This window comes from Balaenoptera borealis, assembly GCF_965194805.1.
Source record: "Balaenoptera borealis genome assembly, chromosome: 13".
Lineage (NCBI taxonomy): Eukaryota > Metazoa > Chordata > Mammalia > Artiodactyla > Balaenopteridae > Balaenoptera > Balaenoptera borealis.
The window spans coordinates 39,829,730-40,118,087 of record NC_138870.1 but is presented as its reverse complement, the minus strand read 5'-3'; the positions used below and the strand labels follow the sequence as shown (position 1 = coordinate 40,118,087).

At 40.3% G+C, this 288,358-nt stretch overlaps 2 protein-coding genes and 1 long non-coding RNA gene across 12 annotated transcripts; 2 read left to right on the top strand and 1 right to left on the bottom strand.

Annotated features, from left to right (window-relative positions):
• Positions 1 to 73,868: 73,868 nt before the first annotated feature.
• PCED1B (PC-esterase domain containing 1B) lies at positions 73,869 to 219,965 on the bottom strand. Of its 10 annotated transcripts, XM_082349464.1 has the most exons (6): positions 219,834 to 219,965; positions 196,881 to 196,959; positions 113,887 to 114,029; positions 100,442 to 100,610; positions 87,813 to 88,014; positions 73,869 to 76,404 (listed from the first exon to the last, which is right to left on the bottom strand). In XM_082349464.1, the coding sequence occupies exon 6, from the start codon at positions 76,346 to 76,348 to the stop codon at positions 75,029 to 75,031; it is 1,320 nt and encodes a 439-aa protein (XP_082205590.1). In that variant the 5' UTR covers positions 76,349 to 76,404; positions 87,813 to 88,014; positions 100,442 to 100,610; positions 113,887 to 114,029; positions 196,881 to 196,959; positions 219,834 to 219,965; the 3' UTR covers positions 73,869 to 75,028. The 10 variants fall into 10 exon arrangements, 8 of the variants coding, with proteins under 8 accessions (XP_082205590.1, XP_082205594.1, XP_082205591.1 ...); XM_082349468.1 differs by lacking the exons at positions 100,442 to 100,610; positions 113,887 to 114,029 and adding an exon at positions 194,736 to 194,809; XM_082349465.1 differs by lacking the exon at positions 100,442 to 100,610 and having other exon boundaries at positions 113,696 to 114,029.
• Positions 119,959 to 133,240, top strand: LOC309608870. The gene is made up of 4 exons (XR_014233134.1): positions 119,959 to 120,557; positions 120,958 to 126,840; positions 126,929 to 127,019; positions 129,842 to 133,240. It is a non-coding gene; the product is annotated as an uncharacterized lncRNA (long non-coding RNA).
• AMIGO2 (adhesion molecule with Ig like domain 2) lies at positions 219,205 to 223,009 on the top strand. Its single transcript, XM_082349409.1, has 2 exons — positions 219,205 to 220,088; positions 220,462 to 223,009. The coding sequence occupies exon 2, from the start codon at positions 220,525 to 220,527 to the stop codon at positions 222,088 to 222,090; it is 1,566 nt and encodes a 521-aa protein (XP_082205535.1). The 5' UTR covers positions 219,205 to 220,088; positions 220,462 to 220,524; the 3' UTR covers positions 222,091 to 223,009.
• Positions 223,010 to 288,358: the final 65,349 nt, after the last annotated feature.

Below are 288,358 nucleotides of genomic sequence, written 5' to 3'. Positions count from 1 at the left end.
CACTACAAAACTCTTAGAGGAAAACATAAGAAGAACACTCTGACATGAATCACAGCAAGATCTTTTTTGTTCCACCTCCTAGAGTAATGGAAATAAAAACAAAAATAAACAAATGGGACCTAATGTAACTTAAAAGCTTTTGCAAAGCAAAGGAAACTATAAACAAGACGAAAAGACAACCCTCAGAACGGGAGAAAATATTTGCAAACTAATCAACCGACGAAGGATTAATCTACAAAATATATAAATAGCTCATGCAGCTCAATATTAAAAAAACAAACAACCCAATCAAAAAATGGGCAGAAAAGTTAAATAGGCATTTCTCCAAAGAAGACCTACAGGTGGGCAAGAGGCACATGAAGGGATGCTCAACATCAGAAATTATTAGAGAAATGCAAATCAAAGCTACAATGAGGTATCACCTCACATCGGTCAGAATGGCCATCATCGGATAATCTACGAACAACAAATGCTGGAGAGGGTCTGGAGAAAAAGGCACTCTCTTGTACTGTTGGTGAGAATGTAAATTGATACAGCCACTATGGAGAACAGTATGGAGGTTCTTTAAAAAACTAAAAATAGAATTACCATATGACACAGCAATCCCACTCCTGGGTGTATACCCAGAGAAAACCATAATTCAAAAAGACACATGCCCCCCATGTTCATTGCAGCACTATTTATAATAGCCAGGTCATGAAAGCAACCTAAATGCCCATCAACAGAGGAATGGATAAAGAAGATGTGGTACATACATACAATGGAATATTACTCAGTCATAAAAAGGGACAAAATTGGGTCATTTGTAAAGACGTGGATAGACCTAGAGACTGTCATACACAGTGAAGTAAGTCAGAAAAAGAAAAATAAATATCGTATATGAATGCATATATGTGGAATCTAGAAAAATAGTACAGATGAACTGGTGTGCAAGGTGGAAATAAAGACACAGATGTAGAGAATGAAAGTATGGGCTCCAAGTGGGGAAAGTGGGGTGGGGTGGGGTAGAGGTAGGGGTGGGATGAATTGGGAGTTTGGGATTGACATATATACACTAATATGTATAAAATAGATAACTAATAAGAACCTGCTGTATTAAGAATTAAAAGAAAAAAAAAGAATATATGTGTCTGTAATTCTAAATTTTCTCATACAGTTTCTTCTTGATTCTTTTCCAAGGTTTGGGCATTATCATGATTCCTTTATGGAATATATGGATTTAACATTTCCCATACTCCTCCTCCATCACACTGCATGCATGTGTACATTTCCTGTTTCCCTATCTCCCAAAGGAATAAATTATTTTATGGTTAGATCAGTATTCAGCGTTTTCATTATTAAGAAATGCCACTATTCACAAGTGGTCCATGTGGTATATCATGATTACTTTTTCTTTCAGATCTTTTTGCTTTCCCTAGAGTTAATACTCTTTTTCTAAAATTTGCTTAGTTATGTCCACATGTATCATGAGTTTGACCCCAGTCTCTTTCCCAGAAATGTAAATGTTCTTTCCATATGGTCAGACACATCAATTTCCTCTTCTTGGAGTCCCTTCTCCCCGAGTCGTCTGTCCTACACCATCTGTTCAGGTTACTCTCTGAACCTGCTACTCAGTTGGCATCCTGGGTCTCCCGTCACCATCCTGGGGATTCCCTTCTCCTCTTTCTTGACTTGGCTCCCCTGCTTCCTGGATATGCTGTCCCCTTTCTTCACATACTCCCTCATTTTGCTATTGCTCCAGCAGTAACCATGAAAAGGAAATGTTTGAGGACTTGTGTGTCTGAAAATGTCCCTAGCTTACCTTCCCACTTAAGAGTTTTACTGTGTATGGAATTCTAGGTCAGAAATAATTTTCTCTCAGGGACTTCCCTGGTGGCGCAGTGGTTAAGAATCCAGCTGCCAATGCAGGGGACACGGGTTCGAGCCCTGGTCCAGGAAGATCCCACATGCCACGGAGCACATAAGCCCATGAGCCACAACTACTGAGCCTGCGCTCTAGAGCCCGTGAGCCACAACTAGAGAAGCCACAACTACTGAAGCCCGCACGCCTAGAGCCCATGCTCTGCAGCAAGAGAAGCCACTGCAATGAGAAGCCTGTGCACCGCAACAAACTGTAGCCCCCCCTCGTCACAACTAGAGAAAGCCTGCGCGTAGCAACAAAGACCCAATGCAGCTAAAAATTAATTAATTAATTTTAAAAAAAGAAATAATTTTCTCTCAAATTATGAAAACATTGTTTCATTAACTTCCAATTTCCATAGTTGTTGAAAAGTCCAAAGCTATTCTTACTCTTATTCCTTTGTATATAACCTGTTTTTCCATCTCTTTGTCCATGGTATAAAATTTCTTCATGAGATGCTTTACTATGGGTCTATTTTCATCCATTATGCTGGACTTTCAGTGGGCCTTTTTAATACAGAAATTCATGTAGTTCAGCTTTGGGCAATTTTCTTCAGTTGTTCCTTTGATGTCTTCACTTCTATTTTTCCTGTTGCCTCTTTCTGGACCTCCTGAGGCTCCTAGCATTCAGATGTTAGACCTCTTGGACTGATCCTCTGATTTTTGTGTTTTTTTGTTTTTTCTTGCCTATTTTCCCTCTCTTTAATTTTTTGCTCTGCTTTCCTCAATTCATCTTCCAATCCTTGTATAGAGCTATCATATTTTTAATTTCCAAGAACTCCTTTTGTTTTATTAATGTTTTCCTCCTTTTTTTTGCATCATCCTGCTTTTGTTTTGTAGATCCAATATCACCTCTTATCAACGATGGTTTGTTTTCAAGTTTTTTTTTTCTCTCTGTATAATCTGAAATTTCAGGTAACTTTGTCTGATGATTTTATTTCTATCTTTCATGTTAGAAGCTTTCTTCAAATGTTTAGTAGTCCTTGGCTATCTACTCACATTTAAGAATAGGGCACTAAAATGATGGCTGGAATCTTGGTGTGTGTACCAGGCCAGAGCATGGGAGGGGCTTGTTGACTGAGGTCATAAGTTACCTTTACATCTTTTCTCTTGGCCTGATCAGAGCCCCCTGAGAACATCATCCCCTCTCAAGCCTGGTTTTCAGCATTCTGGGGAGAAATGTTGGTGATAGAAAAAGAAACAGCAGGTATCTCACCATTCAGTGTGTTGATGTCATGTAATCCCAGCACCTCCCTCCAGTATTTTTCCTCTCACTATAAATCCCGTGGATATCTGGTTCATCCTCCTGCAATTTCATGCCTGGTTGGGGAGGTCAGTTTCCCAGCTGTGAGAGATGGTGGGGGGATCTGGGTGTGGAAGTCCTTTTTTTAAAATATTTATTTATTTGGTTGCACCAGGTCTTTGTTGTGGCTTGAGGACTCCTTAGTTGCGGCTCACGGCTCCTTAGTTGCTGCATGTGGACTCTTAGTTGCGGCATGCATGTGGGATCTAGTTCCCTGACCAGGGATCAAACCTGGGCCCCCTGCATTGGGAGCTCAGAGTCTTAACCACTGCACCACCAGGGAAGTCCCTGGAACTCCTTTTTAAACAACTCTCAGGCCCACCTTTAGCCCTCACTCTCAGTTGAACCTGTACCACAAATTTCTGAGACTTTTAGGTGTTCTATGATGCCATTCAGATTGCTCCTTGGTTTTCCCCAGAGCTAGCTAGGCATTCAGCTTTCACAGATCTTCTCACTTAGTTACATTTATCTCCATGTTTTCCAGCTTCTAAATTGTATTTGGGGAGGGGTAAGTGACTAAAAATTTCCCTTACTGTCATTTAGTGAGATTTTGGAGGAAGCAGAGGTAAATGCATATATTAAGTCAGCTATCTGTAACCAGAAGGGTCCTTATTCCATGCCCCAAAGAGAATTCATCAACCCCCATAACCTAAACTTACCACTCCTCTTACCATGCTTTCTTTTGTGAATGGCTTCACCATCTACCCAGTTGCCCAAACCAGAAACCTGAGAATCATGGTCTATTCGTTCCTCTCTCTTACCCTCCACATCCAATCCTGTTGATTCTATCCCTTTGACTGTGCAGCTCCACTGACACCATATCATCCACAGATTTATCCTTTCTTTCCTGAATTACTGCCTGACTACTTGCCCTAACCACCAATCTTGTCTCCCACCAATTCATGTTCCACCCACATCCAGTGAAATCTTTCTACAATCATACTTAATATTCTCCAGTGGATCCTCTTTGTTGTAGGATAACACTCAAGCTTTTAGGCATGGCGTACAAAGCCATTTAAAATTAAGTCCATATCTAATTCCTAAAAATTACTTCTTGCCATTTCTCTTTCTTTCATCTCCATCTTGCTCTGATGCCACCATTCACACTAGCAACATCACACTTGCACAATGATGTGCAAGACGTATTTTGAATAAATATTTCTGAGTCACATTCTCAAAGAAGTATGTTTATCTTGGTTATGCAGGGTCCTCATGTTTCTGGGTAAAGGGAGGGTCTTTAGAGATAGAGTATCTGATGGTGACCTCACTTCTGGCTGAGACCTCTTCTGGAAGGGGTAGAGCTGTGCCTTTGAAGGAACCTGTACAGATGTTTAAAGGAAAACCTGTTTTGTTTTCAAGCTCATTGTTTCCAGAGAAGAGGTAAGCCTTCAGTTTGTAGTCATAGGATCCCCCTGACACTGAGAACTTGCCCAGGTCACTGGGCCTGCCTCTGAGATGCTGAAAGTGTTTCCATAAAGAGACATCGTGTCTATTTTTACATTGGTTAAAAGAGCTTTTAAGTAGAATAGGGAATCTAGTTATTCGTTATAAACCTCAGTGGAATAACTAGCACCCATGAGTAGAAGCTACTGTCATGCCTGCTCTTAGGCTCAGTAAAAGGCACACATTTCTGGAAATCCAAGCTCTCCAGGAAATGAATGTGTTGCCTGGAAAGGTAATGACTTACCCATCATTGAGGGTATTCAAATATAGCATAAATATCCACTCTATGGTTATTAGATATTTCAGAGGAATCATACATTGGACCAGGTGTTAAATCAAATGAGCACAGATGTCGCTTCCCTACTCTGATATTCTTATTTGTCTCTGAGTCAAAGGATAATTACACAATCTTCCATTTTGCTTTGGTTGTGCAGACCTAGACTTTGGATAACAGATGGGAAAACAGATTTTGAAACTAAAAGCCCAGGAATTATAGTGCCTATTTTTATCAGGTAGTTCTGTATAATCCTAAGATTAAAAAAAAGAAAAAACGACAACTCTAAAGAAAGTTGTTTGTAGAATAAATTTCATCACAATGAGTATTGTCATGGTAAAATATTTTCATAACCAGTACATTGTCAAGCAACAAATGATGAGTCGCGATTATGAACACTTTTCAATACATTAACTAATTTAGATCCTTTCTTGAAGTTTATTGGAGTTTGATAAGAACACTTTTCTCCCCCTTAAATTCTGTTGGTTTGATTCTATGAAATGAGCAGCGTGTTGCATCCAGATTTTTAAAGCTCCAGTTTTCAAAATAAAGATGATAGAGCAACTTGAAATTAGTTTAAGGATTCAAGCTCCGAAAAATTGTATATAGTATTGGTTAGGGTCCATTTAGGAAAAGAGAAATCATTTAGATATTTCAAACAGAGGAAACTTAACACAAAAATTGGTTACGAGGCTATTGGTAAGGCTGGAGGAGCAAGAAAAAAGAATTAGTTTACTGAAAGATTAGTAACCACAGGAAATCAATTTCTCTCTGAACCAATGCCACTCCTGTGACTCAGGCGTCAGGAGCAGAAATTCCAGAGCTGGCCTGCTGAGCCGTGCAAGGCCACTGCCGCAGCTGAGGTCACCACCCCATCACCCAGTGCTGTTCACACTGCTGTTGTAGCTGCTGCCACCTGGCATCCCAAACTGACACCCAAGAAGGGAAGAGAGTCACCTCTCCCTTCTTCTTACCTGCCAGGTTCCCCTCACTGCCCCCCACTGCCTGAATCCATTGGGAAGCCAGAGAACAAGGGGACCTGGAAAGCACAGTTGGCAGGACGCAAGCCCTTTACAATCCAGAGCAGTACACAGCTGAGAGCACATAAGCAAATGACCCAAATGACCAGAGATTGGTCAATATTGTCCTAGTTTTCAAAGAGGGGATAAAAGTGATTTCTGTAAAGAGCAAACCAATTAGACTGACACCAACCTCTAACAAGATTCTAGAATGGGTGACTGAGTGACTGCTTATGAGTCTTTACATAGGGAGGAGATGGCCAATGCAAGCCAGCTGGGGACTACTAATTTATTGTGTTTACTGTGTCTGAAAACCAGATAATTGCAAGGGCCCAATTTTAGCTTCTCAGAAAATAGCAAATGTGGGATTCTTTAGGGTGTAAATGCCTGAGAAACTTGTCCCAAATCAGAGGGAGCAAGTATTTTAGGTTAGCACAGTCGGTCACCTGTTACAGTAAAGTCCATGCATATGGGACTTCCCTGGTGGCTCAGTGGTTAAGAATCTGCCTGCCAATGCAGGGGACACGAGTTTGAACCCTGGTCCAGGAAGATCCCACATGCTGAGGAGCAACTAAGCCCATGTGCCACAACTACTGAGCCCGCGCTCTAGGGCCCGCGAGCCACGACTACTGAGCCTGCACGCCACAAAACTGCTGAAGACCGCGCGCCTAGAGCCCATGCTCTGCAACAAGAGAATCCACCGCAATGAGAAGCCCGCACACCACAACGAAGAGTAGCCCCCACTCGCTGCAACTAGAGAAAGCCCGCGTGCAACAACGAGGACCCAATGCAGCTAAAAATAAATAAATAAATTTATTAAAACAAAAAAAAGAGTCCATGCATATGCTACATTTCACTGATGGAGAAGACTTTATCGATCTGAAAGGACCACAGAGATCTCCTTTACCTCGGTAAAGGCGGCTGGGATTCAGAACCACTGAGTGCCTTGTCTGAAGTCACACAGCTGGTAAATTGCAGAAGTGGATCTGCAGTTCAGACCTCTGAGCTTGCGGCCTGTGCTTTACTGGCACCACTCCCCACAAAGGGCTGAATGCATTACACAGCTGTGTATCACATTTGCAAGGATGGCTATTGTCTTTCCTGTTGGGATGGAAGATTTGCAAGGAATCATCCAAATGCTCATTCCCTGGATGCTATGTTTCCAATGGCAAGCATCTGTGAAGCACTGCAGGAGTGAGGAAAGGGGCCGAGGAACAGCCTTGACACCAGGGTTGTGCCTGGGCACCCTCGAAACCAAAGGTTTCCCTTGTCTTCATATCCTCTTTCTAGTTTAAGCTAGAAACTGTGTTTTGAAACTACTGTTTACAGTAAAGGTATAGCTTCCTAGATTTGTTAAAGTTTACCTGAATAAATGTGTCACTGCTTTTAAGCATCTCATTCACCTCTAGGAAAATCTAATTAAATCAAAAAGAAATTTGAAAAGAAAAATGACTATGTCCACTGTCTTAGTTCATTTGAGATGCTACAACAAAATACCACAGACTGAGTGGCTTATAAACGACAGAATTTTATTTCTCACAGTTCTGGCGGCTGGAAGTCTGAGAGCAAGTGCCAGCACGGTCGGGTGAGGCCTCTTCCGGATCGCAGTCTTCTCCCTGACATGGGGGAAGGGACCACAGACCCCTGTGGCGTCTCTTTTATAAGTACATTAACTCCATTCATGAGAGCTCCCCCTTCAGGACCAAAGCACTTCCCAGTACAGTCACATAGGACATTAGGATTTCAACATATGAATTTGGAGGGTGAGGGGACACAAACATTCAGACCATAGCACCCACTTAACTCCCATTCACCAAATTACCACTTGTAAACCTGCTGTGTGCCTGGCTCTGACTGTGCATTTTACATGCATTATTTAAAATCCTTACTACAATCCTATGTACGGATGTATGTATGATGTAGGGATTATCTCTATACTAAGGATAGGAGACTGAGGTTTGGAGGGTTGTCACACACTAGTAGGAGGAGGAAAGCCTGAGAGTTGAACTCAGTCCCTCTGACCCCAAAGGACATGATGCTCTTCCCACTCTGATACTTACGCTTTGTTTATGCAACATTCACCTAGCTAATGTGTGTCAATTTTTTTTCTGGAAAAATCGTAGAAATTGTACCTCAAGTACTTGTAAAGACACTGGTTAGAGAAATAGAAATCTATTTTAAAACACAGGCCAGTGCCATGTTCTAGTACAATAAAATAGGTTCATAGGTGTGTTAAGTGAAGTACTACTTCTGAAATAACCACGTGGCTCCCAGACAGAGGTTATTTCTTTAGCCATTGATGAGGTTCTGGGATTTCCTTAACCTTAATAAAATTAGGTCTGGCTCTTTAAATGAAGCAAGAATAATGCAAAACTGAGGACAACCTCTGGCCCGGAGTAGGATGTTGCCTGTGGCTGGTGGATGTGTCACTCTGATGACATTAAGTATTTGGAAGAGCTAGTGAATGGCCTGAGGCTAAGGGGAAACCAACTGTAAGGTTAACTGATGGTTACTGTAGTAGGAATCTATGTTATGGAAGACAAATGATCTCTTTGGGTAGATATTTTAAGGATGGAGATTACATTTTTTTCTTGCTACATTATTCTCCAAAGTATCCCAACTAACAGTCTGCAGCAGAGATGGGCAACCTTTCTATAAAGGACTAAAGAGTAACTATGTTGGATGTTGCAGGTCTCATGGTCTCTGTTGCAGCTATTGTAGCCTGAAAGCAGCCTTAGACAACAGGTAAGAGAATGAGCATGGTCGTGTTGCAATAAAACTTTATTTGTGAAACAGGGTAGAGGGCTATAGTTTGCTCATCCCTGGGCTACAGGGTCAAAGGCACCAGATGATAAATGTTGCTTCTACTTATATGCCCAAGAGACTTTCAAACCAAAGAAGCCAAGTGACATTTATTAATTTTTTACATCACTATTAATATTAGATCATTCAAAGCCAACATTGAATGTGACATTTCTGTAATGTGAATGTTTACCATACTTGTTTTAAATGATTTGGGTGAAATCTTTGGTGTCTGCTCATCTGTTGTACTTCTTCGTGGCTCTGCATTCAGATAGAGAAGAATCTGGATGCGGATGGTGGAAAGAGTCCAGGATGAGCCTCTGGGTATCCAGAGTCACACAACCGATGGCAGTGCTAGGGTGGTATTTGACGAATAGATGATGAATATCTTTCCAACTTATATACTCTGTCATCTCTGGGACTCGAAAATTGTGCAGACTAGTAGCAGGGTAATTTCACTTGAATAAGTTACTGGAATTTTCTATGGTCTAAGTACATGCTAAGTCTTCTCAAGTATTATTTAAGATTAAGCAATTTTTTGTGAAGGTTCTTGATTTTTTTGTTTGTTTTGGGGTGTGTGTGTGTGTGTGTGTGTGTGTGTGTGTGTTTAACCACTGAATGGAAATATCCTTTTTTTTAGATAGCCAATAATAACATATTCAATAAAGTTTATGAAGCTAATAAATTAACTCAATTACAGCTCTTTTCCCTAGAGATTTTTTCAGCGTTATGTTCCTTATTAAAGAAGACAGTCATTTTACATATTTTTCTTAGTTACGATGATAATATGATAATATGAAATTTTATCTCTAATGTTAGAGATAGTACGTCTATGATAATATGAAAAATCCATTAATATATCATTCCTTACAGTCTCAGTTATCAATCACATTATCATGTCATAGCATACTAGATGTTGGAGATCATCTTCACTTTAGAGAAGGGATAGCATTAACAATTTAAAAATTATTTTGAAATCAGTCATTTTCTAACTTTAGTAATGACAGTAGTACCATAGTAACTGCTACAATGGTAACAGCTAACATTTACTGAGCTCTAGCTCATACAAGACACCATGCTAAACACTACATGTATATTATCTCATTTAATCCCTCGAGCAGTCTAATGATGAAGGTATAATTTTACAGATGAGGAAACTGTGCCAAAAGAGGTTATATAACTTACTCAAGTTAAAGGACTCGGTAATTCCCTGGTAGTCCAGTTGTTAGGACTCTGTGCTTTCACTGCCCGGGGCTGGGGTTCTATCCCTGGTCAGGGAACTAAGATCCCACAAGCCACGCTGCGCAGCCAAAAAAAAAAAAAAAAAAAAAAAAAAAGTTAAAGGACTCAAATCCAGGTCGGTGTGATAACAAAGTCACTGTTTTTAACTACTCTGCCAGGGATTCTCAAAGTGTGGTCCCTAGACCAGCAGCACCAGCATTACCTGGGAATTTGTTAGAAATGCAAATTCTCAGCCTTCACTCCCCTCCTGTTCAATCAGAAACTCTGGGAGTGGGTCCAGTCGTCTGTGTCTCAACACGTCCTCTCCTGGTGATACCAGTGTCCACTGACATTTGAGACCCACTGCATTTAAAAGAAACACCAAACAGTGGATAAACATTAGTTGCTCAATTGATTAAATGCAATAACAGGAGAGAACCACCCAGCACAGCAGGGGGCTCACAGTAAACATTAGTTTATAAGAGTTTATTTCTATTATATAAATACCAATCCTGTCTGTATATTGTGAGGTTAAGTGTTAGAAACTGTGCCCGAACTGCCATAAGAGTTAGGAATTCTCTTTTCTAAATGGGGGAAGCCCCAGCACAGTCTATTTAGAAAGGAAAACAAAGGTAAATATGAGTAAAGGCTAGTTACTGGTCAATCAAGTCCTTCAAAGATTGTTTTAAGCTAAAAACGAATACTTTGTTCTGTATTTACCAGCATGCCCATTGCTTTATCCGATTTCAGGGTAACCAGAAATTCGCATATTGACAACATTCTTTTGAGTGAAACTAAGAAGTACTGCTGAATGTAGTCTGAGCTGTGAAGGTGATGGTGACAGAGAGACAACCAACTAGTGACCAATGAGATTTAATAACAAATCACGGATCCTATCAGTGATATTTTTGATGGGATATTTTAATGGATGCTACCAATGATATAATTTAGTGAGATATTTTTAGTGATTTTTAAAAATGTATATTTTTCATGACACGTAAAATGTCTCTCCCCCCCCCCACCCTCTAGCCTCTACCTCTCAGTTTTTGCAGAATCCAGCACATGTATGTGGCTCAAAATGCCAGGTATAATGGGAAGTGCCCACACGAGGAAAAAAAGAAAAACTCATTGCTGTTTAATACTTATTAACGTGAAAAAAAAAGGAATGCTTTTATTTTTTTTTTTTTGGTAGGTTGTCCTGTGAACTAGTTCACAATAATTGTTCTTTTCCAAGAACTAAACAAGGTGAGATTTGATATTTATCTCAGAGGAAGTGCTCAGTGCTGTGAGCCCCCGAATAGAAAAAAGGGGACCAGTAATTTGTGCCAAAACAGGTCCAGAGCCCAAGGTCCTGCAGATGCCCAGTGTCCATGTCTGGCCGCCAGGCACGCTGACCGTCCCCCTCGTCACACAGGCTGCTGGTCTTGGGATTGACAGAAGTGCAGAAAGGTTCATCTTCAGGAAGACCTGTAGACCTGGGGAAGTAGGCTGCTGCCCTGGGCCCATTTCAGGAGTGCAGTGCTTTCCTTAATTTTTAAAAAGTTTCTTGGGGTGCCTGGGACCCACCAGAGCTGGCAGTGTTACCTGGGTGGGACACCCCCAACCTGGACAAAGCCCTGTGAGTCTTGGTTCCTATTTCCATCCTCCGAGGCCCTCTTTGACCCTTGACCCTGAAGGTGAAGTCACTACTAGTCCCAAGGAGCTCCAGGACTCATGCTCTTGGGGTCATAGCCCCAGCCTGTGACCTGGACTGCTTCCAGGAGGGTGGACTTGTGAGCTGTACAGTACGGTATTTTTTTCTGTCAAAATTTCTACTGGCCAGTACAGTATTTTTTTAATGAGATTGTGACCCCCCAAAAGGGTCTGACACTCTGATTTGAGGTGACTCACTCACACTGGACACAGCTACTCAGAATTCTGGGACGACAGGACAGAACACGCATCCCCAGCTTTGGACTTGAGCTCATGCCGCATCAGCACTTGCCTGTCCCCGTTCTGTGGCCTCCTCTGATCAACACCCAAGGGCAGCGGGAGGCTGCGGGCATCCCTTACCCTGTAAACCCTTCACTGCGGGCACCCAGGGGTTACCCCATGCCTCTGTAAGTTCCTTGCCCAGTTGGGCAGTCCGCAGAGGTGGTCAAGCCTATCTCCTCCAAGGGCTTTCCGACCATTGCTTTAGAACCCTGATGGGCCCTTCTGCTCCGGATTCTCCTTTGCCCCCAGTGCATGTGATGACTTCATGCTCCCCTGGGGTAATGGAAGAATATTTCTTGCAGAATGTGATGGTTTTACTAATTCTGCCTACAGACTCCTCGCCTACAGTCCTGGCTGGTGGGGATGGGTGGAAGTAGGGGTGTGGTCAGCAGGGAAAGAGATTACGTTCTGGGAATGCAGTGAAAGAGAAGACAGAGTTGGAAGACAAGTCGGTCCACCTCTATCCTATAAAATTCCAAACTCTATTGCACAATTCAACATTAGTTAAAAAAAAAAAATTCCAAACTGTAAACTTTATATGACCCCCAGACGGATTATTGTTCACATTCTCTAGCATCCTCTGGGTGAGACTTGCATTTGTGGTTACTATCAACGAAGCACAGTCATTACTTTTGAGAGAGTCCTTGGAAACTGATACTCACAGGCCACACGATGGACGATCTAGTGTCATACATAAATGATACAACCAGCATTAAATAAATGCAGAGATGAGGAGATCTGCAAGGCTTCAATATAAACTTGTTTCAGAGAGTCATGACATTGTAATAATAGCACGCTACTCCTTTTTGGGGGGTGGAAAATATGAAATTATCCAAGAATGGCACATTCAATGATAAAGAACATGAAGAGGTGAATCCTGGACCTAAACAGAAAAAGATGGCCCTTGGACATTTGCCGCGACTGGACAATAAATGCATATCAAAGTATCTCTTCCACCTCTTTCTACCCACTATTCTGAATCTTCATCAATAAATCACTATACTTTCCAGGGGCCCACACATTTTATAAAATATTTTTTAATCACAGTATTTAGTTAGACAGGCTCTTGTGAAAAAAAAAAGCCTGGGACCCCCAAATATCGAAATAGGGGCAGCTCTGCTTGTCTGTGACCTTTTCTTTCAAAGTTAGTGAGTATTAATTGACTCACGACAGAGTGCCATGTTTTATGTCAAATGCCGTGAGTCATGCCTCAAAACCTCGTGATGCAACCACTGCCCTCAAGGATCACAGTCTTGCTGGTTACACAAAACTCAGACATATGAAACATATCAGGAAAAATATAAGACTAGGTAGTATATGGTGTTTAATTAGACACATCCCAAAACATGTGGCAGAAATAGTTACTGCTCAGGGTTTCGGAAGGAGCGAGCTCAGTCTGGGCTGGTGTCTCCAGAAAGGCTTGGTGGCCCCTGATACAAGCACAGAGGTTCCAGCTGAACTTGGACAGGCTCAGAAGTATAAAGACAGCGGGCTGGGCAGGGGTGACTGTGAGAATCCTTAAGGAGGGAGACCTGAGGACCCTGAACTGAAGAAGGCACAGCCTCCATTTTCTTGGAACTAGATGCTCCCTGAAGGGTGTTTGACTGCCCTGGAGTGGGGGTGGCGAGCTATTAGGGAACACTGCCCCCTTCCCTGCCCTGCCAACAGGTGATGCTGATGGAATACTCTCTGGGGTAGAAGTCTCTCACTGGAAATAATCTTGGTGGTTTCTTCAACACCGGTTTCTTGACATAGACTTAGCCCAACAACCATAGTCTCTCCTGTCACTCTCGCCATCCTGTTCCCATCCTCCTGCCACCTTCCAGCTCTGGTGCGGTTTCTGTACTTGCCCGCCTGTCCTGGTGTCCGAGCACAAAGGCCAGTCTTCCCCTTGCACTCCTCACCCAGCCTCGGCTCAGTGCTGACATGATGGCAGGAGCCTTGGACTTGGTGTCAGAAGACCTGGGGCTGTGACCTTGGGCAGGTCACTGCATGCCTCAGAACTTCTGTTTTTTTATTTATAAATGGAGATAACGATGCTTTACTACTTATGTCATGAGGTGTTTTGAGGAGAAAAATGAAGTAGTTTAGCTTAAAAGCGTAATATCTAATACTTAAATAGAGCTTATTTTGTGCCAGGCAATTGTCTAAGTGTTTTAGATGTAGTAACTGTTTTAATTCTCACAATAACCTTGTGAAGAAGAAGCTGTTATTATTGGCATTTACAGTGGGGAAGTTTAGGCACAGAGAGATTAAGTAATTTCCCAAAGCGTAACACATTTATTAAGTGTAAGAGCTGGGATTTAAACCCTGGCAGTCTGGTTCCAGAATCTGCTCCTTGAACATCCACATTATAGTGTTTATCTAATAACAATAAGAGTAACACTTATATAAGGCTTAATATGTTCCAGAGACTGTTCTAAACGTCCAGTTAACTCATTTAATCCTTACAGCAGCCCTTGGAGGGATCTTTGGGGCAGGTGTGGTTGTCATCTGTATTTAAATGATCTGTAAAGATTTCCACAAATGGGAAGGTGGAATAGGTAGATGTACCTTTCCCTGTTCCTCCTGCTGAGTACAACTGAAAACCCTGTACCGTATATAAACCAAACACAGAAAGGCCCTGAGAGATGGAGAGAGGAAGGCAGACTGACCAGGGACCTTGGAATCCAAGGAACAGTATGGTGGTGAGTTGCCTGCATTTTGTTTTTTTGCCTCACGTATCCCAGACTTGTAGCTGAAGAAGATGGCAACTTGGCAATGCCAGTGAATGTGGACAAAAGAAGCCCCAGCAGATGCCTGCTCTCTCCAGTCAGAGGAGCAGCCCAGCAAGACAGAAACCTCTTCGATGGTAATTGCTCTTCTCCAGCCAAACACAACAGCAGATCTGTGGTCCCACTTCTACCCCTGCCAGTGGGGAGCCTAGATTTCCACCCTTGTGAGGCTTTCACCAGAAGCCCCAGTCTCTCTGCCAGGATGGTGTCAGAAAAGGCGGAATAGAGAGCCAGGACTTTCATCTCTTCATCCCTGGGAGGTAGGGAGGCCTCCTCCTGTGCTATCAGTGGAGATCAGCAGAGAGCCATCTGGCAAGGATGGGGTACCCTTCCCCATGCCCCCTGAGAGACTGTCAAAGGAGGCCTAATGGGGTGTCAGGATCTTCCCCACGGCCCGGCAGTAGTGAGGTCCTCTCACATCTCCACCATCAAGTCAGTGAGGCTGTGAGAGGAGCAATAATGAAGACCCCTGTTCTGCCCACCCAGAGAGGTACCATCACTATTGGCCTAGCACAGAGCCAAACTCCCACCCATGCCCAACAGTAAAGAGGAGCCCCACCTTGGGTGTCAACAAAGTAGTGTCAGAGGAAGCCAGAGACAGCGAAGGTTTAATAAGATCAGAGCCTCCCAACAGAATGCCCCAAATGTCCTGGATTCAATTTAAAAAAACGCTCATCACACCAAGAACAAGGAAGAGCTCAAACTAAATGAAAAAAAAGACAATCAATAGATACCGACACCAAGATAACGGAGACATTGAATTGTCTGACAAAGATTTAAAGCAGCCATCACAAAAATACTTCTGTGGCTTATTTCACTTAACAAAATGCCCTCCAGGGAGGCCTTTCTTAGGAAGGAGAGTGAAAAGAAGAAAATTAGGTCCACGTGTGCTCATTTTTTCTTATTTTTCCCTCTAATATCTTAAAGAACTGTTCTCACTTTGACAGCTTTCTGAAATACTGCCTCCAAAGTGATCCCTAATGTAATGATCAGAATTTCTCTAAATCTGTTCATTAATTCACTTAACAACTTAGAATGTGCATTATAGAGACAGTGGTTGAAAGATATTACACTGTTTCTCATATACTGGCTTTGATTTTATCAACAACTCATTTCACACAATTTTCCTTGCTTATTTCCCCAAATCTCTTTTTCTGATTTTTTTTTAAGCCAAAGTCAGAATTTAACAACAATGTTGTATCCCTGAGATTTCCGATCAAAGTGTCAACAAGTTTTCATCCCTTGGTTTTTTGTTTGTTTGTTTTGTGTGTTACCTCTACTTATGTAGATGAATTAGTAGTATCTTTTATCTTATAAGAATCTTGGTTATCACTAACAATCCCCTGTTTTCCTTTCTGGTTTTGTATCTCCGCCCACCCCCCCTTTTTCTTCAAACAGTAATCTTGCTTTGTCTTCTCTTTTCTTCTTTATTTCCACCATGGGATTTTACTGATACTTTCTTTCTGTCACCACACTGGAAACCTATTATTATTTATTATTATTTTTGTTTCTTGCCCTTGAGAATCAAGAAAGATAAATAGATTTCAACACCACAGTCAACTTTTTTCTTTTTCTGAATTGCCTCAGAACTACAGGTTTCACATCAAGTGCCTTATAGAACAGAGATCTGAAAATCAAATATTATGATTATTTTTTTTTGCTGAAATGAAGGATGCCAGAGCGATTATACAAAATCTTCTTTCATATTCTCAAGTACTTAGAGAGAGGATCCTTCTGAACAGGAAAAAAGTTCAGAACTATTTGGGACTAAGTTGAGGTCTCTACAGAGTTGTGTATCACGGAGTCGGGTGTGTCCTGAGACTCTTGTAATAGAGGATTTCAATTCCCCAGCCAGTGCCCATCATCAGCACTGAAGCATATTGGGCAGTTCTGGTTCCAGCGAAAGTGCTCGTGTCCTTCATTTTCCTGATGAGGCAACCTCAGCCATGATGTGTCGTGGGTAATCACCGTATCTCAGGCTGTGAGGGCTCTGAGGTTTTTATTCATGAGATCCGAATTTATTCCCCCAAACTCCAGTCAAATCAGCCTACGTATAAAGAACTCGTTTTAAGATCTAGAGAACTTCTGGAATCCTAGGGAAGGATTAGGTTTCCTCTGGGATCTAGGGCTTCTCACTCACCTGTGGCAGGGGCCGTGAGCAAGACAAGATTAGCTGAAAACAGATGGAGCAATTCTTTAAAATACTAGCATACTCTCTAAGGATATTTGTTTATTTGCTTATTATATCCTGGCAATACTTTTCAATAAAGCTTTGGAGGGAAAAGTTGCTTCCTCACAATTCTGCCTGGGCCAGATGGGGACCCTTTATTGCCCCCTGGCAATAGAGTCTGTGGGAGCTGTTATGAAATTGTGAGAATTGTGGTATTTGGGGGGTTGGGGTACTTGAAAGAACAATGGGTTGATAGGTGGGAATCCAACATGATCCTAACTCACTCTGTGACATTGGGCAAATCAAAGCATTTTCTGGGCATCTTGTTTTTGTTTTCATTTGTAAATGGTGTAAATCAGTGGTTTTCAGATTTTTACAATATGAAAACTCTTCTTAATTTCAAAAAGTTATGGATAGCACGTGACGATAGTGTCAATTTTGTTGCTCAGTGAAAGAAAAAAAAAAACCTGTAAGTGTATATTGGTTCCAAGACTTGCAGTAACTCCAGTCTCTGTGAGTTCAAATGCCACAGGCTGGAACCAATGGTCTAGTTGACTTTGAGGTCCCTTCTGGCTCTGATATTCTGGGATTTAAGTCAGAAGAATTTGGACTCCTTAGAAAACATTCATTTATTCAAGAGGAAAGCTGACATTAAATATTACCAGACTCAAGAGGAGCACTAGAAGTTTCTGAGAGATGAATTAAGGCAGATTTCAGGGTCTAAGAATCTGAGCTGAGGGAGAAGCTGGAAGGAAGGACCAATACTAAGAGCAGTGGGAGGAACTGGGAGACAGGATGGGGGGCAGGGTTACGTAATGTGGCTGTTTTGTGCCCATCTCAGCCTACCAAAAACTGGTGTTGTGGTTGGACCAGCCTGGTGGTTCTTATTATGATTGCAAGATGCCCTTCAGCAATAATTATCAGGAAACTTTGAAAGAATAAAGGTTTATTACTTACAAGACCTGGAAATTACACAGCACACCTGGGGTCATACAGTGAGGCTGTGGGTAGGAAGAGAACGCATGCGGGCCTGGGGTTCTGCTTTTATTGGGGTCGAGGATGGGGGCCTAGGGTTTTGCAAACTCACTCTTTATTGGTGAATTTAAAACATTAAGTGCGGAATTTAAAGCACAGGAAGAGAAAACAAGTAGCCTAAAAGGTCACTTATTGAAATCAACCAAGATCTCTAAAACAAAGGAACCTCCTAGGGAGAGGCCGCCTGGCTCTTTATCTAGCCAGTGGCTGGCGATGTGTTTATTTGAGATAACCGGCTTTGAAGTGATGCCTTTCACAAAACTTTAATTCAGGCACTTGCATTACAAAAAAGGAAAAAACAACAACAATTGTCAGGGCTTACACTATAGGCTCATACCAGGAAGAGGGTCTGATGCCAGGATCGCTAAAAAAAGGAAGCTGAGGAGAAGGCAATCTTAACGCCCAGGCAAGGTGGACCAACTCTGCTGGCCTTAACCAAATATATTTTGTAATAATAGTTTAAATATAAAATAATATAATAATATAAATAATTATATGTGATAACATATGTTCTATTAAACAGTATTTGCATACAAAGGCATCAGGACAATACATAGTGTATAGTAGGCTAGTTTCCCCTTTCCTCCTTAATCACGATAGCAGTTGATGTGTTACTTAAATCCTTCTAGTTAAACTTCTCTAAAGATTAGTACCGATTGAGTTGACATCAAGAAGTCACTGGTGGGACTTCCCTGGTGGTCCAGTGGTTGAGAATCTACCTTCCAATGCATGGGACGCGGGTTCGATCCCTGGTTCAGGAACTAAGATCCCACATGCCGCAGGGCAACTAAACCTGCACACCGCAACTAGAGAGAAACCTGCAACAAAAAGCCAGCATGCCACAACAGAGACCCAGCGCAGCCAAGATATATACATTAAAAAAAAAAAAAAAAGATACTGGCAATGTTTGGGGATAATTTCTGCCATGTATGTACAACAGGTATGCTCACAGAAAAACACATCCTTGTAGCTTGTCCCAACACTATCCCTTTTTTTATGTTTTCAATATTTTGTATGTTTCATATAAAAAAAGAGATTGATTCTCAAAGACATTCTGCCTTACGGCACTCTTCCTGAAGTTTTAAGGACATCTGAACTTGACAGTTTATATTTCCCAGAGTTATACACAGATTTGGGTATTATCAGGTCACATTTCTACCCAAATAATCATCTAACTGCAATGAACAACATGACAGGCAAATAGGGAAAATTGTCAAGAATTTTTTTAAGGTTATTAATTCTCAAGATTTTTAAAGGTTATTAATATTTTAATTCCCATTTTCTAGCAAACATTCCCTTAGAAGAATAGAAACTCCCTCTATTCCTCCAGCAAACTCAAGTAGAAGCTCTAAGAAAAACATAAAGCTTAGAAGAAACTCTTTGTCCATATATGAATCAAATTAAATATGGTAGTGTTTTGAGCAGCTCATGCAACATAAGAAAAATAGACCCTTTACATTCTCCTTGAAGTTGCAGAAGTGTACTGACAGAGGAATTATATTTCCTTTTTTTTTTTTTAATGAATCGAATCACATTACTTGATTCTTCAGTGAATAGTGATCATATACTCATGTATTGCGAGTGATATGTTCTGTTTTCAGTTTTCAGAACCAACCTATAGACAAAGTATGTTTAGAGAACAAAGTGTAAATGTTTTAATCTAAACCTTGAAAACTGTAAATTGATGATATAGCTGATAGAAATTGAATGTGAATGCAGGAGGAAGAGGAAATGGGAGTTCCAAAGAGAGAACAGAGAAAATAGTGGGGAGAAATCTATCAAAAAAACAATGGAAGAAAAATTTCCAAACTAAAGCACATGTGTCCAGATTGAAAAGTTGATCTGATTGCTCAGCTCAATGAATGAAAAATATGTCCACCATGAAGCCACATCATTGTGAAATTTCAAAAGCCCAGGGATAGAGAGAATATCCTGAAAGCTTCCAGATAAAGAGAAAACCACTTTACATACAAAGGACTGGTTCTAAGAATGGCATTATTTGTAGCCTTGTAAATCTTACCACTCACAGAGATTGTTTTTCTTCCACTTGAGGCAATATTGTGGTCACACCCTTTCTCCTGAAGGCCTATCTTCTGAGTACAAAATGTGGATTTCCTTACCCCAGGCCAGCTGGCCTCAGTTACCGGGTGTCTGCAGAGACTGGCTCCAATCTGCTCTTGTCACACCAAGATGTTGACAACCCCTTTTTTTCTCCTGCTTGGAGCCGAGTCAATCTATAAACACCATCACACCATCACTAGAATTCTCTCGGCTGATTCCCAAACCATAGACCGATCCACACAACATTTCTATCAAGTGGAGAAGGTGAGGAAGCAAGAATCTGCTTAAACTGACAGCAGACACATGGGTGGGTAGGCACTGTGCCTGAGGAGTACTTAAGGATGGATGCATGCTTGAATTTACATATCTGTACAAGATCAAAACCCCTTCCTTATTTTGTTCTGTCTCTGCTCTCCCCATTTCCCTTGTATTTCCCTCATGGCAGTTGTACAATACTACCTACCCCAGGGTCCTACTGGGCTCCCACTTCTACTTCCTTCCATTACTACTTCATTATTCCATGGGTTTTTAGGTGTTCCTGTGTCCTTAGAGCCTGCAGATGTTAGAAATGATTACTTCTTGTACCATGTAGCTTTAGCTGCATAAAAAGTTACCACAAAACTTAGTTACTTAAAAATAACAACTGGGGGGCTTCCCTGGTGACGCAGTGGTTGAGAATCTGCCTGCCAATGCAGGGAACACGGGTTCAAGCCCTGGTCTGGGAAGATCCCACATGCCGTGGAGCAACTAGGCCCGTGAGCCACAACTACCGAGCCTGCACGTCTGGAGCCTGTGCTCCGCAACAAGATAGGCCGTGACAGTGAGAGGCCCGCGCACTGCGATGAAGAGTGACCCACATTCGCTGCAACTAGAGAAAGCCCTCGCACAGAAACGAAGACCCAACACAGCCAAAAAAAGAAAAAAACTGTTTTTTAGCTCATGACTCTGCAGTTTGGCAATTTGGACTGGGTTCATCTAGGTAGTTCTGGTCAGGTTAGCTGGGATTTGGCTTGTTGGGGGGCCTCAGCTGAGATGGCCCTTCTCTATTGTACATGGGTTCTCACCTTCCAGCATGTTCTCCCAGGCATGGTCATCTGGTGACTGCATGGTTACGAGAGAAAAATATAGGAAGCTGCAAGGCATCTTTCCCTCCCCTGCCCCAATTTTACTGAGAAATAACTGGCATATGTCACTGTATAAGTTTAAGATGTACAGCATGAGGGATTGATTTATATATATTGTAAAATGATTGTCACAATAGGTTTAATTAACATCTATCATTTCATATAGGTACAATAAAAAGCAAAGAAAAAAGATTTCTCCTTGTGACGAGAGTTCTTAGGGTCTGCTCTCAACAATTTTCCTATATACCATACAGCAGTGTTAACCATAGCCATCATGTTGTACATTAAATCCCTAGGACTTATTTAAATTATAATTGGAAGTTTGTACCTTTCCACCAGTTTCCTCCAACTCCCCACCCCCAACCTCTGACTCTGGTAACCACAAATCTGTTTTCTTTTTCTAAGTTTGGCTTTTATTTAAAAATTAGATTCCACATATATCATACAGTATTTGTCTTTCTCTCACTTATTTCACCTAGCATAATGCCTTCAAGGTCCATCCATGTTGCTGCAAATGGTAGAATTTCCTTGTTTTTTTAATGGCTGAGTAATGTTCCATTATATATATGGGGATATAGGAAATACACACACACACATATATATAAATATAACTATATAAATATATATATATCTATATATATCTCCCCAACTTCTTTATTCATTTATCCATGATGGACACTTAGATTGTTTCCATGTCTTGGCTATTGTAAATAATGCTGCTATGAACACACAGGTGCATATATCTTTTCAAGTTAGTGTTTTCATTCCCTTCGGATATATTCCCAGAAGTGGACTTGCTGGATCATATAGTATTTCTATTTTTACTTTTTTAAGGAACTTCCGCACTGTTTTCCATAGTGGCTGTACCAATTTGCAATTCCACCAACAGTGTTCCCTTTTCTCCACATCCACACCAGGATTTGTTATCTCTTATCTCTTTGATGACTGCCAGTCTAACAGACATGAGGTGATATCTCATGTGGTTTTAATTGTATTTCCCTAATGACTGATGATGTTGCGTACCTTTTCATGTACTTGTTGGTCTTCTGTATTTCTTCTTTGGAAAAATGTCTGTTTGGTTTCTTTGTCAATTTTTTAAAATTAATTAATTCATTTAATTTATTTATTTGGCTGCGTTGGGTCTTCGTTGCTGCGTGTGGGCTTTCTCTAGTTGCAGCAAGCGGGGGCTACTCTTGGTTGTGGTGCATGGGCTTCTCATTGCAGTGGCTTCTCTTGTTGCGGAGCATGGGCTCTAGGCACACAGTCTTCAGTAGTTGTGGCACGTGGGCTCAGTAGTTGTGGCTCACAGGCTCTAGAGCACAGGCTCAGTAGTTGTAGTGCACAGGCTTAGTTGCTCCTAAGCATGTGGGATCTTCCCGGACCAGGGCTCAAACCCATATACCCTGCATTGGTGGACGGATTCTTAACCACTGTACCACCAGGGAAGTCCTCTTCTGTCAATTTTTAAATTGGATTTTTTTTTTTTTTTTTTTTGCTATTGAGTTGTATAAATTCTTTATATATTTTGGATATTAATCCCTTATCTTATTAAGATGTGTAATTTGCAAATAATTTTTCCCATTCTGTAGGTTGTCTTTTCACTTTGTTGTTGTTTTCTTTTGTTGTGCAGAAATTTTTTAGGTTTAGGTAGTCGTACTTGTTTGTTTTCTATTTTGTTGCTTGTGCTTTAGGTGTGATTTCCAAAAAATCATTACCAAGACCAACATCAAGGAGCTTTTTTCCTATGTTTTCCTCATGTTTCAGGCCTTGCATTTAAATCTTCAATCCACTCCTAGCTAATTTTTGCGAGTTGTGTAAGATAGGGGTCAAGTTTCATTTTTTTACCTGTGAATATCCAGTTTTCCCAGCACCGTTTATTGAAGAGACTGTCTTTTTCTCCATTGAGTATTCTTTGCTCCTTTGTCAAATATTAGTTGACTGTGTGTACTTGGTTTTATTTCTGGGCTCTCAGTTCTGTTTCATTGATCCATTTGTCTGTTTTTATGCTGGTACCATACTGTTTTAATTACTATAGCCTTATAGCATAGCTTGAAATCAAGAAGCGTGATGCCTCCTGATTTGTTCTTCTTTCTTAGGATTTCTTTGGCTATTCAGGGTCTTTAGTGGTTCCACATAAATTTTAGGAGTGTTTTTTCTATTTCTGTAAAAAATGCCATTGGAATCTTGATAGAGATTATGTTGAACCTATAGATGGCTTTTGGTAGTATTGACATTTTAACAATATTAATTCTTACAATCCATGAACATTAACATTTCCTTTTATTTGTGTCTTCTTTGATTTCTTTCATCAGCATCTTGTAGTTTTCAGAGTAGAAAGCTCCAAGTCCTCTTGAAGCCTAGGTTTGGAACTCATACACTGCTGCTTCCACAATGTTCTATTAAAGTAAGTTTCAAGGCCATCCCACATTCAAAGGAATCCTATCTCTTGGCAGGAGGAACTGCATAGTATTATAGTCATTTTTACAAAGTACTATATTTCAGTGGAAAAAAACTGGGAGTAGGGGAAGAGAGGGACGGACAACTTTTACTTTTCATTTATACCATTCTGTTTTGTTTGAATTTTTAAAATCATGTACACATACACATTATTTCTATAATAATAACAATCATGATAATAATACTAAAATATAACTTCAAATATTTCTTGTATTACTTAAGTTACACCCCAGGATAATAATCCACTGACACTTAGAAGGACCCATGATTTTGAGTCACAACACCTAATTCAGGGTATGTCTTCAGATTTCCTCTAACTGTAAGGCCAGGTAAGGATTTCATGAAATCCCCAGCATGGAACCCAGCACATGATAAATGCTTAATAAATGTTTGTTGAATCTGAATCTGAATGAGAGGATGGGAGCAAAAAAGATGTATGTATCAGGGGAAAATAGCTTTAAAATCTGTCCTATTAATTCATTGTTTATATCAGTTTTTATCATGGCAACTTGGAATTTAATGGGTAAGAAAAGAGATTTGATTTAACTTCCATACACTTGCAAGCATGGGCTGGTGGATGAAATAGCAGCGTGTCCATTGCTATAAGTAGCAGTAGCTGGGAATTATAACCTAGGGCAGAATCAAGGGGGCCCTTAAACTCTAGTCCTACAAGTCACCAGTCTAATGAAAGAAATCACGTACCTTTACAAATGCCAAGGATGCTCTCAACTATTTCAAAAGGGACCTTGGAGAAGCACCCAGAAGAGCTATTTTTAAAAAATCTTTCCTTAGCAGTTACACCACACATTAGTAAGAAGCAGAAAGTGACCTTTTAATTTTGTTTTATAGACCCCATATTCAGTTTGGTCTAGTGCTCTTACCAGTCCTTCTTTCTCCAAATTAAAAATTAATAAATAAAAATAATAAGAATACATTTGAGAAATTCTTGCAGATTCCTTCTTGGCTGATTTTCAGTGTAGAATGTATTTCCCTAAATCCTATGTATTAAACAATTGCAAGAGTAGGCTGGTTATACATTTAATGACCTCTTTTTTTTTTTTTTTAGTAGATCTTTATTGGAGTATAATTGCTTCACAATACTGTGTTAGTTTCTGTTGCACAACAAAGCGAATCAGCCATATGCCTACACATGTCCCCATATCCCCTCCCTCTCAAGCCTCCCTCCCATCCTCCCTACCCCATCCCTCTTAATGACCACTTTGAAATCATCCTTACCTTTCCCAGGAAGGTCAAAGAGTAGTCTGTTATTTGGATGCCTAATATAACTGGACAAAGGAAATTGCTTTCATCATTTTTACTTTGTCCCTCCTAATTGGATCGAATGTCAACTTTCCATGCGATATTCCCCGGCACGCACTCATGTTTCTAACACAACCATATTAGATCAATATGCATCTGTCTCTGTGTACACTGGGACTGCATACACTTTGGATACGTATTTATTTTGTGGATTTCATTTCCATGTTAATTAGAATGTAGGTTCCTGGAATTTCCATTCTGAGTATGATAATCTTCTTACAGTCAGCATGATGGAAACAGCTGTATGCTGTTTACTTCGTGAAAGATGGTGTTCCTTGCTCAGATGATGACTGGGTATTTACTTTCTAGACCAAAGATTGTGCTTCCATTTCTTCTTGCAGATTTATCAAAATATGTTAATCTATTGAGAACTTTCAAACTCAATTTTATTAGGCCATTGTGTTTTTTGGAAGGCATAACGAACTAAAATTATTGGGAAATCAAATTTACTAATATGCATCTCATTACTTTTTCTTCTACTGTAAACTCTGCTCTTTCTCCAAGCAGATTGTTTTTTTAAGATTAACTATTTTTCTAATTACAAATGTTATATATGTCAAGTGAAGAAAATCTGGAAAATAAACAATCCCACTACTGTTAAAATTTGATGGCTTTCTTTTCACATATATATAGTAGATTTTTGTAAGATATTATTACTCTGTGTAGATAAATATTATCAGTCCCAAAATGCTTTTTTTTCCAGCCATCCTTTTAACTGAATCAAGAATTTATTAGATAATAAAATAAAGCAAATTATTCAATCCAACATTAAATATGTACTAAAGATTTACTATGTGCCGCCCACTTTCCTCTCTCTGGGATGGGTGGGAAGGGCACAAAAATAAATAAGACACATCCTTGCTTTGAAAAAGCTTATAAAATATAGGGATTAAAAACACAGTAAAAAATAATTATAATATAAGGTAGACTGTGATAATAATATTAACCATTACTGAGCACTAATTATGTACCTGGTACCTTTTATTCTTCATACAGCTCTACGATGTGGGGACTCTTACTCTCCCCATTTTATAGATGAAGACACTCAGGCTGAGAGATGTTAAATATTGTGCCCCAAATCACACAGCTAGTCAGTGGTAGAACTGGGATTTGAATCCAGCAATATGGTTTCCGCCAGGTTCTAAATCACTGTACTCTACCATAGGAGAGCACTTCAGTTATAACATTTCTTCAATTTATAGAAATATATAAAACTCTCTCAGAGTTTTCTTGACATGAGCTACAGTATTCCACAAGGTCTGTCCAGTGTTCCTCATTCTAACCTTAAGTGAAAGGACCAACAGTGGAAAATTCATTTTTGAGCTTATAGGTCTATGAAAGCAGTCCTATTGTTACAGCAATGGACAGGATAAGAAAGTCAAATAGTTTGATATTTTGCCACACTCATGGTCTGGGATAATTTTCTCTGAGATTACAGAGAGTGAGTGCAGCCCACGAGATAACACCTTTGGCATCTGAGGACTTGATAAAATCCAAAAAGTAGCGGGTGCTTTTCAGTTAGGGGTTAAATTTGGCTGTATATAAGAGAAAACCCAGACAATAGTGGCTTTTAAAATATGAATGCTTATTTATTTATTTTTATTACATAACAAGGAGATTAAGGTTGGCCTCCAGGGATGGTCTGATGGCTCTATGATATTATCAGGGTCCTTGCTTCTTCTATCCTTTCTCCTAGTCATCATGTGCTTGTGGTCACAGGTGAGCTGCTGGAGCTCCAGCCATCACATTCACGTTCCAGGCAGAAAGAAGGAGAAGGGCAAAGGAGAATAAAGGGCCTATGACAAGTGATTCAGTTCCCTTTAAAGGTCTTTTCCAGAAGTCTTAATTTTAGAATATGGATGTTTATTTGCATTAATGAATGAATGTTCTAGTGCTAGTCCCTTCTTTTAAGAAGGTTAAAGTGAGGTACCAAGGACAGACCTTGTGGAGTACTTGGATCTGCAATATGAGCAGACTCTTTCTTTTTCAAATGAATGAGTATATTCATACTGCTCTTCCTAGAACTAAGAACTATGGAGACTTTGGAAAAGAATGGTACTAAATAGTGAGAGTTCTATTTATAAGGGACATAGTTCCAAATGTTCTACGAGGTCAAGACAGGTATTTCCTTGCAAAGAAAATCCAAAGTTGTCACAAGAGATCTTTTTTTTTTCTTTTGGATGTTTTAATAATAATACACAATGCCTCCTGCAGAAAGGAGCCTGGGCTAATGGCAGCCATGACGTATGTAAGCATGAAAGGCACATAAATTTATGCTGAAGGCTTCGATTTAAAAAAATAAGGCTATTATTAAGTTTTAGAGAACACAATTAATATACTATGAAAGTATTAAAATGCTTTGGAGATGTCCACTGCTATAGGGACTTTGGGAGCCCTGTGAGTAACGACTCCATAATTTGTGGGTCTATCTTCAACTTGAATACACAGTAATATTTGGCAAAGCCACCAAGTACTTGCTGCAGCCTCATCCTCTCCAGCTCCTTCTCCCCGACACACATGCAAAGTTGATAGAATTCAGGCAAGTTCTGCACTATCACTAATATATACCTCTGATTTTCTCTCACTTGACCAAGGTCACAGAACATCTCTCTTTCAGGTCTCATAAAATTTAAGTCCTTCTCTCTTGCCAAATTCAGATCCCTAACCCGTGAGGCCAACCAGAGTTTTGTGGGATAGTTATTTATCTATTTATTTATTTAGTCTGGGATTATGGTCAAAGCAGCATCATTCTCCAAGGACAGCAGTCCTTTGCTCTAAACTCTGTTTTCCTGCAGAGTTTTCTATCTTTGTATCTGAAGGAGTCATACACCACTAAGATGATCACTGCTGGTCAGTCTCTGGGGTTGTTCTTTAACCCTATTTTTACCCAAAAGAAATTTGCAGAAAGTCAACTTCACTTCCTCTCCCTGAGAGGTGTAAAATTCTTGCCACAAAGGACAAAGTTCAGAAAGTGGAACAGTTAGGAGAAGGACCTGTTACACTGAACTGTCATTTGGTATTACTGAAACAAAGGGTCTTGGGCCATTGTCCAAAACCTTACTTTTTATTCAGCTGTTTTAGTATCACATTGATGAGGTACAGGGCTTAGAAATACAAACAGATTATTTAGAAATGAGGAGGTAGAAGCAAGGGGCAAGGACTGAAAGTCTTGATTAGTTGCTTTGGGGAGAAGGTGGGGCACAGGCAGGAGTGCTCTTCTTCATCTGAGCCTTAAGCTGTTACTCTTTTTTCTAAACCAGGTACATATCAATGACAGCAGTGAAAATTAATTGAAAAATCTGAGACTGAAAAACTCCTGAGGAAATTGTTAACTCTTTTCATCGAAATTAACGCTTCTGAACATTACACATATTTCAGATTTCATTACATCAAATCTGTATTGAGGGCCTACTATGTACCAGCCAGGGCTCTAGATGCTGAATAGTAAACAAAACAGAAAAAATTCTGCTCTCAAGAAGGTTATAAATGGGAGTTGACAATGAACAAATAAATATATACTATATGGAATACAAATAACATAATATTATATAAAATATATACTTAAATATGAAATTTGTTATTACATATTAATAAAATATATGAATAATATTAAATGTTGTATACAACAATGAAAATATGCAATAAATCAGGTAAATGCTATGAAGAAAATCAAGTAGGGTACAGGGTACTGGTGTACCTAGTGCACTTGACATCATGAGCAGATCATTTTTTAATATATTCCTTCTTTATATGGCAAAATTATTATGGGAACAGTTATATTTAATAATCATGAAATGAAACATGTGGCAGACACACTCTAAGAGGACATGCCTGCTGCCCACCTTCTGGCGTTCATCGCTGTGTTCTCCCCTCCCCTTGAGTTGGGTGGGGCTTGTGACTTGCTGCGAACCAATAGAATAAGGCAAAGGTGATGGGATGGGATTACAGATTACATAAAATGGTAACCCATCTTGCTCCAAGGCTCCCTCACTTGTTGGCTTTGAGGAAGTAAGGGTCAGGTTGGGAAGGCCCATGCGGCAAGGAGTTGAAAGCAGCCTCTGGCCTGGCCAACATCCAGCAAGAGACTGAGGCCCTCTGTCCAACATCTCAGGAGGAACTGAATTTTGCCAACAACCACGTGAGCATGGGTCCTTCCCCAGCCTAGCCTCAGCTGACACCTAGATTGCAGCCATGGGGGACCCTGAATTGAAGAGCTCAGCCTAGCCATGCCCTCACTCCTGACCCACAGACAGGATGAGATAATAAATGTGTGTTCTTTTTTTTTTTTCTTATCAGTCATCAGTTTTATACACATCAGTGTATACATGTCAATCCCAATCGCCCAATTCAGCACACCACCATCCCCACCCCACCACGGTTTTCCCCCCTTGGTGTCCATACGTTTGTTCTCTACATCTGTGTCTCAATTTCTGCCCTGCAAACCAGTTCATCTGTACCATTTTTCTAGGTTCCACATTGTGTGTTCTTAAAGGCTGTTAAGTTTGTGGTAATATTGTTATATGGCAATAGATAACTAATACAAAACACATGTTAATAATGGCCAGAAAACAAGGGCAGACAGTGAAATTTTTGTTTTATCAAACTTCACATTTATAATCATGCCAGTAAAAAAGAAAAATTAATAAAAAGTAAAATAAAGATAAATAACTAAAAGATAAAAAGAGAAAATGGATTAAAAAAATTTTAATTATTAATTAATTTTTTTAAAAAAGAGGAAATATTGGCCTGTCACAGGAATGAATAAACAAATTTATGGTTTTTGTTTTTAAGCCTTAACATCTGCAAATTTGTCAATGGCTTCCTCAAAATAGATCTCTTTTGCATATTCATGTTCAACAGAGTATAGCTAGATTTGTTAATTTATCGTTGCCCATAGTTGATCCTTACATAGGAATTTGTCTATACCACACAGGGGTTGGGATGACCAGCTGCACCCAAAGCAAGCTCAGTGACTCTGAACTATTACAAATTTACTTACAAACAACATGTATCGTTCTGTCTACTTGTGTCAGGGACCGACTGTATAGCTCAGAGTTCTCTGAAGTAACTTCCAAGTAGAATACCATGTCCAAGCACTTTCAAGTAGAACACATTGTTTCTGGAAACAACCTAAATGTCCATTGACAAATGAATGGATAAAGAAGGTGTGGTACATATATACAATGGAATACTCCTCAACCATAAAAAAAAATGAAATAATGCCATTTGTAATAACATGGATGGACATAGAGATTATCATACTAAGTCAAGTAAGTCAGAAAGAGAAAGACAAATACCGTAGGATATCACTTATATGTGGAATCTAAAATATGACACAAATGAACTTATCTACAAAATAGAAACAGACTCACATACGTAGAGAACAGATTTGTGGTTGCCAAGGGGGAGGGGGGTGGGGAAAGGATGGATTGGGAGTTTGGGATTAGCAGATGCAAACTATTACATATAGAATGGATAAACAATAAGTTCCTACTGTATAGCACAGGGAACTATATTCAATATCTTGTGATAAACCACAATGGAAAAGAATATGAAAAAGAATGTATATATATGTATAACTGAGTCATTTTGCTATACAGCAGAAATTAACACAACATCGCAAATCAACTATACTTCAATTTAAAAAAAAGTAGAACACCAGGTTTGTTAAAGAGTAAGTGATTAAAATGTGCTAATTTCAAGTGTGCATTATAGATTTTTATAAAAGTAATTGCGGCAATTGTCTAGAACTTAGACCAAGGAAAGTTCTGCTTTTTTTTTTTTCTCAAGAGTATTCCATCACTGATGTTGTTTGTAATTCCTGGTGCATGGTGATAATAAAAAGCAGACTGGGGACTTCGCTGGTGGCGCAGTGGTTAAGAATCCACCTGCCAATGCAGGGGACACGGGTTCGAGCCCTGGTGCGGGAAGATCCCACATGCCGCGGAGCAACTAAGCCAGTGTGCCACAACTACTGAGCCCGCGTGCCACAACTACTGAAGCCCACGTGCCTAGAGCCCATGCTCTGCAACAAGAGAAGCACCGCAACAAAGAGTAGACCCTGCTACCGCAACTAGAGAAAGCCAGCGCGCAGCAACGAAGACCCAAAGCAGCCAAAAAAAAAAAAAAAGCAGACTGAGTTTGAGTCAGTTGTATTATTGCTGGTCCATGCCTAGGGCACACTCTGCCCCAACCTCCGGGCACTGTGGTAAAGGAGACAGAGAGTAATGAGGGCGCTATTATGTGTAGGGTTTCCAGGGAGGGGCTCTCTGATGAGGTAATATTTAAGCAGAGATCCAGGGAAGTGAAAGAATGAGCTATGCTACTTTCTGCAGGAGGATTCCTGCAAGAACGAAAGTTCTGAGGCCAGAATGCAGCTGGTGCGTTCAAGGAACATCAAGGAACCAGGGGACTGAAGCTGGAGTGAGGGGGTTGTCAGAGCTGAAGAAGTTAGAGAAGCAGCCAGTCGGGGGCGGGGAAGGAGGGCAGGACTGCCTGAGGCCGGTAGTACCTGTTTCCATCACAATCCTTCGTTTCCATCACAATCCTTCATGCAGGGTGGCGTGCGCTTGGGTCTGGATTTCCAGTTGGAAAACCCCATTTGAATCAAATATTTTCCACTTAATAGAACTGTTTCCCAGTGTAGAAAATGAGGATAATAAAACCTATCTTGCAGGGCTACTGTGCTTATTAAATGAATTAAGATGATAATTTGTGCAAGTGCTTTGTAATCTGTAAAGCACCATGATAAGGACCACTCTTTGGTGTTTAAAGGCTCAAGAGCCAGGGAGGTGGAGACATTCCAAGCTGAGTGCTCTGGACCCTGCTGTCCTCTTCCTTAACTGCCCCATCCATGGATTTCCAACACCTTTTCCACACCATCTTCCCCTTCAAGCAGGAGGCCTTGGTGAACATAGCCAGGGAGGCACGCTTCTCATCAGCATGACAGGAGGCGTATAACCGCCCACGGTGATAACGTTTAAACCAAGCTAAACAGTAATAAGATAACCTTCATTTGCAAATCTGACAAGCAAAATTACAGGGTTCGGCTCTAACAGAGGGGAAATGAAGCTCGAGATCATCATTTCCACATCTAAGATTAGCAGCTGGAAAATACAGTGCATCTGTAAAATGACAGTATCAAAGATACCCCAGTTTGCATGACACAAGCCCTACTAAAAGAGGAATCACTTCAGAGAGTAGAAATGGAGACATTGTTCTCCCAGAGGTCATGTCAGATGGACGAATCTGAGCGCTTGCCACATACCAGACCAGGCTACCGTGACATCGTTTGTTGAAACTACTGATAAAGGGCTTTGAAAAATAACTGCTTACCCAAAGGAAAACATGAGCTGCCTTTCCATTCTTTTTCTCCTTCATAGGTCAGAAGAAAGTGTTCTTTGCCTGAAGAAAAACTCCCTTGTATAAATCAAGTAGGGAAGATGGGGATGGAAGGACTAAATGTAAGAGTAAGAAGTTGTCCCAGGAGAAATTGAACATCTCCCTTACATGCCCATGTGTTATTTATTTCTGCATCATAGTCAGTAACTTACTAAGGTTCTTGGCTTCCAACAGACCTGAAACCTTGTATTCCATTGACTTGTGGGACTTGGGGCAAGCTACTTAACAGTTCTAAGTTTCCGTTTTTTTGTTCAGTAAGAGGAGATAAGACAGCATAGTAGGTAGGTCTGTGATGAGGATTAAATGAGAAAATGTATGTGAAGCATAGCACAATGTTCAATACATTCTGGCTATTTGTATTGGTAATGGGGGGAAATTACATAAAAGGTTTATCAGAGAGAAAAAGCATAGGAATAGTCAACTTTAAGAATAGTCAAGAGGGACTTCCCTGGTGGCACAGTGGTTAAGAATCCGCCTGCCAATGCAGGGAACACGGGTTCGAGCCCTGGTCCGGGAAGATCTCACATGCCGCAGAGCAAATAAGCCTGTGCACCGCAACTACTGAGCCTGTGCTCTAGAGCCCGTAAGCCACAACTACTGAGCCCATGTGCCACAACTACTGAAGCCCGTGCACCTAGAGCCCGTGCTCCACAACAAGAGAAGCCACCGCAATGAGAAGCCCGCGCACCGCAACGAAGAGTAGCCCCTGCTCGCCGCAACTACAGAAAGCCCGTGTGCAGCAACGAAGACCCAACGCAGCCAAAAATAAAAATAAATAAATAAATAAATAGATTCCCAACCCACACTTAAAAAAAAAAAAAAAAGAATAGTCAAGAATAGTCAATTTTAAGAATCATTCTTAGTTTTCGAGGATTTGTCTAACATCCATTCGTTGTAATGCTTATATGTGAACTTTTTTTTTTAAGGAGTTTTTTCAATATACAGCATTTCAGAATGCAGCTGGTTTACATGTCTTAATATATTAAGATTTAGCATAATGTGAATTACTATTTAATAATTTTATATCGTGAAATTTAAATGATAGTATTAATATTTTTAAAGAAAACACTTTTTAAAATATTACCAATAGAAATACTTATTTTCAGTACAGTAAAATCTTCTTTATCTGGAACCACGAGTAAATGAAGCATTCATGCCACGTAAGTAAAATTTCCAAATTACTAAAACCAAACCCTTAAATATCAAAACTCTAAAAATATTTCCTAAATGTATTTTATGTAATTATATCTATTATTTATTAAATGTATGTGTACACATGCATATAAATAACATTTTAGATGGCCATATTGAACGATTTTTCTTATTCTTGGTATTTTCTTACTGACTTTGCTTCATTGATCTGAACATCATTACTGCACAGTGCTGAAATACAAATTGCCCTCAGGAGCTAGTAAAGCCCATAAAATAGAAACTCACCAATATAAATGGCTTTACACCAAAGAATTTTTCAAAAATTACAATTAGAGTTCCTTTTTAATAATTTAGAGGAAGAAAAACTTTCCCTTGACTCTCTTAGGGTCCCTGGCTGGGCCTGAAAAATTAAACTGCCAAAGGCAGATTTACAGGAGAAAAGTGTACAAATTTATTTAATGTAAGTTTTAAGTGACATAGGAGCCTTCATAAAGAAATGAAGACCTGGAGACAAGGTTAAGCCTGAGCACTTTTTAAGAAAATATTTATTTATTTATTTGGTTGGTTGGTTGCACCAGGTCTTAGTTGTGGCATGCGAACTCATAGCTGCAGCATGTGGGATCTAGTTCCCTGACCAGGGATCAAACTTGGGCCCCCTGCATTGGGAGCGTGGAGATTTAACCACTGTGCCACCAGGAAAGTCCCAAGCCTGAGCATTTTTTTTTTTTGTATTTATTTATTTATTTGGTTTCACCGGGTCTCAGTTGCGGCAAGTGGGCTCCTTAGTTGCAGCTCGCCGGCTTCCTTAGTTGCACCATGCATGTGGGATCTAGTTCCCTGACCAGGGATTGAACCCAGGCCCCCTGCATTGGGAGCGTGGAGTCTTAACCACTGCACCACCAGGGAAGTCCCCCAAGCCTGAGCATTTTTATACCAGGTTTAATGAAGAGTAGAAAGTCATGGGAAAGCATGATAGAACAAAAGGTATAATCTAGAGTGGTAAACTGGGGGGAACTTATCAAGGCCTGTTTGTTGGGATTCCATCTGTCTTTGGAGATGAGGATGCTTCCTTTTACTGGGTGTAGGGAGGGTATCTCTCACAAGAGGGTCCTACAACCTGCTTCAGGGGAGAAGGGGGGAGATCAGAGTGACCTTCCTGTACCTGCTGCTTCTCTATATTCCTTCAGCTTGAAATATTGAACATACCAAGGTGCCATATATTGGAGAAACGTGTTCTGAAACCCATCAACATCCTTATCCTCTGGCCAAAAGGGAAGAAAAATAGATTTTTTTGAAAGACAAGTGGGAAAATGAGCTTCATAGCTGCCCCCTCTGTCTTCCTCAAGGAAGACACATCTCCACCCCAGCTTCTCTGATTCAGAACTAGAGGATGGTACGTGATTTCCAGAGCACCCTCAATTCTCATTCCTGAGTTTCCTCCAACCCAGCTATTTAGAGAGGTCTTTTTCTGCACAGAAGACTCACTCACAGGGAATGCAGCTGGAGGCAGGGGAGGAGTCTGACTTTCTTTCCAAGCCTTTGCCTATTAGAATCCTGCCAGGTAAAAATCTGAACTGATAATTATAGGCCAGCACATCATTGTTTCCATGACCATAGACCACTATTACCATCAATAAAGTGTCTCCGGCTTTTTAATGACAGCAACATAGCAGTACTCAATGTGTCTTAGTTGAATTGAGTTAGAGGGTGATCTTTTTTTTTTAATAAAAAGAGAACACACATAATAGCATGCCCACTTATATAGAACTTATTATGTGTTAAGCAGTATTCTGAATGCTTTACAGATATTAACTAAAGTAACCCTCACAATCTGTGATGTAGACAGGTAATGTCATTCCTACTTTACAAATATTTATTTATGATTATCTAATAATGAGAACTTTTGTAGTTTGCTCAAGATCACACAAGTTATAAATGGTAGAGAAGAAATTCAGACTGGGCGGCATTCATGCTTTTACCACTAATCTATACCAATTACATTTTTATGTAATAAAACTAATATATTTGCATAGAAAATATCTGAAAGGTTGTATACGCCAAACGTACACAATAGTTCTATTAGAATGGTGAATTTCTAATACTTTTTCTTACTTATTTTTTGATTAAGTGAATTTTCTAGTTTTATAGTTTTTCAATTAAAATGTTTCACTGTAGTTCTGGGTAAGGTGAAATAAGCATATTGCATCCTGTGCCTCCACTAAATGTAGCTACGGAACCTGGACAGAGTGCATGGTACAGCTAGTTGGTGATTCTCAAAAGTAAATAGTGGTAGGAGGATCAGGAAAGAAGACCAGGATTCAAAGTACCATTGAATAGGCTGTCAGTTTGCTATTTCAACCCTGGTATCTCCTTGGACCCAAGTAAGCCTGAACTTGGAAGGACGTAAAGAGAGAGAGCGCTAGAAGCCTTCTAGCTCAGCTCAAAGAGCAAGCATGGGGGTTTCTCATGCTCAGAAAGAGTAGAGGAACTCATGGTGTTTTGTTTGTTTGTTTGTTTTTGGTTTTTTTTTTTCCTCTTTTCTTCATTTTCTTTCTCCCCAGTTCCCCAACAATCCTGCAGCAGTGACAGGCCCAGGGACCTAAACTCTGAGGAAGAGAGAACTTTCTCTCCAAGTGAAGGAACTGAGGTCTCAAGAAAGGGAAAACAAGCCCCTGTTGTTTTCTTCATTCTTTCTCTCCTTCCACTCCCCTCCCATCTGTGCCAAATGTGGTACAGTCATGGCAAGTGCACGGTAGAACAGAGTAACTAAAGCCCCAGGTTTCTGGCCTAAAGACTGTAAAGGGGAAGTCCAATGAACTTAAAAGTACCAGGGAGATTGCAAAGAGAGGAATTTTGGAACATAAATCCATGAAAGTTCTTTATGAAATCCTAGGCTTACCTCTGAAAGTGGATCCAATCCTAAACACCACCAAAGACTTTGAGAACTGAACTGAAGAGTAAACCTCTATCCAGATCCTAGACTGGCTGCTATGTGGTGCATCCACAGGATATATCTGAACAGCACAGCAAAGGCTTTGAAAGGAAAACTGACCGTGAAACCACAACCAAAAGAACTTTCCGTCATAACCATTGTCTGCTGAAACAAAAATAACATAATCCACAGGATTTAGAAAAGACCCAGAGTCTCATAGCACAACATTTAAAACATCTAGTGTATAATCCAAAATTACTGAGCATATGAAGAATCAGGAAAATCTCAACTCAGATGGGAAAAAAGTGATGAGTACACATCAAAGCCAAGAAGGCCCAGATGTGGAAATTATCTGACAAAGACTTTAAAATGCTCCAAGCAATAAAGGCAAGTACTCATGAAATGAATGAAAATAGAAAGTCGCCCCAAAGAAAATAGAAGATATAAAAGAGAATTAAATGGAAATTTTAGAACTGAAAAATAGAATAACCATAAAAGAAAATCTCACTGCATAGACTTAATAATGTAACGGAGGCAACAGAATAACGAGTTAAAAAGTTAGTGGAATTGAAGATAGATCGATAGAAATTATCTATCTGTACAACAGAGGAAAAAGAAAAGGAACAGAGCCTCAGGGACTTGACTGTCCTCAGAGACAATACCGAAAGGTTTAACATTTATGTCATCAGAGTCCCAGAAGGAGAGGAGAGAGTATGGTACAGAAAAATTGTTTGAAAAAATCATGGCTGAACACTTTCCAAATTTAGCAAATGACATAAACCTATAGATTCAAGAAGCTCATAATTCCAAGTAGGATAAATTCAATGAAGTCTATGCTCAGACATCATAATCAAACTGCTGAAAACTAAAGACAATGAAACAAAATGTTGAAAGCGAACAGAGAGAAAAGATGCCTTACTTATGGAGGAACAGTAATTTGAACGACTGTGGATTTCTCATCAGAAATCATGGAGGCTAAAAGGAAGTATCACATTTTTAAAATGCTAAAAGAAAAGAACCTAGAATTCTATATGTAGGTCAAATATCCTCCAGAAATGAAGGTGAAATAAAGACATTCTCAGATGAAGGAAAATTAAGAGAATTTATTGCTGGCAAACTGACTCTGATACCTGAAAGAAACTCGGAACATCAGTACTTTAAAAAGAGAAACATAGGGCTTCCCTGGTGGCGCTGTGGTTAAGAATCCGCCTGCCAATGCAGGAGACACGGGTTCGAGCCCTAGTCCAGGAAGATCCCATATGCCGTGGAGCAACTAAGCCCGTGTGCCACAACTAGTGAACCTGCGCTCCAGAGCCGGTGAGCCACAACTCCCGAAGCCCGTGTGCCTAGAGTCCATGCTCCACAACAAGAGAAGCCACCGCAATGAGAAGCCCGCGCACGGCAATGAAGAGTAGCCCCCGCTTGCCACAACTAGAGAAAGCCCACGCACAGCAACGAAGACCCAACGCAGCCAAAAATAAATAAATAAAATAAATATATGAAAAAAAAAGAGCAACATAAATGAAAATTAACTGGATATACATAATAGACTGAGTTCTTTAAAAAGTGTTTGAAGTTTGAGAGCAAAAATTATGAAATTGTCTGATTGGTGTGAATGTATGTTGATATAATATGTAATAAAGTGCCAACATAAAAGTGGGGGGAGACAAAGGGACCTAAAAGATGGTAAGATTTCTACATTCCATAAGAAGTGGTAAAATAATAATTCTAAGTAGACTGTCAAAAGTTAAGTATGTATATTGTAAGCCCTAAAGCAACACTTAAAAGCTGCACAAAGAGATATAGAAAAAATCAGAGTAGACAAATTAAAATGGCATACTATAAAACATTCAAATAGCTCAAGAGAATGCAGAAAAAGAGAAACAGAAAAACAACAGCAACAACAAAAAACAGAAGGAATAAACAGAAAATAAATATTAAACTTACGTCTTAGGGGTGCATGTTTAGGTGGTGAAACTCTAAAGCAAAGTAAGGAATTGATTATTATTCAAGCCAGGATAGTGCTTACTCTGGGAAAGGAGGAAGAGAGGCAGTTGCAGTTGAGAAGGGGCACACAGGGGTCTTCTGGATACTGGAAATAGTCTGTTTTTTGACCTAATGGTGATTTCATGGGTGTTTACATCACAACAATTTGTTAAGTTGTATATTTGTCTTATGCACTTTCCTGTATTTGCAAATTTCTCAGTAAAATGTCATAGAAAACGTGAATATTTAGAAAATTTTAAATGTTACTTTCTTTAGAGAGAATTCTTTCTTTAGAAAGAATACTTTAATACCTTACTCCTCATAACTTCCTATATTTTTAATATTAACACTAACAATTAATAAATAGGTGAAGTAAAGAATTGCCCTCTGGAGTTTTATTGTAATCAAACCAAAATCATGGTTTTAGCTACTCAGCATGGAACTTACTTAACTCCTGAGTTTTGGTTTTCTCACCTGCACAGTGAGGGGTGGGCTAGAAAGTCTCTTCCGGCTGTGGATGGGGCCCTAGCACAGGGAATAACACAGGGCATCAGCCAGCAATCTCCTTAGTCTGTTCTCAGCTTCAATCCAAACCCTTTCTGATTAAAAAAGTGTCAAAAATTGGCCTTAATTACCTAAAAGCTTTTTATATAATTTCCTTAGAAGATTATTTATAGTAAAGCCATTTAATATCATTAAGATAATTCCATGTGCGTCTTTTTTTAAACTTATTTTAATTCCAGTGTCTTTTATTTTTAACATCTTTATTGGAGTCTAATTGCTTTACAATGGTGTGTTAGTTTCTACTTTATAACAGAGTGAATCAGCTATACGTATACGTATATCCCCATATCTCTTCCCTCTTGTGTCTCCCTCCCACCCTCCCTATCCCACCCCTCTAGGTGGTCACAAAGCACCGAGCTGATCTCCCTGTGCTATGCGGCTGCTTCCTACTAGCTGTCTATTTGACATTTGGTAGTGTATATATGTCCATGCCACTCTCTCACTCCGTCTCAGCTTACCCTTCCCCCTCCCCGTGTCCTCAAGTCCATTCTTTACATCTGCATCTTTATTCTTGTCCTGCCCCTAGGGTCTCAAAATGTCTTTCTTACATTTTTAGGTTTCATCTCCTTAAAAAAGTGTTTAAAATAAAAATTTAAATCAAAGGGCCAATAGGAATTTGGATAAACAAGCATGGATAGAAAATTAAAAGTGTGTAAAAGTCCCATAACTAAATCCTAATTTATATCAGTACTGTGGAGAAAACATAAAGCTATGTAGACAGCCTTCAGCAAAAGTGAGTATAATCACCTCAACTCTTTTTTTCTAGAATTGGAAAAAATGTCTTAAAGTTTGAATTTTTATTATAAGTACTCATGTATTCTAAAATTTTAAAAGGTCTTACTTTGGGAGAGATATGAGGTTTTTTCTAAAATATATAGTATAGTAGCCTATCTTTGTGTTCTATTATACATGATAAAGTTTTAAATTTGTATGTAGTAAAATGTAGAATTCCCTACTTTATGATTCCTTTTAATCTTTTCTGTGCCTAGAAAGTAGTTCCTCATTCATTTCTCATTCACCTAATTATTCTCTTTCATTTACTTAATAAATATTGAGCAACTAATATGTGAGACACTGTTCTAGGTATACATCAGAAAACAAAACGGACAATACTTCCTGCCCTCATGGATCTTACTTGTAAGGGTAGTAGACAAAAAACATAATCAATAAGTATATTATATGATGTATTAGAAGGTAATAAGGACCATGGGGAAAAAACCAGAGTGGGGTTATGGAAACCAATAGTATCGGGACAAGGGCTGAGAGGTGGGGGCTTGTAATTATAAACAAGGTGATCAGAGTAGAACTCATTTGAAGAGGTGACATTTGAAGAAGATGCTTAAAGGAGACCATGAATAAGCCATGTATATATTTGGGGGAAGAACATTCTAGATGAAGGGAACAGCATGTGCAAAGGCTCTGAGGTCAGAGGGTGCCTGGAGTGTTCAAGGAACAGCATGGAGTCCACCATGGCTGGAGGAGAGTGAGAATGTGGGAGATTAACCAGAGATGTGGTCAGAGAGGTAGGGGGTCTCTTGTGTGACATTGTAAGGACTCTGACATTTACTCTGAATAAAATGGGAGCCATTGGAAGGTTCATGATCTAAGTTGGGTTTTGACAAGGTCACTCTAGCTGTTCTTCTGAAAATAGACTGTAGGGAGACAAGATTAGAAGCAGAGTGACCTGTTAAGAGGCTATTACAATAATCCTGGTAAGATGTGATGTTGGCCCGGACCACAGTTAACAGTGGAAATGGTAACAAGTGGACAGATTTTGGATATATGGTCAAGGTAGGATTCCAATGGAAGAATGGATTTTTTATGAACTGAGATGAAGAAGAGTATAGGTGGAGGAGGGATGGATAAGATTAGTTCAGTTTTTGACATCTTAAATTAGATGCCCATTTGATATTAAATGACAATGTTGAGTAGTATACTGGACTGAATAGCAAAATCATTTCCACTCAGAACCTCAGAATATGGCCTAATTTGGAAATAGGACCTTTGCAGGTTTAATTATTTAGATTAAATTAATCATAGTGGTTTAGGATGAGTTCTAAATCCAGTGACCGGTGTCCTTATAAGAAGGCCATGTGAACACACAGGGACACACAAGGGAGGATGCAATGTGAGGACAGAAGCAGAGATTGGAGTGATGTGTCCATAAACTAAGATATGCCAAGGATTGCCTGCAACTACCAGATGTCTTGGGAGAGACACGGAACAGCTTCTCCCTCAACGCCTCCAGAAGGAACCAACCCTGCTGACACCTTGATTTCAGATGTCTGGCCTCTGAACTGTGAGAGAATAAATTTCAGTTTTATGCCACCCAGTTTGTGGTAATTTGCTAGGGTAGCCCTAAGAAACTAACATAAGCAGGCAGGTGAAAACATGAGTGAAGTTTAGGGAAAATACCTGGACTGGAGATATACATTTGTGTGTAGAGACCATATGGATAATATTTAGAGCCATGAAATTCAATTTCAAGTAAAATGATATAAATAGGCTGGAGAAGAGGACCAAATACTGAGCCCTGGGACCCTCAATATTCAGTTTGAGAAGATGAAGAGGAACCAGGTAAGGAAAGTGACCAACGCAGTAGGAAGAAAAGCATGAGTGTGGTATCCTCAAGTTGAATAGTCTTTTTAGACTTGATTCAGCTAAATCAAGCAAGACAAAAAATTGGAAATTAGCATTGAACTGATTAATACAGTGGTCATTTGGAAAATTTAATAAAGAGAGTTTTGCTGGAGTTTTGGCAGATAAAGCCTGATTTGGAGTGGATTTAGGGGAGAATGTGGGAAAGAAATTGTAAACAATGATTGTAAACAAGACAAGTAGCAAAACAATGTCATTTTGCTTTAAAAAAGAGCAGTCAAAATAGGGTTTATGGAAAAATACGTGGGGTCATGAGAGGGCTATTTTAAAATGGGAAAACAGCATATTTATATGAAAAAGGGAGTGATCCAGGTGAGATGAAAATCGATCCGTGTAGGAGATTCAGGGAACGAGTGATGTCCTTGGATAGGGAAGAAGGGATGAGATCTGGGGCTACACTGTCTGGTATGGGAACCACAGGTGGCTTCTGAGCACTTGAAATGCGGCGAGTCCAAAGTGAGATGTGCTGTAAGCACAAAATACACACCAGATTTCACAGACTTAGTATGAGCAAATGAACGTAAAATATCAGAGGCATTGTGACATCAACATGTGACAATATGCACAGAGTATTGCCAACCAGGGAAGCTCAGGTGTTTGGGTTTTACTGAGGTCCATTACATAGATGTGATTGATCAATTGCCCACGTGGTCGATCTCAGTGTTCAGGCCCCTGATCCCGGGAGACCCAAAGCCTCGGCCCTGAGTTCTGTGGTTGGTCTTTCTGGCTTGGCCTGCCCTACCCTAAATCACATTATAAGACTATCTACTGACCCAGGAGAAGAAAGACAGCAGAGCTCACCTCCCAGCAGCTGGGGACAAAGGTCAGACCTCTTGTGATGGAGGTTAATTCTTCACTACACAGGGCCGCTGACATCTCTTTGCTTCCTGTGCAGTGAAGAAGAGAACTCAAGAGCTTCAGCTCAGGGGATCAGACTTTTTGCAGAGAGAGTTCACTTTGGCGGCGCCTGAAAGGCTCTGCTCTTCAGTTCTCCAAGGGGAAAGGAGCTCACCCCGCATTGGAAAAGCCCTTAACCAATCAGTAGCACAAGCAGCGTACTCCAGGAGGCCTCAGTTCAACCTGAATCACACTGAGGAAATTGCCCTTAATGTGTCATCCAAATTTTATGTAGACCCAAATGTTTCATTTAAATGTAAAACAAAAATAACAGCGTGTATCTGAGTAAAATGTGCCTCTCTTCCAATCATGCTGTTCTTTCCCTAGCACTCAAAATTCAAACCCTGCTGAGAAGTTACCCTACATCACCTTCCCAGCCAGCAAAACTCCCGTTAGAGAAAGCCAACTATTTTTGAATCATTTCTCCCGTACATTTCAGATACAAAGACAATCAGTCAATGACCAAGAACTAACTTTGTGACAGGCACTAGACTAGCACTCTTGCCGGAAGGGGGATCCCTTCCAGGGCCCGAGAGCGAGCTCTTGTCTAACACTCGGAAATGAATTGTCCGAGGAGACACACGTGCTGACAAAGCAAGAGACTTTATTGAGAAGGAGCACCTGGGTGGAGAGCAGGAGGGTCAGGGAACCCAGGAGGGCTGCTCTGCCACGTGGCTTGCAGTCTTGGGTTTTATGGTAATGGGGTTATTTTCCGAGTTGTCTCTGGCCAATCACTCTGACTCCGGGTCCTTCCTGATGGCGCGTGCATCACTCAGCCAAGCTGGATTCCAGCAAGAAGTATTCTGGGAGGTGGGTAGGACATATGGACTGGGGTCTCCTCTCTCTTTTTGACCTTTCCCGAATTCTCCTGGTTGGTGGTAACTTGTTAGTTCTGCATTCCTTACCAGTACCTCCTGTTTAAGATAACTCATGCAAGTGGTTTCTATAAGGCCTGGCCAGGGTGGGCAGTTTGAGTTAGTGATTCCCCTAACAGCACCGTGAAGAACACAGGGGTGACTCAGTGAGGCATCCTGCCCTCTGGGATCTGACAGTCTAGAAAGGCGGGAAACACACACAAGAATAACCTGAGGGTAGAGGGAGACGTGGTGCCACACAGACCTACAGGGAAGGGAAATGAGAATTTCTCCCTCAGAGCCTGGAACACAGGCCCATGCTTTGTCCTTTCCAAGGTGGAGAAGTCTTTCTCTACGTGACCTAGTCCTAGAACATCTATTTTCCTTTTAAATTGAAACCAAGCCCAGGAGGCTGCAGGGCCCTCCTGGGTACAAAAGCACCTAGGTGCCCTCCATTTCTTGTTTGTATAAAAAGACTTTAGTCTCCTAGGTCTTTCCTGAGTTCTAAAGAGCAGACTTAAGCAGTTACTAACTAGGGACATGAGGGAATGCAGAAACAAAGGAAAAACAGGCAAGAAATAATAGTTCAGTGATAAAACAGAGTTCCTCCTCAAGGTGAAACCACACAGATTAGGACTTGAACCCACGGGCTGGGACTCGAACCCAGCCAGAACCCAGACTGGGACTTGAACCCACTGTCTTTTAATTGAGATCATACACCTAGTCTCTGGACTTAATGAAGCCCAGGCTCTTTATGTCTCATCGCAGAAAGAATTCAGCGAGAGACAAAGTGATAGGTAAGAAGTGGAGTTGTTTAGAGAGACACACATTCCATTCACAGAATGCATTCCATCTCAAAAGTTGAGAACGGCCTTGGGAGAGATATACTCCACAGACAGAGTATGGGCCATCTCAGAAGGCAGGCGAGAGGTCCTGAAATATGGGGTGGTTAGTTTTTATTGGCTGGGTAATTTCATACGCTGATGAGTGGAAGGATTATTCCAACTATTTTGGAGAAGGGGGGGCGGATTTCCAGGATTTGGGCCACGGCCCACTTTTTGGCCTTTTATGGTCAGCCTTGGAACTGTCATGGGGCCTGTGGGTGTGTCATTTAGCATATGCTAATGTATTACAACGAGCATATAATGAGGCTCAAGGTCTACTGGTAGTTGAATCTTCCACTATCTTGGACCTAGTTGATTCTAACCAGTTTATGTTGTATCCACAAGGGCTATGTCATTCTTTTAAAGGTTGTGCCCTGCCCCCTTCCCCCCTGTTTCAAAGGGATATACATAACACTCTGATACATATCTGAGTTGAGTTCCTGCAGAACTCAAAGATATATTATTATGCCTATCCCTCGAGGAGGAACTAGGACTCTACCTTATCACTACACTATTGTTTGACTGCCTTTTTTTCCTGTTCTTGCATTCCTTTGTTCCCTTAAGATCATTAATTACTGAGACTTTTCAAGGGCAAGCATTGCAGCCAGGCTTAGATCACAAAAAGTCTTAGGCCAAAATGGCTTCTCTTATGTCAAGAAAGCCATTCCTGGTTCTCTTTCTCCAGGGACCCGCTAACCTATCTGCTTACGGTTCTACCTCCCCTTGCTTCTCTCCACCTTCAGCGGAAGCATTCTCACCTCTGTCAAACCCTGCCAGCGAGCACCACCAGCAACACCCTGCACAACTCAAGTGTGTTACTATTACTTTGAGCAGGTGAAACCGTGCAACTCAGATTGGGACTTGAACCTGCATGCCGGGACTGAGATCACACACCAGACCAGATACAGACACACTGAGACCGGTGATGGCGTTCAGGACATGGACCTCAAAATATGGTTCCTTCGTATATTGAATATTTTAAGCTGAAAGAGTTTGAGAAAATGGCAGAAACAGGAATGTTATTCTGAGCTCAGAGTAACATTCACCTCACCCTGCTTCCCTGAAACAGGTCATAAACCTCTCATGTGAGACATCCCCTCCCTGTACCTGGAGGAAAGGAACATCCTTGTCTCTAAAACAAGACAAAAGGATGCCAAGAAGAATCCTAACAGATAGGTCTTGCTAAGTTGCCCCAGTTACTACACTTACCTCATACTCCTTGCCCTATCGTACCCCCCATGATGGGTTTTGTGGTAATGGGGTTATTTTCCGGGTTGCCTCTGGCCAATCACTCTGACTCAGGGTCCTTCCTGATGGCGCGCACATTAAAATGCTTAAAATACTAAAAATATTTTAAGCCAGCATTAAAATACTCAAGTCTAACTCTTTCTTCGGGTCTTCATTTCCTTATGAAGACCTCCGTGTCCCATAAAACTTATATTAAATACATTTGCGTACTTTTCTCCTGTTAATCTGTCTTTGTCAGTTTAATTTTCAGACCCAGCCAAGGACCCTAATAGGGTCCAGGAAAACTTTTCCTCTCCTACACCAGAGTCACCTGCTCCTCTCTGACTGTGGATGCTCCATGGTCATGGTGGTCATCACCCCATAGTGTAGCCCCTAATTATTTGCTAATTGCTTCACGTGGATATGTTTGGTGTCTCCAATTGCACTGTGTAGGTCTTAGCCTGACTAGTTCTTTCTCATCATTCATGTCTCCGCTTCAATGGGACCCTGAGGAAGGGCTTCCCAGCCCACCCTAACTAAAATACACCCACCCCCAGGCATTCTCTCCCTTTAGCTTGTGACATTTTCTTCATTCATTGATCACTATCTGAAATGATTTTTATTTATTCATTTACATGTTCTTTTCTGTCTTCACCAGCCACCCCAATGTTGGTTGTTTATAAAAAGCAACTATTGTGTCTGTCTTGTTCATCCCTGTATCTCCAGGATCTCATCATGTTTTCAACAGTCCATATGCATCCATTGCAAGTTCACGTATGAGATATAGTCAGTGCCCTGTGTCTATATGCTGGAGGAAAGGGAGGGGTGTTGGAATACAACAACGGGATCCTCGCCTCCACATGGTTTACAGTCCAAGTTTAATCCATACTTGAATGATTTTGGATTAAGCAAATAGGTGTTACAGATTAAAAGCACATGTTCCTAAACACACTACCATATATAAAATAGATAACCAACAAGGACCTACTGTACAGCACACGGAACTCTACTCAACATCTTGTAATAACCTATAAGGGAAAAGAATTTGAGAAAGAATATATATATGTAAAAAAAAGCACATGGTCATATATAAATAGTACTAAATGATGCCCTGATTGTTGATCATTTTAAAAGTCTCACAACCTTAATTAGAATACTTATAATTAGTAATTAAACTGCACTTTACTTATTTGTTTTTTTTAATTTTTTTTAAAGAAATTGAGTATTTTTATATTATTCTTGGAAAGACATAGATAGTATGTAAAGTTTTTTTTTTTTTTAATTTATTTTTTGGTTGTGCTGGGTCTTTGTTGTTGAGCGAGGGGTTTCTCTAGTTGCAGCGATCAGGGGCTGCTCTTCACTGGGGTGTGCGGGCTTCTCATTGCTGTGGCTTCTCTTGTTGTGTGGCGCGGGCTCTAGGCGCGTGGGCTTCAGTAGTTGTGGCTCGTGGGCTCTAGAACGCAGGCTCAGTAGTTGTGGCGCATGGGCTTAATTGCTCCGCGGCACGTGGGATCTTCCCGGACCAGGGCTTGAACCTGTCTCCCCTGCGTTGGCAGGTGGATTTTTAACCACTGTGCCACAAGGGAAGTCCCTATTTTTTTTTTTTAGCAATATAATTTTTTTTTTATTGGAGTAAAATTGCTTTACAATGTTGTGTTAGTTTCTGCTGTACAATGAAGTGAATCAGCTATATGTACACCTATATCCCCTCCCTCTTGGACCTCCCTCCCACCCCCACCCCTCCATAAACTGCACTTTAGAAGAGAGAATTTTTATTTTTATTTATTTTATTTTATTTTTTAAATTTAATTTAATTTACTTTTTTATACAGCAGGTCCTTATTAGTCATCAATTTTATACACATCAGTGTATACATGTCAATCCCAATCGCTCAGTTCATCCCACCACCATCCCCACCCCCAGCTACTTTCCCGCCTTGGTGTCCATATATTTGTTCTAGAAGAGAGAATTTTTAAATTCTGGATTTCCTTTTCTAATTTTTCCAAATTCGTGAAGTTTTAAATTAAAAATTGGTGAGAATTCTATGTAGGGTTAAATTCCTGATTCAACTCTCCTTTGAAGAATTTTATCTGATGAGGCTGGAATGGAAATAACAACAATTGTGGGGAGAGGGAGGGCTGTCAAATAAAATTTTCATTTGTTTATTTAGGTCTTCCCTTTCCTATTATCGTCTAGTGTGACTTTTTATAGTTGTTTGTGTCCAGGAAGTTCCATTTTCATCAGCTGACCCTGACCTCTATACTGGTTCAATTCAGCGGCTATTTATCAGGCAAATGTTTACAGAGTTCACAGCACCAAACCAGGCGGGAGCCAAGCCATGGGCGGAGAGTCTCTGCTCCTGAGATAAGGGGTCATATCATCCGTGTGCCTTTTTACACTTGGACTAAATGATTCTTTTGGCCTTTGAATTATCTGCTTAGTTGTTTAGCTTTTGCTGGCATTCAGTATTTGTGAGTGGGAAATGGTTGCAGATATTTCTGAGATGTGAAAAATCTCACCTACCTACTTTGGTTTAAATGGTTCTAGATTGCACAGTACTAAATATGGCTGTTCATTCATACAAAACAATAAAATGGAACTCTCTATTCACATAGAAACAGGTCTGGAAGGGTACCCAGAATGCTTTCTGGGGAAGAAGCAAGATTTGAAAAGGAGAGCGAAGGCTTTACCTTTGAAGTTTGAATTTTTCATAACTTTTGTATGTTATTTATATAATTAAAATAATTTTAAAAAATAAGTTGGAGAGAGAAAAATACAAGATAAATGTCATAGTCTCAGATTCTATACCAAGGTTGGAAATAAGAGAAAATCTCAACTCTCAATGAGATTGTACACATTTTCATGAAACTCAACAACCAGTAGCAAGGGGAGAAGTGATCCCGGCCGTCTTTAGTGATTCCTTTGTAAGAAGCTGTCTGTTCCCAGCAGATGTTTTATTGATGACTCACAGTCTGCAGTTCATTCCCCAAGTACTCTCAATTCCCTACCGAGAGTCTTTCCATCTCTGCCGGACGCTGCTGCCTGCCCCCTACTCTACGAAGCTAGCATCTTGTGCCACTGAAAGTGTGTGATCTTTCCTACGGCTGCTGACCTGATATTGATGGGAGATAAATTTTCATTCTTGTCAGTCACCCTGCCAGCCAAGCCCCTAGCCCCTCCTAAAGGAACTAGGTGTACTCACAACTCTTCTGGGGTGACTGGACCAGGCTGAATCCCTAATTCAAGGGCAGTCAAAACATAGAGGCTGGTTCACTGTCCATGATATTCTGGCATGAAAAGCCTTTCCAAACAAGGATCAGTTGGCTTCAGCCATCTAACTTTCAGGAGTTAGAATTAAGAAAAGGGGGCAGTTTGCAGTGAGAGTTGTTCGGATTATGTAAAAGAAAGAGGCCTTGAAGTAGAGCAGAGGCCGTGCGGAGTCATGAGCAAGCTGAAACTTGAGAGGAAGCAGAATCAATGGGCACATGGGTGCTTTAAGAAAATATTGTGAGTAAAATGTGGGAAAGGCAGTTGAGAGTGAAAGAGAATCAGAGATGTCTAGAGGAGCAAACCTGCAGAGCATAAGCAGGGCACGTTCCAGAAGAGCCAGAAACTCCACCACCTGAGCTCCCAGAAGGTTCTCAGCATCTCGACGAGTTTCTCATTGCAGTCCCCTTGAGCCTGGCTCTGACACCATTCTAACCTTCCTGAAACCTGGGTGTTCTGCTTTTCTGGGGTTCTCTGAGACTTGACCACGAGGCTGAGATCACTGCTTCCTCATTTCTATAAGACTAGATATAGCACATTCTTCATTACTTGAGGTGACCTGAGTCTTTTTTTTTTTGGCTGTGCCGTGCGGTATGTGGGATCTTAGTTCCTCAGCCAGGGGTCAAACCCATGTCCCCTGCATTGGAAGCACAGAGTCTTAACCACTGGACAGCCAGGGAAGTCCCTGAGTCTTATTCTTAAAATTTAGAGAGCCTAACTCAAATGGTCCCCTCAGCACAGAAGGAGGAATGGACACAGCTGAGCATCATGGAAAAGGCATGGTCTTCCAAGCACACAGGTCTGAGCCGCAAGCCAGGATCTGCCACGTGTGTGCCGTGAAGCTTTGGGCAAGTTACTTACCTACTTACCTACTTCTGAGACTTGTCCTTCCTACCAGGAAGTGCCTATTGTTCAGGACTGCCGTGAGGCCCAAGAATGGTTTATGTCAACAGCTGGAGTAGTGCCCGCCACAGCACTCAGTACAAGTTCATGCCCTTCCTTCTCTCTGGATGCTTCCTGTCTTGTGCAATAAAGCCCGACCTGCCCATCGCCCTTCAGGGACAACAGCTATGGTTAAAATTGTCTGCTTCCTGTCTGCCTGGGTTCTGCTGTTTAACTCCTTTGCGCTCACACACTTAAAGAGTGAAAGTCCATCTGGTCTAAGCCATAAACATGGATTTGTGGTCAGAGTTTGGGCCCATTTCATTTGATAGCTACCAAGAGTTCATTAGAAGAATATGGGCAGAAGCCCACTATAATGCAATCAATTGCACAGGGCATCGGGGACCGGGAGTTACCTTTCTTATACCTACCTTCAGTCAGGCTACCATCAACAAATATTTCTGTGCAAGGTACTGCCAAGATCGGAGGACCACAGCATTGCATGTGATGAGTTGTGGCACAGTGATTGAGTCACAGTAAGTTTATTTCAAATTTCACTTATTGAGGATTTGCAAATGTATGCTGGTTATTTGAATAGTGTAATTAAACATTGTAAAAATGGTGCTTAACTCTCTTAACCAGATCTTAACTAGGACTAACTAAGATTTAATCTAAAAATGTCTCCTGCATGGGCCCATAGTGTCCTGCTCCTAGACAGGGCTCATTAAGGATTTATGGACAAGTGACTCAGTAGCTGCTCTGGCTGCTGCAGGAATCAGCAAACATCTGCAAAGCTTGCTGAGCTAAACAGGAGTATTACTATGTAGAAAAATATATGGTGGTATTGTGATTGTGGTGGGACCAAATTACCCTAAAATCATAACATTTAAGAGGCACCCAAACATATATTCTTCCTGAGAAGTTAATCTGCTTATTTTCCCTGCTCGGACCTCTTTTTCCTGCAAGCCTTTAGACTATAATTTTTTTTAAGGGACCTGTATAAATCTCAGAGAAGTGGCTTTCTGTGCCCTGCTGACCTCCTTCTCTCAAAACAAAACAAGCAAAAGAAAACACAGACCAGAAAACTGAGTATCCTCGGTAATCTAACCAGGCAACATGGAATATGAATATTCCACAAGCATCATCAATTATTTCTTAGGCATAAAAGACAGGTGCAAATGTAATTATTCCACCAACTTAAAGATCTGCCTTAAAAAAAACAAACCACAGCATCAATAATTCTCTAACAACAATGAAATGAGGAAATCTTTTATGAAAAACCAGTGAGCAAAGTTGATAGATCATTCACCCTTCCTACCATGCACAGGTGTTCCCCCCAAATATATAAATCCTAGTTTGAATAAAGAACAACATATCTTCTGCAGGAAGATCACTATGACTCTCTGTTCAGTAATGGAAAGTTAGATAAGATAGAGATAAATCTAGAACCTAAAATAATATTTACATCCTCTGGGAGCCCTTGTCACCTGTAATGTAATATACACATGTGTCCTGTGCCTTTGTCTAGAGAGCTGCGCAGAACCTGTTTAAATCAGTAAAAATGTTGTTAATTAAAAAAATAAAATGATGGACTGACTTTTCAAATTGAAACCCTTCATATGAGAAGTTCCATATCAAGGAACAAGCCATAACAGCCTGCTTAGGTGGCATCCAAACGCCAGTACTCAAGGGGAGAAAAACGCATCATCAAGAAAAGGTCAAGTTAAACTTGAAGAATAAGAAGAATAAGATATGGCATGTAATTACCATCTCCCAACTTGATATTTAGTTGTTAGGTAAGTACCATCAGAGAAGATAATAGATGGACAGGAACACCTTAAAGGGGAAGAATCAATATTACTAAAATTGTTCAAGAAAGAGAATGACTAGGAAACCGCCCTTAGGATCCACACCATGAATTTGGTGTCATTATAATGTTACGTTAAAGAAAATCCAGTTATTTCTCATGATTAAATGACTTGGGATGGGGACCAAGATGCACCATTTTCTCAGATTTTCATTTTTAAGACATTTTTCTTCCGTCATCATCATCATCACCCATCATGATCCGACACTGAAGAAATAACTGTGCGTTTTATAAGAGGAGAGGCCAGGAGGGCTACCTGCTAGCCCAGTAAGGCCCTTTCCCTGCTGCTCCAGTTCATAGTGTTCTTTCTTTTCTTTGAGAAAAGACCCATTCTGTTCCCTTTGGCCATCCGTCCCGTGCTGTCCTAGTTTTGGCGTGCTTCATGGGACTGTCATGCCTAAAGCAATTCCCGGCCTTCCACATACTTTCTACTTCTCTCAATTCCTCCAGGACAGCGCTGGGCAGGTTTCAGACATTGATGGAAGTGAAATCAATCAAACACCCCAGTTACTCAGGTTCTCCTCTCATGATAAGGATGTTTTCTGTCCAGAATCCTCTTCCTTTTCTGTGTCTCAGGCAATGGTAATGCCATCTTTCCCATCAAGAATCATTACAATGAACATTACAGACCTTTTTTCAGACAAATCATCCTGAGTTTTTCTCTGAAGTCCCTTTGTTTTCTTAGAATTCTTTTGTGTTCCTTCAAGTAGACTTAAATAACTGAGTGGTGTGTGTGCCTGTTTATTGTGCTGTCTCTATGGCAACCATCCTGAGGCTTCTTGGAGCTCCTTCTGAGCTCAACAGTGTCTCTATACAGAAAGAGTCATTGTGTGTGGACAGACACCCTGCCTGGCATGATGAAGAGCTCTTGGAAAAGGCAGCCTTTATTTTTACTCAGAGATTAATCTGATTAATTATAATGCCATCATTTTTTCACACAGCCCCTCAAGGAGACAAGCAGAATGAAATAAGTACCGCTTTATGGAATTTTAGAGTTGCACAACATATTCATGGTACTAATTATAATCTCCAGAAAACTAAAGTTCAGAAAGCAGTCCTTTGCCTCCACATTGCTGGATTCCCCCACCATCAGACCATGTAGAACTTGCCCATTCCTCCCGAGTGTTCTTGGCAAATCTTCTTGTTCATTCCTCTTTGCCTAGCTGTGGTTAGTAATTAACAAATTAGTTCCATGATTTGTTCATTTATTCATTCAATACTATACCTGCTCCCAAACCCCACTGCTCATTCCAAAAAGGATTTAAGGTAGCTTGCCATCCTTCTTGTGGAAAAACAAGGGGGGTGTCTTGTTCCTCAGCATTTTTTCACAAAGCCCTTTGTCCCCAAGATGGACTTCTGCTCCTTATCTCTCTCAGCCAAGAACCAAGGCCCGTTCTTTGGAGATGGGCCCCACTTTTCTCTTCTAGGACAGGTTTGAAGTATCTGGTTGGAACAGTGGCTGGATTATGACCCCCTCTCCATCTAGTACTTCACTCTGAAGAGAAATGGTTTGTAAGTATCTCCTCTGAGCTTAAAACCCACATATCCAAAACATCTGATTAAAAAAAAAAAAAGGGAGAAATTTCAAGCGGCTTCCCTTGCCTAGAAACAGATTAATTGTCCATGCATTTAACATGAATCCAAATCATGACAAGAAGTATCATGAGCTGGGCCCACGAGAGCTTGTTCACAGAAACTGATAAATAAAAATGTCGCCATACGTTTTCCACTTATGCTTGTTCATTTCACGTGTGATGCTTCTAGAATGGCTGATCTTACAGAAATAAGTGGCGTTTTTTTACTTCACCCCTTTCAATTGCCATAGTGAGTTTTAAATTCCTCCCATCTGTGATCCAGCCATACCGTACAACTTTTTCTCATGTCCTCCTGTCTGCTTTAGGAAAATGCCTCTAGTTTTCCTGGGGATGTTTTTCCTATAGGAAGAATTCAAAGAAAGAAAAAAACTCAGTTGATAAACGTGACCATCTTCCACTTCAAAATGGACATACTCTTTGCCATATGGTGGGAATTATGGAGAGATTCTTTATCATCCCATTATACTCAGCTGTTGTTTACTTTTTGTGAATTGAATGTTGACAATTATAGTTTGAGGGGTTTTTTTAAACAGCATATGCTGAACAAGATAAAATATTTAGAACAAGTTACTTTGGACTTAGTAATTACGCTACATTCTTCCAGCCTATTTATGACTAAATTAGAACATTTAGTAATGTTTGGAGACAACTCCCACACTTTGTAAGCACTAAGGGAAAAAAATATAATTTATTTAATTGGTTTTCATTTGAAAGGGAAATAACCCCATTTCAAGCGTCTTAGTGTTAGAAAAGGCACTGTGTGTTCCCCATGAAAATACACAGATGCTCATACATTTGGGAAATTAACATATATCTTCCACAAGGAAACGTATGAAGGCTATTTCATTACATTACAACCATTCCTTTCACGCACATGTTTTTGCAGAATCACTACCAGTCACCTCATCTCCCCCTCATAAACTCTTTACAGAAGCCCTGAACTCCAGACCAGAGATGAGGCTATTAAATTATCATTGGTCTACAGTGTCACCATAGACGGGCATCATTCATTCAATATGCACTTAAGGAATGCCTCGCCTATTATGCCAGGCCTGTGCTGGGCACCGGGATTCTGAGATGAACTAAATATGGTCCCTTCTTCAAAGACTTCATGACTTAAAGGCAGAGTCAAGGAAGAAAATGCACAATTACAACTCTGTAGTGGAGAGGGGGCAGAGAGGGGCACCTAAATCAGCCAGAATGGGAAGGGGTGGCAGCAGGGCAGCTGAGAAATATTACCAGCAGGCAACATTTGAGTGAGTAAGGGAGAGAGAGGAGCTTCATGCAGTGATGACCCCCGACTCAAAGGCTCAGAGACGGGAGAGAGTGCCCTTGAGTCAGTGATAGCTTTTAGTTCATTGGCGAGCCGGGGGGAGAGGGGAATCAGACTGAAAAGTTAGGTGCAGAGCAAATGGTGCTGGGCTTTGCACTTGAACTTGACCCTGAAGGCAGTGGGGAGCCCATGAAGGATTCTGCATTTTCTCTGGTGTACCATCTGGGAGGGTGGAGAGGAGCTGGACAGAGGGGAGTCTATGCTGTATGAACCTGAACTAAGACTGTGGCAAAGGGGTGCAGACTTGAGTGAGCTCTCAGGGTGGATCGAATGTGTTTGAAGTGTGGGAAATCTTGTTTGCAGGAAAGCCTAGGCAGAAAAACTGGAGGAAGGAAAAAAATGCTTTGTCCCCTTTCCACGCTGCTATGGCTAGGTTCCAGGACTACAGTGGAAGGACACATTTTGCTCTAATAACAGATGATTATCCAGCACTTACTGTGACCAGACGTGGTGCTAAGCCCTTTACACTGAAGGGGATCAGAAAATGCCACTTTGGCATAAGGATTACTTTGAGCTGAAAGCAAATGAGAAGCAGCAGATGTGGAAAGAGTTCTCTGCTCTCCCTTGTTTGCCTAAAAGCAGGGCATCAATTTCCCTTTATGAAGGTGTCCTCTCCCACCCCTCCCCCACCAGGAAGGGAAGAGCGACTCTCATCTCTGGAGCTGGAGAGCCAAAACCGAGATGAGTCTGCATAAACAGACCTTACTCAAATAACCCTTATCTTCCATTAGTTCCCCCATATATTTCCTAGTCACTTCCCCACAATTTATTGTCACTTGAAGCCCAAACCTCCTTTCCTTTCTTAAAATGGTATATAAGCCCCTGAGTCTAACCAATTCTTTGAGTTTCACTCCTTTTCTGTGAACTCATGTCCATGTAAATATTAATAAAAATTGTCTGTTTTTTCTCCTTTTAAACTGCCTTCCTTTAGTTTAACTTGCAGGCCCCCAAAGAATAAACCTAAGAGAGTAGAAGAAAAGTTTTGCCTCTCTGACAATATACATCATTATCTTATTGAACCCTCATCCCTCTCAGTAAAGAAAGTCCTACTATTATCCCAGTATATCGATGCAGAAACTAAACTAAGAGATGTTAAGGAGCTGATTCAAGGTCAAGTAGCTGATAGGTAGCAGGTCTGGGATTAGGGCTCATGCCTATATGACTACACTGCCTGATCATCTAACAATTATGCTGTAATCCCAACATAATGGGAAGACAGTCTAACAGAGCCAGCAGACACGGAATAGTGTGCCAGGAAATGTGTAACCTGCAACTATCAACAGGAAAGTTAACCGTGTAAATATTTGTGTTGTTCTCTGTAGTTCAGATATTAATGTCGTTGCGTGAGATACAGTGTGACTTTGGATTATGTGCTGAATTTTGTTCCCCCCAAATTCATATGCTGAGGTCTTAACCCTGAGTACCTTAGGATGTCACCTTATTTGGAGATAGGCTCTTTAAAGAGATAATTGAATTGAAAAAAGTAATCGGGTGGGTCCTAATCTAATCTGACTGGTGTCCCGATAATAAGAGGAAATCAGGACACAGATTTACACAGAGGGAAGGCCATGTGAAGACACAGGGAGAAGACAACCATCTACACACCAAAAGGAGAGGCCTCAGAACAAACTACCCCTGTGATACCTTGATCTCAGACTTCTAGCCTCCAGAATTGCGAGAAATAAGTTCCTGTTGTTTAAACCACTTTGTTATGACAGCCTTAGTAAATGAATACAATCATATAATCTATCTGTGTCTTATCAACACACAGTTTTAAAATTCCTATTATGTCCTAGGCACTATTCTAATCGTTTTCATTTATCTTGAAATAGCAATGATTATCACCCTCGAATAGTGAGTCCACAAGCTAAACCACAGATATTTAAATTCTGTGGTTCCAAGAAAATGAAACAGAAGTCCTTTCAGTTCTGTTAAACGGGGGGGCTGCAGGGGCTGCATTTGACATGAATCAGCTCCTGCTGATGACCTTATTCTGAACAGGTGAATATTCTCTCCTTAGTGGGTAACTCAGCTGCTTCAGGCTTAACCAAACTGCAGTGACCAAGTTGGTTACATTAATACTATTGTGTACAATGTATACAATACAATATTTACCCAACCTCAAAGCCCTAAGCCAGTGAGGGAGGCCCCATGGAGAGCCATCTTTGATAGAGAAGGTGAGAAGGGGGTAAACTGAACTCCCCAGCTTATGGGCAAAGCTTACGTGGAGAAGATTCAGGAGAGAGTTATGGGGGAGCGGAGGGGAGGAAGAGGAATGAGCTGAGGTGGGGAGAAAAGATGGAGAGCGATATGGTAGCTGCTGCAGGAGAGAAATTTAAAGAAATGGTGAAATGACATTCAGAGAGGTGTTTTGGTGTGTGAAATGAGATATAGATTCCTCTTTATCTACAGAAACATTAAAACTATTCTTGTTAAAGGTTGTGCTGGCTATTCGCCTGTTTGCTCTGGACCCATTCCCTGCCTGTGCTCTCTCTGACTCTTGAGAGCTATGACTCCCAGGCCCTCTCGACCACCAGCTGTATATTAGGCACTGGTGGAGACTGGAGTTTGGGAAGAAAGAAGAAGCCAGGGTATTTTCCTCTGCTTCAGGAGGCATGCCTGGCCGCAGCGGCAACTCCTGTGTGGCTCCAGCTCTTGCCCAAATTAGGCCCTTATGATATTAGGGTCTACCGAGTGGTCCCAGGTCCTGGGCTCAGGTAATACCACTTTTCTATTTGTTCCTCCAGCCCTAGGAATGGATAGTGGCTTCCCAGTTGCTAATTTTCGGGTTGCCTCGTCTACCTAGGTTATTCTTTCAACTCCTCTAACATCTTTGTAACTAATTCCCTGTGTTTAATACCCTCTATTTAATAACCCTTGGGTGGATTTTGTTTTTCTGGCAGACCCTGATTGATACAGAGGGAGGCATCTTTTCTCTTCTCCTGGTTTCTATAATGAGGATTTCCCAAAACACAGGCTTTGTCTCTCTTTGTCCCTTTACTTATTCCATTCCTTGGATCAGCTCCGCTTCTTCCTTTTTGGAGTGAGCCTTCCAAGACAGCACAGCGTCTCTCTGTATTGAAAGTCTTGCCTGGGCAAGCCTGCTCTGGTCCAGCAAGTGATTGCATATGGGCAAGTCTGTCTAATTTCAGCCCATTTGACTGCCAGACCTAAAGCTTAGCCTTCCAGCCTGGTCTCTAGCAGTAACAAAGGTGATTCCATTTGCTCTACCTTTGTTCTATTTTTTCAACATGTTCAGAACCCAGCATGAGGAAGAGGAGTGCTGTTTATTGAGGCTTCTTCAGAGACCTTAACATTATTCATAAATTCTTTTGGAACTGGGTTTATGGGCCTTTTTTTTAGATGCTACAATAGCAGAGAAAGGCCTAAAGGCATGAGCACCTGGGCTTAGATGATTGGACAAAGTTCCCCTCCTCAGCAATTTCTGGAACTCTCCAGTTGGGCTCACATGTGTCCATGGATGATCCCTGCTTATTGCTCACTTCTCAACTCTGCAGTCCCTCACCTGACAGGTCTACAGTGCCAATGAGCTAGATTATTGTTCCTAATGCCACGTTAATGTGGCCAAAATTAATATCTGTCCATGAGGTTGGAATCCCACCATATGTTGTTGCTGTTACAGGTAGAGTCCTGCTGTATTTGGGTGTCAGTAAAGCTGACTTCTACTATAAGGCTCCTCCTGATTTCTAGAACCACCAGCACCCTGAACTCCCAAGGCCAGAGACCTTCCCCCCTCACAGCATGTTCTCCTGTAGCAGTCCCCGTCATTCTCACTGTAATCTGGCTGCTTTGGAACCACTGGCATGCTTTGAAAACACACACACACACACACACACACACACACACACACACACACACACACACACACACAACTAATCCCCTAGGGTGTACGTGGTTCAAGTCTTTTTCCTTGGAGGCTCCTCAGCTTCAATGTAAATCAAGGATACAAATACATGTACCAGGGGATTGTTATCGCCACACTTCATTCTCCAGAAGCATCTGAGTCTCAGCCATGAACTTGTGTCAGTGTATGTTTTAAAAGTTGAGCCCAAGGTGAAGAGTTCTGCCCTCTGGACACCCCCATGGGCTCCTTCTCCATTCGACATTTTATTTGATCAATTTACATGAGTTTGGTGGAAAAAATTTGAGCTCTTGGAATGAAGTCAGATAAGAATATCCTACAAAAGAGCATATTTCTTCACAGTTCTATTTAAGCCCCATGATGGGGCCAAGGTGCCAGGTCAAGAGGTAACTAAACTGAGGAACAGATTAGTTTGGGAATCTTCAGTCACCGTTGATGGGAAAGTAAATTGGTGCAACCACTGTGGAAAACAGTATGGCGAATCCTCAAAAAATTAAAAATAGACTACCATATGATCCAGCAATTCCACTCCTGGGTACTTACCTGAAGAAAACAAAAACGCTTATTTGAAAAGATATATGCACCCCTATGTTCATTGCAGCATTATTTACAATAACCAAGATATAGAAGGCACCTACGTGCCCATCAATAGATGAATGGATAAAGAAGATGTGGTATATACATATACAATGGAATATGACTCAGCCATAAGAAAGGAATGAAGTACTGCCATTCACAGCAACGTGGATGTAAATGGAGAATATTATGCTAGGTGAAATAAGTCAGACTGAGAAAGACAAATACTGTCTGATCTCACTTATAAGTGCAATCTAAAAACAAAACAAATGAACAAACATAACACAGAAACAGAGTTATAGATACAGAGAACAAACTGATGGCCCCCTGAGGTGAGGAAAAAAATAGGTGAAGGAGATTAAGAGGTACAGACTTCCAGTTGCAAAGTAAATGAATTACTGGTATGAAATATACAGTGTGGGGAATATAGTCAATAACTATGTAATATCTTTGTATGGTGACATATCCTAACTAGACTTATTGTGGTGATCATGTTGAAGTGTATAGTAATATCAAATCACTATGTTGTGTAACAAGAACTAACACAGTGTTGTAGGTCATTTATACTTCAAAACAAAAACAAGCAAACAAACTCATTAAAAAAGAAATCAGATTTGTGTTTACCAGAGGTGGGGGGTAAAGGGCAGGGGAATTGAATGAAGGTAGTCTAAAGTTACAAACTTCCAGTTAAAAGATATGTAAGTACTAGGGACAAAATGTACAACATGATAAAGGTAATTAATGCTGTTCTGTGTTATATATGAAAGTAGTTAAGAGAGTAAGTGTCAAGAGTTCTCATCACAAGGAAAAATATTTTTTTCTATTTCATTAATTTTGCATCTGTACGAGATGATGGATATTCACTAACTTAGTATGATAATCATTTCATGATGTATGTAAATCAAATCATCATGCTGTACACCTTAAACTTATACAGCACTGTATGTCAATTATATCTCAATAAAACTGGAAGAAAAATATATACGTAATGCCCCAAAACCCAAACCAAAAACCAAAAAACAAAACCGTAACCACAATATAACTATCACACTAAAAAGAAAAAAAAAATAATTATTTTAATGACATAAAATATCTAGTCAATGTTTGTCTCTCCAAATTTAATTTTTATAGGTATTTGATCAAATCAGGATCCAAATATGATGCATTACACTGCAATTAGTTTATACAAATCTTTTAATCTATAGGTTCCATCTCTCTTTTTCTTTCTCTCTCTCTCTCTTCTTTGTCTTAACTTACATGTGAAAGAAATGGTCTTGTCTGTTGAGTTCCCCACAGTCTGGATTTTGCTGATTGTGACCCCAAGGTGTCATGTGACATGTTTTTCAGATCTCCTGTTTTTTATCTCAGAGTGGTATTTGATTCAAGAATCCTGAAGATATTTGATTCTTCTAGCAAAGAACACTTCATAAGAAGTAATAATGTGTACTTCTTTTAGGAGGAGTCTGGACATCCCTTTTTGAGAAGTTTCATCCATTGATGATCATAGATTAGATTATTTCCTTGAGGGTGTCAAAATGATAATATTCTAATTCTATCCCTCATTCATTTATTAGTTGAAATTCTCCTAAAATGAGAGATTTCCCCTCATAGTTATCCTGAGGTACAGTTTATACATATAAAGACAGGATAAATGCTTGATTCTTTCTCTTTATTTGCCATTTAAAAAAAATAGATGCATGATTCTCTAGGATCGCGTCCAGAGGTTACCAGCGAAGGTTTTCATTGTGATTGTTTTATTTGTTTGATTTTTGTTTTGCAGACTCTGAAGCCCAGTTTTGCCACATGACTCTGAGCTAAGCATTTACCCTCACCTTCCTCGTTTGTAAATTATAAACGTAATGGTGTCTTCATCGCAGGGTTGTTCTGAGGATTAAATGAGAATATATACAGCACTTGGAAAAATGTTTGGCATACAGTTAGCCCAAATATAAGTGTTCCTTATCATTAGTGCTATCGTTGTTGTATTTAAATAATCTTGAGTGGATTCTAGGCAATGGTATTTTGTTTGTTTGCGTTTGTTTGCTTTTTTCTATGAGCACAGAGACTGGTCCTTGGTATAAAAGAAATGCATCATGGCCCAGAGTATCGAGCGGCATGTCAATTTTTAAAAAATTTTTATTTTATATTGGAGTATAGTTGATTTACAATGCTGTGTTAGTTTCAGGTGTACAGCAAAGTGATTCAGTTATACATATACATATATTCATTCTTTTGCAGATCCTTTTCTCATATAGGTTATTACAGAATATTGAGTAGAGTTCCCTGTGCTATACAGTAGGTCCTTGTTGATTATCTATTTTATATAGTTAGTGTGATATGTTAATCCCAAACTCCTAATTTATCCCTCCCCCCAGCGATGGTATTTTGTAACAGGTCCCCAAGTGAAGCCAAGGCAGAGAACCACAAGACAGTGAAGTTTAAAGAAATAATGTTTACAAAGCAGGGGAGTGAAACAACTGTATTTACATATATTTTTTTTTTTTCGGGTTAGGGTTAGGGTTCTAAATTTGTATTTTTGAAAGACAGCCTAGGGATTGATACCCTGCTCCTTCACTCACCGACAGTGTGAGGTTTGACAAGCAAATTAACGTCTCCAAGCCTCAGTGTCTTCATCAGAAATAAGATTAATGGTAGTGCAGGGCTCATGGAGTGGCTATGAAGATCAGTAATCGTGCACAATGCCTGGTGCATAGGAAGTATTAGCTGAGATGAGTCAAAATCTTCACCACAAACCACTGTCTGTGCCCAACTGACACTCCTCTCCCTGCCTAGATATGTCTCTCCATAGAACTAGTTTGTTCTGCCTTCTCATCATTTCTTTATTCAAATCAAAAAGTCAAGCACTAAAATTCTGAGAAAAATATATTTCACACAAACAGCTATACTAGAAAGGTATTAAAGTTCAGGGCAATGAACAGCTATATAAACTTATACTCCAGTAGTTCATAGTAGAACTTTTTTTTTAACATCTTTATTGGAGTATAATTGCTTCACAATGGTGCGTTAGCTTCTGTTTTATAACAAAATGAATCAGCTATACATACACACATATCCCCATATCTCCTCCCTTCCCGTGTCTCCCTCCCACCCTCCCTATCCCACCCCTCTAGGTGGTCACAAAGCACTGAGCTGATCACCCTGTGCTATGCGGCTGCTTCCCACCAGCTATCTATTTTACATTTGGTAGTGTATATATGTCCATGCTACTCTCTCACTTCGTCCCAGCTTACCCTTCCCCCTCCCCGTGTCCATTCTCTATGTCTGCATCTTTATTCCTGTCCTGTCCCTGCCCCTAGGTTCATAGTAGAACATTTTAATTTAAATGAGAGAATCTTCAGATTGGTTAAACACATAAATAAAGGCCCTTTGAACAGTTCGGTGCCCATGTCCAGATGGATTTTCTGTTATCTTATTTGTACTTCCTGCCTTATCAGATCTTTCTTCCCTCTGCCTGTTGCACAGTTTTAAGTCATTTGTTTTTGTTATCTACACACTATAAATTTCAGGCATTTCATTTGAGACGCTGTGTACTTTAAAAAGAAGACCTTTGGTTTCCCCAAGATCCTAATTTTCCATCCATAAAGACAACAGACAAGATAGTCTTTTAGAGACAGACGTTAAGGGATGAATTATTGATCAAACCATAAACAAGTTGGAAGATGAAATGCATTTGCTAAATCAGTTTTATTTTAATCTTTTCCAAACTTTTCATCCTCCAACCTTAGAGATGTGTCAGTAATAGAGAAAAATGCCATATACACAGCTGGAACCAACTGGAATAATCAGAGGCCATATTTTTTAAGGCAGTGGTTTCCAATACTGAGATCCCCTTTTATGACTTCCCATCCCCATGGGCCCTGTGTTTTGAAAAATCGAACACACCAAACTGCATTTATCAATATTTAATTTATCTTCCCATTTTTTTATTAATCAAAGTCATCTATAACTGCCAACCAGAACATCCAATCGGTATGAGACAACCTGGGTTACTACACAGAACTGCTATAATTCCAGTTAAAAGCAAGAAAATATTTGAAAGGAAACCATCTTTAATCTGAAAACAAACATCGTGTTTTCTCCCCCAGCAGGAAGAATGGAGATGAGAATCTTGACACTCAAGACCCTTTAGTCTTTGGTTCCAACCTTTGATGGGCAGAAAGCCACCCCTCCCGTCCCCACCAAATGTCCATGTACTATTCCCCGGAACTTGTGACTATGTTCGGTTTCATGGCAAAGGAAAATTAAGGTTGCAGATGGAATTATAGTTGCTAGTCAGTTGATTTTGAGATGAGGAGATTATCCTGAATTATCCAAGTGGGCCCAGTATAATCACAAGTCTCCTTAAATGTGGAAGAGAGAGGCAGATGAGTCAGTGTCAGACTGATGTGATGTGATATGGTGTGAGAAAGACTCAATTGGCCATTGCTGGTTTTGAAGATGTATGGGGCCAGGAGCCAAGAAATGTGAGCAGCTTCTCGCTGGAAAAGGCAAGAAACTGGATTCTCCTCTAGAGCCTCCAGAGAGGAACGCAGCCTTGACAACACCTTAATTTTGCCCCGTGAGAACAATTTCAGGCTTCTTGCCTCCAGAATTATAAGATAATACATTTATGTTATCTTAAACCACCGGTTTGCAGCAATTTTTTACAGCAGCCAAGAAAACTACTACAAATCTCTTTCCTCAAGTTATTGACCTCTACTCTCCTTATGAGTCCTGTGTTCTGGGCAGAGTGACCTTGTCCGTGGTGCCTGACATGCTCTTCCAACTCCTCTGGATCCTTGTTTACGCTCTCCCTCATAAGGGCGTCATGCCACCTCATTTCAGCAGAGTCAAATCCTGTCCCTCTTTCAGGATGCAGCTCAGATGCCTCCTCTGCCTCAACCTCCATTGTTACTGCATCTGCCAGTTGCCTGCAATCTCTCCCTCCTTTGAACTCCTGCAGTGCTGTGTCTGTCTCGCCCTGTCCTGGCATTTACTGCATTTTCTCCTGAAAGAGTTATTCATTCACATTTTATATCTTCTCTACAAGATTTTAAGTTCCTTGACGACAGGGCTAGTGTTTGACTCATCTCTAAATCTTCTATAATGTTTAGCCCAATAGGTTGATGTCCTATGAACTTAACATATAATCACAGTCCTTTATATGTGTGTACATGTACATATATGCACGTGTGTATGTGTATATGCGTGTATGTGTGTACGTACGTATGTGCATATATGTAAATGGCATTATAGAATGTCATATAGAACCATATGCCCTCATAAGAATAAAGGAAAAAAGAAAACTAAGGTTTTTCACTAACTGCCACACAAATGTCAAGCATCCCAGACACATCTATAAGACTAGCCTGAGCACTGCTCCCTTCACAAAACGGCTATCGAAGCATGGAAGACTATGGTAAGTTTATCCCTTGGTGGAGGAGATGTGCAGTAAAAGTGGAGAGCTGGGCTTCCCTGGTGGCGCAGTGGTTGAGAATCCGCCTGCCAATGCAGGGGACACGGGTTCGAGCCCTGATCTGGGAAGATCCCACATGCCGCGGAGCAACTAGGCCCGTGAGCCACAACTACTGAGCCTGCGCGTCTGGAGCCTGTGCTCCGCAACAAGAGAGGCCGCGATAGTGAGAGGCCCGCGCACCGCGATGAAGAGTGGCCCCCGCTTGCCGCAACTAGAGAAAGCCCTCGCACAGAAACGAAGACCCAATACAGCCAATAAATAAATAAATAAATAAATAAATAAATAAATAAAAATCAACCCTATTATCCCCATTAAAAAAAAAAAAAGTGGAGAGCTGTGCCTGAGACACCCCGGCATTCAGGCACAGGATCTGAACAAATAGAGGAAGGTGAGGTCCATGAGCAGCAGTAAGGTCTTGGGCCAACAGCTTAATTTTTTATTTTAGTTTGGATCCAACTACTCACCAGAAAAGAATGCAAAACGCTTTTTTTTTGAATGCAGATGTTGATCGATATCTTTCTCGAAAGAAAGAAACTAAGAATGAAACTAGACAAGCCACAACATCAAATAGCTGATGGCACACTTGGCTTGTGCGTCTGTGAGACAGGGCCATTCTTTAAAAAAAAAAAAAAAAAAATTAATGTTTTGTCTCTAAGATAAGCAGGTAGCTTTGTGGCACCATAATTTCCAGTTCTGTGAAAATAGAAAATTGTTGTTGTTCATATTTTGCATATTAAAGCAATTACTTTAGCTATTTTTTAGCTTTTGTCCTTCTAAAAGAAACATTAGACCCAAGAATACACATCCCCCCAAAGACTATTCTAATCCTGGTATATTTTTAGTTCTTTCCTCTCAGAGTCAGGAAATGATAGATCACAAATGCATTTTTAATTGTCTGTATTTATTATTACTATATGCCAGACATTATGCTAAGTGTTTATAGATATTCTGCCATTTAAAACTAACAATCCGGGCTTCCCTGGTGGCGCAGTGGTTGGGAGTCTGCCTGCCGATGCAGGGCACACGGGTTCGAGCCCTGGTCTGGGAGGATCCCACGTGCCGTGGAGCGACTGGGCCCGTGAGCCACAATTACTGAGCCTGCGCGTCTGGAGCCTGTGCTCCGCAACAAGAGAGGCCGCGGTAGTGAGAGGCCCGCGCACCGCGATGAGGAGTGGCCCCCACTTGCTGCGACTGGAGGGGGCCCTCGCGCAGAGGCGAAGACCCAACGCAGCCATAAATAAATAAATAAATAAATAAAAAATAAAACTAACAATCCTCCCCAATGTTCATAGCAGCATTTTTTTCAGTTGCCAAGATATGGAAGCAACCTAACAGTCCATCAACAGATGGATGGATAAAGAAGATGTGCTATATATACACAATGGAATACTACTCAGTCATAAAAAAGAACAAAATTTTGCCATTTGCAGCAACATGGAGGGACTTGGAGGGCATTATGCTAAGTGAAATAAGTCAGACAGAGAAAGAAAAATACTGTATGATATCACTTATATGTGGAATCTAAAAAATACAACAGACTAGTGAATATAACAAAAAAAGAAGCAGACTCACAGACATAGAGAACAAACTAGTGGTTACCAGTGGGGAAGGGGGAGTGGGAGGTACAAACAATTGGCTGTAAGAGAGGCTACAAGGATGTATTGTACAATATGGGGAATATAGCCAATATTTTGTAATAACTGTAAATGGAGTGTAACCTTTAAAAATTAAATAAAAAATAAAAATTTAAAAAATTAAAAAAAAAACTAACAATCCTGTGAGGTGGGTATTATTACTTTTATTTTAAAGTTTAGGTAGCTGAGCCATAAAGAGTTTAAGTTCTTATACAAGCTCTCATCACCAGTAAGGGGCACAAGACGCCATTTACCCCAAGGTGTTTGCATTCTTAATCCCATGTTCTTGACCTCAGTGCCATCCAGAACTTCCCTGTGGGCTACTTATCAGGCAGAGAAAGGAGCTATAGCCCTCCTGTACACAGATGTCAGCTTCTAACCTTAGATATTAGAATTTAAAGAAACTCCACGGTAGGACTTTCCAACTTTTTTGACAACAACCTATAATAAGAATCACATTTAACATCTAATCACAGAACACACACACACACACCCTATAATATCATTTCTACTCTATGTGTGCTCTGATATATTTTATTCTACTCTATTTCATTTTTTAAAATTCCGCTCAGGAACCACTAGATTGTTATCACAATTCACTAATAGGTTATTATCTTTATTTTGAAAATCATGACACTAGTACATAGCTAGTCTATCTTACACAATTACTTTTGGAAGAGAGGTCTACCATCTTAAGCAAGTTATTTCTGAGTCTCCAATTTCCTCATCTGCAAAATGAGGAGGCTGGACCAGATTTGTGATTCTTAATCTTGGCTGAAAATTAGAAATATTTAAGAGCTTTTAAATACACTTTTGTCCAGGTTTTTGCCCCAGAATCTCTGATTTAATTGTCTTGGGGTAGGGCCTGTGCCCTGGCTTTTGTTGTTGTCTTATTTTTTTGTTCGTTTTTGTTTTTTCACTCCCCAGATTACACTAACAAGCCACCAGGGATAGGAATTACTGGATTAAATGATTGCTAAATTTTCTTCCAGAGGAAAATTCTAGGCTATTTTGACTGGTAAGTGGGTTGTATTTTTAAAAATTATTTAAAAATTTTATTTTTGTAAGAAGAAAAGGTCATGAACCCTGAGCAATATCCCTTACAAGAGTGCTTTTTACATTCTAGTTACAGAGGGATTGGGTTTGTTTAAAATCCTGATCCCTGGGCCCAGCCCCAGCAGTTCTGACCACGTACATCAGGGTGGCGCCACAAACATTGTGCATTTTTCACAAGCACCTTAGTGATTCTGATGGAAGCGATCTCAAAAACACTGCTCCGCATCATTGTCTCACCAACTGCTTATAGTTTCCTCAGTCCAGTACTTAGCACCGGGCCTGCGGCCAGTGCTCTGAAACGTTTGCTAAGTGGCTGCCCCACTAACCTGCCTGGCCACTCCACTGCCCTCCCCCAGCTGCACGGCTCCACGCCCATTTTCCTCTGTTCTTTGAGCCCTTTTCTATCTTAGCTCAAATAAATAATCACATTCTCCTATTTATCCTACTCCAACCATACTTATGTCTTTCAATATTAAAAGCACACTCGGGAACTATACTCAATATTTTGTAATAACCTATTAGGGAAAAGAATCTGAAAAAAAGTATATATATATATATATATATATATATATATATATATATATATATGTAACTGAATCACTTTGCTGTACACCAGAAACTAACACAACATTGTAAGTCAACTATACTTCAGTTAAAAATAAATAACTAGGGGCTTCCCTGGTGGCGCAGTGGTTGAGAGTCTGCCTGTCAATGCAGGGGACACGGGTTCGAGCCCTGGTCTGGGAGGATCCCATATGCCGCGGAGCAACTAGGCCCGTGAGCCACAATTACTGAGCCTGCGCATCTGGGGCCTGTGCTCCGCAGCAAGAGAGGCCGCGATAGTGAGAGGCCCGCGCACCGCGATGAAGAGTGGCCCCCGCTTGCCACGGCTGGGGAAAGCCCTCGCGCAAAGGCGAAGACTCAACACAGCCATAAATAAATAAATAAATAATTTAAAAATAAATAGTAGTAATTTCCTTGAATAACCTTATATAATATGATTTCTTATCTAAATTTTATCTCTAGCCATGAAAATTTAATGTATTGCCTAATATTTTTATTGAGTTAACAAATATGTATTTGTCAATAAACTAATTAGAGACTAGTATATCATTTGCAAATTGACATAGACACATAAATACCCTCACTCTGATGTGTAATCATTTATTTATTGGTCAATTAAGGAAGATATAATACCAAAACGAAGATCACTTGACATGCAAAGGAGTTTTTCCACTTCATTGGCCATTTATTAACTAATCCATTGGGTAGATTTTATAGAGTCTAAGCTAATCCCCAGACTTTGCTTCCTTCCCATCTGCAAAATCAGGACAATTTGTCCACTGTTTGCAGGTTCATCTCCATCTGGTCTATACCTTTGGTGTTGTTCTAGCTCTGATCTCATTTCCCAGTGTTAATACTGGGGCTCCTTATGCTCTTTATGGGGTTGTTTCAAATACCTGGCTTCTGTCTAGAATCACATTTCAGATGATCAGTGTTATGCCTTTCTCCCTGTGTCTGGGTCTGTGTCAGTAGAGCCCTAGATGATTGATGGGGGGCGGAGTGGAGGAGGGGGTCTGAGAATAGAGCCCACCTGTATCCATTACCATATCTCATGGTGACCAGGCTTTTCTGTAGGAAGTGTATCTCAGAGTAAGCAAACAACTCCCGTAGATGAAGAAAATCTCTTCCTTACAAAAGAATGCCAAGCTAAGAAATGTGCAAGCAGTGGTAAAATCAGAAAATCACTATTTTTCCACCCCTAATGAAATCTCTGTTTCAAGCAAGAATCGTCAATGTGTGTTAAAACCATGAAGTGAAAGATTGATGAGGAACGGGAATACTGACTTGGTACCAATGTACCACCCACAAGACACTTGCTGGTTGCAAGTAGGAAAACATAACTTTGAAGTTTAGGAGTTCGACTGTCACCCTTTACTTGGTGATCAAGCTCAGCACAGAATACTGGGAACCAGCTTACATGCCCTCTCCTGTGGTACAGTTGAAGCTCACTGCCTTGTCTGTGACGTGTTCTACCAAAAACATTTAACTTGCCTCTAAACCAAACCTTTGGATCTATCATTCACTTTATAGAAAACACAGGGGATAAAGTAAAAGTTAAATGACATTATGAAGAAATCATTAGACAAGCTCAGAAAGTGGAACATTCTGCAGGACAAATGTTTTCAATGAGTCAATGCCATGAAAAAAAGAAGGGAGTGTTTTGGGTTCTCTTCTAGATTAAAAGAAATCCAGAGACATAATAATCAATGCAATGCGTGATTCTTTAGTGGATCCCAATCTGAATAGCTGTCGAAACATTTTGGGGACTGAATATCTGTCTTATTTTGGCTGCTGTATCAAGTCCAGTAGTTCGCCCCTGTCTGCAGGTCATGTGTTCCAAGACCCTCAGTGGATACCCAAAACTTTGGATATTACTGAACCCTATATATACTATGTTTTTCCCTACACATACATACCTATGATGGAGTTTAATTTATAAATTAGGCACAGTAAGAGAATATCCAAATTGCCAGCATAGTTACTTTTATGCTTTGGGTCATTATTAAGTAAAATAAGAGATACTTGAACACAAGCACTGTGACAGAGTGACAGTTGATCTGATAATCCAGACCTCTACTAAGTGACCAATGGGTGGGATCCACTGGACAAATGGACGATTCACATCCTGGGTCGGGTGGAGTGGGGGTAGGTGGGTGAGAGACTTCATTACATTACTCAGAGTGGTGCACAATTAAAAATTTATGACTTTTTTATTTCTGGAATTTTCCATTTAATATTTTTGGACCACAATTGACCACAGGTAACTGAAACCATGGAAAGTGAAACTGTGGATAAGGGAGTCTACTGTACCATAGACTGAGTGGCTTCTAAACAATAGAAATTTATTTCTCACAGTGCTGGATCCTGGATGTCTGAGATCAGGGTGTCAGCATGGCTGGATTCTGGCGAGATCCCTCTTTTTCCAACTTCTTGTTGTGTCCTCACACAGCGAGGAGCACAGAGAGGAAGCAAGCTCTCTTGTGAACCTTACAAGTGTACTAATCCCACTCATGAGGGCTCCACCCTCATGCCCTCATCAAATCCTAATTATCTCCCCAAAGCCTCACCTCCTAATACCATCATATGGTGGGATAGGATTTCAACATATGATTTGGGGTGGGGGGGGGGGACACAAACATTCAGTCCATAACAGAATCAGATGATTTCAACAAGCTGTCAGAGCAGCTTCTGCTGGTGCTCTTGTTCTTCAAAGACAGACCTTTTCCTAGAGATTTAGTCCTGCTCTTAACCAAGGTGTCGGCAGAGGGTGCTGTGTCGAATGACTGTCTCTGCTCAGTTTCAGAATATTGTTTATTCTCCACTTCCCATTACCATGCTCCACTGGGATGTGTCTTAGGATGTTCCGTGACCCTGTGCTGGGCATCAAGTACCTGGGGTGGGATACCTCCACTCCACGCCATATTCTGCAGGCTGGAGTAGACCCGCCCCAATGTTTGTTATCAAGGAAGGCTGTCCTGATGCCTCCCCCATCTTGGGGGAAGAAGAAGGCAACCATTCCTTGTACATTTCATCCCACTTTGATTAACTAGCTAATCTCGGACTTGTCCCAGGTTTATCTAATAAATTTTAGCTCATATTTGGGCACAGATTATTATAATGCTCCATTAAAAAAGGGCTTCATGTATAAAGTGTCACCAACAAACCTTTTCTCTTCACTTAGCCCAACTCTTTTATCTGGCCTTCCCTGGAATAATATTTCCCCAAACATGCTTTTAAAAGATGCTACATATGAAAGTGGTCTGTGGTTAAATAAATCTTGGAAATACTAGGTTAAATACATTTAATCAAGTTTATTTCATACAGAACTTCTCAGAGCCTCTAATCCTTTAAAAGCCATTGTGAGTTTCCACATGGGGTGACTGTAGAGTGAATCCTTTTGTAAGCATCCTTGCCCACAGAATGCATGAGGAGTAAAGATTATGGCTCAAAGGGACATGTTTTAGAACATGTTTCTTTAAAGATTAATGGGTAAAGTCTCATGAAAAATTATATCTATAAATTAAGCATGCAGTGATAAAGGCTTTTCTTAAAGTTGTGAAAATGAGAATACTGTTTCTAGTTTATAGCAACAAACATACAGTAGCTGAAAACAATGGTAAGTCCTTTCTCTGACATGATCTAAGTTTTCAAAACAACTTACCTTTGGGGAATTCGTGAACTGAAAGCTCCAGAGATGGAGCTGCTGCTAAATACAACTCCAGAATTTAAAATGAAAATTGCCCCTGGCTGTTATGCAATGCAGATGCGGGGGAGGGGGTGGGAGTGGGAAGTTGGAGGGGGGCGCATGCAAACACACAAGAGCTCTGTGGCTGACCAGGGATGGGGCTGATCCTGTGGGAGGATGTAAGTTTCCATTTGTTTTCAAATGTTGGGCCTTGCTTTGCTTGTACTAACAGAAAAAAAAAAAGTTACAGCTTTAAAGTTTTGGCTTTTGGTATAACATAGTATACCTTATTATAGAATCTTGTGGGAAATATGCTGCATGGATGTTAAGTTAATCATTAATTTTCCTCTTTTTTTTTTTTCCCAGAAAACTGCAGACAAGAGTCAAATATAAAAAAGCTGTCATTTCTTGAGGCTGGAGAATAGGCCAAATGAACCCTGAATTCTAAGTCTTAACAATTGAGCAATAATTTCTCTCATAAAGATTGAATAATTTTGGCTCTTTTTACCAGACAATAGCTTGATTTCATTGCTAGGTTTCTTGACTTAAGGAGCAAGAAGACAATAGCAAAAAAAAAATGGGCACAGAAGAAAGCTCTAGGCTGGAAGATAAGGCCAGGATATGTAGGAAATTAACAGGAAGGCCACTGAAGGTGCCCTCAGGCTCTAACTCCCAGTGGGCTGGTGGGTGGGGGGGGGGGCGGGGGGGGGTGTTAGCTTCCCAGAATGACTGAGGTAAAGTTATAGGAGAGTTCTGTAGACAGTTTTGAATGAAAAGTAAACAAATACAGCTCAATTCTGATATAAATTGCATTCTTACTTAAGGATAGAATGTGAAGTAATTGTATTCTTGAACATTTAACTAAAGTAAACATGCTTGAACACCTTCTTTGCCAGACACCATGCTAGTAGGCATTGGGAATTCAACAGCCAGAAAGACTCCTGGAGAAGCTAACAAACAAGCAGCCATTGACGCCCCTGAGTGGGGAGCAACACAAAGGAAATAAAGAGTGTGTTATGATGATCCTAACAGCACTCTTAGATGGTCATGGAAGGCCATTTAGGAGATGACTTGGAAGGTGGGGGGGGGGGGGAGGATGAAGAGTTAGATATCCAAAGAACTAGGGAGTAGAGGCTGTAGAACATTCCAGGCAAAGGGAATAGCAAGTGCATAGACCCAAGTTATACAAGAGTTTGACATCTTGTAAAAATAGAAAGAAGTCCTGTGGGGTTGAAACAATGAAGAGAGTTCCAAAAGATAACACTGCAGGGACAAGCAGAAACCTGATCCTGTAGGACAGCATAAGACATAGTAAGGATTTTACTCTGGGCTAATGGGTTTGGACTTTTGAGCTCCAGAACTGTAAGGGAAGAAATATGTGTTGTTTTAAGCCACCGTGTTTGTAGTATTTGTTACAGCAGCCATAAGAAATTAATACACGGGGGAAGAAGATTATCTGAGTTTACCCGTACTCCTAAACCGCTAAGAGAAACAGGACTGTTAAGTGATCGGTGCCACTTAATCCATAACATAGTGGATTCATCATCGAGTCAGTGTCTGGTGCTCAGCACTGTATGTCTGAGAACTCATTCTCCTCGGTTCATCAGGCATGATCAGATTAAGGAGGATGCATGCATACTAACTTAACTCACAAGAGAGAGACATAAACCACAGCACAACAATTCATTGGCTTATTCATGGAAGTAGAAACACTAAATGGGTCCACTTACTCAGATACCAGCAGCTAAATGTTGCTTGATCTTGCTTGGGAATTGTAAAGCCAGAATGATGGCAATGGGCTCATCTTGATGCCTAATGTTACCAAATCTCATAGCCTGCTGCGCTCATCTCCATGGGATGAGAACATTTACACTGGTCAGACGGGTCCCTTCCCTCCTGATTATGTTGGGACGTTCTGGCAAATTTTGACTTGTAGGCACTACCTTTCTAGAGTCCTCAAAGATCATCATGACCCTATGTTGGCAAGATTCCCTCCAATGTACCACAAAGATTCAATGTCAGTTTACCTCATCTTATGTAGTCTCACCAGGAACACATACTCTACCTCATCATTCACTCACTGATTCATTCAAGAAATATTATTCAGTACTTGCTAAGTTCCAGACATTGTGCTAGGGTTTCAGACACAAAGATAAGTAAGATAAAGGCCTTATTTTCTTACGGTGTTTTAGTGGATTAAAAGTTTCCGCGTATTTCTTCTGTAAATAGCTGATCTCATCCATGTCTTGTGATTTCATGGATTCCATTTTTGCAGAATAACATTTCCTTACCCTCATTGCCAAATTTAGGGATGGTCCCATTGAGGACCTGTAAAACAGTCAAATCAGTTCAATGAAAAATCCTGTTAGGGCTTCCCTGGTGGCGCAGTGGTTGCGAATCTGCCTGCTAATGCAGGGGACACGGGTTCGAGTCCTGGTCTGGGAAGACCCCACATGCTGCGGAGCAACTAGGCCCGTGAGCCACAACTACTGAGCCTGTGCGTCTGGAGCCTGTGCTCCGCAACGAGAGGCCGTGACGGTGAAAGGCCCATGCATCGCGATGAAGAGTGGCCCCCGCTCACCGCAACTAGAGAAAGCCCTAGCGCAGAAACGAAGACCCAACATAGCAATCAATCAATCAATCAATCTTTAAAAAAAAAAAAATCCTGTTATCTGGACAATTTTAGTCATGTCCTATTTTGACTGTTTTATCTAGGCATTAACATTTCACTAGTCTAGTGTGACAAAGGGCCTAACATAAACAATCTCAATGATGTTAACATTCCTACGAAACAGAGAAGAGATGGTGGTGTCCACCTGTCCAGTTTGCAAGGAAGGGATTTGTGTACTGGGTGGTCCCTTCCAACTCCTGGTTTTACTCTATGATGTTTCATATCGTCATTGAGGGCAACTTAATTTTCTCAAGCCCCAAACTCAAGACTATTAAAGAAATCATAAAGTCATAAGCATGCCATTCACTCTAGTTTACATACATAATTAATTGCACATCTAACCAATAAACCTCTGGTTATGGAGCTATAAGGGTTTTTCATCATCACTTCCATAGAAAGACCATGTTTGGTAAACTTCCCTTCTTGGTTTGTTGCAGTATAAATCAAGTTTGAAAGTTAATATAAACTGGATACTAGTATAAACTATGAAAGACTAGTGGAGGAGTGATTTTTCTGTGTGACCTAGAACAAGTCACTCACCTCTTGACCTCAGATTCCCTGTTTGTAAATGTTAGTTAAATTTTATGTTTTTAGTTTTCTCAGTTCTAAAATTCCATGATTCTTCGAGAATCTCTGGAAAATATCACCACAAAAAGTTAAAGTTCTTTTTATTTGTAAGGAATCAGATCCATTTTATGGAAACCCTTTAGAGAAATTCCATTTTGAGTAGTTTATCAAGAGGCCGTAACTCTACAGCAGATACTGTCCCTGCTCTTATGAAGCTAACTGTTTAATGGAAGGGAGAGGCACCATTAAATACAGACTCACAAAACCCACCACGACTTTTATGAAACAACTTGTTACTTTCAATTTTATATTTACAAAAAGACAAAGAGAATAGGCAGTGGGGAGGCAGGAATGATGCCTGGTCCCCCCTCGCAGAGTGCAGTGAGAGGTCACAGCCAGCAAGAACAGGTCAGACTGCTCTTCCCTGCCATTACTGATAACAGCAATGGACCAAAGGCTTCAGTTAACAAGGTCAGTCTGTCTGGGGAGAGTCAGACCATCTGTCCAGGCCATGTGCATAAGGAGGAAGGCCCAAGTCAGTCTATTGAGGCCTTGGCTCTCTATAGGCTGGGGCTCTTCTCTTGGAAGTTCTGGGCCGCCCTCTCCAGGGCATGTAGGGGCCACGGGGACAATACCGGGGAAAACCCCTATGGACCACAGGGGCCCGCTGCTGATAACAGGGTTGGGGGAAGGGGGGCCTAGGCGGCTGGGGACTAAACATAAAGTCACCATCGAAGGCAAATTCCGTCTGGGTAGATGGGGGAATATCTGAATGGAAATGGTTCAAGGAGAACTGATCCGATTGGAAAGGATGGTCTGAAGGAAAATGGGCATCTTGGGGACAGACTAGGAACGGGGGTGTCACCTGGTGAAGGGGGATGGGAGGGGGGTTTGGGAGCAGGAGTGGGAACTGGGGTGGGCGGGGAGATGGCGTGGGGGGCAGGGGGCAGCACCCAGGCGGAGGCAGGGGTCGGGGCGGAGGAGGGAAGGCCGGTTGATCTCTGCAGGCCGGGAACTGCCTCTCAAGTCTCCTGCCAGGTCCTGCCCTCGCGGGGCCATCCTTGATGCACTTGCCCACGGGGTCGCGCTGGGGCAGCTCCACCCCCCAGGCGTCGGCCACGTGGGCCAGCAGAAGCTGGGAGAGATGCCGGTGCGCGCGCTCGTTCCAGTGCACCCCGTCGGGCTGCAGGTACTTCCCCGTGTGGCGGCGGAAGTGGAAGTGCAAGTCCAGCACATCGAAGCCGTGCTTTTGGGCCTCGGCGGAGCTGTAGAAGTTGGCCTCAATCACGTTGGTTTTCAGGCCGGAGGCCGCGGGTCGGAGCTCGGGCGGGAGGAAGCCGCTATTGATGTTGTTGCCCACGGGCATGGCCGTGTTCCAAACCAGGAGGCACGACTCGGGCAGCACCTGGCGCAGGCGCCCAAACAGGCTCTCCAGGTTCTGCAGGTAGTTCGGCCAGGAGTCCTCCCCGTACCTGGTGAGGTCCCAGAGGCAGGAGTTCATGATGACCAGGTCCGGGTCGTGCTCACCCGAATGCAGCTCCTCCAGGATGGCTTCGAGGTAGTCGGAGTACACGCGCGTCAGGAAGTAGAAGCGCACCAGGTGGTGGCCGGAGCAGAACTGGCGCACCTCGCGGTAGTGGGTGCCGTTATGCATGCGGCCCTGCTTGCCCCCGTGCACCAGCTCGTCCTGCTCGAAGCTGTACTCTCCCTTGGCCTTGAGCTGGCTGAGTGTGAGCAGGCGGTCCTTCTGCAGCAGGAGCACCAGGTCCTTGTACACGGCCCTCTGGACCGAGTCCCCCAGGATGACCACGAACTTGTTGTGGAGCAGCTGCCGTACTTCGGAGGCGAGCAGGTGGACCATGACGCCCGGGACGCGCCGCTCAGCTCCTTCCTTTCACTCGGTGGGTCTGCGGATGGCTAGGACAGAAGGAGAGAGCGTATGGGAAGGACCCACCTCAGGCAGGACGGCTGGGGAGGGCCCGGGGACTGGGATGGAACTTTAGCCTGGGGCACCTGCAGGGCGGGGCTCCACTACCTTCAGCCTGGAAAGAAGGGAGCCTGGAGCCAGAAGCCCTGGTTGGCCTGGACGCAGTTTCTGCCTGAGACATAACTCTGAACATCCAGGAAACCCAGGTTCTACCTGGCCAGGAGGGGCCCTGCCTTCCCGGGCTGGAGGTACAACCACAAGATACCCCACCACCCGCCTGGAGGCAGCCCGGAAGTCTGACAACTGGAGAATGGTTAGGCAAATTTTGCAGCTGTTAAACACTGAGGATTATGATCAAGCAGAAACATGGAGAGTGTGATATACACTGTTAAGTTGAGGAAGTTACCATATGTGTGCCCCATTTCCCTGAAATGGTATAAAATAGATATGCATAGCTCACACTGAAAGAAAATAGGCAAAAACCAGTTTTTAAGAGGACAGTAGGATTATGGGTGACTTGCCTCCCCCCTCCCCTTTTTGTAAATATACTTTATATAGTCTTAAATCAATTTTACTAACTTAAAAGGAATTTAATGAAATGCAACAGGCCGCAGAAAGGAAGAGCACATATGCCAGGTCAGAAAACATTATAAAAACAGATTTCTTTCACAAGCGAGCAACTGCTTCATATTAATGGGACTTGTAAGAAATAAATAAAATTGGAAATAATTCACATGTGTTTCAGCTGTAATATTCTTTGTGTTTCATTTGAAGGAGATCAGAATATGCCACCCCCAAATATGCTTTGGCATAAGAAATATTTTAGCTAAAGGCCACTGAGAATCAATAGATACAGGAAGAGTTCTCTGCCCTCCCACTATGAACCTAAAAGCAGGGCATAAATTTCCTTTTGAGGAAGGTGCCCCTTCCCCCAGCAAGGAGAGACGAGGCAAGGAAGAAGACAGTGAATTGTCAACCCCGAGATGAGTCTGCATAAACAAACCTCACTAAAAGAGCCCTTATTTTCCAATAGTACCCCCATAAATCCCTTCCCCACAATTTATCATCCCTTGAAACTCATACCCTTTGTTAAAATGGTATATAAGCCCAAGTCTGACTGCTTCTTTGAGTTTCATTCCTTTTCTGTGAACTTTCATGCACATAAATATTAACAAAAATTGTGTGCCTTTTCTCCTGTTAATCTACCTTTTGTTAGTTTTATTCACAGGGCCCCAGACACTGAACCTAAAAGTGTAGAGGAAAAGTTTTTTCTTCCCCAGTAGACTGAATAAAACGTCAAAAGTTGTGAAACTTGTCTTCAGAACTTCAGATCGAGTTTATTTCAAGCCGCCATTTGCAGCCATATCCACTAATGAATAAAAGGTGGAAACACACTAAAATACTACTGGCAAATCTCACGTGGGGAGGAACATGGCATCCACTTCACACACTTACACAGAAGCTGTTAAAATCTGCTGTGGCTTGATATTCGTAGGCTTTCATGCATTAGTAAACATTTTAATAGGTGTGGCGGATAGCTATTATTAAATTACACATCTGGTTTTTAAAAGCTATACTATTTGTGGTTTTAAATGGCTATGAGTACAAAAATAAAAACATGAAGATGGATAGAGTACAAAAGTGCTCCACTAAGAGAAGAGTTTAAAATATTGGCTTATATGAATCTTCACTTAAATGTTTTTGCTATCAGATAAAAAGCTTAAAACTAGGATTTTGCTCATTGTGGTACAGCAAAATAGAACATAATTAAGCAAACTCCAGATCCCCTTGGGGCTCAGGCATGTTCACTTGTTTATATTCATTTATTCATCCAACTCACACTTAACTAAGCACTGACTAAATGCTCCACATGGAGCATATAAAAATGAGTAAAACCTGGTCTCGCCCTTCAGGAGCAGATCAGATATATTCATTGATAACTGTAATAAAAAGTTGAGAGCGCTAAGTACCATGAAAATAGAATGAGCAGGTGCGGTAGACTTTCAGGGGTCTTTGTGAACAGGATTACTCTACCCCAGACCCAAGTCTCCAAAGTGCAAAGTGAAGGGGAAAACCTTTCCCAGTGTTTTCAGGGCTCCCATGCCACCCCAGCTATAGGTGCCCTCTCTGGGCTGGATTCTTGTCATATTCTGTTCTAGTCCCCTAGAGCAGTGGTCCCCAACCTTTTTTGGCACCAGGGACGGGTTTCATGGAAGACAATTTTTCCACGGACGGGGCAGGGGTAGGGAGATGGCTCAGGCGGAAATGCGAGCGATGGGAAGCGATGGGGAGCGGCAGATGAAGCTTGGCTCACTTGCACGTCACTCACCTCCTGCTGTGTGGTCCGGTTCCTAACAGGCCTCGGACCTGTACCAGTCCACAGCCTGGGGGTTGGGGACCCCTGCCCTAGAGTAGAGGACATCATCCCCTTCCACTGGAGTTCCCTCCCTTAGGCTGGCAGATGTGATAACCCAGCGCTCCCTCCTTCAGTGGTACTGTGTTTACGCGACCCAATGCATTCCTTCTCTGAGTAAGAAGTGCCCTAGATCTGAACTCACAATGTGAGTCAAATCCACTACTTAAAAGCTGTGGAAAACGGAGGCTCTTAAATATACTGGTGAAGAGCATTGCTTTTAGAGCCACACTATCTGGGTTTGAATCTCAGCTCTTCTATTTGCTAGCTCTTTATCCCTGGGCAACTTATTTAGCCTTTCTCTGCCTTAATTTTCCTCATCTGTAAAATGGGACTTTTAGCACCCACTTCAGAGATTTGATCTGAAGATTAAATATAAAGTGGTTAGAACAATGCCCTGACAAATAGTCAGCATGAATGAGTTATTATTCATTGAGCGAGTTTCAGAACACCCGGTTAATCATCTGTAAAAGGGGGGTTACAATATTTGTGCTGTTTGTCTAGCAGGGTTCTGTGAAGATAAAATGAGAAGAAGCAAGTGAAAGATTTTGAATAAAGCAAAATTAACGTTTATTGAACAGCTACGAGATGCCAAGTGCTTTGTAAATGTTATCCGATTTGTGAGAAGGTTCTTATTCTTTCCATGTTATAGGGAAGGATCTTGAGGTGATGGAGCTAAGATTTAAAACTACTGATGGCAAAGCTTGTCCCTGTAGGAGACATCCCTTAGAGCAGAACCCCTGCAGGTCAGTCTGAATCCAAAAGCTTGGCTCACGTCAGGGAAATATTTGGGGGCAAGATGGGAGAAGAGTGTTTCAGTGTGCCTTTAAACACAGGCAGGTAATCCTTTACTCTGCCTGCTTGGGAGAGGGGTCCATGTGTACTTAGGGGGTTGGGGGTCAAGTGAGGATATAGATATATCTCATCCCATACCTTGATTTCAAGCAAGAGACATGCAAAACTTAAAAGACCTGGATTTTAGAATAACCAAAACAAACTTCTACAGATTTCAGAGTCTCACAGTGTTTGAGAAATTCTGGCTGCCCTATATCCTGACCAGTGAACCCAATCCACCCAGATGCTGTTCCAAGGGCTTGGAGCCAAAACCAGGCAAAAATGTCCGCCTAAGAATTTCTTATTGTTCTTCTGCAATGGAACACGCAGATTGGACTGTAGGAAAGAAGGGAGGGGGAAATGACTGGAAAGAAGCGTTCCAGTTAGAAGCTGAAACTGAAAGGAAATTCATGAAATTCTTGATAAACTTCCTGTCACAACAGAATTAACAAATCAGACATCCTCGGGACTATCACTGTGGGAAAAAAAAATCATTTAAAAACTAAGATGCCAAGCATTAAAAACAAAACCTAACAAAAACAAAGTGATTTTTTTCAGAGGTGTGAGTGAAGAATAATTTGGAGAGCTCAATCTTCTCTGGTCTGGAAAAAAAAAAAAAAAAGGTTGGTAAGTTCCATTTTCAAAGCTTTTATTTATAAAAATGAAACAAAAAAAAGGGATTTGAAAACAGATCAGTGATCTTTTTGGCTTAAGTGTTTTTCTTTGCCTCAAATTTGCAAAACTTATTAGTTTTGGTAGCTATTTTATAGATCAATTGACACATTCATTCATTCTTTAAGGAATTCATTGAGAACTAGATATTGTGCTAGGTGCAAGGAGTAGGTATTAAAAGGCAGTCTCTTCTCTCAAGAGGAGGGGTAAGAAAATGGACACATACAAATATCAAAGGAGCTAACAGCTAGAACTGATGTATGTAAATGAAATATCAAAGCCAGTAGGAAGAGTCAAAGGGGAGGGAGGAGATAGACGGATGATCCAATGCAATCTGTGATTCCAGCCCCAAATTAAAATAGATTTTTAAAAGAGTTTTATGATGATTCCTTAAATCATAGTTATAAGTAGTTCCATGTTTTTCTGTTTTCAAAGTAAAATTTGGGCTTTGGCTAAAGCTCTGACAGAAATATACATTAATAATGGCTACTACTATAATAAAGTACTTTTAGCCATCTTGCTTAGATTTCCATTTGGGGATAATTGCTTTTTTAATAGCTTCATAAACCGTCACTTGTAAATCACTGACTATTGCTTTATAACTATCACAAACCAAACACATAGCATTGTTTTTTATTAATCAATGTGTTGTAGAAATTAGTTTAGTTTTTTTCTTTTCCTATTGATCTTTAGTTAAAGGAACAGTGGCAAAGATATAGAGGCCAGTTACTGCGGAGACCCTGCAAAGAAGTCTTAAATCACAGAGGTAACCACTATCAATTAGGACGTTGTTTTGATTAGTTGTAGGAAGTACTTCTAACTAGTTTAGAAGTTTCTTGCATATGACTAACCGTCTTAATGCAACACTGTACTAGGAATATAAATAGTTCATTTCCGGGCTTCCCTGGTGGCGCAGTGGTTGAGAATCTGCCTGCCAATGCAGGGGACACGGGTTCGAGCCCTGGTCTGGGAAGATCCCACGTGCCGCGGAGCAACTGGGCCCGTGAGCCACAACTACTGAGCCTGCGCGTCTGGAGCCTGTGCTCCGCAACAAGAGAGGCCGCGACAGTGAGAGGCCCCGCGCACCGCGATGAAGAGTGGCCCCCGCTTGCCGCAACTGGGGAAGGCCCTCGCACATAAACGAAGACCCAACACACCCAAAAATAAATAAATAAATAAATAATAAATTTATTAAAAAAAAAAATAGTTCATTTCCTTCTAACTGCATTTTTGGTGATCAGATCTATGTTTGAACTATCCAAGATCCCCTTAAACGTTAATGGAATAGATGGTACAAATAAGAAAATGATTTTTCGTGAACTCACCTATACAGCTTACCAGTTCTCGGTATTTGTTTAGTTTTCTATGTGGAATTTAAACTGGTCAAAAATTAAATTGCGTATCATGTAAAGTTTCCAAAGGAAAGAGAAAAGCAAAAGATTCAGACTTTGGGAAAGCAAACTTCTCTTTTCTGCAGATGGGGATTCTCAAGAAATTGATCTTTTGATTTGGGGCAAGTCAGTTAACATTCTACTCCTCTGTAAACACAAAAATGGGAAAATAATGCAGGCCTATTATTTTCAAAAGTGGTTTTAGGAGAAATTTTTAAAGATACATGAAAGTACTGTGAGATACCGTGATAAATAAAGCAATAGAAAGATGATTTCCAAATATTAGCCATTGGAAACACCGATTTTAATCCCACACCCCTCACCTCTAATATAGGCCTCAGCTCTGCAGCCCATTAATTAATTCAGTAAAAATTTAGAAAACACCCGTGTATACCTGGGGCTGTGACAGGTGTCATTCTGCAAGTTTGGCTCACATCCCCCAACAACTCTCGTGGTTTCTGTACCCCATCCCAACACATATGTCATATGGCCTGTATTTCTCACTTGGCTATTCAGTTAGTTCTTATACACCACAGCTAAAATCTCAGAAACATGTGGCATAAATGGAAAATTGAATTTAGATTAATGATCTTCAAAAGTTTAGATTAATGTAACCACAAGTTTTCCTTGTGGAGGCAGGAATCACCGTGAACATATTCTGTTTGTATCCATACCATCCTCACCAGGCCACAATCTTAATTTGTGATTCTTTAGTAATAAAGTGTCAACAGAAGAATTTCACACATTTGAAGAATTTGAAAATTACCAAGTTTAAAAATCCTTAAGGCAGCATATTTTTCCTATAGTAATAGTCCAATATAAAAATTTCTTATGGATTATACAAAGAAACGCAGGGGACATCCTTTATGAATGAAGTGCGGGTTCATAATACCTGATATGCAGGTAACTTCTAAAAAAACAAAGATAAACTATGGAGCCTTTATCCAAAGAGCCCCATTAAAATAAACCCAACCAAACAAACAAACAAACAAAAACCTTGTGTTTTACAAAAGGACCTCCTGAAGTAAAAAATCAAAGCAATTCATAGAAACAAAATATGTACAGCCTATGATGAACTTCCACATTCTGGTCTCGAACCATTATTTAAACCACACTTGTGGGAATTCCCTGGCGGTCCAGTGGTTAGGACTCCAAGCTCTCACTGCCAAGGGCAGGGTTCAGTCCCTGCTTGGGGAACTATAAAATCCCACAAGCCACGTGGTGAGGCCAAACAAAACAAAACAAAAACTACATTTGCTAACTCCCTACCTGTTACTCTTCTAACAGGAATGAAAGATACTGGCAGGCAGTGACCTGGCTTTCACTTCCAGGAGACGACATAGTCAGATGTGGACTCTGGCCTTGAACAGCTGTGTGCTCTTGGGCTGGCTGCCCACTGCCTTGAACCACGGTTTTTTCCTGGTGTCAAACGGGGGTAATATCCACCTTTTCACTCAATAATAGTGAAGGTGAAAAGCGATCAAGGTCAGCGTCCATCAGAGGCCTAGGCCAGTGCCGACATGCATTAGGCACCCTTTAAACCCCCGGCACAGCAACCCCTCCCTGTGGGGAAAATGCTGAGCCTGAAGGCGGCAGCTCGCTCTGGTTCCCTCCCTCAAACTTCAAACCCACAGCTCCCCGTTCCTCCCTCCCAAAGGGGCAGAGCTGTACCTCCTCAGGTGTAAAGGTGATCCCTCAGCTCAGGTGGCTGGTCCTCCTACATCCTCAGGCACTTTGCTCCAGGAGGTCCCCCAGAGAGGGGAGAATTATGCTTTCTACGTTTCCTTCAATCTCCTGGGGCTGGCTCCTTTCTTTAAACCTTAAACACATTCTAGTTTCTTGCTTTAAAAAAGAAAGGAAACGTCTTTGACTCCACCTCCAGGACAGTCCTATCTTTTGCTTCCCCTTCAAGGCCACTTTTTGCAAAGTTGTTTGAACTGGCTGTGTCTGGGTCCTCACCTCCCACTCACTCCTCCTTTTACTTGATTTTGGCTTCCAACTCCACCAAAGCGAAGAAACGTTTGTCAGTTAAGTCCCCAGCGATTTCCTTGTTGCTCCTTTCAGCGACTACTTCTCGGGTCGTTATCACATCTGTAGCATTCCCAGTTCCTTGGGGCTGGGGCACCGATGGTGATTCCCTTCCACGACTCTGCCGGAGAGTCTGAAACCCTGGTCTCCTGTCTCACCTCCCCCGGCATCCTGTGTGAGTTTCTCTTTCTCTGGCCATCCCCAAACGTCGGTCTTTCTCATGGCCCACTCATTGGCTCCTTCCTTCTTTTCTTCAGCATTGTTTCCTTTGGTGAATTCATCCACGCTCTTGGTGTCCATCCGTAAGGTGAACATACACTCCTATTTGCCCCAACTTTTCTGGTTTACCTCTGCTTTCCCAGCATAATCATTAATAGCGACCCTCCCCCTAAATGTCCCATTTGGGAAGGAAACAAATGATACAGTCCCCATATCAATTACTATTTGTATGCAGATGACTCCGAATTGAGGCCATAAAGCACAGAGGCTGGGGGGGGGGCCCTCGAGTCAGCCCCCTGGGTTTATATCCTGCTCCATCACTTACTAGCCTCTGAGACCTTGGGTAGAGTAACACTTCAGAATTTTTACCTATAAAACAGGAATACTACTACAGATTTCTTAAGAAGTGAGGGTTAAATGAACACATGTAAAGTCCTTAACATGAGGTCTACCATATTTTTACGGGCTCAGTAAATTTAGCTAGCCCAAACTTGTCTCCTGAGTGCCTGACATATTCTGGTGAGTAGAATAAGGTGAGTTCAGGTGAGTTCCAAGCGGGGGTGGGGGTGGGGGTGGGGGGGGTGTGGCAAGGAGTGACTTAGTCTGCGTGGGCCTCTTATCACTTCTAAATTCTCTAGATGCCATTATCCTCCCATCAAACTGTGGCTGAATTCCTAACATAATTCTCTTGTGACCTTTGAACCATCTTCCTAAAGGTAAATATCGATCATCCGTGGGAATGATGGCATATTTTGCTGTGCATTTTCAGAGGATTGCTATGTAATTTATGCTTGCAACACCGGCCGGGGATAACTAGGTGGAAACAAACTCTGCTTCTAAAACGCTTGGGTCAGGTCATTTTTATTTTTCATGACTGTGGCCATTTCCACTGTTCGTAAAACATCAAAATCCTTCAGTGACAGCCTGGATATAGATCAGTTCAACTATTTCTTGGCAATAAAAAAATAAGATGTAATTTTTGAAAATACACTTTAGGAAGGAGAATGTTGCAATATATTTTAGGAGGCTGAGCGCAGTAATCAATTTCACCTGTTTTAGATTTTATGGTTAAATTTTCTACTTCCCATACATCTCTCTTAATCCTTAAGGAAGTGTGTCTCATTTTGATGGAAATACTTTCTAAAATGGGAGAGTTTTAATTTCATACGTGTTTTCTCATATTTCTCAATTTCATATCTTCACTTTCATCTGATACGCTAGCATAGCTACAACATTTTGCATTTATAAACTTTGGTTTTTAACCTGGGGTATGATCATTCCTTCCGTGCATCTCTCCAAAGCCTGTGGATGAATTATAGAGCTTGCGTATACCCAGAGGGCTTTTTCTTACCTCTTCATGTCTGCTCCGTGACTCAGCATTGAGCGTTCCCTAACCCCTTCTCCTACTGAAATTCTGTTCCTTCTTTAAGACCCAGTTTAGAAGACGATTCTGTCTGACAGCCTTTCCTAGTTTCCCAGACAGAAAAATCTCCCCTTCCTCTGACAGATGCCTCTATTTAGCACTTGGTTCTGCTTTATTCTATAATTAACTGTCCATGTGTATTTCTACCCCAGTACATCCCAGTCCTGGGTGGCAGAAATGGGTCTCACCCATCCTTGTACCTCTCAGGGACCAATGCTTATCATCCATTGAGCATTTACCCTGTGCAAGGCCTATTCTATTCTCATGACCTAGTGAAGTAGAAACTATTATTATCTCCATTTTATGGGTGCGTAAAGTGAGGCTTGGAGAAGTTACGTCAATCATCCAAGGTTGTACAGCTAGTAAGAAGAGGCAGTACTGGTCCCTTATGGAGAGTGAATCTACTGATTGATTAGATAAGCTTAAGATTTTGTTTTGCTTCTTTAGGGAGGACATATGGCTCCAGAGCCCAGGCTTTTAACCTCAGCTATACAGATTTATTGAAATCAAGAGGAAAAAATAATCTTACCTAGGAAAAAAATTTGCATGTAATTTTCCTTTTTATTCTCTGTCGAAAAACAAAACAAAGCAGGGCTGTGTGCACAGCTTTCAATTTTTCCATGTGAAAACAAGGCAGTTATGAAATCAACCTAGTTGTTTCCATCACTGATAGTTAGCTCTTCTTCTGAGTGGGTCAGTGGGAAAGTCAGTGCTGCACGAAAGCTACATTAATGTTTCAAATTTTTCTATTCTTACGTTGCCTACTGTAGATTCTAACTACTGTAGGTTCAATGGCTGAGTAAAAAGAGTGTGGGTGGTGGTGCTAATAATGACTAAACTGCTTTCAACTGATGAACAGGTTGGATCCTGAAAATTCTGTCTTCAGGAATGGCCACAAAAGCCCATTTAACCAGCGATGCAAACCCTAGGCTGAGTCAGCAGGCTGAGGGTTTCTGCCACCGCCAGGGCTCACTTCATCTCTGTGTGTTCAACCTTGAAATGGAAGAAATGGCCCCTATGTTTCTCTAGGGAGATTGCCCAGAAGAGCTTTTAAAATGAATATTATTTTATTATCGCTGTGGGTATTATTATTAACAATATTACATAGTATTGAGATACTAGGTGCAATAGTGTTTCAACGGGGAACAGAGCTCTTGAATGGAAAAATAGGATTCTCAGAGCCAGTTTCTGTCTGCCCTGCTGCCTACCACCTCTCTTTGGTAGAGGGATCTGGAAGCCCTGGGTTCTCACTGCTTTCCGTGTAGATTTCCCCAGTTTCTTTTTTTTTAATTTTTATGTTTTTCTGGGTCATGAAAAGGTTTTGTTCTTACTTTCAGAAAGCATTTTTTTTAATTTTGTTTTTTATTGGGGTATAGTTGTTTTACAATGTTGTGTTAGTTTCTACTGTATAGTGGAGTTCCCTGTGCTATACAGCACGTTCTTATTAGTTATCTATTTTCTACATATTAGTGTATATATGTCAAAGATTTCCCCAGTTTCAAACCCAAGGTTGAGAACAGGAGGAGGGATGAGGTGCAGGAGGGGAGGGGGCTGAGGAAATGAGAATCTAGGCTGGAGAACTGAAGGCACCGGCTCACTTCTGACACCAGGCCTTTCCCAAGTCGTGCTTTCCTCCCTTGAGACCTGAGTTGAGACCGGAGAGTTTCTTCCTACCACATGCTCAGGAGAGCTCTCAGCTCCTCCCTTCTCCCTCAGTAACAAAACTAAGCCAACAGCACTGCCTACCTCAGGGTTAATTGTGGAAATGAAAGGAAATGCTCTGTAAACTCCACGATGTTAATTGTTGTTATTCTGAGTCAGCTCAGCCTATTTGGGGGATGGGATTTAGCAGTTAAGGGAGCTTTCCAATGAAATCTAGTCTTTACCTCATTATTTACTAAGTTAACTTGTTATTTAGTCACGTTATTTAGTACCCACTCCGACAGTATGTTCAGTATGTATTCCTCTTAAGACCCGTATGAAATTGGTACTTTATTCTCTCCATTTCACACGTCCGAAAGTTAAAAGATTGAGTCATCTGCCCAAGGTCATCCATTTTATAAAAGGTGGAGCTGGGAGTCATAACTGATGCCAAACCCTTGTGCTCAACCACAACATACAAGATTACACAGACAACAGACGTGTCACCTCCCTTCTCCAGTTCACAGCTGGCTGTTTCCTCGCACCGTACGCTTTTAGAGATTTAGTAGCTTATCAGTCACGAATCCTTATTACAAAATAATATTACAATAATAATAGTTGTCTCTTTAGGGCTCTTAAGTGGGAGTAGGGTGGAGTGGGCTAGGATGGTGATTTCTTCCTATACAAAGTGCCCAAGAAATGAGGATCCCAAGAAAGGCTGGTCAGAAATGCGAAAGTAATGCTTAAAATAAAATGGAAAAACTGGAAAGTACTTACTCATTAAAGTAACTGGTGATTAAAAAATGTGCCTCTCGGTTGATTCTAGTTCTTTTCCTAGACAGACTCCTTTCTCAGCTGGAGGTTGACGTGTCAGGTTGGAGAGCCCAGAGCCTGGGCTACAAGGCAGATAAGTTCACCTCTGGGGGCTTCTCTGTTTGTGAGCCAGCGTCTGGGGAGAAGAGGCCATTTCTGGTGGCATCTGGGGCAAATGACACGAGTCAGCATTTACTTTCTTGCATTACGAAGTGGAAGACTAATGAGCGAAGCTTTAAGAACTGGGCAAATACACGAAAACACAAAGTGTTTCATACAGCATCTTCCTGGAATTTGGCTCTGAGCTAGTTTTCATTTCACATTTCTCAGTAATTTGGGTGTAATGTATATTGACTCTTGCCTGGTTTCGTTCTAACAACTCAGACCCTGGGCTCTTATTACCCTTACTTGTGTGGTTTGTTCGCAGCTGCGAAAGCTATTAGAGGGGGGGAAGGAAGGAAAGACAGCGAGGGGACAGGAGGCAGAAGTGAGGAGAGACACAGGAAATGATGAGAGGAAGATTGCTCCCTTTTCTAAGTAATTTTTTAAAGTCATAATCTTGCACTTTTGTGTGGGGCATTACAGTTTACAAACCACTTTCAAATCACGTCCTTTGCTCCTCCCACCCACTGTGGGTGGAAGAATAGACCATTCCACAGCTGCAGAAAGCAAGGGGCCTCAGCCACAGGCCTCAGGTAAACACAGAAAGTGGCAGAGCCAGGACGCCTTCTCTCCTGCTCCATTTGAAACCAGCAGGTGATGGAGGGGGAAAAGGCAAGTGGTCCTCTGATTGATAAGATAAGCTCAGAGCTTTGTTTTGTTTTGGAAGGACCTGATTTGGAAGAGGAGGAAAATCATGTCACATCCCCTACAGATACCAAGACAAAAGAGAAGGAGGAAATAAATCATAAAAAAAGAGAAAAGGAAGTTTTAAAAGTTCTCCCCAAATGGCGAACCCTCTAGAGGTGTGTCAAACACTTCAGGATAGAGTGTGTCTCCACTGCATTAAATGGTATAAAATACCTAATGAACAAGAGTAACAGATTCCAAAATGGTCCTGAAGTACATGCCCTTCATGCCTACATTGTTTTTCTTTCTAATGCTATGTTTTAGGTACACTGGCCGATAAAGCAACGCAGTTGTCTTTTCTTGAAAAATACCACTTTACTTCACTGACTACTCAATGTATGGCTTACAAATTAATCCTACACATTACCCATTGTTTTTATCCTCTTATCTATAGCCACAAATCAAATTATTTCACAGTTTTTCCATGAGTTTTAATACAATCATTATTGTGTCTCAAGGCAGGGCTGCATCTAGAACCCAACTGATAACTTTAGTATTTTGAAATTCAGAGTAGTCTGTGACATCACTTTGAAAATGTGCCATTTATTTGATTCTAGCAATTCTATAAATGAGTTGCAAGTCTAATTTTAGTATTTTAAAATTCAGAGTAATCTATGACATAATTTGAAAACTTGCCATTATTTGATTCTTGCAATTCTATAAATGAGTTGCAGATCCTTCCAGTTTTCTAAATTCCAGCTAGTGTGTACTTTGTGAGAATAAAAGAACAATTTGGAGGATGACTAAAATTCACATAATTATCCTAAGACCAGAGAATAGAGGCGCTGTAATAATGCAAATGATAATCTTGCTTGTACTCTTTAAATTTAAAATGAATTTTTTTGAGACCAAGCAACAGATTTTCCACTGATTTTCTTACTTCCAAGAACTTATTATGATATATGGAGACAGTTATGATTGCTATTCTGGCCCCATTTCATGTTCCGTAGCTCAGTGAGCTGCCTTTCTCATCCACCAAACCTGGCTTTTTCCTAAAAAATAATGAGAACTATGCATGTATAATGTTTTACACTTAGAATGTGCTATCTCACAACAGATCCCAGTACATAAAGTAAGGCAAGCTCTAATTATTATCTTCACTTTGTAGATGGTGAAACTGAGGCCATGGGAGAGCTTAAGTGACTTAAATCCCCTCGGTGGATTAGCACAGGATAGAGTGCTTCTGACTGCAGGGGGTCACCGTCACTGCCCTCTGGGGGCCCGGGGAGTTGGGGGGCGGGGAAGGCCAGACAGGGCACACTGCCATCATTGTGATTCTTACATTTTGCTTATTTCTAGAAGCTATTTAATGCACATGGCACAAAACTTCAGAAGGTACAACTGGTATATGAGTGAGAAGTAAGTCCCCCTCCCTCTCTTGTTCCCTAATCCCTCATTTTTCTTTCTAGAAACAATACTGTCATCAGCTTCTCGTCTATTCTACCAGAAATATTCTATACAGATATTCTATATCTCTCTGAAATATTTTATTCTCTTTCTTCTTTCTGAAAGAGTCAACTTCCCTTTTCACTGAAGGCAGTTGTTTGGAAAGAATACGAACATCACTTAGAACTAATGTTAAACTGCAGAAACTGATCTTTGGTAAACTGATCATCCAGAATGTTCCAAACACTCAGATGTTTTCAAAAAACTCAAGACTCACAACAGCCTGTAAATGGAGGTGGGCCGCTGTCCCTGTGGTGTGGTATCCCATCTGGGGACCACTCAGAAACCCTGATCTTGATTTGTGATTTGGTGACTGCATGTCTGTTGATGGTGAGGATTGGAGCCAGAGCTATAATGCTGTGAAATAAAGTGAACTGTCAGATCACTGGCTTTGGGGCCACACAGACCTGGGTTTGAAACCTGATTCTGTCACTTGTAGCTGCATGTCTTTGGTAGTCACTTAACTCCTCTGTGATTCTGTGATTTTCTCATCTGTGAAACAGGGATAGAAATAAGCACTACAGAGATGCAAGGATTAAATGACAAAAACAGACAAGAACCAGGTACACGGTGGTGTATAATAAAATATATCTGTATCATTAACCATGGCTCATTTATTCATTCTCTCTTTCACTCATTCATTCAAAATAATCGTGGTAGGCAGTATTAGAGGTGCTAGGGATATCGCTGTGAATAATACGGAAAAAAAAACCAAAACCTTGCCCTTATAGAGTTGACATTTGGGCTGAGGGGAAGCAGACAATTAACAAGTAAGTAGAGGGCTTCCCTGGTGGCGCAGTGGTTGAGAATCTGCCTGCCAATGCAGGGGACACAGGTTTGAGCCCTGGTCTGGGAAGATCCCACATGCCGCAGAGCAGCTGGGCCCGTGAGCCACAACTACTGAGCCTGCGCGTCTGGAGCCTGTGCTCCGCAACAAGAGAGGCCGCGATAGTGAGAGGCCCACGCACCGCGATGAAGAGTGTCCCCCGCTTGCCACAACTAGAGAAAGTCCTCGCACAGAAACGAAGACCCAACACAGCCATAAATAAATAAATAAATAAATAAATAAATAAATAAAAATTAAGTAGAATAATATGTTAGATGAAAGAAAAGAGGAACATGATTGCTGCATGGGGAGGACGTAGGGACGGTGGGTTGGAATTTTAAATGGTGTGGCGACAGGGTTCATAACACTGTACCCTAGAATACAGCACCTCGACATGCTAAATATTTTAAGTTGAAAGAATGTGAGAAACAGCAGGTACTGGAAGGACTCTGATGGCCCCTGAAGCAGGTCCTAAGACCCTGTGTGGGAGGGGCCCTCTCTATACTCATAAGAAAGGAGCATCCTTATCTCGGAAGACAAAGGGACTCTGAGAGGAATTCCAACAAACAGGCCTTGTTAAGTTCCCTCTGTTCACCGCCCTTAGCGCTTACCCTTTGTCCTATCAATCTTCATCAAACCCAGTGTGAAAACACTCAGGCTGAACCTTCCTTTAGGTCTTCATTTCCTTTGGAAGGCTACTTCATAGCTTTTCTCCTGTTAATCTGTCTTTTGTTACCGAGACCCAGCTGAGAACCAGAAGACAGAAGGGACCGACAGCATCCAGAGGGAGGTCACGGAGCAAACCATGTGGAAATCTGTGGGGAGAAAGCTCCAAGCAGAGAGAACAAGAAGGAGGCCAGCGTGACTAGACTGAGTGAACAAGGGAGGGGGACGCGGGAGACACACTCAGGGAAGAAGGGAGGCAGATCAAGGTCATTGAAAGGACTTGGGCTTTTATTTTGGGAGCCATTGTGCAGGGTTTGAGCAGAAAATCAACACCACTTTAGTCTAGACTGTCTGGGGTAAGAGGGGAAGGAGGGGGACCAATTAGGAGGTTACTGAGTAAGGCAGGAGTTGAGCCTTAAGCCGGAATGACATTAGCCAAGGAATGAGAAAGGGTCAGATTCTGGATATATTTTGAAAGTAGAGGTGGTAGGATTTGCCTGTGGAGATTAGATAGGGTGTGAGAAAAGGAAGGAAGACAAGGCTAGCTCCATGGCTCTTGGCCTGAGCAACAGGAGGGATGAGGTTACTGGATGAAGTTACTGAGATGGAGAAACTTTGGGAGAAACAGGTTTGGGGGTGGAGGGCTTGTTCTGTTCGAGATTCCTTTTATGCATCCATAGTCATTTGTGGAATGGGGATCTGGAGCTGAGGGGAGAGGACCAGGCTGGAGATAGCAGTTTGGTTTGGGTTTGGATGCTGTTGCCAATGGAGACGGTGAAGCTAGAGAAGAAAAGCGGTCTGAGAATTGAGCCCTGGGGCGCTCCACGCCTGGGAGGTCAGGAAGAAGAGAAGGAACCTGGAAAGGGACTGAGAAGGAAGAGTTGGTGAAGCAGGAAGAAGAATGTGTGAGGTCCCAGGAGCCAAGAGAAAAACATGTGTCAAGGGAGGACTCCAAGGAGGGATGGTCTGAGTCAGAGATAGCTGATAAGTCAAGTGGGATGTTTGGCCATTGGCAGGACATTGGGAACCTAGACAGAGTGGTGGGGACAACTGCGGGTTAGAGTGGTTAAGAGACAATAGGAGGAGAATTGGAGGCAGTGCCCCCCTCTAGGAGTTTTACTCTAAAGGGAAGCCAAGAGAGAGAAGTCAGCTGGAGGGGAAGTGGTGGTAAGAGAGCTTTTGTTTCTTTTAAGATGGGGAACAATGGTAGCGTGTTTGTATGCTTACAGGAATGATTCAGTAAACAGGGAAAAACAGATGCTGCAGGAGAAATGGGGAGAATTCTGGAGCCGTGCCCTTGAGTTGGCGAAAGGGATGGGCTCTAGTGCCCAAGTGGAGGGCTTGGCCTTGGGTAGGAGCGTGGACAGTTCAACCAGAGAAACGCCAGGGAAGACGCGTGATGTGGAGGTGACAGCTGGTTGGGGTTTTCCTGATTGCTCTTTTCTCAATGAAATAGGCAGCAAGGTCCAGGTCACCAGTTGAGAGTGAAGCTGGGGGAAGGTGAGATTAGAGGTTTGAGGATGGAGAAGAAGGTATGAAATTGTCATCTGCGGGATAAAGAGGCTGCCATTACTCAACAGCACGGAGGCCCACTTAAAGCTGGGAGCCCTTATTTCGACTGAGGGTGCCCAGCAGGGGTGGTCGGTTTTCTCTAGTCTGTTTTCAGCCACGTGGGTGCAGGTGCGGAGCAGGCAAGGATGGTATTTAGTCGGATCGGGGTTTTGCCTTTCAGTTTCTATTTATGTTAATGTGCCATTAGAAATTTATAATTTATTTTAAACCATGATTTATTTAAAAGCAAACTCACAGAAGCGAAATACAATTTAGTGAAAAAGTATTCTGAATATAAGGGCAGAAATGATGGTTCCTTTAATATTAACAACTTTTTAATAGTTCCAGCCACAGATTAATTTAGACTTATCTTTCTATGAGCCATTATCATTATAGCCACATTTTCTATTTTAAGGAACACTTATTTTTCTTATCTTCTTGGAACTGAGTGTTTCAAGCGGGTCAGAAATGAGCCCACTAAATATTTACTTATTTCAGCCTGCTGGTGTGTGTTTGTGTTCAAATCAATGCCTGGTTACCTTAAAAAGAGGACCAAATTTGGCAAATCACAAAAAATATGTGTTTTCTTTGCTTGTATGACTTGAAACAGTACGTATTTTTGATCTTTTCTCTTTAGAGCATTTGCATTTAGCACTTTCAAGCACATATGAATAATTTGTTTCTTTGGGGGCACAAAGTCTTCTCTGAGAGTATATTAAGAATTTTGGCTTCCCTGGTGGCGCAATGGTTAAGAATCCACCTGCCAATGCAGGGGACACGGGTTCAAGCCCTGGTCTGGGAAGATCCCACATGCTGCGGAGCAGCTGAGCCCGTGCGCCACAACTACTGAGCCTGCGCTCCACAACTACTGAAACCTGTGGGCCTAGAGGCCGTGCGCCACAACAAGAGAGGCCACCGCAATGAGAAGCCTGCGCACCGCAACGAAGAGTAGTCCCTGCTCGCCGCAGCTAGAGAAAGCCCGTGCACAGCAACAAAGACCCAACGCAGCCAAAAATAAATAAAAAATACATAAATAAAAAGAAAAAAAATTAAAAAAAAAAAAAGAACTTTGAGACTGGATCAAAACTTCTCATGAGCTGAATTTAGTAACTGGACTCAATTCTGCACTAATTCGGTATATGCAAACTTCTGTGTTGTACAGGAGCAAGGCTAGAGTTGCTAGAGTTTGGGAGGTTACAGGCTGGCAAGAGCCCAGGTCGTGGTTTCACCAGGATGGATGGAATGAGAGGAACGGAATTTATTTATTTATTTATTTGTTTATTTATTAAAATTTTTTTAACATCTTTATTGGAGTATAATTGCTTTATAATGGTGTGTTAGTTTCTGCTGTATAACAAAGTGAATCAGCTATACATATACATATATCCCCATATCTCCTCCCTCTTGCGTCTCCCTCCCACCCTCCCTATCCCACCCCTCTAGGTGGTCACAAAGCACCGAGCTGATCTCCCTGTGCTATGCAGCTGCTTCCCACTAGCTATCTATTTGACATTTGGTAGTGTATATATGTCCATGCCACTCTCTCACTTTGTCCCAGCTTACCCTTCCCCCTCCCCGTGTCCTCAAGTCCATTCTCTATGTCTGCATCTTTATTCCTGTCCTGCCCCTAGGTTCTTCAGAACCACTTTTTTTTTTCTTTTCTTTTTTTTAGATTCCATATATATGTGTTAGCATACGGTATTTGTTTTTCTCTTTCTGACTTACTTCACTCTGTATGACTGACTCTAGGTCCATCCACCTCACTACAAATAACTCAATTTCGGAGGAACGGAATTTATAGAGACCTCATTCTGTCAGGATTGCTTTAACTTTTCTGCAAACTTTCTTAGAATTTTTATGTTTCACGTGACTTCTCTATTCTGCTCCAGTGTAGCTTCATGGTTCCGAGCACGGCCTATGCAGGCAGAAGAAATGAGTTCAGAGTCCGAAGTTTGTAACCTGTGAGCTGAGTGACTTTGGGAAAGTTACTTAAGCTCTCTGGTCCAATTCCACTTGTGGAGATTGAACAGGCCATGTTGTAAGCAGAGTGCTTGGCACTTGGTCAATGTTCAATTTATTCTAGGAGTTAGTATACATACAACCATACTTTAGTAATATAAAATAATTACTAAATTATCTTACTAATTTAGCAGTATAAAAATAGACTTTCAATGGCTAACTACTGAGCTTGAACCAAGGACCAGGCCTCCTGAATCTTGGTCCCATAGTCCCAGAGCCACGGTTCATGAATTTCAGGAAATTCAGGAAAAATAAAAGTTTGTAAACCTTTTTCACAAAGAATAATTTAATACCCTAGGAGAATTGGGCCCTGAATTATTTAGCAATGTCCCTCACCTCTAAATAATATTACGTTTTATTAGAAGACTCCAGACTACTGGCTTAGTTTTCTGATTCCAGTCTCTCTCTCTCTCTCTCTCTCTCTCTCTCTCTCTTACCATCTTAACCATTTGCAAGTGTGCAGTTCAGCACTGTTAAGTATATTCACACTGTTGTGAAACAGACCATTTCATCTTACAAATCTGAAAAACTCTATCCATTAAACAATAACTCCCCTTTTGCTGCTCTCCACACCCCCTGGGAACCACCATTCTACTTTTCTGTTTCTGTGAATTTGGCTGCTATAGACACCTCACAAAAGTGGAATCACAAGTATTTGTCTTTTTGTGTCTGGCTCATTTCACTTAATATAATGTCCCCAAGGTTAATCCATGTTGATGGAGGTGACAGGATTTCCTTCTTTTTTTCAGGCTGAATAACACTGAACATCCAGTTCTCTAAAATTCACCTGTTCACCATATCTGTAAGAACACAGCTTTGTCCAACCCCAGGCCAGTGCTCGAAGACACTCTTTTTGAGATGTTTTATGTTAAGGGTCAGTTGACTTAGCTATTTATTAGTGACAACAAATTTCCTATACACAATCCATGTTGGCATAAACTATGCAAACAAAAAAGCTTCATCCTAGACCTGCAAAACGCTGGGAGCATCATTTTTCTCTCACCAAGAAAAGCTGGCAAAGAATCTCCCTTTACCTTTTACATTCATGATCTGTGCTTGAAAAATTCATCTTTAAAATGCCTTTTACTTCTCAACTTGTCATATTGGAGGGGGCTATTCACAACCCTGTCAGTTTTTAAAAATATGGATATTTTGGGAATGTAAGCTGATGCAGCCACTACAGAAAACAGTATGGAGGTTCCTTAAAAAACTAAAAATAGAGCTACCATTTGATCCAGCAATCCCACTCCTGGGCATATATCTGGACAAAACTATAATTCAAAAAGATACAAGCACCCCAATGTTCACAGCAGCACTTTTCACAACAGCCAAGACATGGAAACAACCTAAGTGTCCATCGACAGATGAATGGATAAAGAAGATGTCGTACATGTGTACAATGGAATACTAATCAGCCATAAAAAGAACGAAATAATGCCATTTGCAGCAACATGGATGGACCTAGAGATTATCATACTAAGTGAAGTAAGTCAGACAATGACATATATCATATATCATTTATATGTGGAATCTAAAATATGACACAAATGAACTTATCTATTAAATAGAAACAGATTCACAGACATAGAGAACAGACTTGTGGTTGCAGGGGGGAGGGAGGGAGGGGGAGGAATGGAGTGGGAGTTTGGGGTTAGCAGATGCAAACTATTATACATAAAATGGAAAAACAACAAGGTCCTACTGTATAGCACAGGGAGCTATATTCAATGTCTTGTGATAAACCATAATGGAAAAGAATATGAAAAAGAATGTATATGTATATATGTATAACTGAATCCCTCTGCTGTACAGCAGAAATTATCACAACATTTAAAATCAACTATACTTCAATAAAATAAAACTGGGTGTATTTTTTTTTAAATGCATGCTTTTAAGTGGCATTATACATTAATTCTAACAGTGGTAGCATTATTCTTTGCTAAAACCAAAATGCTAACCCTTCATCCATTTGCATGGGAGGATTATGGATGCAATAATTTCCTTTATTTTCAAAGCTATCTGAAACTTGGTCATACCACATTTATAGAGAAAAGTTCTAATATTTTAAACATTATTTACTGTAGAAGTCCTGAACTTGAAGTCGTCTTGTCCTGGAAGGTAGAAATTGCTTAATATTTTTGATGCATGCTACTCTTCCTTTCTTTTTTTGTGAGGTAAATCTCACTGAGTGCTTCCAGAGCCAGGCACAGTGCCTGACACCAGGGTACGAGGCTGAGTAAGATACAGTCTTTGTGTTCAAGAGTTCCCAGTCAGTCAGGGAGAAACACAGAAGCAGATGATTGTAATTCAATGTTGGAAATGCAGTTACAGCCTTATGTTAGGGCATCACTTCTATCACTGAAAAAGGATTTGAAAAATCTTACTGAAGATATGAATATGACTGAAAATAGCATTGTGAAAAGTGGCTTCTGGTCAGACCCTCTTCAGAAGGACATTTGCTTTATAAAGATAATGATTGCCCCAAATGGCATCATTTATTTTATAGATCAAATGTGTATCACTATTCCATTCTACCAGTAAAATAGTAGGCTTTTAAATATTTTTCCAAATTATTATTTACAAAAATAATGTTACTGGTTATTTCTTATTGCCTTCCTTTCTTTCTCCTTTAGGACATTCCTTTCCTTAACACATTCTGTTGTTGAATCTCTGAAATACATTTAAAAAAACGAAGATGGAGAACTACAAATTACTTCCACTTCTCTGAATCTAGTGTTCACCAGTTTAATTAACCTATGACTGTAAATCTTTGAATCATATGTTGATATTCTATTTTCTTAGTCATGATTTCTAAGTGTTGCATAATTGTTGACTCAGTCACCTCATATACTGGTATCAGAACAAAAAACTTTGATTGCGTTTATGTTCCATATATGCTTTTATTCTTGGAGATGCATGCTAGTTAAATCACGGAGTAGTTTTAAAATACATGACAAAAATTCCTAAGAAGAAAGAAATGTCTCTTTGTTGCTGGTTGAATAAATTCTGCAACTATGCAAAGATCCAATTTAAAATCAGTTCTAAACTAATGAGCCTGTTCCCCAAGCTTGTTCTTCTTCTCAGTAAGTGAAGGCAACATTTACTTAATTGCCCCACGACAGAAATTACAAGGTCATCTGTGATTCCTCCCTTGCCTTCATCCACCTGGAGTAGGGTAGATTCTACCTGCTGAACCATCTTGGATAAGTCCCCTTCTCTCCCTACAGCCTTGACCTCAGCTCAGATCTGCAGTCCTGCTGTGGCTTCTTAATTTAACTTCCCAGGTATATTATTTTCTTCCTCCACCCCATTCTCTGACCTGCAGTCTTTGTTCTTCCTAAGACGCAGATCACACAATTTCACTTCCCTTTCATAGGCTGAATTTAACCTGCTAAATCGTGTGAAAAATTTTCTGAAAATATCAAACCTTCTGCCTTTTCTCAATAGGCATGTTAGCCAAATACATAGCATTACCTCAGTGAGGCCTGCAGATCCCAAAGTGATAAGGCATCTGGGTTCCTTTAGATCACAAGAATAAATAATAATAAACACTTATCAAGTATACTGTTCTGAGCACTTTAAGTGTTTTAACTCTTTTTACAAAGTCAACAATAATAATTATTGCCATCATTTATTAGGAGTCTAATTTCCATCCAGATATTAGGTGTCCATTAGTTGTTACCTTTTAAACCACCATGCCAGGTTAGTGTTCCTGTCTCCAGGAGGAAGATGAAATGAGGGAAGGGATTTCTTAGGTCAGGGGTTGCCCCAGGCCAGTCAGCTAGGAAGTAGCGAGGTCCAGAGCCAGCCAACTCCCCCTGCCCCTGATCTCTGCCCACCCTCAGTACCGGGCACCTCACCACTCACATGCCTATAGTGGTGCCACATCAAGAAAGGTGATGGAAATCCACAAACAATAAATGCTGGAGAGGGTGTGGAGAAAAGGGAACCCTCTTGCGCTGTTGGTGGGAATGTAAATTGATACAACCACTATGGAGAACAGTATGGAGGTTCCTTAAAAAACTAAGAATAGAGCTACCATATGATCCTGCAATCCCATTCCTGGGCATATATCTAGAGAAAAACATGGTCTGAAAGGATACATGCACCCTAGTGTTCATTGCAGCACTGTTTACAATAGCCAGGACATGGGAGCAACCTAAATGTACATCGACAGAGGAATGGATGAAGAAGATGTGGCACATATATGCAATAGAATACTACTCAGCCATTAAAAAGAACGAAATAATGCGATTTGTGGCAACATGGATGGACCTAGAGATTGTCATACTGAGTGAAGTAAGTCAGAGAGAGAAAGAGAAATATTATGTGATATTGCTTATTTGCAGAATCTAAAAAGAAATGATATAAACGAACTTATTTACAAAACAGAAACAGACTCACAGACTTAGAGAACGAACTTATGGTTATCGGGGGGAAGGGTTGGGGGGAAGGGATAGTTAGGGAGTTTGGGATTGACATGTATACGCTGCTGTATTTAAAATGGATAACCAACAAGGACCTTCTGTACAGCACAGGGAACTCTGCTCTGTATTATGTAACAACCTAAATAGGAAAAGAATTTGAAAAAGAATAGATGCATGTATACATATAACTGAATCACTTTGCTGTACACCTAGAACTATCACAATATTGTTAATCAACTATACTCCAATATAAAATAGAAAGTTAAAAAAAAAAGAAAGGTGATGGAAATGGAAATTAAAATATTGTGGCCAAGTCAGGCAGACTGTTTTGACTCACAACTTCTGGGGAACAAAGCCTGGCGCTAAACTGACTTCCCCAAGTCCATCACCTAAAGTGTTACTGTTTGGGTTTCGGGGTTGTGTCTGGTGACAGCAGGCTCAGAAATCCTGGACATTTGGTGGAGTCACAGAATGTTAGCCCCCAGGCTGAAGGAGAAACTGTCTCTTGCAGAGCGTGATTAACCACAGACAAATTTTAGGAGGAAGTAGCCTAAGAAAAATCTGCAAACTTTGCCTGTCATCTGCTGAGGCTGTCAAACAAAACTAGATGAGGAGCTTCTTATTTCTTTAAGTGGGAAAGTCCTAAATAGAAAAAGCCCCCAAATGTTTTGTCTGAATAAGTTCTCTCGGTGGATGTCTTAAGAACAGGAGACGTATCATTGATGGCCAGGGGCCAGGACCCAGCTCAACAGCCTGAAGCAAGTCCTTTACCTTGCGGCCGAGTCTGCTGACGAGGAATGCATACTCACAGGGTCATGAAAGGGCGATTTCCTTATTGTCCTGTCCCATCAGGGCTTAGTCCAGAGGAGGAAGGAAGAGAGGTCCGGGGCATACCACATTGTCACCCGTGCTCAGAGGAGAAGAGGGCCGTTGGGAGTTCCTCTTGGCCACCTGCCGATCTGCTGGGTCACCCTCGTCCTATCAGGAGAGAGATGGCACTGCCGTCAGAGGGCTTCGGTGAGAGCGGCAGCCTCAGCCAGCTGGTGGGCATGACCCTGTGGCCTCAGGCTGCTCGGGGGTGGGGGGGGTGGCTCAGGGCTTCCTCCTTCCTGGAGCTAATTACAGAGTCTCAACTCTTATCTGTGCTCCCAGATGAGCCCAGCTGCCGGCTGGCTCTCAACCAATCCCACACACTTTTTCAAGCCAACACTGAGATTTCCTAATCATTTCTTTTACATCTGGGGACAAAGATTTAAACTAATTTAGTCCTCCATCTGTCACTTTTGGGCTAAAGTCCCTTTTCTTGGTGGTTGTACCACGGGATGTCTCTTAGGACCTAAAAAGATTTTTTTCCCCTGAAGATCCTCAGCCAGAGACCACCAGGGTCACCTTGGGCTACACCTTCTCCTAATGAGCTTTTGGTACTCTGATTGTCTGCGGACATCCCATTCAATGCCCCTGCCAATCTGAGCAGTGAGACGTTTTATCTGGATGCCAATGAAGCTGACTCCAGTTCTTCTGGATGAGTCTATCAAAGCCCCTGGCCATTCAGACAGCCATCTATTTATGGAGGGGGACACTGGCTAAGCAGTCTATTCCCCAGAGGTGTGCTGAGATTTGGGGGTGCAGAGTGGAAGGCGGATGATTACACGCAGATCTGTTTCTTCACTTTCCTTTCCAACAGAACAGGTCCTTTAAAAACCTAGGGTTTGGGCTTCCCTAGTGGTGCAGTTGTTGAGAGTCCGCCTGCCAATGCAGGGGACACGGGTTCGAGCCCTGGTCTGGGAAGATCCCACATGCCGCGGAGCAGCTGGGCCTGTGAGCCACAACTACTGAGCCTGCGCGTCTGGAACCTGTGCTCCGCAACGAGAGAGGCCGCGACAGTGAGAGGCCCGCGCACCGCGATGAAGAGTGGCCCCCGCTTGCCGCAACTAGAGAAAGCCCTCGGACAGAAACGAAGACCCAACACAGCCATAAATAAATAAATTTATGTTTTAAAAAAACAAACAAAAAACCTAGGATTTTTAAAATAATTAATTAATTTAAAGAGAGAGTGCAGAAAATGGAAATACAGTTTTGCCTTGTCTCCAGTAGGCTGAAGGCATTACCAAGGAGAGAGGACTCAGAGTAAAACACACTAGTCCTGATGCCAACTATTGATCATATTTTGGTTCACATTTACTGAGCCCTGTTTGTGTCCCTCTTCCTGTCTCTGCTCCCCCCTCCCTCCCTTTCCTTCATTTTCATAAAAAAAAAAACTATTGGCTAAATGAATTGCTGGTTATAACAATCTACACATACCCTCAATTACAAGGAGATGAAATGATTAGGGAGGTAACTGAACTAGGGTATTCAGATTCTTCTACACTAAGAATCACCGAATATATAGCATTAATGCTAAACTAGGAGGAAATATTATGGTTCAACTGTGGAAATCAGCTTATTTGTGGACAATGAGGCATGTAAATGAGGAGGAGAATTAGAGCCACCAGAACCTTTACTTTTAGATGTCTGACCTGCCTGTCCTGGTCTGTAGGCAGTGGGGGGATTAAGGAAACTAGCGAGAACTGGGACTAATCCAGAACCTAAGACACACTCCAGGAACACCCAGACGCCTGAGAACAAGACCAGGAGTTGCAAGCTCCCGTGGCTGTAGGGATTAGACGTGAGATGGAAGAGGGTACAGGAACAGGGTTTGTTCGTTGTATGGACAATCATTTTGCATATTAAACATGTAGGAGTAGTCTTTGTTAACTCTAAGACGTGTATAGCTGGCCCTCTGGTTCCATAGGTTCCGTCTGCATCCGTGGATTCAACCAACTGGGAATTGAAAATATTAAAAAAAAAAAAAAAATAATTCCTGAAAGTCCCAAAAAGTAAAACTTGAATTTGCCACGTGTTGGCAGCTATTTACATTGCATTTGCATTGTATTAGGTATTGTAAATAATCTAGAGTATTTAAAGTATACAAGAGGATGTGCATAGGTTATATGCAAATATATGCCATTTTATATGAGGGACTTGAGCATCCATGGACTTTGGTGTCTTCTGGGGGTCCTGGAACCAATTGCCTGTGTGTACCAAGGGATGACTATACTATACTTTAAAAAAAAAAAAAAATTCTTAAACCTCTCATATCTCGTGTTTTGCCACTTCTGATAAATATTATATATGGGGACAGATCTACCATAAGGATAAAACAGAAGTGAAAGTATAGTGGTAAATAAAAACTTAATACTTAGCCTCAGTGTTGGAGACATAAGGGAATAGTGGGGATTGTGGCAAACTGGAGAACACATGTACCATTTAAGTGGGCAGGAGCCACTCTGCTCTAGCAGATTGCTTCATTAGAGAATATGGCTCCAGTATCCAGGTTTTTTTACTTCTATCTAGACAGTGAGGGAGTCAAGTTAGAGCAAACATCTGGGAATGGGGAACCACATAGAATCCTATCAAATGGGAGCAGTGGGTAGAAGACAGGGAAGCAGTGAGGATTGCAGGAGCTACAGAAGGGCTGGAGAGAGACAGAATTCTGAAAACATTCTTGCCTTGGGAACACTTTCCCTTCTAGTTGTAGTAGAAACCAGTGACAGTTTCCCAGGCAGCGTCCAGGCTGGCATAGCCTGAAAACTCATGTACTTCTGCAGTGCAGCATAATTTCTTGATAGGCAAATTTTGGCACCACTTCTCAGAGTATAACCAACCCAAGAATGGAAGATGAGATGGTGCTATTGGGTAGCAACTCCCTGTCATGGCAAATTTTAACCCTTCCGTGAAGTACAGAGTTCTTAATGAATTCTCATTTCTTTGTCTCTGTAGTTCATTGAAGTCAAGTTCTCAAAGCCTGACTGCCACATAAGAATCTTCTAGGCATTATTTTTATTTTATCTGTGGTGCTTAAAACAAATATAGATAATTGGATATTTGTAACACCAATATGCTGATATTGTAGTTGATCTAAATGGATTTTAATATTTCTTCACAGTTGGGCACAGCTCAGTGGCCTGTTTTCAGGTAGAGGCTCAGTTTTACTCAAAGATGAACTTAAAAATGTCTGCTTTTTTTGTTAAGGAATAATAATGGTAATAAAATACTGTTAGGGCAGTATGAATAACCATACTGTCTAGGACTTCAAAGAGCCTTCCAAATAACTTCAAACAAATCTCTACTTTGTTTTTAAGAACACTGGGGAAATAGAATTTAAATGAACAACTGTGCCTTTTAATCCACATCTCATGGGCCCTTTACTAAACAGTAGTAATAATAACTGCCCTTATTATTTTTTCCACATACTCTCTAATAAGCCAAATTGAGATGGATTAGAGTTAGTGGTCTGACACAGCAGGGGAAAGCTATAGGCACATTGTATCCAGATATCAGCAAGGCATTTGGCAATGCCTATCATTATAACATTAGAAATAAGATGGAGAAGTACATATGAACTAGATGACAGCACATTTTAGTGCACTGATAGTCATCTACGTTCAACATATCATTCAACATTGATTTAGCAAATATTTACTGGAAATCTACTATGGACTAGGTACTGCTCTAGGTTCTATAAGGATAGGAGCGAATATGAATTTTTTTTTTTGTAGAGAACACTGAGAAAAAAACAGAGGTTTTAAAGAAGGTATACACACACGCACACACACCTACACTATATGTATAAATACATATGTAATTTAAAAAGTGGATAACTCAGGCCTTGAGTGGAGAGTAGATTTCATCCTCACTAACAGTGGATATTGCAATACAAAAACAATTTTGAAATGTCATGGGTGAAACATGTTATATCATTATATACAATGATATATAAAATATATATATTAATAGACTATTAAGTATAGAGTTCTCATACACGTTCCTCCCACCCCCAAAGATTCCCCTATTATTAAATTTTGCATCAGTGTGGTACATTTGCTACAACTGATGAACCAATATTGATATATTATTTTAACTAAAGTCCTTACTTTACATTAGGGTTCACTCTGTGTTGTATATTCTATGAGTTTGGACAAGTGTTTGTTTGCATCCATTATGTTTCATGGTGTCATGTATTATCATGTTTCACCATATCATGTATCCACCATTACAGTATCATACAGAATAGTTTCACTGTCCTATAAATTCTCTGTACTGTACCTACTCATCTTCCCCTCCCCCAGAAGCCTTAGCAACCGCTACTGTTTTTATTATTTCTATAATTTGCCTTTTCCAGAATGCCATATAGCTGTAATCATTCAGTATATAGCCTTTTCTAGTTGGCTTCTTCCATTTAGCAATATGCATTTAAGGTTCATCCATGTCTTTTCATGGCTTGATAACTCATTTTATTTTATCACTGAATACTATTCCATTTTATAAATGTACCACAGTTTGTTTATCCATTCACCTACTAAAGGACACCTTGGTTGTTTCCAAGTTCAGGAAAGTATGATAGAGCTGTTATAAACATTGAAATGCAGGGTTTCCTGTGGCCACAATTTTCAACTCACTTGGGTAAATACCAAGGAGTACAATTAATGGATTGTACAATAAGTGTAAGTTTAGCTTTGTAAGAAACTGTGTTCTGAAATGGCTGGACCATTTTGCATTCCCACCAGCAATGAATGAAAGTTCCTGTAGCTCCACATCCTCTCCAGCATTTGGTATTGTCATTGTTTTGGATTTTGGCCATTCTAATAGGCGTCTCATTTTTGTTTTAGTCTGTCATTCCCTAATGACATATGGTGTCGAGCATCTTTTCATATACTTATTTGCCATCTATAGCTTCTTTGTTAAGGTGTTAGATCTTTTGCCCATTTTAAAAGTTAGGTTGTTTGTTTTCTTATTGTTGAGTTTTGAGAATTCTTTGTACATTTTTGATAAAAGTTCTTAATCAGATACGTGTTTTGTAAATATTTTCTCCTAGTCTATGGCTTGTCTTTTCATTCATTTAACAGTGTCTTTTGTAGAGCAGAAGTTTTAAATTTTAATGAAGTTCCACTTAATTTTTCTTTCATGAATTGCACTTTTGATGTTGAATCTAAAAACTCATTGCCAAACACAAGATCACCTAGATTTTCTCCTTTTATATCTTCTTAGAATTTTAGTTTTGCATTTTACATTTAGGTCTGTGATCCATTTTGAGTTAATTTTTGTGAAAGATGTAAGGTCTGTGTCAATTCCTTCTTTCCTTTTCTTTTTTTTTTTTTTAATTAATTAATTTATTTCTTTTTGGCTGTGTTGGGTCTTCGCTTCTGTGCGAGGGCTTTCTCTAGTTGTGGCGAGCGGGGGCCACTCTTCATCGTGGCGCGCGGACCTCTCACTATCGTGGCCTCTCTTGTTGCGGAGCACAGGCTCCAGATGCGCAGGCTCAGTAGTTGTGGCTCACGGTCCCAGTTGCTCCGTGGCATGTGGGATCTTCCCAGACCAGGGCTCGAACCCGTGTCCGCTGCATTGGCAGGCAGATTCTCAACCACTGCGCCACCAGGGAAGCCCTTTCCTTTTCTTTTTGCCTGTGGATTTCCAGCACCATTTGTTGAAAAGATTATCCTTTCTCCACTGAATTGCCTTTGCTCCTTTGTCAAAGATGAGTTGATTAGATTTGTGTAGGTCTATTTCTGAGCTATTTATTTTGTGCCATTGATATATTTGTCTATTCTTTTGCTAATTCCACATCACTATAGCTTTACAGTAAGAATTAAAGTCAGATAGTGGCAGTGCTCCAAATTTGTTCTTCTTCTTCAATATTGTATTGGCTATTCTGGGTCTTTTGCTTCTCCATAAAAACTTCTTTTTTAAAAAATTTATTTTACTTATTTTTGGCTGCGTTGGGTCTTTGTTGCTGCGTGCGGGCTTCCTCTAGTTGCGGTGAGCGAAGGCTACTCTTCGTTGCGGTGCGCAGGCTTCTCACTGCGGTGGCTTCTCTTGTTATGGAGCACGGGGTCTAGGTGCATGGGCTTCAGTGGTTGTTGTGCATGGGCTCAGTAGTCGTGGCTCGCAGGCTCTAGAGAGCAGGCTCAGTATTTGTTACGCACTGGCTTAGTTGCTCCGCGGCACGTGGGATCTTCCCACACCAGGGATCTTCCCAGACCATGTCCCCTGCATTGGCAGGCGGATTCTTAACCACTGCACCACCAGGGAAGGTCCTCCGTGTAAACTTTAGAATCAATTTGTCAATAGCCACAAAATAACTTGCTGGTATTTTTATTAGAATTGAGTTAAATCTATAGATCCAATTGGAAAGAACTGATATCTTGACAATATTGACTCTTGTTATCCATGGAATACATCCCTATTGATTTAGATCTTCTTTGATTTCTTTCATCGGAATTTTGTAATTTTCATCAGCTAGATCTTGTATATATTTTTGGAGATTTTTCCTTAAGTATTTCTTTTTCTTTCTTTTGTAGATGGTGTTGTGTTTTAAATTTCAAATTCCAATTGTTCGTTGCTGGTATATAAGAAAGCAATTACTTTGGTATCATTCATCTGTATCTTACAACCTGTCTACAATCATCTATCAGTTTCAGGAGGTTTTTTGTTCTTCCTTTGGGATTTTCTACACAAACAGTCATGTTATTTGTGAGCAAAGAGAGTTTTATTTCTTTCTTCCCAAACTGTATACCTTTTACTTCTTCTTTTAATCTTATTTCATTAGTTAGGACTTCCAGTGCAGTGTTGGAAAGGAGAGGTGAGAGGGGGCATCATTGCTTTGCTCCTAATCTTAGGGAGAAAGTGTCTAGTTTCTATTAAGTATGAAGTTAGATGTAGGTATTTTGTAGACATTCTTTATCAGGTTGAGGAAGTTACCCTCTGTTCCTCATCTGCTAAGGTTTCTTTTGTTTGTTTGAATTATGAATGGGTATTGGATTTTTTCAAATGCTTTTTCTACATTTATGCATATAATCATATGATCACCTTTAGCCTGTTGATGTGATGAATTACATTAATTGATTCTCAAATGTTGAATCAGCCTCATGTACCTGGAGTAAATCCTACTTCATCATGGTGTATAATTCTTTTTATACTTTGTTGGATTTGATTTGCTAATATTTTGTTGAGAATTTTCACATCTATGTTTATGAGAGACATTGGCTTGTTTCCCTTTCTTTAATGTTTTTGTTTGGTTTTGCTGTTAGGGTAATGCTGGACTCATAGAATGAGTTAGGAAGTATTCCCTCAGCTTCTATTTCTGGAAGAGATTGTAGAGAATTGGTATCATTTCTTCCTTAAATGTATGGTAGAATTCACCAGTGAATCCATCTGGGCCTGGTACTTTCTGTTTGGGAATATTATTAATTACTAATTCAATTTCCATAATAGATATAGACTTTTCAGATTGTCTATTTCTCCTAGGTATGAGTTTTTGTAGATTGTGTCTTTCAAAGAAATGGTCCATTTCATCCAAGTTATCATATTTGTGGGCATAGAGTTGTTGATAACACTCCTTTATTATTCTTTTAATATCTGTGGGATCAGTAGTAATAACCCTTCTTTCATGTCTGATATTAGCAATTTGTCTTCTCTCTTTTTTTGTATACATTATATTTTAATATGCAATTTTTATTATAAATGAAAGCAGATATGTTTTCATATAGCCTTTTTTTTTTTTTCTGCACCATACAGCATGAAGGATCTTGGAGTCCAGACCAGGGATTGAGCCCATGCCCCCTGCAGTGGAAGCACAGAGTCTTCACCGCTGGACCGCTGGGAAGTCCCCATATAGCCAGTTTTATTTCTTTTATAAACCACAGAATTTATGTACTTTGCCTGTTTTTCTATTTTATCTAAGGCTTATGATATATGAAATGTTTACCTTTTGTTCTGTCACACATGCTGCAAATGTTTTTATTCCAGCTTATTACTTTCCTCTTAATTTTGTGTTCATATTTTTCATACATAAGCTTTAGATAAAGTCTTTCAGTATTTTAAATATTGTTTCTTCCTTCACTATTGTGCAAAATAATACCTAACATTCACTAAGTGTTTACTGTGCATCGGGCATTATATGAAGTATATAATACTTTATATACTTTATAGAGTATAGATATAGAGATATATAATTATATATAATATATATAACATAGTTATCTATAGTATATAGATAAGTATATGTTATCTAGGTTAAACCTCCAAGAATCCTTGTGGTAGGTATTATTATCTCCATCTTAAGGATGAGGAAACTGAGGCACAAGACGGTGAGTCTCTAGTTGCAGGTGAGCACAGAGCCAGGATTTGAAGCTCGGCGCTCTAATACCAGACGCTCAGCCCCTAAGCTTTACTGCCTCCCAGAGAAGTGCTGCCACTTGAAGATGGTATGATTTATCAATATTTTTTAATGGTCTACATATTTTTTTAAAAGGACACTCATAAACACTCTACTTTTAAAATGCAAGATTTTCAAATTTTATAACATAGAGCTATATGTCATAGCCCTTGCAAATTTAAAAGAATTCATTTATTTTGGAATTGGAATTGATGCATTATGTACTTTAATCTTATGGAAAAGTGGACTGATAGAATATTGGAAGATGTGGGAGAAATTAAGAGACAGGGAAAACTAAGCAATTTTTAAGAAAAGGCAATTATTAACTGTAGGGAAAAAGCAAATGGTAAAGAGAAACCTCATGATTATAGTGCACACAACATTAAGCTGTGAATGCTATTTGCATGGACATAATATAGTGAAAAATGAATGTTTAACTACACAAAACTAGTGAACGAAAGGTGAGGAAGTGGAAAATGGAGAAAGTGGAACAGACAACTCTAGTTTTGGGGAGTTGCTATTTCTAAACAAATTTAGAACAATCAGAGGGAGAAGAAGGATTGGTAGAGCAAAAAAGGAATAGCCTTACAAGCATCAATTATTAGATGGAGTTGAGGGTAAACATAATAAATATGGAGAGAGATTGTTTCATTTTCTCATGATCTCCATTTTCTCCCTTGAGACATAGTTCCAACTTTTAGAAATATTCCCAAGACTATTACAAAAAGATTAAAACAGGTTTGTTTTCCTCTCATTCAAGAACACGTCTTCACTTAACAAGTTAAATACATAATGCTAACAAAGAATTCACAATACTCCAATGAAGACAATAACTTTAAATGTAATTACAAAACAGAATAAACGGACAGTGTTATTTTTCAAGAGAACAATTTCATTTACTATCAAATTTTGCCACATTGTACCTTTCTCTGACTCATTAAAACCCTGGCCATATATCTGCTGCTTTCCCATCCAAGGACCGTCTGATCTTTAAATAGCATGTGGAACTCCTACCAGAGTGACCTTTCTTTTTGGCAGGTCATCTGACAATATTAGCTAGAGTACTTTGTTCCCAGACGAGCAGGAGACCTTAATATTCGGAGAAGCTTTATTGTTGAAACAGTCTGAGCCGACTGCCAAAAATGACTGACTTCCTTTGCTCTGAAGAAGTTTCTCTTGTGTTTGCAATAAGTAGATATCAAAGGGACATTTATGGGTCTAAACTAGTTCCAGTGCTTGTAAAGAGGGCCACCCCGAGACGAGGCAGGCAGTTGGGAGACAGATCTGTTTCAGGGGCATGAGAGGAAGTTTTCTCAAGGACGCTGGCAGCAAAGGGCGGGCAGCCAGTACTGCATGGAGGTCTTAACACAACATGACCAAGTGTCCCTACAGGTGACAGAGCATAGCAATAGCATATCAGGAGCATATGATATTCAATCCCAAGGTAGGAAGGCAGGAAACCAGAAATGCAGCTTAGTGAAGGTAAGAGCAAGGCAAGGCCCCAGCCCCAGAGAGAAAGAGCAATGAAATGGGTTAAAAACAACAACTCAGGAAAACAAGTGCAATTATCACAATTGGGTCCCAAAAGGCAGACTCTGAAATAAACTTGTAAATGCAATCAGCAAACGCGGTTAGAATCTTGGAAACTATCCAGCTGCTTCATATGATTTACAGGATTGGAGAAGTGTGTTGATCCTCATACCGAAATTTATGTCACAAGGTGAAAACACAATTCTAACTTCCCAGTGAACCATGATTTAAGCTACACAGGGCTGAGTGTGTGGAAGTATGTCTTTGTCTCTAAGGGACATAATAAGAACTGCTTGCAATTTATGAAAGTCACCGATAAATTTTAACCTTTTTGTTTTGGAGGTCAGCCAAAATTCCAAATCTTTTACACTAACCATTGCAGTAATCCAGGTGAGTGAAGGCGGTGGTGATGGAGGGGACGGGGACGAGGTGATGGACTGAACAGCGACTGGAGGGGAGTGGGGGATGGGAGAGAATCACGAGCCGAGAAGTATTGTACAGAATGCTTCCTTGGTGTTAGAAGATAAACTGAGGCATATTAAAACTTTTTAGTTTCTTTGAGCAAAAACCAATTGGAATGGAGCAGCGCCAGATCAGAAGTTGTTAGGAGCCCTCCACCAACAGGAACTCTGGGAGAGACTTTATACAAAGAAGGTGGAAGCAAAACAAGGAATTATTGGTTGGCTATAGCTGAAAGCCTCGTTGGCTGTTTGTGATTGGTTGTCCTTAGGTTTGCATTTCGATTTGGGTTTGCTTACGTAGGCTGCCACGGCATTAGTGCCACCTTTTTTTTTTTTTTTAATAAATTTATTTATTTTATTTATTTATTATTTTTGGCTGTGTTGGGTCTTCGTTGTTGTGCACGGGCTTTCTCTAGTTGTGGTGAGCAGGGGCTACTCTTTGTTGCGGTGCACGGGCTTCTCATCGCAGTGGCTTCTCTTGTTGTGGAGCACAGGCTCTAGGTGTGCGGGCTTCAGTAGTTGTGGCACACAGGCTCAGTAGTTGTGGCTTGCAGGCCCTAGAGCGCAGGCTCAGTAGTTGTGGCACACGGGCTTAGCTGCTCTGCGGCATGTGGGATCTTCCCAGAACAGGGCTCAAACCGTGTCCCCTGCATTGGCAGGCGGGTTCTTAACCACTGCGCCACCGGGGAAGCCCGGCACCACCCGTCTTAATGGTCTCCTTGTTGAGTTAACTTAACACTGGTTTCTGGATTGGCTCGGACAACTGAGTGGACAGGGATGCCAGCACAGAGTAGGCACAGTCTGATGTCTGGAGTCAAAACCTGACTCCAGTTTCTATGCTCTGTGTGAACTTGAGCCAATTACTTAACCTCTCTCAGCCTTTATCTGTAAAAACAAGAAAAATTCTACTTACAAAATTGTTGTGAGAGCTAAATGAGAGTTCATACCACTAACTTGACACATATACTGATTGTATATTAATTGCTAAACCCTGAATTCAAAGTCCAGTATGCTGGGAGAGACATGCAAAAACAATCAACACACTACAAAGGGGCAAGTGATAAGCGCAAAAATATCAGCCTCCCTTAAGTGTTCGAGGAGCCCAGAATCAGGTGCTCTGCTTACAGATGTGGGGAGAGGGGAATGGGTATTTGAGCCAGGCTTGAATAAATACGTTTCCACTAAAATGCATCTCCCCTGTGACCTTGGACAAATTAATCTCCGAGAGCCTCGGTTTCCTCAGTTAGGGATAATAATAGTAACCATCCCAAGGAGTGATTGTGAGGGTTAAGTGAAGTAATCCCTGAAGAATGCCCAGTACAGTGCCTGGTACATAGCAAGTACTCCATCAACGTTGGCTATTTTGATTAACATTATTACTATGGAGAACTCTGGGACTAAAGAGCTCTGATGAACTCAATGACATATCAAGGTCACAGCTAGTTAATAGCAGAGATTAGACTAAGATCCAGGCAACAATTTTATGCTCAAAATAAAAGTAGAGCTCTGGACTCATCCATCCTACTTTTCCTACTGGAGATTCTAGAGAGAGTGTTGGATCTTTTTGTGTAACATGGAAACTTAGCAACTTTTCCCAAATGAAGTTCTGAATGAAATCATTTAACATTTGAATGAGCTCATATGTAAAAGGATTAACCACTCTGACAGGTACTAAATCTGCAGTACATATAAATCTACTTTTTCTTACTGGACATCTTGGTTTTGCTTTTGTTTTTTTTTCCAGGTTACATATTTTTCTTATTTCAACGCTCTAACCCCATTCTCTGAAGCCTATTTGATTTTCATATCAAAGGAAAATGAAAGCAAAAGGGATAGGTTCTACTTGTAATCAACATCCGTTTACTGTCTATTGTGGTTCAGAAGCTCTTTGCTAGCACTATGGAAGGAGACAAAGAATAGAAAAGATAGCCTCCATCTTTGAGACAGTTGCCATTTTGTTTAAATAAACTAATCTACATGCAAAGAGAAAACAATAATTCTATGATAATGTATAGATATTCCATGGTCATATGGGGTAGGTTGGATATGTTCACACAGAGGAGACAAAGTCAGTTGGTGTATTGGGCGGGAGCTAATGAGGATGTATGGAGAGAAAAGAATCATCTCTTTGACCAGTGCTATGCTGGGTGTTCTGTATAGTATCTGGATAATTCTGAGCTCTAAAAATGGTAAAGACTGGCAAAGAGAAAGGCAGGCATTGATTTTCATTAAGATCACCTGGTACTGGGCTTCCCTGGTGGTGCAGTGGTTGAGAATCTGCCTGCCAGTGCAGGGGACACGGGTTCGAGCCCTGGTCTGGGAAGATCCCACGTGCCGCGGATCAACTGGGCCCGTGAGCCACAACTACTGAGCCTGCGCGTCTGGAGCCTGTGCTCCGCAACAAGAGAGGCCACGACAGTGAAAGGCACGTGCACCGCGATGAAGAGTGGCCCCCACTCGCTGCAACTAGAGAAAGCCCTCGCACAGAAACGAAGACCCAACACAGCCAGAAATAAATAAATTAATTAATTAATTTTAAAAGAAATAGGAAAAAAAAAGATCACCTGTTACTAAACAAACAAACAAAGGAAACTGCACCCAGCTCCCACCCTCAGAGATTCTGTTTCTGTTTCCGGGGCAGGGAGCCCAGGTCTCCACACTTTATGAAAGCTCCCAGGTGATTCTAAAGTGCAACAAAGGCTGAGAACCTCCACGTTGGGGCAAAGACCAGATGACAAATATTGGCAAGTCTGTGTAGAGGACTAATGCATATGAAAGGGTTTTCTAAATAACACACTACTATGTGAATAAAGACTTACCATTGTTTTTCTATGTGGAGTTTGTACCTAGAGATCCCCTCAAATGACGTTGAACGAGTGCACTTCAAGTGCGGTGCTTATGCACTTCAAGCAGGATTCTGAGCACATTGTATTGAAGCGGGCGTGTGGGTTTGTGGGGAGGAGGGTGAGGGTGACCAAGAGAAATGCCAGGCAGGGCTGGAGGAACTGACCCATGAGTTCTCTTCTGTGGATTCCAGGTCTGAAGCAGCAGAAAGTTACGCCCAGGGCTTGCCAAACAGATCAGGAGCCTTCTGTCTGGAGATTTCAAGGATGCCTATTTTGTCATAGGGCTAGTTGAAGTGAAAATGCCACGCTGGAGAGGAACAAAAGATGAGATTCAAGAGTTTGACGCATTGTCCATGCTCATTAATTGTTTGCTGAAATGAAGACAAAATGTGTGATGATGACGTAGCACTAAAAAGAAGAGATGGCCTAGCAAATTAGATCGTGGTGTTTGGATTTGATGCTACTGGCCTCAGAAAGCCATGATGTAACCTTGAGTCGTGTTTAAGGACCTGTAAACTACTGAAAACTGAAGAAATAAGTGTGTGTCCAAGGTTATTCATCCCTTAAGAGGACTTTAAAGAAGAGTATTTTCATCATGAGAATAATGGTCGCTATAATGCTTTATTTAAGCAAGACTGTGGACTCTTCTTTTCTGAACAGGGTTGCACCTTCCGGTAGGGCTGGTTGTTCATGTCACACGAGTGAATAATAGAGTTGGTCCTGAAATCAGTCTGTCCTGTGCTCACTAAGCCGTGCACCCGAGTGTGGGCTGCGTCAGCCCAGATGAAGGGATGCCTTTTCCCACCTCACACAAAGGCACCCCATGGAGTAGTGGCAGCCCATGTCTGAAAGTCTGAAGACACAGTGCATGCTCTTCTGCTTAGGTAGCCTCTTAAGGTCACTTCCAGACTTGGGTAGGAAACCAATGATGTGAGCAATAAAGCGGAAGAAAGAAGAGAAGATAAAAATGATCAAACTATTAGAAGAAATGTAAAAGAACAGCAGAGTGAGGTCCCAAGATAAGTGGAGTCTCCGCCCATGTCTTTCTGATATTGTGAGTAAACACGGAGAGAAAGTTCAGTGACCTAATAAATGGCAGAAATGAAAACGAGGCAAAATGCAACACAGAGGCATTTTGCGATAAGAAGCAACATGCATCTGGCATCTAAATCCAGCAATTGTATAACCAGGGCTAGAAAAAGTCCATTTTACCAGCAGCAAGTCTATTTTTAGAGAGAAAATATAAAATGAGTATGTTTCCAATGGTCCTCTGCACTTCTTTTCACTTTCATCCAAAATCCCTTCCTCCTCAGCCCATTCCAGCCCCACAGTGGAACTGGATGGCTACTGCTTATGTTTTACGTTTCAATTTGGATGATGAGTTTCCATATTATGTTCTTATCGGCAAGGCTCTGCCACATTCACCTCTAACTGCTAACTTTTCTAGTACACAGTCAGAAAAGGAAGTCCTTAACTCTCACAAGCGGTTTGGTCTTGAAACCACCTAAGAAATGTCTCAAGCCCCTTTCAATTTCTAAGGAAAGCAGAATTTGTACATTAGAAACAGAGCTCACAACACCTAAGCAAAGAATTTCATAGAAATAAATCAGATTAGTTCAAAGGATATTTGTCTTTAGGCTCACAGTATGTCCCACACTTTTTAATACACCAAGAAGACCTGAGGTCAACACTCTGGATTCCTATCCCTATAAGGCTTTTGCATGGAACATCACTGATTCCTATGGGTTCCAGCTGAGGAATTTATAACATGATCTGTTTCCCTTGGGATTAGCCTTTGAAAATTTATTTATTCATCCAACATTTAATAGATCCCCCACTGTGTTAGATGCTGGAAACACAAAGATCACTAAGGCATGGCTACTGCTTCCAAAGTCCTTATTTAGTAAGGGAAGACAGACATTTAATTTAATAAATGCCACAAAATACTCTGGTGCTATGACATGTATGTCTGGGGAAGAGAGGGGACACAGAGGCCGAGGAGGTGCTCCAAGGCAGAGCAAACTGTGGGAATAAATAAAGCAGCCGTGGGTCAAAGAGTTTGGGTTAGTCAGGAAGATGCAGGTAGATCCAGTTGACCAATCAAAATCCTATCCTTGGAGCAGGTGGGATAAAGGATAGGTCCAGCAGGTAGGATAAAGGATAGGTCCAGGTAGAAGAGGTGGCCGACGGGGCCAGTGAGAGTGTAACCCATAAAGCCACAGTCTTTACAAGACTTGGCCTCCATATGATGGTCTATAGTTCCCAGATATGCCTTCAATGAAGCCTATTTAATGTTTAAGAGCAGTTCCAGAACGTGTAGAGTTGGGGGTTGCCTGGGAGACGGAATGCTCAGACAGCGACTTCCCTATTGCCTCTGGTTCTCAGAGCTGAGTTCCTGAGCATCTTTAGTCTCTGTCTTAACTGTGAAAAAATAGATTTTAAAACATGGATTTTTAAACATTTTACTGTTTAGTGCTGGGTTTAACTGTTTAAACCTGTCACTGAATGAAGATGAAAAATTTGTTTCACTATACGATACTGCCTAGAGTTAAAATGACATCTCTGTTTCTCTCTTTCTCCTTTATTCTCTCTCTTTTTGAAACTGGCTTAATAATTCCCTTGGAGTAGGGATAGGGGATTTTCATTAGTACCAGATCATTTCACCTGCCTTTTCTCCCTGAGATTTCCAGTTTCCTGACACTCGATTTTCTTTAAAATTTCCATCCCTCTCTTGGTTTTCCATGAGCTTCCATGGTCTCTCCCTGTGAACACTGCCACTCACTTTTCTAACTTCTTACCTGGAACCATAAAACTGGATCCTTTCCCTAAATTTTTCTTCCTTCCATCCTCCCTTCCTTTCTTATTGAAATACAGTTGATATACAATATTATGTTAGTTTCAGGGTACGACATAGTGATTTGACATTTAAATACATTATGAGATGATCACCACAGTAAGTCTAGTAAACATCTGTCCCCACAAAAAGCTATTATAGTACCATTGATGACATTCTCTATGCCGTACGATATATCCCCGTGACATTTATTTTACAACTAAAAGTTTGTACCTCTTAATTCCTTTCACCTATTTAGCTCCCCATCCTCAACCTCCCCTCTGGCAAAACCACCTCCCCTCTGTTTTCTTATGAGTCTGTTTTCATTTTGTTTTGTTTTCTAGATTCCACATATAAGTGAGATCACATGGTGTTTGTCTTTCTCTGAGTTATTTCACTTACCATAATACCCTCTAGATTCATCCATGTTGTTGCAAATGGCAAAATTTTATTCTTTTTTATAGCTAAGATTCCACTGTGTGTGTGTGTGTGTGTGTGTGTGTGTGTGTGTGTGTCACATCTTCTTTATCCATTCACCTATTCATGGACACTTAGGTTGCTTCCATATCTTGGCAATTGTAAATAATGCTGCAATGAACATAGGGGTGCATGTATCTTTTTGAATTAGGGTTTTGTTTTCTTCAGAGAATGTGCAAAAGTGAAAGTGCTAGATCATAGGATAGTTGTATTTTTAATTTTTTGAGGAATCTCCATACTATTTTCCATAGTGGCTGTACCAACTTACAATCCCACCAACAGTGAAAGTTCCCTTTTCTCCACATCTTCACCAATACTTGTTATTTGCTGTCTTTTTGATGATAGCCATTCTGACAGGTGTGAGGTGATATCTCATTGTGATTTTGATTTGCATTTCCCTCATGATTAGTGATGTTGACTATCTTTTCATGTGCCTGTTGTCCATCTATATGCCTTCTTTGGAAAAATGTCTATCCTCTGCCCATTTAAAAATTATATTTCTTGTTTATTTGTTGTTGAGTTGTATGAGTTCTTTCTATATTCCGGATATTAACTCCTTTTCAGATATGGGTGCATATCATTTTTCAAGTGTTATATGTTCTTGTTGGATTGATCCCTTTGTCATTATGTAATACCTTCTTTCTCTCTGGTTACAGTCTTTGTTTTAAAGTCTATTCTGTCTGATATAAGTATTGCTACCCCAGGTTTCTTTTCATTTTTATTTACATGGAATATCTTTCTGCATCTCCTCAATTTCTGTCTGTGTGTCTTCAGATCTGAAGTGAGTCTCTTACAGGCAGCATATATATGGGTCTCATTTTTTTCTAATTATTTTAACCATTCTATGTCTTTTGATTGGAGCATTTACTCCAGTTACATTTAAAGTAATTATTGATAGATATGTACTTTTTGCCATTTTATTAATTGGTTTTTGGCTGTTTTTGTAGTCTTCTTTGTTTGTTTATTCTTTTCTAGTTCCCTTTCCTTATGATTTGATAACTATCTTTAGTGTTACATTTGGATTCTGTTCTCTTTATTGTTTTGTTTATCTTTGTAGGTTTTTGATTTGTGGTTACCATGAGGTTCATGTATAAGAACCTAGATAGATAGATAGATAGATAGATAGATAGATAGATAGATAGATGATAGATATATAGATAGATAGATAGATGATAGATAGATGATAGATAGATGATAGATATATAGATAGATGATAGATAGATAGATGATAAATAGATAATCTACTTTAAATTGATGATCTCTTAAGTTGAACACATTCTAACAGCTCTACATTTTTAGTCCTTCCCACCATGCCTTGTTTCTGACATCATATTTTACATCTTTTTATTTTTCTGTATCCCTTAACTTATTGTAGATATCGATGATTTTACTACTTTTGTCTTTTAACCTTCCTATTAGCTTTATAAGTCATTGATCGACTATCTTTACTATATGTTTGCCTTTACCAATGAGGTTTTTCCTTTCATAATTTTCTTACTTCTAATTGTGTCCTTTTTCTTTTGTGCCTAGAGAAGTTCCTTTAACACTTCTTATAAGGTTGGTTTAGTGGTGCTGAACTCCTTTTAGCTTTTGCTTGTTGATGAAACTCTTTACCTCTCCTTCAATTCTGAAGGATAACCTTGCTGGGTAGAGTATTATTGGTTTAGGCGCTTTCCTCTCATCACTTTGAATGTATTGTGCCACTTCCTTCTGGCCTACAATGTTTCTGCTGAAAAGCCAGCCAATGGTCTTACAGGAGTTCCCTTGTTTGAAACTTGTTGCTTTCTCTTGCTGCTTTTAAAAGTCTCTCTTATATTTAATATGACATTTTAATTACAAAGTGTCTTGGTGTGGCCCTCTTTGGGCTCATCTTGTTTGGGACTCTTGCTTCCTGGACCTCATTGTCTGTTTCTTTCCCCAGATTAGGGAAGTTTTCAGCTATTATTTCTTCAAATAAATTCTCTGCCCTTTTATGTTTCTCTTCTCCTTCTGGGACCCCCATAATGCAAATGTTAGTATGCCTGATGTTGTCCCAGAGGTCCCTTCAAGTACCCTTATTTTTTAAATTTCTTTTATTTTTAAAAAATTTACATATTTATTTATTTATTTTTGGCTGTGTTGGGTCTTCGTTGCCGCGTGCAGGCTTTCTCTAGTTGTGGCGAGCGGGGGCTACTCTTCGTTGCAGTGCATGGGCTTCTCATTGCGGTGGCTTCTCTTGTTGCAGAGCATGGGCTCTAGGCGCACAGGCTTCAGTAGTTGTGGTACACGGGCTTAGTTGCTCTGTGGCATGTGGGATTTTCCTGGACCAGGGCTCGAACCTTTGTCCCCTGCATTGGCAGGCGGATTCTGAACCACTGCGCCACCAGGGAAGTCCTAAAATTTCTTTTATTTCTTTTCATCTTGGTTGATTTCCACTACTCTGTCTTCCAGATCACTGATCCATTCTTCTGTATAATCTAATCTACTTTGATTCCCTCTAGTTTTTTTGTTTTGTTTTAGTTATTGTATTCTTCAGCTCTGATTTGTTCTTTTTTATATTTTCTAACTCTTCTTTGAAGTTTTTACTGTGTTCATCCATTCTTCTCCTGAAAATGGTGAGCATCTTTATGATCATTGCCCTTAATATATTGGGTAGATTTCTTGTCTCCATTTCACCTAGTTCTTTTTCTGAGGTTTTGTCTTATTCCTTTGTTTGAAACGTATTCCTCTGTCTCCCCATTTTGCCTAGTCTCTTATTTTATTTCTGTGTATTAGGTAGGTCCGTTTCATCCCTTGATCTTGAAGAAGGGGCCTTATGTAGGAGAGGTCCTATTGGGCCCAGCAGCGCACTCCCCTTGTCCAATGGAGTTATATGCTCCATGGGTATCCCCTTTGCAGGCTGCGTGTGCCCTTCTGTTGTGGCGGCGGTGATTGCTAGCCTGCCTGGCTACACACAGCTACTGCGGGTTTGCTAGTGGATGGGCTGGTTCCCTAGGTGGCTTACTGTGTGGCTTGACAGTGTGTGGCTGCTGCAGGCCTGTTGGTGAGCAGGGCAAGTCCTTAGCACTAGTAGGCTAGTGGGAGGATTCCAAAATGGTCCTTGCCAACACTGGTGTCAGCACGGAAGAACAAGAGGTCAAAAATGGCTGCTGCCAGAGTCTCAGTCTCCAGGAGAAGGCCCAGCTGCCGCCTGCCTCTCCAAGATGCTCGCCAAGATCAGCAAGGTCTGATCCAGGTGCCTTTCAAACTACTACCTCTGTGCTGGGACTCAGAGCATGTAAGATTTTGCATACACTATCTAACAGTGAAGTTTCCTATAGTCCTGTAGTTCTTCCAAAGTAAGCTCAGTTTGTTTTCAAAGCCCGACTTTCTGGGGGCTTATCTTCCCAGTGCCAGATTCCTGGGCTGAGTTGCCCAATGTGGCACTTGGGTCCCTTGGTCCTTGGGGAGAACTTCTACAATCATGATTTTCCTCCTATTTGTGGGCCAATGACCTGGGGGCATGGGTCCTGACTAGATCATGTCTCTGCCCCTCCTACTCATCTTGTTGTGGCTCCTTCTTTTTTTTTTTTTTTAAAGATTGGGAGCGTTTTATTTATTTATTTATTTATTTATTTATTTATTTATGACTGCGTTGGGTCTTTGTTGCTGTGCATGGGCTTTTCTCTAGTTGCGGCGAGTGGAGTCTACTCTTCATTGCGGTGTGAGGGCTTCTCATTGCGGTGGCTTCTCTTGTTGCAGAGCACAGGCTCTAGGCACCCAGGCTTCAGTAGTCGTGGCACGCGGGCTCAGTAGTTGTGGCTCACGGGCTCTAGAGCGCAGGCTCGGTAGTTGCGGCGCACAGGCTTAGTTGCTCCGCGGCACGTGGGATCTTCCTGGACCAGGGCTCGAACCCCTGTCCCCTGCATTGGCAGGTGGATTCTTAACCACTGTGCCACCAGGGAAGTCCCTGGCTCCTTCTTTATATGTTTAGCTGTGGAAAATCTTTTCTACTAGTCTTCAAGTTGTTCTCATAGACAGTTGCTCTGTAAGAGGTTGTAATTTTGGTTTGCTCTTGGGAGGATGTGAGTTCAGGGTCTTCCTACTCCACCATCTTGACTCCCCCCTCCTTTACCTAAATTTCTGAGGGCTTCTGTAGAATGTGAATGTGCCCCATTAATTAAGGCAGCACTGCTAACATGCCAGCTGCAGAGCAACAAAACAGTCCATCTTCACATTTGCTGCCCATTGCCTCCCCTAGGCCATTTCCCCTTCTTCCAGTGTGTTTAGATGGTGGGTAGAGATCCTTTGGTCGCAGGGAGAATTGTCCCTACCCCAGGCCCAAGGATGAACTAGGTCCAAAGCAGTCATGGAAATCCCCTTCTCCTTGGCCATTGATTGTTCTAAGTTTAGACATCTGACCCACATCTGGCCAATGGAATGTAAAAGGAAATCTGGAGCCCACCTAAGATAAGGTTTTGTGATGATGTTTGTCATAAGTTTCCTAGAGCTACTATAATAAAATGCCACAAACTGGGCAGCTTAAAACAACATATACGTATTCCCGCACTGCTCTGGAGGTTATCAGTCTGAAATCAAGGCTCTAAGGAAGAATTCGTCCTTGTCTTTTTCTCATCTCTGATGGTTGCCATTCCTTGGTTTGTAGCTTCCTCTGCCTTCGTCTTCACGTGGGCATCTTTTTTTCATGTATTCTTTGCATTTCCTTTCTGAGTCTGTCTCTGTTTTCTCTTCTTATAAGGTCACCAGTTATTGGATTGGGACCACCCTAATTCAGTATGGCCTCTCTTAATTAATTACATCTTCAAAGGCCCTATTTCCAAATATGATCATATCCACAGATACCTGGTGTTAGGACTTCATCACACTTTTTGGAGGACACAATTCAAACCACAAGGCCTTTTGCCCTTTTCACTTTACCGTCTTGGAAGTACAGCAGCCATCTGATGACTATGAGGTTAGAGACATGAAAAGAGTCTACAATTTGAAGATGGTGGAAAGGAGAGCTAAGGAAACAGTAGGTGTCTAATAGCATCACAGCACAGTTGAACTACTGCCAGCAACCATTTACTTCTAGACTGCTTGATTGTCAGAAAATGACCCTGAGCTATTAAGTCACTGCCAGGTTTTCTGTCACTTGTAGTAAAAAAATCCTAATGGATGCACCAAAATCTCCCTAGTTCACAACAGAATTAGAAAAATAAGTACGGTAGTAAAATTTTGATAGAGCAAGATTCATTAAATTTAAAGGATATTTTAAAATTCTGAAGTTATGTCATTCTCACTTTTTTGTTATTAAAATACGCTTTATTTTATGAAATGATGGTGATTGTAGAAGGTCATTTGTTTTTTAGCATCCTTACTTGGAGAAGGAAGGGAGGAAGGAAGGAAAGAATGAATGAAGGACAGAGGAAAAATTTTGGAAAGTTAGTTTTTCTCTAATTTTCAAAAATTTTTTCTTTTAGCTTGTGAAATCCAAAAGTCTATGATGAGAAAAATGCTGCTGAATTTGCCTTGAAACCTAGAATTATTGATATGCTGGAGCTTCGGGCACCAGCTCATGAGAGTAGATGGTTAAATTTCCAGGAAGTGGCTTGACATCACCTTGGTAACTTGAAATCTGACATGGTGGGAGTATTCACATCATGGAAATCTGCAGATGCTATAAATCCAATCCCTTCTCCCCCAGCCGGTTGTTTGCCAGCACAACACTGCCCCATACCTGCCTCTTGCAGGTGTCCAGGGGGTAAGCATGCAAGGGACAAGTCATACCGACTAAAACATACATGAGATTGAGATGGACCTAATTTAGTAATTTAAAATTTTACAATGTAAAATACTCTCTCTCATTGCTTGTTGAGTTATCTGACAGTCCATTTCCCTCATGAAAATATTAGCTCTGCCTCAGCAGGAACCACATCTGTTCTATTCACACAGTATCCTCACTGCCTGCCACAGCATGGAGTGGGCTCTGGGGTCCTCATTTTCCTAGGAGTCATTATCAGAGATTCCACAGTCATCAGGATGCCTAGGGAAGCAAAAGTCATTGTAACATAAGAATATTTACCAGTGAGGGATCTGTAGACAAACGAATCCCTGTCCTCACGGGATGTACATTCTAAGATGACTAAGTGGAAAATGCAAGTAACAAAAGTATCATGTAATTTCAAGTAGTGAAAATCACAAGTGTGAGTTTTAAACAATCTACTGTAGTATGTTCAGTTAAACACTGGTTCAATGAGAAGTTTATAGGTGTTGAAAAAATTTAAATGGTTCTGTAGGCAATACATTTGGGGAATGTTGCTTAAACCAAGTTAAATTGGTGTCTTTATTGCTAAACTGCTCAGAGCCTTTAATATGATACTGTGAACCTTTAATCTGTGCCAGTGAATCTTTACTTTGACCATGGAATCCATTTTTGAGTGCATCACCTATAATTAGTGTTCCACAGAGCATATTTTAGGAAACACGAGCACATTGTCATCTTAGATTTCTTGAAAGGTTTAATGTCGATTTCCTTGAGGGGCTTTTCTATGAGGCATTAAAACAAAATATATTTAGGAATTCCACCCCCAGACAAACCAGAGAAGTTTTTATAGGTATATTCTGCCCACCTTTTTACAGATACGGAATCACCAAGACATGAACACTTACCTATTATAATTTTAGAGTACGGCAGTTACAAGTATTCCACATTTCCTTAATTGGGAAAAAGTTCACTCTCCTCTCTAATTGGATAATTAACACTCCCAATATATCAGATATGTTATTTAATCAAAATGTTAATTTTCTTTATGTCAACTGTTTTTCAAATGGTATAATGAGTAAAAATCATCTTTTCAATCATGACGAGAAAGACAGAGACCTCAAAGCCATTTTAACTTAGCATTTGGTTTTCAGGCAGACCTGAACTCCCTCCATCCCAATAAGACATTCCATTTCCATTTACAGTCTCTGGAGTGATAAGTATCAAAATCTCATTTGTTTACATGGCCTCATTTTTTTCACATCCTTTCAGACAACTGAATGTTTCTGCTCATAAGGCAGTGTGGTGTACTGATGAAGAGCTGGGGCTCTGGAGGCAGCTTGTGTTCAATTTCCAGCTCTTCCATTACTAGCTTTGTGGCTGTGTGCAAGTTACTTAAGCCTCAGTTTTCCTCAACTGTGCAATGGGAATAATAGCACTAACATCTGCCTCCTGAGTTACTGAAAGGCTTAAAAAAGATAATATGTATAAAGCACTCAAGGTAGTATTACTGTAGCTATAGCTCTCTTAACAAGCACTTAGATCTATTGTTGTAGTGACTCACTACCATGCACCTTTGAATTCCAAGCCCTCTCTTTCTTCCTCAGCTAAGTCATAGAAATAAATTCGTTTCCTCTAACAGGTTCCTCACTAGGAGGCTCTCCCAAGCTTTCAGTCATTTCGGCTGCTCTTTCCTGAACGAGCTTCAAGTTTCACTGGCTCTCTTTAGTTTTAGGATTTCTAACTGAGCTCAGTGCTCTGAAAAATGCCTGCGTAGAGAAACAGAACCATTTGTGACTTCAAAATTACATCAAACTGTTCTCTGAAAAGGTTTGTGAAGCCTTCAGCCTTTCTGTTGTCAGTGGGAGTGGACTATTATTAGCATCCAGTTCTGCACGTATCTTCTTGGATTCAGTTCTGATTGTGAAGGGGGGAAATTACAGGATGTTTCTTGTGACAGGACTAAGATCGCAGAAGGGTTGGAATGATTGGTAATGATGGTCTGTCTTCTGTTTAGCACTGACAAAAAGTTGAGTTGTTTTCCTTTTTTTTTTTTTTTTTCAGGAGAAGGGATAAATTAAGCTGAGGAGGTTAAAAAAGTTCTAGGTTTAAAAGAATTTAGAGATTCAACATTCTTTCTACTATATATGGTTTTTCTATGTCATTGTACTCAGTCAAGAGAATACAGTGGAAAATACCTTCACTAGCCAGAACTCAACTCCCTGAAACCATGATTTAAATAGATTAGAAATATGAACTTCCTGAGAAAACATCAAATAACATAAAGCTAGCTGACCTCAGTGATTAATCAAAAATCAACTACAAGGGTATGTCCATGTATCAGTTAAGTCAACCCAACCTCCTATTCCTTATACATATAACATTGTATTAAAATTTAATCTCCATGGAAGAAGAGATTTTTGTCTGTTTTGTTCTCTGTTATGCCTGCAGCCTCTAGAAGAACACTTGGCACATAGTAGGCATTCAGTTGATATTTATCAAACGGATTGATGAATGAATGAAAACAGTATGTTTGGTACTGGAAAGATGGGAGGTGATAGTTCAGAATTATGAAGCAGAGGCATTGCAAGGTCTGTAATAATCAACATAACATCAGTAATGTTGGAATGGAATTGGCCCTCTTCAAGCAGAGCAGTTGACTTGTAAAGGATTAGGAAAGATACTGATGAAGTACTGACTTTTTAAAAGAAATGATTGATTAACCAGAAATATTATTTCATCTGAACGGTCTACCGATTCCAATTAATTGAGGCTTCAAGTTGAAGAATAAAGGTGCAGACCTTGCATTTAGTAATAAAACTTTATGAAAATCCATCCTTCAGCTAAGCATTCCCAGATGTTCTGATGAGTCTGATGTTCTCTTGTTTTATCTTTGTGAAGCAGCCACCCCAATTTAAACTCCATATTAATTTTCTGGCACTTAATTGTGACTAGGTAACATTGGCACAGAAGGTCCTGTCTGAGCCTTTCAGAGATGCAGAAGATGAGAAGCAGGGAAGGGAAGATGGAGATTAGGTGTTAGGATCTAAACTGTGGTTGCAACCTCATGGTAGCTGGGCCCTTCATAAAGCAAATTATGGCAATGCTTCCATTTGTAATTTGTATTGTCTGGGTACAACTTTGTATCATTAATCCTTCTTTACTTTTCAAAACTAAAAATGATAGGCAATTGCCTCGGGGGCTTTTGTAAACAATGGTATTTGCATTTTTATATCATTCAGCATGAAGAGAGTTGATCTTACATTAACTTCATGAGTACATTTGAGGTGCCTTCCCCCTCTTCTATTTTTTTCCTTTATTTTTTGAAATGGTGGCAGAGCTATATGGGATATTTGACTGCTGTTCCAGTCTTTGAAAGTAAACCTGATCTAATCTGGCCTCACCAGTCTGTGGAAGTTCCTGTGGCAGCACTCCATCTTCTCAAACAGTAACTTAGCATTCCCTCTCTCAAACTGTCCCTATTTATTTTGGAGAACCCCCCCGCCCCGAAGATGTGCTTCACATTTGCCTACAGACCCGTCTGTCAGACACAGTTACCACATGGCGTCCACCATGGCCTTCTGTTGGCTGCACTTACACATGTCTTTGCCTTGCTGCCATTTGATTTGCCTACCACTGCCAGGCGCCACTGTCTGAGGTGAGAAAGTCAGTGTTCATGCCAAAAGTGCTATATTCTTGGGGTGTGGGTGTGGTTTACGCAGAGGAGGGGAGAAAGGCCCTTTCTCTAATTCCCTGCAACACTTGGTCACTGGGCCCTTAAGCAGATCTGATTACATCCAGAGTCCTTTCTACGCTTCCGGCTTCTGGCTTCTACCCTCACTCAGAATCTTACAAATTCTGTCAACACAATAATTCTGTCAGTACCTGGCACTCATTCCTTGGCCAAAATTGTTTTGGAAACATTCTCTAAGTTTCTAGTTACCACTCCTCCCCCAACCCCGTCCCCAGGCTGGGCTAAGGCATCAGCTGGGGCAAAGATGCCACAATCGTCATCTCTCCCCTCTCCTCTGGCGCTCTCTCTCCAGCCGAAGTCAGTCACAAGCAGAAGCTCCACGGACATCACTGGTACAGAGAGGTTTTGTGTGTGACGGGAGCACAGCGAGGGGATGGAATGAATGTGCGCTTTAGCAGTGGGTTAAATGCTCTCTTACAGAAGGAAGCCTTTTTCTCTTATTTCTGAAGTGATGAAACAAAACCTAACCACCTTGGGCTCCATGCACCATTTCCTTCAGGGCATCGCTCAGGTGAGTGCTGCTCACCAGCCCTTCCAGGACCTGGGGCTTAGTCATCCCTTTGTTGAATATAAAGGGTCTTTGTGGAAATTTTTCTTAGGGACAAGGAGTTCTTCACAGGCTCCCAGGCTAGAATTTGTGTTTGTTGGGCGCCTTGGAACTGGTAGCGTTCCTTTTCCTCTCCTCCAGAGCCATGAAACAGGCAGCCTAAGCTGCTCACTCCGTTCTGAGTCTTCTCGGAGTTCACAGCTGACACTGAATCCCAGATTGCACCAAAGGAACAGTCTTTCGTCTTTTTATTTGTTTTCTCCCCTCCGCCTGTTTCTTTACTCAGCTTCAATTCCATCTTCTTGCTGTCCTCGCTGGGGGACAACTTTGACTTCTCTTCCTCATGTTTTCCTGATTTTAGCTGGTCTGAAATCCAGACACTTTTTAAGAAGGAAAAGTACTGAGCAATAATATTATCTAAAGAGCCATTGGCTAGGACACACCAATATTAAAAGGAACAAACAGATAGGTTTCTGAATTCCCAAATGGAATTTCTATACATTAGAAATGTCTGTGACCCAACATTTAAAAACCATCATATTCTAGATAATGACCAAATAAAATTAATTATGAGGTTTGGTTCCTTTGGAAAAAAGCCTTGAACTAATTCAATTCATGCCTATGAGGATACTGTGCAAGTTAATTCGAATTAACTAACTCAAATATACAAAGGTCCAGGAGTGAATAAATTTTCATTGAACTTGGTTTTGTTGCCCAGATATTATGGGCAGTTGGCCCACTTTGCTTCTAGGATAATGTAATGTAAAAAAAAAAAAAAAAAAAATCAAATTAAATTTCTAAGATCAGATTCCTAAGCTAAAGCCAGTACCATATGTTAACTGTAAATATTCCACTTGACTAGCAATTTAATTTTTCTACAATTTGTTATTCAATCTCCTAATAAACATCAACAATGCAGAACTGGAGAAATTTGAGGAGGAATGTTAAAGGGGTATTTTTAAATAATTCTAAGTGTTATAGTACCTAGACACATAAAATTATATGGTATATAATTATAAGTGCTATAAGCAACAATAATAAATTTCATTTTTGAGGCTTACTATATACCAGATAACTTGTGAGACCTTTACTTACATTATCTCATTTAATCTATGCAGTAGATAGGTTTTTAAAAAATTTTTATTGGAGTATAGTTGATTTACAAATTTGTGTTAGTTTCTGCTGTACAGCAAAGTGAATCAGTTATGCATATACATATATCCACTCTTTTTTAGATTCTTTTCCCATATAGGCCATTACAGTGTTGAGAAGAGTTCCCTGTGCTATACAGCAGGTCCTTATTAGTTATCTATTTTTTATATAGTAGTGTGTATATGTCAATCCCAATCTCCCAGTTTATCCCTCCCTTTTACCCCGTTTTCCCTCCTGGTAACCATAAGTTTGTTTTTATGCAGTAGATGGTTTTAATTCCCATTTTACAGATTAAGACACTAATGCTCAGTGATATTAAGAACTTCCCCAAGTTAATATAGTCTGTTAGAGGCAGGCCCAGGATTCGAACCTACACATGTCTGACCCCAGAGATTATGCATTTAACCCTTGGGCTATGAGGCAGGAAGGAGGAAATAGTGCCTAAAGGCTGTATTTAATTTAATTTAATTTAATTTATTTAGGCCGCTCTGTACATGCAGCATGCGGGATCTTAGTCCCCTGACCAGGGATCGAACTTGTGCCCCCTGCATTGGGAGCGCAGTCTTTACCACTAGACCTCCGGGGAAGTCCCTAAAGGCTGCGTTTTAAAGACTCCAGGTAGATAAGTACCAGGAAGTATGACCTTCAGTGGGCTTTGCTTCTTCAACCCCATGACCCTCACTGCTTCTAAGAGAGGTCTACTAGATTATACCCACATGTCTTCCAAGAGCAAAAATCAGCTCTTAGAGACAGCTCAATCTGAGCCCACAAAGAAAAATTTTCTCAGTTACATTGCAAATGACAGGGCACCTCTCACTCATTAAATTCAGTGAGTCATAAATTATTCAGAGCCATGTACCTATCATGGGTTAACCCTCATCTGTTTCCATCTTACAGGACATGTTCTAATTGCCAATTTTCCCCCTTAGAATGTAGTACTGGAAATTGCATGTTTCATTCTCTACGTGGCTTGACCAGTAGGAAGTACAATGGATGTACTACTTCCTTAAAGGCACCCTAAGCTTTTATTACTTGTCATTTAAATTGCATTATCATTGTAATCTGCCACATCACACTGGTATTGAGTTCATGGCCACTGAAAACTGCTAGATCTTTTTCACTTAAGCAGCCACTACCAAGCCAGATATCCATCTTATATTTATGAAAACCCAGTTGAAAATAACTTTTACGTGGCTCTTTGCCTGTACTCCTGTTAATTTCTTTGTGGTTTTAGTGGCCCAACATTCCAAATTGCTGAGGGCAGGTTGAATTCCAGCCTGTTTGTGTCATCGAAATCAACAGCGTCAATACTTCAGGCTCTGCAATATCTGCAAATATGATAAAATGCCTTCTATGTCTTCAGTGAATTAAGTAATTTTCAATCGAAGTCAACAAATATTTTAGTGAGCACTTGTTCTGAATTAGCCACTTTTCTAAATGCAAGGATGAATGAGATGTATTGATGATGTCTGGATGAACTAGACAGAACTAGTGCCCAAGAGGCTCACGGTACCTGGAGGAACAGGCATGAATATGGCTAAGTACAATATGATATGAGTAGGAGTTCGCTGGTGGCACAGTAGATAAGAATCCGCTTGCCAATGCAGGGGATACAGTTTCGATCCTTGTTCCAGGAAGATCCCACATGCCGCAGAGCAACTAAGCCTGCGCACCACAACCACTGAGCCTGTGCTCTAGAGCCTGCGAGCCACAACTACTGAGCCCGCGCACCTAGACCCCGTGCTCCGCAACAAGAGAAGCCACCGTGATGAGAAGCCCGTGCACCACAATGAAGAGTAGCCCCTGCTTGCCACAACTAGAGAAAGCCTGTGCACAGAAACTAAGACCCAACGCAGCCAAAAATAAAAAATTAAATCTTTAAAAAAAAATGGTATGAGTAAAGTCCTATGAAAACATTTAAAATTAGCAGTTTACTGAATTGCTTTAGCCATTATTTCAGTTTCTTTTTTTTTCAATTAACAAATCTTTATTGAACATGTATGATAAACAGGGCAAGTTAATGGGTTCTTGGGATTAAAATAGAAAAAAAAATTGTGGTCACTGCCTTACAGAGAATATCTCAGAGGCATATATGCAAAAATAATTACATCATAGTGATATCAGTTTCTCATCTACAGTTGTCCATTGGTATTCATGGGGGACTAGTTCCAGGACCCCCACAAATACCAAAAATTGTGGATGCTCAAGTTTCATATATAAAGTGTTACAGTCAGGTCCTCTGTATTTGCAGGTTCTGCATCCGCAGATACGGGAGAGCCGACTGTAGGTCATCTTCACTGAACCTGTCGGTTTTCAAATTTCCAAGTGGTGGGTGTGGTACTAATTCAACCTAAAGCTAGGTCTGCATAAAGCAACTACATCAAGTGATTGACTGAGGACATTGTTGCACCTGAGCTGAGCACAGTAGAATGTGTGAATTCGATTATATTAAGAATGCTGATGCACGTGACCAATACATTAGAAACATACAAATATCTCATCATACCAGCACTTTCTGTGATTTTAACTTTAAGACAACAACGTGAAAGTGCACAAGATAGATTCATCTCACGTATTGCTGCCTCTTCTAGAACACAAAGATAGCAAGAAAGCAACAGAAAACAGACCCTCTCCTGCAACTGTGAATGTAATCCTGGCCGGGGGCTCACTAACCACTTTACAGCCCCAGTAATAGTTCAGATGTGCCACATCCCTGCATCTTGTAGCCAACCACCAAGCATGACCACACAACATTTGGTAGCTGAAGCTAAAAGAATTATTTGGGTGGTTGACTAATTGTACCTTTACCTTGCCTTCCAGATAGAAGGAGGAAGAGGAGGAGGAGGAAACCTTTCTGTCCATAGTTTTTACTAGGCTGCCAAATCTACACTGGCCCTGTTCACGTTTACTAATCTGAGACTCAGCAGGAACAAGAGATTACCTCTTCAGATTTGGGGGCTCTTGGCATTTTACACTAGAAACAATGACTCAAACCTGAATATAATTGAAAGAAGGGAGATTCGTTCCATAACATCTAGCCTCCATTCAGAGCTTTCTTTTCTCCCTGGACACCATCTGCCCTAAGAGAGCCTTATGCAGCCCTCCTCGGGCTGTCCTGGCCCCTGGTCCTGAGGCAGGCACCGAACTATGCCTTCCCCAGCAGGGACCCCAGGCTCAGACCTTTCCTTATGCCTGGGCTGTGTGTGAGGCTGGTGCTCCCTCAGCCAGGAAGCAGGCCAGGGCCAGCAGCCCAAGGATTTTCAATTGACTTTCTGTTTGTTTTGCTTTTTATTTCCTTCCCTCCCTCTTTGGCTTCCTTCCTAAGTCATTTGAGTATTTTGTTACTAAATTTCAAAACTCAGTTCTTGGCCAATGCAAGTATGAAATACAATTTTTGAAAGATGTAATAAAGATGAAATAAACTGTTCGTAGACAGCCAATGGAGCAAATCGAGTCAGGGAGTTGAAAAATGGTGCTGGAACAGTTGGACATTCATATGCAAAAAAAAAAAAAAAAAAAGAACATTGTTCCTTGAACAACATATAAAAATAAACTCAAAATGTACCATAGACCTGAATGTTTGACGTAAAACTGTAAAAGTTCTAGAATAAAACCTAGGAAAAAAAATTTTTGTGACCTTGGATTAGTCAGATTTCTTAGATATGACACGAAAGCACTAACCAGAAAGCAAACAATGATAAATTGGTATCACAATTAAAACCTTCCTCTCTTTGAAAGACACTTAAGAAAATAAAAACACTAGCTACAGACTGAGAGAAAGTATTTGCAGAACACATATCGAATCAAGGACTTGTAGCCAGAGTATATAACTAACTTTCCAAAACTCAGCAATAAGGAAACAAACAACCCAGTTTAAAAAAAAAGGGGGGGTGGTTAAAGATTTGAAAATCTTTCACCAAAGATGACATACAGATGGCAAATAATCACATAAAAAGATGCTCAACATTGTCAGTGATTAGAGAAATACAAATTAAAACCACAATAGAGATACCACCTATTAGAATGGCTAAAATAAAATGAAACCAACAATACCAAGTGCTAAGAGGTTGCAAAGCAACTGAAACTCATGCACTGTTGTGGAAATGTAAAATGGTATAGCACTTTGAAAAACAATTTGGCAGTTCCTTACAGTATTAAACATATACTGACCTTATAATTCAGTAATCCTCTTCCTAGGGATTTACTCTGGATGAATGAAAGTCATATTCACACAAAAACTTGCACCCTACTTTTATAGCAGCTCTATCCAAAATTGCCAGAAACAACCCAGGTATCTTTAGGCGTAAATGGATAAACAAGCTGTAGTATATCCATACAATGGAATACTATGCAGCAATGAAAAGGAATGGACTGTGGATACAGGCAATGACTTGGATCAATCTTAAGTGCATTATGCTAAGTGAAAGAAGCCAGACTCCAAAGGGTACATATCGTATGAGTCTATTTAGATGACATTTTGGAAAAGGCAAAATGATAGCAACTGAGAACAGGTTAGTGATTGCCAAGGTCTGGGGGATGGGGAAGGAAATTGACTACAAAGGGGCACTGGGGAACTTTCTGGGTGGCAGAAATGTTTATATCTTTATTGGGGTGATAGTTACATGGGTGTATACATACATAAAATTTCATTAAGCTGTACATTAAGATTTGTGTATTTTACTGAAGTAAAATTGTTTCTCAATTAAAGCATTTAAGAAATGAAGATGAAACAAAAACATCTTCAGATAAAGGGAAACAGAGAGAATTTATTGCCAAAAGACCTGCATTAAAAGATTCTACTAGATGGGAACTTGGATCTTCAGGAAGAAAACAAGAACGTTAGAAATGGTGAATATGAAGATAACTATAATATAAATACATTTCCTCAGGTTTCCCTTCATTTATCTTTAGGTGGGGGCAGATAGAATACAAAACACCTATATTTTGTAGGGAGATGGTGTGGGGGGGGATTTTTTAGGAAACAAAGAGAAAGCCACCTAATCAATTAGGGATTCCTAGCTCCTGAAAACTTGGTTCTAGCTTAATGCCATGGTGCAGAGTAGATTCAAGCTAGGTCTTCATGATGCCAAACAACCTGGTGAATAAAACACATTTGAGTCAACTATTCCCAAACATTACAAGTCGGGCATTTGGTGTCCATGACTTGCTGTTAGCAGATATTAAAAAATGTTTGTTAGGTAATTATAACATAACTTCTAATTCTAATATTTTAAGAATCATTCTATAAAAGATAGAATTAGTAAGTTGAGGCCCACTATGGGTAGGAAATGCCAAAGTCATGGGCCGAGATTTAAACTGAGGTAAGTTTGACTCCAAATTCTACTTCACTATCAACACTGCATTGATTTTAATCCTGTGTTTCCTATATGTAAAATGAAGATAGTGATAAAACCTATCTCACAGTGTTGTTATGGGGATTAAATGAGAAAATGTCTGCAAAGTACCTGGGATATAATAGGAACTCAATAAATGGGAATGTGTCCACAAAAGTATATGACCTGTAGTTGTTTTTTTTTAAATAGATCTTTATTGGAGTATAATTGCTTCACAATACATATGTCCCCATATCTCCTCCCTCTTGAGCCTCCCTCCCATCCTTCCTATCCCACCCCTCTAGGTCATCTCAAAGCACCAAGCTGATCTCCCTGTGCTATACAGCTGCTTCCCACTAGCTAACTATTTTACATTAGGTAGTGTATATATGTTGATGCTACTCTCATTTCGCCCCACCTTCCCCCTCCCACCCCATGTCCTCAAGTCCATTCTCTATGTCTACATCTTTATTCCTGCCCTGCAACTAGGTTCATCAGTACCATTTTTTTTTTTTTTTTAGATTCCATATACATGTGTTAGCATATGGTATTTGTTTTTCTCTTTCTGACTTACTTCACTCTGAATAACTGTCTCTAGGTGCATCCACCTCACTACAAATAACTCAATTTCATTTCTTTTTATGGCTGAGTAATATTCCATTGTAAATATGTGCCACATCTTCTTTATTCATTCATCTGTCGATGGACATTTAGGTTGGTTCCATGTCCTGGCTATTGTAAATAGTGCTGCAATGAACACTGCGGTACATGACTCTTTTTGAATTATGGTTTTCTCAGGGTATATGCCCGGTAGTGGGACTGCTGGGTCATATGGTAGTTCTAGTTTTAGTTTTCTAAGGAACCTCCATACTGTTCTCCATAGTGGTTGTTCAATTTATATTCTCAATTTATACCAACAGTGCAGGAGGGTTCCCTTTTCACCACACCCTCTCCAGCATTTATTGTTTCTAGATTTTTTGATAATGGCCATTCTGACCAGTGTGAGGTGATACCTCATTGTAGTTTTGATTTGCATTTCTCTAAAAATTAGTGACGTTGAGCATCTTTTCATGTGCTTCTTGGCCATCTGTATGTCTTCCTTGGTGAAATTGGTCTGTTTAGGTCTTCCACCCATTTTTTTAATTGGATTGTTTGTTTTTTTGATATTGAGCTCCATGAGCTGTTTGTATATTTTGGAGATTAACCCTTTGTCTGTTGTTTCATTTGCAAATATTTTCTCCCATTCTAAGGGTTGTCTTTTTGTCTTGTTCATGGTTTCCTTTTTTTTTTTTTTGAATTATTGAATTTTATTTTATTTATTTTTTTATACAGCAGGTTCTTATTAGTCATCAATTTTATCCACTTCAGTGTATACATGTCAATCCCAATCTGCCAATTCATCACACCCCCACCCCCACCCACCACTGCTTTCCCCCTTGGTGTCCATATGTTTGTTCTCTACATCTGTGTCTCAATTTCTGCCCTGCAAACTGGTTCATCTGTACCATTTTTCTAGGTTCCACATATATGTGTTAATATGCGATATTTGTTTTGCTCTGCAAAAGCTTTTAAGTTTAATTAAGTCCCATTTGTTTATTTTTGTTTTTATTTCCATTACTCTAGGAGGTGGGTTGAAAAAGACCTTGCTGTGGTTTATGTCAAAGAGTGTTTTTCCTATGTTTTCCTCTAAGAGTTTTATAGTGTCTGGTCTTACATTTAAGTGTTTAATCCATTTGGAGTTTATTCTTTGTGTATGGTGTTAGGTAGTGTTCTAATTTCATTCTTTTACATGTAGCTGTCCAGTTTTCCCAGCACCACTTATTGAAGAGGCTGTCTTTTCTCCATTGTATGTTCTTGCCTCCTTTGTCGTAAATTAGGTGCCCATATGTGCGTGGATTTATCTCTGGGCATTCTACCCTGTACCATTGATCTATATTTCTGTTTTTGTGCCAGTACCATACTGTCTTGATTACTGTAGCTTTGTGGTATAGTTTGAAGTCAGGAGCCTGATTCCTCCAACTCTGTTTTTCTTTCTCAAGATTGCTTTGGCTATTCGGGGTCTTTTGTGTTTCCATACAAATTGTAAAATTTTTTGTTCTAATTCTGTGAAGAATGCCATTGGTAGCTTGATAGGGATTGCATTGAATCTGTCGATTGCTTTGGGTAGTATAGTCATTTTCACAAGATTGATTCTTCCAATCCAAGGACATGGATTTTCTTGTTTCTCCATCTGTTTATGTCATTTTTGATTTCTTTCATCAGTGTTTTATAGTTTTCTGAGTACAAATCTTTCACCTCCCTAGGCAGGTTTATTCCTAGGTATTTTATTCTTTTTGTTGCAGTGGTATATGGGAGTGTTTCCTTAATTTCTCTTTCTGATTTTTCATTGTTGTTGTATTGGAATGCCAGAGATTTCTGTGTATTAATTTTGTATCCTGCAACATTACCAAATTCATTGATTAGTTCTAGTAGTATTCTGGTGGCATCTTTAGGATTTTCTATGTATAGCATCATGTCATCTGCAAACAGTGACAGTTTTACTTCTTTTCCAATTTGTATTCCTTTTATTTCTTTTTCTTCTCTGATTGCCGTGGCTAGGACTTCCAAAACTATGTTGAATAAGAGTGGGTGAGAGTGGACATCCTTGTCTTGTTCCTGATCTTAGTGGAAATGCTTTCAGTTTTTCACCATTGAGTATGATGCTGGCTGTAGGTTTGTCATATATGGCCTTTATTATGTTGAGGTAGGTTCCCTCTATGCCCATTTTCTGGAGAGCTTTTATCATAAACTGGTGTTGAATTTTGTCAAAAGCTTTTTCTGCATCTACTGAGATGATCACATGGTTTTTATTCCTTAATTTGTTAATGCGGTATATCACATTGATTGATTTGCGTATATTGAAGAATCCTTGCGTCCCTGGGATAAATCCCACTTGATCATGTGTATGATACCTTTAATATGTTGTTGGATTCTGTTTGCTAGTATTTTGTTCAGGATTTTTGCATCTCTGTTCATCAGTGATATTGGCCTGTAGTTTTCTTTCTTTGTGACATCTTTGTCTGGTTTTGGTATCAGGGTGATGGTGGCTTCACAGAATGAATTTGGGAGTGTTTCTCCCTCTGCAATTTTTTGGAAGAGTTTGAGAAGGATGGGTGTTAGCTCTTCTCTAAATGTTTGATAGAATTCACCTGTGAAGCCATCTGGTTGTGGACTTTTGTTTGTTGGAAGATTTTTAATTACGATTTCAATTTCATTACTTGTGATAGGTCTGTTTATATTTTCTAATTCTTCCTCGTTCAGCCTTGGAAAATTGTACCTTTCCAAGAATTTGTCCATTTCTTCATGGCTGTCCAGTTTATTGGCGTATAGTTGTTTGTAGTAGTCTCTTATAATCCTTTGTATTTCTGTGGTGTCAGTTGTGATTTCTCCTTTTTCATTTCTAATTTTATTGATTTGCATCCTCTCCCTTTATTTCTTGATGAGTCTGGCTAAGGGTTTATCAATTTTGTTTAGCATCTCAAAGAACCAGCTTTTAGTTTTATTGATTTTTGCTATTGTTTGTTCTGTTTCTATTTCATTGTTTTCTGCTCTGATCTTTATGATTTCTTTCCTTATACTGACTTTGGGTTTTCTTTGTTCTTCTTTCTCTAGTTATTTTTAAGTGTAGGGTTAGATTGTTTATTTGAGATTTTTCTTGTTTCTTGAGGTGAGAATAAATTGCTATAAACTTCCCTCTTAGAACTGCTTTTGCTGCATCCCATAGGTTTTGGGTCGTCGTGTATTTGTTGTCATTTGTTTCAATGTATTTTTTAATTTCTTCTTTGATTTCTTCAGTGATCTCTTGGTTATTTAGCAGTGCACTGTTTAGCCTCCATGTATTTGTGTTTTTTAGTTTTTTTCCTGTAATTGATTTCCAGTCTCATAGCAGTGTGGTCAGAAAAGATGGTTGATACAATTTCAATTTTCTTAAATTTTCCGAAGCTTGATTTGTGACCCAAGATGTGATCTATACTGGAGAATGTTCCCTGTGCACTTGAGAAGAAAGTGTATTCTGCCACTTTTGGGTGGAATGTTCTATAAATATCAGTTAAATCTATCTGGTCTATTGTGTCATTTAAAGCCTGTGTTTCCTTATTTAGCTTCTGTTTGGATGATCTGTCCATTAGTTTAAGTGGGGTGTTAAAGTCCCCTACTATTATTGTGTTACTGTCAATTTCTCCTTTCATGGTTGTTAGCATTTGCCTTATGTATTGAGGTGCTCCTATGTTGGGTACATAAAGATTTATAATTGTTATATCTTCTTCTTGGATTGATCCTTTGATCATTATGTAGTGTCCCTCTTTATTTTAAAGTCTATTTTACCTGATATGTGTATTGCTATTCCAGCTTTCTTTTGATTTCCATATGCATGGAATATCTTTTTCCATCCCTTCACTTTCAGTCTTTATGTGTCCCTAGGTCTGAAGTGGGTCTCTTGTAGACAGCATATATATGGGTCTTGTTTTTTGTATCCATTCAGCCAGTCTGTGTCTTTTGGTTGGGGCATTTAATCCATTTACATTCAAGGTTATTATTGATATGTATGCTCCTATTCCCATTTTCTTAACTGTTTTGGGTTTGTTTTTGCAGGTCCTTTTCTTCTCTTGTGTTTCGTTCCTAGAGAAGTTCCTTTAGCATTTGTTGTAGAGCTGGTTTGGTGGTGCTGTATTCTCTTAGCTTTCACTTGTCTGAAAAGCTTTTGATTTCTCCATCGAATCTGAATGAGATTCTTGCTAGGTAGAGTAATCTTGGTTGTAGGTTTTTGTCTTTCATCATTTTAGTATGTCCTGGCACTCCCTTCTGGCCTGCAGAGTTTCTGCTTGAAAATCAGCTGATAACCTTATGGGGATTCCTTTGTATGTTATTTTTTGTTTTTCCCTTGCTGCTTTTAATATGTTTTCTTTGAATTTAATTTTTGTTACTTTGATTAATATGTGTATTGGTGTGTTTTTCTAGGGTTTATTCTTTTTTTTTTAATAATTTAATTTAATTTTTATTTATTTATTTATTTATGGCTGTGTTGTGTCTTCGTTTCTGTGCGAGGGCTCTCTCCAGTTGTGGCAAGCGGGGGCCACTCTTCATTGTGGTGTGCGGGCCCCTCACTATGGTGGCCTCTCTTGTTGCAGAGCACAGGCTCCAGACGCGCAGGCTCAGCAACTGTGGCTCACGGGCCCAGCTGCTCTGCGGCATGTGGGATCCTCCCAGACCAGGGCTCGAACCCGTGTCCCCTGCATTGGCAGGCAGACTCTCAACCACTGCACCACCAGGGAAGCCCCTAGGGTTTATTCTGTATGGGACTCTTTGTGCTTCCTGGACTTGGGTGACTATTTCCTTTTCCATGTTAGGGAAGTTTTTGACTGTAATCTCTTCAAATATTTTCTCAGACCCTTTGTTTTTCTCTTCTTCTGGGACCCCTATAATTTGAATGTTGGTGTGTTTAGTGTTGTCCCAGAGGTCTCTGAGATTGTCTTCAATTCTATTCATTCTTTTTTCTTTATTCTGCTCCTTGTCAGTTATTTCCACCATTTTGTCTTCCAGCTCAATTATTCATTCTTCTGCCTCAGTTATTCTGTTATTGATCCTTCTAGTGTATTTTTCATTTCAGTTATTGTGTTGTTCATCTCTGTTTGTTTGTTCTTTAGATCTTCTAGATCTCTGTTTAACATTTCTTGTATTTTCTCAGTACATGCCTCCATTCTATAAGATTCTGGATCATCTTTACTATCATTACTCTGAATTCTTTTTCAGGTAGATTGTCTATTTCTTCTTCACTTATTTGGTCTTGTAGGTTTTTACCTTACTCCTTCATCTATGACATATTTTTTTGCTGTCTCTCTTTTTTTCTTTTAAGAGTCAGATTGTGTTCCTGTCTTACTGGTTGTTTGGCCTGAGGCTTCCAACACTGGAGTTTGTAAGCTGTTGGGTAGAGCTGCATCTTGGTGCTGAGATGAGGACCTCCATGAGACCTCAGTCCGATGAATATACCCTGGGGTCTGAGGTTCTCTGTTAGTCCAGTGGTTCGGACTCAGAGCTCCCACCGTAGGAGCTTCGGCCCGACCCCCAGCTCATGAACAAAGATCCCACAGGCTGCATGGGGTGGCGGTTCACTTGGGCGTTCTCCCATCTCCTTGGGCATCAGAGTCCCCACCAGCAGCTGGCAGGCACCCTAGTTGTGGGGAGACGCTAACTCAGCGTCTTCCCACACTGCCATCTTGACTCTGTTCTTAACTATGATCCTTGACCTCTAGTTAATACATCTTATAGTAGACCAAGACTTCAGTGAGGGGGACGGTGTGGAATACCCTCTTTTTTGGACTGATCACTGAACCGTCCTATGACCAGAAACACCTTCTTAATCCTGAGAGCCTTCTAATCATACCTTCAGGTAATCATAGGCTTTTTAAAGGAGCAACAGAAATGTTCTCCCAGTAACCCATGACACTACATATTGGAAAGTGGAGTCAGTTTCAAAGAATCGAGCTCTACCCACCACCAGAGCCTCCCATCAAGCCTCTTAGATAGCCTCAACCACCAGAGGACAGACAGCAGAAGCAAGAAAAACTACAATCCTGCAGCCTGTGGAACAAAAACCACATTCACAGAAAGATAGGCAAGATGAAAAGGCAGAGGGCTATATACCAGATGAAGGAACAAGATAAAACCCCAGAAAAACAACTAAATGAAGTGGAGATAGGCAACCTTCCAGAAAAAGAATTCAGAATAATGATGGTGAGGATGATCCAGGACCTCGGAATAAGAATGGAGGCAAAGATTGAGAAGATGCAAGAAATGTGTAACAAAGACCTAGAAGAATTAAAGAACAAACAAACAGAGATGAACAATACAATAATTGAAATGAAAACTACACTAGAAGGAATCAATAGCAGAATAAGTGAGGCAGAAGAACGGATAAGTGACCTGGAAGACAGAATGGTGGAATTCACTGCTGCGGAACAGACTAAAGAAAAAAGAATGAAAAGAAATGAAGACAGCCTAAGAGACCTCTGGGACAACATTAAACGCAACAACATTCGCATTATAGGGGTCCCAGAAGGAGAAGAGAGAGAGAAAGGACCAGAGAAAATATTTGAAGAGACTATAGTTGAAAACTTCCCTAACATGGGAAAGGAAATAGCCCACCAAGTCCAGGAAGCGCAGAGAGTCCCATACAGGATAAACCCAAGGAGAAACACGCCGAGACACATAGTAATCAAATTGGCAAAAATTAAAGGCGAAGAAAAATTATTGAAAGCAGCAAGGGAAAAATGACAAATAACATACAAGGGAACTCCCATAAGGTTAACAGCTGATTTCTCAGCAGAAACTCTACAAGCCAGAAGGGAGTGGCATGATATACTTAAAGTGATGAAAGGGAAGAGCCTGCAACCAAGATTACTCTACCCAGAAAGGATCACATTTAGATTTGATGGAGAAATCAAAAGCTTTACAGACAAGCAAAAGCTAAGAGAATTCAGCACCACCAAACCAGCTCTACAACAAATGCTAAAGGAACTTCTCTAAGTGGGAAACACAAGAGAAGAAAAGGATCTACAAAAACAAACCGAAAACAATTAAGAAAATGGTCATAGGAACATACATATCGATAATTACCTTAAACGTGAATGGATTAAATGCTCCAACCAAAAGACACAGGCTGGCTGAATGGATACAAAAACAAGACCCATATATATGCTGTCTACAAGAGACCCACTTCAGACCTAGGGACACATACAGAGTGAAAGTGAGGGGATGGAAAAAGATATTCCATGCAAATGGAAATCAAAAGAAAGCTGGAGTAGCTATACTCATATCAGATAAAATAGTCTTTAAAATAAAGAATGTTACAAGAGACAAGGAAGGACACTACATAATGATCAAGGGATCAATCCAAGAAGAAGATATAACAATTATAAATATATATGCACCCAACAGAGGAGCACCTCAATACATAAGGCAACTGCCAAGAGCGATAAAAGAGGAAATTGACAGTAACACAATAGTAGTGGGGGACTTTAACACCTCACTGACACCAATGGACAGATCATCCAAAATGAAAATAAATAAGGAAACAGAAGCTTTAAATGACACAATAAACCAGATAGATTTAATTGATATTTATAGGACATTCCATCCAAAAACAGCAGATTACACTTTCTTCTCAAGTGCGCACGGAACATTCTCCAGGATAGATCACATCTTGGGTCACAAATCAAGCCTCAGTAAATTTAAGAAAATTGAAATCACATCAAGCATCTTTTCTGACCACAGCGCTATGAGATTAGAAATGAATTACAGGGGAAAAAAAGGAAAAAAACACAAACACATGGAGGCTAAACAATACGTTACTAAATAACCAAGAGATCACTGAAGAAATCAAAGAGGAAATAAAAAAATACCTAGAGACAAATGACAATGAAAACACGATGATCCAAAACCTATGGGATGCAGCAAAAGCAGTTCTAAGAGCAAAGTTTATAGCTATACAAGCCTACCTAAAGAAATAAGAAAAATCTCAAGTAAACAATCTAACCTTACACCTAAAGGAACTAGAGAAAGAAGAATAAACAAAACCCAAAGTTAGCAGAAGGAAAGAAATCATAAAGATCAGAGCAGAAATAAATGAAATAGAAACAAAGAAAACAATAGCAAAGATCAATAAAAATAAACTCTGGTTCTTTGAGAAGATAAACAAAATTGATAAGCCATTAGCCAGACTCATCAAGAAAAAGAGGGAGAGGACTCAAATCAATAAAATTAGAAATGAAAAAGGAGAAGTTACAACAGACACCGCAGAAATACAAAGCATCCTAAGAGACTACTACAAGCAACTCTATGCCAATAAAATGGACAACCTGGAAGAAATGGACAAATTCTTAGAAAGGTATAACCTTCCAAGACTGAACCAGGAAGAAACAGAAAATATGAACAGACCAATCACAAGCAGTGAAATTGAAACTGTGATTAAAAATCTTCCAACAAACAAAAGTCCAGGACCAGATGGCTTCACAGGTGAATTCTATCAAACATTTAGAGAAGAGCTAACACCCATCCTTCTCAAACTCTTCCAAAACATTGCAGAGGAAGGAACACTCCCAAACTCATTCTATGAGGCCACCATCACCCTGATACCAAAACCAGACAAACATACTACAAAAAAAGAAAATTACAGACCAATATCACTGATGTATATAGATGCAAAAATCCTCAACAAAATACTAGCAAACAGAATCCAACAACACATTAAAAGGATCATACACCACGATCAAGTGGGATTTATCCCAGGGATGCAAGGATTCTTCAATATACGCAAATCAATCAATGTGATACACCATATTAACAAATTGAAGAATAAAAACCATATGATCATCTCAATAGATGCAGAAAAAGCTTTTGACAAAATTCAACACCCATTTATGATAAAAACTCTCCAGAAAGTGGGCATAGAGGGAACCTACCTCAACATAATAAAAAAAAAAAAAAAATTCAAAGAATCCTCGGGTTGTCTCTGGGTGCTTTGAATTAGCAATGATTACCTCTGAGGCCTACCCCAGCCACATTTTTGGACCGAAACCTGCTCTGAAGCAAAGGGTTGTCTGATACTACTCTAGATTAAATACGGACTAAAGGATTTCACTGGATTCCCCTAACATTTGTTGCGCTTCTCTTGTTTGCTGGACCCCATCCTAGACACTTTCTCATATATACTTATTTTGATTTATTTCAAGAAGAATACTCTTTAACGTGGTTGCTGCATTTCCTGCAGATGGTTTCCTCGGTGTTTCAAAATATATGAAAAACCCGAGAAGTATCTGTGAGGCTCTTATGATCAATATTTAAACAATTGATGAAAATTGTGTCTCTTATTTGGGCATTACATTTTTCTTCTAGTATCTCAGAGGTTAATCCTATTCATCCTAAAATAGTGATTGTGAATCTTCTTTGGCAGGATGGCTCAAATTCCGTGATAAATACAGACATTCTGTTTTCCCCCCACCATGTTCAAGGGGGGGGGGATTTATGTGTTTGTTTACAAAGCTAAAGAAATAATAAATAATTCTGAACTTTCCAAAGGGTATTGTAAATTATATATTAGCTTTGGGGGGAATCTATTTACAACTCTTCCGATGGTTGGCGTCATCCTTGTATGACTTTGCCATAGTTTAAATCATCATTTTAATGCCTGACGGGTCATTCTGAGCCCCACTTGCTCTGTTTTCCACATGGCTCACCCTGAGTCAGAACTTCAAAGGAAATTTTTAGTGTTCTCTTACTTCACTCCCTTAGTTGCTTTTCCTCTCTTTACTGTCTTGTCTTCCCCATTGCCTCTTTTAACTTATTTCCCCCAAAATTGCTCCTACAAACACACAAATACAATTCAGTACCTTCTCAGCCTTGTCTGTTTCAAACTGATTTCCTATTGCCACCTCCTCAGTCCCTTTCCCACAGTGACACATCTGTGTCCTCTGGGGTCTCAGGAGACAATTCCTCCCTTCTTCAATACCACCAGGAAAGGGAGGAGAGAAGCTCACCATGTGCCAGTCCTCACCTTTCCCAGACATGATCTCCTAGCAAGAGTTCTGCAAGAAGGCATTGTCATCTCCATCTTACAGGATGAGGGTCAGAAAGTGTAAGCAATTTGCCCAAGTTTACAAAGCCAACAAATGTAGAACTGAGACTTACATCCAGGTCTTTCTGACCACAAAGGTCACACTATTTCACCATGTTATCCTATTTTCTATGACATACAGGATCACACTCAGAACTGATCAGTCTAGCACTCAGAGATTTCCTTGATCAGGATCCAGTTTTACACAACCAGTTTCATATTAGCCCCAAACTCCATCCAGGCTCTCCTGATTTATGTCTTAAGGTAAGATGTATTGATGCCCACTAGCCTGGAATACCCTTCTCTTCTGTCCCAAGTCTACCCATTCCTCAAGATTCACCCTGTTCATTTTCCATAGGACCTTTCTGACACCTTGCCCCCAGTTATATTTGGGGGGAATCTCTTTAAAATATAGATTCAAACTCAGACAAACTGGAGTGTGGCCGGAGTGTCTGCATTTCTAACAAGGTGATGTCAATGCACCGCTGGGTACACGCGCATCCTTGTGCATGTACAAGATGCAAAGACAACTGGCTCTTTCCTAGGACAACTCCAGCAAACCAAACCTCACAGCTCAGGAGCCCAATCACAGGTAAGGGGCAGAGCTGGCTGGGATGAATCACCTGAGGAGAAACTGTTAGAGAGCCAGCCACAATGTCCACTTCAGTTCCCCAGTAGGGCAGTGAGAAAATCCAGCACAAACCCCCCAGGAATGCCCGAGAGACATAAAAGTAACCACCAGCAGAAAAATCAACATTTTTGATAGAGGAGATGATTTTATTTTTGACTACAGCTCATCTCGATTAGTTACTTGTTTGCAAAAAGACTACCCTCTTGGATCCTTTCATTTTATGGAAGAATAATTGAGATGAGCAGAGCATTATTTCAATTCTCTTACTCGAATGGATTGTGAATCACCCTCTGTCATGACTGTGGCCAGTGGCCATTCGACCATACTTAATTCAGAGACTATTGCCATGACATGTTTCTGAGGTCAGCTGAAAGTTTCTAGGCGTCCATATTTTAATTGGTTTCCTTCCAGTTTTGGGCTGTATGCGCTAAAGAAAAACAATGCTGGACATTAGTTAAAGGTAGTAAAAACAGACTTTCTTCAGTAACTACTGCAGTAGGGGAAAAGGACTTCAGTACAAAACCAAACTCAACTCTGATCCATGTAGAGGTGCAGAGATGGAGTCAGGGCTTGAGCAAAGTCAGGAAAGTGGAAAATTACAAAAAGCAAGTGGCGGGGGTGGGGGTGGGGTCAATGTGATTAGGCCACCTGGGATTATTAACTGGCCCTTATGGAAGTGAGGCTATTACCCTCCCACAGAGACTGGGAAAAAGGGGTCCTGTCTTCAGGTGTTGGTTGGAACAAACAGTAAATTCTTTAGTCAGCCTTGACTTTTCCCAGACAGGAACTTAAGGGGGGGGCTGGGTCATCCCAGGGACACAGCCTTGAGCTGTTAGAAGCCATGTTAGTGTTTGTTCAAGGTCTTAGTGTTGGGGGTAGACAAAATCATTCGTGATGAGAGTAAAGAACAGTTCTCAGAGGTAACCTAAAGAAATCATGCTAATAATAACCTTAATATATACAGCTGTTACCATATGATTCCTCTTTGTCACTAAATTTATAATTTCATTTACTAATATAAAGCCAAATGAATACTACATATGAACTTTTTAATTGAGTAGAAGACTAATTGCACATTACGTCCTAGTAATCCCTGAAAATATTCCTAAGTAAGAGCATAATATGTACAGAACCAGCTCTAAAGGACAGCCATCTGGAACAATCTTTTTAAACGGAGGAGCAAGGTTTGGTGGATGCATAACTCAAATAGTCAACTTTTGCCCACCAATTTTAAGTGGTGATAGGAAATCAAGGAGTTAGTCATAAAAGCCTATAAATAGGCACTTGAACAAGTGAATATAGTATGGAACTTTTTATCATTCCTTTCATTGTAGAAAAATTATTGAAACAACTGAAATAAATGATCTCTGTTCTCTCTGGAGCTGTTGGAAGAATATGTGCCCAGTTAGTTATCAGAATGTTTTTCCAGTACACATATACTCTATGGAAATATATATATATATGTATATATTTCTATATAGAAATATATATATATCTACACACATATATATGAAAATGTGAAAATCTCTATAAACCTGACAAAAATGAAAAGCAATTCTAGAAAAATTGCCCATCATTCATTCATTACTGGTGGTAAAATGGTCTTATGTTTGCAATAACAAGAAGCACTAGGTGGGAGAATATGTCATAGAAAAATAGAATAAATGTTTCACTAAATCAGATATTCCTTTGGTGAAGTTGGTTCTGCACTGTACTGTACGCTGTACGTTGGAACTGCGTGGAGATTCAGAGGAATACGGTACCTGGTGCTTAGAACCACCACACTGTCTTCTGAAGGTTTAAATGAGGAGCTATGTGCTGGGTTTACAGAGGCATGGGAAAAATGAGAGGCCATTTTTCTACCAAATTGGCAAAGATGTTTTCTTAAGATCAAACCCAGTGCCGCTAAGGGCATAGTAAAGTAGGTATGTTTATACACTGTTGGGTGGTGCAAACAGTTTTAAGTTTTAAAAAGTTGTATACTGTTTAAAAACAGTTTTTAAAAGTTTTAAGCACAATGCAAGATGCTTGCAAAAATGTATGACAGGATGTTTGCTGCAGTATTAACACTTACTATGAAAAACTGCCCATCAATAGAGAAATATTGACCAACAAAGATTTGTAAAAATTAAATTAGAATATTTCAATATAATATAAATGTACACACATGCATTAAAAGGATGCACGTGCATGTGAAAAGATATAGATTAAGGTATTAATAGTGGTTGGTAGGGTCACAGATAGCTTTTATTTCCTTCTTTATAGTTCCGTGTTTTCCAAATTTTCACCAATAGATATGAATTAATTTACTAATTAGAAACAAGAAGGACTTTTCTGTGTGTGTGTTCAGGGGTAAGCTTTAGCTATATGGAAAATTCATTTATGTAGAGAAACCAATTCCTTGACCATACTATTATAGACCCTTAGGAACTGTCTGCTATGTGCCTGATATCTGTTAGGTCCTGAATATTCAAAGATAAAATACATCGTCCCTGCCCTCATGGAACTTAGACTCTATGAGGAGACAAGTTTTCACTCTAATGTTTACTGAACATTCACTGGTGCTACGCATTTTATTTAGATTATCTCATTTAACCCCCATGATAATTCTTTGAAGTAAATATTATTTTTCTCTTCATAGTGAGAAGCTGAGGCTTAGAGACGTCAAGTGACTTGCCCAAGATCACAGCCAGTAAGTAATGAAGGAGAGCTTCAAGCCCAGGCAGACCAGTTCTAGACGCTCTTCTTCAACAAGACTGTCTCAAACAACTGTAACTAAGGAGATGATATATGCTAGGATGGAGGTAAATACAGAGTGTTACTGGAGCACTTAGGACATGTTTCTAACCCATAGTTAGTGGAGAAAAGGATGGGGAAGGCTTCCTGGAGGAGGTGTTATTTTCACAGAATAGAATGTTTATAGGAGTTGGGGTTAGGATAGGAGCAAAAGGGGGTTCCAGGCAGAAGTCACACGCACCCGTGATCAGAGGCTGGAGAGAAAGGGGCACACTCTCCAGTCATGCACGTGGGTCCCTTCTGGCCGGAGCAAGGGTGCGAGGGGGCGTAAGGATCAGAGAGCAAGGCTGGGATCTCAGAGCAAAGGGACACACTTGCCTCATCCTACGCTATTGTGCAAAATGAAAATCTCTCTTAGTTTCCACTAGTGGGTAAGGAAAAGGGTTAAGCAGGCTTTAAAAATCCATTCCTTGTTTGACTGATTACTGCCATGGTAACCCAGCAGCAGCCAACACTTGTCAAGGCCTCTTCTTTGGATGCAGTAATAAACAGTGATAAAACATTACCTCAAGGCTTTATATTTTTGCCATCAGTTAAAATTCTGTTCTTGGCTATGGTGAAGACTTCTTCAAATCACAGCCAAAAACAAAAAAAACAAAAAAAAACAAAAAGAGAGAGAAAAGAAAAGAAAGCAAGGGAGAGAAAGGTATATTTTTAAATAATGTACTGGAAATACTTTATGCATATGCTTTAAGAATGCAAAGCCCTTAACATCTTAGGCCCTTGAAAAGGCCAAAAACCTTAACAAGGTAGAGCGTTCTGAAAGGGCTTTCTCCCTCCTGAGAATAAAGACTTGACAGAAGGTAAACAATGACGCTGCGTTTTGTAGCTTCACGAAGCATTAGCTCCATTATGTCTGTAATGATTTCTGTGGAAGTGAGCACCCGCTCCCTCACCCCTCCTTTCCCTGGTAACTCTCGCTGAAAGAGAGGAGCCCGGGCTCCCCATTATTGCTGTGTGACAGCTGTGTGATGGGTGGGAACTTGTTTCTAAAACAACCCACAAATATTTAGATTTGGTACCATTCTGAAAGCTACTCTCAACTCAGGCAGCTGCTCTTCTTCCAAGAGGCAATTCCTTAGGGTAACTGAAGGCTCTTCAGCTTTGAGAGAGTCCAAGTCATGGCTCCCACTCCTTCTAGCGTCTTCCCTTTCAAACCTTACCTGACCTCCAGGAGCTCAGTTTTCTGCTTTGTAAAACGGGCTTTATACCTCTTCTTTGCAGTAGAGCTGAAAGGACTGGGGCTAAGGGATGTAAATGCGGTGGGCGCACATACACTATATCTTCTACAATCAGTAGCTATTACTATGTATTTAGAGTCACAAACTCAAGTGATAAGTTAGATAATAAAACACTGTGAAATAGCCTAGGCAAAAAGTTTCCACCCCCCAGTTTATGTATCATAGTTCATAAATTCTCAGCCACGCTGTTTTTCACGTCTTAACGTTTTTGCAATTGGGATGTATCTTACAATTGGCAACGATTTTCCTTACTTAGTGGATCATAAAATAGTGGAGCATCTTACCGAGGAGGAAGTCTCAGATTAGATGAAATAGGGTAATCCCTTTCAGCATATGGAGCGTTTGACTTTGGTTCCAGGCCAACAGATAAAAGAAGCAGCCAACCCCTACTCTTATTCAATAAATCTCTGACAGAGAAGATAAGATTCATGGCAAGGACCCATCTCATCTTTCTGAGCTGTTGCAACCTGGCAACACATCTGTTCCTAAGAGAAGACACATCAGAATCATCTATCAGTCTCCTATGTAATCCATACCATCTGGTGGCACCTTTCAGTGTCTCCTCAACTGTCCTTCTCCCCACCACACGTGCTGCTGCTAAAACTAAACAAAACAGAAAAAAGACTTTAGTTTGAGATTTTCAAAGCTGTTTCTAAAGTGAAACCAGGCAAGAATGTGATGAATGTAATTTTCCAGCCTTGTGGAAACACGTTGATAACAGCAGTAAGGCTTACTGTTGGGGGAGGAAAGAGGAAGATGCTCGTGCAAACACACACACACACACACACACACACACACACACACACACACATCCCTCTGTCCCATATTATGGAGCTCTGCCATGAGGCTTCAGGAACCCCCAAAACCAGAGCTCTAAGGGAATGTAGGTGGGTGGGACTCTAGAGTAGCTGGTGTCACCTGCTTGGGAACAGGAGATGCACACACACACGCATGCACGCATGGGCGCACACACACACTTTTATAGGTAACAGAACAAGACTGTGAAATGGGTTAGTAGATGTTTGCCTGGGAAACCAACCTGCAAGGGCGCTAAAATATCACTGGCATAAATCAAAACTAGGAGACCTGCTAACTCAGGTGTTTGAGAGCAACTCTACATGGCGGCTGAAATGCAAGTTGGTTCCGTGCCCACTAAAGGAGATACTGACTTCTAGGAGAAATAGTTCAAAACCAAAAACTCCCTACAGGCGCTAAACCTGCTTGAAATGAGTATTTGTGTGGCGCTCACGGGCAAGTCACAATAGTGCAGTTATGGCATCGGCCACCAAACGTAACATCCCGGAGGCTGAAAGTAGGGCTTGGGGTCAGTAAGTTCAAACAACTGTCAAGAGCAGCCCTCCTTGTGAACGAACGAGTTAGCCTGCTACCGTTTCATGGCTGCTAGTTGATGATACCAGTCTACGTGTGTCAGATGGTTTGGAACAAAGCAGTCAGTGCCTTGCTCACAAGAGGTATAGAAATGGGAGAGACCTTGGAGAACTGTCTCCCAGCAACAACATAGTAACGTGGCATAGTGGAATATAGTAGAGTAGCTCCCACCCCGCTAAACAAACATAGTGAACTACATATGAGAACAAACATATTGAAACATATACTGAAAGAATATCCGTGTGAAGAGGCATAGATTATAGCCTGCCTAGGAAGTTCACGTGGTCCAGCTGCGGTCTGGAGCAGTGCAGGGTTAATCTTTCCACGGGAATAACTTGAATGAAAAGGTCAGTTCACAGAGAAGGGAATAGGACAAAGGAAACAATGAATAGTTCTTTTCCCTTTTTATTCAGAGACATACCTATTATATATTTCATAATTCAGTGGGGAGAATAAATCTGGATGCTTAAAAGTACTTGGAAGAATCTTAGCCTAAAGGCAATGCAAGGGTTCACCATTCAGCTATGGAGAGCAAACTGATTCTTCTTTCAGCACAGATGGCTTTTCCTTTCTTTTGGCTGTATCTAGCAGTTCCTGGTCCTCATACTTCAAGGACTTGAATTGGTAGATAAAGCCAGTTACCAGATTTGAGATGACTGGAACTCCAATCATTTTGAATTTATATATCAAATTATCTACAAAATATATATGGAGAGAACATTTTCTGCAGTTTTAAAGGGTATAATTCAGCTGTAACTTCAATTTCTAAATTCTAAGCATTTTCTCCTTTTCCTAGAATTAGTACATTTGATTTCAGTCCCCTATGTAATAATCATTTTCTTTATAACTTTTACTAATTGGCAGTCTAACGCTATTTGAGAAGGTAATGTTGATATAATAGTCCTCCCTCAGTGTCTGTGGGGGATTGGTGCCAGGACCCACCTGGGAGGCCAAAATCTGTAGATGCTCAAGTCACTTATGTAAAATGGCATAGTATTTGCATATAACCTAAGCACATTCTCTTTATACCTAATACAATGGAACTGCTATGTAAGTAGTTGCTAATGCATGGCAAATTTAAGTTTTCCTTTTTGGAATTTCCTGGAATTTTTTTCCAAAACATTTTAATGCACAGTTGATTAAATCCACAGATATGGAACCTGTAGATATGGAGAGTCGATTGCACAGTTAACTAATCTTCAGACCTTATTCCAATACTGTATCTCCAGTTGTTCTCTTTCAGGTCCAGAATTCAATTCAGGATCCCACACTGCAAGTAGTTTTCATGTTTCCTTAGTCCTCTCCAATCTGAAACAATTCTTCAGTTAAAAAAAAAATTACCATGACCTTGATATATTGAAGAGTCCTTCAGTTTGAGTTGGTTTAATGTTTTTTCATGATGATACAGAGATTACTCATTTTTGTCAAGAAGACTACAGAAGTGGTAGTATGTCTTCTTAGTGCAGCATATGAGGACGTGTATGATGTCAGCATGCCTCATAATTGGTGATGTTGACTTTGATCCTTTGGTTAAGGTTTCTCCACCATAAAGTCATGATTTTTCCCATGTAACTGATAAGTATCTTGCAGGGAGATACTTTGAGACTATGCAGATATCCTATTTCTCATCATGGTGTTGCCCACTAATTTCGGCATCTGTCAACATTGCTAGCCTGCAACACTTACTACTGTTTACTTTGGTGTTTACCAAAGAGTGATTTTCTATTTCCATTATCCTTTCAGCATTTATTAATTGGAATTCTACTGTAAAGAACAATTGAATCATTTATTTATATTTATATTAGTGCATACTCATGGATATTTATTTTATTTTCTTTCTCAATTTGTTCCATATTTGGCCTTTGGTAGCTCCTTTAAATTGGCTCCTATATTCTTTTGACATGCTCCCATCATTTTTTTAAGCACTGCCGTATTTTTTGAGACCACAAATAGCCCAGGCTCATCCTTTACTTCTCCTCTCCAGCCCTGGAATTGGCCATTTTTCCAAGGAGCCCTGGCTCCTTTCTATTAGAGAATGATGATTAGAAACCAAACTCTTGTGGGTGTCAGGTGTGCTCAACATTACTGGGTGTCATCGCTTACAGGCCCTTTCAGCAAACAGAACTAGGATATATATGTATGTGTACACACACACATATGTCTATCTATCTATCTATCTATCTATCTATCTATCTATCTATCTATCTATCTATCTATCTATCACCATGATTCTCATTGGTATCTCTGACTCTAGTACAACATGACAAGTTTCATTATAGTCTCCCCCCTTTCCTTACTTGTATCTTCTTTCTCCTCAGTTAAGATACCTGACTCTCATTATCCACAATCTAGTTATTTATTTGCACAATCCTATAATGCACATAAGGTAATTTCAGAGTTGCTTAACCCATACCTCTGTGAAAAACAAATTTATCAATTCAAATAAAATATTTCTGTATAGTTCTTTTTGTTTTTAGCTTTATGGTGCATGATGGTTAATTTCATGTGTCAACTTGATTGGGCCATGCATGGGGTACCAAGATGTGATTAAATGTTATTTCTAGGTGTGTCTGTGAGGCTATTTCTGAAGGAGATTAACATTTGAATCGGTAGACTGAGCAAAGCAGATTGCCCTCCCCAGTGTGGGAGCCAGATGCAATCTATTGAAGGCCCGAATAGAATAAAGAGCTGAGAGAAAGAATTCTTTCTCCTTGTCTATCTTTGAGCTGGGACATCGGTTTTCTCCTGCCTTTGGACTGAGACTCAGACTAGAACTTACGGCATCAGCTCTCCTGGTTCTTAGGCCTTTGCACTCAGACTGGACCTCTACCATTGGCTCTCCCAGGTCTCCAACTTGTGGACTACAGGTCCTGGACTTCTCAGCCTCTGTAACGATGTGAGCCAAATCCTTATAGTAAATCATAGATGGATAGATAGATAGATAGACAGACCTCATGGTATATATTTCTTCTTTTATATCTATCTATATCTTCTCCTATTGGTTCTGTTTCTCTGGAGAACCCAGATTACTAATCTTCCGTATATAGTCAAAATACTCTTTTCCAAAATCACTTAGGTTAATGCTTTCTTCTGTACTCCCTTCATTGTGGTTCTATTGTTCATCTGTAACTGTACATTTCTTACCCCTTACATTCCTTTTAAAAAGTAAGTGAGATCATATCTGCACAAAACCCTCCAGGACTTCTCCTCTCACTCTAAGTCAAATTAGAAGATATTCCCTAATGTAAGCCGTGCATGACCTGGCCTCCTTATGCCTCTCTGACCTCATCTCCTTACCCCCCAACCCTTTGCCAGTCACACTGGCCTCCTTGCTTTTCCGTCAACACCCCCCACACACTCCCACCTCAGTGCCTTTGCACGTGCTCTCCGGCAGACATCAATATGGCTGAGGCCTCGCTTCCTTCAGGCCTCCTGAGGCATCTTATTTACCGATTTCTCTGTCTGTCTTAGTTACAAGAATGTGAGTTCCACGAGGGCTTTGTTCTGTTCACTGCCATACTTCCTGACCTAGGACAGTACCTGGAACTTAGTAGGAACTTATATATATATATATGTATATTTGTGTTGAATGTTTGTTGAATTAACCTGCTTCATGTTTCTTTAAGAAAATATCTTCGATGCTTTAGATGTCCATGATGAGTGTCAGCTGATGACACACTGCCAGCATAAGGAGTGACAATCTGTATTTCTGCCTCACATGCATGTTCAGTAACTGTGCCAGTACAGTATGTGATTCAATCTTATTCATTAGAGTGTTTGCCTTCAATATACTCCTCCACATCTCTTCTAACAGCTGCCTGTCCTTATACAAAGGAAATATGGGTTTTTTCCTCCTAAATTCTCTGCAATAAACATATACTATTTTAAAATCCGAAAAAAGCACAAAAGCTGTTAAAACAAGAAGCTCGTATGTTAAAGTGTAAGTCCTTGTCATAGAACTATAGTGATGCCTTCCTCCCTCCTCATGTTCCTGAGGAATCTTGCAGGCTGACAGGCTCCAGTATCAACTTTTAAAGCATCTGTCTGAGAAAATGATCATGAAGCATATTTGCTCCTACAGATAGGCCATCTACTATTGTGCAAGCCAGCCTATAAAAAGACAGTTCTCCCCAATCATTCATCAGGCAGCGGCAGAATAAGGAAATAATAACAGGTAGAGAAAGTGTGAGGCTACTATTATGCCAGTTTTCAGGGAACCTGACAAAGGGAGAGAGAAGTGTGAAGAAAAAGGAATTGAGCTCTAATAGCAGGTGAGGATGTCAATGCCTCTTTCTGCATTGAAACGCAATGACTTTGGGGGGAGGGGATCGCTCTGGAGGGGAAGCACTTAAGAAAAGTGAAATGTATTGTCAGTTCTAGGTTTAGGGTGTTTGGAAGCCAGATACAAAAATACCAAATTATGAAAGCAATTGAGTAATGTCTAAACTGAGAAATAATAGCTGGAAAGTTGTTTCCACCATTTGAGAGCACAGATTTATTTCTGTAAATTGAAAAGACCAGGAATAGCCAAAGGGATTGTTAGATTCATGGAATCTTCCACTGAGTTCCACTGGGGGAGATTCTCAGCAATCCCATTTCTGATGGAATGTTACCAAACCTGAAGGTATGTTGACAATGGAAAAATGAAATGGGGAAGGGGAAGACAAAAGGGGGACAGAAAGTCCTGATTTTGTAAATCTCACTGGATAAAGGAAAGACTCTTAAGGGGGACAGATGTTGAACACCGCTGTGGTCTATCTGGTAACAGAGATATGTCTGAGATTTAAGGAACTCCAGTCAGCAGCACGAGAATCTGCCCAATGGGGTAGGCATATCTGAGTTAATGATGAAGAAATCTGTGAAACAGAGGTCATGTTTCCTTCCTAAAGTAGAGGGCTTTCCTTTAGGGAGAACACCTGAACAAAAAGTGGGAAAATAGACCTTATATGAGCATCAAACATGGCTCTTCAAGACTTTTTTTTTTTTTTTTCTCCTAGGAATCAATTAACTCCAGGAAACTGAGGCAACACAAATGATCTCTGGGGTCCCCCATGAGGACTAGTGATTTCAGAAGCTGCAGAGAATTGCCTCTGCTGTGCTTTTCTACCTGGGAATTTGCTGCAGCAGACAGCTTTGGTTGCCTACCCAATAGCAATTCCCTACTCAGTATTTTCTAACAGACCCTGAATTTGTTCTAGTGTCTATACTTTTCCAAGAATCCATAGGCTTTAGGGAATGCTGGTCCCATTCCCAGTCCTGTGTTTGATTATACTAACCCAGTGGGGAAAAATTTTTCATTGTTTGCTAGTGATTGGCTTAGGAAGAGGCAGTTTTGGCCAGCAGGACATAAAGGGAAGCTGATAAGGGAGGCTTCTGGGAAAAGTTTCTTAACTCTTAAAAAGAGACACAAGGAAAAGTCCCATTTTTGTGTCTGTGTAATGGATTGTGAAGATGTGATGCCTGAACCTGCTATAGCCATTTTTTCTTTAAAAATTTTTATACAATTTTTAAAGGTTGCTTTCCATTTACAGTTATTACAAAATATTGGCTATATTCCCCATGTTGTACAATACATCCTTGAGCCTATCTTACACCCAATAGTTTGTACCTCCCAGTGCCCCACCTCTATATTGCCCCTCTCCCCTCCCCACTGGTAACCACTAGTTTGTTCTTACTATAGCCATTTTTTTTTTTTTAACTATAGCCATTTTTAAACCATGAGGAAATCTAACCAACAGGCTCAGGATGGAAAAGCTGAAGAAAGAACTTGGGTTTTTGGTGTTATTGTCAAGGAGCTGAATCGGACAACCCTGGGGCTGTGCTCCCTTGGGGCTTCTTGTTATGTGAGATGATAAATCCATTAGCTGTTTCAGCCATGCTGAGTTGAGTTTCCTGTTGCCTGAGTCCTACCTCTTTCGTCTTCTTACTCCTCTAATAGTGAAATTTTGAACATGCTAGCAAGAAAATCCTTACTTCAGAGTAGACTGCTGAGTAATATTAAGTCCTCTCGCCCTTTCACTCCGTGGGAGGTCTCCCAGAGTGGGGACAGTGTGACACTCCCAGAATGCTAAAGGGCCCAGAGTAGAGACAAGAGATCCCATCACAGCTAGGCTCCAAGGCAGACCTTCCAGGTTCCGGTAACCCACTGCAATAGCAGAAACACCCATTGGCTCGGAGGACTGATGCATGGACCAAATTTAGAAGTTGATTCTCAGGCTCACATTTGGGCCGAGTCTGCCTCTGAGTTGCCTCTTGCTGTGCTGATAATCGTCAAGAGCCCAGATACTATGCCTCGGCTGTGCAGTGGAGGATTAGCTCAGCAGAGTTGGGAGTGCTCAAACCTTGCACGTTCTAAAGAATGGACTGGCCTTAACTGGCTCCAGGGAGATAACCTCTGAGCCCTTGGAATATCCTTCCTGATAAGAGTGCCTTTGTATAACTGAGACCTTGAGCCACACCAGATAATTTGTGTTAACAAGGTGATTTATGGAGAACGCCTGCTTTGTTGACCTGTGGCCTTGGACCACGAGGTACCAGTGTGACCTGTGGAGGCCTGAACACTGAGTAATTCAGGTCAGTCATTCAGGTGCTCCATGCCTATGTGACCGACCCCCAATAAAAACCTTGGACACCAAGGCTCGGGTGGGTCCCTTGGTTGGCAATAGTACTTTGTGTGTCATCACACATTGTTGCTGGGAGAATTAAGGGCTGCCTTTCCAACAGCCCTGGGTGAGGACAACCGGAAGCTTGTGCCTGATTTCCCTTGGACTCCGCCTTTGGCTTTACTAACTTTAATCTGTATCCTTTCACTGTAATAAACCACCACCATGTGTATAACAGCTTTTCTGAGTTCTGTGAGTCTCTCTAGTGAATCACTGAACCTGAGGGTGGTCTTGCAGAATCCTCAAAACTCCTGCTACACCAAAACTTAACATTTCTTTCGGAATCTCTTATATTCTTTCCAGAGTCACAGATCAACTCAATATTATACTGGGTTAATTGGTTTACTGGAAAGAGCACTGGGACACAGCAGACTCGGAGTCACACCCTGGTTCCATGACATGGTGGGGGGGGGGCTTTGGGGAAGGCACAGATCTTCTCTAATCTGCCCTCTTTTGCCAAACGGGACAATATCTGCTCCACGACAGTGGGTTGTTGTGTGGAGCACACCAGGTAATGCATGTGACAACACTTTGAAAATTGTAGGGACTTTTAATCGTTAGGTGATCTATATACTTCTAATACTTGACACAAAAGTGCAATCTTAATAGCTAACACTGAGGGCTGAATTTGTGCCAGGCATTTTCATATAGTGGCTCATTTAATCCCCACTCTAGCATCTGCCTCATGTTATATGTGTGGAAACCTCTGGGAGGAGGAAATTAAACAACCTTCCCAAGGCTCTGTAACTGGTAAAGAGCAAACAGGAACTCAAAACACAGTCTTCTGATTGCAGAGCTCGCGTGAGCCACCATTTTACAGTGTAATTCCATCCTTTCAAGTACGTCCAGCAAATTCAGTCTCTTAAATATGAAACCCCTTAGGATGTGCAGTCTGTCATCTGAAAGTACCGAGAATGTCTTAGAAACCGCCCCTAAATCAGTGGCGTATTATGAAATACACCACTCTTATTTACCTAAGAACTTTCTGTTTTGTTTTGTTTTGGGTAAGGATATTTAGCAAGTAAACATATCTTGGCTCATATCTTAGGGACACACCAGCGAACGACACTACAGGAGAAGGGGGACTCGCTGTCTTTGCTCCCTTTTCCTGTTTATCCAGGTATTTTGGACAAATTTTCCTTTCTGCATACAACTGCCACCATCATGAGCGGAAAAATCTGTTATATCATCTGTCAAATATGTGAAGCATTTTCCACTGTCTTCTGACATAACTAAAAATCTCGATTGTGAAACACACCTTCAGTATTTCAGTCTTGGTTGTGTTTTCTATGTGGGTCAAGATGCAGACCGGATATCACTGCATTTCACTGACTAAATGAGGAGAGAGGTTTTGGGTACAGATATTAATGCATAAAACAGAGTTGAAAGTGACAACATATTTTGTTGTCCCTGACACTTTGCTACACATTTCTTGGCAGCCCAAGATGCCAGGGGCATAAGAGACTAGGTAATATAGGTCAAGAATCCTTGGGCTTTCAAACCCACATGTTAACCAGAATTACAAACAAATAGGTCTTAAAACTCTCTACTTTTTAAAAATGTATTATGGATTTGTTTTGGAATCTGTGCTTTGCTGCGTTATGTGTTGACAATGTTGTCAGGCATTAAATTTAAATGATTATGATGATGTAGCAGAAACAAAACAGTGTTCTTTTTCAGAAAACATCAATGCACTATTGAAAATCTGGATTGTTCAATAAGTAAAATTCCTTGTTAGTATGCAGTAACATAGGCAAGGTGGTCTTTTAATCCTGTGAGTTTGTTCAGAATCAGAAAAGGAATGTTTCTTTCCTTTTCAAGCCATGGTTTTCAAACACCCTGGCAGGATGAATTTTGACCAGCTTTTGTTGTAATAAGAGTAGTAGCTTTAATACACGTATGTACCACCATGCACACGCAGGACCCCCACGTATACTCCCCTCTCATACCAAACACACCTGCATACACGACACACCATACACACACCACACCACACACATACATACACAACATATACACACACATCACACAAACACAAGACATTTCTACACATGCACCAAACGCACCATACCACACACACATTCCCTCTCACACCAGGTACACACCCCGCCGCACTTACCCCTCACAAATGCGATCTAGCCACTGGCTACCTCCTGACCTACTTTCCAACCTTCTCTCTATTGTTATCTGTACTTCACCTACACCCTCCCCCTTGCCACTTCTTGAACAAGCCAAACACCCTCCTGTCTTTGCATCTGCGGTTTCCTCTGCTGAGTTTCTCTTTCCTGGACATGCACATGGCTTACTCAGCTTTCCTAAGAAAGCCCTTCACTGACCCCGTAATCAGGGTAGCGCACAGATCTCTGTGTTGTCTGCCCCTCCTCATCGCTCTCCAGATTGGCCTTAACTTATCTACACTCTTAATCCCAACCACAAGATGTGAATGAGCCCTAGAAATAATTGAATCTAGTTTAACACTCTCATTTTCCAGACAACAAAATGGAAATCTCAAAAGGAGAAGTAACTTGTCCAAAGTTACACAAATCATTCATTCATCCATTAAGCAAATATTTAGTAAGCTCCTATGTGTCGACTCTGTTCTAAGTACTGGTTATCAGAAGGGTACAAAAAGGGCAAGGAAACTTACATCCTATTCAGGGAGATAGGTAATAAACAAATAAACACATCGAGTAATGTTAGGTAGTGATTAATGCTTAAAAAAAAAAAAAAAAATCCAGGAGGGAGGAAAAAGGAGCCAGAAGTAAGAAAGAGCCGGGAATAGTTGAGAAACATTATCCCGAAGGCACATGGAGATACAGTCTGTTGGAAATTCTCCAGATGTTAAAACATCTGCTCATTCAAGATGGTAGCCAGGTGGCAGGCTAACTCATGAATACAGAAAGTTTAGCAAGGGGTTCCTTCACATTTGAAAAGGAGGCATAGTTTCTGAATCTAGGCTCAAGGCAAGAATCCTGTAAAAGACCCTTAGATGGTCTAATGACTTTCACTGTAGCAATAATTGCAGTTAAGATAATGGTGGAATCTGGAGTGAATCCTCTCAAAACACTGTGCAGAATGAACCATCATAGAGTTTAGATACTCTTGTTAATGTCAATTACTGATAGTGGCTAGAGCTGACTTGAAATCCAGCAACACAGAATCTTCTGAGAAAACAATCAACAGTCTAAAAGTGGGAGCCAAGTTACTGAAAGGCAGGACCTTTCATGCCTTGGTCATGCACAAGGCAAGACCAGAATCAGACTACTCATCTAGGAATGTCCTAACATATACTCATTCTGGAAGGTAAAAGTCCACTGGTGCCATCGTAAGATGTGGCCAAATGATATAAAGGCTAAAAATGGCAGACCAGATCTGAAAAAAGAAGAGACCAAAAAGCAACAGAAAATAATTTCTTTCTCTCCTCATTCTTAAGGTTCTATACAGGAGGCAGGCACTGAATAGAAACATCTGAGTGTGTGGGTACACGTGCGGGCATGCATGTATATTTGTGTGCATGTGTGTGTGTGTGTGTAAAAGAGAGGAAGGAACAGACATATTTTGGAGGAGCCCCTACATGTTTAATGATATGTCCTGTCTGCCATGTCTGGCACACTTCACCCAACTCATTATCTTTTGAAAGAAAGAATTCTCTTAGGAAAGGTAGCCTGGGCTTTTATGCTACATGAACCTCCAGAATGAGGGCTGCTTCTCAGATCATCAGAACCGTTCACTGGCCATTTCAACAAAATAGGCCATTTGCACTTAAATTACAGGGCTCTCTTCAGTGACAAGGTTTGAGGGTTTCTGAATAAAGTTTCAAATCTCTAAAGTGGCTCAAACCTCTCAGCTTCGGTATAAACATCTCTGGGTACAATGTAGATTTTTGGGACTATATAATCCTTGTAATTTTAAGCATTAAAAAGATTCCTTTTTTGAAAGACAAAAAAGTTTTCCCTAAATGTTTAGAAATTAGAATAGGAACATTTTAGAAATACTTTTTATATAGAAATCTATATAATAGCATTATTGTAGAGCTTACTTTATATACATTAAATATTTTATTTCCTATAACAGATAAATCATTTTTGCAAAGGACTGCTTTGGATCTGTTGATTCCAATTCTGATCATTTCTATATTTGAAGATATATATTGAATATGATAACATAAGGAGCTAAAATGTGCACATTTAATCAAAACATGTCATTGTTTAAATATGAAGGAAATAAAGTGAAATTAAGGCAACGTTGACACCCCCTTCATGAAAAAAAATTGGTATTAGGTTTCGTAATCAGTACCACAATCTTTCACAAGCTGGAGAATAAACAGGAAGCCAATGAGACATTGCAGAATGTAATCTACAGATATGTTACTTTCCAACGGTTAAAGTAATTCACAGGGTCATATGGATTACGAAATGTTTTACCATGATTCTTTTAATTCACAAAATAACCTATTTGATAGGTAGAAAGTTATTATATTCATTTTATAGATGAGAAAACTGAAACAGAGAACCTGAGGGAGTTACTCAAGGTTCCATGGCAAGAAAGTGACAGAGACAGGTGCAGAATCCAAGTTTACTGACTCTAATCATGATGGCCATTCTTCAACCTGACTGTCTTGCTGTACTATGCTTTATCTTCCAATATAAGTTGATACCATTTTAACTGAAGGAGTTGCTTAATACTATTTCACAATGATACTGAGATGCTCAAAACAGAACTTAAAAATTGTCAGAAACATCACTTAAAATTTGGAAGATTCAGGATTCTGAAAGATATTGAAGAGCTACATGAAAGACACTCTTTGAAGTTCTGTTGTGCAAGTTTTATGCAGATTATACAGGCATGAATATTTGGTTATTTTCCCAACTCTGATGGATCAAATTTCCCTTGGGTACATCATGCTGCCTTCTTACTGTTTACTTACCCTTTAAAGTAAGTGATAGTCTGGCCTTTGTCATCTCCCATATCTCATTTTTAAATGGAATCAGGTTGAAATTCTTTTTTTTAAAGGGCTTAATAATTCCATCTGCTAAGAGGAAGGAAGAGAATAATTTATTTTTACCATTAAATCTTTTGACAGATGGACAGCCTAATTTTCTTGATTTATAAAGAGCTCATTCAGATAAGTTAAAAGGTGAGCAAACCAATAGAAAAATGGGCAAAAGATATGATCATGAATCTTATAGTACAAAAACACAAATGGCCAATAAATATATGAAAGATGCTTATAATGAAAGAAGTAAATAGCAAAACAATGAGGTACTTATCAACTTAGAAAAAAAAAAAAGTTGGATAGTACTCACTCCTGGTGAAGGTATAAGGGAAAAAAGACTCTTGTGTCCTATTGGTGAAAGTGTAAATTTGAATGCCCTTCTGGTGAGCAATTTGGCATTGTCTAGAAAAATTTTAATTGCATATATATATCTTTTAAAAGAACAATCTCTTTTTTTTAAAAAACATCTTTATTGGAGTATAATTGCTTTACAATGTTGTGTTAGTTTCTGCTGTATAACAAAGTGAATCAGCTATACATACACATATATCCCCATATCTCCTCCCTCTTGCATCTCCCTCCCACCCTCCCTATCCCACCCCTCTAGGTGATCACAAAGCACCGAGCTGATCTCCCTGTGCTATGCGGCTGCTTCCCACTAGCATATCTATTTTACACTTGGTAGTGTATATATGTCAATGCCACTCTCTCGCTTCGTCCCAGCTTACCCTTACCCCTCTCCATGTCCTCAAGTCCATTAATCCCATTGTATGAATCTTACTATAAGGATATATTGATGGAGTTCACCTAGATCTATGTATATCAAACTTTATTAATTACAGCATTATTTGTAATGGCTAAAAACTCTGAACAACCAATTCCTATCAGTAGGGAATTGGTGAAATAAAAAACAGACAAATCCATAGAAGCAAATACTGATGACTAAAAGATAATGTAAATCTGTATATGGAATGATTTTCAATATTTGGCAATAAGTTGAAAAACAAGTAAAGAGGTGTGTATAGTATGATCCCTATTCTATAGCTTAAAAAAGAAAAATAAACAGAAAAATAGACATAAACACATGTATATGTGTACACGCATATGTGTATCCTTTTGTGTCATGGATGAATAACAAGACATTATTCAATAGCAGTTACTTTTGAGGTCAAAGATTGGGTGGGAAGGAGTCAATTTGGGGGGGGGGGTTGCTTGTTTTTTTCATTTTGTACAGTTTTTGCCCTGTTTGAATTTCCTATTTTCTAACCAGACATATGTATTATTTTCTGTTTGGTGTATTATTTAAGTGTTAATAAGAGATGTCTTCTCTACATTTCACTGAATTGAAAAAAAAAAAAAAGAAGGAAGAAAAAGAGAAAGGAAGGAAGGCGTTCCATGTTGATAAGGAAACACACATAAAGCCCTGCCCACAAAGTAAATTCACAATATCTCCTGTCCTAATCTAACGAAGGCCTTGCATTCTAAATCTCCTCTTTATTTTCCCATGTGGCACAAAATGCCCATCATGTTATGGAATACTTCCTTGAGCATCTGAAGATGCTCTCACCTCTGGATTGACCATTCACGTCATGAAGCAGTCAGGGATCTCGGTCACTGGAAATTGCATCTTGAAAGTCACTATTAGGATTTTCTTTCTTTCCCTTGCCCTGGCAAGTAAGATACCTGATGTGAGGCGTCTTATGCTAGAACTGTGATACTGGTCTTCAGGGAACAGTGATGTACTTTATATACAAAAGGATTTTATTAGTGGAAACTCTGAGCTGTGACAAAGACGATCTCCTTGACCAACCTGTGGTCAGGGTCCTCTGAGCCCTCTTCTCGAACAGATTGCAACCTTGGCCTATAAAACTTGCAGGCTCTCAGAACAAGTGATTTTGTCCACTCCTGCCCTGCTCCCTCCATCACCAAGAGACTTAAACAAACACTAGCACAGTTTCTAACAGCTCAAGTCTGCACTCCTTCTCAAAGTATCTGCCTGAAAAAGACTAGTGCTTCCAGGAGAATTTACTGTTTGCTCCTGGCCAAAACCTGGTAATTGGTAGACAGGCTCTTGCACCCTCTCTTTGAGCAGACACTTTAGAAAGCTTGCAATTATAAATCCTTTCTCTGCCCTTTGAGATGTAATTCTGCTACCCAAGACGGTTTCTTCAAGGGCCTGAGAGTCTTTGAAATGCAAACATCTGCGGAGATGACTCTCCCACAGGCCAGTGGGAGGATCAGGGCCTAAGTTGGTGGGGCCTTACTTTTACTTGCTCCACTGCTCCTGCCATTAAGATAGGAGACATCTGTTTCTCTTCCAGATAAGCACCAATAAACAAAGTCAGAAGATCCAGTCACAGGGGCCAACCCCCCTAACACTCCCCAGTTCCTTGCCCTTGGCCCACCCCTGCCTTTTTTAAAATCTATTTATTTTTGGCTGTGTTGGGTCTTTGTTGCTGTGCGCGGGCTTTCTCTAGTTGCGGCGAGCGGGGGCTACTCTTCATTGTGGAGCATGGTCTCTAGGCACGTGGGCTTCAGTAGTTGCGGCATGCGGGCTCAGTAGTTGTGGCTCGCGGGCTCCAGAGTGCAGGCTCAGTAGTTGCGGCGCACGGGCTTAGTTGCTGCGCGGCCTGTGGGATCTTCCCGGACCAGGGCTTGAACCCGTGTCCCCTACATTGGCAGGCAGATTCTTTTATTTATTTATTTATGACTGTGTTGGGTCTTCGTTTCTGTGCGAGGGCTTTCTCTAGTTGCGGCAAGCGGGGGCCACTCTTCATCGCGGTGCGCGGGCCTCTCACTATCGCGGCCTCTCTTGCTGTGGAGCACAGGCTCCAGACGCGCAGGCTCAGTAGTTGTGGCTCACGGGCCCAGTTGCTCCGCGGCATGTGGGATCTTCCCAGACCAGGGCTCGAACCCGTGTCCCCTGCACTGGCAGGCAGATTCTTAACCACTGCGCCACCACGGAAGCCCCCCACCCCTGCCTTTAAAAAGCCTCCGGCCTTTTGTTTTGGCAAAGTTGAGTTCAGTCCATACTGGACCCCCTTCCCTATTACTGAGTAGAACCTATCTTCAGTGTTTTAACTAGTGTCCAGCTTTATCTTTAGCAACAGATCTCAGTGAAAATCAAGTCTGAACCCAGAATGCCCATGGTCATTTTTCCAAATCCCACTGGCATGATGTGTCCCCAGTTCCCACCAGCCCACTCCCATAATTATACCTATCATTATTAGTGAACCAAGAATTATACAATTGCTTTTGGTCCAACCATCTAGCCATTTTGTCTCTGATGTTTCAGTGCCCCATATAAGGGGTGCCCCAGAAGGGCATCCATCAAAGCAAACGGTTTTAAGACAGGGATAGACTTGTCTTTCTTCTCTTAGTACAATCCCTACTACAGAAATCATGGCCCTTGAGGTACCTGGATACCTGGAAAGTATGCTTGCTGATGTCATGTTACCTTACTCGGTTTAGCTTATCAAGGATGAATTCCAAACCTGCGCAGATCTATAAATAGGTGGAAATAGTCAGAAAATAATATTTGTGTCTTAGTAATTTAAATTAACTTGGTATTATTTTATGGAACTACACATAAAGAAAATATCCTCTAAAGGTTCCTTTATAAGAAAGATGGGAGAATTACTTTTAAACTGTATTTTTAAGCTTCAAATACGAAAAATTTTAAACACATATAAAAGTAGAATAGTATATTGAACCACTTGTCTACTCATCAGTGTTATGGGATTACAATATTGTCATATTTCTTTCATTTTTTCCCCCTGAATGTACTATATTTCTAATGATGATCTTTAACAAAAGAACTTCTAACTTAAATTCCACAGATGTTGATTGTGCCCCAGCTGGGTGTGGGTCTCCTTTGGTAGTGACGCTGTTATTCAACTTCAAGAGGATGTTACTTGCCATCCTTAGGTCATGGTTTGGGTTTTATTCCAGTAATAGCAATCAATGCCTTTAGGCTGCGTCACATGCAGTGTCCCCTCCAGTCTCCCTTCTAACCGACAGCACAGTTTCTGACGTAGTTGGGTAGGGTGAAGCGTGTAGTTAGGGCCATCTAGAAATCAACTTACAACACACTACAGTGACTGAACTGACTTCACTGTCAGATGAAGCCTGCCCCTTAGCCTGCATGAGAATATTGTTTTCCTGATAACATAATGATGGCATTCAAGCTCTGAACTATAAATCCAAGTGTAAGCCATTTAATTCTTCCTTTGCACTGGGACATTTTTACAGGGGCATTTACGTCAGAGGAAAAAGTCTTACTACAACTATATTAGGGTCATTTTTAGTTTGGGTAAACTGGGTCCAAGCTCCAGACTACAGGCTTAAGTACACATAGGAATAAAAATTAATTGGTGCAAGATGTTTATGACATGGTTATTTTTCCCATAAGAACGTTTATGCAGATCCACTTCAATAAATCAAGGCTCCATCTCAACTGATTGTTCAGAAGTTCATATGCAAATAAGAGTTCACAAAAAAGGAAGGGGCGATTAATTATTTATTAATATGAAGACTGGCAGCCAGTTATTGTTTCATTAGAAAAGAAAACACACTGGAAAAATCTCAAGGTTTCCACCGTTGTTAGTTGTCCTTGATGCCAATGACTTTCCAAGTAAAGTTCATTACTGCCCAGGACACTTACTTTCACCCCAGCCTCCTCATTATTCATGTAAAGATGAAGCAAAACATGACAACAGGTTCGGCACAATCAGGAAGTTGGAGAAAACTGGAAATGAGCCATGGAGGGCAAAAAAATGACCCATGCCCAGGTTGTTCCCTCTAACCTTCCTTCCCTTTTGCTCGTAGTGGTTTCTGCAGTGAGAATTTTCTGGTGTAATCCCAGCCAGGACAGATGAAGCATAGAACACAGCACCCATCTGGGTGTTTTTACACATTGACTCTAACAAGTTTCTAGGAAATGAGACTAGTTGAATAGTTTTCTGCTTAAACCAGAGAGCCACTAAGATTCTGAGAGGAAGTAAAGGAAGGCTGTTGTCTTGCATTGGTTAAAGAGGGCATTTGGGGGGCATTCTGAAGAGAAGAATCTGGGGGTGCATTTGCTCAGCCTAAGGGGTGGAATGCTTAGAAGAGAGTTTCAGATAGTTCTGTCATTTCAACAAGTAACGGTGACATGAAATCTTTATTGGATGAGTCAGTCTTCTTTTAAATAAGTATTGGCATGTCCCAAGTCATAGAATAAGGATATGGTTCCTCAGTTTTAAAAGTAATTCATATTTATAAATACCAGCAAGATACTTTCAGTTAAAAACAAATGTTCTTGGAGATAACCATTCTATGATAAGACTTAACATAACAAATATGATTGTTCTAATAAAATAAAATGTACGCATTGATCTAACATATAAGTAATGTGTGATTGCTGTGATGCATCCCGTATGGCTGTTAGCATAACTGACTCCATCTTGGGCCCTTACAGTTTTTCCTGTCCTTCCGCTGACCCTACCCAGGACTGTACTGTGTAGTAAATCACTTCTCCAAAGTCAAGGGCTTTGTAGTTAATAGATATTGTTCAATAATCATTAGGACCAGGTAGCCTCTATGCCCTGTTGGTCCCCAAACAATGATGAAAACCTTTGCTGATGTATTACTGGTGCCCACGAGACTAGTGACCCATTCATGCGTCTTGATTTAGGAATGCACATCCTGTTTCCAAGTTCCTACCGCCATACCCTAGGTTAACTATAAAACTGTCCTAATGGCCCCTTGGCTGTGTGGAACGCATTTGCAAATGCTTCCAGATCTTTGTCTGTCAGATCCTGCTCCCACCCTGTAAGTTACCCTATAAAAAAAACCAATCCATTGATTATACAGAGCTGCCTGCCTCATTTTTTTTTTTGGTTTCAAGATGCTTTCTCAGTTCAGTGGGCACTTTTATCGTTTTCTCCGTCCTCCAATGCAGGGGTCCCCAACGCCCGGGCCTCGGACCGCTGTCAGTCCTCGGTCTGTTAGGAACCCGGCGGCACAGCAGGAGGTGGGCAGTGGCCGCTGAGCGAGGAGGGAAGCTTCATCTGCCTCTCCCCGTAGCTCCCCATCGCCTGCATTACCGCCTGAACCATCGCTCACATTACCGCCGGAACCATCTCCCCCTACCGGCCCACCCACCCCATACGTGGAAAATTGTCTTCAAAACCGTTGGGGACTGCTGCTCGAATGCATCCCAATTCATCATGAGTAGTTAACTGTCAGTGTAACTAGCAATTAATATGGACTTTACAGTCCTGTATCTGTAAACTAAAGCAACGAAGACAGCTTTAATAGTATGTTATTTTTAACCGTCTGAATTTGTAATCTGCTTGTTGGTATCAAAATTTTTATCCTACTCATCAAATAAATATTTACAGTCGTAATTAAACACTTTCCCATGATAAGATCTGACATAAAAACAACTGTGACGAAGAAAGTAATGTTAAATAAACTTATTCTATTTTCCTGTTTACCCTTCTCAGAAGCATTTTAGAGAAAACTGGGTAAAATACATTCAGTGACGTTTTATATTTCATTGTATACCTTTTTTTTCTTTTTTTAGTAATATGCTTATTTATTTATTTATTTATTTATTTTTGGCTGCTTTGGGTCTGTTGCTGTGCACGGGCTTTCTCTAGTTGCGGCGAGCGGGGCCTACTCTTCATTGCAGTGTGCAGGCTTCTCATTGTGGTGGCTTCTCTTGTTGTGGAGCACGGGCTCTAGGCGCATGGGTTTCAGTAGTTGTGGCTCGTGGGCTCTAGAGCGCAGGCTCAGTAGTTGTGGCGCATGGGCTTAGTTGCTCCGCAGCATGTGGGATCTTCTCAGACCAGGGCTCGAACCCGTGCCCCCTGCATTGGCAGGTGGATTCTTAACCACTGTGCCACCAGGGAAGTCCCATTGTATACCTTAATAACACTTACTCTTTAAAAACGAAAGCTTCACTACTTAAAAAATATTATCCAAATGAAAATTCTTCTACTACTATAGCTCAGTGGCTCTCACTTCACTATTTGTTAATAGAGGAATGTTAATTTCAAGTAAAATTTTACTTGAAAATCCAATATGTAAAAATGAATAATATGAAACTGCAGTGGTTGAAAAAGGGCATAGGGAGCTCAGGGTCCTACTTACTAAGTTTCTCCTTTGGGCAGAACTCAAGACTCCTGCCAAGCACAATTGGAAAACCACTGCTTTAGCCCATCATAAGGAAATTTGTTCTTTCTGTGACACCAAGCAAGTCCAGTTGGTGTTCACCATGCTGTGGGACATGGTTATGATGGACAGGCCACGTCTCATGCCTGCCAGGTAAAGCGCCTCCTGCTGGGATCCTTCAGAGTTCCTGACAGACACATGGCCCCTTCTCCATCCTTCGTACCTTGTGATTTAGCCACTTTAACCACGAGTGATTGGACTAGGGATGGGCACCAGATCAAAGGACAGCTACCTATAGGCTGCCCAGTGCCATGTAATAAGTAACCTGGCATGAGAATTCTGCCCAAGGGGACACTCCATTCTGGAGAGTCATTCGTTGACCTATCATTCTCTGTGGGGAATTTGAACTTGAAATGTACAGAGAGGAATGTGGCAAGGAGATATACAGAAAGAAGGCGGAGAGCAGAAGCCTTGAGGCAAAGAGAATTAGAGTTAGTTTGTTACGGCAGGAACAGTGAAAGAAAAGGAGAGAGCAGCTAAGTCATCATGCTGGCAGAGCACTACAGAAGGGGACAGTGGGCCCCTGGTTCAGAGTTCCCTTGACAGACCACTGGGACTTCTGACATGCTGTGAAGGAAATTCTGAGAGGCTGTCCTGTGCTTCCTCACCATCCCATGTAGCCTGACACAAATCTTTATCCTACAAGGTTACTTAAGCATTCTTTGTCGATTTCAATTTGGAAAAGCCTGACAAATGTCACTGTATACTTTCCCTAATTTGCCAAACATATTATTCAGCTAGGAGATGTCATGTGAAACCAAGTTTAAACAGTAGATTTGTCAATATCTCAAGTCTAAGAATATCAAATGTGTGGCATGTGCTCTTCCACTTCCCACACGTGGGCCCCTGGCAGACATCAATAATTGAACATGACCCCTTAAGTTACTAATGAGACAGGAATCAACTTCAGACATTTTTTCAGACAGTTCACTAGGCAGGTTACCAATCCCTATTGTTGATGTGAGAGTTGAAATCCATTTACAATTTCACTTCAGTAAATGTTTTGAATGGGATTATCTTTTTTTTCTTGGTTAGCAGAGCATTTGGGTACGTCTACTGTTTTCAGTACTCTCCATGGTGTCTGAAGTCTTCTGCTGAGGTAACCAGAGGGGGTGCCTCTGGGGGAAGGAGAGTGAGGGCCACAGTGAGGCTGAACAACTGGAGTCCAGATAAAAGAGAAGCTATTTCACTTTTCTATCTGTATTGAATTTCTGGTAAAATTTTATGTGAGGGAAGTTTTTTAGAACTGAGAAAAAATTTTTGAAATCACTAAATTATACCTCATCATTTGGATCATAGTGTTCATACCACTGAATCATTTCATAGATCAATCTGACTTGAGACTGTCAACTGCCATAATCAGCCAACTATTTAAACTTCTCATTTCAAAATCTAAATCTGTAGAACAGGGCTTCCCTGGTGGCGCAGTGGTTGAGAATATGCCTGCTAATGCAGGGGACACGGGTTCGAGCCCTGGTCTGGGAAGATCCCACATGCCTGCGGAGCAACTAGGCCCGTGAGCCACAACTACTGAGCCGGCGCGTCTGGAGCCTGTGCCCCGCAACAAGAGAGGCCGCGATAGTGACAGGCCCGCGCACCGCAATGAAGAGTGCCCCCGCTTGCCGCAACTAGAGAAAGCCCTCGCACAGAAACAAAGACCCAACACGGCCAAAAATAAATAAATAAATAAATAAATTTAAATCTGTAGAACAACATTTCTAAGTACTTTATTAATAAATGATAAATACTAAATTAGTAAACGATACCAAGATTTTCCATATGGCATTCACAATATTGTTCTCTTATTAGGTATTAATGAAACATAAAAAAGTTTTAGATGCAAAAGTTCAAGATGCGAAAAAATGTACATGCACTCTCTCAGTAATTGATAGACCAAATAGACAAAAAAATTAGTAAGTGTATAGAAGACTTGACCACTCTATCAACCAATTTGATCTAATAGTAATTTATAGAACACTTCACCCAACAACAGCAGAAAACACATTCTCTTCCAATATACATAGAAAATTTACCAAAATAGGCAATATTCCGAGCCATAAGACATGTTTAAATAAATTTAAAAGGATTTAGTCATGCAACGTATACTCTCTCAGCCCAGTGGAATTTAATTAGAAGTCAATAACAGAAAGATAATCAGAAAATCCCCAAATATTTGGAAATGAAATAACACATTTCTAAATAACCCCTGGGTAATAAAACAAATCAAAGGGAAATTAGAAAGCACTTTGCACTAAATGCATATGCAATCAAAACATACCAAAATTTGTGGAATGCAGTGGGATTCAGTTGACACAGTTCTTAAAGGATAGTTCCTAGAACTAAAATGCCTGTATTCAAAAGGAAGGTTCTGAAATCATTGACTTCAGCTTCCACCTTAAGTATTAGAAAATAAACAGCAAAGAAAACCAAAAGGGAGCAGAATAAATGAAATAATAAAGATCAGAGTGAAAATCAATGAAATAGAAAAATATAAATAACTGAGAAAAGGAATGAAACCAAAAACTGGTTCTTTGAGAAAAATCATTAAAATTGATAAAAACTCTAGCCAGTCCAATCAAGAGGGAAAAAAAGAGAGAATAAACAAGATACTAACACCAGAGATGAGAGATGACTCAACGGATAGTAACAAGGATAATGAGGGAATATTATGAAAAACTTTATGCAAATAAATTTGATAACATAGATGGAATGGATGAATTCTTTGAAAGACACAAACTATGAAAGCCCATTCATTCTACAAGAAATAAATAACCTAAGTAATCCTACATCTATTAAAGAAATTGAATCTGAAATAAAAAATTTCCTACAAAGAAAACTCCAGGTTCACCAGAGAAGTCTCTGGTGAATCTCAACAAACATTTAAGGAAGAAATAATACTAATTCTACAAAAAAATTCTCCAAGGGAATTGCAGAGGTGTGTTGCTTCCCAACACATTCTAGAAGGCCAGTACTATACTGAGACCAAAACCAAAGACACCATAACAAAAGAAATCTACACACCAATATCCTTCATGAAACTTAGTGCCAAGATACTTAATAAAATTTAGCAAATTGAATTCAACATTACATAAATAGCATAATACATCTTGACAAGTGGTGTTTATCTTAGGAATGCACAGTTGTTTTAACATTAGAAAACCAATCAATATAATTCACCGTATTAATAGACTAAAATGAAAAACATGTGATCATCTCAGCAGATACAGAGAAACCATCTGGCAAAATCCAACATACATTCCTTATAAAAACTCACAGTAAACTATAAATAGAAGGGAAAATTCTCAACCTCAGGGGAAAATAAAAGGTTTTTTACAAAAAAACTTACAGCTAACATCATAGCTAATGATGAAAGATTGACTGAAATGTTTTCCCTATAAGAGTGAAAACAAGGCAAGGATGTTTACTCTCATTGCTTCCATTTAGCATTCTACTAGAGGTTTGATCAATGCAGTAAGAAAATAAAAAGAAATAGAAGGCATTTTTGGAAAAGATTGGAAAGGAAAAAATAAAACTGCTTTTATTTGCAGATGACATGATTGTGTATGTAGAAAATCAAGGGAAATCTATAAAAAAGCTACTAGAACTTATAAGTGAGTTCAGTGAAATTGTGAGATACAAGCCCAAAGTGCTAAAGTCAATTTTTTTCTGTATACTAGCCATAAGCAATAAGAAATTGAAATAAAAATGCAATTCCATTTATAATAGTATCAAAGAATGTGAACTACTTAGGGATAAATCTTATAAAAGATGTGTAAGACCTGTACATTGAAAACTACAAAACACTGCTGAGAAAAATTAAAGACCTAAATAGATGGAGAGATATACTATATTTATGAATTGGAAGACTCAACATTAGTAAGATTCCAATTATTGTCAAATCCATCTGTACATACTACACAATCTCAATCAAAGTCTAAGCAGGATTTTTTGTCAATTGACAAGTTGATTCTAAATTTCATATGGAAATACAAAGGACCTAGAACAGTCAAAACAATTTAAAAAAGAACAAAAATGGAGGGTTAACACAATCTGATATAAAGACATTATAAAGCTACTGTAATCAAAGCTGCATGCCATTGCCCATCAGGATAGACAAATAGATCAATGGAACAGAACAGCAAGTCCAGAAAGTCCAGACCCACATATATATGAACAATTAATTTTTTTCAAAGATACAAAGGCAATTTACTAGAGAAAGGGTAGTCTTTTCAACAAATAGTAGTGGAAAAATTTGCAATCCATATACCAAGAAAAAGAATAACAACAACAACAACAGCAAACTGCATTCTACACCTTTTACAGTGTACAAAACTTAACCAAAAAAAAAAAAAAGATCATTGACCTAAATGTAAAACACAACATTTTAAAACTTCTGAAAGATAACATAAGTGAAACCCTTTGTGACGTTGAGCTAGGCAAGTATTTCTCAAGTATGACACCAAAAAGACAATCCATACAATAAAACCTGATGAATTGGACTTCACCAAAATCAAGAATATCTTCTATTTAAAAGGCACTGCTTTATTTGGTTTGGTTTGGTTGAAAAACCAAGCCAAAGACAGGGAGAAAATACTTGCAAATCATCTATCGGATAAAGGATCTGTATCCAGAATATATAAAGAACTCCCAAAACTCAGTAATATGAAAACAAACAATGCAATTAGAAAATGGGAAACAAATTTGTACAGGCCCGTTACCAAAGATGATATAGAGATGGCAAATAAGGGCATAAAAAGTTGCTCAGCATCATTAGCCATTAGTTAATGCAAATTTAAATTACAATATAGTAACATCATACCTTATTAAAATATCTTAAAGAGACTGAATATAACAAGTATCAGTAAGCATCAGTAAGTGGAACAATTGGAACTCTCATGCACTGCTGTCGGACTTCTTAAAAAGATAAATATACACCTACCACATACCCAACCATTTCACTCCCAGTTATCTACCCAAGAGAAACAAAAGCATATGTCTACACAAAGATTTGTTCATGAATGTTTATAGAAGCTTTGAATTTTTTGTAACAGCCCGAAATTGGAAACAACCCAAATGTTCATCAACAGGTGGATGAATAAACACATTATGGTATATCCATACAGTGGAACAGTGTTCAGCAATAAAAAGGAATAAACTCTCAATACTAAAACAACATGCATCAATCTCAAAATAATTATAATGTTGAGTGAAAAAAGCCAGACAAAAAGAGTATATACCATATGATTACATTAGTATAAAATTCTAGAAAATACAAACTAATCTATAGTGGCATAAAATAAATAAATGATTTCCTGGGGAATGTGGATTAAGGAGGGGGTTAAGGAGCATGAGAGAACTTTTGGGGGTGATGAATATGTTTATTATCTTGATTATAGTGATAGTTTTATAGGTGTGTATACACATGTGAAAACATCAATTTATACACTTTCTATTATTTATTGTATGTCAATTATATATCAGTAACTGTTCAAAATGTATGTGTAAAGATGTTCATTGCACTCTTATTTATAGTAGCCCAAAATGGAAACAACAAAATGTCTAACAGTAGGGAAGTGGCTAAATAAATAATAATGTATTCATAAAATATAATTATCATGCAAGCACTAAAATATTTTCAGAAGAAACTTAATAACATGATTAAAGGGTCATGTTACAAGGCAACTGTTAATAAAAAAGAGAATTCAAAATTATAGATAAGCATGATTGTGATAATCCTGATTTTGTAAGTTAAAATATAATAGAAACAAAATGGGAAGAAAAATCTTGTTTAATACCTGTGATTCATTGGGTCTATGGCATCTTACCACTTATATCCAACTTTTGTTCTTGTCTTCTTACATTCACCTAGTTTTCACTTGAATATAAAATATATTAAGGAAGGGGAAACAGAAATGTTAATTTTTTTGGATATCCTGGTGGACTTATCATAGAATTTTGCTGCATTCTTTTATTGATTCTAATGAAAGTATATGTATCTTAACCATAGATTAAATAAGCTCTTTAAAGGGCAATGCTTTTGCAAACTCTGTTCTCCAAAGATAATTGATGTCATAAAAATTAAGCATCTCTATATGACCTCTACTTGGATAAAATCCAACTATGCATGGACAGATATATATGGATATATATATATGAGGCTGTGCTCACACACTGTTTAGAAGGAGCCATGCTAGAGCTCAGATAATGTCATCATACCTTCTAAAATAACTTTTAGTGTTCAGAAAGAGGAAAGTGTTATTAACTAACAAAAGTTGTAGGAAATCTCTTTGACCGCTAGCTGTAACTGAATATGGATCTCTTTAGTGTGACTGCTATCAAAGGTAGCACCGTGCTTTGTGGAAAACTATTTGGTCAAATAATCTAGGCTATGACATAGTTATAATAGAAATAATACATAGTTATAATATATATACATAGTTATAATAGAAAGTAAGATTTCGCAGTCAACAATGTTAAATTCTTCATTCTAATCTAATAACCTGATTTTCTATACTCTGCTTCCCATACTATGGTATGCTTCCCATGAAACTCAAATGTCCCCCACTAATGAGAAAATAGGGAAATAAAATGGGCATATGGTATTTGTTTTTCATTTAGGGGGTTATAGTCTCCAGGAGGTCAGTGACTAATTCTTTTGCAACTTCTCAAAAATGGACAGGACATTTCAGAGCTCTTAATAAATTTGTAAACGTAGAACAGATTTTTGATAAGACTTGCTCTGTATGCCAAGCTCTTACAAAGGGACAAGATAAACTTGTAAATCATTGATCCAAGCACCAAGGATTGCAAGCATCTCCAGGTTCTCATTTTCCAGGTCTGAGGGACTTAACTATAGGCTACAGAGAAGCTGCTTAATGCCTTGACGACAATGTTCATTTTCTAAAAAAGAAGGGCAGATATTGAGAGCAGAGGTTGCCAGGAGAGGGGCACCATCAATCTAGTTTTCTATACTATATACCTTAACTAAAAGATTAAGGAGCTGCAAGATGTTTAATGACTTTCTGTTACTGAGGACATAAGGAAAGCATTTGTTTTTCATACTTAACAAAATATGGTTTGAGCAATTATGATGTAGGTTACAGCCCGACAAAGTGAAATACCAAGTTCTGGAACCAAGTACGCGTGGTTGGCTTTCTGCCCATCTTCAGGGAAACATCATATTGGCTCCAATTACAAATGAAGCACATTTTCTGTGGTGTAAACACTTAAGTCAGTGGCAAATCGGCCACGGTGCTTTAAAAAAAAAAAGAGGGCCAGTGTGAATCACTAGATTATACGTCGTCCTCCAATAGAATGCTTATTAGGCCAAGTGATGAATGCCTAATTAAAAATAATAATGATGAGAAGCATTTAAAGTGATTACTATATGCAAAGTGTACTCATTTTATTATTCCAATTAATTATAACATCAGTGAAGACTGAACTATAATCATACCCATTTTACAGATCAAGAAAGGGAAGTTGAGAGCATCTTTTCACAGCTTGTTTTGACAGAGCCAAGACAGATGCCTAAGTCCACAGTGCTCTTAACCACTTCTCTACTGTCCCCAATCAGAAGGAACTTCCTGAGGCAGCCTAGCCAACTTATCTAAAATATTCTCTTTGGACATTTAATTAGACTAAATTATTGTATTAGAAATCGTATTAGAAGATGTTAAACATGCATTTTTGTACTTGCAGATTCAGTAAAAATTACAAAGGAAGGTTTATTTTAAAAAATCTCCAATATTTTGCAGTAATTAAAAAACTCAAATTACTCTGGGTTTCAGTTTTATATATATATATATATATATATACTTTTTCAGATTCTCTTCCATTGTAGGTTATTATAAGATATTGAGTATAGTTCCCTGTGCTATACAGTAGGCCCCTGTTGTTTACATATTTTATATTGAATATACAGCAGCGTGCATATGTTAATCCCAAACTCCTAAGTTACCCCCAACCCCCAGCCATTTGATGGTGTCCTTTGATGCACAAAAGTTTTTGGTTTTGATGAAGTCTGAGTTATCTATTTTTTATTTTGTGGCTTGTGCTTTTGGTGCTATATCTAAGAATCCATTGCCAGATATGAGGTCGTAAAAATTTAACCCTATGTTTTCTTCTAAGAGTTTTATAGTTTTACCTTTTTAGTTTAGGTCTTTGATCAATTTTGAACTAATTTTTGGACATGGTGAGAGGTGAGGGTCCAACTTCATTCTTTTTCATGTGGCTATCCAGGTGTTCCAGTACCATTGGTTGAAAAGATTATTCTTTCTTCTTGAATGGTTTTGGCACCCTTGTCAAAAATAAGTTGATGATAGATGCATTGGTTTACTTCTCGACTCTCAATTCTATTCCATTGACCTATATGTCTGTCCTTATGCCAGTGCCAGTAGTGTTGTTTTTCAAAGAATGAGGTTTTACAAACATTCATGGTTGACAGAGTCCAGGACCTCACAACTCCAATATTTTTAATAAATGATTACCTAGCCTTGAGATTGGCAAATAATTAGGCTCAAATAATCCAATTACCTATTAAAACTTATACTGTATCAGTAGTGAACTGTTATAAAGTCACCTGCTACTATGTTTAGGATGAAATTTATATGACAAAAATAAGTCACATTTTCTTATCTGACTGTGCTTTTTGAAAATAAAAAATCTCTCAAAATAAAGTACATTATACAATTTTGGAATTGAAAAAACTTAGACCATCAGCTAGGCCAATGTATTTGTTTTTGTTTTACAGATTAAAAAATAAACCTTGGCTCTTTTCATAATAAAGATGTCACCTCTCCCAAACTGTGACCTAAAAAGCATCTCCTCCATTAAATTCATTTGCAGACTAGAAATAATTCAGGTGTTTTGACAGACTGTGTACTTCTCTAAAGGGAACAAACAATTATTGGTGTGCACAGAGCTTATCAACATCTCTTTTGTAGTCAAGGCCCATCATACAGAGGTTGTGTCAGTAAATATTTAGATGATAGAATTCTGTATTTGCCTTCTGGATACTTGGCACCATGTAGACCCAAGAAAAAAATCTTATTAGTAAAGATTATTTTAACACAGAAACACACTGAGAGAATAATGTCATATTTTGAAACAAAATGCTAAAGAAATAAACTAATAAATCATGGAGTGATTGATTCAGAAATATTTTTTGTGTTCTATATATCTTATATATTTAAATTTTTGTTAACCTAATTAATATAGATTTATAGTGTGTTACTTTACAGGAATATGGCTTTACTGATGTTTAACAAAAGCTCAAGAGCTCTGTTATGGACTGAATTGTGTCTCCCCAAAATTCACATGTTGAAGCCCTAACCCCCAATGTGACTATATTTGATGATAGGGCCTGTGAGGAGGCGATAAAGGTTAAATGAGGTGGAGCCCTAATCCGGTAAGGCTGGTGTCCTTATAAGAAAAAAGACAGACACCAAAGCTCTCTCTTTCCCCCACATGAGGACACAGCAAGAGGGCAGCCATCAGCAAGCCAGGAAGAGAGTCCTCACCAGAAACTAGATCAGCCAGCAACAAGATATGGACTTCTCTGCCTCCAGATTGGGAGAAATACATTTCTGTTGTTTAAGCCGTTCAGTCTATTGCACTTTTCTATGGCAGTCCAAGCTGACTAACACATGCTTTTACATGCTGAAAACCAATCTATACCATTTCTTAGGATCAGAACATAGCACAGGGCTTCCCTGGTGGCGCAGTGGTTAAGAATCCGCCTGCCAATGCAGGGGACACGGGTTTGAGCCCCGGTCCGGGAAGATCCCACATGCCGCAGAGCAACTAAGCCTGCGCGCCACAACTACTGAAGCCCGTGCACCAAAACTACTGAAGCCCATGCGCCACAACTACTGAAGCCCACATGCCTAGAGCTCGTGCTCCACAACAAGAGAAGCCACTAGCAATAAGAAGCCCATGCGCCACAACGAAGAGTAGCCCCCCCGCTCGCCGCAAGCCCGCGTACAGCAACGAAGACCCAACACAGCCAAAAATAAAAAATAAAATAAATAAATTAAATAAATTTTAAAAATTCTTAAAAAAAAAAAAAGAACATAGCACAGCATTCACACTGTGTATACAATTGTTTTTCATTGTAGTTGCACATAAAAGAATTATACGAAGATGTAAGCGGTATCAATCTGAAAGGGGTCCTCCAATCTGCTGTAGATATCATCACATCACTTAGACAATAAATGCTTGCACATTAGATGAATACCAAACTTGATCTCTAAGATGAATAAGGAGATTCAATCCATACCACATTTTTAACAGCAAAGAAACAGACTATTCCCTAATTGAAATCTTTCTGGAAGAAGGAGAGGAATAAAAATATGACAGAAAAAGAAGAAGAAGAAAAATAAGAATAGGAAGATGAAGAGGAGGAGGAGGAAGGGAAGGAGACCAAGAAGAGAAAGGAGAGAAAACAAATAAGGCAAATAACTTTTTTCCTTATTTGTTTGTTTGTAAGCATCAGATGGCTACACCTTGGAAAAAGTTAAAAAGTACATTATAATATTTAAGTAGAAATACAGAAAAGCTGATTCAATAATACAAATGCTATGTATACACTTTGGCTGAGAACTTAAATGTTTCACATGAGCTCATGCACGGTTGAAATAAAAGAGCTCCAAGATTGAATATTTTTAAAGAAGTTTAATCAAGACTAAGAAAAAGAATTTTAATCTTAAAAAAGGATGCTATTTCTGGAACTACAACAATGTACTTGAATTAATGCAAACCAAGGAAGAATCTTAATAATCAAAACTCTGGGAGCTAAAAGTCATTTAAAAATTCTTTAAAATATTAAAGATTTAAAATTCCCAGCCAAGTTGTCAAAGGAGTGTAAGACTATGCAGGCCAGATGAATAAAGCCATCCTTTATACCTTCCTTAAATGCTTAATTCATTCACCTGTTAATCCATTCATTTGCCAATTGTTCTGGAAGACTTCAGTTAAATTCCCCATTATAGACCTGACTCCCCTAATACCCAATGAGTGATTATCTTTCCTCTTATGAGAAACAACCAGGATTAACAAATGAGACCTTGTAATTGCATTAAAGTTTCATTAACACATTTCCAGAGGACATTAAAACTTAACTGCTGCTTGTGATAGAATTTGTGGTGCCTTTAAAATTCCCATGGAAACTCTTTTAGTGTAAAAGAGAGGGGCTTGCTCACTGAGCTCATCTCCAGTGAGGTAAGAGAATTCTGACTGATGACTTAGAGCTCATCATTCTGCCCAAGAGGAGGTAATCAGTGTTGACAATACCTTCCTTTTTCGAAGCAGTTTCTAGTTGTTCCTCATGAGCACAACTATGGCTTTAAGACAAACCTTTCTGTTCGCTCCCTGAAAATTACAAAACGGAAGGTACAAAAGGTCACAGACATTGAAGGAGGGGGGTGGTGCAGGGTGGTGGAAGAAACCACACCAGCAGAGGCCAGAATCCAGAGCAGATATCACCGGAAGGTGGCAGAGAATAAAGGAGAACTAAAAGGTGATTTTAACTGCTCTCCGATTCTTGTGCCTGAAATTTCCTCCATCATTGTTATACAGATTCCAAACTGGGCCTAATCCAGAGAAGTTTGCCCCCGTTGGTTTGCACAAGGTCCTGAAACCATCGTCCATTTGTTCATTTATACAAACACATATTGATAACCTATGTGCCAGGCTTTACTACATACCCCTTCAGATACTTAGATAAACTGGTAACATCACATTATATTCAGATCACAGGGATTGAGACTTGAATTGACTTATTTTGCAATATTTCTTCTTTATTTTTTTTGAAGAAGATATCAACTTTGGAGTAATTCCAAGTTAGTTTTTTTTTTTCCTTAAAGAATCAATTTTATTTATTTATTTATTTTTCAGTGTGTTGGGTCTTCGTTGCTGTGCCTGGGCTTTTCTAGTTGCATTGAGTGGGGGCTACTCTTCGTTGTGCTGCCCGGGCTTCTCATCATGGTGGCTTCTCTTGTTGCGGAGCACAGGCTCTAGGAGTTTGGGCTTCAGTAGTTGCAGCATGTGGGCTCAGTAGTTGTGGTTCACGGGCTTAGTTGTTCTGCGGCATGTGGGATCTTCCCAGACCAGGGATCGAACCCATGGTCCCTGCATTGGCAGGCGGATTCTTAACCACTGCGCCGCCAGGGAAGTCCCCAAAGTTACAGTTTTCACTTGCACATAGTCTAACTTCCCAAACCTTCTTCCCACCTGTATCTCCAGACTAGGCTGTTAAACCTTGCTTAATGAACTTTAGGAAACATGAAAGAAGATTCTCTTAGAAACTTGCTTGTCTTGGAGTAAGATGCTCAAAATGGAAAGCCAGATGTTGGCATGATCGAGCTCTTAAAGGCTTACCCTCAGGCCTGTCACTTGGTGGCAGTCCCTGGTAACAGGAGCCTCCATTCCTGCTCTAGCTGGAGGGCTTGGTGGCAGCAACCTTAAGCCTTCTGAGATAGGGACATTTGCTTTTTCTTGAGAAAGTTCTACAGGTCAAGTGGATAGCAGGAGTTGCAGAGAGGCAGCCATTGCTAACCTAGGGCAATGTAATTTTGAGCTAGAATCGAGGTGTGTGCATATATCTTATGAGTCTGACACAGAGCTGTTCCCGGGGCAATATTCTCTGTCTCTAGACAAACCAGAGTCTGGAGAAAGCTGCATTTCCAGCTTTGATGGCCACATTGTAATTCGCTGAAAAGCTTCTGCCTAGATTTCTGCTTCTAAGTCAGAGGCTGCATGTGGAGACAGAGGGCCCGAGTGTGAATCTAAGTTCATCACTTACTATTTATCTGGGCCTCAGTTCTGTCATGTGTCTACTGGAGGAGATTAGCATCCCTCCCGGATTTGCTATGAAGAGAAATGGTAGAAGACAAGCCTCAACTGTAATGGTGCATGGTGGGCACTCAGGGAGGTGTTCTGAATCTGAATTTTGATAGCTGCTCTCTCTACAGAAGTGTGCCCCTCTCTTTATTATGGCTTTGTGTCTCTTCCTACACCCAACAAATCTTCAGTAAATTACCAAAGACCCAAACTTAGTTTTTTCCCTTGTAATTGGAATCACAGGAGAAGAGAGAATTATGCAAACATACAAAGGGCTTTCTCAGTGTGTTTCTCAATGGTCTCTTCAATAAGTGGTGCTGGGAAAACTGGACAGCTACATGTAAAAGAATGAAGTTAGAACACTCCCTAACACCATACACAAAAATAAACTCCAAATGGATTAAAGACCTAAATGTAAGGTCGGACACTATAAAACTCTTAGAGGAAAACAGGGAGAACACTCTTTGACATAAATTGCAGCAAGATCTTTCTTGATTCACCTCCTGGAGTAATGAAAATAAAAACAAAAATAAACAAATGGGATTTAATTAAACTTAAAAGCTTTTGCGCAGCAAAGGAAACCGTAAACAAAACAAAAAGACAACCCTCAGAATGGGAGAAAATATCTGCAAACGAAGAAACCGACAAGGGATTAATCTCCAAAATATATGAACAGCTCATGCAGTTCAGTATCAAAAAAATAAATAACCCAATCAAAAAATGGGCAGAAGATCTAAACAGACATTTCTCCAAAGAAGACATACATGTGACCAAAAAGCACATGAAAAGATGCTCAACACCACTAATTTTTAGAGAAATGCAAATCAAAACTACAATGAGGTATCACCTCCCACCAGTCAGAATAGCCATCATCAAAAAATCTACAAACAGTAAATGTTGGAGAAGGTGTGGAGAAAAGGGAACCTTCCTACACTGTTGGTGGGAATGTAAATTAGTACAACCATTATGGAGAATAGAATGGCGGTTTCTTAAAAAACTAAAAATAGAGCTACCATGTGATCCTTTGGTCCCACTCCTGGGCATATATCCAGAGAAAACCATAATTCGAAAAGATACATGCACCCCAATGTTCATTGCAGCACTATTTACAACAGCCAAGACATAGAATCAACTTAAATGTCCATTGACAGAGGAATGGATAAAGAAGATGTGGTACATATATACAATGGAATATTACTAGGTCATAAAAAGAACAAAATGATGCCATTTGCAGCAACACGGATGGACCTAGAGATTGTCATAATGAGTGAAGTAAGTCAGACACAGAAAGACAAATATCATACGATATTGCTTATATGTGGAATCTAAAAAAACGGTACAAATGAACTTATTTACAAAACAGAAGTAGAGTCACAGATGCAGAAAACAAACTTATGGTTACCAGGGTATAAGATGGGGGGAGGGATAAATTGGGGCATTGGGATTGACATATACACACTACTATATATAAAGTAGATAACCAATAAGAACCAGTTGTATAGCACAGGGAACTCTACTCAGTACTCTGTATTGGCCTATATGGGAAAAGAATCTAAAAAAAAAAGAGCAGATATATGATCATGTATAACTGATTCACTTTGCTGTACACCTGAAACTAACACAACATTGTAAATCAACTATACTCCAATAAAAATTTAGATAAATAAATAAATAAATAAAGCCCTTCTCTATAGACTTATTTTTAAAAATACACTTTAAATAAAGGAAACAAATAGTACTGTAAAAATAAAATAAACTAAAGTAATACTTCTTTTCTTAAAAAAAAATAAAATATATGACTCTCAAAACCACATTCTTAAAAAAAATTCCATTTTTGGCTATCCTTTGAGCACGTGCATTCCTCTGCCTATATGTCCCGCAAATTTCTGACACCAACGAGAAGGCAATTCAAATCCGGTAAAAGTTGACTGTCTGAAGCCTTCCAATATTTCTTCTTCTTTTTGGGGAGTGGGATCAGGGACAGGGCAGGACCTGAAGCAGGACGTGTCACCAGCATGGATTAGTGTGATGAAAAGGATAAAAGCTGAGCAAACAATCATACTTGGACAAGTCTTGGTGTCCTCACTTCTAAATTGGGGGTAAAAATGCCTAATCATACAAGGGGTGTGAGGATTGAACTAGATCATTTATGGAAGCTGCCTAACACAGTGCCTGATACATAGTATGTGTTCAAGTCAGTTATTTTCACTTCTCATCTGTGGATCCTAAATTCAGAGATATTCCCATCTTCTGACTTCCCACAGCCTTCTCTTTTCCACATATTATGTCCTGACTTGCATTATAATAATGGAATAGACATCCTCTCCCCACTCCGTCAGGACAAAGACTCTGTCTGATTCCTCTTAGTACATTCCAGAGACCTAAACCGGTCATAAAAACATTCCCTTATGGAATGAATAAGACATCCCATATAATTAGGAGGGGACTGTGTGTGGTTTTAAAGAAAGCTAGTTCTATTTGCCACTTTTCGGTAAAAGACTATAAAGACAAACGTTACCAAGAGTGGGGGAATATTAGTTAAGAGAAACAGAAAGGAATTTCCACCTGGTTTTGTAGGTGGATGTGCCAGGGGGCAGATCAATGACTATCTCCTGCCCAAGCAGCTCACTGAAGATTGAGGTTCTCTACCATAGAAATGAAACTTAAGTCTCCCAGTTTAAAGGAGCAAGCACTTGAATATTCCAGTCCTCCCTGGAGCCCAGAGAATGGGGAATCTTTTAAAGGGCATAAGAGAAAAGCAAGCATTATGTCTGTTATAAATATTTGCAAATAATGGGACCGTACAAAGTTTTGGCTAAAGGATTACAACATTGGAAGGTATTCTGGTAAAGTAATGTACCCTGGAAGCGGCTTTCCTATGAAGAAAACACAAATTTCTATTTGCTAAAGTAATACATAGATTGTAATCAAAATCACAAATAAACCTTCAGCCAAAATTAACTGTTTTGTTAAATAGAAACCACAAGGGATATAGTGGGTAGAAACAGTTGCTTCATTTTCTGCACTAACACCATGGAATATGGAGGGATACATTTTCCTGCGAGACAGAAAGCTAATGAACTATAGTGAAATGTGCCTCGAGACTCTTACTGAAATAGCACTTAAAAAAAATTCTGTTTGGAATTTAAACAATCAAGACTGTATTCGAAAGGCGTTAGGAAATGAGGTTACTATTCAGTGCATTGGAGGAATCGATCCCCTGTAGCAGAAGTGCCCCTTGTATAACAGACAGAGACTATCGAATAATCCCAGGTTTATGCTGGGCTTGGTGCAGTGTTGGCCACATAACAAGTGTTAAATAAAATAATAGCAACATGTGACATGGGAGCCTGATTCTCTTAATGCTAAACCTACATACCAGATGGTTATAACACACGCGTAATCAAGCGCAGAGCCGTGTGGGCTGGGGTCTGGCGTTGCAGCTCTGAGTCAGGCGGCTGCCTTCCCCACCCCGTCTTGTGGAAGAGCTTCACGACCTCTGCAAACAGTTATTAGGAACAGTGCTGGGGCTTTTGAGAGCTCACAGAGCCTTGGATGGGTTCAGACAATTCCTGAGTGACGCCAGTTTCCTTCAACTACGCGTGGAATGACACCTTATCAGTTCCCTTTACCGCTGAGAGAAGCAGCTTTCTAATAAGATCTGTAGATACACTGGGGCACCTCAGCTAGAACAAGTACAGTTGAGTGTTTGTGAGACTTGAAAGTATTACCTCTCTAAAAGAAACTCGACCTTGAGGACACTACACTGAGTGAAATAAATCAGTCATGAAAGGACAAATACTGAATGATTCCACTAATATGAGGTTCCCGGACGAGTCAGATTCATAGAGACAGAAAGTAGGATGGTGGTTGCCAGAAGCTGAGGAAGGGGGAGTGGGGAGTTATTGCTGAATGGATGCAGTTTCAGTTTTGCAAAATGAAAAGGGTTATGTGGATGGATGGTGGCGGCGGCTGCACAACAATGTGAATGTCCTTAATACCACTAAACCGTACACTTAAGAATGGTTAGAATGATAAATTTTATGTTATGTGCATCTTACCACAATTTAAAAATTTATAAATAGGCATATTAATAAAAACAGAAATAGACTCACTGACACAGAAAACAAACTTACAGTTACCAAAAGGGAAAGGGTAGAAGGGAGGGAAAATTAGGAATTTGGGATTAACAGATACACACTACTGTGTATAAAGTGGATAAGCAACGAGGACCTACTGTATAGCACAGGGAACTATATTCAATGTCTTATAATAACCAATAATGAAAAAGAATCTGAAAAGCAATATATATATATGTATAACTGAATCACTTTACTGTATAACTGAAATATTGTAAATCAACTATACTTAAATTTTAAAAATTTGAAAAAATATATAAATAGACACATAAATAAAAATCTAATAAACATTTATTTCTTCTGAGGGTCAGTGAAAACCATAGTGATGTTCCTCCTATCATAAAAAGAGAGCAGACACGTGTTGAAGCATTTAAGAGGCGGTCCTCCACAACGCTCTTTCTTGCGGGACTTGGTTCTCCCTAGAGCATGAGCCCTTCCAGGGCAGTGTAATACCGTCTTCATCTTTGTGTCCTTGTGGCTCAAAATATGAGGTTCACAGTGTCCCTGGGTTTATATTACTAAGATAACCCAAATGTTAAATGGACTCTTCAGTTTTACCAAAATTTAATTATCAAAAAAACCCCCCAAAAATCAGACTACTTCTAAAGCAACTGAATTCAGTGGGAAGAAAAATGTATTTCTCTTTGAAATTTGAAGTTATATAAGTTAAACTTCAAAGAACACCAGCACATTCTTTCATGCTGCATATGTTTTTTTTTTGAGCTGAAGAGCTCAAACCTTTGGTGCTCTGACCCCACGTTTCCCTGAAACTGTAGCCTGGGAAATCAAACTTCACATTGGACCAACCTCTGCTATGTGTTGGTTATTGACTTGGCAGAGAACAACCTGATCAATAATTACCTGAAAGAAAATGCTCGTTTGATCTAAAAATGAAGCTCATGTTTTCATGATCAAAGCAGCTTCTCAAGGAGAATCATACCCTTGCATTGATTATGCTCTCACATCCTGACGCAGAGGCCTCCCGAAACCTTTCTCACTTGACTTTCAACGTGAGGCTCCTTCTCTTACGTTTATATTCTCTACCAGGCAATAAGAGTGTGATGGAGTATCTTTGTGTCTTAAGGGTCTTGTCTCCCTAGTCATACTCAAAGTTCCTTGTGTAGAGAGATACCATATTTTGTTAGTAAAGTTGGGTCAGATCCTATGCCGGACACGTTGTCCTTGTCAACTACAACCTGTTACCCAATCCTTCCTGGGTGAAATGTGCTTGCAATTCATAATTAAGTGATTGGTTGAATGTCTCTTGACTGAATGAAAAATCGTTTATTGAAGTCAGTCTCAATGCAACCACTGGACTTCCCTCTTCACTGACAACCATGCCCACAAAACTCGCATTACACACTCTAAACTCAACCAGGTGGGGACAGAAGTGATTGTTGGCTGTCCTCTGAATCAGTCATTTACATGATAGATTGTTCATTCTTTTCTCTCTCTTTGTTCATCTACTTAAAAAATGTTTTTTATTGTGGTAAAATACACATGTACATAACATTTACCATCTTAATCATTTTTAAGTGTGCAGTTGAAAGGCGTTAAATACATCCGTCATGTTGTGCAACCAACAGTACCATCCACCCACAGAACCATTTTCATCTTGCAAAACTGAAACTCTGTACCCATTAAACAATAACTCTTCCCGCCCCCAACACCACTAGCCCCTGGCAACCACGATGCTACTTTCTGCCTCTATGGTTTTAATTATTCTAAGTACTTCATATAAGTGGAATCATACAGTACTTTTCTTTTTATGACTGACATTTCATATGGTGTATGTCCTCAAGGTTCATCCATACTGTAACATATGTTAGAATTTCCTTCCTTTGGGGCTTCCCTGGTGGCGCAGTGGTTGAGAGCTGCCTGCCAATGCAGGGGACACGGGTTTGAGCCCTGGCCTGGGAGGATCCCACATGCCGCGGAGCAACTGGGCCCGTGAGCCACAACTACTGAGCCTGTGACCTGCAACAAGAGAGGCCGCGACAGTGAGGGGCCCGCGCACCGCGATGAAGAGTGGCCCCTGCTTGCCACAACTAGAGAAAGCCCTTGCGCAGAAACGAGGACCCAACACAGCCAAAAATAAACAAATTAATTAATTAATTAATTAATTAATTAAAAAAAATAGGACAGGAAAGGAGGATAGATGGGAAATACTAAAAAAAAAAAAAAAAAAAGAACTTCCTTCCTTTATAAGGCTGAATAATATTCCATTATATGTATATACCACATTTTGCTTGATGGACATTTGGGTTGCTTCCATGTTTTAGCTATTGTGAATAACATTGTTATGAACATGACTGCATGTTTACCTACTTTTTAGCTCAACAAAAATCCAGAGTAATAATTCATTTAGAGACACGAACACCATAAGAGGACTGGGAAAAGCAAGAGGATTCATGAACAATTTCAGCCACTAGCAAATATCCTTCAAGCCATCTATTTAAGCCAGTTCTAAACTCCATTGCATTATGTGGAAAAATAAAGTAGAATCACCATTTTACTAGGTTAAAAGTCACTCAAGCATTCCATACACTGATCAAATCTCAATATGTTTTAGGATCAGAGAAATGTTTGCTAGAAGGGATATGCGAGACCATCAAGTTTAGTGATTCCCATTCCTGGCTGCACATCAAAATCACCTGGGGCTCTTAATAAAAATACCGATGCATAGATCCCATTCCCAGAGATTCCCATTTACCTGGCCTGGGGGTAGGCATCAGTATGGTTCAAAGTTTTTCAGGTAACTAATGTATAGCCAGAGTTGAGAATCACTGATATAGCTCAACCCCTTCCTTGCCCCCATTTAGAGAGAGAAACGGAAATGATTTGATGAAAGTAACACAGAAATTGGTAGAATGATGCAAACAGGAATTTTAAAATCCCAAATCTAGTACTCTAAACCTTTTGAAACTTCGTTTTACAGTACTCTGCCTCCAATTCTGTTCTGTAGAAAGTGCAAAAATATAAAGTACTATCAAGTAGGTGATTTTTATTCAACCTAGAATAATTTAAATGGACATTAAAGGCAAACTGGAAAGTTTATTTTAGTTTTCATTTCAATGTCTGAATGGCAATGAATCCAAAAAGTGAAAGAATTCTACCTGTTATCAGAAATATGCCAAAGGAAGAAAAAGTCTGTGTGTGCCTTGACATATTATACACTACTAAAATTAAACAGATTAATCGGAGGCACAAAGTTTGAAGAAGAGAAGAAAACAGAGATGAGATAACAGGACTGATTCTAAAGATGATTGCATTCTGTTATAAAAGTCAAGTAATGGAAACCTAAGAGGAAATACAAATGGCCAATAAACATATGAAAAGAGCCTCAGTCTCACCAGTGGTCAGGAAAATGGAAATTAAACTACAGCTTGATTTATCAGATTAGGAAAAAGTAAAAAATTGATCACATCCAGGCCTGGCGAAGACATGGGGAAAAGGGGAATCCAAGGCACATTTGGAACATGTGTCGCTTCCAAACAGTCTCTGAACAGGAATGTACAGAGTACCAAAGATCTTGGGAGAGGAAGTCCTTGGGAAAGATCTGTTGTTCTTCATTAACCCCGTTATTTTGCCTTCCACTCAGATTCTTGACAAAGAGAATCCCAAAGTGGGAGTTCCTAGCTTTGGACCAGTCTTCTGTGGCTTTTTCCATGGTTCAGATACAGGAGACTTTAAATTCCTACTTTCAGCTTGAGTGAGTTTGAGCCCATTTTGCCACTTGCTATTGATGAGCCCACATTAATACAGAAAGTAAGCACTTCATGCAAAAGTTCCTTAGGGTGGCCTGGCTGCCGGGTCATATGTTCCAATGAACCCACTGAAGTTCTGATTTTCTTCCTTAATCTCCTTGAAGCAAAATTTCTGTACACAAAGGACCCTAATTCTTTGTCTTAGGTCCTTGTTTAGTGTCTATGGATCAGCTCCTGAGAAGCTCAGCAGTGTTTGGGCTACTCTCCCTCTCATGGGCCCTTGCTCCCATCCAGAGCCCACTCCAGCAATGGATCTCAGTGTTCTCGACTGGAGAAAGCAATGCTCACCAACTTCTCCATCCTGGATTCCTCATCACCTTGCAAGTCCACGAGTTCTACACTCCTGGGTGGTAACCTTCTCAACAGCTCAGTTGCTGGCTGTGCATCTCCCACCATTTCCTGAGTGCTTGCTGGTATCAGGACAGCACTTCCTTCTGTCATATTCTCATTTGGTCCTCCAACAATCCTATAAGGTAGTGATTATTTTTATTTCTATTTACGTATGAGGAAGCTGAGGTCTAGAGAGTTTAAATGGTAGTTATTATTTTTATTTCTATTTATATATGAGAAAGCTGAAGTTTAGAGAGTTTAAATGCCTTTCATGAGGACACCTAGCTTGTAATTGGCCCTCTTTTTCTGATTCAGGAGTGTCACCTGCATGTAAAATAGTTTTGAGGAGTGAAAATATACTCTTCCACCAATTTCCTCTTTTAGGGGACACTGTATCTGAACCCATCCCTGAGGAACCAGTTAATGTGTGCGATGCTGACCCCAGGCTGGTGACTCCAATGACTAATCCCTGGGCCACCTCCACTGAAGGAAGAAGCCTCTGCTGCCATTGCTGCCACCTGCTGGAAACTGGTCTCTCTGCCCAAGCTGATGTCAGGGCCATGCCATGACCCTCCCTGTTGCTTTAACTTCCATCCATTGCACCCTCTCCTTCTTCTGGGACAATGGTCAAAACCTCAACAAGTTTTCCCCCACATATCTTCTTAAATTGGGGCCCCAAGGGCTGCCACCTATCTGTTCCCACCTTTTCCTATTGGGAGAAGAGAGAACAACCTCCTTCCTCCTAGAGCAGAGCATTTGCTATCCTGTCCCATAGAGCTGGCCGGGAAAAGCAGGACAGTGTTCTGTGGAGATGGGTGAGACTCTGATCCCAGCGAGATCCCCAGCCTCTTCATGTGATGCAATATGGTAACTCCTTTGACTTATGACACTTGGCACAGAGTTCTCCAATCAGAACTTCAGGAATCTCTCATGAATATGAATCAACAATGAAGACTTGATTATCAAAACTGATGTCACCCCCTTCCTCCCACTGACTTCAAACAAAGAATTTGGGTACTTTGTGTACAGAAAATTTGCTTCAAGGAGATTAAGGAAGAAAATCAGAACTTCAGTGGATTCATTGGAAGATATGCCCCAGCAGCCCAACCACCCTAAGAAACTGTTACAACATGAAGTGCTTGCTTTCTGTATTAATGTGGACTCGTCATTAGCAAGTGGCAAAAATGGACTCAAATTCACTTAAGCTGGAAATAGGAGTTTTTATGTCTCGATGGAAAAAGCCACAGAAGATTGGTCCAAAGCCAGGAACCCCTCTCTGGGATTCTCTTTGTCTCTAATCTCTGCCTGTCTCCACAGGCTGGCTTCACTCTGTCTGAGTTCAGAGGTGCTAGTGGAGAGTTTGCAGGGAGAAGAGGATGGGCATGGAGAACAGCATCCCAAACTCACATATCCTCCCCTCCATGACCAAGGGGAAAACCTTCCCAGTGGCTCCACTTAGAAAAATCCTGGAGAAGGATTCAAATAGTCCTCTTTTGGATCATGTGACCATCTCTCAGAACTGGAATGGTCTTTGTTACCATAAGAAAGAGGAAGGAGTACTGGGCAGAAAATGAAAAATGGCCATTATCGTTCTACATAATGAATAAATGTTTGTAAGATTTACATTTATTTTGTTTAATTTTCATCATCAATTTTGTTTAAAAAAAAAAAGCAGTTTAAATAGATTTCCATGGAGAGAATCCCAAAGGATAATATTATAACCACTGGAAATTAGGTCTTAACTTATTATCCATATTTTTTCCTTTATCCCATTTGTCACTATTTTAATTATATGCTTATTGTATGATCATTTGATAATTGCTTGTCTGCTCGACTGGAATGTAAACTCCATGAGGGCAGGGATATCTTTATTCACCATGATTTCCTCAGCACCTAGAACATTCCTGGCATACAGTTGGCATCCAACACATCCTGTGAATGACTGAATGAAGAATCAACTCAACGTTTGCTAGGCAATGTAAGGCAGCACCAGGTGACTCCAAAGTTAGAGAATCATAAGAAACAGCGACAGAAAGAAAGAGGAAATGAGATGAATGCCTGGAATTAGAAGATCCAACTAGGATTTCCCTGGTGGCGCAGTGGTTAAGAATCCGCCTGCCAATGCAGGGGACACGGGTTTGATCCTTGGTCTGGGAAGATCCCACATGCCGCGGAGCAGCTAAGTCTGTGCGCCACAACTACTGAGCCTGCACTCTAGGGCCCGCGAGCCACAACTACTGAAGCCCGTGCACCTAGAGCCCGTGCACCGCAACCAAGAGTAGCCCCCACTCCATACAACTTGAGAAAGCCCGCGCGCAGCAACAAAGACCCAACGCGGCCAAAAATAAATAAATAAATAAATAAATAAATAAATTTATTAAAAAAGAAGAAGACCCAACTAGCCTCACCATCCACGGCCAGCAGGAAATCCACAGAACAGAAACATGGTAATACCAAAGAATAAGGGTCTAATGAGCTAAACGTCAAAAATTTAAGATGGACGTAAAAGAAAAAGTTTCAAAGTTCTAGCTAATTCTGAAAATTTTAAAGTTTACAGAAAAAGTTGACATTTATATTATGTGAAAAACAGAATTTGTTTAAGAAACCTACCATCTATCACTATATTTCTATTTGACCCACTTTTCAGATGGAAATATCATCAAGCCAGACATCCAGAGAGATCTCCTCATCGGCCTGTGTTTAATGGAACTACACACTCATGAAAACACACTGCTTGGGTACTTCACTGGGTTGTGCTAAAAATTATGGCCTTTCAAAGACTCTCGATCGCACATGCTCTTGCCCTATGCACACTTTAATAAAACACGACTCTTTGAGCTTCTGTTAATTAAGCTCACAGCTTCCGGTGACCTGGACTTCCTGTGCCTGAGGCCAGGCCATGACACTGGGCTCCCCAGCGTGGTTCTTAACACACAGAGACAAGCAGATCTGGGGGAGAGGGTGCCATGCAGAGGAGGCTGTGGGCCCTGAAGTGCATTTGCCACGGTGGGGAAATGCCATTCCACCTGGATGAGGGCCAGGGCCCGAGACGCAAAGAAAAAGGTTGGAGGAGAAAGAAAAAAAGCATGCTCTGACAGGAGGAATTTACTTTTCCTTTAAATTTCTTCTAAGAAAGGTGGAGAATGAGAAATTTTGAGGCTGATGGGTGCCCTGTAGGAAACCAAGACTTCTGTGAGGTCAGGGGAGGTGCCCTTTCATATTGTGATTTATAATAAGAAATATATGTTTGATCCCATCCCTGACACAGGGATCCTCAAACCCTTGTAAATTCTTAAGTGACATGAGCCCTAGGAGCACCTTTATTTCTAATGTGGTGACTCTGGGTGGGCTCCTGGATGGCTCCTGGATGGGGGCTGGTCACCAGAAAGACCAAGCCATGAGCAGAAGCTTGGAATTTTTAGCCTGGCCCCCAGTTCTCTAGAGAGGGGAGAGGGGCTAGAAGTGGAGTTAATAATTGATCATGCTACATGAGGAAGCCTCCATAACATAAAAGCCTACTCATATAAAAATAGTAGTCGGTGGGGGGCGGGGGGAAGAGCTGCCAGGTGGGTAAACACGTGGAGATTAGGGGAGAGTGGCAGCCTCGGGGAGGGCATGGAAAGTCTGCGCTCTTTCCCCACACCTTGCCCTATGCATCTCTTCCAGCTGGCTGTTCCTGAGTTATATCCTTTTATAATAAACTGGTAATCTGGTAAGTAAAATGGTTCTCTGAGTTCCGTAAGCCACTTTAGCAAATGAATCGAACCCAAGGAGCAGGCAGTTGGAAGCTCCAATCTACAGCCGGTGTGTCAGAAGCCCAGCTGACAATCTGGACCTGTGACTGGTGTCTGAAGAAGAGGAGGCGGTGGCGGGGGGAAGTCTTGTAGGACTGAGCCCTTAGCCTGCGGGATCTGATGCTATCTCCAGGCAAATAGGGTCAGAAGTCAGAACTGAGATGAGTTGTAGGACCCCTAGATGGTGGCTGAGAATTGCTTGGCCGTGTGGGAAACCCCACCCCACGTTGGAATTGGTACTAGAATCATCTTACCCCCCTACCCCGCACCGAGAGTGGTAATGAGACTCACACAGAGGGGAGGGGGCAGCGAGTGACCCCTGTGACCCCCCAGCAGGAGGTTTCATGCCTCCCCTCAAGGAACTGGGATGACAGTCAGCATGGGCACAGGTGAGTACAGAGCCAGCGGTTTCCTGATGCTTTGTGACTTTGCCTTTCCTCAAACACCCGTCGAGTGGGCTGGCCAGAGCAGTTTCCCATACGAACCCACTTTCCTTCCCACTATGCAACTCTCCCCCGTAAGTTAAGGTATTTTCAACACAAGGAGTACCTAGCAGTTAGACTTAATTCCAAAAACAGGAAAAAATTGTGCAGTAAGGAGAAATGTGAGGAATTTATGCAATCAAACAGTTCTTGACTTTAGAAAGAGAAAATGGAAAGCACCAACTCTTCTACATGGGCAATAAAATGGTCTTTGGGGATTCATGCAGCAAAGCAGAAAGAGCTGACCAGGCATCAAAGCAGTTACCTTGAGCAATGGGTCTGGCACACGCAGCTGGGTGGCTTTCTGTGGTAGGTTACCCTCTGGTCCTGTTTCCCCTTCTGTAAAAGGATACCTAAGTTCTCTTCCAGATTTAATTTTCTAACTCTCATAGAAGTTTTTCAATTAAAAATGATAAAACTTACTAACTGCATCATTGTTAGGATATTTTTCTACTCTTTACGGGAAGATATACGTTCCAACATTGACGAGGGCATGAAATGGCTACGAGATTGTACTTGTCACATTAAAGCATCAACTCAGGGTAAGTTCTTTCAAAAGACACCAGTACTTTGTCACTCTTTCAATCACCCATGCTCCACTCACTTTCCCCTTGTGACCTTTATTCTTCCAGAAGCAGTTTTAAAGCTGCTTCTTACTCGAACCTTTTTTAAAGGACCAAAATATTTTTCCTACAAAAATCCGAACAGGATTTACTGAATGACAATTTTGGGTAAAGCATTGACAAAATACATTTTCGAATTCAGTGTCGAGCAACGGTTTCCACCCCCTTTGCAAATAATCATATAAGCATCCCAGGGCATCTCACTTTCCTTTTTCATTCCCAGGTCTCCCTTACCTCAGGCCCTAGGCTCCTCCCACCAGGTCGAGCCCCACCCATTGCACATGCGCAGCACGACACACGTTGCTTCCCCCCTCCCATGTCTGTACTGACTGCAGGATAAAGTCTAAAGCCTTGACTCAACCCTGGGACACTTCCTCACTGGTTCACGTCTATCTGAGCAGCCCAGCTATCGTTACTCCCTTACACAGTCCGCGGTCCTGTCTCTGGGAAGATTCCCAGTTCTAGGCACGTCCCAGACCCTTCCCACTTTGCTCATTCTCCTTACTGACTTGGAACATCTTCCCTCCTTTTCTCTGGCATTTGAATCCTACCAGTTTTTCAAAACCCAGCGGAGACCACCCCCTTCCTCTGTGGAGCTTTCCGAGAACTCTGCATCTTGAAGGGCACTATCCTTACCTTGTACAGTCCGCTGCCTGACAGAGCAAAAATGACCACATTAGACTCGGAAGTATTCCCTCGTGGGGCCGCGATTTCCTTTGCAGGGCTGAGTCCACTTTTAGTCAGCACTTAAAAGCTTAAAGGGGGCTTCCCTGGTGGCGCAGTGGTTAAGAATCTGCCTGCCAATGCAGGGGACACGGGCTCGAGCCCTGGTCTGGGAAGATCCCACATGCCACGGAGCGACTGGGCCCGTGAGCCACAACTACTGAGCCTGCGCGTCTGGAGCCTGTGCTCCGCAACAAGAGAGGCCACGATAGTGAGAGGCCCGCGCACTGCGATGAAGAGTGGCCCCCGCTTGCTGCAACTAGAGAAAGCCCTCGCACAGAAACGAAGACCCAACACAGCCAAAAATAAAATAATAAACAAATAAAGAGGATGCATTTAAAAAAAAAAAAAAAAAAAAGCTTAAAGGCCCCCTAAAACATGCTCAGGTGAGACAGGAGTCAAAGTACAAAGGTGGCCCCCTGACTAGTCTCGACAGAAGGAGACTGGGAGGTGCAGGGTGAGCCAGCTTCCAGGGAGATGGGGAACCCCAGGAAGGGCCAGAGGCACCTTCTTTCACCAGGTGTGGTCTTCTGAGTCCCATCTACTTTTTACCACCTTCTCCCTCCCTCCCTCTCCCAATCTTTTTAGAGTAATTAGAAGGGGATGAGTAAAAGTTGAATTCCTTAAGACCTGGGTTTTTTCTCCAGAGCCTAACACAATTTAACCTTAATCCTTGCCCCAGTGGGTCAAAGTGAACTTTTGACCCAGGTATGAGCAAGGTCTCTTCAAGTAGATGTTTGGCGGAGGCCCGATAACCAAAACATTCAGAAGATGACTCGCCCAGGGTGATAATGAAAGTGATAACATAATTCATTTACATTGACTGAGCACTTACCATGTGGCAGGCCCTCTTGTGCTACCTTTCATTCATGCATTTAATGCTCGCAACAGTTCTCTAAATTGGGTATTATGCTCTACATTTTACAATGAGAAAATCTTTCATTTCCAAAGGTAAGTTGCCTTTCCCCAAGTTATACAGTCAGTGAGTGGCAAAGCTGTTTTTGTTTAGGGGAAGAACCTTAGCTGAACCTGCTTTACCATGAAACCAGAGGAGAGAAACTCACATTTTTGCAGGAAGTAGAGTCCTCAACACGTTCCAGACTTCTCATATGGTACCTCTGGGATCTTAGGGCGTCTCATTACCTGAAATATGAAAATGGCATAAGTTTAATTATTCTTTTTCCATCACCCTTAATGAGGGGATTAACTGCCGTGTGAAACAAAAGGAAACAGTCTGACCTTCAGGCTGTCAGGAAGTGATAATTAACTAAAACCTCCAGTCAGTGGAAATGGACAAATGAAAGTGTTTCACTGCTCTTGATGCAAATGAGCTGTCAGGGTCACTGATGGAAGTCACATAATGGAGCAGTGACAATGACAAAATAAACATATGCCAAAAATAGACACTTTCTAAATTACAGTTTGTTTACAGATGCTCTTCAGGAGTTTCCAAAGATCCCCCGGCTCACTGCTGTCTTAGGGTTTTGAGTGTGTGTGTGGGTACAGGTTGCAGTGCCCTGGCTTGCTAGGAGGACAGGGGAGGGGAGGTTGTGTGCATGGGGGTGGGAATTGTCAACAAAAATAATCAATACATAATCAATGATAAGAACAGAAAAGAGTTTTATTTGAGCCAAACTGAGGACTAGCCCGGAAGCCCACTTCCCAGATTACTCTGAGAAACTGCTCTGGAGAAGGAGGGTTTTCAGCACAGGTTTATATCTTGTCAGAAAAAACAACATTAAACAAGTCAGGATTACATTTCTACAGTGTTTCAAAAAAAAAAAAAAAAAAAACCAGAACGTACACCGTGAGTCAGTATGGCCTTGGCACCTGGGAAAGGAGTCTTATCATCAAAGGAATACCAGCATTGCATCCCAGGAAGAGGGGCGTTTAATCTTAAGTTTTAGCACGGACATTCTTTACTTCTGGTCAGTGTGCCGTCTTCTTTGGTAATTAAAGCAGATGTGCAATGTATGTTTGATAGGCCACAAACAGGCTGTTTTGGTTTAAAGTTTAAATTAAATCATGTATAAGCCAGAATGACTTCCCCATACCTCAATATGTGACCATTTCTTTTATCAGGGTCCATTCAGTCTCAGATTCGAGAAGCATCAGGCAAGTGGAGACCTGTTCATCTCAGCCCCAGGACCAACTGATTGGTTTTTCATTACTTGGTTGATTGGTTTGACCAAAAGTTACTGTGGGAATGATTCATGGAAGCGTTCTCCTGCACGGGATGTAAACACAGCCTTCTAATCTAGACCTTCGCTATTAAAATGGTCACAGATAGCTGCGAATTACTACTGTTGTGAAACTCATGACTTCATCACGGCTTCTGGCCGAGCAGATGGAGAGCCGCGTTCCACACACTGCTGCAGCGCCCGGCTTGTCCCCGGGCTTTAATGAGCACAGCCTGGTAGATGCGACGCAGATGACAGCATGGTACCCTCCTTGCCCCGCTCTGTTCCAGAGTAACACATTTTTCAAAAGCCCATCGAGCCTTGAAAGCCTCACACACGCTGCATGATATATAAATATATAACTGCCCCGAATATAGCAAAATGAGTCGCTATTAATAACTCAAAGAGTCATGGAGATTCAGGCAGTCCAGTTCCTCTGCCGAAAGTTAAGAATGTTTGCTCAGTGCTTTGACTTTTTCTTTTTTTAAACTCTGTTCTTGATTTGCTACAGTACATTTCCTATTTAGATACTCCACTGCGTATATGTCAGACTTTATCTGTGACCTTACTAGGACATACCAGAGCATACAGGATGGGAATGAAAAGCCTTTTAAAGCTACTGGGGCTTTCAAAATCGTGCCTAACAAACATTTTCCATTTCTCTCTACCATAGCAACTGTCACCTTTGCCTTATATGCAGAAATTGCTAAGGGGCAAGTGAAAAGACTCCCTAAGTTACTTACTTGATTATAATATTGTACTGTTAACTGTTTCTTGAACGTTTACTATGTCCAGACACAGTGTTTCTATACATTGCTAAGCTTTGCATCAACCCTACAAGGTAGGTGTTATTCCTACTTCACAAACCAAGGCTCAGAAATTAATTAACTGCCCTGAGCTGACATGCAAGTGAGTCTCAGGGCTGGAATTCAAATTCAAGGCTCCTTGGCTTGAGCCATATGAAACTGCCAGTTGTCAACCATTTCTGACCAACACTGGTGATTTTATGGTTCAACCTACTACTACAGGGTGTTGGCCCTGAAAGGAAACCTAGAAGCTCCTTCTGACATCACCATTCATTTTATCAGAAAATTTTCCAATGCAGTACTGGGAGGAGGAGGAGGGGAATTGGTCAAATGATCTATTTTTTTCCCACCAACTATTATTACCATCACAAATAGAGACATAATATAAAACTGCATCAAAAAAAAATGGCAAAGCCTGTCAAAAACTCTCTATTCTACTCACATTCCTGGATACATTCTATCTGAAAATCTCCACATGTAATCATGCTCATCAGACTTTTCCAAGCACTGAAATGATTTCTAGTATTTAAAAGCTAATGATGTTAAGATATAATTTTGATAGACCACACGTTTTAGTGAGCAGGTAGGCTATGAGTCTATAACACATATACATCAAAAAGATAATTTGGCAAGAGCAATTTAGTTTCTTGGGAATTACCTGAAAGACAATAGCATAGTGGCTTAGATAGGAGCTACTGTCTATGACAAATTATGTCTCTGCATTCTCTTAAAAATGGTGCAAAATAAACCCAACTCTTTAATTCACAGTTTTCTCCATTGATATAGTTAGAATGGGAAATATTAAGGTGGCTAATAGTAATTATTGCATTTAATATGTGATGGCGACTGAAGAGTAAACTGTTAAATGCATAATTGGGACGGTTTAGTGTCACAAGTTTGGCTCAAAAGGTAAATAATAAGGAAAGGGTCAATGAGTCTTAGACTGAGATTTCAGTCAGGGGAAGAATCTCATTTTACTGAAAGGGAGACTGAGACAGAAGAAAGCCAAATAAATGACAGAGCCATTCAACTCATTGGTGATACCTCAGTGACTAGCATTCAGTTCTCCTGACTTCTGAGTTAATGTTTTCCCTCCCTAAAATCATAGTCTGGCTTCATGTAATATTTCATTTCTCCTTATCTACATTTCTTTTCCTTGAAGACATCTGGAATGAATAATAAGAGGTGTGCCTAACAAATTAATACATTAAAATGAACTCAATATCCTGGGTGATTATATTTTAAGATGGGATAAACTAGATTCTTTAGATTTGTTGAAACAAGATGATCAAATAACTTTAAAAGTAAATTCCTATGATCTATTACCAGAATCCAAAGTCTGATTGGCCTTTCTCAGGGTCAGAAAAGATTTCCTTTCTATCTGACCCTTTCCGGACTCTCTGTTTACCTCTTGTATGGGAGGCATCCGATTTGAGATACTGGAGGATTTCACATGACTCAAGTTTCTGACTCAATATTATGAATAGAAATCTGAACCATCACAAAGTTTACGATAGCTTTACCATATTACTTGTGAACCAAATGGCACAACCAAAGGGGAGAAATACCCTAAATAAGAGAATACCTAATATCCTTTTAGTATAATGATAAACATACAGAGAAAGAAAAGGAAAATAAGTATATTAATAGACGGATGGATGATTCAGCTGGTTTCTACATTAACAATGACTCATTCTGTAAAAATTGGCATGTTTATAAAATAAATCATATTATTGTACCAGAAAAGACAAGCACATAATATGCTAGAGAACCAAACATGCTCACAAAATAGTTTTCTTTTATTTCCATATATGACTTTCTTGAGTGTTTTGAATATTACTCTGGCCTTTAATGACATAGAAAAGGGGAATAAAATGTTAATGATTGTTAGAAAAAGCAGTCTTTTATGCATGCAAATCGTTTTTCTAAAAGACTATTTATGAATAGTACTGGATTCAAGTGTTTCTATTAATAATCCTTCATTGGCCTTAGGTCAAGTCTGTGAGAATGGCTCCTTATCCAAGGAAGGAGTGGAACATTGCACAGTGTAGCCCTTCCTTTGGAGCCACTGGGTTTATGCACTGACACCTGCATTGATGAAAATGTGCTGAATGTCCTCATTGGAAAGTCAGCTTTATGACTGGCAGGTAATGGATGCGGGCTTGTGGATTTACAGGCCAATGAGTTGGGAGTGCCCAGATGGAACAGGAGGTTTTGCTGGCTCAGAAAATCCCTTTCAGATGCCTAAATTGGCTCCTTTAATCACGACCTTGTGACTATGGCTGGGCCACCTCTAAGTCTTCTTTTCCTGGGCTATGTAAAGGCTAATACTGCTTTCCCGTCTTTCTCATGCTCTTCAAAGCTTTCTAGTAGGGCTCACGGAAGTCTAAGGACATGTGGAAGTCCAGATGGAGTAGCAGAAGGGAAAAGCAAAATTTCTGAAAAGGTAATATCTGAATATTAGTTCCGACATTCTAAAAACATTCGAGAGAGGTGGAGAAAGAATACTCGTTCAATTTATGTATATGACATGTATCCATCCAAATGAACGCTATAGGTGTCAGCCAGTGTCCTTAGGTGCTAAGTATGCAAATATGGTGGGGACGTAATCCCTATTCTCAGGCACTTACAATTTGATAGAAGAGTTTTACGTGTGTGGGCGCGCAGCGCAGGGTGTGGGAGGATAGGGAAAGGTTTCTGTGTAATGATAAGTAGCCCTTTTAGGCAGAGAGAATGGTTAGCTACTGAGATAATAGAAGGTGCTCTGGGAAGATTCCGAAAATATATTCCAACCAATGCCCAAAATGATACTGGGAATTGTTATTCCTTAGTGCCTACTGTTGCCTTCTCACTGCACTGCGTTTCTAAAATGTTACTGGAAAAGTCAGACAATTTGATAGTGGGAAAGTTTTTCAGATCGTGTTCTTTCCTCACAGGAGAGAGAGGGGCCACAGCAAAGCAGGGTGCCTGGGGAGAAGGGATCCGTCAAGAGATTGCTGGTTGCTAGGAGTCCAATCTCACTCGAATTAACTCAAATTAAAAAGAGGGGTTAACTGTAAAGATAAAACCGGCAACCTTATAGACATCCAGAGGCAGGAAACAAAGTCCAGCTGGACTTCATAGTGACCTAAGCTGGGAACTAGAATTTCACTGGGTCTCTTATTCTCTGATTCTCTGTCTCTCTCTCTCTCTTTTTTTTTTTAACTCTTTCTCTTTTGACTCTTCTCCTTGATTTTTAAGCATATCTAATATCTTCCCTCTAAAGACTTGGCTTCCTCTGATTATTCATAATTTGGCTTTCAAGCAACTTTGGTTGTACTTGACTTTGGCGTGCACTGGCGCCAACCTCAGCCCAGACTGGACGTGAGCTCTGAGAGGGAGTCCACAACCATCCTTTGTCGTTTCTGTCATTTGGCTCAAATGCTTGAGAGAGTCTAATCGTCCTTGTCCATGAGTCTGCTCCTGGTCTATTCAGGCTGGGGTGAGGTGGACATGGGGTGGGGTCAGGGCCACTTAGGCCTGTCCTTTACAGCACAGGCTGTGAACAGCAGGAATCCTCAGAGACAGGAACTGGGGAGGAGACACAAGTGTCCCAAAGCATGTCAACCACTACTCCAGACCAAACGTTTTCTCCTCACAGTGTGGCAGTGGGCAAGCCTCACTTGCAGAGGGGCAGGACCTTGTCTGCTATGGCACAAAACCGAGTAGCACTGTGTTTGGAGCATGGATGAAAATGTGGTTTCTGAGTCTCCATCCCTTTTCTCCCTCTGCTATAAATTTAACAGAAGGTAAACTGCTGCTTCAACGGTGCCACTGCCATCTCTGTGAATGGGGCCAAGAGAATCTTTGGGTAAACAGAGGAGACAGAGCTAGATACTGAGGTTCTTTTCATCCATGCATTCATTCAGTTAGTTAACCTTAGTAATCACCTGTTCTGTTCTGCCTTCTGCTAGAAGAGTAGGAGAGCCTTATATACTCCAAGAGTTTATTTTATTAATGGCTCTTTGGGGTATGTGTTTGTTGACTTTCCACTGAATACAATCTAGATATCACCAGTGAGAAGTTCCCAAAATACTCTTGGAAACCATTGTACCTAAAAATTTCTAAAAGCAGAGTATTAATAAATACAGATACATAAACAGTGTTTATTTCTGGTTCTGAAAACTGAGTTCAGTCCAGTGCCTGGAAAGAAAAACTAAGCAGAAAGACTAAAATAAACATAATATAATCCATCTCGCTTCCCCTTCCTCACTCCTGCCTGGCTTTAATGTGAGCTTCCAGCTGGGAGGAAACTTACTATGTTTGCTACAGGCAGATATTTATGTCTGTTTTGAGTTTTAAAAATCTAGATTAAGAGCTATAAAAAGAAGGAAGAGGGCGATCATTTAAGAAGTTGTAATTAAATTGTGTATTTTGAGGGATGTATTTTCCATACCCACACTTATCTTTATAGACAGATGAGTTATTTTAGGTATTTCTAGTTGATACAGATAGTTGAAGACCTGAACTAGGCATCAGGGGACTTGGGTTCAGTGTAAGGTGTGTAAATGTGGGCAAGTCTCTTTCCTTCCATGATCCCCACTTCTTTGTCTTTTGGGCTTATCCATCAAGTTATTAACAGTATCAACTGAGAGCTGAACATTAATGCTCTTTGAAAACTGGAGAACACCATTCAGTAAGTGTTTGAATTTGACTGAGTAAATTCAGGACTTTATTGAAAAATCAGTATTACTGCTTGACCTCAATACTAAAGTTGTCTTACCCAAACTTACAGTCTACTTTTGGTGATTATTTAATCAAAATTCTATCTCGAATATATTTAAACCAGCATACTTAACTCACATAGTGGCTGCGTTGCAAGTTTATTTTTGAAAAAATATGCAGGAAGGAATAAAAAACACTGAAAAGGGTAAGTATATGGGTATTTATAAATTACTATTGACTGTACAAAACAGTAAATGTAATTTTTTTTGTAGAGTAAAATCTATGTAGAACTAAAATGCAAAACAGGAAGAACAGAAAAGTCAGGAAGGGTAAACAGTTTAAAAGTTTTAAGGGTCTGATAATATCAGAGGAGTGGTAAAATAATAATTTGTATAATTCTGTAATCAATCAAGGATATGTGTTGTATTCTCTAGGATAACTACTATCAGAACAAGAAACTAATGTATTATTTGTAAGATATTAGAATAAAAACATTAAATAATTAAAAATTTTTGAATAATCTAAAAGAGGCAAAAAAAGGGGAAAAGGAACATAAAACAAAAAGAAAAAAGGAATATAAAAGGGAAGAGCCTAATAAAAAATGAAAAATAAAATTTTATCTAGAAAGCTAGTTATGTCAGAGATTATACTGAATGTAAATGAACTAAATTTGAAGTAAAAGACTATGATTGTCAGACTAGATTGAAAAAACACCCGTATGCTTTAAATATAATAATAATGTTTAATGTAAAAGAAAAGACAAATAACACCAAGCAAAAACTAACAATGAAAAAAGCTTGTGTAACTCTATCAATATCAGGCAATGTGAACTTTAAGATAAGACACATTATTAGAGATAAAGACAGACAGTTTATAATTGTAAATGGGGCTATCCAATAGGAAGATATTACACCTTCTCTATGCACTCAGTAGCATTGCTTCAAAATAAATCAAACCAAAATGGACAGAACAAAAAGGGAAAATGTTCAAATGAACATCACAGTGGGAGGCATTAACATATCTTTCTCAATAGCTGGTAGGACAAGCCAAAAATAAAGAATCAGTAAGGATATAGAAGATATTAACAGTACAATTAGCAAGCCTGATCTAGTTGCCATGCATGTAAAATTGCACCTATTAATGACCAATTCATATTCGTTTCAAATGTACATGGAACATTTATTAAAATCAATATATTGTAATATAAAGTCTCAATAATTTCAAAATGTTGACATATTTAAGAATATCTTCAGTGACCACCAAGGAATTGAACTAGAGATCAATAATGAAAATAGAAAAAAAACAACTGCTAAAAATTAAACAATACACTCTAAATAATCCATGGGATGAAGAAGAAAATAGAAAATATTTTAAACTGAATAATTAAAAATACATTTCAAAGCTTATGGGAAGAATTAAAATGATGCTTAGAAGGAAATATATAGCCTTAAAAGCATATAGTAGAAAAGAAAAAAGTCTTAAAATCAATGATTTAAGTATTAATCTCAAGAAACTAGAAAAAGAGCAGCAATCAAACCTAAAGAAATAAATGATAGAGACAAAAACTGAAATCAAGGAAATAATAATCCAACATTAAAAAAAAAAAATCAAGGAAATAATAATCCAACATATAATAGAAAAAAATCAACAAATCCAAAAACTGGCTTTGAAAAGATTAACAAAATTAATAAAACCAAGACTGAAAAAGAGAAGTAGAAAACCCACAAATCAGCAACAACAGCAATAAATGGGAGGATATCACTATTGATTGCACAATATAAGTATTCCAAAAACAACTTTATGCAGATAAACTTGACAATTTGCATGAAATAGACAAATCTGTTGAAAAACACACCTTACCAAAGCTGATAGAAGAAGAAGTAGAAAACATGAATAGTTCTGTGTATGTTTTAAAAATTTGAACCCATTATTTAAAATCCATTCCCCAAAGAAAAGTCTAGGCTCAGAGAGCTTATCAATGAATTTTCCAAAAATTTAAGGAAAAATAACACATGTAATTCTTCATGAAGACAGAAACAGAAGCAGAACTTCCAGACTTTTAAAAAATGAAAATAGCATGAACTTGATTTTAAAACTCTGACAAGCATTCTGAGAAAATTGCAAACCCATCTTTCTCATAAACATTATTTAAAAATTCTTAACAGAATACTAGGAAATCAAATCCAGTGATATAGTAAACTGAGGACAGTTTAGTCTAGGTGGGCAAGCAGGTTTAACATTCAAATATCATAAACTCAGTTAACCACATTCATAAAAAGGAGTAAAATCACACGATCATATCAAATGCAGAAAAAGTATTTGATAAAGTCAACATTTACTTGTGATGGAAACTTTTAGCCAAGTAAGAATAGAACTGCCTTAATGTGATAAAGAATATTTACAAATTACCCACAGCAAACATCATTTTCACTGAAAATGAAACTTTCACTGAAACCTTCTCCCTAATATTGGGACTGGGTCAAGAATGGCCACATTGTAACTGGAGGTCTAACCGGGGCAAAAGGCAAGAGGAAGAAATAAAAGTCATGGAGATTGAAAAGGAAGAAATTAAACTGTCATTTCCAGACAGTATGATCATGCACATAGAAAATTTCTAAAAAATCTATAGGCAAATTCTTAGAATTAATAAGAGAATGTAAGAAGGACGCTGGATATAAAGTCAATATACAACAATTAGTTGCTATAGACTGTTTGTGTTCCCTCCAAAATTCATAGTTTGAAATCCTAACCCCAAAGGTGAGGGTATTAGGAGATGGGGCCTTTGGGCTCTGCCCTCATGAATGGGATTAGCGCTCTTACAACAGAGTCTCCAGAGGGATCCCTAACGCCTTCCACAATGTGAGAACACAGGGAAAAGCCACTGTATACGTATGAAGAAGATGGCCCTCACCAGACACCAAATCTGCTGGCACCTTGATCTTGGACTTTCCAGCTTCCAGAATTGTGAGATATAAATTTATGTTGTCTATAAGCCACCGAGTTTATGGTATCTTGTTATAGCAGTCTGAGCTGATTATGACATGAGTCATAGTTGTATATACTGGCAATAAACAAATAGAAAATAAAACATTTATAATAGCATCCCAAAACTCAAACACTCGGAAATAAATCTCATTAAAGATGTGCAGGACCTCTAAACTAAAAATTAGAAAATATTATCGAGAAAAAATAAAGGAGAGCCAAATAAATGGACTTGTTATGGATTGGATGACTCAATATTGTAAAGATATAAGTTCTCTCCAAATTATTACATACTTCTATGTACTCTCAACCAAAATCCAAACCGTGGGATATTTTTCCCAGAAATGTACAAATCAATTCTAAAATTCATATGGAAATGCAAAAGGCCAAAAATAGCCAAGGTATTCTTGAAAAGAACAAATGTGAAGGATATATACTATATCAGAAACTATTAATATAAAGCTAAACTGTGTGATACTAGTACATGACCAGATAACTGTCCAATGGAACAGACCCACACACATATGATCACATGATTTATGACAAAATGACCATGCAATTCAGTAAAGGAAAAAGGTGGTCTTTTCAAAAAATTATGCTGGGTCAATTGGATATCCATATGGGGAAAAAATGTCTATTGACTTCTACCTCACTTTACACACAAGAATCAATTCCAGGTGTGTCAGTCCGTTCGGGCTGCTATAACAAAAATACCATAAACTTTGGCGTCTGGTGAGGGCCTGCTGGCTCATTCATGGATGGTGTCTTGTTGCTATGACCTCACATGGCAAAGAGGATAGGGATCTCTCTGGATCCTAAGCATCTCCCAATGCCGCACCTCTTAATACCATTACCTTGGGGGTTGAGATTTCAACATATGAGTTTGGGGCAGAACACAGATATTCAGACCATAGCAAGATGGATTGGAGAACTCAGACCATAGCAAGATTGGATTGGAGAAATAAATTGAAAGATAAAACAGTAAAACTTTTAGAGGGAAGCATTTTCATGACCTTGGACTAGGCAATGCTTTTTAAAATAAGAAATAAAAAAGAAGGAAAAGAAAAGAAAAAAATTGTAATAAACTTGACCATATTAAAACTAAGAACTTATGTTCACCCAGAGTGAGTAAAACAGCAACCTACAGGGTGGGATAAAATGTTAAACATATATATTTATACACACTTAGGTAATATATATGATAAAAAACACAGATCCAGAATTCTTAGAAAGCTCCTACAAACCAATAAGATAAAGATGGACAGTTCAACAACAAAATGGGCAAAAGACTTATAAAAGAGGATATGTAAATGGCCAATAAACATATGAAAAATTGTCCCCGAGTTTATTAGTCATCAGGGAAATGTAAATTAAAGGCACAATGAAATATTAAGACCTACCCACCAAAATGGTTAAGATGAAAATGATGGAGAATAGTAAGTGTTGATAAAGATGTGGAGGAATAGGAATTCTCATAAACCGCTTGTGGGAGAATACTTCGGTACAACCACTTTGGAAAACTGGCAGTTACTGCTAAAGTTGCATATGTGCATAACCTGTGATCCAGTGAATACATTTCCAGGTTATACCCAATAGAATTTTGTGCAGATGTTTATCCAAAGACATGTATTAGAATGTTCATGGCAACAGTACTCGTAATAGGCAAAAATTGGAAACTACCCGTAAATCCATCAAAAATAAAATGGTTAAATAGTGATATAGTCACACAGTGGAATACTACATAGCTGTGAGAATAATCTACTACTACATGCAAAAATATGGATAAAACTCTCAAGCATAGAGTTGAGCAACAGAAGCCAGACGAGAAGAGTATATATTTCATGTATATAATGTATCAGAACAGGCAGAACTAATCCAGCCGTCATGAGAGTGGTTATCGCTGGGCATTTAGAGACTGGAAGGGAACATGGGACCTAGTGGGTGCCGGCAAATGTTCTGTTCCTCGATTTGGGGGACTTTGCCCTTGTTTTGTTAATCCTCTTCTGTACGTGCTACATGATTCTTATCTCATGACTGTCTTTGCCGGAACATTTTTTTTTTCCTTCAAAATGGTTGGACAGAGCTCAACTTCTGCTTATGTAATTATTCAGTTTACTTTCAATATGCATATTTACCATTATGTTTTATTGAGGTTCTGCAAAATGCCTGCTTCTCAGGATTATTTCTGGAGGCTGACTTTTTTTTCTCCAGGTAGCTCCGCAGCTTTCTGAGAACTCTTTCTGATGAGTTCTGTGTTCTTTGTCCATCTGCCTCTCTTCTGATCACCATTCTGCCTTATTTATTGTTGTTCTGCCTTTGCTACTCTGTTACTGTACTGATGAAGAAAGAGGGAGAGATTATCTTTAATAGGAAGAGTAATTTTCTGATTGGGGCAGAGTCATGATAATGTATTTCTTGTGTAATTTAAGATTTCACTGATTAACTGCTTGGCATATTCTGCCCAGGGATGACAGTGCCGTGTCCAGCCAACCTGAATATGTGTACTTGTTGGCAGACATACCTCTCCTGTGGCAATGGATTTGTCATGCTTGATACCACTAATCATTAAACTCATCAAACTAACTACTCTTCTCTTCTATTTCGCACTCAGTAAATTTGTTTGTGATTATAAACTTGGCTTCCCAAAGCTTTCTTATAGGCAGAAACTATGATTAGGACCATATCAAGTTCTGATCCACTTGATTTTTGCTTTAAATTCACAGGTAGGTATTCTTTTGGTTTATATTATAAATCTTTCTCCACACAACAAATTGACTCTGGGACATCAAAAATATCAAGCTTGGACCTGCCAACCTGGGCTGTGTTGATGCTTTCAAGGTAGTCCATCTGGAGAGCCCACCATCCAGCTTTCCCCCCCAGACACACCCTACAAACAAGCAAACAAACACATTTGATACTCATTGTGTCACTGTTATTCTGCTTATGAAAATAGAACTAAGGTGCTCAGTGCCAGCGAAGGAGATTTAGGAAAGAGGAGTTCAGATGTCCAACAGTTCTAATAAATATAACTGAGTAAATAAAAAATGCCACATTGAGATAAATGTGGACAGCTGCCACAATAGCATGTTTTTCCATCATCCTGCTGTTTCTGTAAAGTAGGAAATGTCAGTGAGCTGACTCATCCTCCAGCAACTTGTTCAGATTGGCACCTGACCTCTTCTACATAACTGCTTCCAAGGAAAGCTTCCTTAGTTTCCTACCATGCATTTCTATCACAGTGCAAGAGGCAAGCAGCAGCATGTCAAAACTGCTCTCCAGAGAGAGTGATTATTATTATTTTTTTATTTTGGTTTTCCCTGTAGTTCAAAACCCCTTTGGGTACCCTCCAGTGTGTATTGACATTGCCAGTCATCTCTGCTAACTAAAGGTCTTCAGCCAGGATGTTCCCCACAACCTGCCAGCTTCAATTCCCCTGGGGCTTTGGGCAGCCCAGGCACGCAGACTGGCGGCTCATTCCCATCTGCAGCAGCTGAGAGTACCATGGAGAGTAAGGCAGGGCTGAGCGAACAACGGGTTCTTCAAACGAGGACCAAATGAAGACCTGTTGTGCTCTGGTACAGCCAGGCTCAGAGGAGCCACATAATTAGTACAAACATCACCTCTCCAGATCTGTTTATTTTGTACACAAACCTAGCTTTGGTTCCATTAGGTTCAACAAACATTTGTTAAACATCTGTGCTGTGTCAGATCACATCCAAGGCACAAGGGCAATAAGGCTGAACAACACATGAACAGGACTCACTGTAACACTCTTTTACAGCTTTATAGTTCCCAAAGCACTTTTCACATGTCTCATCTCCATCAGCCTCGTGAACTCACATAGAGCCTACATGGGTACTGCATTTCCATTTCACAATTGGGAGACTTCAGAGTCTGAAAGACCAGGTCAACTTCCCTAAGGTCACACAGTTAGTAAATGTAAGTTCTGGCGCCAGAACCCAGAGATATGATTCTTTATTCAATGCTCAATTTTACCACATTGCCCTTTTTTTTTTAATACATTGCCATTTGGCATACAATTAGAGGATGTTTCAGACCCTTTGCACATGTCAGGAGAGAGATGCTACTTTCCTTGCTTGTAATTCTCCATTGTGAATGCCGTGGATAAAATGAGCCAGAAGGATTCATATTATTGTTGCTTAATTCTGAGAGTTCATTTTCATCTCTGACTATTCAAATAGTTTCTCCTGAATTATGTTTTTATTTGTATCCAAATCACTCTGTTGAATCAGCTACTTGGTCAACCAAGAAATGGTTGACCTAAAATTAGAAAAAGTGAGTAAGACCTAAAATTCTGCTTGTATTGGAATTTTCAGTGCCCAAAGTACATATTTTCTGTTGCAAATATTTTAGCTCTTGGTTATATCCAATTTGAAATTGAATTATATACTGTCTTATATCCTGTAATTATTCTAATAACACTACAAATTCCTAGAGGAGGGCAACCATATCATGGGTCTGGGAGTGTGGCCAGAACTAACAATATTTGCTGAACGGAATTTAAATTATGGCTGACCCTTCTACTCCGCAATGGGAAGCATTAGAGTTAATGGTTGAGCATGAGATCAGAGCGAGGCAGACTTGGGTGACAGATATGGTTCTACCACTAATCTTGGGCAAGTTATATAAATCAACTAAGCCCCACTGCCCTCATTAGAAGATGGGGATGTTAATGGCCATCTCTTAGGACCCTTGTAAGAATTAAATGAGAAGCCTGGCAGATGGTGAGAATGAATGTTGGGTCTTATTATCAATCCCACTTCCTTGGATCTTTCCAGAGGTCCTTCTGCCTTCCCCCATTTGAATACAATGTTTCTTTTCAGGAGCACAGACTGAAAGGTCAGAGTTCCAGAGTCAATTACTCACGGAGCATTCACCAGAGAGGGCCTTGGATTTGCTGAAAATAATTGAATTAGTATTTGCAACAGTGCTGGTTATATAATAGAGTGTTTATTATTTTCTCTCCCAATTTTACGTTACTCTATTTTGTGTAAATGTTGACTAGCAAATAATGATTGCTTCCAATCAGATAGTTCCTTGAATAATCAAGTATCACCTTAACAAAGGTATGATAAATTAATTACTGCTACAGGAAATCATATTTTTTAAAGGACATAAAACTGGAGTCTGAATGCTTCATCTAGTTCTCTAAACTGGGTTTGTTACAAATTATCCGTATTTTTCAGAGAGAAAATTAGCCCCAGTTTTGAGAGATATAACAGCATTTAAGAATTCAAATAGACGATCCCTTCAGGCTAATAATAAGCAAAGTGAAAATTAGAGCACCTACCATTTATGACCAGTCATAAATGGAACCATAATGCTAGACGCATGGCTTTAAGACTGAATTTTATAAAGCAAATTGTCATCTGCTTATTTCATTCCTAAGGCTGAGAATTCGGAGTATTTTTTTAAAAAAAAGAAAGAAAAGAAAGGTCTGCTTGTTTCTCTTGTTACATAATTATGACAAAGAGAAAACCATCCTTTTGCAACATTCTCAGTTTCCTCACAACAATGGATTTATTCTTTCAGCAAAAATAAATTTACCAGTAAGATTATAAATGGCATTCTCTGATTCTTTACAGTTTTTCTGTATCTTCCACTTTCCCTACAAGGAATGCATAGTACTTTTAGGATTAGGAAAAAAGGTTTTTAGTTGTTACTTTTTTGTTGTTTCTCATTGAAAAACCAATGGTGGTATGGGGCAGGGGACCATGCTCCTTACAAAGGCTGGTCTAAAAATGTTTTGTGAGAGGGAAGGATTCACAACTGCTGGGAGTTGATCCCAACCAAGGATGTTGAGTTGCAAACCTGGGAATATGGACAGTTGGCCAACAAGAAATATGTGAGTGACTATATGTGCCTCATTCTAGTAAGACTTGTGAGCTACAGTAGCCCTTGTGTATTGCTAAAGTTCTCAGGCTAAAGAATAGTGCCCGGAACATAGCAGATGCTCAGAAAATATTTGCCAAATAAATGACAGTTGTGCTAAGAGGGGACAGCAATTATTATCTCAAACCAGGGGAAATCAGAGTCACTTCCTGCCTGAGAAGCCAGAAGAGGGTTTGTTCTCTAAAACTAGAGTTGCTGAATATTAAGTAATAATCACAATAAAGAAGAAACACTGATGCACGTGACTTAGTCGTCGGTAACTTTAAACAATGATAAGTTGTCTCTGTGATTTTTCTTATCACAAAAGCATTGCAGAAAAATAGAAAATGCAGATAAGAGAAGAAAAAGTTTAAAACCACTGTTATGATAGGTATATATTCTTTCAGATTATCTTTGATGCATACATATAATTCATATACATATGTATTTTCTTTTACAAAAATTGGAAGAGCATTTTTTGGTAATTTTTTGTTATGTCACCAGATATTTCTCTGCTACATTATTTTTAATGACAATATAGCACAATGACGGATGCATGCACAGTCATTTATTCACCCACATCCCTGTTGCACATTAAGGATACACTTTTTTTTTTCCTCTGAGAAATGATGCTGACCCTTCATGATCGAATACTTAATAAATTAAAGTGATGTCTCTACTATAGACAACTTGTCCTCAGTTGCTTTTCCTGAAGCAGCCATGAGACTGACATCATTGGGGAGAAAGAGGAGGAGTTTGTGTCTGCCCGGTGCAACGATAACTGACCCAGAGGAAGGAACTAAACCCAGATCGGCTCTAACTGGTTAGTACCTGTGCTCTAATCGTCTGTCTTCCCTGGGGCCTGGGCAACAGGAGACAGGTTGTGATCAGAAAATCAGATTCATTTTTTGAAGTTAAAAGGAATTTAAGAAACCATTAATTGTCATATCCTTAACTGATTCTTGGGTATTATGGAGAGATGAAAGCAGTTTTGCCCAAGACTAGAACTTAGATGTCTTTAGCTCAGAAGACTGCTAGGTTTCTATAATCACACAGGGGCTTGATACTTTCATAATTGAAGACTCTGGACAAATGGGACTTCCGGCCTCAAGGCTGACAACGGCAGGGGCAGATGCCCCACGTCTAAGCTCAAGGGCAACTAACCCAACTATGCAAGACTTTCAAAGGGATGATCCCAACTGGTCCTACAACCTTTAGCCAAAAAAACCCATCCAAACCTTGAAAACATTATGCTAAGTGAAAGAAGTCAGGCACAAAAGGTCACATCTTGTATGATTCCATTTATATGAAATGTTCAGAATAAGCAAATCCATAGGGACAGAAGGTAAATTGGTGGTTGCCAGGGGCTGGGAGGAGGGGAACTGGGAGTGACTGCTTAATGGGTCCAGGGCTTCTTTCGGGAAGTGATGAAATTATTCCGGAGTTAGATCGTGGCGATGGTTGCACGACATTAACCACTGAAGAGTATACTTTCAAACGGTCAAAACAGTGAATTTTGTTTACGTGAATTTTATTTCAGCTAAATTAGAAAGAACAACAGCAAAGATCCTATCCAGTCCGTGTCCATGAAGACAGGAGACAGAAAGAGCAGATGGGTGAATGGTGATTGCTTGAAGAGTTGCCCCACTGTGGGCTCTCCCTGGGGAGGGTATGTGGGTACTTCTTGCATGCTCCGTCTCCACTCCCTGCCCCATTTCTAGCCTATGGAGCTTCCAAAGAATCCAGCCACATGCCACCTGGAGTTAAGAGAGCACAGGGGCTGGAGCTCAAGTCTCCATACGGCCAGAGACATAGTACTGGGTTCGAGATCTGGTTCTACCTTAAATCTTGGGCAATTTACAAAACCCAGCTGGAACAGGTCAAAGGTCTGTTGCAGGAGTGGAGTGCAATTCCAGAGCTGGTGAGCAACGTTATGTTTTCTGCGGGCCTAGGCTGCAGTCGCGTTGCAAAAACCCTACCAAGAGTGCTGCCCCCAGAGTGGGCTCTCAGCAGAAAGCTTCTGCGTGCAACAATCAGGCTCCTGCAGAGCTAGATACTCCTGTGAGCTGTCCCTGAAGAACACCCGATGTGTTCCAAGGTTAAAAAAAGAGACAACTTACATGAAAAGATGCTCAACATCACTAATTATTAGAGAAATGAAAATCAAAACTACAAGGAGGTACCACCTCACACTGGTCAGAATGGCCATCATCAAAAAGACTACAAATAATAAATGCTGAAGATGGTGTGGAGAAAAGGAAACCCTTCTACACTGTTGGTTGGAATGTAAATTGGTGCACCCACTATGGAAAATAGTATGAAGGTTCCCTAAGAAACTAAAAATAGAGTTGCCATATGAGCCAGCAATTCCACTCTTGGGCATATATCTGGAGAAAAATATAATTCAAAAAGATACATGCGGGCTTCCCTGGTGGCACAGTGGTTAAGAATCTGCCTGCCAATGCAGGGTACACGGGTTCGAGCCCTGGTCCCGGAAGATCCCACATGCCGCGGAGCAACTAAGCCCGTGAGCCACAGCTACTGAGTCTGGCTCTAGAGCCTGCGTGCCACAACTACTGAGCCCACGTGCCACAACTACTGAAGCCTGCATGCCTAGAGCCTGTGCTCCACAACAAGAGAAGCTACCGCAATGAGAAGCCCGCGCACCACGACGAAGAGTAGCCCCCGCTCGCCACAAGTAGAGAAAGCCCGCATGCAGCAACAAAGACCCAACACAGCCAAAGATAAATAAATAAAATTATTAAAAAAAAAAAGATACATGCACCCCAGTGTTCATAGGAGCACTATTTACAATAGCCAAGATATGGAAGCAACCCAAGTCCCCATCAACAGATGATTGGCTTAAGAAGATGTGGCATACACACACACACACACACACACACACACACACACACACACACACACAATGGAATATTACTCAGCCATAAAAAAGAATGAAATAACGCTATTTGTAGCAACATGGATGGACCTAGATATTATCATACTAAGTGAAGTAAGACAGAAAGAGAAAGAAAAACACCATATGATATCATTTATACGTGGAATCTAAAATATGACACAAAAGAACTTATCTGTGAAACAGAAACAGACTCACAGACATAGAGAACAGATTTATGGTTGCTAAAGGGGAGGGAGGTGGGGAGGGATGGACTGGGAGTTTGGAGTTAGCAGATGCAAGCTATCAATATTATATATAGGATGGATACACAACAAGGTTCTACGGTATACCACAGGGAGCTATATTCAATATCCTGTGATAGACCATAACGGAAAAGAAAGAAAAAGTGTATATATATATGTATAACTGAATCACTTTGCTGTACAGAAGAAATTAACACAACATTGTAAATCAACTATACTTGAATAAAACAAAATTTTAAAAAAAGAGGCAACTTTAGATTGGTGTCCCAACTACACTTGATTACAGGAGGCGTGCTAGAATCAAATGAGACACAGAATGTGAAAGCCCCTCATAGCATATAAAGTGCTATTAAAGTGTTCATTATTAGTAAAAATGACTCCAAATCATCAAACTAGTGCTGTAACAATTTCTTGTCTCATATACCTAATTCCTTACATCTTTGATTACAACCTGAGAAATTCTGGAAATCATAGGGCTAGAAAATGCCCTGGGATTTCATCTAGTCAAATCCCTGCCCCCAGGCAGGAGTTACTTCCAATCCCAGCCAGACACTCAAAGGACCACACATGCCTAAGCACACTAGATTCAGAATCACATCAAGTGTCAATTCACTTTCTCTTATCCGTTGGAGTCATTACTGAATGGTCAAAAAAACCAATAGATTATGCCATGTGGAAAAGACCAGAGAAATATCTATGTGTCCTATTTTAAACTCCTGAGAAGGCAACTCAACCATCTGTCTTGGCAACCCATTGCAGGCTGGAACTACCCTGTCAAAAACGTCTCTCTTCTGTTTAATCTAAATCCTTCAAGTGGCGCTTCAAGCTAATTTTGTCCCATTCCATTTTCAGATAATTTGGAACACAGTTGTTTACCATCTGGGTTATAGGATTATACAATGTCACAGGGTTTTGGTGAGCCATAAACAAAATAATGCATGTAAAACACAGAGCTCAGATCTGGCACATAATAGCCCAATACATATTTATTTATTATTACCATCATTATATTTACTAGGACTCTTTCAGTCACAAGTGACATCAACACAACTCAAAGTAATTTAAGCAAAGGAGGAGCAGGAGGAAGAGGAGGAGGAGGGGAGGGGGAGAAGAAGAAGAAGAAGAAAAAGAAAAAGGATGCGGGGTGGAGAATGTAATTAGAAAGGAAGTAAAATTGTGCAGTGGCCTTCAGGCACTGTGGGATCCAGGACTCAAATAATGTTCGCAGGGCTCGTCTTTTCCTCTCTTCTGTTTTTCAGAAAGGCTTTTTGAAGTATAAAGAGCAGGAGGGCAATGAGCAGATTCAGGTCAGGTGAGCCTAGAATAGGTTCTCCCTTCAGCAGCTGATTCATCAAAAATTCCTTCAATGACAAGCAAGTGTCAAGCAGGGTTCTAGAAGCTAAGAAAAGAGCAGTGTCCAAGACATAACATTTTACCCTTGTGGAATATACGTTCGAGTGAGAAGAGTGGATCTGGTAGAAGAAGGGGAAGGGATGCCAGAAAGATATAAAGTTATCCTCCACAAAGTAAGGTCTCAACTTAATACCATTATTACGGTCAACTCTTAGCTTTCTCTTCACCAAGCCAAGTAAACCCATCCCTTTCAAAACTCTTTTCCCCTTGGCAAATGTGCAGAATCCCAAAAATCAGGTCTCTAAATAGATAAATAAATTTGCCTGTGGATTTGAGTGCATGTAGTTTATTTAGGTTGTGTAATCTTTGCATAATATTTCTAAGATGTGCCTTCAGCCCTAATAACATAACATTACCATTCTGTTTCCATTTTTGAAAAGTCACTTAAAAAAATTAATTAATTAATTTTATTTTTGGCTGTGTTGGGTCCTCGATGCTGCGCGAGGGCTTTCTTTTAGTTGTGGCGAGCGGGGGCTACTCTCTGTTGCGGTGCGTGGGTTTCTCATTACAGTGACCTCCTTGTTGCTGAGCACGGGCTCTAAGGTGCACGGGCTTCCGTAGTTGTGGCCTGCGGGCTCCAGAGCACAGGCTCAGTAGTTGTGGCGCACGGGCTTAGCTGCTCCGCGGCATGTGGGATCTTCCCAGACTAGGGCTCAAACCCGTGACCCCTGCATTGGCAGGCGGATTCTTAACCATTGCACCACCAGGGAAGCCCCTAGGGAAGCCCCTAGGGAAGCCCCTAGGGAAGCCCCTAGGGAAGCCCCTGAAGGTCACTTTTCTTTTTAGACTGTTTTCCTTTTAAATACAGGTCTTTCTCCCACGTTCATGTTTTCCTTTGAATAGGATGTTAGTTACTTAGTAAAATACTGCAAACACCTGGTCATTTATTAGTCACTTAAAAAGTATACCTCTGAGTAATTTTTACCTCTGAGTAATTTTAATCTATTTCTCTGTGTTAATCATTCTAACTGTAAAAATGAAGGCCTGGAGACCAAGTTTTTTTGAGAACCCAAGGAAGTGTGGCCTAAACTTTAGAAAATCTCAACCTCTTCCTCTCCCCTGGGAGCTCGCTGTAAGGAATGCGTTCCTGAAGCATTTCAGGCTGTAGTCTTATGATAAACTTCAACTTTTCATAAAACTGAAACTAATCTGAATCAAGCTGCTCTCACCTGAAAAATCTTAATTTACCAGTGCTATTTCAGATTCATTCCACAAAAAGCCTAACTAAATTAATGATGCACAATTCTATTTAAATTTGGCGCTGGCCCAGCAGATCTGTGCTACCACATGAATCCATTAACGGACAATGTAGAGAACAACTCTCACTAAATTCACGGTACCGCAAGTGGGTGTGCGTGTGTGGGGGGGGGCAGTTGGTTGTCTCCATCATTGCTTCTATTTTTTAAGTAATATTACAAGTTATGTGCCCTGCCCCCAACTGTTGTTCTCAATTTGGTCCTCTTTTCAATGTCCCCCTCCCTTCTGCTTTGGTTAATATCTCTTGTCAGGGCAGTAATTTAGTTCTTTTAATCCGGATATAAGGGCTAAATGGGTCAGTTGGCTCAGTCAAATCCCATCGTTAAAAACTGATCTCGGAATCAACCAAAAATGGATTTTTCTTTTTTTTCAAAAATGGATTTTTAATCTAAAAGCTCATCAGCTCCACTCCCCTTCCCCCACCTCATTTTGCCTGGTCTTGTCACCTGGCCTTGTCCACCCTGCTTGCAACTTTCCTAGCCTGCCTCTCGCGAAGGGATGAAGAACCTCCGCGCAAGACACCCCTTCTGTCTGAGATCAGTCCTTGTCCGGCGCGAACACATTTTGAAAAAAAAAAAAAAAAGTCTGGCTCTGGGATTTTTTTTTTTTTTCTTTAAGTTTAATACTCTTATCTTTGCCTTCCAGGCGGAAGGTCGGCTCCAGCCCTTCTTTCCTGAGCTTCTCCTTCGCGAACGGGGGACCATCCCTGTCCCTGATGCTTCCTCCTGAGTTAGGAAAGGGATAGAAATTTCCCAGGGAGGTGCGGAGTGTCCCCGATGCGCTTTCCCGGTTCCTTTCCCCTAGCAGAGATCCTGTTGCACCGGAGGGAACGTGCCCCATTTCTTTGCGCCCCCCCGACCCCAAATGACGGCGGAGACGGAAGGCAGCGTCTGTGTTTGTTTTGTAAACCTTTAAAACCTGCTGCACTTAGCGCTTTGCGAGCCCCCTTGGCCTTCGCCCAAAGCAAGCCGTAAAGAGGTCGGGGAGCTCAGCGGACTGGGTGGGAGAGAGAGGCGACCTGCGCTGCCGCGACGAAGTGGGTCTTGAAGGGTGCGACCTGTCCCTCCGGGGCTGGGCGTGTCCCTTAACCTCCCCCAACCCTATCACCCTGCTGACCCCGGCTGGGCTCGCGGACGCGATTGGCAGGAGTGCGCGAGCGAGTCCTCACCCCGGGTCGGACGCCAGCCCCGGCCTCAGGTGTCGACCCCCCGCCCCGCCCGCGCGGCCGCTCTCTAGGGACCCGGGAGTCTGGGGAGGGTGGTGGAAGCGGCGGCGGAGCTGCCGGGTGGGGGCGAAAGGGGCGCCGGCCGCTGCCCCGATTGGCTGCGCCGCCGCCCCCTCCCCGCGCCGCGCGCCCCCGGCCCGCAGCCCGGGAGCTGGTTCCCGCTGGAGGGAGGACGTGCGGGGGCGGGACCGGTCTCCCCGCCCCGCACCCGACCCCGGGCGAGCGGGGATAAAACCCGGCCGGCGCCGCCCGGGAACCCGGGCCCTGCAGCCTCCCGTGCGCGGGGAGGCGGGGCCGGGTCCGACCCGCTCCCCGCGCCTCCGCCCCTCGGACCAGGCTCTGGGAGCAGGGCGCCCCGCGCGCGGGCACGCGACGGCCAGAGCGCCCAGGCGGTACCTTCAGCAGAGCAATGAAGACAGCCGGGGAGAAGCAACCGCAGCCGGCCGAGACGTTTCCTGCGCCCGGGGTTGCTGCCGCCGCTGCGGCTGCCTGAAACTCCCCAAAGTTGCGAGCCAGCGAGAGGCTGCCGCCCGCCGGGAGCTAAAGGGAAAGGAACTCGTAAGATGCCGGAGTGACAGACAGACGCACAGACCTGCAGAAGACACCACCGTCGGCGGCCTATCCCCGGAGCCCGTGAGGCTTGCCAGCTCTGTGAGTTGCTTTCTCGACGGGTGGCTTGCTAAGTATTTCCGTGTAATTGTTTATAAGATGCGTTTGTATATTTTTGTGACTCTTGGAGAGAGTTAAAAAAAAACGACGCAGGATGCACCTTGAAAAACAATTGAGTTTCTGATATTGAGACGGTTGTGTTGATAGGATGGGACTGTAAATGTCTGTAAGCAGGAGTAACCCAGGGAAAATTGCATCCAACGGTAAAAAGGATACATAGGCTCCCCAGTGTGAAAAAAAAACCCCCTCCATTTCAAAAGTTATTGGAAAGAAAGCCAGATGTTACTCTTAAGGGTTAACTAGTGCTAGTTAACTTTGCTTTTTTACCCCTCTTTAAATATTGATTGTTTACCAGGTTCACTGGTGGGAGGCTGAGCTGGTGGAAAAGGCGCCTGGAAGAGCCTTAGAGGCGACCATAATGTCTTTACGTTTACACGCACTGCCCACCCTGCCTGGAGTTGTCAGACCGGGCTGCAGGAAACTGCTGTGTTTGTTGGTGATCACGGTGACGGTGAGCCGTGGGGCCTCCGGGGTGTGCCCCACCGCTTGCATCTGTGCCACTGACATCGTCAGCTGCACCAACAAAAACCTGTCCAAGGTGCCTGGGAACCTTTTCAGACTGATCAAGAGACTGGATCTGAGTTATAACAGAATTGGGCTTCTGGATTCTGAGTGGATTCCGGTATCGTTTGTAAAGCTGAACACCCTCATTATTCGGCATAACAACATCACGAGCATTTCTATGGACAGTTTTTCCACCACTCCAAATCTGAAGTGTCTTGACTTATCATCCAACAAGCTGAAGACTGTGAAAAGTGCAGTGTTCCAAGAGTTGAAGGTTCTGGAAGTGCTCCTGCTTTACAACAATCACATTTCCTATCTCGACCCTTCAGCGTTTGGAGGGCTCGCCCAACTGCAAAAACTCTACTTAAGTGGAAACTTTCTCACGCAGTTTCCCATGGATTTGTACGTTGGAAGGTTCAAGCTGGCAGAACTGATGTTTCTAGATGTTTCTTATAACCGGATCTCCTCCCTGCCGATGCATCATATAAATTTAGTGCCAGGAAAGCAGCTGAGAGGCATCTACCTTCATGGAAACCCATTTGTCTGTGACTGTTCCCTTTACTCGTTGCTGATCTTTTGGTATCGCAGGCACTTCAGCTCAGTGATGGATTTTAAGAATGATTATACCTGTTGCTTGTGGTCTGACGCTAGGCACTTCCATCAGGTGCTTCTGCTGCAGGATAGCTTTATGAACTGCTCTGACAGTATCATCAATGGTTCCTTCCGTGCCCTTGGCTTTATTCATGAGGCTCAAGTGGGGGAAAGGCTGATTGTCCACTGTGATAGCAAGACTGGTAACGTGAATACCGATTTCATGTGGGTCGGTCCAGATAACAGAGTGCTGGAGCCCGATAAAGAGATAGAAAACTTTCACGTATTTCCCAATGGAAGTCTGGTTATAGAAAGTCCTCGTTTTGAGGATGCTGGAGTGTATTCCTGTGTTGCAATGAATCGGCCACGTCTGTTAAATGAAACTGTGGATATCACAATAAACGTGAGCAATTTCACCGTAAACAGATCCCATGCTCACGAGGCATTTAACACAGCTTTTACCACTCTTGCAGCCTGTGTGGCCAGCATTGTTTTGGTACTTCTGTACCTCTATCTGACACCGTGTCCCTGCAAATGTAAACCCAAGAGACGAAAAAATATGCTAAACCAAAGCAATGCCCATGCATCTGTTCTCACTCCTGGCCCTGAAAGCAGTGCCCCCGCCGATGAACGGAAGGCAGGGGCCGGGAAAAGAGTGGTGTTTTTGGAACCCCTGAAGGATACTGCGACAGGGCAGAATGGGAAAGTCAGGCTCTTTCCCAGTGAAACGGTCATAGCTGAGGGCATCTTAAAGTCCACGAGGGTGAAATCTGACTCAGATTCAGTCAATTCAGTGTTTTCAGACACACCCTTTGTGGCGTCCACTTAATTTTGTGCCTGTATTTTTATGATGTAGTGATTGAATCTCTTCATATTCAGCTTTGTGTGTGGTCTGCAGAAATAAACAGCAGGACAGAAATGGGGTTGTTTTGTTTTTCTGAAATACAACCAAAGGGTCTCTTTCCCTGGTTAATAGGAAATGTGCTAAAGCATTTAGGTTTGTGCCAGAGGAAGATGGGGTTGTTTTTCAGAGTTTAAGTTCTAGATAATATCTTAGTCTTTAGCACCACTGATAATTTCAAAGCTGGCCTGGAGGTGATATGACTGACACTGTTCTTTTACTCAGGATTCTTGAAAGAAAAAATAAATTCCAAGTATTAGTATTCTTAAAAAAGAGATTTTACTAACTTATTGGGACCAAAGTTGAGTTATGTTAAAGAAAAGTGTTGTGTTCATTTTTAAAAGATGTAGAAGGAAGAACCAAGCAGCAATTATTTATAAAGCACAAAGTAAAGTTAGATTTGGGAATAATTCGGTTCATGTCATCATTGCAGACCAGAGTAAATAGACTATCCTGATCAAATTTACTGAGCAGTGCCGCATCCCATATGGTGTTAGATAAATAGTACAGTCAAGGTACATTTGTTTGACTGTCTTCCCATTCTGTACATTTCCTATCTTTGTGCAAAAGATCTTACTGAAAGTTTAAAGCCATCATTATTTGTTGCCATAAATATGTAGGTGTCAGTGCCAGAACGTCTGAGTAACTTCTTCAACCTTTGGTCTAGGAGACTAGTATTTGTTTATATGCTTGTGTGAATGTATGTCTTAAATTATATGAACTGTTAAAGAGATACCACTGTATTGTGCTTTGGACATTTGAATTATTGTAAATATATGTGTTCTGCGACTTGATGTTCTGTTTTATTTGCCTATTTAAAAATATACATCTAAGATGTTTTATGTGATCTGATTTTGCTACTTTTGTGTTAAGCACCCTCTATAGCAAATACCTCTCCAAATTTCTTAGAGTTACAGTACAGAGTTTATTTTTTTTTTAAAGAGGGAAAAAGGCTCTAAAGTGTCCTACCCAGTTTATACCTTCTATATCACATTTTACTCTGATACCATTATACATTTCAACGAGGTTTGGAAGATATTTAAGCTCTGATTTTGGAACATGTGAGAGCCCCGGAGACCTCCTCCTTATTCCCATCCCTGCTGTGAGGTAGTCGAGTACCCACTCTTGACCTAGGTTTCCTCAGGTATGAAATGAAGATTTCAGACTAGGTGACGTCTAAGGTTTCTTCTACCCTGGAATTGATGACTCCCTGGTGGTCTTAGCTCCATTACAGACTTGGACTGGCTCTCTGAAAATGTACCATATGCTGATGGAGGACAGGAATGGGATTGGGACAGACTAGCGTAGCACTGCCTAGCTCCGAGGGGCTATGATTTTGGATCATCAAGTCCAGCTCCTTTCCTTTCTCAGGGATAAATGAAACCCAGAGAGGGTTGTGGGTTGTCTGAGGCCACACAGTGAGTTAGTGACAGGGTTTCGAGGAGAGCTCAGTTTCGGGATTCTTCCTGGCGAAGATAAGAGTCAAAAAGCGGTTATTTTTAACGATGGGGACGGAGAAGGAGCCAAAGAGACAAAAGAGAGGTCAGAAAATGGCAAAGGAGAATGAATCAGGCATGTGTTGTCCCTGGGGCCAAGAGAAGAGAATTTTTAAAAGATGGAAGTAGGCAACAGTTACAAATGTTTGGAGAACTGGAGAACCAGATGACGAGGGAAGACTGACTTTGGCAATGGAGGTTTTGGGGGAACTGGGTACTTGGTGACAGCTTGATAAGTGCCAAGCCAGGCTCCCAGTGGCAGACGCTGGTCAGCTGGGGGTTAAGGAGTGGGTGAGCCGTCAGGATGTGTGCGGAGGGAATAGGATATTAGCCACTGCTCAGTCGCGTTGACAATTCTTTATTGCCCAGTGTTATTTTTTTTTTTTTGAGGTGGACCATATTTAAAGTCTTGATTGAATTTGTTACAATATTGCTTCTGTTTTATGTTTTGGTTTTTGGCCCCGAGGCATGTGGGATCTTAGCTCCCTGACCAAGGATCGAACCGGCACCCCTTGCATTGGAAGGCGAAATCTTAACCACTGGACCGCCAGGGAAGTCCCTGCGTCTGCCTTTTAAACACAGACCTCACCGGTTAGATAAGATCCTTCAGCCCCAAAGATATTACAGGAAAACATTTTTTTTTAATTTAATTTTTTCTTTTTTTTTTTTTTTTTTGCCACGCCGTGCGGTTTGCGGGATCTTATTAGTTCCCCGACCAGGGATCAAACCCGTGCCCCATGCATTGGGAGCGTGGGGTCTTCACCACTGCACCACCAGGGAAGTCCCTATAGGAAAACATTTTATTCCAGTTCCTGCCATTTAAGTAATTAGGAAGAATTCTGTGATCTGTGTGACCTTTGAAATCATCACTCCTTTCATCGTTCATATTTGGAGAATCTCAGACTCAGAGATGCTGTGATTTGTTCAAGGTCACGAGGGAGTCTGGACACAAGGGCAAACTCTCTCGAACCACTGACACTCTCCAGCAAGGGGAGGGGCTGCCTCCAGGGGCCGTGGTCACCCCAATGCTGAGTGTGAAAGAGCCTGGCTGGCAGGGAGTTTGCAGAGGATCTCTGAATTCAACCTTTTCTCTTGGGTCCTTCAGCCCTCAAACCCTTGCTCCTGGGAAACGCATGCTGCCTTTGGCAAGGGGACATGGACAGTGGGGAGTTTGGAGAGCCTGATCTTGGCTGGTCCTAATCCAGATGCTTGGTTAAAGGATGGGCTGAGCTGAGATCAAAACTAACATACTTACAACCAAAACAAAACATACATATATAAAAACAGAATCACTTTGCTGTACATGTGAAACTAACACAACATTGTAAATCAACTATATTTCAATAAAAATAATAAAAAAGAAGACAAACAAAAATCCTGAATGCTGCAAAGCAAAGCTTTGTTTTGGACAGGAATAGGGAGACGCGGTGATGTAAAGCGTAGAACTGACTGTTACGATGTGGAAGTTTAAGTTCTTATGTGTACCTTTTTTTTTTTTTTTTTTTTTTTTGGTGGAAGCCTGATCACATGTATTTTAAATATAGGAACAGAACTAATTTGTACTTTATAAATTTGTTCCAGTCAAAACTTTTATATAATTTTCCTTCTAAGTAATAATCTGGATTTATGTAACTGGGTTATTCTTTTAAGGTACTTAGTATTTTCTATTACACAGTTGTGAGAGAGGTGGATACTCATTGGAAAAATCAAGCAAAGATCATTGATGTGAAATTTTCCTGGGCTTACAATATTTTTTCACTATAATTAGAAGATATTAGGTTCAGGATAACAGACTGTCTAGTTAATCATGAGTTACATTTTTAAAATACACTTTTAAGACTTATAATCTGAACTAATGGCCTAAAACATTAATTTATAGTTAACTTCTGCATGAATCCTCACCGTTTGGCCTAGAGAGATTTAAATATTAAAAAAAAAATTTTAAATTAATTTTTAGCTCTGATTGCTTGAATTATTTGCCCAGAAAACATGTTTTCTTTTCATTTTTCTAAATAAACATTTTTCTGAAATGTTAATCAGAAGGGACGTAGGTGAAACTTATGGGGGTGGAAACATAAGAGGGCCAAGAAGACACACAATCCAGATTCTAAAAAGACGTCTGATTTGGATCAACCTGCTAAGCACTGTTAAAAGAGAATATAGCCTGAACACCCTGCAATATTGCTGGCTTTTCTTTGCCATGACTGCTGCTTGATGATTGTCACCTTTTAGTGTCATCTGGTTTACCAAGTGGTCTAACAATAGGTCTAAACCCAGGCTTCTCCATGGGATCACAGGGGAAAGTTAGATAAACAAGCGTTTCCAGCAGGTACCCTCTACACGTTCCCCAACCAGAGGTTCTGGTTCAGGCCACCTGAGGTAAGGCCTGAATATCATATATTTTTTTTGAAATTTCCAAATAATTATGCTTCTGCTTATTTTGTTGAAACACAGCCAAAGAAAATGGGGCTGTAGCAAATTTTGTGTTTGGGGCTCTGTCAAAATACATTATTATTACTTGCTAATGGATTTATTAATAAAAAGAATTTTAGCGCTCACTTAAAAAACTTCTAACATGTTGGGAAAACGAAAGAGTGATTCTCTGATACTAAATAAACTCTAGAGTAAATTGTTGGCTATAATTTATGATTTCTATTTTTCTAAATTATGAAATACAGAATAATTACTTTGAGATGACTAGATCTCTGATTCTTTCATTTTATAAAACTATTTTTGGCTTGAAAGCAGCAACAGCAGATCTGGTTCCTAACAATGAGCTTTGGGGCTTTCAAATTTGATTAGATCATAGTAAAGTGAAGGCATATTCCAAAGATATGAGTGCAGATTTCAGCTACAGAGAACAAACTTCTTTGTTTTTTCAATATATTAGAATAATATTTTTAAAAGAGAGCAGTGAAATTCTTTTCACGGTTCTCTCATCCGTCTTCGCCCAAGAGCCAGCCCCCAAAGCCATATTTTTTATTTTTTATAATATGAAAGTTAGTGTGGAAAGATGATGGTAGTTCGCCCTTGCAAGTATTATTTGTTAGTAACATATAAAATGTAGAACCAAAAACTCTTATAATAACCTGACTAATTCAGAGGACTGCTTACAGGACCATTGTTATTTGTGAATAGATTCCAGAAGGGGAATCCTTTTACAGTGAGAATCAGAGTAAACAGAGTATGGAAACACAGATCCTTTTATAAATTGTAAGAGGTGAGATATCTATCTATCTATCTATCTATCTATCTATATATCTAGATATATATATGTATGTGTGTGTATATATCATATATACATACATACATATATACATATATATGGAATTTATACTGGCCTTAATTTATTAAGTGTGAGAATTGGGGTTTATTATTCCTCGTTACAGAAGCCCTGAAACGGGAAATATTAATCGCCCCCCCCCCACTGTTACAGATAGGAAAAAGAGGCTTAAAAGGGATAAATAATTTTCCCAGGTGACTCAGCTAATAAGTCGTTTTTATCATGAGAATCATTTAAAAAATATCTCTGCACAGAACCCTTAGGGATGTTCTACCAACAGAACAACTATGTAAAGCACGGGCCATAAGTAAACTCATAAATGTAATTAGTGCTCACAGCAAATCTGGGAGAAGAGGAATGAAGGGTCGGGGGATCATAAGTCATTCAAACGTAATAAAGATGGAAATTATTATTATTTTTTCCCTTAAAACACAATGAGTCACAAGTAGCAAAATTAGAAATCTACCTAAGAAGATTTGGTTTAATAGACGAAGCCTCCTTAGTCTGCTGGCTCTTTTTAGTCTGGTTGCCCTTCACACATGAAACTGCTTAATATGCAAAGCAAATACCTGCTTTATCATTATAAGCGACATATTTAAGATTTTTAAATGAATAAGTGATTGAGTTCAATTTTTTAAAATTAAAAATGACCCCAATTTACAGGAAAAAATAATCCCATTGGAGGGGGCATCTGAAAATTTGCTTTAAATGTCTAGAAGAATGGAGGAGGCAATTTAGACCCAGTGGGGGATTCTTTCAGCTAATTTTCAAATTAGATTTCTCAAAATAATAAAAAAAATTATTGCATAAGGTAGCATCATCAGCTTACCTGATTAAACTTCTCTATTAGGTAATATATCAGCAGAGTATCAAACATCATACTCAGAGTATGTGTATATAGTATAGGACAGAGGGAACGAAAAGTGCCCACGAACTGAGAAGGCACCTTGAGACTGAAAAATGAGGCAGACAGCTGCGTATAATCAATGGATCAGTCCATTATAGGGTAACTTACAGGGTGGGATTGGGATCCGGCAGATAACCATCCAGAAGCATTTGCAGCCATACTCCGTACCACTGAGGGGCCACTGAGACAATTTTGTAGTTAACCTAGGGTAAGGGGGTAGGTGCTTGGAAACAGGACATGCATTCCTAAGTCAAGATTCATGAATGGGTAACTAGTCTCCTGGGCGCCAGGAATACGTCAGTGAAGGTTTCCATTATTGTTTGGGGACTAACAGAGCATAGAGGCCACCTGGTCCTAATGATTATTAAACAATATCTTTTAACTACAAAGCCCTTGACTTTGGAGAAGTGATTTACTACACAGTACAGTCCTGGGTAGGGTCAGCGGAAGGACAGGAAAAACTGTAAGGGCCCAAGATGGTGTCAGTTACACTAACAGCTATGCGCTAGGATCTTGGCGTCGTGGAGTTGAGTAACATAAGATCAAGGGTCAAACCCTTGGCGATGAGTGGCCAGTGGTAACCAGGAGAAGATTATTAAGCATTGCTACATAGTGTGGAGGCCGTAAATGATGTATAATAACTATTCTCTCCCCTTAAAGGAGATTACAGTACAACTGAGAGATGAAACAAAAAAAACAATTCAAGAGTAAGAGTTGATTTGTCTACTAGTGACTAAACTGGCAAATAAGAGATGAGAAAAGGCAGATAATTAGCAGAGACCTTGCTTTACCCAGTTGGGCTAATGTGACACAGGCTTGAACACTAAATAGCCAACCCATAGATGCTCTGAATGTTACATTAGCTGGGATCCTTACCCTCAGAAAGACAATATTGTAAGGAGGTGGTGCAAACTTAGTTAATAGTGCTCTAAAATGAATGTAAGGGACCCTGTTTAAAATTTGACTGCTCATTTATTATCATTTATGATCAAATCTAGAGGAGAAAGAGACCTTAATATTTCACACTGGTCCTTTATCTATACTCACAGCCCCAAACTTCACATCCATCACAGTTAGAATGAAGACTTCTGAATGTCCTGGCCATGTCCCGAGGAATGAGAATAATAACAAGAGGGAACTCTTCTCAATACTCTGTAATGACCTATATGGGAAAAGAATCTAAAAAAGAGTAGATATTTGTATATGTATAACTGATTCACTTTGCTGTACAGCAGAAACTAACACAACATCTTAAATCAACTATACTCCAATAAAAATGATGAAAACAGAAAAAATAATAACATTTTTATATGTAACCTCCATGTTAAGGGCTTTACATATTTTGTCCCATACCTATGAGGAAGGTATTTTTACGTCCATTTCACAGTGGGAGAATTGAAGCTTAAAAATGATTTGTCTAAAGAACATATAGTAAAAGAGTCAGGATTTGAATCCGGTCTTGTCTGGATCCATCCAGAACCCAGCCTCTTAATGTCTGTACTGTAATATACTGATCTGTAATACTTTCCAGCTCCATAAGAGGGGTTTGCTCATCATGTCCCCTTTGTCCTCTGCTTATCTGGCTTCAGGGGACCTTTCCTCCAGTGGTGTCTGGCTCTTCTTTCAAGACTGTGTACCCTTGTCCCACAGTGATTCCCCCTCCCCTTGGCAGCTCGATGCTTTGGCCCTTAAGCAATGCTGGCTTTTATCGTTCTGTCTCTATTCACATTCCTCATCTTCCTGACCAGATCCTCAGCTACTTGAGATGTCTTCTACCCCTTTATCCAGCACCTAGCCCATAGCAGGTGTTTGCATGTCTTAACTTTTCAATTATATTCATTCATTCATTCAACACACAGTATTGAATACCTAATATGTGCCTGTCCCTGAGCTCGACCCAGAGATCAACAACGATTCAGCTGCTCCCAGTGTTTGAAGAGAGGCAGAAACACAGCTTTAATGAGGCAAATGCGCTGCTAGAGAAGTGCCCAAAGACAGGGAGGTCAGGGAAGTTTTCCTGAAGAAAGGATGCCTGAGCGGAGGCTTCAAGGAGGCCTCTGTGTTTGGAGAGGTCTGGTTTGTTTTCCACAGCTGGACATGCAGACAGGATGGAAGGCAGGATTGTGAACGTACCCTGGGGCCCTGGGGATTCAACCAGGGCGGCTGCAGGACACACAGTATTGGTGCCCTCGGAACTACCTTGCAATGGGCCCCCTTCGGTAGTTTGATCACTTGGTCCTCTGGATGCGGCCCAGCGTGAACCCTTCTCATTCCACATTCCACCCTCGCTGAAAATGTAGCTGCCGTGTGGTCCTATTTCATAGCTCTTCAAGGAGGATGCATAGTAAATTGGCTTATGTGAAGGCTTACAGCACATTTTGCTAAGCTAAAAAGAGTTAGAAGTATTAGCTTCTCTTGTGTAACAATGTGGGCTTAGTACAGTAATGATGAAATAATGCTACTTAATTCACTTATCACTCTATAGACCAAGAAATATCTCAGAGCTAATGTTTATCCAAGCCTCACTGTAATTAAATTTACATTGCTAGCCTAGATATTGATTTGACTAAGCCAGTTTTATAAGAGTAAATGATTTGGGTGGGAAGAGACAGAAAGATGTGACCGACCTGCAGGATTGAATTACAACAGTTCAGGCTGCTTATTGAGCATTTGTGTGCATTTTTGCCTCAACTCTGCCTGGTTAAATACTTCTCCAAAGCATTCATGCTTGAGTGAATCTTTCTAGAAGTCTAGACTTCAAGAGCTATGGCACAGGGGATTTTTGTTTGTTTGTTTGTTTTGGTTTTCTTTAATCTGTTTTTTGTTTTTAAACTGTATTCTTTTTTCCAAAGAAAAGGATCTTGCCTGAGGTACAAACTTAATGAAAGGCCTGTGATGTGAAAGCCTAAAAAAGCTGTTTATTTTTTATTTGTTTTCAGTTTTTTAATATTCATACTTAATTACAGCCTTAGGGAAGCCTTGAGCTCTCAATCTGACCTACTTCAAATAAGTGGAGAAAATAGCCCTATCTCCCCTAAGCAACCACTTATAATAACTTTGACTCTTTCCTAAAACCCAGAGGAAATGTCCTTCTTGATCGAACTGGACTCAGGCATCGCCCTTGAAGGATTGCCTGCTTATCATGATGAGATGGCTGACTAACTGCCCTGCTGTTTGTCACTCAGAGTAGTCTCTAATTCTGTTCAGTTTTCAGTACCGCACGCTTGGGGAGAAGGGAGAGGCAGCAAGCATCCCTTACATCTCGTGAATTCAGGGCCATTGCCAGGATTCCTGCAAGGCAACAAAGCCTTTTCCCACAGGGTCCTAGAGATTTAGAGGAGATGGCGGCAGAGGCATTTATGGGAAGTTTTTCCTGGCTATGTCTTTATCTCCTCGGTTTATTTTTGGAAAATGCTTGGAACACATGTTTATTGTTTGCTATCAAACTACCTTAACCATACTTGGCTATAGAGACTCGCCCTCCAGCCCCACCCAACCCTGTCCCTCTTAAAGGCATTCTTGACCCCTGGAAAGTGCCGGGCGCAGAGTGCTTCACTATCTATGGGCATTTCCATGCAGCGTGTTTATATTTGACCTAGAAATGCCTTCTGGGTGGTTGAATAAACGTGGTTCTTCCCACGGTCTTTCTCATCTCAGTCAAATGGCAAGCCCATCCTTCCAACTGCTCAGCCCCCAAGCTTGGTGTCAAGTCTGACTCCTCTTTGCTCTCATACCCTATATCCATTCCATCAGTGGGGAAGTTCCCGTGGCTTTACCTTCAAAATTGGCTGGAGGCATCTGACCTCTTCTCCCCACCTCCTTTCCATCCCCATCCAAGCCCCCAGCATCCCTCACTGAATCATTGCTGTGGCCTTGCTGGTCTCCCTGCTTCCACCCTTGTCCTCCTACAGCCTGTTCTTAAAACTACAACCACCATGATCCTTCTGAAGCGTAAGCTAGCTCATGTCCTTCCTCTGGACTCAGTGTGTCTCAACCCTTGACTACTCCCGGGAGGCACCAGTGGAGACTTCAAAAACACTCCCAGGCCTCGGCTTCATCCGACCATCACTTGTTTTTTTTTTTAAATTATTAGCACCTTTAATTAATTAATTAATTAATTAATTATTTTTGCTGTGTTGGGTCTTCGTTTCTGTGCGAGGGCTTTCTCTAGTTGCGGCAAGCGGGGGCCATTCTTCATCGCGGTGCACGGGCCTCTCACTATCGCGGCCTCTCTTGTTGCGGAGCACAGGCTCCAGACGCGCAGGCTCAGTAGTTGTGGCTCACGGGCCCAGTTGTTCCGCGGCATGTGGGATCTTCCCAGACCAGGGCTCGAACCCGTGTCCCCTGCATTAGCAGGCAGATTCTCAACCACTGAGCCACCAGGGAAGGGAAGCCCCCATCACTTGGTTTTAGAAGTTCCACAGGTGACTGTAAAGCCACGGTTGGGTCCTCATAATGGTCTTCAACCCTTCCCCGCCCCCTGCCAGTTCTCTGGCCTCATTGCCACGGCCCCATCCCCCCTCATTCTGCACCCACCCGTCGGCCTCAGTGCTCACCAGGCACACTACCATTTTGTGCTTGGAATTCTTTTCCCGATTCCTGCCTGACTGGCTTTGCCTCCTTCGGGGCTTTGCTCGAGGGTTGCCTCAGTGAGGCCTGACCAATTTATTTAAAATTGGATATCCCACCCCAAGCCCACTTTCCCTCTCCCCTTTTCCTGTTTTATCTTTCTGCATCAACTTCATCACCAACTGATGTCCCATGTGTTTTGAATGTTACTATGGAGTTCCACGAGGGCAAGAATTTTTAGCAGGTTTGTGTGTGTGTGTGTGTGTGTGTGTGTGTTGTGTTCCCAGCGCCAAGAACAGTAGAGATAAATATCTGCAAATAAATGTTTATCCAAAGAATGAAACACACTCAGGAAGGAGCTGTGAGGCTGCCCACTGAGGTGAGGAAAGGCCACAGCGGGCAAATAGTGCTGACAACAGTTGGTTTCCACGTGTCATATTTTCTACTTTGTCCCACAGTTTGTGACACTCTTCACCCCCCAAAAGAGCACAAGAGGGTCTTGGCCATATTCAGTGATGAATAAACAGTCTAAATACATCTAAGTCCCATTTCACATATTTCCCCATTATTTAAGGCATCCCGTTTGGTGTTTACAGAAAGATGTCCTGCTGGGTACAGGAGAAGCAGGAAGCAAGCCAGTCTCCTCTCAGCCTCTGCTAACTGAGTGAGTGATGCCAATTAGCATGTGTCAAGGGCCTGAAAAGAATCAGACTGGGCTTAAAAGGTATCAGGCAGTAAGCCTGACACAGCTTTAATAAGCTGTCTCCTATCTTTGGAGCAGGTGTTTTTTTGTTTTTTTTTTTGAATCTAGTTCCATCAAGAGGCATCCCGCCTGCTTTAGAGGCCACACAGCAGAGATGCTGTGTTTACTCAGTGACTCCTGAGTGCAGTTAAAGATGAGCTCTGGGGAGGTGGTGTGGTGCGACAGGTCAATTAACTCTTTTCCTTGTCAATACGTGGAAACTTCCAGCAACTTCCATGGCAACCTATTTTCTGAATTAGTTCCTGGTATGAGGAAAAAGTTACATTGCCATAGAGAACACCAGGCAAAAGGAAAAACCTGAAAGGGGTGGGGTGTGTAACATGAGGGTTGGCCACTCAAAATATCCACCTACTCCAGGTGAGGGTCAAGTGTGTGATGGGAGGTGCTTGGTGAACCGTGAAATGCAAGATGACCGGAGATGCTCAAAGATGGCAGCGGGGCCAGCGTGGGTGGCTCATGGGTGGTTCGTCCCTGTAGAGTGGTCCTCTCCTCTATCAGTGTTTTCCAAAACAGCTACTGCTGCTCTCCTCCACCTGGACCCCTCTTTCCTTTCCACTGAGAGTCTGTGTAAGGCTAAACTCAAGAGAGCAAGAATCTGCATACTGCTTTCAGGAGGTTACTCCTCTTGCCGTTTTATACTCCACATGGTTAAAACATTTTTTTCAAGTCTGTGCTATTGTCACCTAATCAACCTAATTTCTGGCTATTATAATAACATTGATGAATAAGAAGTGATGATGACAGCTTCCCTGGTGGCGTAGTGGTTAAGAATCCGCCTGCCAATGCAGGGGACACGGGTTTGAGCCCTGATCCGGGAAGATCCCACATGCTGCGGAGCAGCTAAGCCAGTGCGCCACAACTACTGAGCCTGCACTCTAGAGCCCGCGAGCCACAACTACTGAGCCCATGTGCTACAACTACTGAAGCCCGCACGCCTAGAGCCTGTGCTCTACAATAAGAGAAGCCACGGCAATGAGAAGCCCGCGCACCGCAACAAAGGGTAGCCCCCGCTCGCCTAGAGAAAGCCCATGCACAGCAATGAAGACCCAATGCAGCCAAAAATAGATAAATAAAATAAATTAATTTATTAAAAAAAAAAAAGAAGTGACGATGAAAAAGTGAACGGCTAACATTTAGTGAGCACTCACCATGTGGCAGCCCCTGTTTTAATTGCTTTCCACGTAATCCTCTCAACAACCTCTGAATTAGGGATGACTGAAAGCCTCTGACCTGCATGCAAACTGAAGCACAGAGATTTAGAAACTTGCCCAAGGTCATCCAGCCAGTCAACGGCAGAGCCAGTGCTCATACACATCGTTTCATTTAATCTAGGCAACGCCATACTGAAGTAAGTACCATGAAGCCATCTTACATGGGGGAAAATTGACAGAAATGAATTACTTACCCAAGGCCACATGGCTATTAAGAAGTTAAGATCCGAACCCAAGTTTGTCTGGTTTCAAAGCCCTTGGCTGTACCTTAATTGGTTTCTGGGGTAAAGCCCACTCTTTTTGATTCAGTATTAATAGTCTGAATTTGGTATTAGCATAACTTTTGTTGGAGACAGGCATCCAGATATCCCTAGGTGTTAGGTAAAGATTCTATCATTTTTAGCTTCATTTTAAAAAAAACAACCGATTATCAAAGTCTGAGCCGCAGCACCTCAGAGTCGCAAAGAATGACGGCTCTAGGCACCGTGACTGGTCTGTGCGCTCGGCACACAGATGCTTGCTGACATAATTGCAAAGAAGTGCGCCATCCCCGTGAGGCAGGCATCAGTAGACCCACTCTCAGATGGGCAGGTTTGCCTGAGATTACTTAACGGAGCTGGCAGGTAGCTGAGATGGGATGTGATTCCACATCCCCTGGCCAAAGCTTCTGCCTGGCTTACTGTCCTCCCTCCGCCAGGGGTTGGTACAAAAGCCACGTGCTGCTGGGTACCCAGGCATGCTGGCCACACCATTATTTTTTCTTTGTGACGGAAGAACTAAGAATGCTCATCATTTGCATTGGGGAACTTTTGAGTGTGAACTCAAGGGCCAGATCCCTACCCGAGCTTGTCTGAATCCATCCAGCACAGGCAGCAGATGTTCTCCGGTCCCGGGCAACCATCTCAGGAAAAGATGCTACTATTGGCCACCCGGAAGACCCTTTAAGACTGAAGATATTCATCATAAACCTAGCTTTTGCGTTGGAAAAACAATTCTGAGAGCACATCCTACACGAACCAGGTCTAGGAACACCTCGATACCTGTGCCAAAAAAGCAGATATGGAAGCCGTTTGGCCCACAGGCCCTTCTTTATGCTCATGGATGGATTAAGATCATTTACTCATTGTTGGAAATGTTCACATTCAATTCACTTTCTGGCAACTTCCAGAAAGTATTCGCTGACAGCTGGATAAAATCAACTGAGTGTGTCCAATAAAAATATTTCTGAAGATAGAAGCAGCATTATCATTTTGGCAGCAATTACAAAATTTGTGTCCATACATATTACGCATGTTTATTGTCTTATGTTTGGTTTTATTCTCATGGGAAAAAAATCCCACTGAATTTGGCACCAAGTATTAAGTCAGTTCTTTTAAATTTTCTCTTCTCTTCCCATGTCCCTCCCTTCCTTCCTTCTGTCCTTCCTTCCTTCCTTCCTTCCTCCCTCGCTCCCTCCCTCCCTTCCTTTTTCTCACTCTTTCTCTCTCTTTTTTGTCTTTTTCTTTCTTTCTTTTTTTTTTAATTAAATCACTACTTGTGTAATAATTATTTTAATTTTAGTCTAGAAAAGCTTTAGTACTACTCTCCTAGACTAATACATTCTTTAGAATCTCATACTTTAGACTCTGCTAATATATGCCTTTATAGTCTGAAAACACATTATGTTTTATCATTCAGCTCAATTTCTAACATTAAATTCAACTCATTGCTATCACCAGTCTTTCTTTTTTTTTAAATTTATTTTATTGAACTATAGTTGATTTACAATGTTGTGTTAGTTTCTGCTATACAGCAAAGTGATTCAGTTACACACACACGTATATATTCTTTTTCATATTCTTTTCCATTATAGTTTATTGCAGGATATTTAATGTAGTTCCCTGTGCTATACAGTAGGAACTTATTGTTTATCCATTCTGTATATACTAGTTTGCATCTGCTAATCCCAAACTCTCAATCCATCCCTCCCCCAACCCCCTCCCCTTGGCAACCACAAGTCTGCTCTCTATGTCTTCGAGTCTGTTTCTGTTTTGTAAAGAAGTTCATTTATGTCATACTTTAGATTCCACGTATAAGTGATATCATATGGTATTTGTCTTTCTCTGTCTGACTTACTCCACTTAGTATGATAATCTCTAGGTCCATCTCTGTTGCTGCAAATGGCATTATGTATTTCATTCTTTTTTATGGCTGACCACCAGTCTTTCTTAAATGGTATGTAACCAGTAGAGATCACCTTTCATGTTGTTCCTAAGGCTGCTGCCTTATCAGTAAATGTCCTTCTAATGGAGGGCAGGAGGAAGATACTGACATTCAATTCAACAGACCTCCCTTTCACTAGCCTTAAATATTCCTTTAAGTGTCATAAAATATCCCACAATATTGTCACAACCCGCATTCAAAATCATGATAGCTAATATTTAATATGTTCCTGAGAAATAATTATATGACTTAAACTCGGTTTACAAAACATGTAGCTCATCAACACATTGTACTCAGTTTCTTGTTTGTTTGTTTGTTTGTTTTTAGCAGCAAGATGTATTTGTTGACTAACTGACATAACGCAGTGGAAGTTCCTCAATCATTGTAGGTCTGGAAATTTAATCCAGGCATTGCTGTTCTCAATTCATTGTTTTAAAAGCATTTAAGAATAATAACAGAATCTACATTAATTCAACCTTTCCCAGTCTCACAGTAGTTTTAAAAATTAAAAATCACTGGCTTAATTATTAGCCAGTCAAAGATGATTCAGACCATTGAGGGGAACCTTTCCCTAATGCAAACTATTTATTTTGTGGTACAAAAGAAGAGTCCTTCCCTGAAGCATCTGAATTTGATAACCAAGCTTTTACAATGAAGCATCCTCTTAAATAGCCTATCATATTCTCTGGAGACAAAATTTTTGTAGCATATTATTTTCTTTTTAAATAATGACATATTCCCCCCTATTTTTTTCCTATTCTTATTGGTTAGATTCTCTTATAAGAACATGATTATCTTATAATAGCATTGATACACATTTAAAAAATTAAGCATTTAAACAGACACTGGCTCTGGTTAAATATGACAGTAATTGACAGTTTTCTTTTAAACAATGTTTCCTAGGTCAGTCTATATCTCAGTAATTTTCATAGCAGAACATTAAAATTGCAGCTCTTAAAATGATTTCGATCTGCCCCCTCAGCTCTTTCCCTCCCAACACATCTCTTGGCTTCTTTTCTGGCAGAGAGTGTGGTGGCATTGCCATGACATTGAGATTTCAGTCAGTCTTTTGGGATCAATAATATGACCTGTCACCTAATAATGATAATTAAAAATAATTCCTTTCACTTCCCATTTAAGTTTCCTAGACTGTATCAGTCTGAAGCAGGGAAATTAGATGCAGAACCCAATTTTGTCTTGCATAAAACACATTTAATGGTGCAGCCCTTTAGGATTGCACTCAAAATTCTCCTTAGATTGTCTCCAGGCAATTTTTCCAGTATTCATTCCCACAATTCTTCTCTCTCAACAATGCATTCAAATCTGGCCTATTCAGGGTCCTTAAAGAGGCACCTAGAATATTCTCCCTGGTATTTTCCACTGATTGACAGTCTATTAATCCTAAAAAGTTTTAGCAAAATCCCACTTCTATGAAGCCATCTTTGACTTCATTCATTCATATGTGAAAGTAACATTTTATGAACCGTTTCTGATTTAAGCCCTCCTTGAAAGACCCCTTTGAAGCAGAGAAGGCATATTAATTCAATCTGCATCTGAAAAAGATCCTTCTGGTAATGATGCTGAGATGGGTTGGGTGTGGAGAAGGGAGGAATGGCAACAGGGAAACCAATAGAGGACTTTACAGTGGCCCAGTAGCAAAAGTAGGACAGGTTTTTAGAGAGATTAAAGAGGCACAATTTTTAGGATTTCATTGATTGTAGTTAGACAGACAAGTCATTTCCAGCTCACATAAGGGTAATAATAAAGATATGCACAAAGCATTATAGGAGAACAAAGAAGGGTGGTAGTACTGAGTGTCCAGAAAAGCTTTCCTCAGGCTATAATCCCCCACAACAATCCTTGGAGAATGAGTTGTAAGGTGAAGTAGAGTTGGAAGGAGGGCATTCCAGTCCAGTTGGAGGGAGTAGCATGCGTGAACGCTGAGAGATAAGAGAGAATTTGATACATTCAGTACCAGTAGTTTGGTTTTGCCAGAACTATAGTTGAGGATGGTTAGAGGTAGGAACCCCACAAAGGGGATGCTAGAAAGGTAGGCAGAAGTCAGATCATGAGGGGTCCTATGTGCCACCCCAAGTCATTTCAACCTTAATCTGAAAGCCATGAGGTCAATCTGTGAATTTCAGCAACTGGAGTGATATGAACAGATGTGTAACTGAAGGGTAGCAGAATATGCCACCCCAAAAATGCCACTTTGGTGTAAGGATTATTTTGTGCTGAAGGCAATTGAGAAGAAGCAGATATCAGAAAAGCGCTCTACTTTCCTCCTATTTACCTAAAGCAGAACATAAATTTATAAAGGTGTTCCTCCCTCCCCTCTTTACCAGGAAGGACAGAAGTAAATCACTGGAGACAACTCGAACTCTTATTAGCCCAGAGACAGCACCAGAGGAATCTATATAACAAACTTTATTAACTAGCCCTTGTCTTCTGTTAGTTCTCCCGTATATTTACCTTCCCACAATTTGCTGCCTTAGAAACCTGAAGTCCTTTACCTTTGTCTTGTGACTTCTCTAAAAACGTATTGTTCTTTTGTTAAGAAGCTATATAAGCCCAAGTTCTAACCACCCCTTTGAGTTACTCATCGCTGAGAACTCCCATGTGTATGCATGATGCCCATGTTGATACACTTCTGTTTGTTTTTCTCTTATTAATCTGCTTTTGTTAGTCAAATTTGCAGTATATGAACATAAGATGGGTAGAGGGAAAACAATTTTTCTTCCCTTGCATAATTTAGAGGGAGCTTTCTGACTGCAGTGAGGAGGGAGTAACAGATGAGTTAGGGGACTATAAGAATAATCCAAGGAAGAGATGATAAAGGCCTGAACTGAGATACGGTGATGGAGATGGAGGAGGGGCTATAGTTGGGAGATGTTAAGATGCTAGGATTGACAAGACTGATGCCTGATTAGATGGAGGAAGGTTGAAGAGAGCATCAGATTTACTTTCTGATTTATAGCTTGGGTGGTACAGTAAAGGATGGTACCAATCTCCAAGATGGGGGATATATTTGAGGAAGAAGAAAATGAGTTTTGTTTTGGACAGGTTGAGTTTGAGTAGCCTGTAGGGCTACAGAAGAAATGTCTGGTACAAAGATGAATGAAGGTGCCTAAAGCTCAGAAGAAAGAGCTGAGACAGAGATTTAGATTTTGGTGATGAGTCCACATTTAGTTAGTAGTTCAAGCCATGGGAGTAGATGAAACATATCAGAGAATATTTAGCAAGAGAAGAGAAGAGGATGGAACAGAGGAGAAAATATCTGAGTAGCTGGAAGAATAGGAGCCAGAAAAGGAGGAGCCAAAAAAGCAAGAGCCAAAGCAGAGAAGGATGCCAAATGTGGAAAAGGAGGTGGTTTCTAGCAGGGCCGAATACATTAGAGAGATCAAGGAAGAGAAAGCCTGTGAATGTTCACTGGATTTAGAAACAGGTGACCTTGGCAGAAGTAAAGCGGAGGAGGAAGGCATATGGCAGTGGGTTGAGGAATGCATAAGGAATAAGGAAGTGCAGACATCTCTTTCAAGAAGTTTGGATGTGCGGGAAGGAGAACAAAAGATAGAGCCTGAGCTATGCAGGGGGATTGTGGAATCAAGAGAGGGCTGGAATCAAGAAATTCAGACGGCATGGGCATATTTAAATGCTGGAGTAGAAAAGCCAGTAGAGGAGAGACTGAAGATCTAGCTAAGATAGGGCATAAAGACAGCAAGGCAAAGGCATAAGACAGCAGGAAGCAAGGAAGGGAGGGATGGAGGCAATGAATGCATGGGGGCGGGGACAGAAGGGACATCAATTCACTTCAATGAAGAGGGAAGGGAAAAAAAAAGATTTGGAGGACTGGGTAGGAAGTTGAGGAAATATTTGCCTGAAGATCTCAATTTCTGTGTGAAATAGGAAAGGAGGTCATTTGATGAGGGTGAGGGGAAGTGACAGATTGGGGAGGAACTTAAAGAAAATAGAGAAGATTTGAAATAGTCATTTTGGGTGCCAGGGAGGAAAAACTTCCTCTACCCTCTTAGGTTCATTCATGGAGTCCTGTGAATTAAGCTGACCAAAGACAGAGAAAACACAGATTTTTATTCACATACATACAAAGAAGTTCACAGAAAAAAATGTCACTTAGGGAGGTGGTTAGAATTTGGGGCTTATATACCATCTTGATAAGGGAAGGGTAGAAGGAGAAAGGAAAACAAATAATTTTAGGGAAAATAAATGGGCCCTTAGGAGGCTAAATGGCAGATATGATAGTTTTATGACAATACCGGCTTAGGTGTTCTCTTATCCTGGTGCCAATTTCTCTTCTCCAGTGCTAGGAGTCAATCTTGTCTGACTGTGAAACTCCTGGGAAAGTGATTTATGACAATTGAGTTCTTTTGGGAGGCTCTGCTTTCAGGCAGATAAAGGGAGTTCAGAAAAAAATCTCTTCCGGCATCTGATGATTCTCAAATGCCTTCAGCTCAAAATAATTTTTATGCCCCAGTGGCATACTCTGGACCCCTTCATGGAAAATAAGGTAGATATATAACTAGGGAAATGTAGAGGGTTTTCAAGTTGAAGACAACAACATGTCTACACTTTTGTGTGATTTTTTTTTTCCCCAGCAGGGTAGGTGTAGGAACAGAGAAAGTGGGCCCTGGGATTGATCTATGTTTAGTTTCTCCAAACTGGTGGGATGGAAGGACAAGTGGTTAAGGGAGTTCAGGTAGTTAGTTCAGGTAGTTCAGTGGTAGTTAGCTTGGGAGTAACTGAGCTTATGGACTATTGATAACAAGGTGGTGTTATGACCTGAATGTTTGTGCCCCCTCCCTCCAAACTCATATGTTGAAGCCCTAATGCCCATGTGGCTGTATTTGGAGACAGAGCCTCTGATAAAGTAATTAAGGTGTGATGAAGTCATAAGTGTGGGGCCCTTATCTGATAGGATTAGTGTCCTTATTGAAAGAGACACCAGCAGACTGCCCTGGTGGCGCAGTGGTTAAGAATCCGCTTGCCAATGCAGGGAACACAAGTTCGAGCCCTGGTCCAGGAAGATCCCACATGCCGTGGAGCAGCTAAGCCCGTGCACCACAACTACTGAGCCTGCACTCTAGAGCCTGAGAGCCACAACTACTGAGCCCGAGTGCCACAACTACTGAAGCCCACGCGCCTAGAGCCCATGCTCTGCAACAAGAGAGGCCACCGCAATGAGAAGCCTGCACACCGTAATGAAGAGTAGCCCCGCCCGCCACAACTAGAGTAAGCCTGCACGCAGCAATGAAGACCCAATGCAGCCAAAAATAAAAATAAATAAATTAAAAAAAAAAAAGACACCAGAGAGCTGTCTCTCCATGCACACACATCAAGGAAAGGCCATGTGAGGACACATGAGAAGGCGGCCGTCCACAAGCCAGAAGGAGAGCTCTCACCAGAAACCAAATCAGCCAAAACCTCGATCTTGGACTTCCAGCCCTCAGAGCTGTGAGAAAATAAATTTCTGTTGTTTAAGCCACCTGGCCTACAGTTTTTGTTACGGCTGCCCTAGTAGACTAATACATGTGGTCAGGGAAGGAAGTGAAGGCAGGAGGGGCAGAAAAGTGGAGAAGAGCTCTTGAGGGTATTGAAGACCAAGGCAGCGGCTATAGTGCAAGGAAAGGAAGTTGTGGAAGGGAGTGTCTGTTAGAATTTGTAATTGTTGAGGAATAGCAGCTCTAGGGGATAACAAGCTCAGGACTGTAGCTAAATGGCAGTAGAGGAAATGAGGTCATGAAGGCTAATGAGGTTAAGAAGAACTGTGAGGGTAAGGCTTGGAGGTCATCCGTGTGGCCACAGAAGTCACCTAGGATGTTGGCAGGACCTGAGATGAGGAGGATGTATGAGCTGGGAAAAGCAATGCTTGCTGCTGTAACAAAAGTCCCCACATTTCTGTGGCTTCCCAGTATAAAATTTGGGTCTGGCATCTCCCCTGACAGCTGCCCTCCAATCAGAGACTCAGAGATGGGGACTCCTGTGCAGGGCTCTGCCATCTGGGGTCATTCATTTCCAACGAGTATAACCCTGATACAAAACATAGAAAAGATAGCACACAGAAAAAGGAAACCGCCATCTCACTTATGAGTATCGATGCACACATTCAAATAAAATGCCAGCAGTAATAAAAGAAAAATACAGCATGACCCAACAGAGTTTATTTTAGTAGTGAAAGAGAGAGGGTCTATCTACGTGGGCCTGGCTGAACTGCATGGAATGAAAACATTTGCTTTGCTCAACCTTCCGCAACTTATCCAAACATTTGTATACCATAAAGTCAGAAATAGTGGCCCTCCACTTCAGCAATCCACAATGACATAAATCTGTGAAGATACCCTGTAAATTGAAATGCACTAAGTAGGAGGAAGGAATTTCTGAGCACACAGGGCCCCATGCTGGGTGTGGTTTAGGATAAGAATTTTAAGCCATGATTTCTCTTCTGGATCTTACCGTCTGGTTGGAAAAGAACAATATCGAGTGTAAAGGTCCAATAACCAAACAGACCATGTTTAGCGTTGAGAGGGAGAGAAGATAAACTCCAGGCCTTGTCTGTTGCAGAGAAACCAAATCATTGCATTTTCTCCCTGGGGTCAGGAAGACTGCCTTTCTCAGCCCCGACTGCTTTTGGAAGGAGTCAAATAACGGCTCTGGCCCCTAGAATATGGGCAGGAGTGATAGATGCCACCATTAGTCTTGGCCCTTAAATATTCTGCTGGGTCCCACTCTCTCTCTCTCCTCTAATTATGCAAAGAATAAGCAAATGTCAATATTATACACACACACACCAAAAAAAAAAAAAAAGGCAAATTGTTTTCCAGTCTCCTATTTTCTTAACCTTTTCATTCATTTAAACAGCATTTGTTATGTGCCATTATACATCAGGAGCTGTACCCTCATGGAGCTTACATTCTAGTTGATTGGTGAGTTCTAGGGATTTTTTCATTTTATTCTGTTATTCAAAAGTCACTGCTTGGATTTATTAATCCAACGGATTTTCTGTTTTCTAATTCATTAATATCACTCTTTAGCTTGATTGCTTTCTTATTCCTCCTTGTCTTAAGATTGTTTTGTTGCTGCTTTAAGAATTCCATATATTGGCTAATTTTTCATCTCTTCTTGTTTAATAATAACAGTATTTAAGGGTACAATGAAATCATTTCATGCATGCATTTAAAGTTTGTTAAATTAACTGAGCACCCTTGAATGGATATTCCTCAGTAATACTAATCCTATGACTTACACAGAGGATGCAGTCAAGTCAGAAAACTGTCTGCAGGAGTTCCAAAACTCAGGGAGAGAACACATGAATGATTTTAAAGTTTTCTCAACCATTGACAAAGAAATGAAATGCATTATTTGTTTTAAAAAATCAATATGATCAATATACTCCACGAGTGATTACAGGTATTTTCAAGATACATGTGACTTTCATTTGAGAGCCAATTCTCCATTTATTTATTTGCTTATAGCTATTATTGTCCCTTATATGTTTTAGGTGTAACATTCTAGTTATCATTAGTCTAAATATTGTTTACTGTAGTTTTGATTTCTTTGAATTTATGAGTTGATAGGAAATGTCACCTCACCTGATACCTTGTTGCAGAAAAATCCCAGCTTCTAGGAAGTCAAACACTCCTCTGGCTTTTAAAACTATATAATTTTTATACACACACGACTTTACAAATTGTCCCACTTACTCTTTACTGGTCTGCTCTAGGCATGCTAGAATGTGAATTAGTCACTGAGTCATGCATCTTTAACCACTCAGACTGCAAATATAAAGTCCAGCAGGAAAGCACCATAACCTGAATGCTACAGAACTCTCCTGGCCCACCTATGCTTATACCACCCAACACTCATTCCCCTCTTAACCAAAAAAAAAAAAAAAAAAAAAAAAAAAGTTAGAAACAAGAATGGGCTTGCTTTTGATGAGGCTTAACTGGTAAGCGCCAAAGAGCCAAAAAGCTGAGGCCACTGGGAGATCCGCTCAGTGCCTGGTACCTGGTGGGTACTTGGTATATTTTTAGTGAATTACCAAACAATTGAATTCTGACTTCAAATCACTCGCTCCTCCTACCTCATGCCCCACGGCGTTTTTGTGAGGCTCGAATGCGAAACACTTGAAAGAGCTTGGCAAACTGCCATGCTAGTCATCACTACTATGGTTTTAATACCCCAGATTGTGACCCTAAGGCGTAATGCACGACAGAACCACCAGAGGGCGGCAGCCCCACGCTTCTACTCTGAAAAACCTCAGAGAATAAGTTTTAGATGAAAAAGGAAAGGCTCTGGTAAGCTTATTAAAAGGATTTTGTTCTCGGCACTCTGTAAGATCCCCCAGATTTTACCTCATCTTTACTTCTGCGAAGTGGCTGAGAAAGTGAGTCGGACTTGAGTAGTACCCATCCCCCTGCCCAACAGATGGGGCTGCAGAAAATGTTTATTTCTTCCTCCCCTTAGGCTAATCAGCTTTTGAGAAATAGATCAGTGGATCAATGGTCTACGGTGGTAGAACAGTTGATTTGTGCCTTTGTTTCCCTGAACATTTTGGATAAATTATTTCCTGGAATATGTATGATCTCATGAAAATAATTAATAATGGTTCAGCAATTACTTTGTATCAAGCCCTGTTCTTATTGCTTTATGTGAGGTAGGTATGATAATTCTCTCCATTTTATACATGAGGACATTAGCACAGAGAGGTTAGGTAATTTATGTAACGTTGCCCAGCTAGTAAGGGGCAGGGCAAGTTAGGAAGCCCTGTAGTTTGGCTTCAGAATGTGTACTCTTAACCACCGAACTATGCTACCCTTCAAAAACGAAGGCTTTTCCGCAAATCTCATAATTGCAGCTAGATTGCTGGAGCAGTTTTGCACCTAACTCTGTACATGGCTTCATATTGAAGGCATGGATTATTTTCAGATTACCAAAAGGGTTCCAAGTAATTGGCAGTTTGTAAGGAGCAAAGTCTGAGATGCAATGCAGACACTCTAACAATTTAGGTTGGATACTAATTGGGGCATAGCTTTCCACAAGGCTGAAATTTCTTTTTTTTTTTTTTAAGATTTTTAGAAATTTCATGTAATGTCTGAAACATTTATATTAACATATTTCCATACATATTTCCATACAAATACAAATATATGAAATTTCTTTTAAGGGAATCATGATAGCTTTCAGAGTAGATCATTATAGACTTTACAACTTGCAAGGGAACGTTAAAGACGACCTCGCTCCGTCTCTGAGAGGGTCAGTGACTTGTCCAAGGCCCTACTAGCAGAGCTAGAATTTGAATCCAAGGACCTAAAATTCCCAGTTCCAAGTGCAGAGCTCTTTTTAACAAAGCTTTCTCCCTTCACAATAAAATTCTCTTTCTTCCTGGCCCTCTTCCAGGGCCTTCAGCATTCAAGAGAGGGAAAAAAATAGAGACATTTCTCTCAATGTGAACTTAGCAAAATGGATAAAAGAACTTCCCGAGGTTCCCACTCACTTTATTAGGACTATGTACCTTTCCTTAGTTTCTTCTGTTAGTGATCATATGAAAGTTTCAGATTTGTGTCAAGTATGGCAAAGGCTCTGAGATTTTACCTACCCACAAGCTAACCAGTTTACCTGCTGAAGTTTAATGGATGCTGGTAGAAGACACAAGCCTCCTGGGTCAGAAACAAAGGACAGTTCATTATTGACAGCAACTGTTGTCGCCAGGATGTTAGCATGTTTTGCACCAGCTCCCTAAGCCCCAACTTCCAAAGGGCAATAGGAAAAGACCAGATGATACCTGCACATCCAGCAGGTTGTGTCCCAGGAGAACTCTGACCGGAATCTTCTGTAACGGGCAGTAAACATGCCTATTCTTTGCTCCAAAGAGAGACATTATATTCATTACACTGGGCAGCAGATATGCCTGTCCTTTGCTCCAGTGGGAAACACAATCTCTATCTGTCAAGGTTGTTCTCTACACAAACATCTTTGAAAAGATAGTGTGTAACAAAAGGCAGTCAGTGCCTCTGTTTGCAAGATGTGCAGAGTGGTTGAGAGAACATGTAGCAGGCTTGAGATGCATGGAGAATTGTCTCCCAACAACAGTAATCTATCAAAACCAGCCCTATTCAAGTCACTGAATGTTATGCTATTTTTAAAGTGCCTAAGGTAGCTGAATTCCTTGATAATCAAACATCAATTTCATATTGTTTCAGTAAACCCTTGCAGCAAGAAAGCTGATTTTTGACCCACTCCAGCAAAAACAACTCAGTACTAATGAGAGCATCCTGATAATTTTAAAAATTATTTTTCTAAGTATTTCATTCTTCCAAAGAAAGAAAACAAATACTCTCTTTAACACACAGTGCACATGAGATATTGTCTCATTTGGGAAGTGACGTGGAGGAGGAAGGGCCAGTGATAACCTGATTTCTCAGTACCCACATGAGCAGCACATATTTTCATGTATAGTACATCAGTAGGGTGGGGCTGCCACAGTGATATGTGCAAATAACTCCCATGGTACGGTAATCGTTTATGTTAATACAGTTCCTCTTTATGATAAGAGAAAAGATACGCTCATAAGTATTAAAAGCTTATACATCTTATGTAAATAGTTTTAATTGATGATTAGAATTTTTGCCATTTATGCAACAATTTCTTTTCTCTTTCCTAGTTTTTAATACCAGCTACCATTTGTCATGCATCTAATATTCAGGTAATTTGCATATTTAATCTCATTTGAATTTTAATGACTGTATATGAAGGAATGGAGACACACCCACCTACAGGATTCAGATCTACCTGCCTGGAAAGCTGGTATATTTCTATTCCATTACTCTGCCTTATTGTTACCTGGCCCACCTCTTGGCCTGGGGTATGGATTTCCAAGAAGATCTTGGAGCATTTCCCTCCAGGTTTCTAAGTCAGTTGCCTCACTCTCCTTCACTTGGGCCTGCTGGCATTCTCAGCAATGTTCACTTCTTCATAGCTCAAGAACATCATGGAATCTTAGAGATGGAAGGGATCCCGAGAGTCTCCATACTATAGCATCCCCAGTGGGTGCCCATCTGCTTTCTGCCTCAGTGCTTCCTTGATTGGAAGCGCTTGTAGTAATTAGAAGTTTTAAAAATGTTGCTCTATGCTGTCACTTTGTAATTTGTACACATTGTTCCATGCCTGCTGTTAATCTACTTCCTCTTCTAGAAGGACTTCTCATAAGATCCAAGAAAATTTTTTCCAAAGAAGCATGCTGAACAGAGGGCAATAATCTAGGAGGTTTGTATAGTTATATCTTTAAGTATATTATTAAATATTAAAATATAGCTACTTGCTTCTCAAACACTGATTAGGGTTAAATCATGCCAATAAATTACTCTAAATCATTTGCCACTGGAAGGATTGGGGGCTGACTTAGTGAAATACTTATTGGTACTAATCCATTTTCTATTATGCATCTAACACAATTGTTAAAGTTAGTAGTTTCAGCACAAACCCAATAATAATAATAAACGTTGGGTAAGCACTTTCAAATGCTTCAGAGACACTGTCATTCTTATTTACATTTTCACATTAAACTATCCAGCAGGATTGGTGGGTGATCCAATAAGTAATTGTCCTCCCAGAAGCCACCACGTGTAGTGGTTAACATTTTCTCTTCTGTGACCTTTAGCCTCTGACCCATCTACTTTTTCCAACTGAGTGCTTTTTAAAGCAATTCCACCTCAAATACACTTCATTTCCTCAGATCCAGGATAAAGTACCAAGAAATTCAAAAGTCTCATTTAGAAAAGTTTTTTCCCTTATACTTTAGAATTACATCTCTCTCTCTCTTTCTTTCTTTCTTTTTTTTTTTTTTTTTTTTGTATTTTAGGCAAGTGCAGTGGATTGAATAGTGTCTCCTAAAAATTCATCCGGAACCTCAGAATGTGACCTTTTGGGAAATTTGTAGACGTAATTAGTTAAAGATCTCAAGATGTAATCATCCTGGATTTAGGCTGGGCCTTGAATCCTATGACTGGAGTCCTTTTAAGTAGAGGAGAGGACACAGGAGACCCATAGAGAAGAAGGAGTTGTGAAGATAGAGGCAGAGACTGGAGATATGTACAAGCAAAGGAACACCAGGGACTGTCTGCAATCACCAGAAGCTAGCAGAGAAGCGTGGAATGATCTTTCCCTCATAGGCTCCGAGGAACCACCCCTACTGACACCTTGATTTCGGACTCCAGCCTCCAGAATGATAAGAGAATAAATTTCTGTTATTTTCAACCCCTGAGTTTGTACTAATTTGTTATGACCATCCTAAGAAGCTAATACAGTGATATAACAACAATCTAAAACTGATAAAGCATAAATGTTTATCAATATGTGGTATCCAAATCAAACAAGATGCATTGAGAAAAGGAAAAAGGATTGGGTGGAGGATATTACTAGGTCTGAAAATAGGCCGCTGCCTTAATTAAAAAACATCATTCTTCATAAATAGCCTGTGAAGACAAAAGGACTGCCTGGCTTGTTCTCTCTGTTATTCTCCACAGCCCTGATTGCATTGTATTGAGGTGATTTGTCTTCCGCAAGGGCCCTTTCTTATTCTCAGATGAGGCTCTGTGTCCTAGCAGAGGGACTGACACATAAGTCACAGTAAGTGCTCAATAGATAGGAGGACATGTATCCAGCTTTACCTATGAATAGCAGTTCTTGTGTGCACCTGTTTTCCTGGCATAATTATTAATAGTGTCCTCTTTCCAGATATAGAGAACAGATTTGTGGTTGCCAAGGAGAAGGGGGATGGGGGAGGGATGGACTGGGAGTTTGGGGTTGGCAGATGCAAACTCTTATATATAGGATGGATACACAACAAGGTCCTACTGTATAGCACAGGGAACCATATTCAATATCCTGTGATAGGGCTTCCCTGGTGGTACAGTGGTTGAGAATCCGCCTGCCAATGCAGGGGACACGGGTTCGAGCCCTGGTCTGGGAAGATCCCACATGCCGCGGAGCAACTGGGCCCGTGAGCCACAACTACTGAGCCTGCGCGTCCGGAGCCTGTGCTCCACAACAAGAGAGGCCGCGATGGTGAGAGGCCCGCGCACCGCAATGAAGAGTGGCCCCCGCTTGCCGCAACTAGAGAAAGCCCTCGCACAGAAACGAAGACCCAACACAGCCATAAATAAATTAAAAAAACAACAACAAAAAATCCTGTGATAAACCATAATGGAAAAGAATATGAAAAAGAATATATATATATATATATATATATATATATGTATAACTGAATCACTTTGCTGTACAGCAGAAATTAACACAACGTTGTAAATCAACTGTATGTCAATAAAATAAATTTTAAAAAATAAAATGTGTCCTCTTTCATATTCAGAAGTATTCTACTTGTATGAAAAGCTATCCTGTCAATTTATGCTTATGCATATATGGGACAGATGATTTTGGAAATACTGTTATGAGTCTGCTTGAAAACTGGCAGAGCCAAGGTTTTCCCTATCTGTATTCATTTTTATTGTAAAATTCACATATGTAATTAATACATCCAGAATGATCCTATTAAAGTGAGTCAGATCACATCTTTTCACTGCTCAAAATCCTTTTCATCTCACTCTGAATAACAACAGCCAAAGTCCTTACAATGGCCCCCCATGTCCCCACGCTATGTGACCCATTTCCTCCCTGATCCCACAGCCCAGTGTCTTGTCCAGCTGCCCTCCTTGCTGACACTCAAACACACACGTAGACTACTGAGTCAGGGGATTTGCATTTGTTACTGATAAACACATGTCAGAATTTGTGGAATGTAGCCAAAGCAGTATTTGAGTATTAATAGACTTAAAATATCTATAATAGAATAAGAAAATAGAAAATTAATGGCCTAAAGTTAAAACTCAATTAACTAGAAGAAAACCCCAAATAATCCCAAAGACAGTAAAATAAATAATAATGATAAGTTTACAAATTAATAACATTTAAAAAACCTATAGAGATGATCAACACAAAAGTGTTTATCTGAAAAGAAAAATTCTGGCTATTTTCATCAAGGCAGAAGATATAAGCAAACAATATTAGACATGAAGAAGTGTAAGCTCCATTAGAGATTTCAAATCATAGGAGAATAGAATAAGCAAGTTATGACCATAATTTTGAAAACATAGATGAAATAGGTATTTTTAAGAAAAATACAAATCACCAACACATGACTCAAGAAAGGTATTTTTAAAATGCAAAAATACCAATATCCATTAATGATAGATCGGTAATCAAACTTATTCCTCCCAAAAAGGGATCAGTTACAGGAAGTTTTATAAACCAATTGTACCAATCTTTTAAGGAACAGATCTTTTCTATTTTATACAAACTGTTATAGAAAATTGGGGAAATTTATTTTATACATTTAGTATAATCTTGATAATAACATAAGAGTAATTCAAGATAAAAATTATAGGCCTATTATATTTATGAACATTATTTTATAAAAATATTTGCAACTCAAATCCAGCAACATACAAAACCAAAAGTTATAAAATGTTCAACATTAGAAGCCCATTAATATAATTTACAATATTGACATTCTAAAGAGAAAAATTATATGATAATCTTAATAGAAAAGCATTAGATGAAATCCAACACTCATTTTTTTAAGTTGTAAGAAAAACCTAACACATCCTAACAAATATTAAAAGACAAGTTCTACCAAATATTTATTAAATGAAATTCCAATTTTACAAAAACTCTTTTAGGTTCCACAAAAAGAGAGACTATCCCCCAATTCATCTTGGTACCAAGCATAATCTTGATGCCACAACTAGACAAGAACAGTGAAGGGTGCCAGAATGTGCTGCCCCCAAATATGCCACTTTGGCTTAAGGATTATTTTGAGCTAAAAACATTTGAAAAACAGCCGATACGATAAGGACACTCTGACCTTAAAGCTTGAGATAAAAATTCCCATGTGAAATGTTCCCTCTCTGTACCAAGAAGAAGAAACATTCTTATCAACAGAGATGAGGAGTCAAGGTGGAGAGAAATCTGCACAAACAGACCTTGTTAAAATCCACTCTTATCTTCCTTAAGTCTCTCCATATATTTTAGTTACTTTTCCACAACGGCTCTTCTTTGTTCAAACACTTAGGTGTTGTTGCTTCTTTGGGTCTTCATTTTCCTATGGGGGCTCCCATGTACATATACAAACCTATGTGCTTTTCTCCTGTTGATCTGTCCTACATTAATTTAATTCTCAGGCCCAGCCAGAGACCCGAAGAGGGTAGAGGTAAAGTTCTGCTTCCCTACAATGATATTAAATAGAAAATTTACAGTCTAAATTCATTCCTGAACATAGGTGTAAAACTCCTAAACAGAAGCTTATAAAACCTAATTCCATAATCTATAAAAAAGTAAATAATTTATGGTCAGGTTGAATGCATTCCAGGAATACAAAGCTGATTTAATGTCAGAAGGTAAAATTATATTATTTATCTCATGTGCAGTGAAGATTGTAAACTTACCCCCAAAGAGGTCTGGCCTTTGTCCTTAGCTTCTAGGAGATAATCTCTAAGCATTTAGAACATCATGCTTGATAGGAATGTCTTTATTTGCCTGAGAACTTTTGATAACTGGATAGTCTAACAGGATAATTTAGGTCAAAGGGTGACTACGTTGGAAAAATGGGAACTGGAGACTGAAATCAGCCATGTGGGTGATCAGTCCTACTTATGTAGTGGAGCCCCAGTAAAAGCCCTGGACACCAGGCCCAGGTGAGCTCCCCTGGTTGACAGTACTTTGTGCACATTGTCACACACTGAAACTGGGAAAGTAATGCATCCATGACTCCAGGGGGAGAGGACAACAGAATCTCCATATTTGGTATATCCCAGACTCTGCCTTATGTTCTTCTTGACTGATTTTAATCTGTCCTAAAATTATCAAATCAATCAAATGATTTTAATTCTCCTAAAATCCCAACAATACAGTAAGCTGCTTTTAAAATTTATATGGAATAGCAAAGGACCAAGAATAGCCAAGACACTTCTGAAGAAGATGGGGTCTTCTACAATCATGTATCAAGATTTATCATAAAGCTGTAGTAGTTAAAACATAGTGTCTGGCGCAGGGATTGATCAATGGAACAGACTATAGAGAGCCTAGGAATAATAGACCAACATATATGTGGACAATAGTCAATGTCAAGGAGAGAACATCTAAGGATGAAGAGGGAGAAAAGAAAGGAAAATGGTTGAAGAGAGAAATATTTGTCTCTGTATACATTTGACCACAGCCAAAACTATTTTCCTTAATATTTAAGGAATGGGGGGACATCGAGTGTGGCCCAAGTCACAGTTCAGTTTTCACATCAAGAAAGACGGTCAGTTACATAATTTGTGGGCCCCACTACAAGATGAAACTGCAGTGCCTCTTGTTCAAAAATTATTAATAAAATTATTAATAAAAATTATTAATAATTTCAAGACAGCCAAACATCCAACAAAGTACAAGACCCTTCTAAGCCTGGGGACATGTGTGACTGCACATGTCACATGCCCATGAAGCCAGCCCTACCAACAAATATCCTACAGGTCTCTCTGCAGTGCAGGGTTTGAGTAATGGATGATCGTGAATCATATATACATTGTTATCAACTTTGTGGGTGTCAACTAATGTGAAAAAAGTTCTATCATGTCTGCTTTCTCTTACAGCTATACACAATATTCTCTGGAATTAAGGCAAAGAATTTTCTACTTTTTCTCCAGTTATGTTAACTCAAACACACTTGTAACTCAATACCTCATTTAAGTTTCAACTCAAAGGCAGTTGCAGGGCATAGCCTAGTTCCGAGCATTTAGGGGAGTACTTTAAATTTTCTTCCATTACCCTAATAAATTTTCTATTGTTTGACATTTTCCTGTGGCATTCATTTTCAAACTTGAAAGATTAATAGAACATTTCACCAAGGTAATACTAGGTTACTTTATTTTATTTTAGGTTACTTTATTTTTTATTGTCAAATAGAATGAATAAACCAGTGTCTAAAGTTATAGAGATTGTAATGTATGAAGGTGAATAATTGGTAATTCCTAAAAATTGATTTTCTAGAATGGAGTAGGGTTGAAGCATACTCAAAATTAGTTTTTATAAAATAAAAAAATCTAACCTACTTTATAGAAGATATTTTGAAAAATATAAATGTATAGAAGCTTCCACTCCATTATTGTGAATCTTCCAAAGACTGGCTACATTCTTATTTATTATTATAATATGTATAAATGCTTCCACTATTCCACTGCCAATAGGCCCAATGTATAAAGTTATGTTTGGAGTTAAAATATTCACAAGTGTTCGGTAATTTGTTATACCCAGACAGTGCTTCTGGGGCCATTTGTAGTAAAAGCTATTGCAAAGTAATATTTTCAAGTGGATTCTTTCACCCCCAAATGAAGAATTCAGCTCACTTTCAGAGAAGTGATTAAATGAACGACGGTAATTGCTTTCTCTTTACACAGTTACTCTTAAAATGCTGCAAAGGATTTCATCATTGATTTCAGGTCAAATCTTTTTGCAAGTTTTTCTCACCGGAGGTCTTCTGCCTGAAGCCACAAGCAAGAGTTTTCAAGGAGTTAAGAGTGTATGAGGTAATCTGCATTTGCTATTATTAGGTGGACCCTACTGTGAGTGATTTTATTCGACAGCATCATAACCGATTACCTGAAAATTCGAGCCAATAGCTGTCTTTTCAAGAAAAATTCAATTTGCAACTTACATTTTCCACACTTCCTTTCCGCCCACTAACAAATCAACTGCAGATCTCTGTTCAGCTCCAAAAGACACTTCTCATGGGAAAAGAAACAGCCTTAAGCCTTCTTCAGGGTGATCACACTTAGCGGCCAACAGAGAGGAACTGGGCTCTGTGATTGAGGGCAGAATTGGTGTGTGGGATCAGGGAAAGATTTAATGAAAATCCAAAGGCCCACAGAAAACTGATAAACTTTTCAATGTCGGGGGCTGGTCCCAAGAATCACAGATAAGAATAGCGGAGCTTTATTGACTATCACCAAGGTTCTCTTAGCCTAAGGTCTGGCACACCCTACTTTCTCCCTGCACACTCCCTGCTTGCCAATCGGCCAAGGCCTCCACTTTTCTGTGTCTTGTTTATCTTTTGTTTTCGGTTTGTCTTTGAGGAATTGTAATATGATAGAAGAATTTGTTGGCCATTTGAATAGCCTCTTTTGTGATTTGTTCTTATCCATTTTTCTGTTGGATTGTATCTTTTTTCTTATTAATTTGTAGACGCCTTTTATATATCTGGCATAAGTTTCTAACTGTTGCTCATGTTGTAAATATTTCCTTCTCTCTGGGTTTCCCTTTTCAGTCTTAAATGTATCTTTTGATGAACAGAAGTTATTAATTTCAATGTAATATGTGATTTGTGCTTTTATGGTTTCTTTATAGTTTGCATTTTTTATGTTGTCCTATTTTTAGAGTCTTTTTCTACTCTGAAATCATGAAGGTATACTCCTATCATATCTTCTTAAAGTTCCTTCATTTTTTTTCACATTTATGACTTAAAAAATCTGGAATTAAAATATGTTTATGGTGTAAGGTAGAGGTCAAATTTATTTTCTTTTTCTATGTGGATATTTAATTGTTCCAATATTATTTATTGAAGAGGTCTCCCTTTCTCCCATTGGTCAATAATATCACCTTTCTCATAAATCCCTGTGTGGCTGTCTGTTTTGGCCCTCTTTCTATTGCATTGGTCTATTTGTCTCTCCTTGTACCATTCTCTAAATCTGTGCCAGTGTCTTAACAACTGTAGCTTCACAGTCTTTATAATCAGGAATCTGGCTTTGTTTTTCTTCTTAAAAAATTTTCTTGACGATTCTTGGTCCTTGGATAGCTAACTAAATTTCAGCTTGTCAAGTTTAATAATAATAATAAAAATAACAATCAAAGGAGGTTTGCTTTAAATATATAGATCCATCTGATATTATTTTTTACAATTTTGATTACTCTAATTCATGAATGTATTTCCTATCAATTATTTAGATATTATTTTATTTGTCTTAATAGTGTTTTATAGTTTTTTTTTTTTGCACTCAGGTTTTGCATATACTTTATTAGATTTATTCTCTGATATTTGATATTTTTGTAGTTATTATAAATGGTATCTTTTCATTTGATTTTTAAATAACTAGTATATAGAATTTAAAATATTGTTTCTAGTAACTTTGCTAAACTCATTTATTTTTTTATTTTTTTAAAATTTATTATTTATTTATTTAAAAAAATTTTTGGATTTTATTTTATTTATTTTTTTATACAGCAGGTTCATATTAGTCATCAATTTTATACACATCAGTGTATACATGTCAATCCCAATTGCCAAATTCATCCCACCACCCCCACCCCCACCCTCCCGTGGCTTTCCCCCCTTGGTGTCCATACATTTGTTCTCTACATCTGTGTCTCAGTTTCTGCCCTGCAAACCGGTTCATCTGTACCATTTTTCTAGGTTCCACATATATGCGTTCATATACGATATTTGTTTTTCTCTTTCTGACTTACTTCACTCTGTATGACAGTCTCTAGATCCATCCAAGTCTCAACAAATGATCCAATTTCGTTCCTTTTTATGGCGCAGTAATATTCCATTGTATATAGGTACCACATCTTCTTTATCCATTTGTCTGTCGATGGGCATTTAGGTTGCTTCCATGACCTGGTTATTGTAAATAGTGCTGCAATGAACATTGGGGTGCATGTGTCTTTTAGAATTATGGTTTTCTCTGGGTATATGCCCAGTAGTGGGATTGCTGGATCATATGGTAATTCTATTTTTAGTTTTTTAAGGAAACTCCATACTGTTCTCCATAGTGGCTGTATCAATTTACATTCCCACCAACAGTGCAAGAGGGTTCCCTTTTCTTTCTCCACACCCTCTCCAGCATTTGTTGTTTGTAGATTTTCTGATGATGCCCATTCTACCTGGTGTGAGGTGATACCTAATTGTAGTTTTGATTTGCATTTCTCTAATAATTAGTGATGTTGGGCAGCTTTTCATGTGCTTCTTGGCCATCTGTATGTCTTCTTTAGAGAAATGTCTATTTAGGTCTTCTGCCCATTTTTCGATTGGGTTGTTTGTTTTTTTGATATTGAGCTGCATGAGCTGTTTGTGTATTTTTGAGATTAATCCTTTGTCCGTTGATTCATTTGCAAATATTTTCTCCCATTCTGAGGGTTGTCTTTTCGTCTTGTTTATGGTTTCCTTTGCTGTGCAAAAGCTTTGAAGTTTCATTAGGTCCCATTTGTTTATTTTTGTTTTTTTGATTTTTTGTTTTTTTTTACCTGGTTTTTTGTTTCCTAAAGACTTTTTCATGTATGTGATATGCCAGGAAAACTGTTCAACACTTACGTTCTATAGCTTCCTCACCTCTGTGCTCTAACGTTGCCATCACTTGAAATGACTTTACCCCTCATCTTAGAATATCTAAATTTTCTCCTTCTACAAAACGTTTTGTAATCTTCTCAACCAGGAGTAATTGTGCCTTTTCTAGTTCTCCCATGACACTTATATATATCTCTTTATTGCATTTATTTTATTTTTGTTTTTATGTCCATAACTCAAAGACGTGAGTCAAAAAAGATCTTGCTGTGATTTATGTCAAAGAGTGTTCTTCCTATGTTTTCCTCTAAGAGTTTTGTAGTGTCTGGTCTTACATTTAGGTCTTGAATCCATTTTGAGTTTATTTTTGTGTATGGTGTTAGGGAGTGTTCTAATTTCATTCTTTTACATGTAGCTGTCCAGTTTTCCCAGCACCACTTATTGAAGAGGCTGTCTTTTCTCCATTGTATATCCTTGCCTCCTTTGTCATAGATTAGTTGACCATAGGTGCGTGGGTTTATCTCTGGGCTTTCTATCTTGTTCCATTGATCTATGTTTCTGTTTTTGTGCCACTACCATATTGTCTTGATTACTGTAGCTTTGTAGTATAGTCTGAAGTCAAGGAGTCTGATTCCTCCAGCTCTGTTTTTTGCCCTCAAGACTGCTTTGGCTATTCGGGGTCTTTTGTGTCTCCATACAAATTTTAAGATTTTTTGTTCTAGTTCTGCAAAAAATGCCATTGGTAATTTGATAAGGATTGCATTGAATCTGTAGATTGCTTTGGGTAGTATAGTCATTTTCACAACATTGATTCTTCCAATCCAAGAACATGGTATATCTCTCCATCCATTTGTACCAGCTTTAATTTCTTTTATCAGTGTCTTATCATTTTCTGCATACAGGTCTTTTGTCTCCCTAGGTAGGTTTATTCCTAGGTGTTTTATTCTTTTTGTTGCAATGGTAAATGGGAGTGTTTCCTTAATTTCTCTTTCAGATTTTTCATCATTAGTGTATAGGAATGCAAGAGATTTCTATGCATTAATTTTGTATCCTGCAACTTTACCAAATTCCTTGATTAGCTCTAGTAGTTTTCTGGTGGCATCTTTAGGATTCTCTATGTATAGTATCATGTCATCTGCAAACAGTGACAGTTTTACTTCTTCTTTTCCAATTTGTATTCCTTTTATTTCTTTTTCTTCTCTGATTGCTGTGGCTAAGACTTCCAAAACTATGTTGAATAATAGTGGTGAGAGTGGACATACTTGTCTTGTTCCTGACCTTAGAGGAAATGCTTTCAGTTTTTCACCATTGAGAATGATGTTTGCTGTTGGTTTGTCATATATGACCTTTATTATGTTGAGGTAGGTTCCCTCTATGCCCACTTTCTGGAGAGTTTTTATCATGAATGGGTGTTGAATTGTGTTGAAAGCTTTTTCTGCATCTATTGAGATGATCATATGGTTTTTATTCTTCAGTTTGTTAATATGGTGTATCACATTGATTGATTTGTATATATTGAAGGATCCTTGCATCCCTGGGATAAATCTCACTTGATCATGGTGTATGATCCTTTTAATGTGTTGTTGGATTCCGTTTGCTAGTATTTTGTTGAGGATTTTTGCATCTATATTCATCAGTGATATTGGTCTGTAATTTTCTTTTTTTGTAGTATCTTTTTCTGGTTTTGGCATCAGGGTGATGGTGGCCTCATAGAATGAGTTTGGGAGTGTTCCTTCCTCTGCAATGTTTTGGAAGAGTTTGAGAAGGATGGGTGTTATCTATTCTCTAAATGTTTGATTGAATTCACCTGTGAAGCTATCTGGTCCTGGACTTTTGTTTGTTGGACGATTTTTGATCACAGTTTTAATTTCATTACTTGTGATTGGTGTGTTCATATTTTCAATTTCTTCCTGGTTCAGTCTTGGAAGGTTATACCTTTCTAAGAATTTGTCCCTTTCTTCCAGGTTGTCCATTTTATTGGCATAGAGTTGCTTGTAGTAGTCTCTTAGGATGCTTTGTATTTCTGCGGTGTCTGTTGTAACTTCTCCTTTTTCATTTCTAATTTTATTGATTTGAGTCCTCTCCCTCTTTTTCTTGATAAGTCTGGCTAATGGTTTATCAATTTTGTTTATCTTCTCAAAGAACCAGCTTTTAGTTTTATTGATCTTTCCTATTGTTTTCTTTGTTTCTATTTCATTTATTTCTGCATGATTTTTATGATTTTTTTCCTTCTGCTAAGGAAAGGGTTTTGTTTGTTCTTCTTTCTCTAGTTCCTTTAGGTGTAAGGTTAGATTGTTTATTTGAGATTTTTCTTGTTTCTTGAGGTAGACTTGTATAGCTATAAACTTCCCTCTTAGAACTGCTTTTGGTGCATCCCATAAGTTTTGGATCGTCATGATTTCATTGTCATTTGTCTCTGGGTATTTTTTGATTTCCTCTTTGATTTCTTCAGTAATCTCTTGGTTATTTAGTAAAGTACTGTTTAGCCTCCATGTGTTTGTGTTTTTTTCCTTTTTTTTCCCTGTAATTCATTTCTAATCTCAGAGCATTGTGGTCAGAAAAGATGCTTGATATGATTTCAATTTTCTTAAATTTACTGAGGCATGATTTGTGACCCAAGATGTGATCTATCCTGGAGAATGTACCATGCGCACTTGAGAAGAAAGTGTAATGTGCTGTTTTTGATGGAATGTCCTATAAATATCAATTAAATCTATCTGGTCTCTTGTGTCATTTAAAGCTTGTGTTTCCTTATTAATTTTCTGTTTGGATGATCTGTCCACTGGTGTAAGTGAGGTGTTAATTTCCCCCATTATTATTGTGTTACTGTCGATTTCCTCTTATAGCTGTTAGCAGTTGGTTTATGTATTGAGGTGCTCCTCTGTTGGGTGCATATATATTTATAATTGTTATATCTTCTTTGTGGATTGATCCCTTGATCATTATGTAGTGTCCTTCCGTGTCTCTTGTAACATTCTTTATTTTAAGGTCTCTTTTATCTTATATGAATATTGCTACTCCAGCTTTCTTTTGATTTCCATTTGCATGGAATATCTTTTTCCATCCCTTCACTTTCAGTCTGTATGTGTCCCTAGGTCTGAAGTGGGTCTCTTGTAGACAGCACATAGGTGGGTCTTGTTTTTGTGTCCATTCAGCAAGCCTGTGTTTTTTAGTTGGAGCATTTAATCCATTCACGTTTAAGGTAATTATCGATATGTATGTTCCTATGACCATTTTCTTAATTGTTTTAGGTTTGTTTTTCTAGGTCCTTTTCTTCTCTTGTGTTTCCCACTTAGAGAAGTTTCTTTAGCATTTGTTGTAGAGCTGGTTTGGTGGTGCTGAATTCTCTTAGCTTTTGTTTGTCTGTAAAGCTTTTGATATCTGCATTGAATCTGAATGAGATCCTTGCTGGGTAGAGTAATCTTGGTTGTAGGTTCTTCCGTTTCATCACTTTAAGTATATCATGCCACTCCCTTCTGGCTTGTAGAGTTTCTGCTGAGAAATCAGCTGTTAACCTTATGGGAGTTCCCTTGTATGTTACTTGTCGTTTTTCCCTTGCTGCTTTCAATAATTTTTCTTTGTCTTTAATTTTTGCCAGTTTGATTACTATGTATCTCAGTGTGTTTCTCCTTGGGTTTATCCTGTATGGGACTCCCTGCACTTCCTGGACTTGGGTGGCTATTTCCTTTCCCATGTTAGGGAAGTTTTTGACTATAATTTCTTCAAATACTTTCTTGGGTCCTTTCTCTCTGTCTTCTCCTTCTGGGACCCCTATAATGCGAATGTTGTTGCATTTAATGTTGTCCCAGAGGTGTCTTAGGCTGTCTTCATTTCTTTTCATTCTTTTTTCTTTATTCTGTTCTGCAGCAGTGAATTCCACCATTCTGTCTTCCAGGTCACATATCCGTTCTTCTGCCTCACTTATTCTGCTATTGATTCCTTCCAGGGTATTTTTCATTTCAGTTATTGTATTGTTCATCTCTGTTTGTTTGTTCTTTAATTCTTCTAGGTCTTTGTTAAACATTTCTTGCATCTTCTCGGTCTTTGCCTCCATTCTTTTTCCGAGATCCTGGATCATCTTCGCTATCATTATTCTGAATTCTTTTTCTGGAAGGTTGCCTATCTCCACTTCACTTAGTTGTTTTTCTGGGGTTTTATCTTGTTCCTTCATCTGGTACATAGCCCTCTGCCTTTTCATCTTGTCTATCTTTCTGTGAATGTGGTTTTCATTCCACAGGCTGCAGGATTGTAGTTCTTCTTGCTTCTGCTGTCTGCCCTCTGGTGGATGAGGCTATCTAAGAGGCTTGTGCAAGTTTCCTGATGGGAGGGACTGGTGGTGGATAAAGCTGACTGTTGCTCTGGTGGGCAGAGCTCAGTAAAACTTTAATCCACTTGTCTGCTGATGGGTGGGGCTGGGTTCCCTCCCTGTTGGTTGTTTGGCCTGAGGCAACCCAACACTGGAGCCTACCTGGGCTCTTTGGTGGGGCTAATGGCAGACTCTGGGAGGGCTTACACCAAGGAGTACTTCCCAGAACTTCTGCTGCCAGTGTCCTTGTCCCCACAGTGAGCCACAGTCACCCTCGCCTCTGTAGGAGACCCTCCAACACTAGCAGGTAGGTCTGGTTCAGTCTCCCCCGGGGTCACTGCTCCTTCCCCTGGGTCCTGATGTGCACACTACTTTGTGTGTGCCCTCCAAGAGCGGAGTCTCTGTTTCCCCCACTCCTGTCAAAGTCCTGCAATCAAATCCCACTAGCCTTCAAAGTCTGATTCTCTAGGGATTCCTCCTCCTGTTGCCGGACCCCCAGGTTGGGAAGCCTGATGTGGGGCTCAGAACCTTCACTCCAGTGGGTGGATTTCTGTGGTATAAGTGTTCTCCAGTCTGTGAGTCACCCACCCAGCGGTTATGGGATTTGATTTTACTGTGATTGCGCCCCTCCTACCATCTCACTGTGGCTTCTCCTTTGTCTTTGGATGTGGGGTATCTTTTTTGGTGAGTTCCAGTGTCTTCCTGTCAATGATTGTCCAGCAGCTAGTTGTGATTCTGGTGTTCTCACAAGAGGGAGTGAGAGCACATCCTTCTACTCTGCCATCTTGGTTCAGGGCCACAAATTTCGCTTCTCTAAACTCATTTATTAATTATTTTAATTTGGCTGTAATTTCTTTTCAATTTTTCCACTCATGTAATTATATCAGCTGTGAAGAGTGATGTTTTATTTCTTCATTTCTGATAACTATGCAATTTATTTATTTTTTGTTTCATACTGTACTGGCTAAGACTTTCAATGGTGTATGTTAAATAAAAGTGATTCCTTGTCTTGTTATAGATCTCAAAAAGAAAACTTTCAACATTTTACCATGAATTATTACACTCATCAGAATTTGCTTTGTAAATATCTTTTATTAAATTAAGAAAGTTCCCTTGTAGTTCAAGTTTGGTAGGAGTGTTTGCTTTTTAAAATTATGAATGGATATTGGATTTTACCAAATGCTTTTTCTGCAACTATTGAGATGATGTGTGTTTTTTCTCTTTCATTCTATAAATGCGGTGAATTACATTGATTTATTTTTCAATGGAAGACCAGAATTCAAAATTGCATTTTTGGAGTAGTCCAATTAAGTCATGAAATATTACTTTTTTCATGTTACTGGATTGTCTCCGCAGCACTAGAATATGTTTCATGAATGCAGGGGTGTTTGTCTGTTTTATTCACTGCTCTGTTACCATGGCATATTTGTTGAGTGAATGAATGAATGAATCCCTCAGAATTCTGACATCCTCTGCCTGTGAATAGAGAGCCCTGATCCCCTGGTTACCTGGGGTGGGGTCATTTCTCCTGGCTGCACAGGGCTCATATCTCCCCAGGACTGGGCACTACATTCACCCCACTTTCTAGACAGCATATATCCAAACAATGCCTCTCTTGGTTTCTTACCAAAGCCACTCTGCCTCCTTACCCATCTCCCTGTCCTTCCTATCTGTTGAGACCACTTACATTCTTTATCCAGTATTTAGTGGATAAATGAGTCACTTGTTCACTGGTATCCAACCCAGTTCACCCAATGGCACAGCTGCCTAGGAGCCAGAGAGGGGACAAGGAGAGAAGGTGGAGGGACTGCAGCTACCTTTGTATCACCCTGCAGATCATGCCTAGAATCCCACATTCTGGGAAGAACTCTCATCTGTTCTGTGGAAGTCACTCTTGAAAGAGAATAAAAGAGCTGAGACATATGTTTTTCGTCAGGAATCACAAAACAAGGAGAACCAAGACCAAAGTGTGCTGTCAGATGGCACATAGATACTCACCTATTATCCTCCATTATAAAGGATAAGAAATGTTTTAGAATGTTAAGCATTTCATTTCCAAACATTAAGTTAATGTGAAAAAAAAAATCTCATTTTAAAATGATCAATGTGCCATGAAGTTAACAAGCTCATTTGGAACAAAAATGACATGAGCTATATTATGGTTTCTTTACTGATGACATTGTGTAATTACAATTACAATTCTAATTGTGAAAGACTAAACCCGTAAACAAAGTATTTGACCTTAATTTGGCTTAGGTTACAGAGCTCTTCATGACTCTTCTGCCCACTCCTCCATTTTTCTCCTTGAACTTTTGCCCCAGGGGTTTTGTAATTCATTCCAATTATCCAATAAGGCAGGTTTTCCTGACAGTAGAGGTACATCTCCCCCCACCACCCCAACCCCAACACACAGGGACACATATTCTCTCTCTCTCTCTCTCTCTCTCCCTCTCTCTCTCTCTCCCCTTGGAACACTCTTTCCCATCAGCAGCTTCTTTGGCAACTTCAACCCTTCAGAGGCCTTAAATATCACTTCCCACCTCCACCCCCAAAATAGGAACTAGGCCCCTGTGCTATTTTATAGCCCCTTGAATTTTTCCTATCATATCACTCATCAAATGTCATTTATCCACTTGTCTTCCCTAGAGGCTATAAACTCTTAGGCAAGTGTCCATACTATCTTGCTCACTGTTGAATCTCCAGGCCCTGGAGTAGTACCTAGCATATATCAGGGATTCAATAAGTATTTATTGAATGAATGAATGAACAATTAAAATCTTAGCCTGGCTTATATTCCTGAATTATTAGTGTTAGCCATGCACCTTTCTAAGTTAACTTAGAACGGGTTCCAGGAGGTCTCATGTCTGTAGCTTGAAGAGCTCCTGAGAATATAATTTCCCCCTAGATGAACAGAGGTGATTTAGTACTAAAAGCCCCTGCCCAGTGTCCACTGAGAGGCAGACTGCCTGGGTTTGAATCCCCACTCTACTACTTACGAGCTGTGTGACCTAGGACAAGTGACAATTTTTGTGTGCCTCAGCACCTCTCATAAGGTGGTTGTTGACGGATTAAAGGAGCTTAACACAGTGGCTGGCATACAGTGAATACCTAAGGAATGCCATGCCTTTATTTGACAGTAAGTCAGGTGATAATTGTAGTGCAGTCTTCCCCAGGAAGATGCGGAAGGGGATCCCCTTGGGAGGAAATATTCAGTTCTCTTGTTAAGAGGTTATGGGGACATCAGTGAAAAGGTGAAGTTTCAGTCACCTCAGCTGAAAATGGAATTGGGGCTACTGGGTGCCCTGCCATCTAAAACTGATACTGGGCTCCAAAGAGGGGAAGGGGAAACCTATTTAGGGAGACACAGTGGCTTCTCTTTAAATTTATAGTTCAATACTTAAACAGGGGGAAACTCTCAAAAAGATGAACTTCCTCATCCATCACTTTACTCCAGGGAACTGTTTTTTTGTGTTTTTTATTAATTTATTTATTTTGTTTTTGGCTGCATTGGATCTTCGTTGCTGTGCACAGGCTTTCTCTAGTTGCGGTGAGCGGAGCTACTCTTTGTTGCGGTGCGCGGGCTTCTCATTGCGGTGGCTTCTCTTGTTGCGGAGCACGGGCTCTAAGTGCGCGGGCTTCAGTAGTTGTGGCACGTGGGCTCAGTAGTTGTGGCTCTCAGGCTCTAGAGTGCAGGCTCAGTAGTTGTGGTGCACGGGCTTAGTTGCTCTGCGGCACGTGGGATCTTCCCGGACCAGGGCTCGAACCTGTGTCTCCTGCATTGGCAGGTGGATTCTTAACCAATGTGCCATCAGGGAAGTCTCAGGGAACTGTTCTGAAAGAGCAGTAGCCATAAGCACATCCCAGAATTATCCCCTAGTCTTTCCTTGCCAGTGTTCAGATTAACTAGAGAGGACAGTGGATGCTCAGGTGGGTGAGAGAGAACAGTGAGAGCTGTGGAATGCATTAACATGTCCTACACTGTGGGTTGGCTACCCTAATTCCCATCCCCCACCCCCTTCTCATCAGCCAGCTTCCAGCCTGTGACACGGCTCTGGTGGATGAGATATAAGAGAACATTTATGTGTTGGGGCTTCTGGAAAGGTTTTTGCTTTCTTGATAAAGAAGAGACCGAATGGGCTATGTGGACTGAAAAAAATGCAAAACCTAAAAGTTGAGAGTTACTTATCTGGTGGACAAAGCTGAGGACTTAGGCCTGGGACACAGCATCTCAGATAACTCTGAGAGACTGCTCCGAAGAGACAAGGGGGAGCCAGGGTACATAGGAGTTTTTGCAACAAAGACCAAGTATCGGAACATCAAAGGATTACTGTTAATTAAAGAAAACCAGACATCTCAAGTTAAGGAATTTAGTGCTTTTCTATGTACGGGAAGATGCAAAATCTGGGCTCACTGAAATCATTCCTTTGATATGCACCTCAGCTATCTGGGGGCCAGTCTCCTGTGCTTCCTCATCTTGAGTCTCCTCAGGGTGCATCGTTGCAGGGCTCACCATTGGGGAGGCTATAATGTGATGGCTTGGTGGCGGCAACATCCTTTGTTTACTGATATGGCAGGCAATATTTTTCACTTACAGCTAGGATGCTTCATTTTGCCCTTCCTTCTTCCTCCTTCTCCCTGCCTAGAACATAGACAGATGTGATGTCTCAAGGTGTAGCAGCTATTTTGCAATCATAAGGCAATGAGCATGAAGGCAAATGCCTCTAAGCTAAGGATGGTGGAGGGAAAGATGGAAACACCTGGATCCCTGATGACATCATGGAGCTCCTGCACCAGCCCTGGACTGCCCACCTCTGACCTTGTCTGAGACAAATAAACTGAGGTGAGTGATGGTTGGGTTTTCCTGCCTTTGAATGGACTCCTAACACATACATACATGCATGCATACATACATACATACTAATAAATAAATACAGCCTGAGGCCCAAACCTTTAGACCATGTGCACCTCAACTGCAATACTTACCACAGTATCTTATCATCACTTAGTTTTCTTTCTCTTCTATTAGACCTGAGTTCCTTGAGGGTAATGATCTGGGCTTATTTATTTCTCTCTCTGCAGCATATACTGTAGTAGAGACTCAGTAGATGTTTGATGAGTGAATCCATTACATTGGATGTATTGTGATGAGTGAGCTTGCAAATCAGGAGCTGGTGCTATGGTCCAGCCAGGAGAAGGTTTATGCTCTGTGAAGAAACCAGGGGCATCTTGAGAAATGAAACCCATGAGCCATCAACTCAACTCCTGTGGTTCCACTTATTTCTGGATCTTTTATGACAAAAGCAGATAAAACATGCTAATACGTATAAAAATGCAGACATTTTATCAGATAATGAAAACATATGCCCTTCTCAGACATAGAATTAATCTTAATAGGAGGAGTGATAGGAATAACAAAACAGGGAAAAGGGCAAAATAATTTTTCTCCCCTTATTCAAGTGGCTGCTTACTCATGAAATGGACCTTTATTTTGCCAGAAAAATCTAGACGTTTGTATCTTAAAGAATCCAGAGCCATGACCGATTAAGAAATGCTCACTCTTGACCTTATCGCCTTCATTCAGGCAACACTCAGCCGGCTGCCTTTGCAAAAGTTCACTTCTCAGGGCTCTGTCTTTCCTCTTCTGCCTTCCTCTTTGCCTGAGGCTGATTTCATTTTCTCCAGCATTATGAGGCTCCTGAGCCAATTTGCCCAGAGCCTTTCTGTCCTTTGCATTTCAGCTGCCCACTTCTCTGTATAGTTCCTATTTTAAAATGCTTATGTAACAACTTTGGGCCCACTGGGGACTTTTGAGCCTTGAAGATTTTAATCAGACTGGAGTGAGTCCCCATTTCATGCCCTGTGGAAAATCTAGTATCTTCTCCAAGTTTCCACCTAATTCCCAGGAGGCTCACGTGGGTCTCACAGACACCCCTGGCTCCTACTTCCTGCTGCTGCTGAGTCGGTGCTTTTCACTCTGCACCTGTGCTAATTCCTTTTCTCTACTTTAGCATCAGTGCAGCTGTGGAACTCTGGACATTTACTTAATTTGTATTTCTGTTTTGAATAAGCCAAATAATTTAGAGCACTAAATGTGACTGCTTCCTTCTAAGTAAAGTATAAAACTTTCATGAATACGTGTTGAGTACTTATTTTATCCCTGGCACTGTCATTCCAGAGACACTTTAATGACCCACTGAACTAGGTGATGGGCAGGTATCTGTGACCAAGGGAGCCACAGCCCCTGCCCCTGCCAGCGGGGATACCAATGAGGGGTGGAAGTACCATGGGCCATGAGAGCCACTGACACTCCGTGTACCCTGTGCAGGTGCATGTTTGTAAGAGGTTCTGTGTAGTATTGTTTCTTAGGCTCAACGCAACTGAGTTGCAGCCTCGCTGTAATTCACTATTTCTCATAAGTTGACTTTGTTTACTATAAAATTCCTACTAAGAAACTCTAATAATTGGGTCAACATTGGAAAGCAAACTACTTGTATTAGTACCTGCAAAAATCACTCATGTTGAAGACAAGTCGTTATTATGGCCTGTACTTATATGTTCCCAGAAAGAAAAATGCTGCTGTATTAGAGGAATACAACTTCATTCTATTAAGCATTTAAGTAGATACAGGTTAGATATTATACCTTTGTATGAATTCTCTTTTTCTAGTTTTTGAGCAAATGACTAGAGTTTTTCTTCTGCTTCTTGCCAGCTTATACATAACCTGTGTGCACTGATCACTCCCTTTGAAAGGAACAACTTCTGGATTTAAGGTGGCCTTTAGGGCCCTCTAGTGGTTTCTTGAATATGAAATAGTAAAAATTACCTTTAAGCTGAATAAGAGAAAAAAAAATCTCTTTATATTTGCTACACATCAGCTCTCAGAAGCTTTAAAGACAGATATTGGAAAACTTGTGGTAACTCATATATATCCTTTCTCTTTTTCCAAAATGAAATTTGTTACTGTTTTTGCATTCCCACAGTAGTTACATGTGAAAATAGCTCCTTGCCGAAGGGTATCTTACAACATAAAGATAGAATATTTTCATATTTAGAAAATAACATACTACACTAGTGCAACGGCATTTTGTAAGACGTATCTTGCTTTTTTTATTGGCTCATTCAAATGTGCACACAGTAAAGACTCATGTGAGTTTTTGGATTTTTGAGGAACGATGGAATTTTGGCATCTTCTGGGTTGGTTATGGAGTTTTAATCTATCCTGACAACTAAGAGAATTTTCTGGCACCAACCTTTGTGCCTTTCTGTTATATGCATTTAAAAAAAAATTTATTTTATATTTGAGTATAGTTGATTTACAATGTTGTGTTAGTTTCAGGTGTACAGCAAAGTGATTTAGTTATATATATATATATCCATTCTTTTTCAGATTCTTTTCCCATTTAGGTTATTACAACAGAATATTGAATAATACTGTGCTATACAGTAGGTCCTTGTTGATTATCTATTTTATATATAGTAGTGTGTATATGTTAGTCTCAAACTTCTAATTTATCCCTCTCACCTTTCCCATTTGGTAACCATAAGTTTGTTTTCTATGTCTGTGAGTCTGTTTCTATTTTGTAGATAAGTTCATTTGGATCATTTTTTTAGATTCCACATATAAGTGATATCATATGATATTTCTCTTTCTCTGTCTGACTATTATATCCAATTTGAAAGAACTCAGCCTAGGAACAGCCTCACATTTAAGTCATGTCAACGATTTAAAGAAACAGCTACAGACTTCTCTCAATGCAAGATTCCTGAGCTATTAAATGCTGGCTCCCCAAATATCACCAACAGAAACTTTTGATAAGACAAATCTGAGTTTATTGCTTACCTCAGAAAGGGTGACCACCACCTCACGAAGCTCTGCTGTTGTCTCGGAGTAGGGGAAGACGAGGACAGAATTTATTGAGAATTAAAAGGGTGATGTAAGGTGAGTCTTTTAAGATGGGGCTAAGGATCTCAATACAACCACCCAAGATAGTTGGAAACATCAAGGCAAGGTGTTCAAAGAATCTTAGGTGCAAACTCTCTGTTGATGTTATCCAGAGGTGATGGGTCTTTTGGGAAGATCCTATAATGAACAATCAAGCCATTTCCCTGGGCAGAAGACTCCTGGACAAATAAAGCAATGCTGGTAAAGACAGAGGAACAGCAAAGTGATGCTAATGTAGACAGTAGGTGTGGTTTTGGTTCTCGGTGTTCAGACTGAGTATCAGGGTGGACAGTTTCAGTTCTTAGCGGCCTTCCACAATTAAGATGCCTTCATGGTGTCAAAGCAATATTCCCTGCTAAAAATGCAAATACTTAGAGGAACATCATATCTAACTACTATAAGCATTTTGCTCTTTAGAATGACTATGTTTTAAGATTGTTTCCTATTGGGATATTTAAATGGAAAGAGTTCTCTGAGAGAATAGACATAGTTTTACCAAGCTCTGATATTGATAAAAGATAGACATTTTTAAGCATAGAAAGTTGGCATGTAGGTAGGATGCCAGAGTTCAGGGATACAGGACTCCCATGCAGACCACAATGGCTTCCCAAAAGCAGTATTTTGTGTGCACTAAAGAACGTTATAAAAGATGCGGTAAGTGGAAGACAAAATATTGTCTCTAGTTTTGCTTCAGGGTTAACCTTCGTCCTGTTTCTGATTCAGAGCTCAGTGTCCTACCCGTAAGTGCCTGGTGGTAGAACTAGCAAGACTCCCAACTGGCAGCTAATATGATGACTTCGTGTTAGTCTATCAGCCCCATCTCTGAAGTTAACATGCTTTTTCCAGCCTCAAGTAAGTTGTGTTCTGAGAGAGGAAGGACACAAGGTGTCAAAGAGAAATTGCACCAGACACTCGTTAAAAATGGCAAGACAGAGTTTATTTGAGCTCCTGCAGTAGAGGAGAGAGACTTCAATACACAACTGAGCTCAACTGCAGAAACAGCAAGGGTTTCTGTGGAATTATAGACAAGGGGCAAGGTGAGGGGTTCAGTGGATGGATTATTAAGAGAGACTTGGTTACATATCAGAGGTGAGAGAAGAGGGACATGATTAGATATCAAGGATGGGAGGATTCACTTCATAAATATTTGTATTTCTGGCATCCTATAGTAGGGGAAGTCTTGTGGTTCAGCTGGCTTAGCAGGCCAAGGACAAGGCCCAGTCAAGCAGAGTGCTCAGAAGACCTGACTAAAGTTTGGTCAAGGAGATAGTCCGTGTCAAAGACGGGAATATTTGAAGATAACATTGGGAGTGAGTAGATGAATGTAAGGAGTCCAATTGTGGTGAACTCAGCTTCATTTTCCTTTGTCAAAAGAAGGACAGCCTCCAGTTTAAGTTCTCCCACATCCCCAGAGTCTTGGTTTGTGTCAGCAGCTCACATGGTTGCAGGACCAGCGGTAGGAGGGAGCGAGAGGCCATTGGGTCCATGGCAAATGAGGCTGTCAGCAGAGGCATTGTATTTGCATGTGCTTTAAAGGCATTAATTTATTCAATGTAAAGATTTAAAATATACTTCAATTTTGTAACATTGCTTCGCCCTTTTTCTGTTTTTTAACATTACCAGGGGCCTCAGTATGAGTAGTCGGCACCTCTCAGCCTCAGAGAGGCCCTTTGTGGATGGTTTCTGGAAGATTCTATTCATCAATCATATGGATTCCAAAAAACCAAAACACCTGAGAATTAGTCAATTATCTACCTCTTACCACAATCCTCTCCTCAACCCATCCATGAAGAAATGAACCATGTGGTGCATTGGAAAGGGTCTGACTTGAGGACTTTGTGTCATCATCTTAATGATGGCATTTAAAGCCATATGACCAGGTGAGATCACTTGAGGAGTGAGTACAGGTGCAGAGAGAAGTCCAAGGTGGAGAGCCTGGGGTACTCCCGCATTCAGAGGTCTGGGAAAGGAGAAGAGGACGAGAACCACCAATGATTGTTTAAACAAAGCCATTTCATTACTGGCTCTTCATTAATTCAGAGGTCACTCCTTCTTTGGAGGTCACTCCTTCTACGGATCCCTCTTATAACTACTGATTCCTCAGTTTCTGCTTCACATATTTACACAAGACATATATGGAAATACCATAGTCAAAAACAGACGTACAGTAACCCTTACCTCAGTTTTGGGATCCATCTTCTGACTTAGCATAGTGGGGATATGACAGAGTTAGTCATAGATGTTGAATTATATGCATTTTCTTTAATAAATCAGGTTTTCCAAGTTGCTGTTTAGATATTATTCCAGAGCTCAGCACATGAAATAGAAACCAGTTTAGATTTTTCAGTTTGGAGGGAATTGAACAGAGACAATTAGGCACTTACAAATTTATTGGAAGGTCATGGGGCTACCACTGATCTGTTGGTTCCAAGATTAACCACCGTTGCTGCTACTGCTGCTGCTGTCAAGCTGCCGCCACACCTGCTCACGTCCGGGAAGCTGAGAACCAAACATGAGAACAGCGTCCGGCTGCCACAAACACCTATGCTTTAGCGAACTTGCTTGCCGTCTTATACACCACAGAGGTGGGCTTTCCCGCCATTATGTTTTCTATATCCCTATGAGTCTATATCATTAGCCAGATCCAAATCACATTTCAAACTTTAGCTCCAAGCAATTCTGAAAAATGTAGTTTTTAGACTTCTAACCCTTTAAATACAGAAGGGATACAAAAGAAAGGGGACTAGTCTCCAAATAAGAATAGCTAATATTCAGCTCAAATGTGTTCACAATGTTGCACGTCTTGTAAAAGTTTATAAGACTTAACCGTTTTCTAAAAACTGCAGCTTCTACATGACTTCATAAATATTTGTATTTCTGGCATTCTATAGTAGAGGAAAGGCCTATGGTTCTTACTAGTTTGTTACCCTCTGCTTTTATGCTATGCTTGGCTTCCAAAGAATTCCCACACCTTTGTCAATTATAATGTCTTTTACTCAACACTCAACACTCGTTTAACATACATTAAGTAAAAATGTTTTGGACAATCTATATCTAGGTGCCCTCCAAACTGGGCTATGGTATTGATATGGTGTGACGTCTTTCTCCTGGTCTTTCATCCTTATAAACAAATCATTAATCCACTGATCAACTGCACAAAAGACGAAACGGCTACTGGGGGAGAGGGGGGAAGGGGTATTTGATGGGGGAGGTTCACAATCCGGCAGCATCTAGCCTAAAAGTATAGACTGACCTCACACACTGTTTCCAGGTTGGTCTCTCTTAATCAGAGATTAATCTTATTCCAGCACTGCCAACCCACTAAATGCACTGGCCTCTCCTACAGTTACCCAACCCCTTCTTCCTACTTCACGTCCAGGGTCAAAGCCAATAACTTATAAAGTAGAGCAACAGGCAGTACTTAGTTTATTTCAAAAATAAAATGTCTCTTGAGATTTCCTTTTTTTGTTATTTTTCTATCTTCAGCCTTTTTAGGAAATTAAAGAAAGAACAACAAGAGTTAAGTCAGAAGCCACAGCTGCCAAAGGAAATAAAACTAAAAGATTAGTTCTGCTATAAAAACACCTTGCAGTTCTCCTCCCAGTAGACTTGACGAATGAGGAGAGTCGCACAGATGTATCTAGAAACACTTGTCATGGCTAGGACTCCTTGATTAGTCAAGTTATCTTTCCCGTTTGAAACACAGCAATCCAAATAATGATGTTTTCTTTGTGAATACCAGAAGGCTGTTTGAATATCTGTGAATATTATAAGACTATACATTATAGAATATTAGGAACTGTGATTTGGAAACAGGAATTGTTCATTACTTGGTTTAATTGTCTGCTTCCTGAACGGAGTAGGAGCTTCTTGAGGATGTGGGCTATGATGTGTGGGCTATGCCCAGGGCACTATGATGGATAGGAGAGGGCTGAGACAAAACCCTAGACTAGAGTTTGTAAGAACAAGTAAAAATTAACTACATGGAAAACAGGGAGTCAGCACAATCAGGCAGAAAGCAAAAGCATGACAGGCTTGGGGAAATGGAGGTGGCTTAGTAGGACTGTTCTGTTGGGATGTGCTGAAGAGTGGGGTAGAGGATGGCAGGGCTCACAACACACAGAGTCAGGGTTACTAAGAGATGAAGTTTCAGCTCTCTTCTGAAAGCCCCAGGGAAGGGCTTGATTGGATGGACGATCTGGAAAAAATGCTCTGTCCCTGTAGACTGGGTTGAGGATGCACTGGAGAGTGGGAAACAGACCAGAGACAGGGAGACCAGTTCGGAGGTCATTACAGTAAATCTGGGCAAGAACTGATGATGATCTAAACTGGTGTTAAGTAAGTAGGTATATCAGGGAAAGAATGAATGTATTTGAGACATAATTAAGCAGAGGAACCTTTTGTAATTCTGCCAACGAAGTAGAGTGTGGCCGTTGAGAAGGTAACCATTGGAGACACACTGTCTGGGTTTGAGTTCTGCAGACTCTGCCACTGTGGCATGGCTTTGGCAAGTTGCTTAACTTCTTAGTGCCTCAGTTTCCTCACCTGTGAAATGGGGGTAGTAATGTAACACACAGAATTATTGGGATTTAATGAAATGGTACATGGAGAGCACTTACCTCTCTGCTTTTTTCACTGCCTTACCAGGACTGGAGACCCTGTGGATCCAGAAGTATTAAGGAGGGATGTATTCCCCCCTTTGAACCATAAGGAGGCATAACAAAAGAAGAGTCTCGGTGGAAGTGACTTCAGAACTTCAGTCTCTGTCTAAGATTCACAAGCTTGATATTACCATCATGGAATAGCTAGGAATTTTGCTTTTTTTGAAACAGAAAATACATTATTACACTTTGAACAACATGTCCAATTAAAAGACAGAAAACCAAAGACTGTTCCTGTTTTTTAAGCAGCGTTTAAGCAGAAGAAAAGGAGAAACTTAATACATGAAAGGCACTTTGGAGAAAGAAATCTGACAGGTCTGGATATCCATGGCCTTGCTGGACTAGGTGTTCACACCCAAAAGCTTCTTTATTCTCAAGGACATCAACACCACAAGTTGGTTCCAGAGATTAGAATCCTAAATCATGGCTCAAAATAACAGGAAAGATGGATGGGTTTTAGCAGCTGTTTTGGTGTATCTTTCTTGAAACAGATGATGCTCATAAAATCTAGAAAACCACCAGGGAGGAAACGTGAGCTCTCCATTACTCCCTTTCTCTTCTCCTCGCTCCCCTTTGCTTCACCCATCTTACATCACTCCCCATCCTTCAAAGCCCTGGTCAAATCCCTCCTCTATTAAGACTTTCCTGCTTCAAGCCCATGCTAACTTCACTTTCCTCTACTTTATTATCTCCCTCCTTTTATAAGTATGTCTTAGTCAGTATCAGATGTTTCTCTAAAAAAAATTTATTTACAACAGAAATATGCTTAGCTTTAACATAAAAGTTAACCTATTTTAAAAGTATTTTCAGGACTGGAAGGCATTTTGGTTTCTGCCCAGGGAGAATGTTCAACCTGCAACATCTGAAGGGATGGTGTGAATCAGCCCCAAGAGGAGGATCTTCTGTTGTGTCATTTGTCAGCTTCAAGCACCCGCAAAGGAATAAAGCTTCCACACTCCCACTCCTCAAAGGTGAGCTTCTTAAGCCTAAAGGGAAATCCAAGGTAGTAACAAATAATTCTGTGTGCAGTTCTGGAGAGAATCTCTCCGTCTAGGGTAAAGACACTTATGACAAGGAATGCGGAGACTTCACACTTGATACTGGTGGCCTTGCTGTGCTCAGGTTTAAACCAGGAAGAATTTTAATCATTTCTTGGATCAGGTACCTAAAGCAAATGGAAGTGTCAGTGTTTGAAAACTAGACAGTTATTTGACATTTAACAGCTAGAGGAAATGAGTTTTGTTGTGGTTTTATAAAGGTCACTGACCCAAATGGAAGTCAAACGCTTCATCTTCTTTCACTGCAACAAAAATACTGCTTTTTAAAAAAGAGTGAATAAGCAGATGAAGGATATCTTTGTTTTCTTTCTTATCCATTCTTTTAGAGACAACGAATAGACTTGGCAATAGAAGTGCAGGTTGGTAAAAAAAAAGTTTAATGAAGTTTTGTTTTTGTTTTTGTTTTGTTTCCCTGGTGGGTACCATCTTACGTATTTTCTGTATTCTTTCTCATAAGATCTAAATGAATCAAATGGTAAAGACATACATTTCCATTGTCCAGTTTCCCCAAGTCCTAATTATATCCTTTTCCTCACATTTTTGTCCTAACCCTATGAAGAGAACTAGTAGTAGGAAAAATCAATAACTTTCTGGCAACTTTAGCGCAGCCCATCAGACACTATAACAAAGAGCTGTGGCCATTGTGAAGGGGCTGGTGCTGTGCTTCCAGCTTACAAGAGCTCATTGTGTGTATGACTCCTTGTTCAGTAACCTCAAGTCGGTAGCTTGAAATGGCCATGGTGAGAGCATACACCACAGAAATCAGCAAATGCTACAAATCAGGGACCCCCTCCCCCCGCCCGAAATGAGCTGGTTTACTAACACACCACAGATTAAATATCAGAAATATTCAAAAAAAGATCTACTTTCAGGTGGCAGAGGAGAGGGAAAGGAGAAGTTTGACTATTGAAGACGTGAAATGTTTCTGATTCCGCATCAGTTCAAAATGTGGGTTGAACCATACGAAACTTCTGATCTTCAACAATTTTTGACCTACAAAGATGGCAATTTTATACGGCTCAATCTAGTATACGAGGCTGCGGGGAACAGAAAACCCAACGAACAGTGGCTTAAATAAATAAAATTTGTCTCATATAGCAAGAGGTCCAAAGCAGCCCTGGGATGAGATAGCTGTTCAATGATGCTGTCAGAGCCCAAGGATCTTTCTATACTTCAGACGTACTATCCTTAGAAGATCGACTTTTGTTCTCATACTTGTCATCCCATGGTCACACGTCTGCTGTGCCTCCAGGCACCGTGCCTGTGTCCCTGGCAGAAGGGCGGCAAAGGGTAAAAGGCTATGCCCATCAAGTTTATTCATGTTACTCAGGAAGACAAAAATTTTCCCTGGGGCCCCACTCAAAAGCACATCATTGGCCAAAACTTGTCATATGGACGCTCCCAGGTAGAGGAGAATGGGTAATCCCATTAGAATTAGAATTTTAGAATCCCATTCTAAGACAGATTTAGACTGGCCATGATTCATGCCTGGCACTGAGGTGAGGGCCTACAGTCTCTGAGAAGAAGAGATCTCAGCAGCCACCTGAGAAAACTGGGGTTCCATAGGTTGGGAAAAGTAGGGAGGGAGTGGATATAGGGAGGACCACAAATAGTATCCATCCCAATTCCCTTCTGGTTATGAAGCCAGACATCTTCAGGTTTCTAACAAACTCGGACAAGATTGTCCATTTCTTGGTTTAAATGTGTATAAAATCTTTCACACCGATCGCTTAGCATTGCTCCTAGTTAGCATGCAGCTCAAAAACCCACACAGTAAATATGACTCAGCTTTGCAAGTTTTATATGATCACAGAATTACAGTTCATTCTTAAAGCTCAGCCTTCAGACTTCGGTCTCTGCGCTCCACAGTGGTCTGTTTACAGCTGTGGACTGTCAGGTTTAATCTTTCTTTGCTTAAGAGGGGCCTTGACTAAGGTAGAATCAATGACTCAGCACGTTGTTCTAACAGAGAGTTGAAAGAAGATAATGACAAAACAGATGTTACAAATCTTTCTGAAGAAAAAGCCTAATGCTGGTTATTTGGAGGAAGCCAGAAAAAAAGAAGTACACTCTTCTTTTGTGATGATTGTATCCTTGAAAAAAGTCTGACATGGCATTTACCTACCTTGGCATCTAAGAATCATGTTACTCCGATGATCGGTAGCTTTGTTCTGCAATAATGGTGGGTGTGTCATCATGTAACCCCAAGACAGTGAACTACTGATTATGCTTCACTGTCACATTGATCTGATTATGGCAACTAGGAGAATGCGTGGTGTCTGCACTTGGCTGGGCGTTGTTGAGAAGCATGGGCAGTGCAGGTTCTCGTAACATGGCTCTCAAATGCATGGTCACATTTATGAGCACAAGACCTAGAATCAGACACACACAGGGTCTACCCAGATGAGGCCTTTTGCTGGCAACATGACTTTGAACAAGTCACTTAAGGACTCAGCCTCAGTTTCTACTTTTGTAAAATGACACTTTTTGTTGTGAGGATTAAAGGAAGCAAAATAAGTAAAGCGCTTAGTATATATTAAGAACTTAATAAGTGGGAGCACTTAGTATATATTAAGAACTTAATAAGCTCTTAATAAGTGCTTAGTATATATTAAGAACTTAATAAGTGGGAGTATATATTAAGAACTTAATAAGTTTTCCTATGTCTGATTCCAAAAAAGTTTTTCTGAAATGATTGTATTTATGATAACTGTCCCTTTAATAATAATAAATATAATATGCCTTTTATTGTAATAATTGCTGTTTCCAAGGGCCAACATGCAATAACTACTTTTTATAATTTTTCCAATATTATCTATATGTGCTTGGAGAATATGATTTTGCTTTCTTGTCTTTTTATCTTCAACAGCAAAATCACTCATTCTTTCTTAACTTACCTCTGGAAAAGTACGTAGTAATGAAAAGAATCTCTTCTATCACTTTTGGATGGTTAGAAAACAAGGCATTTCTAAAAGATAAGAAGATAAAAACCATTATCATTATCTCTCAATCTTTATTTACTACACATAAAGAATAAGGCAATATATAATATCATGTGGTTATAATTCTACAAAGGAGCAATTAAAATGGTGGACTTGACACCACTCACATTGATTCCTATAGGTTTGGTCCTTTATAGACAGAAAATCACTTTAAGTCCAAGCAATCAGAAAGCCCAAATATGCATTAAAAAAAATATCAAATTATTCTGATGTATTCAAAGTATACATCTATAGGATCCTAAAGTTCATATGAATAAGAAGAGTGAAATTAAAGCTACCTTAAGTTTAGGGTCAAGTTTATTTTATTGCATTCTGGTTCTTGGTATATTGCCAATGCACGTATGGTTTGTATATTATGATACAATAATTGAACAAACATGTTCACTTGTCCCAAAAGTTCCATTTCTTAATTATATTGGCTAAATAAGAATTTACAATGATCTCCTATACGTTTGTGGATGACTCAGCATTTTGCCATTGGATATTTTATATAACAATCTTGTCGCTCCATTGTAGCAAGGAAAGAATCTCATTGGACCCTCTTAAATGTCATTTAAAGTGTTTTCTACCTCAACAAAGAATAGAAAATATCACAACACGAGCCACTAGATGGCGCACTAGTAGCGGTGATAACTCTAGCATCGGGACGTCAAAATAACATTTTTGAAATCTGTAGAGTTAAAACAGTAGATTATATGGGTGTGCATTATATAACTGGCTGAATGAAAACATCAAAAAGTTGACTGTAAATATGAATTTCTATACAACATATTTCCTTTTTCCACTGACTTCTATTATAAAATCAAAGATGTGTTTCTCCGGATGAAAGTTGATGTGGGAGATATAAACTATCAGGTAGGAAAGCACTAAGTCTTGTATATTGACATATTTAAAGGAAAATTCTATTTTAACATCTCAATAAAGGTATTGAAATGTCAAAATTTGAATGTTGTACAGTTAAGGTTAATTTCATGTTTGACACAACATCATATAAGTCTAGAAAATAAATGACATTTTAATGGCACCAAATATATGGGCTAAAAGTCACTCAGGCATAATTCCTTTGAGGTTCTCTGAAGTGGTTCCTAATAGTCACCGGATGCTGATGGGTTTTAGAAATTAATAGTCTGGGCCAAGAGAAAGAAGGAGAACTAAACACAGCAGAGGCAGCAGTGAAAACAGAACAGCAAATGAAGAAACACAGCGACAGATCCTGCAGGTTTGTAGGCATAACTGAAACCATAGGAAAGCACATTGATCGAAAGGGAGAGTTGGAAGGGATGTGAGAATTCCGTGAAAAGACTCCTTAGTGATGCAATGATTCGATTTTTAAATTATGAAGGCGTGCCTGAATGAAAACCAGGTTCATTATATAATGAAACGAACATTTTTCTGAAGCTACACTATTTGATTTAAACAGCATTGCTCATCAAGTAACTGTTCATCAAGATCTGATTTACAGCTGTCTCTTAAGTCAAAATAAAATTCATAATGATAGGATCAAAGGTCTGGCTCTCTGTCTGGCTCTCTGCACTTGCCTAACTATTCTTCCTTTTTTAAATTGAAGTACAGTTGATTTACAATGTTGTGTTAATTACTGCTGTACAGCAAAGAGATTCAGTTATAGATATATATACATTCTTTTTTTATATTCTTTCCCATTATGGATTATCATATGATATTGAACATACTTCTCTGTGCTATACAGGAGGACCTTGTTATCTGTCCATTCTATATAGAAAAGCTTACATCTGCTGACCCCGACCTCCCACCCCATCCCTCCCCCAACCCCTCCCCCTTGGCAACCACCAGCCTGTTCTCTATATTCGTGATTCTGTTTCATAGATAGGTTCATTTTTGTCATATTTTGTATCCCACATGTAAGTGATATCATATGGTATTTGTCTTTCTTTTTCTGACTTACTTCACTTTGTATGTTAATCTCTACTTGCAGCTGCCTAACTATGCTCATCTGCCTTGGGGATCCCCAATTCCTAGCCCTGCCAGACAAGCCTGCTTGCTGTGCTGGATATTGCTTCATCTCCTCTCTTCCCTTGTACTTTGCTGTGGCAAAGATGGGAAATCCCTTTCCATAGTTTAGGGCTGGTGCTGAGAAGCCCTGACCAGCCCAGGCCCACATTTCCCAGCCCCACCCTTCCTTGCATCCTGGTTGGACCATATCACTAGTTCTTGCTAGTGGAATATGAACAGAAATGATGTGGGCCACTTCTTGGCCAAGATGAGTAAGAAGTGGTAGTACCTTGTTAATACCGCCAAGTGGGTATTAACAAACAGGATGATGTTGGAAGCCACATGGAAGGTGGTGGAGATTCCATCAGCTTAGGGCTCTGAATGGTCATAGGGAGCGGAGCCTTCCTCTAATTCTGTGCCTGTCCTTCCACTCCTGCCACCTCATCAGGAACATTTGTTTTGGATTCTATGTGAGTGAGAAATAAGCTTCTATTGTGCTAAGACATTAAGATTTTTTTTAAACAGCAAATAGCCTTACCTTAATTTATTTGCAAAAGTTATTTTCCTAACGGGAATGCTTTTTTCATTATGAGGGTGGGGGACAGAGACTGTTTATTGAGCACCTATTATATGCTAAGGACATCATAATGGTAACAACTTTAGTGATTTATACATTTTAATTTTCCCAACTCCAAGAGCTAGTCATCACTGTGTTACTGTTACAACCTTGATGTATGCTATTGGGTAATTATGTTTAAGTGTAGACAGTCTCTGACTTGCGAACATTTTACATTAGAAGGTCCAGCTGGGGATTTAATTCACTACTGGATACAGGGTTGAGTAAGCCAAAGATTGATGGGGAAAATATGGGAAGTGGCCATATGGCATTCTACAACATTTAAGTCTGGCTGTAGTCCAGACATAGGCTTTGGGCTACATATGGAGATAATAGAGAAAGATGAAATTGATAGACAGAGTAGGCTCCAGATAAAGAATGATATTGAATCCAAAGCTAGGAAATTTGGACTTTGGTCTATAAGCAATGCAGGGGCGGGTAGTCAAGTGACATGAACCAAACTCTTCTTTAAGATTTATTTGGTAACAGTATTATATATAGACAACTTACAAATTAACTTTTAGAGAAGGTTTTTAAAATACATATATATATATATTTATATTTATATATATTTTAAAATTTTTTGGCCACATTGTGCAGCTTGTGGGATCTTAGCTCCCTGACCAGGGATTGTACCTGGGCCCCTGGCACTGGAAGCTCAAAGTCTTAACCACTGGACTGCCAGGGAGTTCCCTAGAGAAGGTTTTTTTGTTGAGACGGTGTTGTCCTGTGCATTGTAGGATGTTTAGCAGCATTCTTGGTCTCTGCTAACTAAATAACAGTAGCAACTCCCACCCCCTTCACATTGTGACAGCCACCGGACATTGGACATTGCCAAATACCCCATGGGGAGCAAAATCAGCCCTGGCTGAGATCCACTATTCTCGAGAAACAAACAGTTCACCAAGTGAGACTTGTCTTTCACTTTTCGTTTGAAGACACACCACTGCCTCATCTTCTTAGATCAGGACAAGAGAAGCCTCTCTCCCTCTACCCCCCATCCCCATCCTTGCTTTCGTCAGAAGGCCCAGGTGGATGTGGCTATACCCCTCCCATAATGCAAGTGGTCTTGGGACCACAGGGATATGGCCACTGGTGGCCCATGCCCTCCTTTCTACCATATTCTAGGCACTCATGACCCTGGAATTCTTAGCTCCATTTTCCAAGCACTGGTGATTGGGGGTGGGTGTAGACTGAGTTTGGACATGCAGGCTAGGGCATCCACGTGCCTGTGCCTGAGGGTCCTCATGGTACCAGACAGAGCTGGTGTGGGAGGAGAAGGGGGCAACTCCTTAAAATTCCTGTGTGGGACTCCAAGAAGTGTGGGAATTCTACATTTGAGTCTGACCTCCCAGCCTTGGGCCCTATGGAGAAACTTCAAAGCATGATGCCAGAGGTGGTGGCAAGAGAAGGGGTACCTTGTAACCAGAGTTTGGGGGGCTAGTTGAATGAGGTGGGGTGAGGAGAAACCTGAGTCATGTGGCCCAGGGCTTCTGTGTGCCTCTTGCCTCAGAGTCACAATTTGCATCTCACAATCCAGTTAGTGTAACGTGATGGGAGAAAGAACTTGGGACTCTGAAATCACATGCGTCTAGGTGACAGCCTGATTCTGCCTATAGGGTCTGCGTGGCAGCTGAGCGAGGCCAGGAAAAATTAGGATGCTTTGGCCGGACATAGAAGGGAGAAGGACATCCAGGGAATGTGTGAAAGGGCACAGAGGTTTGCAGAATGCTTGAGTGTTTGGAAGTTGTTTCGGGACTAGGAAGATGAAGGTGTGGATGGAGGACAGTGTGCTGGGGAAAGAGCAGAGGTGAGTCTGCAGGGACCCCACACAAGAGCCCTGAAGGGGCCTAGACTTTCTCCTGGAGCAACATGGAGCTTTGAGGGTTGCTAAGCAGAGAAGTCCCTCTGGTTTAGCTCTGGATGGAAGTGGAGAGAAAGTAAAGGCTGTGAGATCAGAGAGTTGTTTTTAAAATTCTGACAAGAGATGCTGGGCTGAACAAAGACACTGAGCAGGGGAGTGAAGACAAGAGTGGAGAGATTCTGTGAAGGCTGAATTGCTCATAGAATAACAGCTCTTGATACAGCCCTGAGCATATTGAAACCTAGACACATGCTTTTGGCTCTTAAGATTTTGGCATAGAAGGTTTTGGTTTTCACACGGGGCCACACCAGATAAAATTTTCAAACAGGATTTTAAAATTTTACTTTCTTCTTCCTTTTCAGGATGACTTTGTAGACCTTTTGTACCTCCATATCTTTTAAAAATTTTGCATTTCACTTCTGTATGTGTGTTTGTGTATACCTTTTGTAACCAGTGTATAAAACTGATTTTTTTCCAAAAATAGCATTCCAAAAGTAGAAACTTCAGGCTGAGTGAAAACCAGAAGAGGTTATATTTGGAAGCAACAGGGATTCTGAGATCCCTGAAATCACTCAGCCTTCGTGCCTCCCAGTACTGCCAACACAGACATCTCTCCACGTCACTATCCCACAAAGGTGTTGACCTCTTATGCATGGAAATAATATATGGAAATGAGATTCAAAAAAATTATAATATTCCAATTTAAGTCAAGACAGCAAATTCTTTGGGGCTTCATTTTTAGGTAAAGATCATCCAAATAAAACATTAACTTGCGTCTCTATACAACTACCTTCAGCTATCTTCAAGAAAGGTAACTATATTTGGAAATTTTCCACAGGCAACATTCACATTAACCTTTTGTTGGGACATCCACAGGAGTGAGACATCTCTAAACTATTAGCATTCTTCTCTACAACTGGAAATTTCCATCCCTTCCAACAAGTTTTCAGACTGTCTCCTTTGGGTCCATTGACTATAAAATGCTGATTAGATAATGGCAAACAATGGGATCACAAGACCTGAAAGAATTCCAAATCATTTAGTGGGCTTCTCAGGCCTTCTTCTGGACAATGAAAGAAATGTGGGAAATGCAGCAACCACTTTAAAGGGCATATTGTTCAACACTGAGAGGCCTCTGTATGATGTGTTTTGATACACTTTAAAGTTCATTGAATCAGGGCGTCTCAAGTCAGAAGGGGCCTTATAAGGTCATTTAAATCTGTCTTTCCTCTTCCCATTTTATCTTTACACAGACAAATATATTTAGATCAACAAGCTTATTTGAAGAGTTACCCTGTGCAATGTGCTGGGACGAGAATAAAATCCCCACGAATCGAGCCTTGGCCTGGAGTGGGCAGCAAAGCCTTTTCAGAAAAGGTAGGAGGTGAAGTAGAAAGTGTTGTTTAGATTGGATCTGGGCGGCTGTGTTAGGAGAGCATGTGAGACAGAGGAAATGAGATGCAAAAATTTGCAGAGGGGGGAAGAACAAAGCCGGTCAGTTGTCAGTAAGACATCGGTGTACCAGTTGGACCTGACTGAAAGTTCACATAAAGAGGAGGGGCTAAGGTCCGGTAGGTCTTTGCCACCGTGAATTGACGAGTCTTCGGATTATTCTGAAAGCAATGATGAATATTAAAGCTTTTTGAGCAGGGGTGTGAACAATAAACCCATCCCATGATCAAGGAATTTACTCATGGAAAAAGGAAAAGAAAATTTACTCAAGGAAAAAGATAAATTCTGATTTAAGTGAAACTGTGGATCTGATATTCCCTTTAAACAGTCTATGATGATGACTTCAGTTTATGCTTGATGAGTTTACAAACTCATTTCTAGGAAACATGTCTTGTTGCCTGCCCCGTGGCCCTGTCACTGCCCCTTGTCAAAAATAAGGAGAAGTAGCAGGTCTGGGGAATGGGTAGCAAAACTCTGAGGACATATCCCTTCAGAATGGTGCTAAAAAGGGTGTAGGCTAGGAGGCGGGTTGTGTTTGTCTGCTCTGGCTACCACAATAAAATGCCACAGACTGGGTGACTTCAACAAGAGAAATTTATTTCTTACAGTTCTGGAGGCTGGGAAGTCCATGATCAAGGTGCCAGCCAATTCAGTTTCTGGTGAGAGCTCTCTTCCTAGCTTATAGATGGCTGCCTTCTTGATGTGTCCTCACATGGCAGAAAGAGAGAGAGAGAGAGAGAGAAAGAGAGAGGGCATTTTCCTCTTATATAAGGCAACAGCCTTATTATAGCAGGGTCCCACCAATATGACTCCATTTAACATTAATTACCTGCTGAAGATCTTATCTCCAGATAAAGTCACATTGGGGGTAAAGGCTTCAACATATGAATTTGGGGGGCACAATTCAGTCCATGACAGTGGGTTAGGTATAGCCACTGAATCAATTGCACTTTGGAGATTTTTCATTTACCTAGGATTTTAGAAACTACATGGAAGTTGCAAAATCATCATTGTGGCAGGTAAGAAAGTGATATTTTCTACCACATTCTCTCACTATTTTGTCAAACTTTCCCATAATCCTAAAACTGATCAAGACTATTCTTTTGATATATTAAAATTATGCAAATCATGATACACAATTAATGAGTTATTTTCAGGTAAATGTATTATAACTACATGGAATAAAGTGGGCAGCCCAATCCACCTTTTGTTAATAATAGTCTTGATTTAATTGATCACTGAGCATGTGCTGGGGCTTTACACATGTTATCTTATTAATCTTCACAATAACACGATAATGTAAAGATCTCCATTCCACAGATGAGAAAATTGAAGCGTGGAGAATAGTACAAGACAGATTTCAAATTCAGGCTTGGAAGATTCCCAAGTCCAGAAATTCCCCTGTACCATCTTACGGTTCTTGATATTATATTGTCTTTCACTGCATTGATGAAATAACAGATCAAAATGACATTTTCAAAAATCAAGATCTTGAAAGGACGGGGATACAACTATCAGAATCACCTGGAGAGTTTTTTTTTTTTTTTTAACACTGATGTAGTTCTTATCTTCCACCATAAAACACAGAAGTACAAACCAACCAGGTCCATGGAATCAGAGTCTCTAAGGATGGGGCTTAGGGATCTGTATTTTATAAAGTTACCAAAATAATCTAGCCAGGTTTGGGAGTGTGGTGGGTAGAATAGTAGCTCCCTCAAAAGACATGTCCATGTCCTATTGTCTGGAAACTGAATGTGATCTTATTTGGAAGGAATCTTTGCAAATGCAGTTAAGCATCTCTAGATGAGATCATCCTGGATTATCTAGGTGGACCCTAAATCCAATGACAAGTGTCCTTATAAGAGACACAGAGAAGAAGAGAAGGCCATGTAAAGACAGAGGCAGAGATTAGAATGATGCAGCCACAAGTCAAGTAATGCCAGGAGCCACCAGAAGCAGGAAGAGGCAAGGGAGGATTCTCCTTCAGAGGGAGTGTCACCGTGCCAACCCCCTGATTTCTGACTTTTGGCCTGTAGAACTGTGAGAGTATAAATTTCTGTTGTTCAAGCCACCCAAGTTTGAGGTCATTTGTTACAGTATCCCTAGGAAGCTAATACAAGGACATGACTTAGGTGACAGAAAGTAGCAAAAGTAATTAAGGCAAGATTGAATGTGGGAATGAGAGAGAAAATAATTGGAAATAATATAGGACATCTTTTTGCTATTTAGGAATGCTCACAGTTTAGCAGGCTATTATGATTTTGGTCTCTCACCATTGGAAGCTCCATCTATACATCATTAACAATTTCAAATGCATTGAGCATACTCTTGTAAATTGTATTTACATTAACTGGGGAAAGGTCATTCAAGTCTGTGTAGTTAAACCCATTGTGCATGTGGGTTTTATGATCCCTTTTAGGAAAGCAGTATATGCCTTCCTAGGTGGCTAGTGGTGAGGTTAGTACAAAACAAACAAACAAAATAGACAACAATTAGCCAGAGAATATGTATCCACTAAGAAGGTGGGAGATAAAGGGAGGGGAAACAGTGAAAAGTACCTCTTTTACTTTGTGCCTCTGGAGGTACAAATGCCACTTTCTTCTATTCTTTAGCAAGTATGGCTCCCAGTGATAAAGGCTTTCCCACTCTTTGGGAGACAATGCAAGACAGACAGGAACACTTCTATAGTTAACATGATTAAAAACAAGTAGAAGACAATTAACTATGTTCTTCTTGGGCAACAGGCCAATAATTCTTTTCCCTCTCTAAATGTTTTAAAACATCATGTCATCTTTTTACAGATCGTCAATAGGCACAGGAAAAGATGCTCAACATCATTAATTATTAGAGAAATACGAATCAAAACTACAGTGAGGTATCACCTCACACTGGTCAGAATGGCCATCATTAAGAAGTCTACAAATAAGAAATGGTGGAGAAGGTGTGGAGAAAAGGGAACCCTCCTACATGGTTGGAGGGAATGTAAATTGGTGCAGCCACTATGGAGAATAGTATGGAGGTTCCTCAAAAAACTAAAAATAGAGTTGTCATATGATCCAGCAATCCTGCTCCTGGACATATATCTGAACAAAACTCTAATTAGAAAAGGTACCTGCTCTCCAGTGTTCATAGCAGCACTATTCACAATAACCAAGACATGAAAACAACCTAAATGTCCACATGTCCATTGATAGATGAATGGATAAAGAAAATGTGGCATATATATCTATATATCTATATATCTATACACACATATATATATGTATGTATGTATATATATATATATATATATATATATATATATATATACACACACACACACACACACACACACCCCACACACAATGGAATATTACTCAGCCATAAAAAAGAATGAAATAATGCCACTTTCAGCTACATGGATAGACCTAGAGATTATCATACTAAGTGAAGTAAGTCAGAAAGAGAAAGACAAATACCATATGCTATCACTTATATGTGAAATCTAAAATATGACGCAAATGAACTTATCTATGAAACAGAAACAGACTCACAGACATAGAAAACAGACTTTTGGTCACCAAGGGGGAAGGGGGCAGGGGAGGATTGGATTGGGAGTTTGGGATTAGCAGATGCAAACTAAACAACAAGGTCCCACTGTATAACACAAGGAAGTTTCCTGAATATCCTGTAATAAACCATAATGGAAAAGAATATGAAAAAGAATATATATATAATATATATATATTCAGTTATGTATATATAACTGAATCATATTGCTGTACACCAGAAACAAACACAACATTGTAAATCAACTATACTTCAATAAAAAAAAATATGTCATCTTTTGAAGGTCTCAGAGCTGGATACCAATTCTTGTTGTATATGTCAATTAAAAATATACTATGTATTAAGTCCTATTTTATTGCCAATTAGAAAAATATCAAATGTCATGTTGCGCCAGTCCAACATGGTATTGCCTCTGTTTTACCTGTATTCTTGGCTATAGCAAGACCTCTTGAGATTACACTAGTACATTGCGTTAGTATTAATTTGATTTCCCTGAATATATTCTAGCCCTAACACCTTCTCTAAACTCCAGATTGAACACTCCTAAACTCACTAGACATCTCCACTTGGACAAGTAGCCAAAAAAGAACTTTTGATTTCCTCCCCCAAACTTGCTCCTTCCTCAATGTTCCCCATCTCAGTTAGCGGCACCACCATTCACCCAATTGCTCAAGTCAGAAACTACGGAGTCATTCTCTCCTCTTCTCTTTCTGGCAACCACCTTACTTTAATCTCTATCAGATAACATTTGCTCAGTCTTCCAGAAACATCCTGAATCATACCACTTCTCTCCCCCTCAGGCTACTCCATCATCTGTTACCTTGGTTACTGCAATAGCCTTTTAACCCATCTCTCTACTTCTACTCTGGCCCCCACAGATGATTCTCCACCTAGCAACCAGAGTTTTAAAATATAAACCAAAATATGTTTAATTATACCTTTCCTTAAAAATCTTCCAACA

What these genes read in the sequence shown, in the direction of transcription:
- PCED1B (XM_082349468.1), bottom strand. Translation starts at nt 76,348, where the DNA reads ATGGTCCACCTGCTCGCCTCCGAAGTACGGCAGCTGCTCCACAACAAG.
- AMIGO2 (XM_082349409.1), top strand. Translation starts at nt 220,525, where the DNA reads ATGTCTTTACGTTTACACGCACTGCCCACCCTGCCTGGAGTTGTCAGA.